This window comes from Lates calcarifer, linkage group LG4 (assembly GCF_001640805.2).
Source record: "Lates calcarifer isolate ASB-BC8 linkage group LG4, TLL_Latcal_v3, whole genome shotgun sequence".
Lineage (NCBI taxonomy): Eukaryota > Metazoa > Chordata > Actinopteri > Centropomidae > Lates > Lates calcarifer.
Genome location: NC_066836.1, coordinates 17,232,433 through 17,510,352, shown reverse-complemented (window position 1 = coordinate 17,510,352; position 277,920 = coordinate 17,232,433). Strand labels below are relative to the sequence as shown.

Here is a 277,920-nt window from a genome sequence, read left to right as displayed (position 1 = left end):
TGTTGCCGTTATCAGTACATTTTTGGTTTTGGTGTTCTCATGATTTGTTGAAAATAAAAATATCACCAGCATATATCAGCTATACACTTGTTGATTTTCTCATACATAAATCCTTTTAATGACTGTTGTATCGTCTTGTTTTTTGTGGTTAAGAGCCAGCATATTTGCACTCTTTTCTAAGACTGAATTTATGTTTCACTATTACTTTACTATGAATCACAACTGGAGACTAAAACCACCCTTGGGGCCACAAACATGAAAACAGCAAGGTCAGTATTTACTCTGGCATTGGTAATATAAAGCTCATCTCAGCACTAGTGTCTCCAATTACAACAGACCACTGGGCTCGCTGCTCTTCCTTAATAGCTTCCTCCATATCTGACACTCTTCATTTCACGTAATGAGAGTCTTCAAGATGTGAATAAAGGTATGCATATGATTTGGTACAAGGGCTGAAAATGAGATATGCCTCGGGGCTCACTTCAAACAAGACAAAATTTGCAGCTCAAGAGAAATTCTGTGGCTTTAAACCAGACATCTGTTCTCCGTCCCTCATTGGGGCCGAAAGGAAGCAGCCCAGGCTCCGGTGCCAAGGAGCCTCTCGTGTAAATCTCTGCCAACTTATTTGTCACCGTGGCCTCATTGACCAGAGAACCAGCCAGCCACTCAGCCTAATGGTACGGTCATCTGTCGGTTCATCTCACAACTCCCAGCTAAAACCTTACGACACAGAACATGAGAGAGAAGTGGAGGAGGAGGAGGAGGAGGGGGAGAGGGAGGAGGCAGAGGAGAGTGAAACCAAATGCCCGACTGGATTCACTCCTTGCTGTTAGCACTGTAAAGTCACCTAAAGTTTACTGCCTGTCCATTTGCAAGCAATCCAAAGAGGGACTTTACTCTCCCAGGAAGCTTCAGAAAGCTCTTTAACTGCCTGACCTTCCTGTGTTTTTATGGAGCTGGGGAGCAATTTAACATGTTTTAGTTCCTCTGCTATACCAGCCGAGATGCAAGAAAGTGATATGAGGCTGGAAATCAGAATCAGCTATCTGACTGAGGACAAGGTTTCCATGCCTACAGTATGCAGAAGCTGATATCTGCCAGAAACATCTCGACCTCATTCATCAGTGCTCAGCCCAGCTGGCCTCTGAAGACTGTCCTGCTAGAGTTTATGATAAAACTGGTTTTAAAGAGCATTATGCAATTACCTTGAAATCTAAGGGCCTGTAATAGAGATATTTAAGTACACAATGAAGCTGGGGCTGGAAGAGACATCTGACTGCATCAACAATAGACTGGGAGACAGGGCCGGAGAAAAGAACTCTCTAGAAGCCTGCTGACTCCCAGATAAAGAGACTGTCATACAGCCACAGCTCCAGTTTATCTTTTAATTAACATCTCATACACCCAGACAAACACACCATCAATAATGCAACAGTAACATGCTACAATATTAATGTCAGATGAAATGAGGTAATTAGACAGGGGAGACTATTTTGAGCACATGTCCGCCCCAGCTAACATGCAGAGCAAAATGATTTGGTTTTTAAAAAAAAAAGAAAAGAAAAGAAAAGGAATCCCACTAAAAACAGAGCTATGAGAAGAGGAGAGCAGCTGATCCCATGTGTGACTGTGTCCAAACGGGAGGGGACCGAGGGCCAACATTTTGTTTGTCAGGGCGAACAAATGGTGACAAACGATGGCAAATTGGAGTGAAGGCCCCCTGCGGAGCTATGGTCTGCCCACCGGGAGTCCCAATAGAACAGAGGTGCTAGCTTGGGAGAATAAAGACACACACACACACACACACACACACACATAAAGTTATCGAAATGTAATAAAGTTCAAGGCGTGGCGTGCATGCAGAAGCAGCCTACCACACAATAATAAGATGCCAGAGAAAGGAGCCATTGGACAAGCGGAGAGGACACACACACAAAAGCTCCCTGACTATCTAATCCAATGTTTCACATGAAAGAGTTGAGCCTCTGCTGAGCACTAAAACAGCATTTGGTCTAATCCTATAAATCTATATGATCGAGACAGATGGAAAGTAAGTTCTCTGTGTCTCTGCCTCTGAGATGAAAAAGAAAAAAAGAAAAATCCTGCACCTTTAACCCTACACGCCTGAAGTGAAGCTCTCTGCGGTGAGCAGCGTAGTAGAAGTGCACAACACAGTCATAAATAGATTCCAGGGGCCAGCTCCAGCCATGTACAAAAAAAGTGTATTTCATTTAATTGGCTGGATGAGACAAAGATTTTTAATTTCCCCTGAGATCTGGGTTGCCAACTTTTGTTTTTACACCGCAGAGAAGAAGAAGTGCACTCAGAGCAGTGCCAGGAATTTACAATGTTCTCTTTTCCACGGGCGATGCTGTGTTTTTTCTCTCCTCAGAGAGCTCAGCAGATATTGGATTAATTATGCAGATGTTTAAATATCAACCCCTATAAAAGACTCTCACTAGTCTGTGAACCTTAGTTTGTCTGTGCTCAGTCTCTGAAGACCTACAGTATTGTGGCATATGCTCTGGCACAGAGGACACACACTTACAGCTTTCCTTCCCTCTCTCTCTGTCTCTCTTTTCCTTCCTCCCTCCTCCACACAGACAGGCCATTGTGTGCGGGCACAGATGAGATTTGCATGCATGTTAGACGGGATTACACATGCAGGCTCTGGGAACCTGGACCCCTGTGGTCTCCCTTTGCTGTTTGGGCCCCGAAAAAAACGGTGAAGCCCTCCTTTCAATCTGCAACTTCAAACAAATCTCACAGCTTAATTGGCTCAGGAACATACCAAATCAAAGGTTAAATTCTTAGATTTGGGAGAGGGGGAGACAAAGTTTCAGAGTTTCTTTTGCAGCTGCCTGCTGGAATTTGCCTCAAAATCAACCTCATGAAAAAAAAAAAGCCCCTTGTCGAGCTCTGCGCCCATCAGCGGTCAGATTCATAACTCAAGGAGATAAGAGTGTGTGAAAGGGTTAATCCCCTGAGTGATATGTATAATGAGAAGCTTAATCCTTGATCTGAAGATGCTGTGTGTAAGAGGGTGGAGATAACAGATAAGAGCAGCCAAAAATCTCCTTAAAAATAGCCGAGGACACAACATCAGCCTGATGGGAGATGTAACAAACATTTGATGAAATGATTTACAATTCATATTGCCTCTATGTCAATACTTTCCTTGATCAGGTTTGTGTGTGTGTGCGCTTTGGTCAAGCCTTGCCATCATCCATCAGTGTATTTATAGTGCATTTGTTGACAGCGAAACAGTACTAAAGTGCCTGCAAACAGACAATAGAAAACCTCATCTCAAAGCACTTGTGTGTCATTACATTTATTCATATGAGTATTAAAGTAAATTGTCAAAAGCTGTCTTCTTTAAGCAGCTAAGCCCCGCGGAGCCTCTCCGCTCAGCAGGATTATAAATGAGATAGGATTTAATATTGATCCTCGGCTGACCTCCTGTGAAGTTCTCATCATTTTATAATATTCTTCACACATAACTGTTAATGAGATCAATGGGCTCCCACAGGTCCACAAGCAGATAAACCTTGACCTTAGAGTCGTCAGACAACAAGCATGGCCGGGGCTTTTTTGCCACCACAGGAGGATAAAGGAGGGCAAAATGAAACATGAGGATCGGCTGTTTACTTGATTTGTTTACCGCAGTCAGTCAAACACCAAGGGTTTCTGATATTGCATCATTTCTTCATGCAGGATGCTGGACAGGCCTGCATCCATCCACCCATAGAAATAAGGTGTTATTTTGAACACTGTTCCATTTCTCCTCCATAGCACATTGAGCTTTGCTGAGTAACGCCACCTTCAAAGGGCCAGACCGTGAAATATTGGATAATTTTTACCTCACACTGGAACGAAACTGGTTGATGAGCAAATTTACTGTCAGCTCTGAAGCTCTCTCGTACTGCTACTGAAAAAAAAAAAACCTCTCCCTCTCTCTTCACAAAGCAACACCAGGTTCATAAGCAAGCCACATACCTAAATGAGCCTGATAATTATCTGAATATATTTCCATTGCTGTTACAATGGGCTCCAATCAATGAGCAAGGCTGCCTTAAACTCAGTGCTCGTGTACGTCCCAGAGGCATTAATTTCACTAAGGCTCACATATGAGTACGGGGGTGGATGGCTGCTGTGGGTGGAGGCAATTGATTCAATGTATCTGAGGCGATGCCAGCCCCACAGAATACAAACACGTAGTGGTAGGAGCCATAAGAAATGCAGAGGGAGGCTACCTGAGTGACTGTAGCCTCTGCACATATACATACCCCCAGGCGCTGGCGTCACATGTAATAAATCAAATCATTTGCCTTTCCCGCCAGCCAGTCCTGTTTTTGAATCTAAAGCTGCTTATGAGAGAGAGGGGACATGGAGAACTGTGATTTGTATTCATCGATACCGAGCCATGAGCACACACTGTCCCCCTCTCCTCTCCTCTCTTTTCCCGCTCCCCTGTCAGCTCATTAGTCGGCCATCTCGATATTGCTATAAGGTGTAGATTCAAGCTCTCATCCAATTATGCCTGCTCACACACATAATACTGCGAAATAGATAAAGAAAAACTTTCACATAATTGGTCACAAATCTGCCCCCCACCACCCCACCACCCCCCTGTGTGTGTGTGTGTGTGTGTGTGTGTGTATGTGTGTGTGTGTGCATGTGACAAGCTAAATTTCTTTCTGCCACACACACACTTTATTGGACTTGAGCCACACCCTGGCAATGACGTCCAGAAGTCAGAGCCTTAAGTCAGCAACAATGACGGTGAAACTGTAAATCTTTGACCAAGCTGGCAGGAGACCAACCTGCTGACATCTTTTTAAGAAGATTTTTTAATGAATAGCCCCCACCAAGGAAACAAAATTACATCCTGAATAAATATATCCACCTAAAATGAAATCCCTTAATAAATGATTTGTAAGGACAAATCTTCCTGCACAAAATATAGACTGGAGGTGGGGGGGGGGGTTAAGTCATGTAATGAATATAGCTGGCCTGATTTCACCCCCCTCCCTTCATATTTTTTTCCAAACGATAACTCATCTATCATCTACGAGTCATTAACAACCATCCTCAGTCCAGCTAATACCATCAGGAAGAGCAGAGCCACTCTCTGCCCCTCTGCAGCCGCTAACATAATTGTTATACATTGGCTCCAGTCAAATGCTGTTTTCCTCTTTGTGACCAATTACCTTTATCTTTGTTAGATGACAGCGTCAATTTGCCTTCAAAGCAAAAAAATGAAAGAAGCCATTGTTAAATTCCCCTTTGATAAAAAGTGGATATAGTCTATTAACTGGTTACAGCTCAGATTTTATTCTTGGGGGGAGATTTCTGGGTCTTATGGTTATAATCCATAAAAAAAACAGTTCACTTGTTTTTTAATGTAAAAATTCACTATTGTTTTCCCCGATACATTTATGAACTGTCTTCATTTACCTCAGGAAGCAGTTGCTTTTGGTCGTGAAACAGACACGAGAATCACATTTTTTGCACTCTGCCTTTGCAGAAGAAATACAGTATATTTGCATGATAATGTTATTCTCTCCTGTTCATTACTTCCACCCTATTCCATCTGACACATTCAAAAATGCTGCAAGTGCTGTCATGAATAGCAAATATGAATCATTCTTGTTTTGAGACATAAATAATTCTGACCAGAGCTCTGTAGCTTCTATGTGTTTGGCTCTAGAGTGCTAAAATGTACAAAACTGACCTTATTAGATCAGGTTCCTTTTGTCCCTTTAGACCAAAAACAAAATACATCATCATCATGGAGGGTGGTTTTGTCCTGACAAGTAGCCTAATTGTTGCACTGAAGCAACGAATGGAAAATCCAGGTTAGAAATGTATATAAAAAAATAAATGATATCTTTAAACCATTAATTATGCTATTATTATTAAGAGAATAATGCACATGCTTGCATTTTCCCCCACAGGTTAATTTGTGAACACAGGTGTTAAATGGTGAAAATTATCCTAAACATGGGTTTCTGCTTTCTGAAAATGCAACATGCTCCCAAAAATGCAACATTATAACATGTCTATGAAACATGTTATCAATGTGGAAAAGATAAAAATTTCTATAAATAAGAGGGTGTGAGGGTCAGACTGTCTTTATTGTGTCTCAAGGTAATGATACACACAGAGATAAACCACCAAGGCTTGGTGTAATCTATACCTCACAACAATCAAGGATAAGACTTGGATGTAGCAGACTAAACTGTTGCTTCACTGCTCAGTTCAGTGTACAGCAGCAACTACACAGAAAAGCACTAAACACTGAATAGTTGTAGATATTTTTACACTCCACTGAAATAACTGCATGTAGCTGAGTAATTCTTCCACAACATGGCATGAAAACAGCTTCTATATAGAAAGCAGACTGAGCCGTTTATAGCTACGTAGTAGTACAACATGCGGATGCTTCCATTAAAGCTCTACTACACCTTCATCTGTTCCACAACCAGCTCCACCAGAGCAGCCCGGGTTTCCACTCTCCAATTACGTAACATTATTTTATCTCTGCCTTCTTACTTTTCCTCCTCACAAAACTACATCTCCATAGCGACAAACTCTCATCCGTGGTTCACAGAAATAATTGTTGGCTTCTGCATCAAATGGTTGTTCTGTGTATCTTTAAAATTTCATAACTTGTGTGTCTGTACCTACCTTTGGTATATTTAACATGCCTTTGCTATTTATGTCCTTGGGGGGGTTGTGTGCTGCCTCTATAGGCTGCTATAGAGGTGGAAGATACTGTAGTCGACTGCACTGATACAGATGCTTTTGTGTATGAAAGGAGGATCATGAGAATAGAATATTCTGGTGATAGAGGCACTAAAACATTTTTTCAATCCGCTATTTACTATGAATGATCGGGTCTTACATAAATACATTTATTTTTTCTGACAAAGTTTGAACAGTTTTGGTTATTTCACATGAGAATTTTTTTTTTTTTTTGTTTCTCTCTGCTGTTCTCTCTGGTTTGAGGTGGGAGGGACTTAGTCAGAAAAAGGTGATGTCACTCACTTGTGAGAACCAATCAGAATTTAGCAACATTTGAATTAGAATCTGATGTCACCTGATGAATCCTGATGATGAGATTAAGTTTCTATTGCTAAACATAAATAATACCTAAACTTATATTTATTTATTTTTTCTCATTTGGTCATGACTATTTAATGTCATAGAGAAATACTTAGTTTCTTTTGTTTGTTTGTTTTTTTGTTTTTCTGTCAGTTCTTATATAAAAGACAAAAAAAGGACATGGATTGATGGTAAGGTACAGCATATTTACCTTGTGCATTGTTTTGTATTATATATTATATATTCATGCTAAAATGGGATGTAATATCAGCGGGAGTTATAAATCAGCAAATAGTCTCATGTAAAAAGCTAGCTAACGTTAGCTACCATGAGATGCTGGTCATATCAGACCAATAAGGCTGTAGGAGCAAAAGCCCGGAATTCACTGAATTGAGCAAGGGTGCATTTTATCACTTGTGAGTTAAACTTTTAATGTGTTAGAGGAAGAATGTGTTATACCTCTTGAGTGAGTCACACATTTTTTTTTTTTACTAATTAGTATTTGTTTAATTGTTAATGTTTAATGATATAGTGGAGAACTGCTGTTTGAAATAGTGTTCTTGGGCTTTAAAATGGTTGTGGATATTTAGGTTGTTGTATACAAGTTTCTTTAAAAACACAAAACACCAGGGATCATGCTTAAAAAAAAATGAGACAGTTCAAAGAAACTAAATTCAGGCTTGACCTGATTCTATGCACTCTGTTATCTCCCTTAAAATGTCAAGTACTTGAATACGCTGATCAGGGCATGAAAGTACTTATATATATTATGTCCTTGAGTCCCTGAGATTAGAATTTCCATTTCAGGAGAAAAGCCTTTGGAAAGCCAAACATCACATGCTGAGTGTAGAAAACTGGAAAGGTTACTGAGCCTTATCTGCAATTATGCAAAAACAGAGAGATTGGCCAAATCCATGTTCATTGGTACAAAGGGAATCTACAATGTCTTGATGTTGCTTACAGCATTCTCGTCTTAGATGCAGATGTGTAGCATACAGCACATCCTAGAGGAGAATATAGGCAAGAACAGCTGACTATACACTACTCACACCTTGTCATGTTTTGAATTATGAATACAGGTAATTAAACTTTAAATCTGCCCCCATAGTAAAAAGATAGAGAAGGCTAATTAACAAGTATTTCTCAAAATTTGGTTTTAATTCAAGAGCTTCTCATTTTCACATATGATATAGAGGAATAGATCCAGATAGCATCAAAGTGGTTTCATTACATTGAAGGCTTTGTGTTTAATTCTAACATTAAAAGTGCACAGTTTTCCTCCAACCCTACAAAGAAATACCAAGAAATCTGTTAAGTTTCACTGTCTTTGACCCTCTTATTCTATCAGTTTCACTGACATGGAGCTGCTAAGATGTTGACAACTCCACTTCTGCACTCATTGTGTCAACCGTTTCATTTTCAGAAAGATGTTTTTTGTTGTTTTTTTCCTAGAGGAAGAAAGACTCGGGACAAGAAATGAAAATTTTGGTACATGGGTCACATGGTAAAACCTGCTCTCTTATCTTTTCATCAACACCTGGGAATATAAATAGTTCAGTTTAAAAATAATGGCTTTCATCTTCAATTACACCTTTGAATATTCAATATGAGAGCAATGGTGCCCCCTTGTGTAACATATAATTAATAGTCTGATAGTGATATTCATACAAGGTAGATTCTAATAAAAGAAAGAGATTGTGCATTGCTTAAAACATACAGTATTTTACCTGTGAAGTGTGATCACCTCTGTGACAGGCTCTGAGGTACAGCATGTTATTTGAACATTTTTATTCCACACTCATACATTTTCCTCTGCAGCAAACTTGTATTGATTCTCTCAGAAGTGAAGGGCATTCCCTCTGTCTGTCTTTAGCCTCTGCTGCTCCTCAGACAGACTGTAGCTCTATCCTCCGCTGTCAGAGTTGTGGGCACATTGCACTGCCCTGGGCTCAGTCAGGCGGTCGTAGGACAGCGCTGTCATAACCTGCAAAAATGTACAGCGTGATATGGCTTTAGAGAATAGAGAGCACCAAGTAATAAGGAGAGGCTATCAAAGACATGCTGAGTTAAGGAGTTTTGCAGCAATTATACCCTGTAGCTACTGTTTTTTAGTTTGGGTATGTGAAAAAAATGTTTCTTAAAGCATAGCTTTGAATAGCTTCAAATAGAGACGGCACACAGATACTATCGTAGGTATTCTGGGTTAAAGCGTTAACATTGTCAATTCCAGCCCTTTTACAATATCAAAAGTAAAGTAATTGTGAAAGAGTTTTGGAAAATGTGGTAATTTGCTTTCTTGTCAAGAGTTAGATGAGAAGATTGATGCAACTAGGTCTGTGCAGTAAATATGAAGCTACAGCCAGGAGCTGGTTAGCATAGCTTAGCAGAAACTGACTAACTAATTAATATTTAAAACCTTTTGATGACAGTTTCAACAAATTGAATATAACGTGTTCATTTAGTGAGCTCAAGTCTGCAGTCAACACTTTCAGTGTCAGTTTTTTCATCTAACTCAGCAAAACTTGAATAAAGCGTATTTCTCAAAATATAAAACTATTACTGTAAGACTGAAATCCAGTTGAGGTTATAGGTTATTGTTTGTGAGTTACTTTAAGAGCACAACACAGCTAGCTGCTTCCCCCGTTTCCAGTCTTTACACTAGGTGAACTGGCAATAGCAATTTAGTGCACAGGTGTGAGTGCAGAGTGTTATCAATCTTTCCATTTAACTTTTAAATAGAAAGCAAATGAGTGTTTTTCTCAAAATGTCTCCAAAATATTGCTTTAATTCAACATGTTGCCACTTTTCTCTCTGTGTGATGCTATTAAGCTGTGCTTCACTTACTGTGATCATCATGAGAAGAGCTAGCATCATGCCCAGCATTATGTACAAATTATTGGTCAGTCCTCCAGCCCACAAAGGACCCAAGATGGTGGCCAGGCCCCCAACTGAGCGTCTGACACCTTGGCTGAATCCTTTAGGTGACATCACAAAAAATTAAATCTTTTTTTTTCATCTACAAACATTAAAATATGGCCCACAAGTACAGTATGAATAACTCTTTCTTTGTGTCACATATGCTGAGCAGCAATCTGTTGTTTTAATATGCTGAATCGTGCAAACGTGCCAAGGTAAAGTGAGCCAAACCTTGTGTTTTTTCTGCAGTGACTTTGGAGAACAGAGACACCTGAGACACGGCCACGAAGGGAAGCCCCAGCAGCTGCAGAAACACTCCGATGATGAATGCTGTTAGCTCCCATCCATAACCACCTGGCAGGGATGGAAAGATAATACCATATTTTACCATATTATTGAATTACAATTGTTTTCCCACAAATTATATGGAAGATGTCATTAGACAATTACATTTACAGGCTGCAATTGAACACCAACTCTCACATACCTAAAATGAATACATGGTATAGATCCTGCAGCTATTAAATTACAATATCTTGGTGCTTTTTATTTCTGATATGCAGTGATAATGATTCAAAGTGTGTGACAAATCATACTTCAGTTATCCAGCCCCTCTTCTCTCGGTTTTTAAGTTCCTTCCACAAATGGGTTGGCACCACCAGAGATAGCTCTATCTGAAAATGAAACCACTGCCAAGCTGGCAGCCACTAGATTTTTGTTCTCTGCTGCTTTGCATCATGCACATGTTTGTGTGAATTTGTGCCCACTCAAACTGTTGGATGTTCCTCCATGAGCTGAAAGTCTATAATCTTACAATCAAAATGCATTTTTAACCAATCAAATGTGTTTCTTAGTAGTCTAAGAATTTATTTTTTTTCCTCAGGTATCTGCTGCATAGGTTTTATTTCCCTGTCTGGTTGTTTTAACTGTAACTGTAACAAATAGCAAACAAATGTAGGGTATGCTTTAACAAATAGCATTTTTGTCTAATTAGATTACTGTAATCCTTTTATATGTACTCAGGCACTCCCCAGCTCCAGCACCTGTCACTTGTAATCAGAGTGATAAACGTGACGAGTTGCAACAGACGCAGGCCAACATGAACATACAGGATCCAGTTTGCCTGTATGATCTCCTGCTGGCCTGCCAGAGCCTAAGTGATATCATTTACAGAGCACATTCAATTCAGCCAGTGTGTAACCCAATATGGTGTGCTGTACACACCAACACCAGTCGCACAGAAAGGATTTGGCACAGAATACAAGCCTCTTTTTTTTTTTTTTTTCGAGTCTGCCTGCGCCTCTTGCATGTGTGTCTGAGTGTGTATGTATGTTGTGCCCGCACAGGTCAGCACCTTGGGGGTTGCAGAGGAAGATGAGGCACCAGATACAGGCGGCAGAGCAGATGACCAGGCCCACAGCCAGCACAGCGCGGTCCGCCACCTTCCTGCTCAGCCAGCGCACAAAGAAGAAGCCCAGGATGACCTCCACCCCGCACAGGCTGTACATCAGGCTGTTGCCCAGCTCACCGAAGCTGAAGTAGCGCTGCGTCAGAGGAGTCACCATGGTCTGGGGATTTTTTAGAAAGATGCTCACAAGGTCAGTCAGTTAGATGAAGTGATTCAGTCAGAGTTAGAGGTGGAGATTCTTATTAGAGCTGAAACGAGCACCTTTTAAGTCCTTCAAAGGCTTCATTCAGTCCAGATCAAAAGAAGTGTTCTATTTTGATATTACAGTGATTATATAATCCAGGTCAGCACTGTGTGACTATTCAGTCACTGCAGTTTAATGAGAGGAGAGAAAGCCTCTTCATTTTTCATGTTCAGAGCACAGAGAGTGATTATGTTCACTTGTTACATTAGTTTTACTTTGAGCGTTAAACGATACTTGATTATTCTCTCAAAGTAGCAGCGCAGGTCTTTCCAGGTAAGGTTCAGATGAATGCAGTGTGGATGAAACCCTGGGTAAAATAGTGTGACATTGTGTGAAATGTTTGGAAACTCAGGCTGATGGATCTCAACGGTAACTGCTCTCACCTCCAGGGCTGTCTGATTGAAGAGTGTGATGAACTGAGCCGTGAGGAGAACAACCACCTCCTCTCTCAGGAACTCTGCAGAGAGAGAGACAGAGAGATATACTGAAAACCAGAGAAACCACAGAGAAAACCATAAAACTAACTCAAGTGGTAAAATTAAATTGAGAGTTTCGACTGGCAAGTTACATTGAGATAAAAAAGTTTAAAGAGAAAATAAGACTCGGACTATCTGAAATTATCTTTAGACTGAAATAGGCAGGCGTGATGGAGCCTGGCTGGTTGGTCCTCTTGATCCTCTGGTCCGGTAAACTGTCTTTTTCTTTTTCTAGAGATAACTGAGAGTTCTGGTTTTTTTTGTTTTTTTTTTGGTTTTATGTCCAAAACATGATAACAGGAGAGAAAAAAAATGTATTTTAATCAATTCCAATTTTTGATACCAGCTTTTCCTGGAACAAAAACTCCCTTATGGACTTGGAGAGGAGGAAAAATGAGCTGGGCTTGCTGCTAAATTTGGATGTATGTGCCAGATGGCTGGAGGAATGGCTTGATATTGCAGTGTGTGATCTACTATGGTTCAGTTCTCTCTGTTTAGTGTTTGCACTATTATTTGCACAATTTCATTTTTGCATACTCTAGCATGTGTGCATGTCCATATATATACTATGTACAAGTTGTTTGCAGGTAAATGTGGGTTAATCTGGCTTTAAAAATGTATGATATGGGTTTAAAGGGGCCCTCAAGTGGATTAATATTTAATATCAAGATATCCTGAGTTTCAGTCCCTAGTGTGAGTGCATCCCAAAACACTGGATTCAGCAGTTGTGTTTACTTAGACCATCCTCGCCTGGTAAGAGTCCACATATCTTAGAGTAGTCCCACACCAAGAAAACCCAGATGACATCATCAGGGTTTTTTGTCTCTGACTGAGCATACATGTACACCCCATGAATAGTAAACTAATCTGTGTAAATTTGGTGGTTGTTGGTGACTCTTGGTGACTTTTTACATATTACTTATCAACTGAAGTGTAACAAATGCAGAAAACTAATACAGTATTACATAATTTCCTCAGAAAACTCTGGACATTATGTAATATTACAACTGTGTTATAGTGTGTTATCAAGCAGTCTTCTAAAGACACATTGGGAAATGCATGTATTCTCTTTCTTGTTGAGAGTAAGATGAGAAGATTGATACCACTCTCTTGTCCGTACATTTACAGAAATGTCAAACAATTCCTTTAAACCATTATTAATTATTTATATATCGCTTATTAATGCTAAATGGGGAAGGTTAAAATAAAGTGTATATGTGCATTATTGCTGAAATACTTAATATTGAATTACAAACAGAGGGCTTTGTACATCTGTAGAAATACTGACCTAGTTCAGACTGACTGCATCTGTTAACAAACAGTACTGTATGACTTTCCCTTTTAATGCCAATAAAGTCAACATTAACCAAAATATATATACATATAGGCTAGGAGAGGTTGAGGGAAAGAGAGACAGTTATATAATTTTCCTTGTTCCAAAAGCAAAACTTCAGAAAGATTTTACTTGTGTCGATTTTTTTGTCCATGACCCAAACCTGAAATGAAAAGACTTGATGAAAGAAAGTGAAAGATCTGCCCGAGTTTCAAAGGTTCCTCACTGATACACAAAAAGTCAGGAGGGGATCAATAATTCACAAGAGTGAATACCAGGCACCCTGTAATGGCTAACACACACTCGTACAGTATAGGCAAGAACAGCAGATATCCTCCAGTTTTGCTCGAGAGTTTCTGGTGTTGTAGACTTTCTTCAAAACAAAGAGGAATCAATAAGAGGAATGTTGGCCACATTACCAATTCTGTCTCCATTTCATCCACAAGTGAACCACAGCAAGCTAGTCAATAAAAAAGGAAGTCCGCTGCCACATCTTCAAAGAGTGAGAGAATCGATACAAAGGTTTGACACCCCACTCCCCCACACACACACACACAGACTAACAAAGTACAGAGGACGTTGATCAATAGAGACATGCAATCACTGCTTGCATCCCATGTAAACTTACTATAACACTAATCCAATACGACACCATGACATCACCTGACATCATATATAAATACTGTATATACGTATATACACACAGATACATACTCTGACATAAACCAGACACATACACACAAGTCCAATCAATACACAGGGAATGACATGCTGCACAGAATTCCTCAGAGAGACCTGGAGAATGGAAAGTGTGTCTGAGTATGAGTGTAGCCAATGTGTGTGTGTGTGTGTGTGCGTGTGTGTGTGTGTGTGTGTGTGTGTGCCATAAAAATCAATAGAGCAGATACGAAACATGTGCATTGGCAGTGACACCTCCTCCTACCTGAACCCCACAAACAGGGCTGAGGAAAGCTGACAATCATTGCTGCGGACAGGCATGTCAAACCTGCTCACTCACCTCTGCTAGCACTGAAGTTTTTGAAGGGGTTCGAGACAGCTGAGGTGCTATGGAAGGGCTGCATCTCAGACGAGGTGGAGGTCTCCAATTGGTCAGAGCTGACAGCTCTGTAGGTGTGCACCGGCTCCTCGTCGGACCCCATCAGTGGCACCTCCTCCTCATCATCCTGCTCCTCCCGTTTCATCTCCACCATCACTGCACCCCCCTCTGAGCTGATGGGTGGTACATCCCAGTACATGGCCAGGACAACAAACTGGAGCAGCATCCACAACAGGCACATGAAGATCTGAGAGTGTGGAGGAGTAAGACAAGAATGTCTTCACATATTTTAGAAATTTACCTAAAAAAATATCAGACTCCTACAAAACTACCAAGAGAGATAAAATATTTGATACATGGAGGACAATGTTCAAAAACAAAGTAACCTGGCACAGTGAAATCAGGAGAGATGTGCGGTGTCAAATTATGTGGAAAAATGGAAGTGGGCGTATAAGAGCTTTGTTATATCTCATTTAAGCTACATCCGCGCTACAGGTGTTTTATTCAGAGAGACTCATGAGATGGAAATAGATCGATATAGGTTGTTACGGGGCTGAGTATTGCTGCAGGTGTTTTGTATTCTTCTTACTCAGAGGACAACAAAGAGGAAAAAAATACATGTGAGGCAGGAGGAATGCAGAGCAACTATTTCTGAAGATTGTTTCTGTATTCATGAGGCTTTCGCAGAACCTTAGATTACTGATTATCTGGATGCTGTTACCCCAGGAGACGTATACTTGTTCACAACAAAGGGCCCCAGTTTGAAATCACACAGCCGCAGGAACAGGTTGAACGCCGGCCCTGGAGAGACAGGAGGAAGCGCTTTAAAGATGAGATGGAACAAAAACAGAGGATGTGTGGAGACAGTAGTCTCCACCTTAGTGATTTTATTGAATCTCTTCTTCTCACAGTTAAAACTACACATCAAAGAAGACATCACAAAATCCTTGTGAGCGTCTGATATTTCTCAGAAGACAGGGCAGGTGGAAAGAGGTGAAATGACACCTCTAAGATGAAGGGGCCATTGTGGTAGTGGTGATGGTGATATTTGGGGGGGGGCACTGACCGACAAGGAGGCCAACTTGTCGACAGGCCATGATGGCAGCAAAGATACCGGCGCGCTCCTCTGGGCGAGTGCTCCGAGTGAGGAAACCAAAGATGGAGGAGCCCGCTCCTGCACCGACACCTGAGAGGAAAACAGCATCCTTCTGTTACACCCTCGCTGTGTCGACATATGCCAATACAGTACATGCTCTGGGTGTGTTGTTTCACTACATGTATGTGCGTGTGTTTCTGTCACCTGCTACAAGCCGACTGCATAACAACAGCCACTTTGAATATCCAATGAAATACATGAAGTTGCCTGAGGACAAATAAGAAAAAAAAAAAAGCATCTTCATTTGAGACAAATTTGTTAATTCAAAACTGGTTTTAGCTAGTGGCTAGCAGCATATCTAAAACAAGAAATATGAAAATTCTAATCCTAATGATTATGGTGATCCCTGGTTTTCCCCCAAAAGATTTCCAATTTGCCTCAGTAACATATTGCCAACAATTTTTTTTTTTACCCTCCAGATAAATTCTTACAACTTAATTTTTTATCATCAGGCTGTGGTTTATGACCAAATACCTGCAAAACTAATAATGTCAGCCTCAGTGGTGCTTTGCACTTAGCGCTAATTAGCAAATGTTAGCATGCTAACACACTAAAATAACATGGTAAGCACAGTAAACACTCCAGCTACTACAAATTGACTTTTTAGCATTGTTGCTGTGAGCATGCTAATATTAGCTTTTAGCTATTATTTAGTACCATTAGCATGCAGAGGTAGTATTAGCCAACATTGTTGTAGACTCTTTCTCTCCACTAAAATTTTTGCTATTTTTTGCCACCAGTGTTTCGTTTGAATGGCTAATAACATATGCTAACAGCATAACAACTCAGCATAACAACTTACATAATGGACTCAAATTATCCCTGTAATGCAGTGAAGCAGTCTATAATTTATTCTCATTAACTGAGAGGTAACTTCCATCATGCTTTGCACAGACAGGGGTAAAAAGAGGCAAATTTAGATGTTAGTTGTTGATTTGAAAGGACTGACCTAAGACCTGATTGTTTTGAGTTTGCACTTTAAAGTCCTCTACATAAAATCCACAGTGAATAATAACTGAGTGAATTGTTTCAGACAAAACCAAAATATGAGCTACAGAGTTTCACACAACAACTGAACACTCACTCTAAATCTCTGTCATGTGATTTGTCTTGTGGAGTGACTACTCACCGGCAATCTCAAACAGATTGGAAAAAAGGATGATGGACTTTGTGGTTTTGCACCGGTCTGACCACAACCCAAAAAGCGGGCCTGTGATGAGCCCGCTCAGACTGAAGGCAGACAGACCCAGACCCAGGAAGTAAGGAGGGGCCTCCAAAAGCTGCAGATACCTCCATATTGTAGGCAAAATGACGGCTGAGACCACCAGAGACAAATGATAGGGGATGAGTACAGAGGAGAAGGAGGGAGATGTGTAAATGACAAGCTTCGTTTAACCACAGCAAAATATATTTGAATTAAACCAGATGCCATATCCTCTGTGATGTGAGCATATAGCCCCAAATGCCAAGCAGATTTTTATTCCAGTCTGCTCTAATGAGACCATTATCTCATGTCTTCAAGTCTATAAAGCTGTCATAATGAACTTACCATACTCAATGCCGCTCAGCATGAATATCAGTCCAATGGTAAGAAAAGTTAGATTCCTCTTTTGGTGATTATCCATTGTGCTCAGTGGCTTTCTGCCTTTTATACGCCGACCTCTGTCTGCACATGTTGTTCGGAAATGTTGTTCAGAAACATAATCAGATAACAGGAGACACTGTGCGTCCAATTACTACTGCTGGCCCAGAAAATCAGAGGAATTTGTCGCACCATTGTACGAGGCCATTTCAGAACTTCATACAGATAGTAAACAGAGATCATACAAAGCTTCTCCTATAGATGAGGCTCAGTGGGGATGAGACCTGAAAGGCAGGGCAGAATACATCAAATCAACGTTGGAGACAGTGCGGTCCAGTTTTGAAGTGATTGCAGCAGTCCGTTTCCATTAGGCATTTATGTTAAAGATAAAATTCTCTTTGAGTCACGTCCGAAGTGCAGCACCTCCCTGTGAGCGTCACGGACCAGGCAATGTCTCGGGTTACCAGGTGAGGTAAAAGTACTCTGAGCTTTATACATTTTTAATCTTGTTTTCTTCAGCTTCATCAAAAGCATTTGATTCTCCCACAACCCCATGAAGAAATGTGCCAGGCCTGTATCTTCCCTCTTGTAGGTTATTGATATGAATAACTTGACTGTTTTCACAAAAAGAGAAACTCCATTTGCCAGTTCACATATAATAAATCACATTTAGTCATAAAGTCATACAGGTGATAAAATATATCAGATAAACCATGATTACATTTGCCAGAATATGGAGTTTTACCACCAGAGTGTGTGATAAAAGAAAATATTCAAAATATCATTCCATTGTGTTCAATACTGAATAAATTAGGTATGACATCACTGTCTGTTTTATTGAATGGTTGGCTCCATTTCCAAGCTGCTCTGGTGTTCCTAGCCTTGGGCTTGTTATATTAAACAGAACTGTCACCAAGTTAATACCTCCATATGTTTTTCCAGCAACCCATGAATAATACAGGGAGTTTCGATTGTTTGAATAACGTTTATAAAACTTGCTCAGCATCTTGTACTCATATCACAAAGTGTCGGATCAATCTGACAGGCTTCAAGCTCAGCAGCCCAACGGGATAATGACTTATTGCAGGACGCATGTGTTCGGGTCAGTATCTTTTCTCTCTCTATGTGTGTGTAAATGTGTGGAGAGATGAGTTGATTTGACTTACAGTGGCCACCTTCTTGTCGCACTCTGCTGGTCCTTCGAGCTGACTTTGTTGCTGCTGTTTCAATCTGTGCAAAAAGTTAATAATCAAGAGGGGACTCAGGTTTTCCATGACAAACTGCTGCATGCAGCTGAGCCTCACAGGCCCACTGAGAGAGGCCATTAGCATCCTACCTGCCTTACCTGTGGTGGTTTCTATAGAAACACACATGAGGGTGGAAGGTGTTGTTGCACTCACCTTTGAGCCTTGGTAAACAACAGGGAGCTCCCCTGTGAATAAACTGCAATCTAGTCCTCTCAGTCAGCGGCCGCGCTGCACTGGAGCCTGCTGAAGATACAAGATGATCTGTTGAGCTGTTGACAGGAAGACATTTGACTTTCAGATAGAGAGGAGCTTGTTAGGTGGCTATACGTACTTGGGGCTAGGAGGTGGCTGCGATAGGAGTGGGCATGTTCTTGAACACAGCTTCTCCCCGGAGGTCGTTCAGCATCCCCATTAACATCAACCTGCAGGGTGCTCGCAGGCGGCAGACACGGTAAGAGAGGACAATCGACTGGGACAGACAGCGAGGCTTTGAAAACACAGTTGGGAGTTCATTATGGAGGGAAAACACTGGTTACGTTTAACAAAGCTTCATAGTTAGACTCCCAACTCTTGGGTAAATATAAACATGCATACAAACTATATCTGTCTGTTAGGGGAGTAAGAAAAACAGGTTAGATAAACCACATGCATAGAACTGACAAGATGAAGTTAAATGTTCTTGTCATGGAGGCCACTGTTAGTCTGAAAAAACTGTTGCATGACCTCTGTGGCCCTGGAGAAATGTTCAGAGAAAATGACTCTGATGAAGTCAAGGTCATCTCTTAAAGGTACCTTGTGGAGTGTCTGTCCACCAGTGGTGCTATAGAGCAATGCTATTAAATGGGTTGAGTTTTGTTTGTATCACAGTAACGTGACGATGAGAATTGTTTGCTGCTGATGTTGTTTTATGACAAAGGAAACTCATTATTTAAATCTTGAGTTTATTGGCTGATAAAGTGTATCTTGTCACTGAAACATTACAGACAGGTTTCTGTTTGAGAATTGGGGTTAAAGCACTAATTTTGACTGGTTAATTTTTTATGAGCTGGCTGTTGTGTTGCCTTCAGTTTTCAGTTAAATCTCAATCTTTGAACTAATTTACATGTGTTTTTATTTCAAAAATTACATACTTTTTGAGTTTTCTCCCTGAAGAGAGATTAAGTTCAATCTCTGGTATGGGATCCATCCATGCATGTATTCTTTTGTGTGTATGTGTATGAGAGACACAGGGAATTCAGCACAGCAGTGCAGGAGCAGGAGTGGAGCAGAGGGGGTGATGGACGTGGAGGACAGCGAGCTCGGTCCCAGATGCCGGTGTCGAGCGTCGGAGAGGACAGAGCCATCCTGCTGGGCTTCACCATGATGGCCTTCTCCGTGCTCATGTTCTTTGTGGTCGGCATCACTATGGTCAAACCCTTTGTTAACAGGTACACTGTAGTCTGTCGGGTGATGCCAGAGATGATGTTGTTTTTATTATTTTTAAGTAGTTATTACTTATTTAAGCTCACAAAGACAATGGTAGTACATTTAGGGCTGCAACTCACATTTTTAAATATTGAATTATCTGGTGAGATATTTTGTGATTAACTGATAAACTGAAAAACATGAAAATTCAGACATGATTAAGATTTTAAAAGAAAGGTAAAAACTAACTATCCTATCATTTTCTCTTGAGTGGTTTTATTTTTATCATGCACACATTTTCAGAAATTCTTTTCTTTTTCTAGCAAAAATGGGCTTCTGTAAAAATGTGCTACAAACTTTATTAACAAGACTACTGTCATGTCCCAATCTATGCTACATATTAGTTAAGCACATTTTTACTATGTAGTGTCTTCACGCTACAAAAGTGACAAAATAAAATATTTTGTGCAGGTATAATGTTTACCATGTTCGCCATGAGAGTGGAGCATGCTAACATTTTGTCAATTGGCATTGAACACAAAGTACAGACAAGGTTGATGGTTTTTAGTTGTTGACCAAAATACTGGACTAATTAAACTCTGGGTGCTAGATGAAAAGTTAAGGACCACCAGGAAGTCAGTCACCCTCTGTGTGCAGGTCTATCAAGTGGATGTTGAGATATTTCGCAAGGACCTGTTGGTGGTGTTTCATCTAGGTTTCATCCTCCTGTACCTGTACAAAATGTCATGACAATCCATCCTATAGATATTGACATATCTCTGTCTTGACCAAAATGGTGACTTAACCAACAAACAGACTGATGGTGCCATTCCTAGAGCCATGCTGTAAGCAAAGCTAAAGGGTGAAAAAGGAAAACCACACACACACACCAGTGATTTAATATGAAACAATTAGTGCATTTCTAGTTGTGGGATTTTGGGGATGAGATGTTTAGGAGCCCTCAGCTGAGTATCCTGAACCATTCCTGGCTCTTGTTTTCCAGTGACTGGGAGAAGGAGGTCGGCTGTGTGCTGGTGCAGGTCGACATCCTTGAAGACTGGGTGGACTGCAGAGGTGTGAGCACTGTGCCGTGCCTCAGTGTGACGGTTAACCTCACACGCTCCAATCAAAGTGCTTCTTTACACTTTGACGAAGAATCAGTCCTCCTCGCTCCTGAGGTGGGGATTTGTGGAAATAAAGTCCAGTTTTTAGGTCTCACCTTCTAGCTTTATGAGCCTCAGGTTTGAATCTGCTTTGCATCAGGTGTGCCTTGTCAGGAACACCTGGGGGATACTCCAGGTCCTGGAGGAGTGGGTTTGAGTGTCTAGGTTTTACATCTATGTGCTACAGCTGACATGGAGTGCCACTCTGCACAGTGGATGTTAATGTAGCTTCTCAGGACTTCACAGAGTAATTCTAGTTTTAAAATTAGCCATCTAAGCAGGGACATCTGGGAAAGCAGTGGAGGCAAAAAAACTGCACCACATGACAGGATGGAAAAGTAGCAGTACCTCTGTGCCCTAGTGAATAAGCCAGCAGACATTACTAGGAGATGCTGCTCTTCTCCTCCACTCACTTCAATGAGAGTGTATGAAACATTTTTGAGCACCTGCGCAGCAAATAGAGGCTAGGATTTTCCTTTTTAACAGACAAGAAAACTGAATAAAAAAAGAGCCTTGCAGCTCGTCTCACTGATTGCAATCAGTGCTGACAACTGTAAGAAGCAGGTCGATGATAAGAATTAGACTTGAATCACATCTTTTCTTTCACAGTGTTTCTACGTACCCAAATGTCGGATGGACCGAGTGGATATTCAAGCTGAAGTCCAGAGAGTGAAGAACAACTTGACCGCCAGGCTGGGGAACACCTTGCCGTGCTTGATCGACCGCGTGAGGCACCCCAGGCACGTCATCTTAAGCAGGAAGTACACATTGAAGAAGGCCCTGTTCGCACTGCTGTGGCCCAGCCTGATGCTGGGCGGTGGAGCTCTGCTGGTGGGCCTGGTGAAGCTGACACAGTACTTAGATCATCTGTCCTCTAAGATGTGCAGCAAGACTGCAGGGAGCCAGCTGATGTCAAGATATACCCAGGGCACACTGTACAGACTCCTCCGGAGGTCCAGCACCCAGTCGCCCTCTTGACATATCCAGTGTTTATGCTGCCAATAACTGAAATAACTGCCAAATATGGTTGGTTGTCTCAGAACTGGTGAAACAGGTCGCCCAGAGGAGAAAATTTAATTTCATTCTTATTCCTCCAATTAAGAATAAATGGCATGAAGAAACCTTCTTAAGTGTGAAGAATTAGTCCCAAATCCAAAAAATTATTCAAGAGGGCTCCAGACGTCTCTAATCCAGTTAGAGGTGACCGGCAGAGACACACACACTGTCCAACAGAGAAGAGACACTGATGACAGATTTAGCAAAAGAAAATGTTAACATACATTCTATAAATCATAAGACATAGGAATGAAAAGCCAGTGTTACTGGAGTACACTGCTAAATCTGTGGAGTATGATTGAAAATCCCACATGGACTACTTTTCCATCCATCCATTTTCTGCTAGGTATACAGGGTATTCAAGATGTTTTCCAGCTCCTCCTGGGGGATCCCAAGGTGTGATATGTAATCCATCTCTCATAGACTACTTCTTACATCTTTGTACAAAGCTACAATGTTGAAAGTTTTACTAAGAATTTTTTTACTCTTAGGTCAAAGTTTAGGACAATTCTAAAGACCATTTCATAGATGTATTATACATACTGATCCCATTTGCTTAGTAAAGTCTTGTGTAAAGTCTAAGGGAAGACTTAGGCACAAATTTAAGGATTGATAACATACTGATTCAAGCCTTGACCCACTGCTATTTTTTATTATGAAGCAAAACACTGCAAAATTGCCGTGTAAATATCAGACATGTTGATAAAGTGTAAAACAACATAATGAAATGATCTGTTTAGATAGAGAGAAATGTTTTTATTCAACAGTACAATAAATGAATGCATACAGTTTCTTATCAGACATGGTCATATGAGGATGGCTAAAACAAATATCTGAAGAGGTTTTTTTATGATATATACAGATGGATAGATAACTAACATATGAATCTGGTTCTTTTTAAAACATGCAGGGTAGCTTCTTCCTCCTTATTGTGCTTACAGACTTCTCCGCTTGACGTGAACATCGTACTCTGACAACAGCATCAAGTCCTTGTCCTTCATTCAACAATTCGCCTCTGCTTTGTCATTCATATTGTTTCAACAACTAGAAGCTGTCTACTGGGTTTTGTATGAGGATGGTGCACGTTATGCATGATACCTCCTTTGTTTTTTGTTTTTTTTGGTTAGCAGTTACATATACAAGTTTGCTTACATTTAAAAATACAAAAATATATTACCTCTGTAGTTATTCAAGGAAAGCATTTGCACATGTAGTAGCAGTATCAGTATCTGTTACCTTCATTGTGACTTTGTTGTACCTCACACAAGTAACAAGGTCATTTCTATACATGAAATTCAAGTAAACAACATCAGGTCAAACAAAAAAAAAGGTAGATATTCAAGGACCTCATGCATAATGCAGTGTGAGAAACAGAAAACAACCATAACAAGTACAAAGGGAAATAGCATCATTTAGATAGTTCTTCCATAAAGAATATGGGGTCTAGTTTTCTCAGTTTGGGTCCGGCCCACTGCTCTGTATCCCGTACAGAAGCACATGCATCTCGGTAGGATCGGTTTCCTGAGCTTTTTCTTTTTTTTTAAATCATGGACAGAAAAACAAAAATTGGACTTTCAGACAGACTCGAGTGCCCAGGAAACCGCCTTGCTGTGTTATCATTTGGTGAAGCTAGAACATGTACTGACCGCTTACATATGTGTACGTGCGGCGAGCAAAACCGCAAAGACTATTCTTCCACACATATAAGGGTGACAATCATAGGAAAGAGTATAGGGAAAAAGACACTTGGAAGTTAAAAAAAAAAGAAATTCACTTCGGTTACTTTTCTTTACCTGGATGTCGCGATCTGGGACCATGTGGCAAATGTGAGGAGAGAGTCTGTCTTAAATTATTGCGAACAAGGAGACGAGCAAAACTCAACATCTCAAACATTTTACAGATGGCTTAGATTGAAGCTCCACACAGAAACCTGGTAAGGAGAAGCAAAAAGGCAGGGTCCAAAGGCATTTCTCACAGTTCTTTTTGCTGGGAAGAAGTAGACGATACTGTTACAGTGCAGCATTGTGTATTTTTTTTCTCTTCCATGTACTGCCTGTACAAAGTTCACTGACAACAATCCTCTGTGTGAGCATGTCAGGGGAGATGCATTCCTCTCTCTGCCTCACTCTGACATAAACTTTCTGGGGGTTTTTTGTTTTTGTTTTTTTTTTTTTTTTTTTTTGCAGTATACAGTACATATTAGGATCACAACTTGCATAGTGTAACAGCACAGCACACAAAAGGAACACTACTCACCCTCCATCCCCTGCATTTCTTGCCTTTATCAGCTGAATAACAAAAGACCAATTCATAACACGTTATACAGCTGGCCATTAGAAAGCTCCTCTGCAGTCCATCTGTGCTCCAACTGCGCGGGGTCGATGACGGACATTTGCGCCTCAACATCTGACACAGAATAATACTGATAGACAAAACAAAACATAAACAAATACTGCGGAGATCAGTGCTATGAGTACACATGAGACTTGGAATAGTAGTGACTATTTTTCTTTTTACAATAAGACTGCTGAGTAGTGGGGTTACACATCTAGTACTTTGGCTCAGTAGAAAATAGACTCAAAAAGGAATATGTGCACCGAATGCATACAAGTCTATGGATATACAGCTGTACAAAAGTCAGTTATGTGGCGTGATTTCTAAACTGAGGACACGTCTCGTCTGTAGGCTACAAATAAGTCATTATTTCAGTTGCTTCAAAAAGTGTTAAATGCTAGCTAAGTGTTTTCAACGACATGTCCTCTGTCAGTCCTGTACTTATGAGTGTTAGTGATTGTTTCTATGATGGTAAAGGGAATTTTGATTTTGGGGGCACTTGCCAGGCTTCTTTAACTGAGTCTCAGCTGGCCTGGCTGTGTACACCAATATCTCCCTCCATCTTCATCAGTTCACAATAGGTAGTGGAAATGAAGTCAGTTTCTCTTTAGAAAACGCCAGCTGTGCTCATGGTATACCACTTCATGGTGTTCCTTTCTAAATGCTGATGGTTGTAGATGTATTGAAAGGAATTTAAAAAATAATAAAAATAAAAATTTGTCCTTATCTGGTTTGCATGGAGAAGGCCAATGTAGTCGAGGTCCATTACACTTGTTTAGTTCCTATGAAGAAGACAGATGAAATATAACTCCACCCCGCCCTCTCGAGTTCATAGTGCAGGGAGAAGAAATTCAAACACCTGTAGAAACAGGAGCATTTAGGCATCATGTCCCTGAAATAGGCATGATGCCTATTTTGAGGTGCGCTGGCAGGTAATGTTTCAGAGTCTTACGCTGGCAGAAATATTAACCAGGCCTTGGGGTGTTTGGGGAAATACCTCGCTCGCTTCTAATTGTTCTTTTGGTTATTAGTGTGCTATTGTTGCCACAGTCCGTTACTCCTCTCATTCCTTAGTTGCCATCTTAGTTCATGGCGTGCTGGCGGATTGTGTGAAAGATCCAGTCCATCTTGGTAGTCCAGCCGCCATGGTGAGCGTCGTTCATCTGCTTCATGAAGTAGTCGAGGGCCTCCTGCTCCGACTTGTCCAGGGCCAGGGTCTTCCTGATGTAAGCGATGTCGTCGAACGACTGCAGTTCGGGCATCCCGGAACCCAGCATCATGGAGAAGAGGTTGATAAAGAGGTTGGCGTGCTGCCGGATTGCCAGGTACGCTTTGTAACACATCTCCTGGAACCTGAGGGGCAGAGGGAAAGACATTACAAAAATGGATGGAAGCAGCAAAGATGGGTGAAGACAGAGAAAACAATAATACACCACCAGAGTTAAGTGGGTAATCAATCTCATAATGGCATAAAAAAAACAACTCAACTTCCTGTTTCATGTTTTGTTTGGTTTAATAAGTCACTGACCATTTTTCTTTTATCCTAAGATAACAAAGTGACTGCTGGCTTTACCTTTCAAACTCCCTTGTTTTAGTACACTCTTGAGTTCCTTTGCTAATAACAATCAAGAAGTCTTGTGTCAGCACAAAGGGCACACGTTCTCTCTTATACCCAAACTTCTTCTTTTTGTGGTCGAGGAAATGGCCAAAGTCTATGTGGAACAGCTGCAAAAACAGAGAGAAAAATATGAAATTAAATAATTACCATAGAAAGAAACAGAAAGTATGTATAGATAACATAGAAAGAATGTCAAATGTAATCTTTACCTGTCCATCATCTTTGACCATAATGTTGCTATTGTGTCTGTCCCCTATACCCAGGATGAATGTGGCTACACAGTAGCCTGCACATGACCGCGTGAACAGATCTATGGCCTGGTCATACCTGAGAAATCAAACAAATCGAAAATACCTTAATCTCACAGAAGATCCAGTAACTGTGTGGACTATTACTCCAAAAAAAAAAAGAAAAAGAAAAAGTTCAGTAAATGTGAGGCTTTTAGACTCTAAGTATTCACATCAGTCTTATTATTATCACAAACACCACCTCTACACCCAACAAAAGACCAGAGAAACTGTTTTAAATCACTGTTTTCACCACTCACATCTCTCCCTTGTTCTTATCCTTGAGCCACTGATGCAGCGTGTGGCTGTTGAACTGCAGTGCCCCCTTCAGGCCTCCTTTGCACTGGATCTGCATGATGGTGTGAGAGTTCCTCACCACCTCGATCAAACCCACACAGTCACCGATTGACAGGCAACCATACGGCAGCATCCTGTGAAAGGAAGGACAGAAAAAACATCTAGAGAGGCAGAAACGATGAAGACAGCAGTGATGGACTTCATATTAAATGACCTGAGGTGGCTGTCAGGGATTGCCGCTAATTAGCATTCGAGCATGGAGCGCAGGACATGAAAGGTCCAGTGCCTGTTAATGTGTACCTGCATCCTTGCTGTCACGGTGAAGTGAGGAGCCTACCTGAGATCAAGGCCTTGGTTCTGCCAGATGTTCTCCATTATCCTAATGATCTGCAGCGTCAGCATGTCCTGCCTCAGATCTGCAGAGGCAGGGAGAGACAAGGAGGTGGATGACAGTGAGGTGAATATTAGCTGCTTAGCTGCTCTTTGATCAACTCCATGATGCATTATGGAGCAGAGCTGTCAAAGTCAGTTTGGTCACAGACGGTAGAGCAAAATGCACAAGCAGCTGCAGTAAAGTGTGATTCAAATAATGTGACTTGATCTTTCTGAATTCCATGTAAAGAGCATAGATGAGCATAGAGGCTGTGTTTGTGTACCATGATATACCCTACAGGCTCACACTGAATTATGCTGCATGCTCAGCAAGAGCACTTTCAAGTCTGTGTGTGTTTGTGTGTGTGAGTGTGTGAGACAGAGGCAATGATGGACAAAGAGAGGTAGAGAAGCAGAGAAGAAGAAGAGAGATACAAGCAGGAAATACACAGAGAGAGAACTCACCATCTCCATTTTTGAAGATGATTTCGTTGTTCTGAAAAAGCAGCTCTGACATCATATCTGGGTTTTCCCAATTAAGCCATAGAGGTCGTTTGGCTGATGACATCATCCTGCATTCCTCCAGGCTGAAACAGACACAGGGACGTATTTTCAGAGGAAGGAAAAAAGATATGACGGAAGACACTAAGTCTTAAGTAATTAGGGCTGCACTCACAAGTCCTGACTGCAAACAGCATGTACATTATTTCATCCAACTATCCCAGTCATGTGGACTGGGTTTACTGTACAAAGAGGCTGTGGTCTAAAAGCAATAAGTACATTATGTCCCCAAATCTACTTTATCCACACACAAAATACAACTTTTATTACACCTAATAGAGTTATACACCTTAAAAATGGGAAGGCAAAACCAACACCTGCAGAGGAAATAAACCTTAAATGCCAACCAGTTAAGAGCAGAGAGTTAGATAAGGGAGTACTGATGTACCGGAGGTTTCCCAGCTGATGCGCTGGATTCAGTGGAGAGATGAAGCTTTGCAGTGCATCCATGTAGTCAGGCCTTCTCATCTGCTCCACCAGAAACTTCATTTGAACCTTAGAAGAGATAAACAAATGTATTAGTTATTAATAAGCTGATGTTGAGCAGCTGGAGGAGCAGGCCAGCCTGATAAATATGCACTAAGTACAGACAGCTTACTGCTGCTTTCCTTCAGCAAAATTATTAACCTCTCGCAATGAGGTAATGCTGCTTCAAAGAGAGATCTTGGGTAATGACATACACCCTCTGGTGGCCATGTTGGAGGTCCACAGCTCAAGTATTAAGTGAAAATAATTTGAGAGGTGATGAACCTATGACTGACCTAAAAAGCACCAAGTAGACCAAGTTTGTGTTGAACATTTCATCACAGTTACCAGTTACTGATCAGATAATGTTCAGTTTAGATTCATTAAGACAGTTTTCTAGTTAGCTAGCTAACTATCACATCGGCTTAGACAATAGAGAAGACGGAAAATTAGCTAGTGGCTAAAGCCTTCTTGTAGGCCAGAGTTAGATATTAATTTTAACTTGATTACTTTGCTTAGCTTGTTTGGTAGCTAACTGAAACAGTTCAAAATATCTTTTGTGTTTGGACTACTACAAATAAAACCATTTAGTCACATAGTCACACAAATTATTTTAATATTAGTAAGTTGTGAATAGTCTCTGGTGCATTTATTTTTCCATTTTTTTCTCCTTTCCACTTTCCCTGGTTTTATGAGTAAATTCTGGTATTTTTAAGGAGTGTCCCTGTTTTCTCATCTGCATTAATTTGCTCTTGTGTTTTATGTTAATGCAAACTCAACACTTCCTCTCTTCATTAAAACAGTTCCAGCAGTTCAGGGGGCATAATCTTTTCACTTCCCTAGAAGGCTTTCATTATGAAACATCTAATAGAAGTGTTTACCCTCATTAATAGCAGGTTAGTATAGAGAAAGCACAGCAAAGTACAGCTGATTGGAATTAAGCAACTCCTATATTAAAGAAAATAATCTAGAAGCAAATAATGCTGATGCTGTGAAAATAGATTTTGCTAAATGTGCCATTCCAAAATCATAGCACAGATACTGATAATTCAATTATTTTTACCTAATTTTACCTTTGACCTTATTCAGAACTAAACTTTATTTAAATACAAGCTCTTTATTTGTTATTTATTTTCCATATTCATCTTTATCTATCACTGTAGAGATCACTACATTTTTAGAGATGTATTAACCTGGTTTGGTTGAAATATATTCAGCTGCAACCAAACTGAAAGCAACTCTCCAAAGCCTTATCACTCTTCTGTATCTGTGGCATCTCTGTGCCCAGATTGGTCCAGATGTTGTCAAGATTAAACTCAATGACTCAGAGGATCACAATTAACAGCTGTCGGCCGTTAGATTACCTTCTGCGCCTCATCTTTTTTCTCCTGTTTGAGGAGATCGGTGAGATTGATGAGTTTCTCCATGGCCTCAACCTGTCTGCTCAGGTGCTTCAGATACATGCCGCAGGCCCGGCAGTACGACTCCAGCAGCAGGCCGAAGCGCTGGCTCACCGTCTTGTTGTGCATCTCTGACCTGCACACACGGAAAATGTGCAGCACTCAGTATCCTGAACATTGACTGACATCAGCTGTTTTCACAGAACTTTCTTAAAATCAACACAATTTGGCACCAGACAGGCAAGTGACATTCAAACAAGAGTTTAACCTTTAAAGTCACATAAACACGCTACGGGGAGGAGACCTTTTTAAATTAACTCACTTTAAATGCCAGAAGAAGAAATGTCCTATCCTCTGATTGGTTAATGCCTTTTTCAGCAGGAAGCGTGCAAGTGGGTTATCAAGGTACTGCTCATACTTTAGAACCTGGAAATAGACAAAGAAAAAAAATAATGTAAAAACATTGTTATTTGTTTAAAAACCACAACTTAAATTTATGGAGCTGAACAATCAGATTCTATTCTTTTCAGAATAACTCTCCATAATTCATACTGTTTACTTAGAGACATTTAAAGCGCAGCCTAATAAAAATGCAACAAACCTGAACTAGCTGAATGAGGTACTGAGAGAGTTTGTCATCAGTTAGGTATTTCTCAAGGCACTTTACAGCAAAGTCTCTGATCATGGGATCGGGGAAGTTGCAATCCAGCAACTCCATGGCTTGTTCTGGCTTGATAGCAGGCCAGTCCTTCAGAAGGCAATACATCTGAAATGAAAAACAAACATGCACTGACTACAGATATATATTCTGTTTTATCATTTTTCAATTTTAAACCACCCTACAGTGCATTTGACGGTGTGTTAATGTGCACCATCTGTGTAAAGATAAGTTGAGTTGCATTAGTTTGATAAGAAAGCAGGGCACATATCTATTACACCACGTGATGTCCTTTAAAATAAAGGCGCATCAGTGGTAGAAACCTGAGCTCACCTGTGCAACCTCATCTCTGGAGTTCCATTTCACAGCCAGGAGGATCTTAGGAAGAATCTCTGGCATATTGACACAGTCTTGTCTAGAACAGTTTGGACATAAAAGTTTTATTAGTTTTATAAAATCTAGGTCAGCCTCTTATAATGGTAGAATGACTTTTGGGTAAAATGTAATGGTTTTGATAACAGAATGTTAATATTCAACCCTTACAGAGCCCTCATACAACTGCAAATAACCCATATAATGGTAAACAACCACAAACACTTCACCTGTGCCTCCATAGAAAGTCTTTCTCCTGCTCAGTGATTTCAGACAGCGGGTCTCTGTTGCACACTTGCCGCAGCTGCTCATTGTCAGTGTCAGTCAGGGGGTTGTCACGTGCCAGTCTGTTACTCTGGGACACCATATAACACACAGTTTAATAAAATATACTGAACAATGTCAACACCACGTAGAGTCTACAGGGACTTGTGTCACATTATATGTGAATAAAACAAGTTGTTCTCTGTGATGTGAGTGAATTGTGAAGTGGCAGCTGCTCAGGATGAAAATCAGATCTCATGATGAAACTGACAAGTTAGGCAAAGCACATTATAATAAAAAAAAAAAAAACTAATGCTTGTTATCTTACCAAGCCGGTGTGGCAGTAATTAAAGCCAAGCTCTCTGGATATATTCCAGTTTGCATGGTCCTCAATGGTGGTCATGTCAGGGAACTTGACAGGGCAACTGAAATGGTCAAATTCCAGCTCAAGACAAGGGGTTTCCTGCACGTTCAGAGGGGGTTGGAAGAGGGAAAGGTCATTCATAGTGTTAACTGTAATCAAAGAAAGGTGCCTGTGTCAATGAGTAATTAATTAAGTGGGATAAGAAGCTTGGTTGCTTAAATCAAGGCGGCTTAAATCCAGCTCTCTAACTCTACAGGTTGTCACCTGCTCAATTAAAACTGGGTCATGAGGCTTAGAGGTCAGCAGCAGACATAAGCATGATAACTATATTATATATTTCACAATGGTTCATTCTGGTCCATGCAACTGAAAGAAATCTGCTTTAACAACCTGTGCATTGTAAATTCTACAATAATTCTTATGTTTATAATAATTTATAATTTTAACAAAAACACTTCCATGATAGAACAGAGGGGAGCAATGTTACGTTTGAAATCACTCTATCGCATCAATATTTGCTCTGTAAAATATAAGACACCACTGCAAGCACAAACAGTGAGTGAGCATTATGTTCAGAATGTTGACATTTGCTGTCCACCTTGTTGGGGTTAGAGCCTGTTACGCCGATGGGGTTGAGCAGGTCCTCCAGGCCATGCGGGACAGGCCATAAGTTGAGAGCCATCTTCCCTGCTACTAGCGTGTGGGTGTAGTCAAACAGGTTGATGTTGCCCCAGGCGAGAGGACAGTGTTCCTACAGGAAAATATCAGTAAGATGATGCATAGGAAGATGATTAAACTGGCAACACCTCAGGGCTATGAAACAGACAGGTGCAGTGAAGAACACAGGGAAGTTGTTATTTCCCATGCCTACATTAACTGACTTTGTTAATTGCTATGACTCAATAAACAAACTTTAATGAACAAGTTTTACCTTAACATTTAAGAATCTTAAAGTGACATATCATGTTATAGTCCTTAAGATTTTCATACTATTTATGGTCAGCATTTTTAGCAGTAGTCATTCAATTATTTTACCATCTGTAATTACCCCTCTAATTAGTAGTTTTTAGTACCGTTGTTTTCAGTAAGTTTTGGTCAAGTCTGCAATACCCACGCTGAATTCAAATCCTCCTAAGCATGAGGGATTCACAGGAAAGGATGCCTGTAATCCAGCATTACTGTTTACTGTTCAGTCCACTAACACTGTAAGATACTGCTGATGCTAAACAAACGACTCCTACAGCTGCTGCTTCACATTAAAAGTAACCAGTACTGAAATCTTAAACGTTGCAACTTTAATGTTGCTTTCCAGCATTTCACTGCTTACCTCTTTAGCTCCCTTCCTCCCTTTCACAGAGCAGATTGAGAGGCAGAGTCGAGCAGCACGAGGGATGTCTGGAATGTACATGTCGTAGTTAAGCCACTCGTTCCACCTGGAATAAACAGGGAAACATCCATTACCATAATCAATACCATTACTCTTGCAAAGCTGAGCGAAACACCAGAGTGTAAAACACTATTCGTCATTGTGTACTACCTGGGGTTTGAACAGGGCACCCGCTGGGTATTGACATTATCACACAACTGCTCTCCACCGTGGTATATCCCAGTCCTAACGTAGATCTAGAGCAGAACAACAGATTTATATACTGAGCCACTGAGTGATAAAAGTATCTTTCACTGCATTTCTGAATGAAGGAGACTTTAGATAACCTCCAATGTAGTGGAGATGTGAGATTACAGTCAGAATGTATTTTAGTCAAACCAGAACATAAAAAGGGACTCTTAAAAGAAAACAAGATGAGGTGGTCACAGCACCGCACTGATGTACTGCATTTGTACCTTGTCAATGTCTCTGATGTTGACATTGACGTAAGTGGCGCATAGTATCCTGATCCTCAGAGTTCCATTGATAGTCCACAGAGGCTTGGTGGCTGTTTCCCCATTCATGTAGGGTGTTGCTGTGGATATTCGCCTTGCATACGACGGCATGGTGAAGTTGTCCATGGGTAGCTGGGAATACAGGCTGTCTTTTGCCATCAGCATCAAGTTGGGCATCCGTCCCAGCATGATACAGCTGCGCACATACTGTTGAGGGCAGACAAAGTGACATTTTGAGGTAGCTGTGATTGTGACATTTTGAAGTTATTCATACCGTTTGACATTTTGAAGCCATTCATACAATTACTGGGTTTCTAAACATGTAAATCATTGGATTTTACAATTCTAACTCAGCAATAACTGAAACACTCAGCATTTTGTACTTCATATACTGTGATATGTATAGTCTATTATTGAATCTGCGCATTTTATAGACAGCATATTTTTTCCATAAATTTCATTTCACATCATGAATGTCAAGCCCATTCGGATTGGATGATAATTTGACGTGAAGTGGATCTCTACCCCCTGTAAGTGCAATAGCATCAGATGAAACTAAGCTAAGATTGAATTAGATTACCTTGTACTGACTCAGAGGGTATTTCTCCAGTAAGTACTCATCACAGCCGCAGACTTTGAGGATGTACTTTCCCTGATACTCCTGCACACACATCTTTAACTGCTCCTGGGAGAGCAGCATGCTGCGTGTCTTCTTGCGGATGGCTTCTGCAATCACCTGCTCTGGCACATAGTCATGGTTGATCTTCAGGGTATACTTCTGTTTGTCATTGCTGGGTGACACAATAACCCAAATGACCACGATGATTTGACCTGAGGGAAAGAAAACAAAATATCAAATTAAGCAAAAATGCAACCGAACATACACAGAGGAGGTGTAAACAGAAAAAATGTGAATGTTGGTAAAAATATATTCTGATTTTTTTTGCAGTGAAGATTTGCTGTCCAGAGCTCAGAGTGAAATGTCTTACCTTTATCTAGCTTGTTATAGATGTGCCTGGGAAGTTCTGCTGAGGATTCTACATTGGGAGGGTACACGTATAAAGCTCTACTGTGGGGTCCGTTACTGTCTCTGAGGTCCACAGCTTCTTTGCAAACATTTATAATGTTCCTTCTGAAGTCCTGCACCTCTGGATCTTTCACCAAATCAAACTCACATATAGGCATTCCAATAGCAAAACCTACAAGAAAAAAGACGTTATCAATAAAATTGACTAGTGAGTCTTTGAACCTAAAAATATGTTTGCATTTTTCATGACATGTGAAATAATAATACAGTGTAATTCATAACACAATATATGCTGTGACCAGTTAAATCCAATGGTATTATGCTAATCCTCCTCACTGTGGTAATGACATTGCCAAGGCCAATGGCTGTTACAGTACATTACTGTAAAGTACAGTAGATGTTTTGTAACTGCATTAGAGGTCAAGAACCATACCTATCTCTCTATTGAGAATTTTCTCTTCTCTGTTGCCTTCTGGTTCAATAACTTTGAGGAAGGCCTGGAAGAGCCTAAGATCGCACAACCTCCTGGTCTCATCGTAAAACTCCTCCCGCTCTGCCTCTTGGGTGACACTGACAAAGATGTAGGAGCTCTCCTCCTGCAGCAGATGGTAAAGAGGGTACTTCCTGGCCTCTTTGAAAAGCTCATGCTTGACTGTGATGAGTGTAGCCTCCCGGAGGCACTCCAATGTGAGAATCATGCCATTTGGCAGAAGGCAGTCCACTAGGATGCTGGGGGGCATCAAGTGCATCCCCCATAGTTCTCCTGAGGAGGGCCTGGGAGGCATCGTTGTGCCAGCAAATCCTCTCTTTTCAGAGGCTGGTAATTATCAGAGGACTGATGTCAACCAACTGGGAGAAAAAAAGGAAACAGAGAATTATATAAGAACCACTGACCTGTGTACAATAATACAAAACGCTTGTGGTAAATGTCTGACTTCAGTGATGGTAGCGTTGCATAGAAGCAGAATATAGAAATGTTTAAGACAGACTCTTGAGGGTATCCCAGTATAACATGGGTTTCCAAAAGTTTTGTGCAAAGTCTATAATTACATTACAGGGGAATGCATGTAGGATCGCTGTATACAGCTTTAGTGTTTTTGAGCTCACCATACAGCACACAGCTGTTATGTTATGGTACTTTCATTTAGTGTAACAGACACAGCAACGAATTTATGACAACTTTAACGACGTGTCTTGCAATAAATGAAGATGTCACTCTGTTTATTTAATTATTATAACGTTAGCACCTAAGCTAACGATAACACAACTTGTCATTGCTTTAAACAGATAAGCCTTTGGAAACAAACTTTCGCTTTTATAAGTTGCTGTGGGAAATAACTCATGCTAAGTCAAAGAGGGCAGCAATGAACTGATAAATGTCCATAAGTGTCGAATGAAAGGACTTCGAAAATAATGTAAACAAACTTGTTAGCTAACCAGCATTACCCACATATTAGTTAAGTGTGGCTAACACTGCTAAAGTTTAGCTTTTAGCCCTGGCTTGTCAGTCACCTCGACTAGTCTCAGTGTTGTGCTGCTGCTTTGTGGATCAACGTTAAGTGTTGTTTCTTGGCTAGCTAGCTAACCATGCTAGCCAGGTTCACTAAGCAGATCAATGTCATTTGCAATATGAAAACCTCGACTCAAATACAGGCTAATATTAGTCTGTCGTTACTACAATACAGGAGTGCGACCCGACAGTTTGTCGTGTGGGTAACTGGGTAACTGTTTCGGTTGACAGTGAGAGCAAACACACATCAAAACTTGAAAAAAATAATAACAAATGTAACGCTACCTGTGTCAGATAGCTAACGCCAACCGGTTAGCCGCGAAGCCAGTCAGCCAGCACAATCATTAGCCGCGGCTAGCTGAGTAAATCCCATTCGTGCCCGCTCTGGAAGTCTCAACCAGCGGCGCTAGCTCTAACCTTACTTCATCCAAACAATGATACTGAGGGGTCGGGACAGTCCCGCTTTTGTGGAGAAAAGACGCCCCTAGCTCCCGGTGATGTTGTCAGTATGTTGTAGTGGAACACGTGTATAATACTTCATAATGTTCTTCATCGTGCCGTCCCGAAAATACACTACACAGTTTGGTAGCACGCTAGCTCCACACGGCTAGCCTGCTCGAAGAATGCTAGTAGGCTCATCATCATCATCATGGACCGCCCTCCCACACACACACACACACACACACTCCGAGTGTGTGTAGCTGGTGGGGAGATCAGTTTGTCATGAGATGAGACTGGGGAATTCACGGGAAACCGCCTGTTCACTGTTTTCTTCGATGAAATGCCTCTGAAATGCCACCAAAGAGCACATGAGAAAAACAGTGCCAAAGTTGTTGTGTTGATACAGGGAGTCATATGCAGAGCCCAGAGCAAATTCTTTCTGCAGCATGTGTGTGGATGGATGGATCCCTCAGAGAAAACGTGTAAAGAAAAAAGTATTTTTCTGCTAAATGAATGATTCGTACATTTCATTGTATGTTGTATTTTATTGTTTTTACAGAGAATATAATGTTTTTTCCACTTCTTGTTGCATACCTGTAAAACTACATAACATTTCAGTGAAATTCAGTGGATTCTTGGCCATGGGCAGAGGAACTAGTGATAAGTAACATAATAATTGGTTGAACAAACCAATCATAAATTCAAGGATAGGGATATTCTCTATTATTACAGTCATCAGCTGATTAACATTATTATCTGTCACTGTGTGTTTTAATGCAGATTATAAACCTTTGTTTGTTTTTAAAATAGGCTAAAAGAGACTGTGCGGCCCTGGCAGAGGTATGTGCTTGATGTGTGCTTTCTAGTGCACAAATATCCTATGGAGATAATCATTTATTACAGCTGCAGAGCCACAGTATTTGACCACTAAGAGCCATATCACTTTGTGCAGGGCCACTGCAAAACCACCACAATAAGATCATTAAATAGCTGTTTTTATTAATGGGATAATGTGGAGATTGATGCAGTAGTTGCTGTGTTTAAGAGTGAACTTGTGACCCTAGTATGTGGAAACATAATTATTATTTTACGTTGACCTTTTTAAAATCTGCAAGTATAATGTTTTAAGCATAAAATGAGTGCGATTTGTTTTTAGAGAATGTGCAATATAAATTTTCCTGCATATATAGGCTAAAACATAAAGCATATTTTATAGATGGTGTGTATAAACATACAACATATTATTGTTTCAGAAAACAGTAAAGTTTGAGAAAATTCTCAAAATTGTACAACATTGTTCAGTGTTAACAACCACAGTTTTGGAAAGACAGTAGTGTTTTGCCCTGCCTGGTTGGTATTATCATATAAGTCTCATAGCAAGCACATGCTCATAATACACTATATTTTAGATTACAGGCAGAATGAACTTCATTGTAAACAAGTAACCTCAGAGCAATTTACAATGCTTTCACACCATGCAAAATCCAGTCATAGTTTTCCCTGTATAACCCTGCGAGTTACATGTCTCAAGGTTTCTACCTCTGAACATTCAGTTCACTTTTATAACAGTCACATCCTCAGTCCGTGGTGAAAGTCAGCTGTTCCAAATGTCTCAGCCGAGGAGGAACGTTTGCAAGAGGTCACAGCAAGGTTGTGTGGTTGAAACAATCCTTTTCATGTCATACGTCCATCACCAAACCGCCATATGCTTGGCTTCCACAGCTGCCGCACGTATTTCACCTCTTGATCTTCCCTATCTCCTCACACAGCCTGGAGAGGTACTGCGTGAGCTTCACCATCACGATGATGAGGGCCCCTCCTGTAAGCATGCAGGAGGGCCAGAGCAGAGAGTGGAAGACGACGCTGTGGTCGTACAGCCGGGTCAGGAGGACGGTCTCCTGCTGCTCGCTCGGGTCGTAGTAACAGGGGACCTGCTGGTTGACCTTCAGGCGCTCTGAGATGTTCATGATCATGGTGTGCATGGCCAGGCTGTCTTTCTGGCACCTGGGCACATAGAAACACTGCAAGGACAGGATTGAAGGACAATGAGGGTTATCTCGAGGGCAATCAGTCAGTCATACTTTTCGTTTTGGCGATTCAGGCTTTTGAGTTTTGTTTATTTCACAACACTGAATACATCACCCTGTCATGTATCATCTTTTAGCTTGACCAGGACAAATTCCAAATCCTATCAGCTAACATTTTCTGCATTGGAAGCAGAGTACGTCTATAACCAGGCCAACATCTGACAGCCGCTGTCAACATTTGAAACGGTTCAGTAATTCCCTGTATTTTCCCTCTGGCTCAGTACTCACTTCAGAGCTGGCGTCCTGGGTCTCTTCATTGTGAGATAAACGGCTGACACGGCCCGTGTTATTGACGCTCACGTAGACCTGCAGACAGGGGTATTTGGAGACTCTCCAGCAGTCTGACCCACAGTTGTAGGAACAGTTCATGTCTGCTGTGACCGTGGAGTTGAGAACAACACACACACCCTCCTCTGTCCACACACTGTGTTGACATTTAAATGAAGATCCAATTTAATGCAAAAAAAAAAAAAAGCATTCTGGGGGGGGGGGGTCTCATGGTATGAAATCAACTTGGTTTGGGGTGTAATTTGTTCCTGAAAATCTGGTTTCGTAAAGTATTTATTTTTGCAATTTTCAGGTTGAGAGAGCACTGAGGCAGTTTGTCAACAAGCACACCTGATGAATAAAACATGTTTCTGAGAGGAATATCAAAGTTAACTCCTTTAAAAGCTGTAGAAAAAGACTACTCTCACAACAGGCCTGTACCTGTCTGCATAGGAGCGTAATATGGTGATCCCCAGGACAAAGTACATCATGACAGATGCGAGGATCATTCCAAGACCGAGGAGAATGGCCCGATCTTCACCAGGCTTTAGGGCCGTCACCGTTTTCTTCTTGTCCAATAAATCTACCTCACGGAATTTCTGGTAGATTGACCTGATGATGGGAAATGAGAAGGAATCATTACTTAAAAGCTTAAAGTGCATGCAAATCCCCTTTTAACCTCCTCTGCATTTTATGTGAATCATAAGGCCTGAAATGGTTTGAATCTGTTACCTCCTCTCATTCACTCCATGTGATCCTGCTGTATTTTTGGCCCCTGCCACAAAGAACATCTTTCCTGATGATCCACGTCCTCCTTTGCTCACAGAAGCCGAACGGAAAGATTGTTGAAAAGACCTGCAAGGAATTACAGCGAGTTTTATGTTCAGCTGTAATGTAGCATTGGAGTTGTTACTCTGAAAAGCTCTTTCACTACCGGGATCATAAACACAGCAGAAATCCCTGAGCCACCAGGTTACAAAACAAATTTGTGAGTAAAGAGAACAACAAATCATACTGTACCTTTGGTGCATATTTACTGTCAGATTTTTAAAATATGTCCAGTTTTGCACAAAAGAAACAAGTATACGCTTCTCCTAAGCACTCCACAAACAGCAGATTATCAGAGCTTTATGATGTGCTGGGACAGGAAGCACACCTGATATAGTTCACTCCACCAGGTAAACATCTCATTTTGAGCACAAAGAAACTCCACAAAAGGTAAACAAGATGACAGATAGCCACAGATGAAAGGTGTTAATGCTGATGAGGCGCACCATGAAAAAAAAAAAAACCTACCTGCTGTATCCCGAACACTTCAGCTGTCAACACAAAGTCATTGGGTCCTCTCTTGACACAACAACAACGCCTTGCATGTGCCACCTCTCTCTCTCCCTGTAGGTCCTACCATTTGCAGAAAACACAGTGTTCAGTGCTGCACATGCAGCTTCAGGTCCAATAAATAACATTAACCTTGATTCAGATGCAAATGAATGGGCAGTTCAGACATTATGAGTTATTAGCTCTGGGTCGGCCAAGGGTTAGCGTTAAAACGAGGGTCGATGCGAACCCACTCACAAGATTGCCAAGGGTTTATTCGAAAACACAACTGCTGTTAGTTATCTGTGGTCATTTTCTCATATCAACAATGATATGATGTCATGGCCTTGTCTAAATCAAAAGTGTGCTCCATCACCAGCCAAAAGTGAATAAGAGATGCCAATAAATCAAGAGGGAGTCAACAATCAAGTCATATTGTTTATTTACGCCCCCACAGATGCAGAATAATCAGTACAGAATGGATTAGATTTTATATTATTGGACATTCTGTAGCCATTATTCAGAGTCCTCTAACATTTTCATTTTTGCGTGGGATAATCTCACCAGAGTGCTGGGAGCAGAATAGTTAGAAAACAAGCCAACAAGTTCCTCCTAGATGAGTAATTTCCTTATTGTATTACATCCCCAGCTGCTTAGGGGAAATGTTGCTGAGAGACAGCCCCTGTATGACACAAGACATCTGAAGGAAATCATAAATGCTATCTGCATTTATGCCTTCCCTGAAACATTCCATGCGATTTTGCATGCATACCCGCGACACAAAGAGTCACACTTACATGAATTTTAGGCTCTCTCTTACAGCTTTTCAAATTTTCTCCTCTGTAAAAGCACGTTGACCATTGCAACCGGAGTGCCTCAAGTTCCATACATAACTGTATTGATTTCAGCTAAACGTGGAGACACACACACATGCACTTTCAGAAAGACCGCCTTACACCCTTGTGTCTACTTTATAGTTGAGCAAAAGATTTTAAAGGGTTCTGAGAGCTGGGAATTTGTTGGTAGCTGTGCCTCTCACTCCATGGAGGCTGGACTTACAGCAGCAGGTGACTTCCTACCTAATAACTTATAAGGAGTGGACGGTGACGCTGTCCTTAATAATATCTGGGGTAGGCAATGTCACTCAGGCTTTGAGTGTGACCTTGCAAGGCCTTCCAAGCGCACTCAACGTGAAGGAAACAAATTTAACACAGTTAAACATGTTCAAAATGTAAAATAAGTTTTTTTTTTTCCACTTTCCAGATTGGTTTTACGAACATGTTTCACCAGAAAACACTGTTTTACAATTATAATTTTCTCATTTATTTAAACTGACAGTGATAGAAATTTTATTCATATGAGCAAATTAAAAGTATGTTCACTCCGAAGTTCATGAAACCCCTGAAAATCTGAAATTATGTTGTAAAATGGCTAAAACTGAACTGAATCAGACATAGTATCATAGCTAATGGGTGAAAAGTCTGAATGACAATAACCTTGAAATGTTAATTTTAAATATATTTGTGTCCTTTTTCACATCTCTGCTTATTTAAAAAGCTACTGCAGTGCCACCACATGAAGCAGTGATGGGAAACAGTCTTTGTGTGCCTGAGGAGATGCTCCAACACCCAGCGCTAGTGTGAAACTGCTTATCCCAGCAGGAACATATTGTTCAGATTTTCCTATTATCAGTATAATGAACTGCGTATCCTGAGCCAGAAGCAGATAGGATCAGCTGACCTCACTGTATATTCTTTATGGGTGTGCCCTTGGTTCATATTTCTTACAGCTGCCTCTCTCCCATCTTGTGAGACTGAAAGCGTGACTGAAGTGATAAACCAAAATGGCATGTGGTGGACCACATAATTGTACAGCAGGTGTCACCTCACACATGGATGGATTACTGAACGGGCTGTCCGGGCTGAGGCCCTGGGGTCCAGAGGGTCAGACAGACAGCATCTCTTCACCTCCAGTGTGATATACTGAATTATTAAAGTTCAGCTGTAGTTTTTCAACCAACAGCGGCACCTGATAATTCTGCCTCACCTGCAGAATGTTTCCGAAAGCCTCACAAAACAACTACAAAGAGATGGATGATACAAAACTACAAAAGAGATGTGAAATTACCACAAAGACAAAAAAAACTACAAAGAGAAGCAGGAAAATCAAGAGAGAGAAAAATATCCAAACGACAAAATGAGAGATGCAAAATGACCACAAAAAAAAGACACACAATGACAAGGAAATACAGACCAACTATAATGCAATGCATTAACCAGAAGGAGGCACAAAACAACCATAAAAAGACACACAGTGACTACAAAGAAATGCAACACGACTACAATGAGAGGAAAAACAACCACAAGGAGACGCAACAGAACCACAAATTGACAGAAAAAAAAACAGAGATACAAAATGACCAAAATGCATAATAACTACAATGAGACGCAAAATGACCACAAAGAGACACAAAATGACCACAGAGAGATGCAAAAAAAAAAAAAAAACAGACGCATGATCTAAGGACTTGGCTTTGACCCTGTAAATTTTACTTTAGTGGGTGTTTACTCTCACCTTGCATGCTTAACAGCACTGTGGAATTCAAAGCCTGGCCTGTTGTCAGCACGCTCTTTGATGAAAAATGTCTCAGGATGTATTTTTTGCCTTGTCCTTCTAGTGATTATTGCTTCCTTGTCAGGTGTCCTGGTGTTTGGTGCCTCAAAAAAAAAAAAGTCACATGCTCCACTGCACAGCATCCCATAGTGTACCACGAAGCAGTAAACACTTACCTGAGGTGCATACACCGACAAATGAGTAGTGTGCAAAGTAGAAGGCACAGCCTATAATAAACTGCATATCTTGTACATGCTGTTTATATTATTGTACACAATGCCGTGTCAAACATCCATCCAATTATATTTATGTTTTATATATTTTTGTATTTCACAGTTGTTTCCATCTTGCTGCTCATCAAACAGAGTGAAACGCAGCATGTGCCCATTAAATTTATCCAATTACAATTCATCAGAGCGCCTTGAGATGAAAAATCATATTAAACTATAATGTATCTTATTCAGCCAGCCAGTCACAAAATCCATGTTGTAGCTAAATCTGAGCACTTACAGATACGTATCACATGGATGAAACCTGTAAAAGATTAAAACTCTTTTGTATTCCTAGCTATGTACTGTGAGTTCACCTGCTATTGTGTGCTGGATCATTTTTAGGTGCATGGTCTGTGCTACGTGTGTTCACGGTGTTTGTCCCTGGTGCCTGAAATAATCTCTTTCTTTGCACATTCAAATTACAATAAGCCCCTGCTTTTGTGTGGGACTAGTGTGTGCTCAGTTAAAACAGCAGTGGTAATATGTGCAATCTGTGAGATCCTACCTCTTGTCGCTGGGTTGTTATGATAATCCAGACTTTGGGCTACAACTGTCAGCAGTGACTCTCCAACATGGCCTGGGCTCTGAGGGACAGCAGCTGGCTACCTCTTATTTAAACTCTTATTCCCAGTGGACAGGATGCCTGCCATACCTGTGCTAGTAATATGAGTTCCCTGTACAATGCCGTCATGCTTAAACTGAGTTGGTCCAGCACAATCAATCTCAACTGTATCCTCAAATATCTGGCTTTGACTGGCTCCACTGTGGGTCCACTGCTATGTTTGTTGCAGGGACTGCTGCACATCCACAGAGGAATCCCAGAGCAGTTATTTCAAACACCTCTGCCTTTCCATGTCCCAAACATACAGTATGTACAGTATAGGTCTGACTTTTTACACTGTGACAAGAAAACTTTGCGACATGTGGCCACAAGGTGTCTCTGCAACCCCAGAAACTGGAGAAACACTAAATGGAGTGGGGGGGGGGGTTCCTCTTTGATCACCAGCAACAGATCAGATGCGGTCCCTTTGATTTTTGGGATTGATGCATTTATTTTGGCAAAGAGACAAATGTAAATGTGTGAAATTTTGTGGGGAAATATTTGGAAATAGCCAGATTAGTCAGTTTGTTGATTATAAATGTATATAGTTATATACAGTATTTATTACTTGTACCACAAACAGCTACTTCCTATTCATTTTTTTACCTGGAAGATGCACATTAAGGAAAAGCCAATTCTGATCCCTCAGTGTTGGGGCAGCAAATAGTCATATGCAAGGATACTATTTGCCTGCATTGGTTTAGGTAGCATGATACAAAAACGCAATTAACTTGTGTCGATTTGTATACATACCCAATAAAATTCTCAAATTAAAGGTTGCAAACGGTCTTGTGCACTTTCTTCGTCATGTCTGATTTTTGCTCATCAAATGTTCTACCAGTTATTCTTGACTTCTGTGGAATGTTTTTATTTTGAAAATTAAGTGTAATTAGTCTGACCAGATGGGGGCTTTTTCCAACCTTTGTTGATGAGCTTTCTAGACAAGTCTGTCCTTTATAATAGCACTGTCAGATCATATTCTACTGGAGGTGCACACTGCTCACCACTTTACATTGACTGCTCTCTCCAAGACCCATCCAGTGACGACCAGAGAGCGCAGTATAAATAAAGACAATCTCCCTGAAAAACTCCAGAGCTTCCTCCTTCCTCTTAGCTCAGAAGCTTTCCCCTTTAATTATACCCTGGCCTTTAGCCTTGAAAAAAAAACATCCCTTTTGCATACAGTAGGACAGCAGGAAAACACGTGAACAAATATAGCAGGATGAGAGAAAAAAAAAGACTCAAGGGCAGATGGAAAGGCGTTCATATTTATTTGAGGTTAGGCCTAAACATAGCTACAAAGAAGTGCACACTGTCTTCAAGCTCCACATTTGGAGGTGAAACAACATAGTTACTGGGGGGGATGAAAGGCGATTCTGCTTCTTTGTTTCTCAGGATCTAAAAATAGCTCTTGCTGAGCAGGCAGTGAAGCTGAGCTGCAGTCCCTTCTCTTGCTTCTTTTTCCTCCTTTTTCTGACGCTCATTCTCTCGCACAGATAATGCATCATGTTAATGACACATGTGAGGTGACTTTGAATTGAGATGTGCTACAGTTATTAGGTCAGGTTGGCCCGGCCCTGTGTGAATTACTGTTATCTGACATATAGCATGCACCTTAGCTACAGGGAGGGTTATTAAAAATATTAATGGAGTGATTGAGTGAAGTGTCGCCTGCACTGATTAGTACAGGAAAGATACTGTGGATATTTCTAATCATCTTTGTGATGCTTTTATCTTGAGAAACTACAAACATCTCTGAGCAAATCAGGAAATTACAAAGAGTTCCTATTGTGTGCATGTACACTTGCAACAGAGGGTCCCAAAAATGGGTTATTTATTTTAAGTAAAAAGTAAGAAAGAAAGAAAGAAAATCTTAGACTATTTGTCCTTACCTCAGATATAACCACTAATCTCCTGTTTATATATGTAATTTTCTGTCTTCTTTACTCACAAACATGCACACACACAAGGCAATTCTGCTGTTGCTAAGGCAGTTGATAAAGCCTGCTGCTACTTATGTGGCTGTATCCAAGCAATTACACAATGCCAACAGGTCCAGCACATATTTATCAGCGTTGCCGCTCTCACATCCCTCGCAACCTAGTGTTATTGTCCTGCAGATTAGTTCCCCGCCCCCACACACATATACACACACACACACACACTGATACCATACTGCTGTACCCCTCTTACATTTATGGAGGGAAACGGCGCTAATCTCATTTTACGGAGAACTGCGGTATGCAGACACAAACACAACTCATGATTTCGAGATTTTCACAGATATATGATAATGTGTATCTCTTACATCTACAGTATACAGTATGTGCATATGCTGTATGTAAAAATGGATGAGTAGGATTTACAGTCAGAGAGCAGAAGTGAGTCAATTCACAATTTGTGCCACTAGAGTGAATCATATATTGCGTAAAGCCTGGCGTTGGAGAGGAGGAATTTGCTTTGCATTTCTTCACTGGCAGCCAAAACACCCTCACACAGTGGGAGTGATGGAGCACATATTTCTGTTTATTCTGGCTTGAGGAGAAAGAAACACGAGGCAGAATGTGGGAAATCACCCGTAAATGCACGAGTAGAGGCAAACAACACTGAAAGTGAAACCTGTTTTGCAGAGTTTTGCACACAGTTTAGTGCAATGTGGATAAACTTTGAACCCAATCCTTGGGATTTTAACATTGAAACCACAACCGTTAGAATCCTACCAGTTTCGCTCTGTGTAAAGAAATGACTCTGCACTGTAGCATCCAATCACCCATCAGTGAATGAGGGGTGCACCAGATATTAGACTGTGAGGTCTCTGGTGGAAGATGATGCTGACAAAGGGCCAGATGAGCACTGAGATAAGTGAGTGGGAGGATCAAACAGCTCAGAGACAGGGAGGTAGCAAAGGCAGAAAATCAGTGGACTGCAGTAACATACATTATCTGCTATAACCAAATTCATCACTCAACAAGTTAATCAGATATGCTATACAAATAAATGCTAACCTTTCAGACTTTTACCATCTGATTGCATGCAAATGCTGTACCTCTGATGTATTATCAGTGTTGACTTGGCTGAGCTATCCAAGCTGTTTGTCTCACAAACAACACACACACTATTTTGATGTTGCGGTTGTTCTTTGGTTTTCTTCTGTGTTGTGAGGAGTGTGAGAAATTAAAGAGGGATGTTGTAAGTGCATCTGTGTTCCCAGCAGACATTATTACATTTGTGGCAGCAAGAAAAACCACTGCAACAAAGAATGTACTGAATGTGCTGCACACTTGCTGCTGCTGTACAACTAATTTAATGGTCTCCAATTCAGCATTTCATGATATGTCATCATCTCGCCGGCTGAGGTGGTGTAGCCACTTAAACGGGGGCAGTCACTAATCACAGTCAAACAAAATGAATTATAATGAATGTTGACAGTCAGTACTCCAGTTTTTACTCGAGTAAATCCTTGATATTTCATAAATCTTATGGCATGAATGTTTTTAGGCTATCATCTCCCCTAAGAACACTGGGGGAATTAATAATATTATGGATTATGTATACAGTTTAAGAAAAAAAAATCTGTGTAAAACACAGATTGTACTGATGATGTAAGCTTGTTGTTGACTTTCCCAGTCTGAATGACTGAGCAAAGGATAGGGGGTGGGGTGTCATTAATCCATGGCTAGTGATGACCAGACAGGCAAAAAGGAGGTGTAGTGGGGGATGGGCGAGGACACTCTTGTTATGACTGGTGCTTGGCTGCAGGACAAACTTCTAGAGGCCTCTGCATTTTTCTCTTTTCCATCTCATTGGCCAGTCTCAGAGAGGACATGTGGATCCATTTTGCTGTGAGCATGTTAATCGGACCAGGAGCTAACATCTGATCAACGATGGAGGCCGGCTTTCAAATTTAACAAGCTACGACGTGTTGTTTGGCGCGTTTGGAAAATAGGTTAGTTGTCTATAATACAGCATTATGTCCTCGCGCCATTTGTAGAAATTTGAATTTGGTCCTGATAAATACGGATGTGTTGGCTACTATTCTTACAGAAGTTACCCACCCCTCTCTGCTGTAGTCGATAGAGAATAGGGCGGATACTCCGTCCACCGCCGTCGTCACGGGTTAATCGTTATATTGAGCTTTAGCGAGTGGCGCTTTGAAATAACAGTAGTTACAGGCAGCTCATTTTCGCATGTCAGGTCACGCCACTGTGTCGAATGTCTGAAGCCGTTGCTGGCTTCTTACCGCCTGGCTTTAGCTTTAATATTAAAACCTAACGATAGTTAATACATGTGCGAAAACGACCTGCCTTGCAATCGATTAAACAGATAACATGGTCTGAAGAACTGTGGAAGATATCGGCAATTGAAAGGTTTTATACAAGTAGGTACGAGATTATAGCAACACTGTCATTAGCTTAGCCATGCTAGTGTTAGCTAGCTTGTTAGCGGGTTTAGAGTGATAGCGACGGGCTGAAGATCTCACGGTACTTGTCAGAAATGCCTTTTTAAAAAATCTAACATCATGTTTTTGAGTCCTGTGTTGTGTACAGTAATTTAGAGTATGACAAGCCTTACAGCGTTAACTAAAGTAGTTTGGTAGCTAACTGTTGGTGACTTGATTCAAATGAACGAATTCTTAGACCGCCTTGCCCGAGTGGCATGTGTGGTGACGGGTACGGCCGCCGCCAAGGCAAAACTAATGTTATCTCGCACGTTAGCCGGGGAGCTAACGTTACGTCGCTCATTACAGTGAGCGTCAAATGAGCTTTAAATGAGATGCTGCCAATTGTATTACTTCACGGCGTAAATAAGTAGAAAACGCAATGCTGCTCGATTACTTGATTATCATTTAGAGTAAGTTACAAAGCGCTAAGCCCGCTCCTATTTTCCCCCGCACATTCACTAATGACACATGACATGTGGACAATTGTCAGTCCACCATTATATTAGTAACCTTAAAGAGTTAAATTAAATGATCGGTACATGTAAGATACCGCACTGCCGAATATTTCATCTTTCCACAGAGGAAGAGGCATTTGATTCAGGCTTGTCTGATAGTAATAAAGTGCACTTTGAGTCATTCATTGGCACCATTCATGTGCCACAAGTCTGTGGCTGCCTGCCTCAAACAGCGTGTCGGTTAACGTACACACACTGTAGTTTTTACAGCCCATTCACTCGCCACCGTGTGTGGGGGATGGGTAATGTATTTCCGCTGGTAGCTTGCCATGCCATCTTGCTAATTTAGCTACCGGCAGATTAGCATGGTGACATAACTTGCATGTGTTTAACTTGCACGAAACCAGTATGGACTGAGAAGGCCCAGCAGTCGCACAGACGACTTTCCTCTGAAATGGCGACAAATCAAAATCTGAATGACGCAGCTAAATGTAGCCACATTCAAAAATGAGTGAAACACCTGAGTCCCTGGCCCCAGTTGTTGATCCAGGTCTACAAGTGAGATGTTGGCTAAATTCATATTGTAGGCGGCAAGCGTCTCTAACATACCTTTACCGTTTTAACAGCGATATAGCTGTGTTTCATTTACTTCATACAATACATAAGCACACTTCCCCTTTAATTACAGTCCCTCGGGGATAGTTACACCATGCATAGCATAAATATCCACCGGCTGTTTTGGCTTTTTACATTGCTGACCCAGTTTCTCTTATTGTTTGGTGACACACCCCTATGTTCATAACACTTTATTCTGGCTGTCTTTTCACCCACTCTCTGACACACTGCTGCTAAAATGTCCATTCCAATTAAGGTAATTTGTCACAGCACTGATGGAAAACACTGTCTTCTGTGAATATTGTGCCGGGCCTGTGTGGTTCTTGTGCTGCTTGCTGCTACACTTGCACAAAGAGAAGGCATTACTAGGAAAATGCAGGGTAGATTGCTAAACTACAGTGTATGGTGCGGGATGGCCTTAAGTGTAAAAAACATATAGAGGAGACTGTTGAATAGGATTAGTAATTTTTATTTTTCACGTTTCTTGTCAAATTTTTTGATAGGAATACTGCAGTGAAAGATGTAGCTGTGCATAATATTGAAACCTTTACCTACATTTTGATTACAGGTTACTTTACCCTGGTGAAACTGTGTGTTCTGTATCATTTATATAGTCTAGATATGAAGTCCTCCAGTGATGTTATTTCAGTATAATTCATGAGTTTCTTTCCTCTCAGGGACTGAGAGTTCTTGCTGAAGACAACAGAGCTATGATGCGCCTCTGAGGACATCTTGATCACATGGGTAGTGTATCTCACTGTTTAATGTCACATCTTTGTTGTTATTTTTCCATGCATAGGATTTGTTTTGCCTGTCTGTCTGTAGCTGCACAATTATATTGATGTCTGGAAGATCAAATTGCTGTGGCAAATGAGTCTTATGAGGGAAGGGAATTTAGCTTTCTGTTCAACCAGTGGGAGGATGGTGTACAGGAATGACTCAGACAATCAGACAAGACCAACAGTTAATGTTTGGCATTCCCAAAAATGGCCTAGAACATGCACAATTTCCACCTTAAAATACCTAAAATAACCCAGTTGTTTACATAACTGTTGCAGTAATTGAGAACTTTAATCAGTCACCACTGCAACTGTTCACTGGCATGTAAGTGTGATGAATAGCCTGCGTGCCTCAGAGAACAGAGATACTGATAAAGACCATGCAACACTAGTGGTGTTCATTGTTGTTTTGAAATCATAAGGTTGCATTATTGATACGGTAGTTCTGCTGCTAAATTGCACAATATATGTTTTTTGTTGAAAGTATTGTTGAACATATACATATTTAAAGAAACTCCGGAAACAGTCCCTTAGAATCAAATTTAACATTGGTTAAGAGTGTGCAGTGATTTCTATTTGTTTAGAATATCTGTATTAATCTTAAAGCTGCTTTGAAACAGCAGTGTTTTATTGTCGGTCATCAGAGGCAGGTGTCCTGGATGGACTTTTTTGTCATGCCATCAGCATGACTTGTTGAAAGTCCTGTCCAGGGGTAAGTGAGGCTGAGAGAGAGGAAGGAGAAACCGGGGAAAGAGCATTGAAATCAACTAGTACCCTCGTTTACCAAGTTAAATCACACACATACATAAATACACATAAACACACACAGTGATAAACATCATTCAAGTTCACTGATGAGCATGAAGAATGCAAAGCTTGATATTAATGCTCATTGCTGAGCATTAATATCATGCTGCTGGAAAAGTGAATTTGAAGTAAGTGACTTTTATAACAAGCTTCACATAAAATAAAAAGAATAATTTTGAATTTTGCCTCCGTAGCAAGATAAAAAGGCAGACTAACTTGGTGCAAGACCTATGTTGGTACAGTTCAAATGTTGTCTGGACTTCTGGTAATGTGAGACTTCATGTCAGTGAGTTTAATACTGGAATACCCTTTCATACAGTAAGCTGTCACCGTGCTTCTCACTGTCAGCAGAGCTTCCAGGTTGCAGTGTAGAGAATTACACTAAATTACATGTGTATTACTGCCTGTCCATCTGCATGCTCCCTCTCTTTATTACCCACGTGAACACCATCTCTCTCTGTGTTGGTGTGAATGCAGTATTGGTTAACAGATAGCTACTTCATAGCCTTGAGTATTTGTGAGTTACAACTGTGAACTATAAAGTTGATAAGCTTTAAAATGTGATAGCATAAACTTTCAAGTTAACTAACAGATTCTGATAACAAATTACTTGTTGCTTAGACCCATCCTCTACCTAACTAGCTGGTATTTAGGCTTCCCAATCCTTTCTTATCACTCCTCCAACTGAAAAACGTGGCAACATTCAGTCAGGTGAGCATGGGTCATTTTCATGTGTATCTCATGAGTTTAGTTAGCAGCTTGATCACTCCCCTGGAGAAAGAAGTGCAGCTGTTCATCTTCTTGAGTGGCTTAATGATGTAAATGGTGATGTGTCATTGCTCTTGATAGAGCTAATGATCAGTCCTGATGTTCATAAAACATTCAAATACTGGACACGCCATCAGCCAGATGAATTGGTCGACCTATTCTTGTAACTGAGCTCTGACCCTGTTCACTGCTCCTGCGTCACTTGCATGGTAACGACATTTTGCCGGCACCCTTTGAAAGCAGGTTAGTATCAGATAAGCACAGGTGTTATATCAACAAGACTGTAGTGCACCGTAACTATACTGAACCTTAACGAAAAGAATGGAAAAATGGCAGCCTCAGTACGGTACTGGAACAGTGGAAAAGCACATTTGCTGAGTTCTAGTGCTGCATTTCATTGTGAGAAACATTAACCATTAGGACTTTGTGACCACCTTGTTAGGGATTGCTGGAGGGCTTCTACTAGATTCCAGGCCTCTTGGTTCAGTTGGTCTTGGATCTCAGCCCTTGGGATGCAGCAGGAGACATGTTGACTTTTTCAGCGGGCTGGCATGATGGAAACAGTAGAGGTTCTGTCCCTCGTCCAGACCTCTTGTTTATTTCCACAGTCCCATTTAAACAGTGCGGGTTCTGCATGAATAAATATGGAGGCTGAACACAAGAACTGTACAATCTGTTATTGCTGAGGTTTAAAGCCCATCTATTCCAGACATTTTGGTCCAAAATACCCTGTCTGCCTCGTGAAGACGGCTAATTATTTCCAGTTGTAGGTTAATGAATGGAAGCTGGTGCGCTGCCTTCAGCCAGGAGGCTTCTGCAGCCACCAAACGCAGAGGAACGAGACATCATTATTTATCAAACGGCAGATCACAGTTAGCGTTTGCCTACTTCCCTGTTCTGAAGTTGCTAGATCTAGGTCAAGCAAGGTGATGAGTTTTATTTTAACCTCTTCCTCTTCTCTGTTTTCATCGTGTGTGCCAGTTTGGAAGTCAGCTCGTAGTGAAACACCATCCTCTGTGTGTACGTGTGACAGTTCTCTTTTACACCTGGCTCAGTGCCACTGCATGTCATCTTAACTTTTTACTATTCATGTATGTTTCTGTGGGAAGATAATGCGTGTGAGGGATAGAGATACTTTGAAGATACAAGTAAAAGCTCCTTTCAGCTCATATCTGTGATGTGTAATCACCATCATCTCTGACTCTCTGCTCTGTGGTTCACTTTTACAGGCTCCTATCCTGTGCTGACCCAATGGTTTAATCACCAGGACTAAAAATGAGCATAAGCAGTGATGAGGTCAATTTCCTGGTTTACAGATACCTGCAAGAGTCAGGTAAGCGTGACAGAGATTTTTTTAGTAAATAACTTGCTGTGAATTGCACTGGTTTCTGTACTTTAAATTATATCAAATGTAATATTTTACACTGCTGCTCTTGACTCACTGCTGTTGAACTTTGACTCCATCCTGCTTTCCAAATGTTTGTGCCTCCTCCAGGCTTCTCCCACTCAGCGTTCACCTTTGGCATAGAGAGCCACATCAGCCAGTCCAATATCAATGGAGCCCTGGTGCCCCCTGCTGCCCTCATCTCCATCATCCAGAAGGGCCTGCAGTACGTGGAGGCTGAAGTCAGCATCAATGAGGTCAGGCGCCATCTTTATACCATCAGTTACTAATTAGTGTAATCTTACAATATACTGGCAAGTGCATTGTCAGTTTTATGTTTTGATCAAGTGTGCCTGGTGGCTTATGGGGTGTGAAATATTTGTCCAATATTAACAATAAATCTCTGTTTACATCAGTAAAATGTGGTTATATAAATTGCATGTTTTGTGCGTAGGATGGGACCTTATTTGATGGGCGGCCCATCGAGTCGCTGTCCCTGATCGATGCCGTAATGCCAGATGTTGTCCAGACCAGGCAGCAGGCCTACAGGGACAAGCTGGCCCAGCAGCAGCAGCAGCAGCAGCAGGCGGCTGGCAGTGGGAGCGGCACAGGACCCCAGGGAAGCACGAAGAACGGAGAGGGAGCTGCCAACGGGGAGGAAAACGGATCCCATGCCTTAGCCAGTAAGCTAGCTCCTGGTTGTTCAGTCTCAGAATCAGCTCATTAACAAACAGCTGTATTTTCTCATGTTTGGGTGAAATAAATGGTCAGCTGCACTGCAGGATTTTCATAATCTTATGCAGGATGTTATTTTGGGCTAAATGCATTGACATCATAAGATGCTGTGTAAGCTGTTTGGGATTCACCTCTTTAACAGATTCACTGTGTATTTTCTCTCGAAAGTCTGACACTGTCAGTTAATTAAAAGGTGTAATGTTGGATAATACCACAGCAGAAAGTTGGCACATGTATATAAGTCCAAAATAATGCAGCACAACTTTGGGATTTTGTTTGGTGTAAAATATCTGTGGCTTATCTGATATTACTTAAAGCTACTCTGGTGTTTTCCTTACACCTGCATGTTTCCCCATGGTTTTGTTCAGTGTGTCTGTGTCTTCACTCACCTTTTCCTAGCGTACAATTGTTTGTTTGTCTGTTTTAGTGTAGTGGGAAGAATGTGGTCTCGTTGTTTCCCCTCAAAACCTCCTGCTTTTCCCAGTGTGTTTTAATCACAATAATACACCCGGCCTCAGAGTCAAATTATAGTCTACTGCTGAGGGCTAGATTCAGATTCTCACAGGCCAATGAGTCCAACATTAGCTCACTCTCTCTCAGTGTCTAGCATTGACTTGATAACTTGTATTTTACACTCATTGGCTACCTTTTGTACAAGCTGTGTTTGGTACAAACACTCTTGGCCTTTCAACAACAGCACAGCCTGCTCTGTAATTCCACAGCTGTCAGCTGTTCAGGCTGGTTCAGTCAGTGCAGCACCGTTTACTTGACTCTTGTCAAGAAACACTGGCATCGCCATTCTGTTTAAATTAACAGCAACAGACGATGAATACATGTGTGCTGCTGTGGGATTGGAGGTTCCCAGGAAATTAGATGATGTCAAACGTTGTTAAAATGGATCCAGCTTGCTTGTCTGGTTGTTAATATACTTTGCTGGTCTACCAGATAAAGCCTTTGTGTGGGGAAACAGTGGTCATTCATCTGAAAAGTAATAGGCTATTTTACTGGAAGCGGTGATTCATTACATCTAGTTTATTTTCCATTACCCTCCACAATTGCAGTTTCATCCTCCCAACCTTCAGAACAGTAGGACAGTAGTTTATCATTACTCACATGTGAAGCTTAAGTTAAAGGTTTATGTTTGTGCTTCTTGTTCTTTTCTGTAGATCACCACTCAGAGATGATGGAGGTGGATAGAGATGTGGAGATCCCCCAGAGTAAAGCCATGGTCCTGAGGGGCCATGAATCGGAAGTTTTTATCTGTGCCTGGAACCCAGTGAACGACCTCCTCGCTTCTGGGTCAGTATCACCACACCATCACTCTCTGTCCATGTGGTTTTCACTGCTCATGCAGCGTCAAGAATAGAATGGAAAAGTGTCATTCTTACTAAGATAGAGGGATGCTAATGAGTGGAAATTTTCCTGTCGGATAACAAACTCCTGACAACACGGATGTTATCGATTACACCAGGCATTTTACCAGAAAGGATGTGTTGGCTCAAGGCGTGGGTAGAGTAGAGGTGTTACCTCCAGATGTTGCCACCTTCATCAGATAAAGTTTACAGATTACCTCATTAATGTTATCAAGTTCCTTGTGGCACTGGGTTTAAATCCCAAATATTGCCAAATAGGCGATTTGCTTTTCACTTTGACCTCTGACATCTTGTGGGTCACTTCTCCTCTCGTCACTTAATAAGACTCTACTATTCTGTGATGTGACTCTGCTCTGCTGCTGCACAGAGCAGGCACTTTCAGTTTTTAGAATTGTAGCATCCAACTAAGTATTGATAACTAGTATTTTGCAAATTAGTTTTTCATAAGTAAGTTTTTCATTTGATGAACACAGAGGCTACAATTGATAAGTGAAAATTAACCAAATGGATTTAATTTCTATGAATGGACTGGGAAACGACAGCGGGCAAGTTAATTAATCAGTGTGTGCCTGAACACTGGTAAAACCTACTGCAGCACAACCATTAGGACACTCAAATCTCCTAATGTGTTTATTTTAATACACGTTAGTCACATTATTATCATTACACTCTTAGATTGAAGTACGTGGCCTGTTTGTGGCCTAGGGCAGCTTGAGTTGTTTAATTTTAATGATCCTCCATGAGTTAATCAAAACAAAATCTTTGTCTCTTATTGATCAGCCAGTTAATTTTCAAAACATTATTAAACATTTGTAAACATGGTTGGAAAATAATTATAATCATATAATAATTTTCAGGGAAAACATTGAATGCATGAGAAGAGAAAGATTTTTTTCTTAAATCCCAACTCATTTATCGCCACTAAAGAAAACTTTGTTGACTAGAGTCATTGTTTCTCCAGTGTCATTATCCTCTCCAGATGAAGACAGTCACGCAGAACAATCTCTGACAATGTCGTGTTTATTAAGGAGCAAAGCATATTTCAGAATATTACTGTGAAGCTGGAAGTGTGACAGACCTTCCAGGAACAGCTAATGACTAAAGGCTTGATGCCTATAATGAAAACCAGTAAATTGAACAGTTATTGCTCAGAGCAGCCCCCACTGACTGATCAGTGGAGTAAGAGGGGGCAGCCCTAGAGTTATGTGTTGTTGAGTGCAGCCTCTTGTTCAACAGTTTGGTGGATTAATGGTGGGATTTAAGTGCTATGTGTCAAACCAAGAAGTTTGTTATAGTTTTCCCATCTTTAGCAGTCTGCATTACTTGTGTTTTTTGACAGGGTGCCTCAAGAGTAGGGTTGGGTTCTGTTAACACTATGCACTCCTCAGATATTCAGGCCAAACCACAAAGATAGCATTTTAATGTGTTCTCATTTTATATGCATGGTTTTGTTAGTCTTTAATTCAAACAAATCCCCTCATTGAATCAACTTTCTCCTTTGATGATGCTGTGCGTTTACATCTCCACCCCTTCTACCCGTTGTGGTTGTCAACATTGCTCAGGGGAGATCCCTAAATTTCTGAGCAGTTGCACGGATGAGAAAAAAGCAAAACACATGAGATCAGATAAGATGCACCAGCTGGTCTGATCACGTTCTCTGGACTAAAGATAATGAAATTCTAAACACCCATCTCAGGATAGGCTTTGTCCAACTGTAAAATGGCCCCTTACACTGAGCCGTAACATTAATTTCCTTCACAACACTGGATGAATTGATGCCTTAGTCAGTGAGGAGAAGTGATTTAACTTTACCAAACAAAACAAAAAGAAGGTTTAGAGTCATTCATCATCTTTCTAAAATAATGTTAGACACCCCAGAATAAAGGATACAGTTCAGTGCTCATCTGTAAAAGTAGCCAAAGCAACAGAGGTGAGTATTCAGCTGGATACATACACTGTATATTGACCACATTTTTGCTCCTAATCACGGGCACACCTCTGAAAATTAAACGAAAATGGAGAGAATGCAGTTATTCTGGCACAGTCCTGTAATTGAAGAGGGGCTGCAAGGAAGGAGCAAATATCCACACAAACAATGACGCCAAAGTTACTGAGTTTTGTGCTTGTAAAATTTCTTTCTCCTTTTTCCTCAACAGATGATGTGAAAAGGTTTAATAGGGTTTTAAAAAGATTTTGGATTTGATACTGGGTTCAGGTTCGATAAAATGCCTTAAAACCCCAACCCTACTCAAGAGCATCGATGGTCAGTTTCATACTATTATCAGTACTGATTTTAAAAGTCAAAGCCAAGTTATGGTGCCTAATGTTAGGTTGTCTGTGTGTGTTTATGTGTGTGTGTGTTGACTCGGGCAGGTCCGGGGACTCGACAGCACGGATCTGGAACCTGAGTGAGAACAGCACAGGCGGATCCACCCAGCTAGTTCTGAGGCACTGCATACGGGAAGGGGGCCAGGACGTACCCAGCAACAAAGACGTCACCTCACTAGACTGGAATGTGAGTGTGCGTGTGTGTGTGTGTGTGTGTGTGTGCGTGCGTGTGTGTAGTTGGAACAGTATGCTTGTGTGCGTCTGTTCCACTGAGTGCAGTTTTTAGTAATCTAATCTAGTACTGTGTATGTGCATGCCTGTGGCCACTACTTCTGCTAAAGGCATTCCTTCCAACCCAGATATATGGGGGCGAGTCACTCCCACAGGGGAACAGGCCTCTTATGCTGCTCAGCTGCAAACAGTTTTTTCCTTGAGTAGTACAAGTCAATGCACAACGCCTAATCAGCACTCATCATTCATCAGTCATTAACTAGTTATTACTCAATATGAGCCTCATGAATAATGAAAGTGGAATTTACCTGTGAAATAAGGCTCAAATATGGACCAAAATTTGCAAATGAAACTGAAGATGATTTAATGCAACTGACTTCAGACTAAAAAGATTCATGTCTGTCTCTTTCAGAGTGAGGGAACATTGCTAGCAACAGGCTCATATGATGGCTTTGCTAGAATATGGACAAAAGATGGTAAGACTCTCAGCTTCTATTACAAGGACGTGTGGATGGCGAAATGTTTTCGCTCTCTTTCTAAGTGGCGTTGGGTGTTTAATGTTTTCAGGTAACCTGGCCAGCACTTTGGGACAACATAAAGGTCCTATATTTGCACTCAAGTGGAATAAGAAAGGAAACTTCATCCTCAGTGCTGGTGTAGACAAGGTAAAGCATACTGATTTTAGCTGTAGTTTTGAATACACTGTTTAAATATTTCCTGGGTTTGTCATATTGATATCATTCAGCATGACGTACAACTACTGAAAATATCATTATCTCAGAAGTCCATCACAAATAAACATCCAGAAATCCACTTAGAAATCATAAAAAACACACTTCAGAACTTGCCTGAGAATCGTCTAATTTTTAAGCTCTCTTCAGTGTCCAGTGATAGTTTATAGTCTATACATCCGTGGGTACATTGTGAACAGGAACTGCTAATAGCATATTCTGCATACTTTTAATAGTTACAATTCACCAAAGTATAAATAAATATGGACATTATCTACTTGTAACTAATATTACAACATCACATTTAATGAGCTTTGACAGGTAGATAGACAGAAGGACAAGCAGTTCTTCTCACAGAAAACAACTAAGAGATTTTCTATTCAATATTAAAATCACTGGCCAGCGCAGGTGATTAAAGAAATAAATGCAGTCTGTATAGGACTTTACTGTGGTATATCTCTTATAGTAACAGGATGTTGAGACACGACCTAACAACAGTAAGGGCACTGTTTTTATTCAGGATGAGGATATCAGTTGACCATTTTTTCTTTTTGTCGACTTAAGCACATGATCACTGTCAAAGATGCATGCTTTTCCAAGAAATAACAGTTTCCAAGAATGTTTCATGGGTCCCTCAAGACCTTTTCTTTTGGGTCACAATTTGCTCTTGAGGATTAGAAAGTTGGGACAAGTCTAGCAGGCCAAGTAGTATTTTGATAAGGTAATGTACAAGGGAAGGCTGTATTTTGGAAATTAAGTTGTGGATTTTAGGTTGCTTTTAGTGCTGAAACATTGAGTCAGGCAATTACTTGACTTTGAGTTTTTCATGAAGCAAAAATTCCAAATTCTCTGGTTGCAGCTTCAAAAAAAGAGAATTTGCTGCTTTATGATAAATTACAATGATCCCATACAAAATGTAGTTATGGAAAGGGACAATATGGATGACACACCTGTAGACTACAGACAGGACTGTACAGATATCATGCACTGTTCTCAGTGTATAACTTCATGTCAGGGTCTGCTTTCAATTCACAAATGTGAAGGACTGACAGGTGAACACGATGCATTTCCATCAAATGTCAGATGCTCTCATTCTGTCACAAAATCACAAGAAGTTACGGACATTGTTCAGCATTGCCCTCTAGTGTGCTGAAATGTAATAAAATGCACAGTGTCACTTTTAGCATACATATGAGTGCTGTTGTCTTGCAGGTATAAAGAGGCCTAAGGTGTGTGATATATTCTATCTATACATATATATAAATAATGAAAATCTCCTCCTTCACACAGACCACAATTATATGGGACGCACACACAGGGGAAGCAAAGCAACAATTTCCTTTCCACTCGGGTGAGTGACAGGAGTCAGCTGGTTTGTTCCACATGACTTTTCTGTTTTTAGACAGATGTTACCTTTCTGTCATCAAATCTTTCTACACATTGTGACATATATTTGACTCCGCCATATTTAGCCCAACTTCTTCCAACATCTTTACACATTTTGCACAACAGCTCTGCATTGTCAGTGTTTTGTCAGCACTGTCCGCACTCAGAGTATTGTTATAGTTAATTCAGATCATCTGTGACAATAAGAAATCTATATTTAGACCATTCATATTCATTTTATCGTCTCTCATGTTCTTCTCACTGCTGCAGCAGCCCTAAGCTCTGTCTCTGCCTCCCAACAGCACCTGCTCTGGATGTAGACTGGCAGAGCAACAACACGTTTGCCTCCTGCAGCACAGACATGTGCATCCATGTGTGTAAGCTGGGTCAGGACAGACCTGTCAAGACCTTCCAGGGACACACGGTAAGACACGAGTCTTGGATGTGAGCGCTGCTTTCTCACAGGGAGGGAAATGAGAAGCCACACACAAACAAAATGTACCACTGTTAGATAATATGAGGGGTGTCAGAGGACCACTGTACTTTTTGATCAGAGTTAAGATGTTCTTAAGGAGCATTCAGACAAAGTCTAACTACGTCTGTTGAAAATCCCTGTCATTGCTGTGACAAACTATGACAAACTAAGGAACAGTTATCAGGATGCATTTAGATACTTTATATTGACGTGAGAGTATCTACATTACGTGGACATTGTTGCTAAATTAGCTGCTGCCTGTGTACATCAGTTACATTTGCTGTTTTTTGTTTTATTTCTAACCGTCATCTTTTTCACCACAGAATGAGGTCAACGCCATCAAGTGGGATCCCACTGGCAGCTTATTGGCCTCCTGTTCTGATGACATGACGCTCAAGGTCAGTCCACACAGCGTACAAAAGTGGTGAATGTCATCAAATGGCCAAGAAAAGCACAAAATTGGCCTTATTATGTTACAAGCCAATCTAACAGATGTTTTTTTTTTTATTGCCTCCTTCCTTTCTGGGATAGATCTGGAGCATGAAACAGGATTCGTGTGTCCACGACCTCCAGGCCCACAGTAAAGAGATCTACACCATCAAGTGGAGCCCCACAGGCCCCGGGACCAACAACCCCAGCGCCAACCTCATGTTGGCCAGGTAAGAGTACAAAGCAGCACCTGAACACCAGCCTTAGTTTCAGATTGCACCTCCTCCTTGTGCCATTTGACTTAACTGCTCAGTAGTAGTAGTAGTAGTAGTTTTTCTAGTTTATAAATGCTAGATGACACAAACTGTGTGTTTGCAACCCTGTGATCTGGAACTGGGAAAATACTCTATACTCTCTAAATTTAGGTGGGGGCAATGATCTCTACTCAGATAGGTTCATTACCAGTCTGCTCTGGTGTGTTGCTGACACATGCTGTGGTTATGAAGTAGAAAACGAGATCCTCACCTTGCTGGAGATTCTTGTGTTTTTTTGTTTTTTTTTTTGTTCAAGGGGCATAATGTGTGTAAAATTTTTAATAACTTGTAAAACTTGATAGAACCCCATAAATAAAATATTTGACAATGATCTCAGGGTTGAGGCTCATATAATATGCAGGTTTGACTTGCCATAATAAGTTTGGGCTGGGCTGGATACTGCCATCTAAAGAGTCAGTTCTGGTGCCTGAGTTGTGTTTTAAGCTATGGGTTGACTGTGCTGCAAGGCACCACACGGCCGCTGTGAATGATTTTCAGATGCACCTCTGAGCCTCAGTGGCTCAACAGATCCTGTGGAGATGACAGGGTCAAACAGATCAGAGTTGGATTTCTACCTCAGCAACCTGCAGTCATCAGGCAGCTGTGTGGAACTGGCAGTGCCATCTCCAGTGTATTACTCAGTGTGTCATTTTGTCCTTCCATGAAATGCACCCCTGAAATCACACATTATCTCTGCCTGGAACTATACTGTGTTACTTTTAGTTGCTTATAGGGACTTTGTATCTGAATTGGGTGACAGTTGATACAAAAATTTGATAGAGGTAAAAACAATATTTTTTACAGTGGTAAGTAATTAAATAGCTTGTTTCAGTTCATTAGTAGCTGTTGTGTCCAGTTGTTTATTTTCATGCTACTTGACTCTTACACACCTAACTCTCTTTGCTTCCCTCTCTTTCTCTCACTGCAGTGCATCATTTGACTCAACAGTGCGTCTGTGGGACGTAGAGCGTGGAGTGTGTATCCACACACTGACCCGCCATCAGGAGCCTGTCTACAGCGTGGCCTTCAGCCCCGACGGCAGGCACCTCGCCAGCGGCTCCTTCGACAAGTGTGTCCACATCTGGAACACTCAGGTCCGGGATAACAACCATTAAGCACAAATATATGAATAAACACTGTGTTAAAACTACATAAATATGATAAAAAAGTTGCTTGTCCTTACGTGTGTGTATGTGTTTCTGCAGACGGGTGCTTTAGTCCACAGCTACCGGGGGACTGGAGGGATATTTGAGGTGTGCTGGAACGCCACAGGGGACAAAGTAGGAGCCAGCGCATCAGATGGATCGGTGAGTTGTGTTGCACTGAGCACTTCGTCACACATGTAACAACCTCTCTGGTACTTTATGTTTCACCCCTGTGTACTTAAGCAATATTAGCCAAGAGGGTGTGCTTTAACGTCATTTGAACACGACAGTGATGCGGTCAAGACCGAGGCGCTTGCCCCATGTATGGAAATACATGGGGTCTGACTAACAACTGGAACACATTCGGTCACGTCAGTGGATCCTATGTGTGATGGAACTGAGTTTACCACTACGGCAAATAATCAGACCCTTAGTAATGACCTAGCAACAGAAATGATTTTCTAGTCCCAGATGAGTGAACTCTGAGCTGACGTTAATGCTTTATCAAGGTCTCTGACTTTACTGAACTAAATCAATAGCCTACTGCACAAATGAATGCTTACTTTTATCAACCACGTTATAACAAAGACTCTGCATTTATTTACTCACACAGATGTAGCTTCTGTAACCACAAACTTTTACATGAATTTGAAGTTATAGCGCCGTGTCACTGACACAGCTGATGGAGAAAGCCGAGGTGCTTTGCTCAAATGACGTGAAAGGACACCCTCGAGTGTAATATTGCGATTATACAACTATTTCCAACAAAGTAAAATGTATATTGCAGCGTAATATTTTTAGTGATGAGTAAGGCGTGCTGTCATGCTGATTTGAGCACATTTTAAACGTCTTGTTGACCAATCAGATTGCTCTAAAATGAGGTGATGGTGTCTGGGGAGAATCAGGGTTGACACTGAGGTCAGTCTGCTGCAGATAAAAGTTTAGCAGCTGACTTATGGCACAAGGCGTCCTTGTTTCAGTAATCTGGAACGTACATGTGGCTAAAAGGGCAGTCACATGAGATTGTGGACTAATGCAGGCAGTGGTGTGTTGGGGGGTGGCAACATGATCACTGGATCAGAATTTGAACACAGCTGTGGTGACTGAGGCAATTTAAACTGAGCAACAAGCCCAAAACAAAGCCTCAAAAATTAAATGTGTAACAGTTGATGTTGCAGTGCCATTAGTTAACACTAGGGAGAGCCACTGGAGCCAGAAAATACGAGTTGCTGCTCACTAAACGAACCATCTTTAGGTTGCCAGTATCTAACTAACAACCTGTGATAAACAACAGGTTTAGGAAAAACATCAGACCCCTTTACTTTTTCACAGTCTATGTTTTCTTTTCTTATTCTGAAATTACGTTAATAAATTAATACACACTGTTATTTTGGATGTATCTTTCCACATGTTAATATTCCACACTGACTAACCATATCAAGTTCTATCAAAAGTATTTTCCCAGGAATGCTTCGTAAAACCTTTGACATGGAACTGTTTTGATGCATTGACCTGCAGAATGCACCTGTACCAAACACAGTAGCCTGGCAACAAGCACTGTGATCAGGGAGGTGACTGCAACGCTCCAGCAGTCAGCAGGGTTTTCCTTGTCATTTTGCAGCTTTTAAGCTGAATGATCATAAAGAACTATGCAGAGATAGTTATTATTCAGATATTGTATTGGTTCAGATATAGTACAATATTTTTTTCTGGAAATTATTTTTGAAAAAGTGGATGTTATTTTTATATTTGAGCACAAGACAATTCTGTGTTCATTACATCAGATATTCTTTTTGAATGGAGACACTACATGTGACAAGAGTTTAGTATTATTAGTATAAACAAGTTGATAGTGTTGTTACTTCAGAAATAAACCAGAGAGAACATCTGATGAAAGAGTGAGTGAGCTGGCTAATGACTACACCCACTGACAAAGTGACGTCCAACTGAGCAGAAATTTGTCAAGCGCTGTTACACTGTCAAATGGGTACGTGAGGATGAGATAATCGCAATTCAGATCCATGAACCGTAAGCCTTGTTTTACCAGTGTGCGCCGAGCCCTCCAGAAACTGAGGGAAAACCCTGGTTGGGAGTTTCTAGTTGACCGGTTGGACAGAAGCCACTGCAGAGTTAAAGGGATACTGCAGTTTTTGCCAATTAACACTGAAAGGAATCCGGACATCATTTCACAATCTGATGTGAGAGAAATGCTTTACTTTTAAAGTTAGTTTGTTTATTTATTTGACATGCTGTTAGCAGCAGGTACTGGGAGACTGGCCAGGATAAGAGAATAATAAAGAGACCCTTTAAGAGAGCCGACAGACAAGAGACTCTGAGGTGTTTTGGGAACAAGTATCTGAAATCTTGTCATTCAGATACTTGTTCTGGTCTTGAACCCTGTTGGAAATCTTTTTGGAGACCTGGAAATCTCAGTTCATTGATGCTTTTGAGCAGGATTTGATATGAAAAATGAATGAAACAGTGTAGTTGGCTCCACACTGAAATCCTGGGGCTTCTGCAAAATACTGCATAAAGGCTCTGAATGTGTATCAGGGAATTATCCAGTCTACACATAACAAAGGGGCTGTTCAAATGTTTAACTCATTCCATACACATCCTTTGCCCCGAACAAGTCGCAGCATAAAAGATGACTCATTTTCTACTAGATTGCTGTTGTGTTTGTGTGCTTGGCCCGGCAATTTTCTGGCTTTCATTCACATTACTGAAAGAACTGAATTTGAATTTACATGTGGCTCACAGTTAGAAATTTTAAAAGTTTTTGTCCCAAAGGAACTGAAAATTTCAAAGTTGCTTCTGAGAAATGACGTGTCTTCCTGTCTGACTCAGATGCGGCCCCAGTGTGACAGAAACTGAAATTCGTGCGGCAGAGAAGAGTTTGTGCCTAACTGTCTGCTCCTTCCTGTTTTTCCAGGTTTGTGTATTAGACCTGAGGAAATGACGCTCATCTGGGAGAGCCATGGACCGACTACGAATGTGTACATAGCCAAAATGACTGACTGTCCCTGCCTGTCCACCACACTGCTGTAGTCCCATCAGATGCCATGGCCCGTAATTACAGCCAAACGAAGCGCCCTCCCACCTTCTTACGAACACACAAGGACCACACCTTCACCACACACAGTTCTTATGCACATGTGCCTGTCAGGTCTACACAGACACTGCAGACCTGCAGGAAGAAATATGTTATCTCTCAGTATAACTTTGTCGGACCCATCACACGCAAACCAAAACACCAGGATTCTTCTTGCTTTCCTCTTTTTATCCTTTGTACCAGATTTATAAAGATTTTTGTTCTCTGTTGGTGTGTGCATATTGCATATGTCAGCATTTGGTGTCCTGTGGACATTGTCGTTTTGAATTTGGATTTTACTGATCTCTGTAGGTTTTATATTACATGTGGGTTGGGAGAGAAGGGAGGCGGGGGGTGGGGGGGTCGAGAGTTGTTTGTCTTTTACAGTGGGTGTTCAAAGCCGCTCATTGGGAGATCCATTCATCTTTTCCTTGGCACTCTTCAAGGTTCAAAAATGCAGATGTATAGCTCAGAAGATGAAATGGTTTATAATTTTGTCAATTCTATTTTTAACCAATAGGTTTGTTCCATTTTTGCCATTTTTTAACCAAGTTTAAAGCGGTTAATCAAAGGGGGAACTGTCATTTGTTTTTGCAACTTTTATCCTCAGAAATGGTTTTCAGGTGTTCACAATTCATCAGGTTAATATAGAGCTCTAAAGAATTCAAAACTTCTAGGCCAAGAGATAATCTGTGTAGCTGTTGAAACACCATGTCGATCTCATGTCATAACTGCACGCCGGACAGAAAGACACCAGTTAATGTGCAGGTTCCCGTCATTCAAACTGGGCTTGCCCCGGACCTGCATCATAAGTTTACAAATAGATGGCCGTGCTTTTTGTGTTAGTAGTGAGGTAACATGGCAGTAATAGCTTGCTTTCTGGCATCAGTGCAGCTTCTTGGATCTGTGGGGAAAAAGAGAGAGAGAGAGAGAGCGATACGGGAAAACAAGCCCATAAACGCTGAATCCAAACAATAATAGTCATAATTGTGCTTGTTTCCTTGGTTAATAGCTTGTTGCTATCCAATGCTGAATGATAATCAGACTAAGTCGGTCTAATTGTGTCCTGTTTCCCCTGCTTGGTCATTAAACATCAGAACATCATCTGGAATATCACTTCCTCTGCAGGCACAGGATCATTGATCGCACCTTCGCAAACACGACTCAACATTCGCTTACATCACGACTGAAACAGAGAATTCGCGTCTCTGGATTTCATATCAGTTTGTCACGCTTAGCAGTCCCTCAAAATCTCGAGTTGACTCAAAACTTTCATTCTGTAATGTGTGCAGCTTTCATATCCAGTGTTGACCTGAGTACACACTACAGTCCTTGCTTTGGTTTGCTGTCATCAGGCAGTTGTTCCCCAGCATTAACACACACATACATACACACACACACACACTCTCTCTGGAGACGGGCTGTGTTCAGGCCTATGCACGGATAGACGGCACTTGTGTTTGTAGTGTTCAGAGTTGCCGTTTTGAGGCAAGTCTGTGCTTGTTGTTAAAAAGCTGACTCAGCATATGACTTGATGTAACATGGTATCTGCATATAATATATATATACATATATATATATATATATATATATAAATATATATCTGTGCTATCACAGGGGATTCTTTTGTATCCCACTCGTGTGCTAAGGGTGGATTTTAAAGTAACTTTTTGAAGACACTTGAAATACAGTGTGTGATGTTGCTGTGCATCACCAGGGGTCGTGACCATAAGGAATGGTTTTTTATAAAATACCATTAAACAGTCATAGCAAAAAAAAAAGAGCAGCCCTTTGAAGGTTTTTTTTCCTCTGCACTTTAGGCTAAAAATGGTGAAACAGGGAGGTGTGTTTATCCAAGCCATCGTAAACACATCTTACGTTAAAAATGCTCTTAAAGATGAATCAGAATCGATGCAGAACGTGTGCAGTGTTCCAGCGGGGAAAACAAGGGTGAACAGTGTCTTGTCTGACTCCTCTGAACCGAGCCAACTTCATGGCATTCCAGGTCTCGTCTCGTAGCCATAACTGACACCTAATGGCTCAGTAGACACACATACTCAAACCCACACATCGTCAGACATTTCAGAGGTTTTGTTCAGAATGTTACTTGTGTAAAAAAAAAAAAAAAAGAAAAAACTTTTGTACTGAAGCTAAAGACTATTTTGAAGTTTGCTTTAATACAGTCAGCAGTGATCGGACTGTACCACAAAGACACTATTTCAGATGATGTCTATGACAGTGGAATGGTATTTTATAATGGTTTGTTTTTAGATGATAAGCTTTTTACACTGCATTCAAGTGTGTTTGCTATTTTTTGTTCCTACCGAAAGTACTAATGTTAATTCTATCTTTGCTATGTCGGAGAGCCCTTGAAGGTTTTGTACTTCTCAAAACTTTTGTAATTCTGATTTATTTGTAGCTATGTACTCAAAATGAACAAAACATATAAAATTTGGATTTAATTGTTGATGTATTATAACACAAAACATGTAAATACCAATTTGCAGACTTTTTTTTCTTTTGTGTTGTCTTTGCCCTCACCTACATTGTACTCTCTTTCTCTCTCACTCACATGGTTGCAGTCTGCAGCCTCCTGATCTGGCTGTTGTAATATCACTCAGATCTCAAGGTCTAGAATAAAATCTATTTTGATAATATCAATGTGTTTGCTCCTTTGCTTTTAATTTGAACACTGCTGCGCTAACTTTCCTTTTCTCAAATAAATATAATTAGGTGTGGGAAGCATACACCAGTGTACAGTCAGTTGTAAATGAGTTCACCAATTCAACTATTTTCAGTTTTTAACCACGTTGTCAGTGTAAGTAGGTTGGCGCTCTGTGGTGCACCAACACTGGTCCCTACAGTGACTCAAAGGACCACAGTGTCAGGTTGATGCACCACTGTAGTCTATATTTGAATATCTCAACAAAACTTTGGATAGAATTTTTGTAGAGATATTTGTGGTCCCCAGCACCATCATGAGGTTCACACTAATGGTTTTAAGTGAAATGTTGTGTAGTTTTCCTAAAAATGTACACACAATCACAGCTCCCTCAAGATGAATTGAACTTGAATCTAGCGCCATCATCAGGTCAAAATTGTAATTTGTTCAACACTGGTCAAAGATGAAAAGAGGTTTCATTTAACAAACCCCAACTCCCAGCCCTCTCCTGCCAAACCATGAAGAACCTATCTGGTACAATTTCACTTCCTCATTCACACAACAAATATCAAAGCACTTAACAGAGCGTATCAAGTTGCAGAAATTTACATCAGGAGATTACCGGAATCACAGTTTCATCCTCAGCTCAGACTAAAATCTGTTCACTGTGCCTGTGGATTTAAAGATAACTGTCAGGTTTTCATACATTACTGTGATCACCGTGAATAAAGAATCATTTCTCAATCTTACACTCCTATCCAAGTTATTGAATCGCGTTGGACTTCAACAATATTTCCGAGAAAGGCCAACTGTCGCGCGGCTGAAAGGACTTACAAAGATTTACAACCATCCATGCAGCCACCCATGTGGCAGCAGTGCAATGCATAAAAACCATGCAGGTATAGGTCAGGAGCTTCACATGTAATGTTCACATTGAGTAGTGTGGGGGGAAATGTGAGCTCAGTGACTCATGGTCTCTGGTGATAGGCTGGTTTGAGTAGTTCTGAAACTGCTGGTCTAGGGGTTTTCACACACAGAAGTCTCCAGAGTTTACTTGTAAATCAAAATAAACAGTTCTATATTGAACCTTTAAGGTTTCTAGAGCTTGGTACATATTTAGCATTTAGCAATTCAGTCCATTTTCCAAACCTTTCATTGCCTTGGTTGGCATTTTTAATCATTCTTAATAACAACGATCAATTCATAATGCAATAACAAATTTAAAATAAATCAAATAATAATTGCCACTATATGAAGTTAATGTAACTACTACAATTTATTTAAATAAAATTGCCAGTAACCTTTAACCTTTACCACTACAAACCTATTGCAGATGGAAGAAAAAGAAAGAGAGGGGTGGTTTCAAACTGGATTTCTATGTAATAAAAAAACTACATACATCCAGTACGCTGCAGTTCTATGGACCATAATCTTGTTGATGAGAGAGCTCAGAGGAGAATGGTCAGACTGGTTGGAGCTGACAAGGCTACAGTGACCACTCTTTAACTGTGTTGAACAGGAGTCTCAGTATACACAACCTGTTGAACCTTGAGGTGGATGAGCTACAACAGCAGAAGACATCAGGTTCCACTCCTGTCAGCCAACAACAGAAATCTGAGGCTGCAGTGGGCAGAAAAAAGAAAGAAGAAAAAAACACAGCCTGATCTCATGAACCTGGATTTCTGCTGAGGCAGCAGATGGTAGTAATCATGAATCCATGGACCCAACTGTTGTGTCAACAGTCCAGGCTGGTGGTGGTGTAAGAGTGTGGGAATGTTTTATTGACATACTGGACCCCTAAGTCAATCATGGTTTGAATGCCGCAGCCTATCTGGGTATCATTACTGACTGTGTGCACCCATTTATGACCACAATGTGTTATCTTCTAATGGCACTTTTATCTTCCATTTCATAAAGCAAACATTATCTCAGACTGGTTTCAAGAACATGACGATGAGCTCAGTGACTTCAGTGTCCTCCCCAGATACCAGATATGAATCCAGTAGAACACCTTTGGCGTGTGATAGAACAGAAACATTGGCAACATGAATGAACAGCTGGCATGATGATGTGATGCAGTCAGAATCAAAGGAATATCAAATTCATTTTAAGACTCTTTTTGACTCTTGCTGACTGTTTTCTTAAAGATAAATGTGAATTGTCTCACAGTCTTTCTGGCTGCACTGGGTTAACATGGAGGCTGCCCTCTTTATTAACCCCTCGCCATGGTGAATCATAGTATCAGAGCTCCACTGATAGTGTCTGTTGAAGCTTTAGGCTTTACAGGTTTAGTCAACTCTGAGCTCAGGGTTAAATTTGGTGTTTGCTGAACCCACTCTCTGGAAAATCCCCCAGAGGAGGGTTCAGTATACTTACATACATACATACAAATGTATATACACAGTATACACAAATAGAAGATTCAAGTACATATTCAAAACAAGCACAATCCGATACACAATGAAAATAATAAAAATAATCAAATGCACAGCAACAAGAAAGTGTTCAGTCTGGCAAGATATTCCTAACTAATACTGCTAACAAGTTAAAGTACTTTGAATGGAATGAATAGAATGCCCTTATTGTCATTATACTCAAAGTACAACGAGATTGGAGAGCTTCTCCTTTACAGTGCAAACATAAAAATATACAGAAACAAAATATATATATATAGAAAAGATACAAAAACAGTGCAACTCTATATACAATGAGGTATAAGGTGTGAGTGTGAATGTAAAAATGTTTGTAAATGTTACCTGCTAAACATTGCATGTTAGGATTGTCATTGTGACCAAGTTAGCATACTGGTGTCAGCATTTTGTACAAACTGCTGTCATGTCTAAGTAGAGCCTCACAGAGCTGTTAGCCTCGTGTTCAAACACTGTGGAACAGGAAACCACCACAGTCTCTTCTGTTATACACTGTGATATAAACAGCTGAGCAGGTTCATCAGGCTAAAGATGCTTTCAGCAGCCTTTTTTAATGTCATTTTAATTATAAAGCACTTAGAGGAGAAATTATACAGTTTGTCTTCTATTTCCTTCTCCCCACAGGTTTCTACTTAACCTTTGCAATTACTGCTGCCGATGTTAGCTAACAAGATAGAACATTAACTATATACTGTCACTAAAGGCTTTGTGTGCATCCACATCTTTTCTTTTCCAGTCTGTGTAGTTTCATCCCTGGGGGGATACAGAGCAGGCAGGTACTATGGTTTTCACGAAGCACTGTATATTTATCATGGGAAAAAGAGAGGATGATGCACTGGGAAAAACCTCAGTGACACGCACAGTCCTGTTCGCATTTCATACATTTGCCCCACAATGCAAGATTCAAGACAATATTCAGATTAGTAAAATACTGTCTGAAGTAACACAATAACCTTATTTTCTTTTCTTTTTTCCCCTCTTCTTTCAGCTCTTCACTGAAGCTACATCATAATATATAGTAAAGAGAAATATGTATCCCGTATTCAGCCTGGTTCAGTATCTTTGGACACTGGGATCTTCATTTGAATGTGAATTACAGTTCTGAGTATTTATATAATGTTTGTCCACAGTTTGTACTGACTACTTAAATGCTACTTAAATATACGAAAAAATATCTAAAAAATATCTGAAAAGTTACTAATATCAAGATACATTTCATAAATACACAAGAGGAAACATTTCTCCAGTGTTTAACTGTCACCTTTATGTGACCTATATAAATATCAATGTGTACACACACACACACACACACTATCATTACATCTGTGTTTTTAGTCAAAACGTGTGGGGGGGGGGCAGCATGTGGGAGGTTCAACAGTTCCTGCCTTCCATATTATTGCATTATTATTACATTATTATTATATTCCATGACTAATGTTTATTTTCTGGGAAGTGTTCAGTATATATGAAGTTTGTGTAGCAGATATTGTTACCCAACATAGAGTTGTGGTCAGGTGGTCGGGTTAGTAACAATCAAAACTGTTACAGTCACAGTCACAACTTTGTTAACAACTTTGTTGTGTCATGTTTGCAGCATTGAAACTGTAACATTTTGTATGTGCCTACTGCCATCTTTCCCACCAAACTATTTCACACTCAGGAAAGACTAGGGAACTACATGCATTCAAATGTTCCAACAGTGCAGCTTGTGGAGGTCAGTTTTTATCGTTTAACTGACGAAAATGCTACCTCAACTCATAGTTGTATTTTTGTTGTGGCAAACCACTCAATCTATGCTCAGTTTATTGTAATAGCAAATAATAGTTTATTTAGTTAAAAACAAACAAAAACAAAACAAACTGAAGACCAGAATTGGTAATTAGCTAAAGTTAGCTCAGCAACTTGAGTTTAGGCTAGATTTGAAGAATATGAACTGGTGCCATCATCTTGCTGCCTTTTGCAGCTTGCCTTTTGTTGTAAATGGTTTGTTGAATTAGCTCTTGTAATGTGGTCATATATGCTGTCGACTGACAGCTAGCATTAGGCTAATGTTAGCCAGTAGCATGTCCAACAGGGTGAAATAGGGTCTCACTCTCCCTGGTTCCAGCAAAAAACAAAAAATAAATAAATAAATACAACCAATTAATGTAAAGATCAACACAGATTCTTTTTATTTACAAAATTTGGTGTAAACATATGTTTGCAGACTTTTTTCCTTAAACTCAAACTGCTATTAGCTGTACTATTAAATGTTGTCTTTGCTAGTTGCACACAAACTGGTAAAATTATAAACATAATTTTCTATACTTCATACCTAGATATAGATATAAATATAATTGGATTTGTCTATCAAAAAGACATAAAAGATTTATCAGCATAGATTGACATAATTCCTTCAAAAACATTTTAATGCCATCCTTTCAGTTAAATGGAAACTTTGATTTTATATAATTGTCAGAATCAACCTCAGACCAGAACCACACCATATATAAACTGCAACTAAAATGGTGTGTCATGGGCATAACTAACTCATAATCTCACACTTGCACCAATGTTTTTCAAGAACTGGCTTCTCTCACTTTATGGTAACTTTTATGTCCATGGTTTTTGAGGGGGATTGAATTGTACTGTATGTTAAAATTCAATTCCATACAGCTCTCTCTCTTCCACTCTCTCTCTCTCTACGATCTAACATCAGCTTCTCATGGGGATGCAAGGCCCATCAAGAAGACAGTGATAAAAGATGCATGTATGTTGTGTGTGTTTGTACCACAATAAACTATGGGTAATATGGATTTAATGCCTCCTTTTAGCCCCATTAAGCTACATTGGTAAGATAATTATATTTTATCTGGTCTAAAATGAGTTAGCGAGATCAAGATAATTCACACTGTCACACTGTGATATTTGACCATATTTAAATGTAATTATAAATTTATTTCTGATAGTTAATTATTGTAATGTTTCAATATCAAACAAATCTACATAAATTCAAAACCTAGGTGCACTTTAAAATAATGGGCTCATCAGTGTCACAATACTTAACTGCTGACTTGATCATATTTTGCTATTGTTAACAAATGACAAGACACATTGTTTTTCTTCCTCCGGAGGTGACGTTTTATTTTTAAGTATTCATATTGTAGCTACACTGGAACAAAGGTTTTGTGCTGTTTAAACCACCAAAAAAAAAAAGACTGCGAGAACAACAGAAAATGTTTATTTGGTTGCTAGAGCATTATACATCACTTGGAATTACCATGTCTGTGAAGACTCTCAGTCATCCAGGTCATGGTATTTCTAAGCGCTATGTGAAAGCAACAGGACTTGTTTGAGGTTTTCGAACTGTAATTACCAGTTTCCCTCCAGTTTCTGTCATGAGAGTGAATAGTAGATTTAGATTTTAATGGCAGCTCTGATACATCAGGATTGGCGTGAAACAATGCAAGAAAAAAGGACAAACTTGCACACCAACCACAAAATGAATTCAACAGTTTTGATCAGATCCTCATCAGGTCTAATTGCTTAAAAATGGGCACCACATGAGTATTTACAACTCACCAATAGGCTGTCAGGCTCTGTGATGACAAGTGTCTAAGTAAATAGGTAAGTTAAGTTTATTTACAAAGCACCTTTCACAGTGCCTAACATGAAGAGCAAAATAACAGTAAGTGTGGGTAACAATGTAAGCCTCAAGTCAACTAATATGTGTGTTTCTCAGATCAAAACAGCAGAGCAGCTGAAACTATGACTAGAAAGGTGTGGTCAGACAGAAAGTAAAGCAAAAATTTGGCTTGTGTCATTTGTGTGTATTTAACCATCAGACATTTTGTGTGTATTGGTGCCAAACAGCCAACTGTACAGGTGTTAGCCGCACAGCTAGCAATGAACATGAGGACCAAGTCTGTGAAATCATGTTTGTGTGTTTTTTTCCCTTCATTCTCTCTCCTCCTCCCCATGATTCTACATGTTTATTAAGCAGATTCATAAAACTCCAGGTTTGAAGTCTTCCTACCTCAACTGAAAATAAAGCTAATGTGAGGCTTCAGCAGTTAAATTTAGTAGGTCACCCTTTTCACCCCTTCACTATCTCTGTGTTGCAGCTCAGTGAGGAAACATAGTCCACAGAAGCACAAACAGGGAATTTCACACACAAAGCAGTATAACTTTATGGGGTAACCATAAGTAGTTTATTTGACTCATGTTTCTTTAGTTGAACTTTATACTGTCTGCACAGAAACAGGAATGTGGATTTTGTCCTCAATTTTTTACTTACTTAGCAGAAGGAACACATGGGCATGTAAACATTTCACAGTGCAGGTGTAAAGTTTTCATTTATGCAAAAACAGGATGAGTGCTTGATGAGCTGAAAACAAATTCTACTTTTGAAACAAAGCATGCATGCATTTTTCTTTGCATATGAGTAAGTGTGTGCACAGACCTACACATATCTGTTTTTGTACACTTTCCATGAAAAATCCCATGATGCATTAGACATGTGCACAGAAGGACCTGACTATCTTGTACTGTAGTCCTCTACATCTGTGACTTCCTGACAAGCATCTCCTCTAATCAGGTCATTTGGTATATTTTTAGATATCCATCTACTGTACCAGTCAGTTGCTAAACTCAGGTGAAATTCTGAGCAGCTGCTTTATTAACTGAGGTTTGACAGTTTGGAGGCTGCTTGTTTGTCTCAGTCTTCAGTGAATGGAAAATAAGTGTAGACAAAACTCATATTCATTTTCTGATGCAAACCTAACACCTCAGTCAATTTGTGGTGGGAACACTGTAACCTGCTTTTACAATAATAAAACATAGGCGTTTTTCAGGGTTTGTGTAAAAAAAAAAAAATACCAGTATAGTCATATTTGCTGTGTTTATCTTTGGTATGTTTGTGTGTATTCAAACACACTGAGCTAATTCAGTGTCATTGCATGCACACTGACAAACCTATAGCCACAGAGCATGCAAATATATTGACTAGATCAACTGGGTTGACCTAGTCACAGAAACACCTCACAATGAATTAGATGCAACATGATGTGTCCTTAAACCAGCAGCTGCATGCCAGGGAGGAGGGGGAAAGGATCATTTTGCGGGGGAAATGTCTTTATGTTACAAATAGGAACACACAGGAATACACTTCTAATTAGACCTACAGTTATTTTCCAGCATCACCTAAAGAGTGGATGTAAAAACAAGATGAGTCTATCGCTGTGCTAGCTGCTGAGGCCTTGCTTATGAGCTATCTGCTAACCCTGCTAACATGCTAAGATTCAGCAGGTGCAGTGTTTCTATGTGATGCACTAATTATTATATGATTTTCTGGTTCTTTCTTAAAAACTAAAAATAAATGAATGAACATTCTCTCTTTTCCCTATAACTGGGACTGATAGAGCCATAGGTAATCAACCTATGCTGTGAACAGTGTAAACACACATCTCTTTAGACTGGTGTTTTACAATAATCTGATCATGGCTGTTGTATTGTCCTAGTGGGGTAGCCCCTTCATGCTGATACAACAAGCAGTCTGAGAGGAGAGAACAGCACTGATGCTTAATTTAACAGTGAAGAGATCCATCCATCCATTATCTATACCGCTTATCCATTAAGGGGGCCTTAACGGAAGGGGGCCGTCACGGGCCTATCCCAGCTGTCATCACCAGCATACATACACATATACAACACATATACAGACAAACAACCATATTCACAGGAGAGAATGCAGGGAGAACATGCAAACCCAGGCTCGAACCGGGGCTCGAACCAGGGCTCGAACGGCGATGGTGCTAATCACTATACCACCGTGCCGCCCATGGTGAAGAGATGAGTTTGGAACTTCCCGGTAGTTGACATAGAGGTATCCATTCTCTGACAGTTTCAGAGGGTGTTCCACCACAAAACAAAACATTCAAAGTAGTGAAACAGGGGAAGATTTTAATATCTGTGCTTCTGTGGCAAAGATATTCAGCATATTCAAATGCTGATATCAAAATCCCACACATAAAGGTCAGAAAGACTTTTAAAAAAAACAGTAGCAAGAGACATATGAATCATTTCCTAGATAATCTGAACCTGAATCTGAAACAGTTCCTGACAGATCAGGAACTGTTTCAGGTCAGACAAAGATAGTGTAATGTTCTTCTGTCATTCTATTGTTCGTGTATCACTCAGAGTTAGTTCCCCTGCTATCTTAAAAATGTGAGTTAATTGAACTTAGGTTAGAGAGTTCAACATGAAGAAAAAACAGATGATTTTTTTGAAACTTGAGAAAATAAGCTCAGTTAAAATATGAAGTTAAAGTTAGAATATTAAGTTACATCTATAGTTTAGTTACACAGACAGATTTGCTTTCCTTTGACATTTTCTCAGTTTAAAGAATTCAGTTCTTTATTTGATGTGAAGAATGTACAGCTCCAGCTGTTGAGGCCATTTTGTACCAGAGTCAGTACAAACACAACATGGCTGGCTGCTCCCAATGACTTTGTGAAGTTCTAAGTGTGTAGGGGTCATGACTGAATTCAATACTACCTTCATTGTGGTTAACACTGTGAGTCTCTGAAGAGTTATAACTCTCTAACAATGCATGCTGGGAAATCTGCTAAAATGTTACCTTTGTTTCTTTAAAGTAACTGGTATTACAAGGTGCTAGCAGGTTAGCATGCTAACGTCTGTAGAGAGAAAAGATTGTTGCTGGGGACAGCTTTTAGCAAAGGTAAAGGAATTAAGACTGATGCTGAACTCACAACATTTCTTCTAGGCTAACAAATAAACTACTACTAATGCTAAAGTTGGCTGTGTAGTGATAGCAATAACTTACATAAAGGACCTTTAAAAACATAATTTAAGAGTTGACTGAATGGTTCATTCATCCAACTCATTATTTCACGTTAAAAAACTTCGGTTAGAACAACTCATGATGAGTTTATGAGTTATAAAATCGTCTGATAATTTAAACTTGTTGGATTCACAATTTACAAAACTTACATATTTACATTAAGTTAATGAGAAGAGATTGGTTGACTTAATTCCTGTATGATGTTTTACAGTGCCGGTGTGATGTTTTACAGTATGGAGTGTAGACCACCCCCACACTGAGAGGAGGAGGGAGTGAGGGAGGAAGAGAGGGAGGGGAGTGAGAGGAACCAAGGCAACTGGCTCATGTGCAAGCAACTTGGAGTCTACACACTGGCAGCAGAGAAAGGATCAAACAAAAACACATTCTCTCACACCTTCACAAGTATTCTCACACACGCACACACGCACACACACACACACTCCTCCTCCTCAGCGGGAGTCTGACTGTTAAACTGGACTGATACTAGCGTTTGACGAGCACTTCACGTCCTGTCATCTGAAGGAAAAGTATACTTAAAGCAGAAGAGAGGATCTGTGGAGGGGAAAAGAAGACTCAGGGAGGAAAGGAGACTGTTGCTGCCACTGTGCTGGATTCACACCAAGATATTTCAATTAGCCGGTAAGTGTTGGAGTGATCGGTTGAGTTGTGGTGTGCTCTTCCCTCCCTTGAAACCCCTGTCTGTATATTTCAAATCTATTTATAAAAATGGTGACTTTGGAAATATGTTAGTGGGGTGGTTCACGTTCACAGCACTTGTTTTAGATGCAGCTTAGACGGAAGAGTGAGGATTAACGCTTGTATTTATGCTCTGGTACAGGATCTTGGTGTTGTAGAGTGTAGGATAACACTTGAAAAAGAATGACAGCAGCAAAACCTGTTTATATGGCATGTACTGACAACACCTTCAGTAAATAATCTAAATACAATTAACTCTAAGCAAATAGAAGCAACCAGTGTGAATTGCAGCCATTAATAGAACACAGAAGCACAATAGAAAAACAATTATCAAAGGAAATTGTTTAAAAAACAACAACAACAAAAAAAAAAAAACCTGAGGCCGTACAGGCAGTCACATTGTTGGAAGATGACACCGTTCCCCTGTAACAAGAGCCCAGTCTCTGTGGACGTCATATTCACACAGTTGTATTTCGGATCTTTTGTGGTTTTCTTACAGAGCAAACAAGACAGTCCAGTCTCATACAGATTCCCTGAAAGTGAATGTGTTTCACATTTCAGGAAGTTAGCAATTCCTCCCAGAACTCTATGTTTTCATTCTTATCATATGCACTGGTTTTCTATAAGGTGGAACATGTGATAAATCATAGAAAATACATTTAGTTAGATGTTCTACTATTCTAGAAGCCAGAATGATTTAAGAATGATTACATGTATATAAGAGGCAAAAGAAGGTATATTATGTGGCTGAACACCTAGACCTAGACATCTCATCTACATTGCAAAAAAGTATCTCATTGAACTGTAGTTGTATCTGTCTATGCTGCTGGTTTTATTTAAGATTTCTACCTCTGCTCCAACACAGTAGAGGTGAATGGAACTTTTGCTGCTCCAAGAATTTTCAGAGAAATGTAAAAAAAAAAAAAAAAAACAAGAAAGAAAGAAGAAAAAAGAAAAGAAAAAAAAAGTCTAGGAACTTGTTTTTCTAGAATCAATGTCTTTGTTACTACTTGTGGACAGTTTTCATTGTGAGTACTTTCTAGCTCAGAAACAGACCCTATTAAAACCATTTAGAATGTTTTCTGTTGGAACATTTAAAAAAAATTTAGTTTTTCAATGCTGTTAACACAACATTGTGTTGGGGAAGAAGCAGATATATCAAAGCATGCGCATAACAAAACGTGTCGGTCACAGTGTAGTTGGTATGTGAGCTTATCTCTGTGTTTCCCAGTAAAACCTCATCAATCCATGTCCTATAGCTCATAGGAACAAGCATTTATTGTTGACATATGTTTTATGACAAGCTGTAAAATGGGGTGTGGACAAATGGATTTATGTGACTATTTTTTTCTGTGTAAGAGGAGATGGCAGATGTGAGCCAGAGGTGAGGCAGAGGTGAGGCAGAGCTTCTCATTATCAGGCGGAGAGAAAAGAAAACCATTTATGAGCCAGTGACCCCATTAGGCACAGGCCATCCAGCGATGTTTAAAAAGCTCTCGGGGTGCGGTGGGAGTCCCAGGCCCCGGGCCCATCATGATCCCCCCTTGGTTTTAGCCCAGGCCCGGGCGGAAGCGGGCTATTCTTGTACCGCTTTGTGCTGCAGAGCTATTCTGACGGTGCCCATTGTGTCCGAGTGCTTTCCATGACTCTCAGCGATTTCTGTGGACCTGTGCCTTAAACCCCTCCATTATGGACGAGCTTGTATTGCAACATTTGCTGTGTAGGCTTTTGCATTCAGTTGCCCCCACAACCCCACCCCAACCCCCGACCTACCCAGTAACGTTTGGCTTTTCAGCTAATGTTACTACTCTTTCCACAGAAACACTGGTGCAGCCAAATGCAAAGGTCAGATCTAACCACAACAAAAGCTTCTGTTCAACGTAGTTTATGTTGTGTGTCTACTGAAAAAACACAGTTAAAATGATCTGAGCGCGTGTTTTCTCTTTCTGAGAAATACGGTACAAGTGTGGTCCTAGTTTACAGTGAGAAACTTGTTTAATTTAATGAATAAATTGTCTATGTTTGTCAGTGACATCCTGAGGTGATTAATAGCTAAGTTGACAGCAGATGATCTATTTATGACCATAAATAAATGCTGCACGTCACAACAAATTACGAAACGAACACGTGCTTGTTAAATCATAACCTAACATGACAGAGGAGAAAAACTCCAACATCTGTCAGACTTCGCTTCCTAATAGGGAAGATATTGGTCAAACAGACATTGTGAAAATGTGGTATGTTTCCATTTCCACTTCCTGCTGTTGAAAGAAAAAAAAAGCAGTGGTTTCAATTGTGTGTTCAAAAAAAGCATTTGTTGAACTCTGCCACCCTTTAAATCATGTTCTCCCTTCTCAGATCTTTCAGACGACAGCTTAATGGGTGAAAGATGAATTGCCATCTCCTGGGCGACTGTGACTTTGTGAGTTACTCTGCCTGCAATGGAGGATGTTTCCTAACAGATCCAGTGACTCCCACCGCTGCCTGCACCTCTTTCTGAATGTGGAAGGCCTAGGATGGAAGACCCACCACGTGCTGCTCTGAGGCACTGGAACAACACTCTCAACCTCCACATCCTCAGCCTTTTTGTCTCCTACGCACACACTGACGCAACCAGCTGCTTCGCCACCGTCACCAACCAGACAGGGACCACCGCCACGGGGTGACAAGATTCCAGGATGTTTTTGAAATTCCGCCGAATACGAAGATGCCAGTGCATGCAGCTGATGACCACCTGCCTGGTGTTGTCAGTGGTGATGGTTTGCTGGGAGCAACTGGACAACAGCGTCGTCAGCCACGTCAAATCCTACTCCTACCGCTACCTAGTCAACCGCTTCATCTACATCAACAAGAGCCTCACCATCCCACGCGAGCAGGCAAGAAGCTTCAGCAACTTTCAATATCTGCTGGACCACCCAGATAAGTGTGCCGGAAAGGACGTCCTCCTCCTCCTCTTTGTCAAAACGTCCCCAGAGAACATTGAGAGACGGAATGCCATCAGATCGACCTGGGGTAATGAGACCTACATCCAAAACACCCTGGGAGTGACAGTTAAGGTGGTGTTTGCCTTAGGAGTGCCTCAGACCAAGAAGGAGGAGCCCTCATGGAGTAAGAGGAGTGGAATCGGCTTCCAGGAACAACTCGTCCACGAGGACAGTCTCCACGGTGATTTGATCCAACAAGACTTCTTAGACTCCTTCCACAACCTGACCCTGAAGCTCATCCTGCAGTTCCACTGGATGCACAGCCGCTGCGCACACGCCCGCTTCCTCATGACCGCTGACGACGACATCTTCGTCCACATGCCCAACCTGGTGAGTTACCTGCAGGACATGAGCAGCAGGGGCGTCACAGACTTCTGGATTGGTCGAGTGCACAGAGGGGCGCCACCCATCCGCAGCAAAGACAGCAAGTACTACGTGCCCTTTGAGATGTACCAGTGGTTGGCGTATCCTGACTACACGGCTGGAGCTGGGTATGTTGTCTCCGGCGATGTAGCGGACAAAGTCTATCAAGCTACACTGACCCTGAACGCCTCTATTTACATAGATGATGTGTTCATGGGCATCTGCGCTAACGCCATTGGTGTGACCCCACAAGAGCACGTCTATTTCTCAGGGGAGGGCAAAGCGCCTTACCACCCTTGTATCTATGACCAGATGATGACCTCTCATGGTCACGTGGAGGATATCTATGACCTGTGGAAGGCGGCAACACACCCACAGGTGAAACAGAGGACCTCTGGACTCATGGGCAGGCTGTACTGCACCGCAGTGAAAATGGCGCTACTCTGTAAACCTTACTATTTTAACACATATCCCTGCAAAGCAGCCTTTTTTTAGTATTATTCAGGTTTGAGTGTGAGTCACCGTGTGACAGAGAGAGGAAGAGTGCGTCATACTGTGGATCATAATGAAATGAGGATCATTGCTGCGAATATTACCTCAGTCCTTTCAGTTGGACACCCATGTCTGTCAAAAGACTGAAGCATATGGTCTGTGTTGCAATGGGAAACAAAATCACATAATTTATCTGTTACTGTTGAGTCTTGTTGGTGCATTAATGCAATAATGCTTGTATCAGACTGACAGCAGAATGTGTTGAAAAACTAGGTCCTAAAAAGATGTTCACATGCAATCCCAAACCAAATCTCCAATAACACATCTCTTAACACAACGTTAACCAATTTCATTACCTCCGGAATGAAGGAAATACACATTTAAAAGCTTCCACAAACCACTGATGGCCCCTTATGGAAGCCTGTGTTTCTAAAATCACACCACGAAGGAGAGGTAACACCTTTGGGTGGTCATGTGATTCAGTGTGTGTGATAGACAGGCCAGTGTTGTGTCAGCTCTAAAAATGTTTCTGTGTCATGAAGTGCAAGATTCCTCACAGTGAAGTAGAATAGATGTGTAATTGGAAATAGTTCACAAACCTTTGTTTCCTCTTTTTTTTTTTAAATTACATTTGTGAAAATGTGTTTTTTAATGAAATAAAATCTACAGTTTTAGTTTTCAAATATTGTCAAAGTACTTTACTAGATAAGATGAAAATTCTCCATTTACTATTAGTTATAGAAGTACAGTACAGTTTGTTGGGCCAGAAACATGAGATCATGAACCATGTAAAGCATGAGGAAACACTAGAATGGCCAATTACTTCATTGCTTTGACTGCATCAACTCTTTTAACTGTTTCATTACAACTTTAAGGGGAAAAGTATGTCTCAAATCAGCAATGTTATTACTTAAAAAAAGGACTTAATCAAACAGTTCAATTGGTCATTTGTGCTTGAGTATGACACAGTTCCATTCTGTCTGTTTCTACGAGTATAGTCATGAATTAATAGTGAAAACTCTTGTCCTAGTGGCACTTTGACTCAGCAGAGTGGAAAAGATCATTTTTACACCCTGCCCTTTCTTTGAAGAGTTTGCATGGGGTTTTTTTCCCCCCACACACCAACAGAGCGTAACCCTCAGACATTTTTAGTCTGTTAAAGAAGCAGTTTAAGTGATGGGGAGTATTAATATTCTCTTTTTTTGTTGCTAAGCCAAAGTCTAAAAACAAGTTGAAGTTTGTTGAAGTTATGTGCTGCACCATTTCTCCCCACAAAACTACAGCTTGTTGTTTTTACACAACCTGCTTCTAGAAATTATGTTTATATATTATAACTAATTTACAACTGTAAATACATTTTCAAGGAATCATAATGTATTCACTTTTCTATTAATGTAATGAGGTTATGTTGTTAATTTACATATTTGAAAGACTGCATGTTGACACTGAACATATCAGTAAAATGTTCGCAGTTCAAAGTATTTGTTTCCTAAACCTAACCACAGAACTATATGAATGTCATTTCCAAGAGTCTGGGTTATTTTACATTTTTACCACTTTTATGTCTTTTTTGCCAGCTGCTTAGCTTAGATTAGCATACAAACTGGAAAGAAGGAAGCAGTTAGCCTGGCTCAGTCAAAAGGTAACAAAATTTTCCTGCCAGTGCCTCTAAATTACTTAATTTACCATATTATTTCTTCTTTGTTTAATTGGTACAAATATATAGGTGTAAAATGACACCACACATTTGAAAGTCCTTTAATCTATATATATATATATATATATATATATTTTTTTTTTTTTTTTTTTTTGCAAATTTCAAGGTTCAAGCTTTTGTTTTCAGTAGCTTGTCTCAGTTTGTTTTGCAGGGAAAGTCATAGACCAGGTAAAAACTTTAAAAAATAATAGAGGTACAGGAAGACAGATATAATATTATCATGAGTATCATAAAAAGTGCCTCTCCAAAATGTCATTACATTTTTTAGAAGTCAGGATAGAACTACTATTTTGTGTAAAAGTTGTCCTTAAAAGTGCTTCCTTAAGTTAAGTGTGGCATTATATTAATATGAAACCAATGTGTATCTTTAAAAAAAAAAAAAACTAACCTATTATGAAGTATCAGCTAACACCGTTAGGCAGCAAAGATATTTTCATAAATCAAGTCTGTTTTTTTTTTTTTTACAGTTAAACCACCTGAGTTCAGACAGGAAGCGTTCAACCATATGCTTGCAGTGTAGCCTACAAACTGCTTATAGAGCATGCACACCATTTGGTTGTAAGATGTCAATTACTTTTCAAACCAACTATGCACTTGCTCTCCATAGCAACAGCAGAGCGGGTGTAGGTGCCGCAGTAGCCTCATTAGAGTGGAGCTGCAAAAATCTTGCCTGAAAGCACTCCACCATTTACTACCCAAGCACCTTTTTATATGTGAAGGAATGGACTCATGAGCGTGTATGGAGCTCACTGTGAAAGCTGCTTTCCATCTGACATGTGATATGTGAAGCCAAAAATATCAGGCAGAAAGTGTCAGTGTCCTCAGAGTGTGTGATCCACAGAGGCATCTGGAGCACTGCTGCATATACAGTAATAACTGAGGCTGTCCCCGAGTCTGTGTTTAACAGACATGAGATCAGTATCATAACTGACAAACAAAACTGGTGGTCATTTTTCAGTTGTGTGACTGATTAAAACAGGCAATGAGGATACCCGTCCTGACTTATCATGTCGGGGCTGCAGTAAAATAGATGTTTTAATACACCACGACAGAGTTAAAACTTTCAGACTCACACATCACTGAAGGTGTGTGATGATGTAGTTATTTATCCGTTGTATTGTTTTCAGTAAAAACATTTTTTGGAATGACTTTGACTGTTCATTCCCCACAGTGTGTCACATATCCTCTTTTCTGCTGCAGGTGCAGGCAGGTTTCCTCATTGAGAATACTGAATGTTTCACTCAGTCCCATCTCACTGAATGCACATCTGTTAATATTAAAAGATGGGTATTGGTATAAAGTAAACATGTCTACATGTCTGTGTCTGCCAGTTTAAGGTCATGAAAATGTTGTCCTCTCCTCATTTAATCTTGACTCGCTGTGAATTGTCTATATGTTTATTTATGACACCTCATCCTGAAATGTGATGTTGCCTGGATTAGCTGTTCTCCAAACAGCTGCTCTGTTTCCATAGCAACGCATAAAGAAGAATAATTCACACAAAGGATTTAGAAAAGCCCTAAAAACACAACCAGCTGCCTGTATCTGGTTTGGACAAGATATTCATTCAGGATGATGAGCATTCAATTTCATTCATTTGAATTAGGAAATCTGATAACATCACATACAATATGTGAGCTATTTAGTCCTTCCCTTGGAGACAGAACTGGTCTGTTATTTTTAGCTTTACTCAACTGATCATTACTAAGAATCAGCCCATGAGAGGTCAGCTGCTGACTTATCAGAGGCTCATCAATGAATCTCATCTTTAGTCACTTCCCAAGAGGTGGCTTTGCAAAAATAATTGCGCTGACAAAGTCACTGTGCTAAATATAGCTGTAAACTGTGGTGGTCAATTTACCAGCTGAGAGCCATGGGGGAGCTATAACCATAGCTAATTAAAAAATAATTAAAAGAGATGGCCTTGGATCCTCCTGTTGGAAAATTATAAAACATAACCTGTTGTAACAAGCATCACACAGGATTTTACACATGTGGGTAAACTTGCTCAAGATGAACATGCTTAAGGTTGTTGAATCCTTCACAAATGTTGCTAAATGAGCAACTAGTTTCCCAACTCAGATAAGATGCACAAATGATCTGGCAGGGCAATAAAATTCAGACATAAATATATAAATTCCTTTAATGACTTAAAGAAGATTAGAATAACACACTTGCAACTGTTTGCTGAATATAAAACTACAACCAGGAAACAGATATGCCTGCTAACTAGCATGTCTCTGTCCAAAGGTTACAAAAATATCTACCATCTAGCTCTTTCTATTAATAGAAAAACATGGGATTTTTATTACCTTTGGACTATGGAAGGTCTATATAGTTTACTGACATAGGACCTGTTAGTTCTAAAATATATTAGAGGTTGTAAACATTTTCTTTGTTTCAAACACTGGTAACAAAGACCAAGATTTCCATTTTATATCTTGTAAATGTCAAACTATTCCTTTAAAACAAGTAGCTTGTTTCTCACCCTGCTTAAACAAACTGAGAGAGAGGTTGAACAGGCTTGTGTATGTCTTGGATGACATCACAGATGTCCTTGCAACATGCCAGGATTTAGTGTTTAGATGGTGTTTGGACCAGCTATCTGAACATTATTAAAAGGATTAATGAAGAATATTCAATGACAGACTGAAAGAGGACATCATATAGAAGATGTCAATGTACAGAAAATACTCACAGAACTGATACAAGCTACATTATGTGCTGTTATTGAGAGGCATGGTGGTCTTTAACACCTCTTCACGTATTGAATGTGAGTGATACCTTTGTACACATTTTTTAGAAAAGCTCAGACAGACATTTTGAAGAGAAGTGACAGATGAAGTTTTTATTTTAAGCAGAAATAAGTTCTGTGTGTGTGTTTCCATGGTGCCAGCACAAACCAAGAGTCACACATACAGAGCAAAAATACTGTGCTGTGGTTTTCTCTTTACCCGCTGCTCAGTTACACACGAGGGTTGAACCTCTAATTGGCTCAATGTGGTGTCTCTTCAAACAAATTCAGCTCATTTCCACAATGGTAAGACAAGGATTTTCTATACCAGTTTTCTATACCAGTTTACCAGTGTTTACTGATTTCTGTAGTTAACAAAACACTTCCTCAGCACCAAACAAGACTGATTACACAGTAACATGACAGATCAAATTTTGATTCCACTGACAGTACACAAGGTAAGCTGAATGCAAATAAGGTCTGACAAAGTATGTTTTGTCAGGGCTGATAATATCATGGCACTGAAAGCTGCAAGGCAAAGAGGACTGGGCTGACTTTACCTTTCTAGATCATGCAGGGAAATACACAATCGCGCCTGTTGTTGATGTCAAATATAAAAGCTGTGTCCTCGAATGCCCATTTTCACTGAGCCAAGTTAAGGGACTAAACAAAAGATTTGATATTGGGAGCTCTTGATTTTCTATTTCTGTGCTGCTTAAGGGGAATCGACACCAATTTCACACATTAAATTCTGTTTACAGGTCTTGTACTGCTGCATAAATGAAAAATATAATAATATAAAAATATAATATATAAAAAATATCACGCCTTTTGTGGCACCAGAGTGAGCTATGTAAACTGCCTCAAGTGATGTCACCTCATGCGAGTTTAAACCAACATGAATGCTGCAACTTTATTGTGGCTTATTGTCCATTCAAACTTACGTCAGATAGCCTTTAAATAGTGTCACTCAAGTTGCCTCTTATCACATTAGTAAAGATGTTGTCATTCAAAGGTTTTTAGTGTCAGATTAAAATAGTTCAGCACACACAACACAAATCAAGATGTCATACATTCAGCTTGACTGTGAGACATGGCAACCATCCCTACAGTTTGTATGTGAGAGAAGAGTGAAAGTGATCTCTAAATATCCAAAATAAATATGTGATTTCTTTAGTTGAGACCCTGTAAGGGTAGTTCTTCTGTAAAAAGAAAAAAAAAGAATAGATTAAAATATTTGATTGAAATGAATTCAAATTTGGTTAGTCTGAGAATAGATGGAAGTTTATTTGATTTTGCTTCCATCACAAAACTGGCACATGGTTGGATAAAATTTGTGTAAAATGTCTTTTAAATAGTGTGAATAACTTTACTGAATTTGGTATTTACTGAACTGACTTACATACTTAATTCATTTATTCAGTATCATAAAGTATGGTGTTAGAGGAAAGCATCTCCAATTCACCTAACATCTTATGAGGAAAAAAATATTTTAATGTAATTTGCATATATTGAAGTGGGACCAAAAAATACTGAACTGATTAAAATGTTCCATTAAATTCTCAAATGCCATGAATGCAGTTATAGAAAACTGGTGCATTAAGTGTCATATTTTGAGTGTTTGAGGATCCTTTGTTTTTGTAGAGGAACACATACAGTATTTCCCCATAGATTTTGTCGCAATATTCTTGTGTGTGGTGTTACTGCTGATTAGCCAGTAGGTGGGGCTGCACCACAAGTCTTCCTCACCAGCACCCACTGACTCTCCACACCTCCTGCTTCAGTGCTGCCATGTTGAGGGTGTAGGTGGCTTTTCAATTCCAGGGGTTACTTAATGAGTGTGTCCATCAGCAGCAGCTTCTTTAACATCTGTGCCAAATTACCATGTAAAGCAGTAGATAAATGACTGTCTACTTGAGTAGTGGACACCAACACTCCACAACAAAGTAAGTTTACTTACAGCAATTTCAGTTTATTAAGACATTCATACAATTCTGGGGAGGAGGAAATCTGAAAAGTAGTCAAGGGTGAGGGGTGGGGGGGTAGCAATATACTCTGGTAAGGGTAAAACCACATGTCAGCAAAATATGGCCAACCAGTGAGGAATTCTGATAGAGCAAGTGGGATAAAAAATATGATACATTTAAATTAACACATTCACAAAAGATAACAAAAAAGCAAGTGAATCTACAGTATAACATGACAGGTGCCTCTATTAAGCAGGCCCACAATACATCGCACATATGTTAGCATAACATAATTTGCAGACTTTATACAGCACTTATACCTTTTAGTCCACAAGTAAGTTACTAAATGGTGGAGAACATCGAATACACGCATCTTAATTGAACATGGAAAGAAATACCTGATAAGGACCTTAATGTTTACAGACCCCATGGCTTTGTAGCTCCAACCAGCCGACTGTCGAGGTTAGAATCTACAACTGTCCGAGAGGGACCACCGTAGAAGTCACCTCACTTTTAACACATACCAAAAATTCTGATCCAAGGTTTAGCATTGAGAAGTTTTTTCCCCCTCGAATAATATAAGCACAATGCAAGTGGACGATCGCTATCACTGCGTTAAAAAAAAAAAGAAAAACCTCGGGGCTCAAATCAGGTCGGCCACATTCATAGGCATCTCCTCCACAGTTGTATTGTAAAACGTCTCGATGTCCCGAAGAATCCTCTTGTCTTCCTCAGTGACGAAGTTGATAGCAACTCCTTTTCTGCCAAAACGGCCGCCGCGACCAATTCTGGAGAGAGTAAAGACGAGCCACGTTAGACTCATGCAGGCGACTGAGGTGCACGTTTGGTGCAATATGATTCCCACTTACCTATGAATGTAATTCTCTCGGTTTGTAGGAAGGTCATAGTTAATGACCAGAGAAACCTGCTGAACATCAATTCCACGAGCCTGAGAAAATGAAACAAAGGCATTTCAAATTATACTGAAATCTAAGAGACTGAGCGTTAGAACACAGTGAACATGTTATTGTCGCCCGCGTATAAGTAACAGATTCCTATATTAGAAGAACCCATTGTGGAGCACGAGCCGTAATCTCCCAAAAGTTTAAACTGCTTGGTCATTTAAGGACGGTTGCAGGATTGAGAACACTTTGGGTTTTGACTTCACCATTAATCGTCTGATATTTCTTATATACTGCCCCATTAACATCCCCCGCACTTACCAAAAGATCAGTTGTGATCAACACTCTGCTTGAGCCAGACCTAAACTCCCTCATAATGACGTCACGCTCCTTCTGGTCCATGTCGCCGTGCTGTGAATGGAGAATAATTTTAGTTAGGGAAAAGTGCAGCATAAAGACCAATAAACCTAGACAAGCAAATGGTGCAACAGAGTCAGTCAGGAAGAGAACAGATCGTACCAGAGCAGAGACTGTGAAGTCTCTAGCATGCATCTTCTCAGTCAACCAGTCGACTTTTCTCCTTGTGTTGAGGAAGATGACAGCCTGGGTGATGGTGAGAGTCTCATACAGATCACACAGGGTGTCCAGCTTCCACTCCTGAGGACATCCATGAAAAATGACAAGTCAGGTAGAGTAATACACAGTCAACTGAACAGAGTAAATCTGACATGGTATAACACAAGCCTGCGGGGGGGGGGCGCACCTCTTAACAAGCATCTATTTAACTCCATATTAAAAATGGGCAGCTGACATGTAACACAGGATCTTGAGGCGAAGGACACTGGACATTAAGAAAGAGGTCCCTCCGAGCCTCATTTACGATACTGTGCCTTTAATCTCCTTCCCTGGTGTACCCATGCTTACACGGCCACATGAGCTAAACCTGTGAGGTTTGGCTCCTGCAGTTTTAGCAGGGTGCTTTAGAGAGAAGGGAAATCTATGATGTTCATACAAGTATGACAACAGTCAAGAAACTGGAAGTTTTCCAAACTGTTACTGAATCAAGTGTTACCGATGAGTAAACCCACCTCTCGCTCCACATTTATGTAGAATTGCTTGATACCCTCGAGGGTAAGCTCTTCTTTCTTCACCAAGATGCGAATGGGGTCTCGCATGAACTTCTTGGTCACCTCTAGCACATCAGCTGGCATGGTAGCAGAGAGCAGGACCACCTGAGGGAAAAACACATTAAATGTTACCATGACTCAGAGTCAATCACTATGTAATAACTTGGTGCAGTGTTTCAAAAGTAATACATTTAAATGCAGATCTAACTGTGGCACTGCACCTTGAGAAAGAGGCCAATGAACATTAAGAAAGAGGTTCGACCACATCTCATTTTCAGTACAGTGCTTAACAGTCTCCTTCCACGCAATACTCTGCTAGCATTATTGCATGAAACAGAAAATCTGGATCACACAATTATAGCAGATTTCTGTTAATGCAGAAGGGCATCATACTTAACTGCTAAACAGTCTTGTGTTGTACTGGTATCCAAAAGATACTTACTTGAATGTTTGTGCTCAGTTTCTGGAAGATCTCATAGATCTGGTCTTTGAACCCTCGACTCAACATCTCATCAGCCTCATCCAGAACAAACATCTTAATCCATTTTGGGGCTGCACAAGAAATGCAGTGTTATAAGTCAAAGAATATGGTTCGTATAAAAGCTTTGCTGCTCAACAGGACAGTGATACTTACACAGATGTCTCCTGTTAAGCATGTCATACACACGTCCTGGTGTGCCCACCACTATGTGAGGGGCCTCAGCCTGGAGCTTCTGTATTTCGCTACGGAGATTGGTTCCTCCGATGCAGGCATGGCAGGTTGCTCCCATGTAGTCACCAAGAGCCAGAATTACCTTCTGGATCTAATTAAGGAATAAGGCAACAAAAAAACAAAAGCACTGGGTTGAGGATAATGTGGAACATATGGCATGGCAGGACATGCAAACTCAGAAGTGCAGAACAACTGTTCAAAGTGATCAGTAAAATAGAAGGAACTCTCCATTTCTAGAGTCAGTCCCGAAAGATGGTATGCCATCACATCACCCAGTTTTCCACAGCAACAAAAAGCACAGTCAAATGAAGCCAGATCACCTTTTAGACCAATGCAGCCACGGAGAGAGACTACACCAATCTTAGGGGGATACTTTGTTTCAAATTTGAAGAATTTTGACAAGTTTAAAAAATGGTACCTTAGCACTTGAATCAGTGTCCTCAATATGCTGCCTAGGTCTGAGACACTGATGAGGTTATCGTGAACTCAGGAACAGCATACCTGCTGAGCCAGCTCTCTGGTGGGAGCCAACACCAGAGCCTGAGTCTCCTTCTGCTCTATGTCCAGCTGCTGCAAGATAGAGATGGCAAACGTGGCCGTCTTGCCAGTGCCTGACTGGGCTTGGGCAATGACATCATAGCCTAATGGCAAGGGGACAAAGATTATTATTTGAAATAAAATCAGATTTATTCCAACTCAATCATAACACAGGATGCGAGAAATGCACAGATAATTTTTTCTAAGAAAGCTAACAGTATATCAGGGCAAGACTGATTTGAGTGATCAGTGGGAAAAAAAATTATCCCCATTATTGGGTAAGTCCCGAAAGATGGTTAAGCATCATTTCACTCAAATACAATATACCTACTTCTGAGTAAATTCAATTTCTGTACCTTTGATGCAAGGAATGATTGCCCTCTGTTGAATGGCAGATGGTTTTTCAAAACCATACGCATATATTCCCCTGAGAAGAGTCTCTTTCAGGTTCATATCATCAAAGTTGTCCGTAATCTCGTTCCAATTGCTCTGGATTAAAAAGAGAACAAGAGTTTATGAGTGAATGTAGGTACATGAGCTCAATGATGACTGTTTGAGGATGTGAAGAGGAAATTTGTGTTATTTTATTGTGTTTTTACCTCGATGACACCATCAGGCTCCATTCCATCTGGCCCCCCATGGTCTCTATCTCTTGAGCTATTAAAGGAGAAGTGACACAGATCAATTTACATTTCAAGTCAGCTTTAACTCCATAACTCCATCACAAAGATAGAAAGAGAAGTCTTGTGGGTAAATTAGTTAACACGGGTATGACGTGCGGTCACTCCTACCACGTGTCAGGGCACGAGGAGGCTGCTATTACACTTGCCAACGCTGTCAAGTCGCTTTTAAAGAAAGTCCCCCAATTTCACCTTAATTTAAAGCAAATGAGACGTAAAAACTACGTCAGATATGAGATGAGCGGGTCTATGGTGGTCCGGGTTACGCCCAGGGTGTCTCATTACAGTCCGGGTCTTTGCTGGGTGCACGTGTCAAATTCCACGAGCGTGGCTCAGTTACCTGCCCCCCCCCCCAAAAAAAAATTCCCGGTTATGTAAGCTCGACAAGGTTCCAGGCTCACACGCCCACTGGCTAATGTTAACTTGGGTATCAAAAGTGGTAAAGTCACATCTGTACGCGTTCGGCAGGTCTCAACATGGAGCTCTGCTTCGCTCCCCATTAGCCAATATGTCGGACAGTTGGGCCTGTGCTGCCAGCGGTGGCTCCTTCTGCCTGAGAACTAGGCCGAGCTGTACCCTGCCCCAGTGGATCATCGGACTTAGAAAATCGCCGGCCACGACAGCAAGTTGTTTCAAGAGTACATACCGCTCTTGACACCGTTCACATTAGCCATTACAAAAATAAATTACATTTCATCCAAATGGCTCGTAACGGAAATTTGGAACTGCGGTGTAGCTGGGCAGCTAACGTCACAGTGCTAACTGTTAGCAACCAGACCTGACAGCGGTTAGGGCCTAACTAGGTAGATGATTACTAATTCGGCAACATACAAGGTACACACTAGCGTTACGCGTTTAAATGCGCTTAAACATCGAGTATTGTTTGAAAAAGTGACCAAAATGTAGTATTTTACCTGTTGTAATCAGCAGAATCGCTAGACATGATCCGTTCCCAACTTCAGCATGCGACTGGAAAGATCGCTGATGGCGATGCCAACTGCCTTTATGCAGCCGGACTATTTTCACTGTTGAACTTAACGCTCATTTTCATTAACAGTGTCGTCTCTGTTGACTGACTTAATATTTGGATTACACTACATGTTATTCACCATTTACTATATACAACGGTGTATGTCAATAACCAATAAAAATGTGAAAATTGTTCCAGACTACATTTCTCAGCGGAAGGATATTGCAGTAATAACTGGTGCTTGGGCTGCTACAGTGTCCCTGACAGGTCAAAACTCGTCCTGACAAGGTTGTGCAACAGTACAGGAGAAGGGGGTCGGGTGAGCCCGAAACAGGAGGAGTTCGTAATAAATAAATGAAATAAAATATATAAAGATTATTAAATACCTTAAGAACCAAACTGACAGGCTGAAAAAAAGATTTAAGTCTTCATCATCATGACACCACTTGTAATTGGGAGGAAGTTAAGAAGAGGAAATACAGCAATGAATATGTGTTCTGCATTATATTTTACCTTTTGTCGCTGTATATGTATATTCACTACTAAGTGAGCCAGATATGAACCACAGCTAATCATAACTGTGGGCTGCTGAATACATTAATCCTTTCAGTGTAAAGTGGAGACAGGTTTTAAAACTTCACAATAACTCTCCACCCATATGTAACTGGTGTGTGGACCAGGTACAGAGAGCAGAGACTAAGCTACGTATATTGCACATCCTCAATAGACCTGATTAAACAGACAAACCTGTCTTACCAGTGCTTTTTCAGGTGTTGTCCAATGTCTTTGCTTCCACTTGAATAACTCCAAATTAAAGTAACTTTTTCTCTCCAGTTTTCATTCAGGCTCTCATTTTCACATTGCCCAGTATTACACTTCAAAAGAAATGTGTATTTTATGTTAGACCCTTCTTGTGTTTCTTTATGATATTAAGACCTGAAGTAAGCCCACTGTGACCAATTAACATGACCTGTTCTTTTCTGTATTGCCCTCTGTTCAAGTTCCAACCATCTGTGTCTCTGTTGGTATCATTGTTTCATATGAGTCTATTTAACCGTGGGGGTGTCTGAAGATTGCTCCCTCCGGTGTTTTTGCCTCTTTGTGGGTGAACTTCACTTTGATCCCCAAATGAACAAATCATGTGCTTAGATTTCTCTGGGATATCTGGGATTTTTTTTTTAAACTGAACTTGTATCTGAACTCTTGGTCCCTCCCCCACAGCAAAGCCAGTTTTATGATCAGTTCTGATGATCTGTATGTCCCTCTCTAAGTTTCCAGTACTAGGCCTGTTAGAGGGAGGGAAATATTCTATATTTTAGACTGCTCCACTTATTTGACAGCTTGATACTAGTTTATTTCAAGGTTAAACTTCTCATCCAAAACATAAGCACCTTTATGTAGAGTTAAACTACCCAACACTATTAGCTCCACCACCATCACAGTACACTGCATGCATGAATACATGAGCAATAACAAGAATACACGAACAATAATCCAATAGTATAACATATAGTTTTTAGTAAATAAAGGGTTATTCTGCATAATGGGTATTTTTATTTCTGGATATTTAAGTGTATTTAGCTGATAACACATTTGTATTTTTACATATCTTTTAACTTTTACCAGTAATGCAATACTTTTAGTCGAAGTATTGATACTTTTACTTGAGTAAATGATCTGAATACCTCCTCCACCACCATGTTCAGGTCTGGAATATGTGGCCTGGCCCAACTAATCTTTGATCTTTCTGTATATCCTTGCATTACCTGTCAAACTGTCAAAAAAAAAAAAACAGCAGTTTTGTTTCTTGCATATTATGATAAACCATACAAGACATATTTAACCTTTATTCCTTAAAGAGTATACAAAGAAAATATCTTTCAAAATGAGCTGTTTTGCCATTAAATACAAACAATGATAACAGTGTTGCTTGAATTTTTAAAAAATGTTAATTTTCTTCAGCTCTGACACCAAAGCAGAACAGTGGAGTGTATTTTGATAGTTGATATTTTAACGCACAATTGTGTAGTAGTTGGAGAAGAGTTCCTCCCCTGCTGTAATGTCTCTGAGTGATACAAGGACAACACAGCGCAGGGGCCTCCTTGTGTCCTGGCTGTAGTTGACATTGGGGAGATACTGGTGGAGCTCGATGGGAAACTCGTCTGGCACATCATACTCCTGGTAGCACACGTTAGCAGGCCACTCGTTAGAGCAGTTGTTCACGTACTGTCCCACAGCAAGCGGGTTCTGTGGAGTGGCTGTAAGCCAGCTGGTATCACTCATCATGAAGGGCCCTACTCTGTCCCTGCCACTGCATGACTTGAACACCATCTTGGAGATGCCTTTGTCATTTCCATCAATCAGGACACCATCAATACACCTGAATACAAAGGGGTTTCTGATGGACTGCAGGAGAATAGGCTCATAGGCTTGATACACTGTGCCGGGGTACATGGCAACTGTGGCTCCTTTGGGTACAAATCCTTTGGTAACATACACCCCGGTTCCTGCAAAGGGCAAAGTGCTGGGCTGCCGGTCAATGCAGAATCCCAGAGACTGTAACATGGCATCATGTCCACACGCTGGATTTCGCCCATACTGCTCTTCCTCACTTGTTACCTGACTGAGAAAGTGAGTCTGAGCCGCTCGGAGCTCACCGTGATCAGCCCCATGACTCCTGAGCAGGACTCTGAAGAGCTTCAGCAGGCTCTGTGAAACCTCCTCGTCTGAAACCAGTTTGTCTTTGGTGCGCTCTGTCACCTGCCGCAGAGTTTTCTCATTTTTAGACAGGTTCAGTATAATCCAAGGAACAAATCGGTGTCTGTACGATTTCCATTTGTTCTGAAATCTTTTTAGAGCAGTTCTAAACATCCAGAGCGTCGTCTGACAGGTCGGTCACGGAGGAACAGGCTTATTTTGACGATTTCTGCAGTCACTTCCGACAAGTAACTTCAAAATAAAAAAGGACGTTTGTTAACATTTTCAAGTTTGTTTCAGAAGTTTTGAACTTTGATAAATCGTTACGATAAACGGACACCATATGTTATGTAATTGATATAAAAGCTAACAATTCAACAATTTAAGGTAAGGTATCATCGAGGAGCAATTAATGTTGTACTATTATTTTGAAGAATGATACTTCAACCGGAAGAAGTTTTTACGTGACACGTAAAAACTTTACACGCATTAGCCAGCTGGATGGGAGGAGAGGGAGTCGGGCGAAGACAAACATGGTAAGAAATTACTCTTATTAATCTGATGCCGTGGCGCAAACATGAACAGCGCCCACACATTTAAACTATCACTTTGGGGTGGTTAATATAGTCAAGAAAATGCGACAATAACCACATATTCGCTTTATGTTATGAAAACAAACATAGCTCTCTTCGTTAGCTTTAGCCAACTAGCTTACGGTGAGACTAGCCAGCTCGCCTAGTTAGCTAGCTAAGATTGCTAGCATTTAAGCCAGCTGACAAAATTATAGTCCGCACTGTAACGTTAGCTGTGAATCGTTGGCGACAGGATATAGGACTAGATTGCTTGATCACTGTTACAATAATTGTAAAGATACCAGCCAGCTAACACATTCAAAGTCCCTGCTGTCAGGATCGCAGCTTATTGAGGTTACTTAGATGTGTTTCACCATGGTTCAGTGTTGCAGTCTTGAAGCTAACAACTAGCCTACCCTCCGTGGTTATTATGTGACATTTTGGATAGTAAGAGTCCTGCAGTCACATACAGGTTATTGTTTAAATATCACAACTGATTCATGTAGATATTGCAATGGAAAAACATTGTGTATGATTTTGTTAGTGCTGCTTTTAACATCAGTCTAACTGCATGTCATTGCAACAAGATTACAGTGTTGTTTAGTTTTGTATGTTATGTGTTTGTCTTTGTGTAGAACAAGCTGAAGTCCTCACAGAAGGATAAAGTTCGCCAGTTCATGATTTTCACGCAATCCAACGAGAAGACTGCACTGACCTGTCTGTCACAGAATGACTGGAAACTAGATGTTGCCACGGACAAGTTTTTCCAAAATCCAGAGCTCTATGTTTCAAATCTAAAGGGAGCCTTAGACAAGAAGAAGCTCGAGCAGCTGTACAACAGATACAGAGGTATGGAAAGCCTTTTTCCTCTGAAAGAATAAAGCACTACTACAATGGTCATAGCAATTGTCAGTAACAAATGTAATAGTAAGTAGAGAAATAAAATGCACAGTGTAAAACTGAAAATATTGAGCATCATTCATTGAAAACAGCTTTCAATTTTACTGTGAATTAATAATCGATTCAATCACTCATCGTACATTTACTCCTAGATCCTCATGACGACAACAAGATTGGCATCGACGGGATCCAGCAGTTCTGTGACGACCTGGGTTTGGATCCGGCCAGTATAAGTGTCCTCCTCATAGCCTGGAAGTTCAGGGCAGCAACACAGTGCGAGTTCTCAAAACAGGAGTTCATGGATGGCATGGCTGAACAGGGGTGAGAATGTATTTTTCAGACTGTACAAACAAGAGAGTACAAACTTTGGTGTTTTGTGAAACTGCTCCTCTGGCTTCTGTGAAGTGGGCTTATACATTATTAACTCACAGACCACATGTATGACCACATATACAGGAGCTACTTAAATTGCTGTAGAAAGTATGTCGCATAGTCATGAAAGAATTGTAGTACATCTAAAATAACCCTAAATTGTGTGGCTAAAATCAGAAGACATCATACGTGTGCTTAAGTATGCTTACTCTTTGAAACTAAAGTTTCCATAGTTCCAGTTAAACATGGTAACCCTGCTGTACTGCTGCGCATACAGCTTATTTGACTGCTGAGATACTGAAAGGAAGTTTGTTGTAACTTACCAGTGTTGAGGTTCCAGGTTTTGTCAGGTCAGGTTTTTGTCCAGTAATAAATATCAGTTTGCTTTACGTTTCCCCAGGTGTGACAGTATAGACAAGTTAAAAGCTCAGCTGCCAAAGATGGAGCAAGAGTTAAAGGACCAAGGGAAATTTAAGGACTTTTACCAGTTTACATTTAATTTTGCAAAGAATCCTGGCCAGAAAGGTTTGGGTAAGAGTCTCTTAATGCTTATCATATTAATTGTTTTTTGTTGTTGTTGTTTAATGTACATTGACTGGTTTCTGGTTTTCCTACAGATTTAGAAATGGCAATTGCATATTGGAATTTAGTACTGGCTGGAAGATTCAAGTTCCTGGACTTGTGGAACAAATTTTTAGTTGTAAGTTAATAAATCACACTCCAGACTCTAAAAATGCTAATATTCTTATTTCTCATTGTGTTTCTTCAACTTTGCTTTACACCTTTTACAGGAGCACCACAAAAGATCCATTCCTAAGGACACATGGAACCTCTTACTAGACTTCAGCACAATGATCACAGATGACATGTCAAATTATGACGAGGAAGGTATGTGCTCACGCTCAGCTGTGTGGGAACATCTTTGTTCCCTCACAGCCTTCAAATATGCTTTACACAGTATTGAAATCTCACTGTTTTCCATAATGTTGTCCTCAACCATGGTGGAGTCAGTTTATTCAATTAGTTTTGTTTGTTCAATAGGAGCATGGCCTGTCCTCATTGATGACTTTGTGGAGTTTGCTCGGCCACACATCGGGACCAAAAGCACAGCAGTTTAAGGGCTGCTCTCACTGAAGGAACATCCATGTGAGGTTTCTACAAAACAGAGAGTGCAGCGAATGGAGGACAAGGGGACCACACTGAGCTGAGAACTACGTTGCCTTTCAACCCTCAGGACTGAAATATTTTACACAGCAGAGACTTTATATATGTGTGTGTATGTACATATATAAAAAGGCATATCTCTTTGTTGGTCAACTTGTGGTGGTTTGGAACTTTTATCTAAAGTATTGGGCTTTTTGTGTGCGCTCAAGCCAACTACAGAGGAGTCACCATCTTTGCCCACGTGGTTGGGCTCCGCTCAAAAGCAGGTAGATAGATACACTTTTGAATTGTAATGTAATACAAGGGTTTGTGAGGGGATGTCATTCTTTAAATATTGAAATATTGAATTTTAACACTCTTGTGTGCATTCCTGATTTTTTTTTTTTTTTTTGTTTGTTTTGTTTTTACGATACATTTGTGTGACAAGTCAGTATAAAACGTTGATTGTAATTTTTTAAGAATAATGCTGTTTGTTTAAACACAAATGTATAAAGATAAAATAAATGTTTCAATTTGGTATCTTTAAGGTTGCCAGGCCTCTGCTTTTGTCTGTGTAAAAAATCAATAGTGTAAGGTTCAGAACTGTGAAGTCTTTCATAAATGTGAATAATGTTTTGTGTTAAATAAGGTCAAATGTCATCAAAAATGGAAGTTCTTCTCACTTAAATACAAATGTTATATTGTTAATAGTTTAGTAGAAGACATGGTTAATAATTAGCAGGTCATTTGTTTTCTTTCAGTTTGGAGAAGGCTGTGTAAGTGAACTTATAAGTCGAACGAAGACACAAAACATAAAAATAAGCCTCAAAAACGTTATAGTTAATTTGAATATATGATCATTAACTATTCAGTAATACAGCGAAATAAGCAAGATGTTTATTTACGTTTATTAAGTCCCATAAATTTTAAGAAAATCTGGTTTGGGGTGTGTCGTATTGATCGCCTCTCTTATCCATCATCTCCCGAAAGAAAACATAAATGATTAGTTTTGGTCTCTGTAAAAGTTGAGATGGCTTTCGCGTTCTTTTCAACATACACTCTTTAAACGGTATCTTTCTACACTACATGTTGAGTTACCTCCGGGTGCTGTTTCCGTTGAACAGATTCTGAAATGTTTCTGTTGAATGTTGCTCGTGTTAGACACGCTCAAGTGAGATGAAAATGACTCGTGCAGCACGAGCACACCGCTTCCAAACAGTAACGCAGCAATTTTTGTGGAGCTCGCGCCGCCTCCTTGTGGCGACAATAGTGAAGGACGCGTGCGGTTGCTAAGGGCGACTGACAACAGACAACGCCTGCAGCAGTTTTCACGGCAAACTGGAGAAACAAGCAGCGGCAGCAGTTATCACTCTGCATTATTGTTTTGTTACTTTGCAGGCTTCGTCAAGCAGAGCGGGAAAATGTCGAGCGTTCTTAATACAGTTTTAGCTGAGATAGGCTGGGATGAGCACTTCGCTATCCCCGAACCTAACGCTGAAAACAAGGCTTTGATAGAGGAGGTGAGTGTGGGAGTTTTGTATACTTATCTATGAAAAAAATGATGAGGTGGTTTATCTTACTAATGGTAATCGACTAATTGATAGTGCTGCGAATTAACCTAACGTGATCAAACTAGGTTAGCTAGAAGAAAAATTAGACGTTTCAATGCACTCAGGCAACTGACTGGTTAACTGTTAATGTCCAAAATCCAAGATGAACTGTTTACTGACAAGAACTGCTACAAATCATGTAACCAAGTCATGGAATGACCACACGTAGAATAAGTTGCCATACAAAAGTGTTTTTCCTGAGATAAGATAGGAACATAATGCAACATTATCAGAAAATTATCCAAATCATGGGAACTGCCAGATATGAGCATTCACAGTGTGTTGAGTTGTTGTGCTTTGTGGTTCCTCTATTACAGAAAGTTGAAATGTTTTTTTTAATGAACATTTGAATGGCAAAAATTCTACACTGTCAATATATTGTAATAATTACATTGTAAGCATCTAGACCCTATGGTTCCAATACAAGTGTTTACAAGTTGTAAGGTTTTGCATCAGTACATAAGGGAATTCAAACAAAGTGTCCCCAGTAAATGGTAAATCTGTCCATGTGCCATCTCAAGACAAATGTTTCTAACTGCATATAGTGAACTGACAGCATTTTGAGACAGCTCACAATAATAAACATGCTGCAGATGGTATGTCATGTATATTGTGCATGTAATCCGATGACTTCCTCAACAACAGATTCGTAAAAAAGAGAGGGAGCTGGCGCAACTGGAAGACAAGCTGGAGAAGAACAAGGAGACTAAGCGGTATATGACTGAAACACTCAAAAATGGTAAACAAGAACTGGAAAATACTGAGGTAGGTTTATTAGAATACATTGTTTACTTATTATGTGTCTCCTCTGGTAGTTGGATTATAATCACAGTGCTGGTAATTTCTCGTTTTGATTTTTCTGCTCTTAGGCTTTATGCAAGGCCAAGGACAGAGAAGTAGAGTCAGTGAAACACCTCACAGCCCTTGCAGAGAGGGAGACAGGTCGCCTGGGACAGGAGACTGCCAAGATGCAGAATGAGCTTCAATCTTTAGCAGAGAGGAGAAACATGCTAGAGGTCTATACCATTCACAACATAACTACAGAAACAACTATACTGTAGTGCCAAAATGTTACTTTAAATGTGCTAACCTTTGCTCATATCCTCAGAACCACATCTTCAAGACCAAACAGACACTTGAGGAGTTTAGGAACCAGATGAACTGGGACCAGCAGACCATGGATGCCTTTTTGGAGGAGTCAGCGCGCAAAGATGAGGACACAATGGCCATCATCAAGTATGCTCAGCAAGATGAGCAGAGGATCAAGGTAGAAGAGACAAGACTGAAATAAGTATCAAAAAGCTGTGTGTTCTGTTTTCAGCAGCCAAACCAAACTGCCTTTCACAACTCTGACTCCTCCTGAACTAACACCTTTTTAATCTCTCCTGACACAGTCACTCACTCTGACTATAGAGAAGAAGACGCTGGAGGCCAATGAAAAGCGCAAAGCAGTTGACAAGGAGTTGACAGAGACTTTATCTGCACAGGTACATTGAGAAAAAACTGCACACTGTCATTGTTTGTGTGGCTGATTCTTTCCTAGCGTCATCTGATGTAGAGACTGAAATTCTACTTTGGTGAAGGAGGAGGAAGATGAAAAGGCGGCCATTATGTCGCCTTACAACAGATTAGTTACAAAAACAACATGCTTGTCAGGCAGGTGAAAGAGGAAGTTTCAAAGTGAAATACATTCCTCAGGATGTCTGCTGACAAATTGCATTCATATATACACATCAGTCACCTTAACACCAAGCAAATGCCTGTCTTGGAACACTGACTGTGCAACACGTGTCCCAGAGCATTATTCTTACTTGTTTAAGTATAAATTTGGATCTACAGTGCACTGTGTTGTTCTTGAAAGCGTTCTTTCAGCTCCAGCGATTGACCAACCAGTGGGTAATGGGCAAGACAACAAGACAGGAATAAAATTTGAAGAAGTCTTTTATTATTTCTAACCATAACAAGTTAAATGAGTCCAGGAACAGTCACTCTAAAAGACTGAAGGAAAGATGGCTGAATGTGTGTGGCCTAGTGAGTGGCCGGGCCTCACGGCCACTAGGCTGGATTCGGCTAGTCGACTGGTATGCTGACTCAGTGTGCTACACTCTGCTGCTGGCGCCTCGTACTGTGCACTGACACCTGCTGCACTCAGCTCCGTGTGGCGGCGAGGCACTGCTGCGACTCAGCTCTTGCCGCCTTCCAGTCCGACCTGCCGTCCCAAGGATACCCCAGCCCGTGCCACACTAACCTTCTGCCGCAGAGGAGAACAAAGGGAGACTGCTTATCAAATAAAACATTCAACTTACAGTTTCAAGATGGAGAGAATTCCAAGCGCATGCACGCAGGTACCTGCCGCAGAGGAGAACAAAGGGAGACTGAAGGAGAGTGTGGGTGGTGGTAGTTAAGCTGGCTGAAAATCACATCCAGCACACCTGTTTCAGATTAGCCCACCACCATGAAATCACTCCACAAACACACCCTGCAAAGCCACACCCACACATGCGCCACAAATCCACCACTAGTGTCACACAAAATCCTATATTGATACAAGTCTACCCTGTTACAGTATTATAATTACACAGAAAAAGTCTTGTGGTTTTCTAACAGATCGCTTTGGATAAGACTACAGAGAATTTGCAGCAGGCTCACCTGGAGACACGGCAGCTCATCTACCAGTGGGAAAACACCATCAAGCAGATGAAGCAGCGTGACACTGAGATGCAGCAGTGTGCACTGGTAAAGTCTGTGACCTTGCTCCTCTGCTGATAAAAGACATGCTGACTCAGTCCAACACATATTAACTCCTGAACGATGAAAGCCATGTGTTTGTATTCCTGTCTCGTTACTTCGTCCATCCAGCAACTGGCCCAGGCCAACCAGAACATCAGGGACAGGAATACCACCATTACAGAGAGGAAGCACTTGCTGGATACTCAGAGGAACAACAACAAGGAAACTGAGAGGAAGATATCCATATCCAACCGACAGGCTGTAAAACTGCGGCAGGATTTGAAGGAGCAGGAGAGTAACTGCCGCAGGCTGCAGGATGAGGTCAGCTACTCAAAGATATTAAGCCACAGATAAACGTTACACTTAAATTCATCTGTACTCTAGGTTTAATAGGTTCTAGGTTTAATCTAGGACTAAATTGATTCTCATGTGTGTCGCAGCTGGATAGCTGCAAGGGCACACTGGACAGAGCAACCTCTGATGTGGACTCTGCAACGTCCAACATATCCAGAATGAAGAAGGATATTCAGGATAACAACAAGAAGTGAGTGAAACATTATGATATGTCTCTATCATTAAATAATCACTCTAGTGCTTTGTGCTCAAGCTCTGTCTGTGTATGTGTGCGTTCAAGACTCAAGGAGGCCAGAGCGTACAATGCTGCACTGGAGGAAAAGCTGAAAGTTGTGACTCAGACCGCCCTTAGTGAGGAGGAGAGAGCTGCTCAAATGGACCAGCTCCTCAAGGACGAGGAGCAGGCAATCAAGGTGAGCAGTCCTCCATATCAACATACTCTCTGATTATTCTTTCTGTTGATTGCTCTTGGACACTTACTTAATCAAAATATCAACCACTGTATGATGGGGTTGAACTTTAAAGCTGCATCAGTAAACCTACAACAACAAATTGTCGTAAATAGTGTCTCAGTTGTGGGGGTGGGATGCTCTGTTGTGACATGGCCCTTCTTCCTCATTTGTGCTCTTTGAAATTAAAGTGCTGCATTTTTTATTTGAATATATTCTTTAAATTGTATCTGATATGTTAACATCCTGAATTTGAAAGACATACAACCTGTGTCAAACAGTGACAGAGATGAAATAGTGACTTTTTTTTTTAACTCAAAGCAGCACCACTTGCTGTAGATATGGAGGACATACAAACCCATAATTTCCACTGGGAATTGGGGGAGGGGGCTCATTCCCTTCACTGAAATTTCTCTGAACACTGTCTTCTTACTGTCCAGCTGCCATATGAGCCAGTTGAGAGAAGCTTTGATTTGATAAAGAATGTCAATACACACCTTCATATTTTACCCCCATTGCCCATATGCCAGCAGTGTGGGTTTTGTGTATGTATTTTTCCCTGTGTTTCACCTCTCAGGCTACTTACAGGGCTCTGTACTGTGATTGGTAGATGTTGTTAGGGCTGTAGTAAGAGAAAGAATATTATCAACATCATTTCATCATGCTCTGTTTATATAAATTAATATAAATTCAGGGAAAAGTAGGATTTAAGAATGTTTTGTTTTAGGAGTTTCTGTTACAAAAGACAATGTCATTTTTGACATAACTTTGTTCTGTGATACAGTGTTGGCCTGTGCTTTGCTACAGGAGCTGGATTTTCAGCTGCATGACTGCAGAGAGGAGCTGTTTCGTCATAAAGAGCATCTGCAGACCCTGAAGACAAAGGCAAAGGATTCTGTTGTTGCCGTTTCGAGAAGCAAATCCACCATCAACAACCTGGATAGCCAGCTCAGCAAACTGGAGCAGGACTTATCAAGACAGAGGGAGACCATTAATGGGCAGGCAAGCTTACCAAACACACACACACACGCACACACACACACAAATGTAATCTGCAATCACACTACTCAGATTTACCCAGTCTAGTGTTAGACTCTGCCGTACCAACACCTGTACATATATTCAGATTTTCCTCTCACTTTCCTGCATTATAGGATCGTCAGATATGCAGCCTGGATAAGAAACTGTCACGGCTGCAAGGTAACATTCACTCAGATGAACAGCAAATACTAGACTCAAAGATTGCTGAGTTGACCAAAACTCTAGAAGAGAGGAAGAAGACAGCCACCATGCTAACCACCACGCTGAAGGAGTCTGAGGTCAGTTTGACTGCTCCTTATCTCACCGTTCTACAAGATGAATTGTTGAAATAATGACTTCATATGTGTCTCTCTCTGACAGGATGACATTCGCTTCTTGAGGAAAGAGATGGAAAAGTCCGAAGCTCAAAAGAGAGATCTGACCGAGAAGGTGGAGGAGCTCATGCTGCTCCGTAATACCAACGAAAAGGAGCTGAAGAGACTCAGACTCAGGAAACAGGTAAGTCACTGACTCACTGTCATAGCAGGTACCAGGAAATCACCTGAGCCGCTGATGTTTGGTCGCCACTTGAGGACCTCCTTTCTTCAGACATAAGAGCTTGTTTTCACTGAGTTTGATGGGAGGTCATATCTCATCCTGGATGGTCATCCTCTGTATTGCTGAAATAATTATTTGATTGACTGATAATAAATTGAAGGCTATTTTGATGATCAAAAAAATTATCAAAATGTTTTTTCTTCCTTTCATATTGTAAATTGGATAGTTTTCCATATTTTGAGTGATAGTCAGAAAAACTGAGGTATTTTTATATTTTTCTTTTGTACATAGTAATTGAGTACATAGTGATTGTTTTTATTATTGATAAATCTGTCAATTTTTTTGATTAATCAATTGATTGTTAAATGTTCTAAAAATTGTATAAATTGTCATCACAATTTGCCAGAGCCTAAGGTGACATTAGATAAAATTATGAAAGTAGCTGTTGATTAATTTTGTATCAGTAACTGAATCAATTAATCTCCTTTTCAGCACTAGAGACACAATTACATTATTGTTGACATTTTATAAACCAATGATTAGTTTAAAAATATCACTAGATAATCTGAATGATTTGACAAGAAAAATCATCACTTCAGCTTTAATTCACATTTCAGCAAATTCATGCACAGTGTGCATGCACCAATGCAACAAGATTAACACACTGTTGTTTAGCAGGTATAATGTTCACCATGCTTCTCACCTTAATTTAGCATGTTAGCATGATAATGTCTGCTAATTAGTACTAAACAAGTACCGCTGAGGCTGATGGAAAAATAAATACTTTTGCAGTTATCTGTTCATAAAACAAAGTAAATTTGATGTGATGGTGACATGAAAAGTCAGAGGATCACCAACATCAGTTAGATTATTCATCTAGGAACCATTAATGACAGTACAAAACCTCATAGCAATCCATCCAATAGTTGGTGGGACATTTCAGTCTGAACCAAAATGGCAGACCAAGCAACAGACCGATGTTGCCATCCCTGGAGTCGTGCAGGTAAAATGGCTGACAATCTACCTTTTTCTTAAGCACGTGGACGTGGATACAGACCCACAAAAAAGTTCCTGAACATTGGAGAACATTGCGTGATCCCTGGAATAGCTTATGCCTATGTAATGTAGAGCAATACTGACCTCATGTGTTCCTCATCAGGAGAACATGGTGGAGCATAACATCATGAAGATGGAGGTCAGGCGTGTTAGAGATCTGCTGTACAACAAGACGGACAGTGTGTTGTCTTTAGAGAAGAGGAGGCTAGAGCTGCAGAAAGCCATAAAAGAGAGGGAGGAAGAGATCAAGGTCTACAGAGAGATGCTCAGCCAGCAGTTCAAGATCAGTGAGCAGGACAAACAGAGACTCAGGTAAAAACACCAGCTGTTGCCTCAGATCTTATCAACTTTGCTTTCAGTTGTGTTAAAGTTGTGGTTTTGACATAACATTATGAGCCACTACAGCCTCTTTTCAGAGACCAAAAAATTTAGTGACTGATTTCGTTTCAGTACTGAACTGAATGAGAAACTGTCCAAGGTTGACATGATGAAGAAACGCTTTGAGGTCGTGACACTTTCGATGGCAGTTCCAGAAGGGGAGGAGGAGAAGTCGCAGGCTTACTACATCACAAAGGTGAGAAGTCTTCACACGCACCATCGGGTCACTATTCTGCTGAAGCTGACCAGCCAGCACTTTGAATGACTGCTGCTGTGTGCTCCTCACCAGGCTGCACAAGAGAAGGAGGAACTCAAGCGGAAGGGAGACGGTCTCGATGCGAGAATACGAAAGGTAGAGCTGGAAAATAGAGCTCTGGAGAACACCATCCACTTGTTCGACAACAGTAACTCTGCATTTCGTCAATCCCTCAACAAAGCAAATGAATCCAGTACGTATGAGGAGGTAGACTGATGCTAAACCAACAACTCACCAACAACATTCTAATCAGGGATCATCAGCAGGAAATTATGTCTGTTTTTTTCTCAAAGCAGCTATCATTGATCACAGAGTAATTTGGATCGATTTTGTTTCAGGTCCAGAATATCAGGAAAAACTGAAACTAGAGGAGCAGCTGAGTGCGGCTGAAGAGACACTGAAGTATAAGAAAAGACGGGTCCAAGAGCTCCAACAGGACTTACAGGTTATTCCTAATCATAGCCAGTGTCAAACAGACTACTTAGACAAAGTAATTAATCTCTGACTAATTAATTAGTGACAATACTGGTACAGGTAGAAAATATCTATTTATTTTGCACTTTAAATATATCTTTGGGAGTTTTCAGTTTTGCTATCTGGCTGAATTTAGCTTGTGGAGCAGCGTTAAACAAATGACTTCTCTTTCCAGAGACTGTGCCATAATTACATCATCAAACACAATGTCCTCAGTTCATTGGAGCTACTGAAGAAATAGTCCTCATAAAAACTGTTGACAGTGTTGTCACCCCACACTCAACCTCCAACCTCAGTGGATGCAGTTTAGAATGAGGTGGAAATATCTGATTATGCTGGTTTACTGGTATTCCATTATTCATGTTATGGACATTAACGTTTTGTAATATAAGGTATATTTTGTTCATTTGTGAAATGTAATGTAAAAACTTCCCAGCTTACATGATTATTATGGTCTTTACATAGCGCACCTCAACACTTTAACACTTCAAGTAGTAGTCATGGCCTACTAGCTTACTACTACAGGTAGGCTAAGTTTGAACTTATAAAGAGCTGATGCACCCTAGTTAACTAATATTGATTTAGATAAAAATCTATATTAAATAATCAATCAGATTAAAACAGGGAGAAAAATACATCAAAAGTATAATAAATCTTTAGAGCTCACATTATATTCTCAAACACTGTATAGAGTTTCAGGAAAAAATAAATAATTAGAACTGGATTCAATACAAATTCTTTATATTTATTTAAAACATTTTTGCCATACAACCCAACCCAGTTTACGGCATGAATTATTTTTTTTATCTTAGTGCTGTACTGCATGAATTTCTCTGGGAATTAATCTGAAGCATTTCATGCTTTCTTTCAATATATAATCCTCGTTTATTTTTATTTTTCATTATCTTCACTGTCTTTTTAAATCACTCTCTGTCCATTTCATTTTTGTGCTCTATTGTTCATATTGTTTTTCTCCTTCAGTATTACAGAAGTAACCTTGTTTTATTTAGTTGCATTCCTGTGAGAGTATTAGGTAAATAAAAGAAAAAAAAAAACCAAAAAAAAAAACTCAGTGACTCTATCTATCTGAGTCATCTAGTGAAATCGACCTTGCATGAATCTGTGTCTGCCTCTGTGCCTTTCTTTGTGTGTTCATGTGTGAGTGTTTTTGTGTCTCTCCATTTCCAGGACATGAATAATACCTTGGAGAGTCTGCTGCAAGAGGAGCAGGTGGAGAAGGACAAGATAGAGCACAAACAATCACTCATCAGTAAACTGAACAAAGAAATCTCTTCCCAGCAAGAGAAAATTGACAGAGCGACGAAACAGGTTTGATGTGCACCTGTACCAGTACTAACCACACACAGTGTCATCTTGGTTATTGCTACTATTAAAAGTCTCTGATGTTTAATTCTTGGAAATCAAGTTTTGTCATGTTTGAGATAAGCCAGTGTAAACTTTGTACGTGATGCACTGGGTGTAAACAGTAAACAAAGGAGGAATGTTGTGTGTACATACAGCGTTCAGGTTTCCTGGAAATAAGAACCTAATTATCTGTTACCATAATTATTTTTAGTGTTGAATTGTCCTGCTGTTTTCCAGTGCTCTAAGCTGACCAAAGAGATCCGCTCAGCGAAAAACACAAAGACTGAGACTTTTGAAGAGAAAGACATTAAACTGAGGGAGCTGAAAGAATTCAACAGGAGTATTGACAAGATGCTGAACGAGGCCATGGAGGACAAGCCTGATCTCAGATCAGTGCTGGAGAAATACTTTCTGCAGGTATCAAACTGTATAATTTTTTTTATTCAGCATTAAGTCACAATCAGCTGTGCTTTGCTTTCAGTTTTAGGGTTTAAGCTCAATTTTTTACATCTTTTAGTGGCAAAAACAAAGTTGCTTTAACATGTTTTTTCCTGCTGTGTCTCTCAGGCCAATCTGTCTCTTCCGTCTCCTTCCTCTACTCCGTCGAGCCAGCGGAGCTCCAGAACGAGCTCTGCCCGCAGCTCTGCCTCTCTCAGGTCAGACTTTATTAATAAAACCTCTTCTCCAGGGAAATCTGATGGCAGAGAAATGATAAGGGCTCTGTTCTCAGATGGTCATCTGGCTGAATTATTGGACTGCTCATTAAATTTTCATGAGAAACACTGAAGACTATTGTCAGTAGAATGTAACCAGTCCTCTGACCGTGAAGAGAGAATTCCTGAAATGTGATACTCACCTAATCTGTATGAATATCTGTTTGTACTATTCAAGCTCCTATATACTTTTTTCTTTTGCACCATAGGTCTCCCGCATCCTCAACCAGCAGCAGCCCCAGGGCCTCAGCACTTCATTCCCCAGTACTGAAGACTGTGGAACTGGGCTTGGATCTGACCGCGACCTCCCCTCCTCTCACCACCTCCAGACGCTCCAGCACCGCAAGCAGCAGCAGTAGCACCAGCAGCAGGAAGTTAAAGAACCTCTAGCTGCACAGAGTAACATTTTTTTTAAAGCTGTGTGTTAATGTGTTAATTTAAGTGTTATTCATAAGTTTGTGATTGTGTAGTCATCTAAAAAAAGAAAAGAAAAAAAGATGTGTACCCACAGTGTGTAGACCGACTCTGAACCTGTTTTTCTTTTAATAAAAAAAAAAAGAAACACAATTGTTGTTTTTTTCTTACTTTTCTGTATAAAAGTAAATAAAAAGTAGCAAAAGTTGTTGGTTGTGTGAAGATAGATAGATAGATCTGAACTAAAACTTTATTTAATGGCAAATCTCTCTCTGAAATTATTTAGCTCTTTTGTGGGAGCAGTAACAAAATCTTTTTTTTAGTTCTTCCTCAATATTCAAAAACCTGTTTGGCTGCTTAGAGGCTGGTAAACTTTTAATTTCACTGGTTAATGATAAAGAAAATCACAATCTTCGAAGGATCAGGCGTGACAGCATGTATTGTTGTATATACACCACACCCACTGAATAAGGGTGTCATTTCCTTGAACGGGACAAAAGAAGCCAGACACTCTGTGGGAGCAGGAGGCATTCTTTCCCATAACAGGTTTTTAAAATAAAGAAAGAACGAAGAATAAAGCTTCAACATGCTGCTGCTGCTGCTGATCCTGTTTTCTGGATGTTTGGCCTCATGTGCAGCACAGACAAGTGAGTACACTGGCAGAAATCACTGGAAAATTTAGAGGAATTTCATTTTATCATGTTTACTGCGAAAACATTTATAGAGCTGAAGTTTGCAGTTAATTAAGCTGTTTAGATTTCAGATGTGTCGACTTTGCTTTAATGTCTTCCCAGCGTCCTTTCCCTCCTCCATGGAAGGGATGTCACCCATGGAAACTACTCCCCTTACACAGACAATCCAGGCAACAACAGTTCTTCCCTTGTCTGAATCTGTAAACAATGGTAAGTGCGTTTTACACTTTCTGAATATGATTCACCTTGAAGTCTAAAATGATTCTGATGGTTCTGAATCTTTGTGTTTGTCCCACAGTTGTGGCAATCCTTCAGACAGCTGTTAAGTCCAGTCGCGAGCTGAATGAAACGACTGTCGCTCCACTCTTAATCAAGGTAACTCACTGACCTGGTTCTCAAAATGACTTTCATATCCACACAGAGATTAACATCCAATTCTGTCTTTTATTTCTGTAATAAAACTTCATAAAAGTAATTCAGCACAGACTGTGCAGTGCATGGTCTAATATTAACTGTGCGGTGAACCAGCACCTGAATATAATGAATTTAAAGTGATTTGTTGTCTTTCAGCTCCACGATATTATCCAGCAGCTCCGACCAGGTCTGGACTTCGGTCTGACTGTAAAGAAGATCACTCAAGTCTGAACCCTTCTCATCTCACAGTTTTCTGTGTTTGGTCACTTTTGAAGATACCCCAGTAAAAGTAACATTTGTTTATTTTTTTTTTGTCAAAGATGCAAATTGCTTTCAAAGTTATAATATTACACTTACTATATTTGCTTTAAATTAAGAGTAAAAAATGTTTATGCTGCAGCTTGTTGGTTGTATAATATAATCCAAATGACACAAAGGTTCTGTATCATTCAACACAGAATATTTTTCTATAATTTTTTAATTTTATAATTATAAAACTCAGAAGAGAAAAACAGTTGTGTGTGGATCTTAGAAGAAGATGAATTGCAAATAGAAACCCAATATTTTCTGTCAATGAGAAACACATAAAAATGTAATTACTGTAGTTCCAGTGATGACATCCTTAATCAATTTTAATCAATCAATTTAATTTTAACTGTCGACAGTTATGACATTTTACAGTACCATTTTCACCAGAGACATATGAGTGAACTGCCATTTTGTTTCACTTGATTATTAATGCTTTAATGATTTGGAGATGTGTAAAAAATGTTAAACCCAGCAATGAAATCAATCAAGAAATCATCTAAATTAAAAGCCTTTTAGTGTTTTTTTTATTAAGTCAGATTTGTTTCTCTTTCAATTTAGTAACAATGAGGAAATTAACTCTGTATCTTATTCTGCTCTCTGTATGTACGCAGTATGTTCATCTTGTCATGTATCCTGACTAATTAAAGACATTAAGTGAAACTCATAGCAGGAAGAAAACATCAGAACAACAACATTCACTTTCAGATACAAGAATGTTGTAAGAAGTAACCTATGTGTTTTATTTAAAGGGCGGAGACGTCATGTCAGATTTCTGGAGGAAGACTAACTTTACAAACCAAAGGTTGTCATTAGTGACGGTACAACCTGTCTGAGCGGCAGCAAGTTGCAGAACAGAGTGTCCTGAGTGTGATCTCCAGTCCAGTAGATCACAGCAGAAAATGAAAACGTATGTTTTCAATGCTTTTTTTTCAATCTGCATTCAAACATTTGTCATTTAGATTCGGTACCAGGAAATGAACGACAGTGAAACTGCAGTTAAAGAAAAGGGGAGAATTAGTCAAGATAAGGTCACAGTCTGCTAACAAAGGACAGCTCACAGGACCCAAGGGAGGATAATGTTACAGATAACAAGATGGACAATAAGAAGGACGAACAACAAAAACAGATCTGTGTGATAATAACAGGAGACAAACTGTGTGTGTGTCTGTGTGTGTGTGTGTTGCTTAACTACATTTTCTGAGAAAAATGTGTAGCAGGAAATATCTTCATACATTTCTTGTTCTGAGAATAAATGACTGTGAAGTTCAGTCCATTGACATGTTCTTGATGCAGTTCTGCTTTTAGCCACTAGAGGGCAATGCAGACTAATGTTTAAGCCTTTGAGATGGGACCCAACTCCCCCTTCTAACAAAACTGCTCATCTTCATCCTGCTATCATGACACTTTTTCACAATGCAACACCTAAAACAAAGAATTTAGTTTGATCCTTCGTCTTTCCTTTAGTTCTTAACACGGCACCTCTTAAAAATCTCTTCACTTCAAAGAGTCAAAAGGAAATATTTTCTTCTGAACACCCTCAGCAGCCTGTCATGCTCCATGACAACTGCTGTTTGAATTATGCTGAATCAATGTCATGGTATTAGATCAACAACATAAACTGATTGTGAGTGTGTGGTTTTCTTTGAAGGCTCCACTGCTCCACTGTTTGAGACATCCCACTGTCCCAGCTGAAGACTATGTTTCTATTTCTGGTTCAGTCTTTCAGCTCAGAGCTTTTGTTCCGGTGCTTGAGTTAGATAGCCCACACCCTCCAGCTTCTAATCTAACACACAGCAACCTGAAAATCCAAGTGTCCAAAAGAGACGTATCATATCAGTTCCTCACAGTTCAATTGATTGGATGTTGGTCACTGATACCGTAACAGCAAAAACTGAACATTTGTCACGGTAAAGACTTCTTTAAGAATACTGATTCTACTCATGTCATCATCAGGGTCATCTCTGGGAAACAGAGCCAAATAATTTAGATTTAAGCCGTCTGAGAACTTGGTTTCAAATCTTAAAGCTTCTATGATAGGGAACATATTCAGCCTGGAACAATGTATTCAGTGACTGTGTGTCTGAGAAAAAAAAAAGTATAAATAAATGCTCTCAGCTCCATGGAGTGATTTTAGCATCTTTCAGCTCATTGTTTTGGTTCTACAGCCACAACTTCACTGTACTGGTTCATTCGCACCGCTCACATAGAGTTTCTTGTCTGCAGCAGGAAATCACACATCACAAAAAAGCTCTAAAAGAGTTAGTACCTAACAGGTGAACGTATCATTTAACAATTAACAGCTCTTTACTATTTACAGATATTTCCCTCAGGAGTTGATGTAGGGTGAAGCAGAGCTAAAAGCAGTGGGAATATTGTACTTAAATATGACCACACGTGACAAATGACTATGAGTGTTGCTCAGTGTCTGCTGGATGGGTTTACTAACACATTTACTGATTAAATGTCAGAGGCTGAACAGCATTATAATAACACAACGACCACCATGTTTTGAATCCTGATTGGTGCATGGAGGAGTGCGACCTCAGCTTTTTCAGACAGACACAGAAATCACTGAAATGACCAAAACTGTGGTGGAAACTTTGGTGGAAATTTTCGTTTACGTCACTCACAGCAAGAAAATTGATTGAAAATATGGGTTGGTGGGGTTTTCAGTTTACATGAGCAACATAACTGTGCATCAAAATGACAGATACAGAGAAAACATTGTTCTTCCCATTGTCCTTCAGTGGAAACAAGGTCTACTTTCAGCTGTGGGTTGTTTGACAGAGACTAGAAAGACATGAAATCCAAAACAGTCATGAATAAATAAAACCAGGGCAATCATGGCCAGATGCCACTGTGGTAGGTGGGTAAGAAAATATGTGTTGAATTATTTCAATTACATTCCTTGTCTGTTTTTATTTTTAAACTGTCCTAAACGGCAGCAGGGTTTAAAATCAGTCTAAAAACATCTGTGTGTCTGAGATCTTAGGCCGCTTTCCTGCAGACTCTTTCTCTCCCATGCTGTCGTCCGTGTTAATCGATGTTGCACTGTCCTGTTTTTAGAGTTTCCCACATGACCTGTGTTTTCTCCTTTTAAGCCTTCGGGGCTGATCGAGTCGACATTCAGAAGACGTCCACTCACTTGAACACATACTGGACACACAGGCCTGATCTACCTGCCTTCAGTATGGACCTGAGACTCCTGTTTATATCTTCAGCTCTCATCCTGGGGGCCACGCTCACCATCTCACTGGCAGACCGCACCTCTCAGTGCAAAATCAAATGGTAATGTTGATTTTTTTTTTTTTTTTTTTGCATATTTGTGCACAGTCAGCAATGATAGAGACAGAGAAGTTATAGATTTAGTGAACCTCTGTTGAATCAAAATGTATATGAAGTGTACAGTGGGTAATCGTGTATTTTTCTAACATATAAAACTATTCTATCTATTATTATCTATTAATCAATGCAGCAACTGGCAGCATCATGTGACAGGCTAGGCATGGATAATGCTTTATGACACTATCTGGGTTGCATAAAATCCACTGCTGTCACAGCGCAAAAGGGTCAAATGCATGTTGGACAAGGTACTTATGAATTAAAAGTTCTGTACAGTCTAATTTCTCATGCTCACAAGACTCACATTAATCATATCTGATGCAGAGAAGTATAAAGTTTTACTGATTCACAGAATGTAAAGCGGTAGTCTCTTTTCTGATGCATAAAGTTCATCTTATATTAATCAGATTTCTCTCATGAATACTATATGAGTTTAACTGAACATTGCGTTAACAAATCTGACACTCTGCTCTGCTCTGCAGGTTGTTTGGCATCTCGTGCAGTGATGTTTATGACAAGCTGGTGAACCAAATCAAGGCTTGGGAGATCGGGCAAAGCTGTCAGTACACAGGGGAAAAGTGCTCGTATGAGGTCAGAAACATCTCAGTCAACTAACATATTGTTAGGTTTGAATACATAATTCATTAGGAGTCAACGAACGAGTCATTTCTGTATAAAGAATCCAAAATTTCAGCATCAATACAACTTAGTATCAGAGCGCAGGAAACAAGGGAATGGATGTAACCATGTTAGAAAAGTGATGAATATATAGAGACTATGAATTACTGATCTGCTTGTGGTGTCACTGCAACCAGGGTCTCATCTGTTGTGATTTGGGCCTGACATGACTTGACTGTTATTTTGAAAAAAAAAACAAAAAAACAACTTAAATCTCTTTCGCTTTGTGCTCGATTGCAACTCTTTACTTCTATCATTAACAAAGTGAGCTTGAAATGTGCTGCAGCTTGTGTCGACAGCTCCCTACCTGATCAAAGCCACGCACACGTCTCCCACTACAAAGAAAGTGAACGACCTTCAGTTTCTTCTGGAGCAGTCCACCATCTGCAAAATGACTGTAAGTAGGATTTTTTTCTCTGCATGACACTGATGCAGCTTCAACAGAACCTGGAGTGTATCCTTTGTTTAAACCAATCTTATCTTATGGTTCCAGCTCTGTTGCACTCACAATAACTATCACATTTCATTTCTATTTGACTTAATGTAGCAATCCTAAAAATGTTTAACTCACAGAGAGTATCAAATAGGAAGGAAGGAAAATGAAAGGGGGAAATGAGAGAGTTAATCGGCCTTGGTCACTGACATTCCTCTTTGACATACTGTTTCCCTTTTGATGCTCCATGATGTCTCTGATGTGCAGGGTGACGCAGTGTCTGAGTTTTCCAAAGATCCGGCTGACAACAGCACAAACTACTGCAGCCTCCAGAACCTGATGGACGGTAAATATTCTCTCTGTTTGGCTGAGTGAAGATCTGTGTAAACCAGTCATTTTAATCAACCTTATAACAACAGTAGTAACCATGTTAACAATGTCTGTGTGCTTCTCTCTGTTCAGGAAGTGACCTGATTAATGCTGAGGGATACAAACAGTTCAGCAATAAGTGGATCTGTCCTGGTTTTGATGCTGCAAACTGCACCTTATCTTAGGAGGAGAGTAGATCCTCGGGGCACCAGATGTCACTTCATATGTGGAATAATTAGACTTATAAGAATAATAAAACATCTCTGTAGTTTCCCATGTGCATAATCAAGGTTTTTGTGACTAATTAAAATGATTTTTATGAGATGACCAGTTGCAAACAAGGTTTGTTTTGGATAAATTCAATGAAAAAAGTGTGTGTGTGGCTCATGTGTTTTTACAATAAATGAATTAATTAAAAACAAAACACACTCTTTGGTCGTACTCCTCGAGATGAATCTTAAAAACAAAGTAGAACAAAATAATAACATCATGATATGTGATTGACTCTCCAGTACTGAGGCTCCATGAGCCTATAGAGTATGTAATGCTGTGGGTACGAGACAGTTTCAACAAAACTGGCAGTGATATTCATTCTTTAAAAACTTTATTTAACGATAATTTGTCATTGAATCTAGTTGTCTGTAAATTCATTCTGTTGAGCATAATTTTGGAAAAGAATTTACACAGTATCTTTAAAAAACTGGTTCTCAGAACACCAATCATGCAGTGAGACACACACTGGCAACGAAAATGTAAAAACAAAATGTGAAAAATCTTGGCAATTTAATCACAATACAAAAGGTTAAAGAGACATAGAACACATGAGAGAGAGAGAGATGAACAGGAAAATATGAGAGTCAAAAAATCATTTACAAGCAATGTATCACTTCAACATGTGAAAACAGTAAAGACAGTCTGTTTTAAATACACTGACAGTTCAAGTACTTTGAACAGCTGCTTATTATATACTGTATTCATGCACTGTTGATTCAAAGTTTGGCTGGTTGCAAGTTATTGTGTAACTGTCTTATACTCACTGCTTCACTATTATGTGGCAGTTTAAACAGGATCACACAACCCTTTAACATGAAACTTTTCAGTCCAGCCTGTGCCATCTACAGATAAGAAATGCAACAGCAGCAGTTTAGTTCTGCACCCATGTTTCCTTCCTTTCCTGTAGGTGTCGCAGGTCAGCATGAGTTGAACTGGGCAATGACAGAACAGCTCCCCCTTGTGGAGAAGCTGCAGTTTGCTACAGGTGAATCACTGAGTTTGTGAGTGAGTTTGCCTCCATTTTGCTGTCATGACAGCTTGGTGCAAATGTAGCATGAGTCAGGGACATCTGCAGCTTAAACCACAGACTGCTCAGTTCAGTCAGATAATCCTCTTAAATCACTGAGTGATTATGAAGTTATATTTATTAAACACAATATGTGAACATTCAAAGTGACAGAATGACAAGGCACTTAACTGGCTGCTCAGGACCTAATCATCAACACTGGTTGCAATTTACAACGTGCAACAGCATTTTACATTTGCAGTTATGTACATATGATAATATATGTGATAAAACATGCTCCTGCTAATTAATCAATAATTAATTAATAAAGGACTATCACATGATTTAATTCTTGCTGCAGAATCATTATTTGATTTAAGACAGAGTATATTTTTTATACTATATTTTTTATTTTAAACAGATGAATCATCTTACATCTTCACACAAAAACAAAATGTGAACTTGAACTACATAGTTTTTTCATAGTTTTATTAAATCCTGATAGAAAATATTCCTCGATCTCTGTAGAAAAGTATATCACATTTACAGAAGAAAACAACAGTTTGCAGTCTCTCCAGTGCCTGCTCCTTCGAGGCAAGTCATTTGAGATGTCAGGCCTTTTTTTAACTTGACCTGGCAAAGGTAATCCTCACAAATGTTGTGATTCTACGCCTTGTTGCGCTGTTCATGCTGGGCCTTGTTTTTCAAGACTGTGGCCTCAGGCAGGAGGCTGCCTGACGAACAGCAGAGTTTGCCTGCAGCTCATTGCGTTTTAGTGCCTGCTTTTGTTTCTGTTTCTGTGTCAAATTCAGTCAGGCAGCAGTAGAGCAGCGTCTGGGTGTATCTGGTAGCAAAGGCTGGAGGAGGAGAAGAGGGAAGGTGTGGGAAGGATGGGAAAAGACAGAGGGAGTGGAGAGGTCAGTTCCAGCAGACACTGATAATCCAAGATGATTAATGCTGTCACTGAAAGTAATAGAGTCATAAGAGACAGACTGTGTAAAGGATGTAAGATTTTCTAATATTAACTTAAATTCATATTCCCTTAAAGCCTAAAATAAAGGTCAGTATCTCAGTGGGGAAGTGTCTTCCTTTTGTCACTTCCTCTTTGAATGTTTGAGATGGCTATTCCTCAAAATAAAATGAAAACTAATCCTACTGTTCTGAAATACTACATTTTATGTACATACACAATTGAGTCCAAATCTTACCGTTTAATTTGCGTATGCATTTGGGCCTCTTCTCCTCAGGCAGGTAAATGGCCACATAGTAGACTGGCACCCCAGAGAGCGCAATACCAATTCCTATGAGAGAATTGATGGTGTCTCCGTACAGTGGGATGATGACTAAGAACAGGCTGCACAGACAGTATATGAAGGGGAAGAACAAGGTCAGCTGTGGAGAGAAGAAGACACATGTTTCCAGTTAGTTTGTGAAATGGTGGCTTGGTTCTATGGTTGGTATCTGTGTGTCTAAAAATGTTTGTTTACATGTACAATAATGGCTAAAAGACAATATTTGAAATTGAAATTGTCAGTGCATTAATCTGGCAAATTTAATGGCAATATGTTTGTAAAGTAAGCCCAACAAACACATGAGATATCCTCCCTGGTGTCAATTTCTTTCTTTCTTTCTTTAAAAGCAGGGGGCACAGTGGTTGAAGTGTACGAGAAGGGCAAAAAGCAAAGTCAATTTAAAGAGGGTATTTGTAAGTTTTCCCTGCCACCAAACATGGTTTCTAGCTGGGAGCAGATAGCGGTGATCGCTCCAAAGACCTTCAGGGATTGTTATATTTATAAGAGATTAGAATACGCCCTCTGACCAGCACTACTTCCTCAGAACAACCTGGATGTTACTGTGAGTCACTATCAGAAAATTATGAGACAGGCTGGCCCGGGGCTAGCTGGTTAGCATGCTAACTTCAGCAGAAGAAAACCAGTGATAGAACTAGATACAAAACACAAACACAAAAGTTTGATGCTGAACTCACTAACATTGGCTATGTGGCAATAGCAAAAACTTAGAAATAGCTAATTTAAGAGAAGAAATATAACTGACTGTAAATGTAGCTACAAGTGATAAATATGAGGGCTTGAAATGAACAGTGGTAGAAGAAGAAGTACTGTAATTTACTTCAGTGAATGCTGCAATACAACACAGTAAAAATACTCAATTAGAAGTAAAATTCTACATTAAAAATCTTACTCCAGTAAAGTACAGAAATATTATCAACTAAATGTTCTTGAAGTATCAAAAGTAAACACACAAATTTTATTACTTTAGTATATTTTAGCTAATTCCAGCTACTTCATATTGTATTTTGTAAAGTGACCATATGTTTCAATATGTTTTTTACATTTTTGGTGAGTAACTACAGCTGTCAGATAAACACAAGGGAGTAAACAGTACAATATTTCCCTCTGAAATAAAGTAGGTGTCAAACAAAGAAGTGGCATAAAAGAGAAATACTCAAGTACAGTAACTGATTAACTGTATTTAATTACTCTCTACCACTGGAAATTATAGCAAAAATTGACACTTAACATCCCATGTGTGTACTGTATATATTTATTTACTGTATGCATGTAAACATTTTCACTAAGAGTCTGAACATGACCTGTGTGTGTGTTTGTGTGTGTACAGCACCTTGACAGGCCTGTGTCTGTCTGGCTGAGTGATGCGGAGGTAGATGAGGCCGGCCACAGACAGACCCACATAGAGCCAGTAACTGAAGCTGAAGTAATTGATGAGCTGGAACACGTCCTCCACACACAGAAAGATCAGTCCCATTAACCCCTGCAGCCACACAGCACAATGAAAAGGTACTTATTATTCTAGCAGTTGTTCTTTGAGGTGGCACGTACACACATACATTTGAAGAATTAGTTTTTTCTGTAATGCTCCTCACATTGAACAGCAGTGCAGGTATGGGTGTGTAGCGCTCCAGGTGGATCAGACTCAGACTGTCAGGGAGGTGGCCCTCTCTGGCTCCAACAAAAAACAACCTGCATGATAAATGAAGATGTAAAGTTAATTTCAAAATACTCCTCATGATATGCGCCTAAAGTCAGTGCCTGATCAGTGTTTTGTGATTACCGTGAGGCAGCAATGATAGAGGCATTGAGTCCTCCATAGCAGGACATGGCCACTGAGACAGGGATGATCCACTTGAATGGCCCCAAGACTGCATTCCCAAATGTCTGTGGGATCAGATTCACATGCGCTATTAGGTCAACAAATCTCATCAATACCTCAGAGCACTGTATCATCCGATATTCACTGATAATTCACTGCCAGCTGCTTCCTCTTTAATTTCTGCAGCCTTGTTGTAGAGCTAAATGCCTCAGGTCAACCATTTCTATGCAGAACTGGACTATATTTAGCAACAGAGGGAATCGTCTCTCTCTCAGGTGACTGTTTGTGTCTTACCACGGCAACAGCGTCACTGGCCAGCAGAGATGGCATGTCTAGAACCACGTAGTATGCCACATTGGTCAGCAGGTAGATGATGGTCACTATGGGCATGGAAATGGCGATGGCCAGGGGCAGATTCCTATGACAAGTACACACTGTGGTTAAATGACTCACTGAAATCTGCAGTAAGCAAATTACAGCATGTTGATGTAGTGACAAGCAAACAAATTTGACTGAAGCTGCAATTCACAACATGGCAATCCATTTTCCTTTTACACATTTTACAGGATTAGATCCCAACTCATGGAATTTAAATTCTGTACTTTTGCACACCACAATAAACAATAAAAAAAATAATTGTAAAGCATGGCATGCCTTGTAAAAGTAATCTGCACCTGCATTTAATAGTTTCTTTTCTTTTTGGCAGTAGAAACAAGCTGTAAACAGCTCTTACATTTTATCAGTTGATACGATAAACTTGCTAATAGCTAATAGCTGCTTATTTACACATCCAGCAGTTCTGGGGCAACATTACACTACATTCATCTGGAATCATGCATCTGTTGACCTGATGAATGTCAGGCCAATATTCACTCTCTTTTCAGCTTTGTTTTGGGTCTTTAGTTGCTTCTTTTCCTGAACAGCTGCCTGTTGTGTCTGGAGGAAACAACGCTGATGAGAGCCATGAGAGTGAACCCAAACAAAGCCACAGGCTAAAACAAAACCAAAACAATGAGCTGAAAAAGTCTGGTGGGAATTTCAGTCATATGATTCATCACAAAGAGCAATGTTTTTAATGAATAACTAGTGATTTGATCCATTGTTAATATAGAAACATTGATTATAGCAGGTTTAAAGGACCAGCGTGCAGACTGCAGCTAACTGAATACCCCTTCCATCACCTCTCCCTTTCCAAGTGTATAGGAAAACCTATGGTGGCCTTCAGCTAATGTAAAAATGCAGAAGAAGAAAGACCTTCTCCAAAGCCAGTGATTGGTTTGACCATTCTGCCTCTGACTTATCAGAGTTGCACTGAAATGAACTGTGAGCAGTTAACCCATAAACAGGAAGTGAGTCAAATGTGTCCATTTGCATGTCTCTGAGTGTTTCCTTTAAAACATCTGTCTGCATTACCTTTCTGGATTCTGAATCTCCTCAGTGACAAAGTTGAGTGTGTCCCAGCCAGAGTAGGAGAACAGAGCTGAGTAGAGGGCCAAAGCTATGGCTCCGGGATCTGTAGAGGAGCCCTCAAATGGACTCTCAAAGCTCTTTGTTTCTCCTACGCAGATAGAGAAGTCAGGGTTTAACATTTATTTTCTTACATTTCCATTGATGCATTTATATTTTTTATTTTACCTTACCAGTAGATAATTTCAGGAGTCCTACAATGATGATGAGGAAGAGTGCCATGAGTTTGGCGTAGGTGAAGACGTCCTGGACCAGAGTCCCCCACTTCACATAGGCACAGTTGATAAAAATGAGCATACCTGGACAAAGCAGAGGAACAAGGCAATGATTGAACCTTCCTCTGCATGACTGAGATCTTAATTTATACAAATGAGGCCTAACACAGCTTCTAGTACAGCTTCTGCTTTCTTTTTAGGGTACATTCGCACAGCAGAGGAATCATTAAGGAAACAATAGTAAACCATGTTGGTCAGTTTGTGAAATTCATTTTGGAACAGTTTTGAAAGCTGCGCCAGCCTGTGAGAAAGTGTAGCCTTCTCTCAGGCGACCACAGTAGATCACTGACCAGTTTGTCTGCATCACATGGGCCTCATTCAGTATGTGGATACAGAAACAGAAACTCACTTCTCATGACTCATATCAGTGCTGCTCTCTCACCTAAATACCATTTCTGCTAACTACATTCTTCAGAGCACAAAGCCTGGCTGTAAACCTCAGTGGTATTTTTACAGGACTGGTGGTCCAACTACAGCTGGTGCCAGTCCCACAGAGGGTTACTGAGTTTGGCACTGGCATGAATGGACATAACGCTGGTTTACACTGACAAATACATTGTGTTTCTTGTGAGTTTTTCTTGAGTTGAAAGCTTTTAATGTGAACTAGTAGCAGTAGGAAATGTAGTGTTTGCAGCAACTTAACTCAGATCTGATACTAAAGTTGAGACAGTGAGGTTGACATCAATAACAAAAAATTACCAACAGTAAACCTGGATAATGTACATGTATCAATCCCCTGTGTGAAATTAGGCCATTTAAAGTCAGTGCAGGAATGGCAGACCCTGCCACTAAAAAAAAACAAAAAACAACACAACAAAAAACTTCTACTATATAGAGAGGCATTGACTGAATGTAACTGAAGTAGTATAAAAAATATGGTTTGATTTCATGAAAACTGTAAGGACAATAACTTTTTAATATTTTGTTTCAGCCCTTCTCTGCCTGCACCACAGTGGTGGTGGCAGTAAAGTGACTCTCCTGCCTGTCTTCTTCTGCAACAGGTTGAAACAATGACACTGATGAATGCATGTATGTATGGACACATATTTAGAGTTAAAAGGCTCTAAAGCTTCATGAAATTACGCTCTCAATCACAGACTACTTTGTTCTGTGTTTTTTTCCTCTACCATAAAGACTTTGTCATCTGTTTTATCTCACACACTCATTGATACACAGGAGTGTTTCTTACAGAGGCAGGCTGCAGCAATGAGGCGGACGCCATCATATGGTGGCTGGCAGGTCGGGTAGAAAGCTTCCACCAGGTAGTTGGCAAAGGTCAGTGAAATCACAGCCTGGCTGGCCGGCTCGATCAGTAGGATGGACGTCCACAGGCGTATGAAAGCCAGGAAGCCACCAAACGACTCCAGGATGTAGGCGTAGCTGGCTCCAGACTTTGTGATGGTGGTGCCGAGCTCTGCGTAGCACAAAGCCCCAAACACTGAGAAGATGCCGCCGAGAGCCCAGATCAGCAACGACAGCCCGTAAGAGGCGCTGTGCATGAGCACGCCCTTTGGTGAGACAAAGATCCCAGAGCCAATCATGTTTCCCACGATGAGACAGATTCCATTGATGAGAGAGATTTCTCTCTTCATCTGCATTTTCTCTTCTTTCCCTCCATTTGGGGCTTTTAAATCCTCATCAGACGGAGCCCGTGAACTCGGGCATATTGTCTGTGACATGACCCCAATCTTCTCCCTGAGATCCCCCATTACTCCTGCAGTGCTGATGTGGAGACGATGACGTAAGAATTAAAGATGATTTTCCAATTTAATAACAAATCAAAACACTACATTTGTTTCATTCCTAATAAATATGATGAGTCCTCTACTTTAAACTTTCAACAACACAACTCCAGCGCCGCCCTGTCAATGTCCAGTAAACAAGAGAAGGTCATGCATGTGCTCAAATCTCCAAGGATCACTGTTAAAAATGTTTTTCTTAACGTCCACTCTTTATGGCGCCAAACGTTAACAAAACAACAATTAATGGGTACAATAATTCATAAAATAAAAGGCAAATGTGTAAAAAGAAGTAAAAGAATGTGAATTTACCTTCTTTTTGGGAAAATCTGAAGGTTTATTTGTCCCTCTGACCATGTAGAGAGTGTCTCAGGTCAGTGCTGCTCCTCTAAACCAGATGGAGAGACATTGGTGAGATCACATTGGAGAGCAACAGGAGGGTCGATGTTGCAATCGCTGCGGCCCAACACATCCACAGCCGGTGTTTTTCCAGCACCAGGGTGAGCTGCACTCTCGTGTTCCCCTCTGTGCTATTTTCAGAGACAAGCAGACCTCGTCCCTGCCCCCAGGGAGCCTTCAACAGTGAAGACAGAGGGAGCCAAGCTGCTTCTGGGTCAGCAGAGGAACAGTCAGCCAGTAGATTGTATGATGTTGTGATGTACACTGTACACTGACTGGCCCAACACTTGTTTCTCTGTCAGTAACTCAGACAGGTTGCTATACTCATGGATGGATTATGAGACAGTGGGTCACAGACATTTAACAGGCCCCTATCTACATAGGAGTAAGACACTGAGGCTAGAAGAGACGCAAACTGACTCTGTCTTTCCTTCCACTAATTTTTCAATTGTTATTTCACTGTGGTTTTGTGCCTCTTTTTAGTAACTTTGTCTATTTTTTTCCTCATTTTGCATCTCTTTGTGGTGATGTTGCGTCTCTTTGAACTTGCTTTGTGTCTCCTTAACACTGTTTATTCTGGTAATCTTGTTTCTCTGTAGTTGCTGAGGTTGTTTTTTTTGACTTTGTGGTCATCTTGCATCCCTGTCACTTTTATACTGCTTCGTGGTTGTTTTTTGTCTTTTTGAGGTCGTTTTGCGCCTCTTCATTACGTGTCTCTTTCAGTCACATTTTGTTCCAGGTAGACACGTTTTGTGTTCCATGGTTATACATAGACCCTCTTGGTTCTTGGCTTCCTAATCAATAGCCTTATATAGATGATAACATTATATGAGCTAACTGTGGTAACTGGCTAGATACTGCCCTTGGATTTAAGTTACATAAAAAGAAATCAAAAGGAAAGAAGACGAGGGCAGGCATAAGTAAAAACAGAGTACCCATTTTAATGAAGAGTTTGATACAGTATATGAAAAATCCTAGTTTCTGTTGAAACCACAGCTGCACATCAACTGAACTTTATGTAACACATGATATTACTGTTTGATAAACTGACACTGATAATAACATGGGCACTAAACTATGTCCCAAATAATGGGCCAGTACTTTGCACAAGGTAGTTGTATGGATATCAGTCAACAAACAAAAAAAAAACAACACATGAGTTTTAACAAGAGATCACAGATGAAAATATATATAAAAAAGATGAAACTATCATCTACAGTATAAAATATGTTACAACATATTTAGGCTATCAAATTTGTAGCAGTTTTACTCAACTTTGTTTGATATGTGTGTAAAAAGCTTTTGCACATTACTATATTTGAGACCAAAAGCTGAATGTGAGGCACAGTTATCAAAGACAAGGCAATACAAGTCCAGTGTTATGGAAGCATATCGACCTTGTTGGCCTGCCTGTTGTGTTGTGTGGGGTAACTTTTTTTCGTAACAGTGTCCTACTAAGAATGACCTGCTGACCCCCCATTTCCCATTTCTGCTGTTCAGTCAGTACTGAACTGCAAACAGGGAACATGTGTGTCCAACGTAACGATAAAGAGAATTTTTAAATAGAGAAATAGGAACATAACAAAGGTTACTCCATGATGAATTTATGGATATACAGACAGTAAATACCACAGTTACAACACTGGAATTTAAGCACCCAAGTGAGAAAGTGAAAGCAGTGATGAGAACAGTAAGGCCCTCAATGAGAACCTACACACAGATATGCGCACACAACATACACACTCGAGCTGAGACAGTTAGTCAAATGACAGAAAATTAATTTGTATCTGTTCTGATGATCAATTAAAGTTAACGTTAAGTAAAGCAAAAATATCTAGGTTTTTAAAAACAACTGATTCCAGGTTCTCAAATGTAAATATTTGCTTTGTGTTCTTGGTCTTCAGTGACAGTAAACTAAATATCTTTGGGTTTTGGACTGTTGTTCAGACAAATATAACACTTCTAAGCATCTTGGAAACAGTGAGCTGATTTTTTAAACCATTTTCTGACACTTTAGGTATCAAAGGATTAACTGAGAAAATAATCGACAGTGAAAATAACCAGTAATTGGAGCCCTGTTACACACGCACTCACAAACACAAATACACACAGGAGTTATGGACTGAAACTAACAACCATGTCATGGAAATATAAATCACTTGTTCCTTAACTACAATGTACTTTGGCACAAAGAATATAAACTATATGTTAGATCTATGAATGAAGTAACAGTGAATTCCAGGCCTGACAAACAGGTTTTACTCTTACAAACTGGTGCTACTGTTTTAATATAAAGATATGTATTTTCTTGAATTGAACAGATTTATGCCTTGCTGAATGTCGAGGAGAAACAGACAGAAACATATTGTAATGTGTCTCTGTCATGTAGATAAGACAGCACAGACATAGTAGTAAAAGTTGCAGGAGTAAAGAGCAATAAACTGAGCTGAGTGACAGCTTAGACTGCACCGTATAGTGCTAACATGACACTTATTTTTCAATCTTAGCTCAGAGCACGTGGAAGAACTGTAACTGTTGAAGTATGCAGATGAGTCTGAGGTGTCTGAACATTGTTAAAAGTACTAAGAGGTGAAGCCCCTGCTGAGAAAACCAACAGAAGCAGATCACCTTGGTCCATTTTTAATCTAGATGTGGACATGTGGACACTCACATCCCTCTCATTCTGGGTGTTACATTACAATCTCAACTTCCTTCCTCTTTAGTCCGTGTCCCAGTGTCTCTCTTTAGCTCAGCAGTAAAAAGAGGGGGTGGGGAAAAAAAAGCCCAGACAGGGACAAAAACTTTCCATACAGTCACATGACCGCAGTCTACTAAGATCACAACTCATGCCAACGTTTCAGCTCAGTTACGTGAAACTGTTAACACTCAAGAACATGTAGTTAGATTTCTATCATTAGCTCTGACATATTTCTTGCACAACACTTGACTATGCATTTGTTGTGTTGTTGTGTGTTTGTTTTATTACTCAGTATGTGCTTCAACAAGGGCAGACACTCATTGTTTCTTTAATACATCCCTCACTTAACTCAGGTGGTAGACATGATCAGGAGCGTTAACGCATAACTACATGATACTTTAAGGTAAGATTGCTATAATAGGAATAAACCTTCTTTTTGCAGCAGGTTTTCCAGCATGTTAACAGTCCTCCTTTCACTTACTCAGATCAACTGAGTGAATCGAGGATGTTTGCATTCTACAAATAAGGCTGCACGCACTCTACACACACTCACACGCTCACACTCACATATACAAGGCTACATAATTGATGGTAACTAAAGACAAAAAGCTTACCATACCGAAAGATATGTAACACATCCACTCAGTATGAAAAGACTATAAATAAATCACCTCATTAAATCCGTAACATTGTTAAATAAAATCACTGATTCAGTCAAAATCTTTTGATTCTGATAATACAGAATCTAATCTGTCTCTAGTTGATGAGTGGACATTACCATTCAAGCTAATAGCTTTGCTTTGTACCTGTGAGACTTCTTCATCAACCAGCTGCTCCTCAGTCTTTTGGAGGGAAAGACCGACAGGAAACATGGTGACCATCTTGATGACAGTGTGAGTAAATAGTAGTGTGAAGTTGGCACTGTCTGTAATCTGGATAGTTTCCATGGCTTGGCTGTGACTGCTGCTACATGTTCCTGGGGATATTGTAGGACATGGACAGGGGCGGCGCGCTCGGGACGAGGGCCGTGGTAGGGGAGGTGATTTCGGCCGGATACGGCTGCAGGCCCTTCTGCTTGTTGTCGTACAGCTTGCAGACGACGATGCGGCAGAAGTCTTCGTTGTGCCGGTCACAGTTGTCCAGGAGCTTGCGGACCTTGGCGGTACGCGTGGGTTGGTTTGCTACGAGTTCGTAATCCTCTCGCATCAGCATGGAGCGTGCCAGCAGGGCGTCCAGGCTCTGGTTCAGACAGGCCTCTGTCATCTGGGAGACGATCTCCTCACGCCGTGTCGTGATCCACTGGGCGATGGGGCCTTGTGAGGGAGGGGAGTGTTGCAATGGGTGTAGAGTGTAATCTGCTGCAGGGGAATAGAAAGGTGTGATTTAGATTTTGGTGGTACAGATCAGACAAAAAAATAGATATGAGCCACATGACCTTCCCTCTACCACAAAGACCAGGGAACAGGACAGACTACACAGACACACAAAAGGCAAGACATTTTGCTTTAACCTCTTGTACCTTGTTGCTGAGGCTGCGGCTTGAGAGTGAGATTGTCCAGTCGGGTCTCGCATTCGGTGACCGGCAGGCCATGTTTGATGGGATTATTCAAATCATTCAGGGGCCTGGCACTCTGGTAGTTGTTGTGATTGCTGCCAGGGTCCTTCAAAGACTCTGGAGGGTCCAGATTAGGAGCTATGAATGACGATGGAAGGCTACCTATGTGATAAAAAGCAGTGGAAGAGGTGTGATGTGAATCATCAAATGAATCAGATTTAATATAAAATGTTAAATCTGATCTCATCTGTGCTCTTACCACCTTGTCAATGGAAAACCTTGGCCTTAAATGTTGTACATTACTAGAAATACTCATATATTAAAGCTCCAGTTCACAGCAGTATAACCACTCATTAAATGATGCAAAGATGTAAACTATCAGTGTCGTTATTACCTTTAGACGGTGCAGCGTTGCTGCTGGTGAGGACGCCTGGTAGAGATATGTCTGTGTCCTGGGAGGAACAAGAACCTGAGCCTGAGCCTGAGCCTGAGGTGGAGCTCTCCTGTGGCCGAACACACAGTGATGTTTAGTCTCCACACACACAAATAGCAGTAGGTGTAGATAAGGATGAGTGATGACTGACCTGCCAGGGGCTCGGCCTGTTCTTCAGCGTATTCAGGGATGGCTCCTCACTCCTCTTTTCACACACTGGCTGAGCTGAACAACAGCTCGATCTCTGCCTCAGCTGTGGGGTGAGGAAGAGGAGGTGGATGACAAAGAGGAAGAGGGGAACGAGTCATACTGACAGGGGAAAATATGTGGAAAACAATCAAATGTTAAGAATGTGTTAAATTAAATTAGTCTTAATCAAAGATCATACTGTATATATTTAATTAGTCCAAGTAAGACATTTCATTTACTAAGCAGGTGTATTGAAACGAGTACTTGAAATACTGGACTCTGCTGCGAGAGTGATTCAGAAATGTTGTCCAAATGTAAACAAGCAACAATTGTTTCCCCTTGTTCCTCTCAACCACAGTTACCTACTGGGCCTTCATCCAACTTGAACTTACAAACAATAGTTTTCTGGAAAACTGTTTGACTGGAAATAATAGTCTCAGTCACTTACGCACACACATGCACTCCAAAAATGAATAGAGGAAGGATATGTTAAAGGGAAATTATGAAGTAAAAATTTCGACCTGTCATCCTCTATTAGTCACAGCACAATTCAAACTGTCCCAGATTTCACACAGTTCAACATGCGGGTCCTCTTCTTTGTGCAACAACATGAGATATCTGCATTAGATTGTTGTTGTTTGTAACGGGGAGATTCCATTACCCATCTATAATGACACACCAGAATTACCCAACACCCCTGAGATATGGTAGAAAAGCAAAGAGGTCTGAATTTAATGTAATAATTACTTGTTTTTTTTTAATGTTTCCATGGGCAACCAGTCGAGAAAGTGTGTGTGTGTGTAATATCTCCTGTTGCCTCATGCTCAAAGATACACAGATTTTATCTTTATCGCTCTCTAACCACTCGAGGGAGACGGCCGCCCATCCAGAGCCCGCCTCTGCTTGAGGTTTCCTCCTGTTAAAAGGGAGTTTTTCCCTCATCACTGTCGCTAACTGCTTGCTCATAAGGGAATGTTGGGTCTCTATAAATAATACTGTAAAGAGTACAGTCCTGACCAGTTCTATATGAAAAATGCCCTGAGAAAACTTCTGTCCTGACTTAATGCTATAGAAATAACACTGATTTGACTTTACAGTTACAGCTTTGACCTGCCCCATACATTACAGTCCCCGACAGGTACATTAGCATTCTGTTTGTGATCGTCAAAGGTAGGCAAACTAAAGTTTCCCTCTGGTCCATTTCCATATTCATCATCTCCACCACAGTGAATCAGAACTGTAAGAACCAATAGCTCTGGGGGTTTGAGGTTCAGACCATGAACCACAACATCCCCAGTTCGAGTCCGACCAGTGTCCTTTGGATGTTGTTCCCCAACTCTTTCTTCCCTCATTTCCTGTCGTTTCTAGACCACCTTTCTACTATATGCATACAATAACTAAGAAAAAAAAAGTACAGTGAAAAGACTGTGACTGACCTTTGACCTCTTGATCTGAAGCACGGCCTCCAAGAAGTCTATTTCATCAAAGTTTCTCACCATGGGCTCCAGCTCGATCAAACACTCTGGAATGGCAGTAAAACACAACGTAGCATTACTGTACTCTGTGCAGTCAACAGTGCAGGACAAAACTAGTTTAAACTGATATTACATTGTTTTAAAGTCATGTATCAGTTTGGACAACAGCTTCTTTAGCTGTGGAAGAGGTGAGAAACTGGTCTTTTGTTTGGGCTACTTTTATGCATAGATGAGAGAAAGCTGTACGATCATCAAAACATTTTAGAAAACAGTTGGTGGGTTAGATCCATTCAGCATTAGTCATAGAAAGGAGATGACTGAAAATGGGACATGTGCACTTTGAACCAGCGCTGGTAGAGAAAATCACAGTGTTTCAGTGAAGACAGAGACAATTTCAACAATGTGACAAGGAGCTGAAACTTAGTCACTGTTTTGTCAGGGTAAAATTTAGACCGGGACAGATTTGCCTGTTACTCAACACTAACAGTCATCCCAAACTCTAAAAAAGGTCAAACCGGTATGACAAACTGTTTACAGTAGGTGGAATTTGTAACCCTCTGCCAGAAATGAGTTCCTGCAGTTGAGTTATTTGTGTGAGCTTACGGAGGAAGGAAGGTCGTTCGTCTGGGTTAGTGGTCCAGCCACAGGTCATTAAACTGATGAGGGTCGCTCTGCTGGGGATGTCAGCGGGCAGGCTGTCCAGGCTTGTGTCAGGACGCATCCCGCGCAGCACGCTGAACATGATCTGCATGGGGTTTGTAACCTCTTACCACACAGATACAGATTAGTCTGTTAACACCGTGACTCAAAGATCAAGTAAGAAAAATGAGGGAGTGACAAAGAAAACTTGTATATATATATATATTTTAAAAAACAAATGTGATTACCTTCAAATGGTATCTGCCTGGACAACACCTCCCACATGATGATGGCATAACTATAACGTAAACATCACAGTGAGGGAAAATTAGAGCTGTGAAATCTTTTCCACCGGTTTTTCCCTTCAGTGCTGAGGGACTTTACGACAAGTTAAACAGAGAAGCCACTTTGAGGAAGAGTTGTGACTGATTTACCTGCTGCAGCAATTCAAATCTATTGCCCAAAAACTTAAGTGGGCAAAGGATTCACACTCAGCCACAAAGGAAAGTGTTTTTATTTATATATATATACACTTCCTCACTTCTGAAATGGTCACCACTCCCTCTCTCTGACAGATTCCTGAAATGTGACCATTACTGGCTGATTGTGACGGGCACGATCGACAGATTTAGTCTGGCACAATTCCCAGCACAGTGTTCTGTTGTGGTATGCCAACAATCCAGCCCCTTGTTGACACGTTGTCTCACCTTGCCAAGCAGGAAAAGCTAATTTCCCCTGCAGTGCTGATTGTGTTTGTTCACAGAGTTCATCCATTCACGAATTCTGGCAAATAGTTTGACCACTGACCATTTGAACATGAAACACATTTAGATTTAACTAATGTTAACCAAGTCATACCCAGATTACGAGAGACTGCACTTATTGTCCATTCTGGACTTGGATCTGGGATTTTTCGTCTCACCTGTACATATCATGTTTCACGTCGGCGCGACGGCTCTTGGATGGTTCGTACTCCTCAGGGGGCATGTAGATCACTGTGCCGCCCATCTCTGCTGGCTTGGACCCTGAGCCTTTACTGACGGACAGCTGCCGCCACTTTGAAAGGCCAAAGTCTGCGATCTGGACAGAACAACAGCAGAACTTAAGCATATTTTATATATTTTACATATCTTTTTACATCATTTTTCTTTATCAATTACAGACTGACCGGGGCTCCATGAACATTAGCTTTGTAGTGGGAGAACTGTCCTGTTTTATCATAACAGCAGCTACACACACTTGCTGCATCTGCACAACCTGCTTTTGTTGCAGCACCTTTCAATTTCAAATGATTACCAACATACGTTTCTGCTGAATGACTGATCGATTATTTGAGAAAACTGCTCTGAGAGAAAAGTTTTTAAAAGTTCTAAAATCATGAAATCATGAAACGCAACACAGAAATATATTTCAAAAAACAAAACAGACAGATCAAGTGGGGGAAGTCACAGATGCAGTTCATAGCATACCAAATTCTCTCACACACCTTAACATGAAATTCACCATCCAGCAGTATGTTCTGTGTCTTTAGGTCATGATGTAGGAGGGGTGGACTCATGTTGTGAAGGAAGTTAACCCCAAGAGCAATTTCATAGAGACTCCTCAGTCGCAAAGGCCAGGCAAGAACAGGGTACATGTCCTTCTGTAGGAGGAGACAACAGACCAGGTATAAAAACACAACAACACAAGTATCAGCACAGCATGTGTTTAGGTGAGTGCAGAGGGAGAGGATGTGTGAGGATGTAACAACAGAACAAAGTGATGCAACAAAAAAATGAAAGGAGGAAAATTTTACAACACTCAGACAAGAGGGAATTTCCCCAAACCATATCCTCTTTTATACAGCCTGTTCAAGGCAGGAATATGGGGCCATTATTCCATCCTCCCATCTTCATCACACAAGACAGTGGGATCTCTGTTTAAAAGGGGCTTACATTTGTCTGCTCTCCTCACTTTTCCACACCCTGCTGAGTTTCATTAGAGACTATGACTACTTCCAAGTTTCACTTTTTCTTGCTGTCTCAGTCAAGAAAGCTATGTCATACATGCACATGATGAGTGATGCATATGATAGAGAGAGAGAAAGAGAGACAGAGCAGCTTGCCAAAAAACAACCAAGAGGCTCTTTCTCTCTTTCTATTCAGCAATCCTGGCAACAAAAGTGCAAAAACAAGAACTGTTCTAAGCATTTATGATGTAGGAAATTCTTTTTACTCGGTTGAAGTTAGATCAAGTTACATTTCTCTCTGATTAGTTACATATTAGTTCTTCTTTCCAGAGTGAAAGAGGAAGCTAATGTAAATGCCATATAACTACTAGTCTCATGATGTTACTGGTTGACAAATAGCTACCTCGTGGAGCAACAGGTCCAGAGAGCCATTGCTCATAAACTCTGTGACTATGCAGAAGAACTCCGGCTCATTGCAGATGCCAAAGATCTGGATGATGTAGTTGAATCTGGCTTTGTGGAGCACCTCTGCCTCCTTCAGCAGGCAGTTCCTCTCTCTGAAACAAAGCCAACAACACAGTCAGTATCTGCTCTCAAACAGTGACAAAAATTACCAAAACAGTGATGATATTTCGTAGTCTTCTGTACACAGAGATATGGATAGTTATATATGATAGAGATGTGTCAAACAAAACACTTTCATTTTGTTATTGTGTGCAGGCTGCTCTGAATCATACATGTGGTTTATAGAAATGTGAACCGCAACTGCAGGAAGGCAGCCTGTTAATTAGAAACAAACCCTGCAGCTGGTCCCAAGAGAAAGCTATATATCAGCTGATATTTACTTATTAATGTAATATTGGCAGCAGCCAATATGTAACAAGAATTAATAGTACATAAATTCCAAGATACATTCAAGGTAATGTACATACTGTCTCCACTGAATAGCGACAAACTGACTTCTTAAGTATGAAACATCCTGCTCATTAAATAGCCAGGTAATAATTCTTTACTATCAAAATTTCAGCGATTCACATCAAAACTATTGGTTATCAGTCAATATATCATCAGATTACACTCACTAACATCAACAACAGCCTCAAACATCCATCTTGAAGGAAATGAAACTTGAAAGTGGATTGTTTTCTAATCATTACACACGGGACTGAGGGGGTCATGGCACTCTCAGAATAAAAATGTAACCAGAAACAGCTTGTATGTTGTTTTTTTAAGACGTGTGTGCAGCCCATGTTAAAAAAAGTTCATTTTGAGCAAGTTGAATGGCAGGAATGCAGAGTGCTATGTCATCTAGAGACAAGCCCTGGAGCCATTTCACACACAGACCTGTGAAACAACTCTTGGGACACATCTGAATTAAATGCCTCTATTTGGTTAAAACTACCATCAGTTCAACTCTTGATGTTCTGATTTGCAGTTCTGTAGATGCTGACTTTTCTGTATAATTTTACAGGAACTATACAATATAAGTTTCTGTTGTGTGATTCATCTATAAATTTAGAGCAGTTAAATTCCCTTCCCATTTAGAGTGCATGATCTTAATTGTTACATGAGGTACCTTTCTCCAACAGGAGAGTCGAGCTTCAGGCATTTGATGGCCACAGTGGTCCTCCAGTCGGAGTGCTGCGCCTTGAACACGGTGCCGAAGCCCCCTCTGCTCAGGTAGTACAGGTCTGTCAGCTTCTGGTAGGGGATGACCGGCAAGGTGCTGGTCAGACTGCCCATGTTCACACAGCCCACAGCCGCGTGCGGCTCCATGGTAGTTAGTGAAGCTTTTACGAGAAGTCTCTGAGGATTTATCATCCACTAGGTCAGCCACTGAAAGCAGAAGTGCCTCTTAAGGTAAACGAAACGAGGAGGGTCTCATGCCATAATGTCGCTGAGCGCTAGTAGGCTAAGCTAACTTGGATGTGGCGGAGGAGGAGGACGGCTGAAAAAAGAGCAACCGATAAACGGTTCACACGTTTGCTGACGAAAAACGCCGTGCACCCAATGACCAGAATTAAATGTATGCGCTTTCACGTTGCCGTTTATTCATGATACGCTGCCGACGGCTTCCTGTAACCAGCTGTCAGTGCCCGAGCCAAAGAGCGACAACAACGAAGAGCCGCTCAGCCCCGCTGTCATTTAAGGCAGGTGGGTTTGTTGTTGCTAATGACGACACGCTTCCGGGTTTTTACCAGATGCGTTCATGTCCCCCAGGTTTTATTGGTTTCAGACAGTTGACCTGAATTTAATTTTATTGTGGGGTTGGTCATCTAAACAGCTCTCGAAGTACATACACATTCTGAATCTAAAAAACTAATTGTATGGAGAGATGAAAGCCCAAATACGTTTAGGCGCTTATGATTTGTTAACATCATCTTTTGAATTAGGCCTCAATTGCGCAGTTAGTTTCAGTTTTGCTGGGACAGCGCCTCAGAGTGTAAACGCAACTGTTAATGTCGCTTTTTTACATCATGTTGTCATTGGTTTTAACATGCAGGAATTCCCCAGCCGTGGGGCTTTCCCACCAAAATGTTGTTGAGGTTAAATCAGAATAATACATATTAGTAGAAAAACTTAGTATACTTCATTAGGTACTATACGACGACAATTAGTCTCACATCTCTAAAAGCTACTTTTAGTAGTTTAATTCAATTTAAAATTTTGGCAGAATTTTATAGATGACCACAAAACACAGACAATGTAGAATGAATTAATACAAATTAATTATGTTTCAGAAGTCCTCTCCAAACAGACAGACAGACAGACAGATAGATAGATAGATAGATAGATAGATAGATAATATGAATAAATCCTATGCAAAAAGTATTGGTTATGTATTTTGGTAAAACTATAAATCCTTATTTAAAACCTGGAATAATATGGTTATAGTAGCAGAATAAACAATTATTTATTAATAATTATTTTTTAAAAAATATTTATTTATGTATTTATGTATAATGACCTTACTGTGTACTCAACTCATTGTTATGTATCACTGTTTGCAGTGGTGTTACAAGGCCTATGTAATGTTATTTTGTATCGTTTCTTATGCATTTGTTGGTGCGGTATATAGCAACACAAGTCCAATTTAATATATTCCCAATCAAAATATTAGTCCATAATGTTAGTGTTCACATGTTTGTGTTTCATTATGATATTCTGTGGATTATCTAAAACAGAAAGTGCTTTTCCTGTCATGGGGGCTGGGACCCACAGTGAAGCACATGACAGTGTTTGCCTTTGCTTCTTGTAATCTGAACCCCCCCGTGATGCAGAGGGTGTCACCAAAACACCCACCATGTTATTGCTGCTGCTGACGTGGATCTCACACAGCGTGCCTTGTTATGTTTTTGATGATCCAGCAAGACTATCAACAAGATTTCACTGCATATCTCAGGAGCACAAAGGAACCTCAGCTCATACAGACAGGGATAATTACTGGTGTAAGTATGCTGCCACACTCTGTGTGTCCTTGTGTATTTCTCAGTTCATAATAATTAACTTTCAGTTCATAATTATTAACTCTGTGTTTGTTAACGGCATCGAAACCTCACCAGGATCACTGCAGATGGCTGCCTCCTTTGTTCCAGTCCCATTCCCCTTGGATTGGACAGGGTCGTACAGGTCCTGGATTAAGAAGATATCCCCCATTAATACAAATTCTTCATCCAACAACTGTGGTCCTTCATCTCCAGAAAGTATTCCCCAGGTGAGAGGACATGGACCCTGGGGTGCTGCAAGTGGGGCTCTTACCCCAGATGACTCCTGGAGGAGACTCAGAGGAGGTTTGTTACTTGGGTCATCCACACAGCTGGATGGCGATAGGACCCTCGAAAGCTGGGTGGAGAGACCCATCACCCCAACACTGCTGGGCTACGAGGTCCTGGAGGAGAGGGCAAAGTTCACAGTAGGTATTTAAAGAAATCTGCTGTTCCTACAGAAAGTTGGCCAAAGTTGATTATGTGTAAATAAAAAACAAAGAAGAAACTCAGATTGATGAGTTTCCAAAATGATGAAACTAACTTATGTTGTATTTTTACTTAAAACCCTTTTCAGATAGATAACAGTCTCGTGATGAATGGGCAGCGCGTAAATTTAAAAAAATAAAACACACAGAACTTTAGTGATGTCACACCGGCATCATATGACTTCCTCTCTTTATGTGGCTTACATAACTAGTGTGTGTGTGTGTGTGTGTTGACCACTGAATACTGTTGAATGAGCAAAATCAGTCACAGTCACAAGTGTCAGCGTGTCAGTACATTTTGCAACTACAGTGAAAATTCTCCATCTTCAGAGGTTACTGACCGGGCTTGTCAGAGTGAGGGAAATAGTGGAACTAAGTATTCAGGGCCCAAACCCATGGGGAGCCCTCAAAAAGCCTGAAATTACAAGTTTGCTTTCATCTGAAATTTTGAAATTTTACATAATTAATGTCATATCTAAACCATTTCTGCTGGGTGAATATATTCTGACTGACAATGGATTATGTCTAAGACAGCACGAGGGCCTCTCAGGGGCTCTCCCCTCTCTGAGAGGTGCACATAGTTTAGTTTATTCCCACATGCAGGAATAAAATGCCTCATTACCACACTAAGCAGTACAGCTGCATGTGGTTACCATCTGATTCAAGTATTTTTACAGGTGTCACAATAGATTTATCAAGGTGGAAAAATGATGCCCATTGCAGCTGCATGTGTACTTTTATCTGCTAGACTACTGATACTGACTCCTGAGATGTCACACTAAGACACAGCTTGAGTCATGTCTACATTTCTGCCTTATCTTACATTACACTGGTTGTACCCACTGTAGCATAAGCAGCAGATAAATTGTATGCAGGAGTGGAAGGAGTATTCAGACCCTTACTTGAGTAAAAGTACCAATACAGCAATGTAAATATTCTCCATGTAAAAGTCCTGCATGACCTGGGGAAAGAAAAGAAGAAAAATCAAAGTTCTGATTCACAAATCAGTTTTTAGTTTTTGGACTTTTTCTCTAATCTTTGTGACCCTGATTATACACTGCTGTTTGTCAGATGTTAGAGGCCAAAAAGGTTGGAAACCACTGGTTTAATCTTTAACAGTGTGTTGTACTTTAAAAGCTACTATGTCATTCATTGTATAAAATCGTCATCATACTTCAGAGTACTTAGTTACTCTCCACCACTGGTTGCATGTGCTCTCTGACATCACATTTCCTGCATTTGTGTCGTAGGTTTATAAGATCCTGGTGACAGGGAGTCAAGGAGACAGCTGGGTGATCTTCAGAAGATACACAGACTTCTGCAGGCTGAGCGACAAGGTGAGAACCCAGCATGCACCTCAACAGCAACATTTTAATAGTGACTTCATCAGCATGTGAAATGGCAGTTAAATATTGCACCACCAACCAGTTTAATCTTGTGGACACAGAGGAGTTATTCATTTTTCATTTTATTTTTCAGAGCACAGTGTCAGGGTCCCAGCTGGGTTACGCCAGTCTGTTGCTTCCTAGTCCAGAACACTTTATTCTTTTATTCTTGTTCTTTTTGTTTACACCTCAGTGTGAGTGCTGCGATTGTTCTTTCACTTTTGACATCATGAACTACCAAAACATTCACTTCTCACTGTTATGGTGCTATTGTCATAGTTAATTTAATTGATATCATTGATTTTCTCACCTTTTTGTTAATTACTCTGCAGCTAAAAGAGCTGTTCCCCAGCTGTTGTCCAGCCTTGCCTCCTAAGCGCTGGTTCAAAGACAACTACAATGAGGAGTTCCTAGAGGAGAGGCAGATCGGACTGCAGACGTTTCTGCAGAACATGATGTTACACAAAGACATCATCAACAGGTGAGTGTGTAATGTGACTTTTTTCAAAACATTTCTCCAGAAATTGCCCCTGAACCATGTTTGATTTTGACTTTTAAATCTTTTTGCTCCCCAGTGAAGTTGTCAGACACTTTCTGTGTTTGGTTGACCCGCCGAGTCCATTTGACAGTCTGGAGGAGAGTAGGGTGAGGTTGATCTCTTCACTTACAAGAACGTTTTCTCATGGGTTAAATGTCGAGACTGTTGTCGGGGTGGAATACACAGCAGCTGCTCTATTGTGCTCAGGCTTTTTGTGAGACACTGGAGGAGACTAACCATCGTCTTCAAACCGAACTTCTGGAAAAACAGAGAGAAGCTGACACTTTGAGGAAGACTCTGGAGAAGAGGGAGAACCACATCAGCCTGCTGGTGAAGAGAGTGAAGTAAATATGTGTTTTCTGCACCGCCCACCAAAAAAAAGAAGATTTGTTTGATCTGTAATCATAGTCACTGTCAGAAGGGACTCTGCGTGTACAGGTGCATTGTCCTGTGTGTGCTGAAACAATTTCCTCTTCCACAGATCCCTGTCATTTTCTTCTGAGAGCCTTGAGAGTCAATGTGAGAAAATGGCAGCAATAGTCACAGACGCTGACACACAGAGGAAGACAGGCACAGAAATGGATATATGCAAAAACACACTGAGGTGGATGATGGCAGGGGATACTCAATAACTGAGTCCCAGAAACAGAAACAAGGTATAACAATTCTCCTGCTACAGCTACAAAAACATGAAGTTTCATCCCCAATGTTTACATTTTAACTGTCACTCTGTCAGCTGATATTAACCCTTATTTGCAGTAGATATTGGGAAAATCTAATTGATTAATTCAGGAGAAATCAATTGATTTGAAAGACAGAATTTTATTCTTTTTTTCACTGTCACTGGAAAGTTTGATGTTCATGTTCTGTTGTGGATTTAATGACACTTACATTTGCTTTACTTTGTTGTCTCTATAGGTGAGACTCTGATGCAGCACTAAAAGGTCATGAAGGTCACTGGAGTGCAGTTGTCACCACTGATTCACCTGCTTCATTTTTATAGAGACAATTAAATTTGATACTGATACATGTTTACTGTGGATCAACCATAAATACCTCAAAATATCAAGCATTTCATGTTCTCATAAAGTACCTGAATAATGAATCTTGTTTTGAATGGTCTTGAGATGTCTTTGAGGGGGTTTGAAGGTAAGGACAATGACCACAAGGTGGCACTGTATAGCAGTGTCTAAAAGCAGTAGAGGGACTGCACCTCAATGAAAGGACAGTGGGAACATGATGTTCTGTTCTCCTCACTCTCAAGGTAATTTATCTCTAAGCCTTGAACGCAGCGCTCCTTGAGTGCAGACTGAGAGGTGTTTTTCTTGAATGAAAAGCAGAGGAGAGATGTTCTTCTCTCAAGCAGTGAATAACAGTTTTACAATCACTGAAAGAAAATGTGTGGGTGTGAGTGTGTCACAGCTTCATTCATGCCAGCCTTGTCATCAGACTGAGAGGCCTTTTAGTTTCACCGGATCCAGGCTACATTCACGCTGTTACACTGAATGCTTTTGGTCATCCGTTTATTTTGCTCCTGACGTATGATGAAAATATACAATGTGAACAAAACAACTGACTGAGAACTGCATGCATCAGAGGAAAGTCTAAGGAGGCTATTAGTGATCCCACTGTATAATCATGATAGTCAAAGGATCAAGATTGAAAATAAACACATATTTTACAAGGAAAATACAGTCACAGAGGCATACATACTGTCTGTTTTGGATTTCAATACCATTTGTTGAAAAGCTGTAAGTGGCTGATGGATTCTTGGCTTCACTGATGCTACATAAAGCTTTGTATCAGCAGAACATATGTACACTTGTTGATGATGAATGTAATCTAAGACAACTTGACCTCAGTGTCTCCATGTTTGTGGAGATTCTCAGTGGTCCAGGTCATGGCTACGCGTGGGCAACTGGACTTGGTAATAGATACTTGTGCATGTTTCATCTGACATCTAAGAGACTCCCTCAGTTCTGGCTGATTGATGGTGAGACCCAGGTGTTTAACCTCTGTGGGGCAGAGGCCACTGATGTCAATTTGTTTGTTAGTGACCCTGGCTGTTGTTGCTTCCAAGTATGTGAACAACAGCAGTGCAAATACAGTGACTTTAGATTTGACTTAACGAAAACAAAAAACGGGATGACTTGATAGTTTCCCCAATGATTCAAGACTATGTTATACCAAGTGTGCAGCAAATCTCCACATCTTGGCAACTGATACACTCAAAATTAATCTAACAGCAGCCACTGGTACTGCATGAGCAGAACCATGGTTAAGAAACCTTTTACAAGATCGGTAATACCTTTAGTCACTGCCTACTGTGGGTCTATATATCTAAACTTAGCCCCTTAGTAAGGAAATTTGTGTTTGGTAGATTATTTTTTTGTTGTAACAATGCTTCTTGGCAATAAATCTTATACTGTTGGAAAGCCTGTTTATTACCCTTTTAAATGGTGCCACAGTTGTAAGCAACATGCATTTGTGGGATGAGCAGCAGAGCTGAGTATGTGGGCTGCACGCCAAATCTTCTCTGCCAACGCCAAACAGCTTATTCTGCCATTGACTCTTGTTTGGTGTTTGGTGGATTGGATGATTGAAGTTTGAAGAAACAAGACATATTGGCAATTTAACAATTTATTCATTTAAGAAACAGGAGCCTCAGTAGTGTGAAGAACCATACAGAGCCACAACAGCCTGGCATCTCCTCCTCATGCTGGTCACCAACTTGGTCACATACTGCTGTGGGATGGCATCCCATTCTTCAACCAGCATTTGTTGCAAGTCAGCCAACGTGGTTGTGTTGGTCACTCTGGCATGAACAGCACGCCCAAGCTGATCCCACACGTGTTCAGTGGGGTTGAGGTCAGGACTGCTGGCAGGCCATTCCATCCTCTCCACTCCCAAGTTCTGGAAATAGTCTCTGACAAACCCCGCTCTGTGGGGGCGAGCATTGTCATCTTGGAGTATAGAGTTCAGTCCCACTGGTTGCAGAATCTCATTTCGAAATCTCTCTGCATTTAGATTGCCTCCAATGATGATAAGCCTCGTTTTTCCAGTGAGGGAGATGCCGCCCCACAACATCACACTGTCTCCACTAGAAGATGTTACTATCGGTGCAGCAATCAGCATAGCGTTCTCTGTGTCTTCTCCAGGCAGTCATGGCAGGCCTCCTGGCAGCCCTATGAGACCAGAAGCTCAAAACAAGAGTCAATAGCAACAGCAATATAAGCTGTTTGGTGTTGGCAGAGAAGATTTGGCAAATTTTTCATGAGAGCAGCCCACATACTCAGCTCTGCTGCTCATCTCACAAATGCATGTTGCACCATTGTGGCACCATTTAAAAGGGTAATAAACAGGCTTTCCAACAGTATAAGATTTATTGCCAAGAAGCATTGTTACAACAAAGAAATAATCTACCAAACACAAATTTTGATGATGGGTATATATTGATACTAAGTAGTGACAATATTGGAGAAGAACCGACATGTGCTGTGGCATGAGTCTGTGAAGTGAGTCCAACACTCATGATCTCAGTTACCTGTCAGTTGTTTGTTAGCATGTGAGGGGAACATCAGAGTCAAAATGATGGAACACAGTCAAGTAGATTGCCATTTTTCATCCTAAGCCTCAGTTTATCATCTCCTACAGCTATTTGTGGAATCAGCAGTTTGGCACACACACTGCGAGGAAAACATCACACTGAGGGAGTCATCCCAAAGGGATCAATAAAGTCAAGTCTAAGTCTAAGTCTAAGTCTAAAACAAACCATTAAGTACAAAGTCAGTGGGGATACGAGTACACTGACAGTGGACCACTGATAATGTCCAAATGTGTCAGAATTCTAAGACTTAAAAACAACTGAGCAAAAACTTTGAAACAGCCTTTTACAGATCACTCCACAGAGTCCCACTGATTAAGATTTACATGTGCTAGACTAAAAACAGAACTCAGTCCTGAATCGTTTGTCAACTTGACGTGAAAAGACGATTCCTAATCCATTTTCATGTATCTAAGACAGCCAGACAAATGTACAGACTGCACTGGGAAGGTTTTCAAAATGTTGTCTGACCTGTGATGTATTTGTTTTCACTATCATTAGACAAAGTGGTTTCACTCAGGACTCATGATGGAGAACCTTCTGGATCCATAAAGAAGTAAGGGGACATAAAGCACAAACCATCACTCATCAGCAACATGTGTGAGAGATTCATCTCTGTCAGCTCGGGTGTTACTTTCGAGCAGCAGTTTTAATTCATCATCCAGAACGTAACTTGTGGCTGCCAAAGTTTGCAAAGCCCCCACATCCTATAAGGTTTCACCATTAATGGTGATAAAAGCATCTGTCGTCCTGATGAACACCATTCTGGAGGTGATGTTGTTAAACTGGGTTTGCGTGATCAGATTAAACCAGTGAGAGGCCCTAAGGCAAAAATGAGCTGTGGGGCCCTGTTGGCCCACTAGTTCCTCCCATTTTGCCTTAGACATGCTTTTGCTTTTGATTATCCATCATGCAGGGTGCACACAGCAGACAACAAATAGGAGAGTCATTATATTTTTCCTTGCGCCTCATGAAAACAAGCATTGCAATTCTGGAATAATATCCTGCACCTGTTCTATCCTGCTGTGTTGAAGTTACTTTGTAGTAATTTAATTAAACATAACTTTGTTTAAGAAAATGTTGCATGTAAGCATGGAATATGATGAAATAATACAGACACTGAAATTAGATTTCGACACAGAGCAATACAGTTAGGGTTAGGGTTAGACTGTTTCCACTTACTACACTCCATTCCACCACTCAGAGAGGGCACTGTTTATGATGATGAGCCAAAAAGTCTAAATATTTTTATATGTTTACATATTCCAGAAACTCATGTCCACCCAGGACTTTACAGATGCAACAGTTTCACTCCAAAGCTTAAAGTCCATATCTCAGTGAATCAGGTTTACTGCTTGTTAAAGAGGTGTTTGTATGGAGACTGGTGCAGGAGGAGATAGAAAGAGACATCTATTTGGATTCAGGCCAGCAGAGCCACACCAGGCAACCTTACTAAACACACTGAGGATTTATAGTGAGGATATACTGGGTCTACGTTAGTACTTTGTGCGTTTCCAATATTTCACCATTACTCTTATCTTCCCATGGTTTAGTTTTCCAGCAATATTTTCTCTAATTCTGTGTATCTTTCTGGCTTCTGTCATTAGATTATTTTTTTAGCATTTGTCTTTGCACTGAAACATTGTTCATTACTGGGAGTACAGTGTTTTCTTCTCAAATAATAAAAACAAAATTCAACAGCAAAAGCAATTTTAGAATTTAAGTTTGTCAGCACACAGAACATTAACCAATCCAAACTGTCTGCCAGCATCTGCAAAAAACTGAATTATTTTCAAAGCAAATGTCAAGTAGTGTAAAATAGATATTTCTGACATGTCTGGCTCCACACTTTTGTAAAAGAGGAGAGTAGGGATATTGTCTTTGGATAATTAATCTCATAATGTTAGTCGGTTTCTCACAGAATTCTCTGATCTTCTCCCTGTTATTCCTCAAAAAATTGCTTGTGGGATGCGTGTCAGGTGTGTAGTTGTTAAATGTGTGCAATTTCACAGTCAGATAAATTCTGGTTACATAAGTGCACATGGAAGGATGAGGTACCAGCTATACACATCTATTAGTCAGACTCATATCAGAATATAAAAGATTAACTGGATGCATGTTCTTACACTTTGTACGAGACTGTGCAGGTTTTGGTAATACAGACCATCTGTAGAGAAAACATTAGTTTTGTTTTTTCAAGCCTTTGGGGAAGTGATTAGGCCCAGTTTCCATATTTTATTTTATCACCAATAGTACCTCATATTAAATAAGTAAAAGGTTTATCAGGTTCGTTTGACCTCTTCTGAGAATTGAAGCATGTTAGAAATAGAAAAGAAAGAAAATAGTTAGAATAGAGTCTCTGGATTGACAAATGCTACACAGAGCTGTATTCTTCATAAAATCTTCTGAAAACTCTCATAATGAACAGGATCCACTTTAATAATGTCCATTAGAATTCAGTATGCAGGTAATACTGAGGCTCTGTCTATCTAGGACTGTGTTATGTATAGGCCAGGTCAACAGTCACTCTGTTGTTTTCTCCATACACTGCATATGTCTCTCTTCTGTTTTTTTTCTAATGCTGCTTTATTAGCAATCAGTTGGAATACGTAGAGTTAGTATATACTGGAGTCACACTAACTCCAGCAGAGTAGGTATGTCTCCAAATGTCTACCGTAAGAAGATCTTACATCAAATGGAAAAAATGATTTTTGCATTAAAGTGAGTTATTGTATCTTCACCTTTTTCAAAGACCTATGTGAAATCACCAGCTGTGACAGACTCACCAGGGAAGAAGTCAAATATTGGATCATTATTGTTCAGACTGTAAACATAAATCTTTTTTTTTTTTTTTCATTTTTGATAGAGGGAATCTTAAACTATCGTAGACCTTTAATTCAGGTCTTCAAACACACAAAACATCTCTAGTCAGAGGGTGTTTCCTTCCAAGTATTTGCCCATCACCTGTTTCACATTTTTGAGTTCGTTTACAGTACAGCTTACATATGGTTTAACATGAACCTGAATCTGATCTCCCTTTTCATCAACATTAGAAAAATACGAGGAGCAAATTTACAAGGAAAATATGGCACAGGCCCAAGAAAAGCCCCAGGGGTTCATGTTCATTCATCCATGCTGTGGCTGTAATGGATTCTATATGAAGAGCTGTTAACTCACTGCCTATTACAAGCCACTAAATGAACCATGTAGCCAGGATGCTGTAGGCTGTTGGTGAGTTTTGATTACAAAGAAACTCACCGCTCACTCTAGCCTGATGAAAACAGATATTTTATCTCATTTTGCAGCAACACAAAATGGCTACTCAGTCTGATAGACATGTCACAGTAGGAAAGGCACATGTGTTACACTGTGAATAACACTGACAATGAGGCAGCTAAATGGAATTTGGCCATCATTACTTTTATTATTTACACCTGTGTTTTGACAAGAAATGGCCTCTGTGAAAAAGGGCCTGTCAGACTGAACTGTCATAATGTAATGCTGGAAAAGAGAGAGATGGGCATCAGATCATTCAGAGGTCTGGAACCAGGTAATACTGCATCTGCTTTAAATTCCCAATACCTGCATGGTCAACCCAAAACAGATATATTCGTTTGTTTGGCCTGATTAGTCCAAGTGTAAGGACTGTGTGGTCGTGCACAGACTGTGCTTGGGCCTCTGCCAGGGGGGCTTGGTCACCCACCCTGAGTGTGGTTCTGTTCGAGGTTTCTGCCCCTTAAAATGAAGTTTGTTCTTGCTACTGTCGCCTAGTTCTACTCACGGTGGTTATTGTTGGGTCTCTCTCTGTAAATATAGTAATATAAAGAGTACAGTTTAAACCTGCTCTACATGAAAAGCGCCTTGAGATAACTTCTGTTGTGATTCGATGCTATATAAATAAAACTGAATTGAACACAATGATACGTCCGACCCTTCAGTTAGTTTTTGTTGCACCTTGTTAGGTTCGAAGAAGTTACATCGATATCAGTCTTAAGTTTGTAGCTGTAGCTTCACCCAAGCAAGAGTAAGAGAAAACACTGGGGTGTGCTGGATATTTTTCCACCATGGGCTTTATTCAGCCATCAAGACAGTTAAATAAGTATATGCCTACGCCATCATCTAGGCATCTACATCAGTAGTCATAGTCCCTAGTCTTTGAGAGCACTCTGATCCTATTCACATGTACAGGACCCAAAAACAAGTTTAAGTAAAGCCGTGGAAACTGCAGGTAGCCATAGCAACAGCAGTGATGTCAGCCTGGTATCACTAAATGTCGTATGAATAACGTGTCAGTTCCTCAAGTCATTTCACACCATTCAGACCCTAACCCCTAACCCCACCCATCACACACACATACACATACACACACACACACACACCCTATGGGCACTTACACGCATTTTGAATTGTGGTGGGAAAAAAAGAAAAAAACAAACGATGGTACCGTTATTTATCACACCCCCATTATATCCTTTGGTTTTTTAACGTTTTATCAAAACCACTACTTGTTTAAACTACTCATACGTCATATTTCACATTTTTCTGATTTGTTGTCTGTTGCCCGGGTGACCATCGTTCATCAAACTCCGTCTCCTGCCGTGTCTCGAGCCCGTCACGTGGGGGCGGCGCATTTCGGTCTTTGTCGTTCGTCACCCACTCTGAGTTGGAGGCAGTGGTACCTCCTCACAGCCAGAAAGAAACCTGAAGCAACCAAAGTGAGGATTTACAGGAGAAGAGGTACGTGAGTCATTGACTTAAAAAACTAAAAATGAAAAAAAATAAAATAAAAAATCCGCACCAAGCTGGGATTTAGCTATTTTCTGAAGGTGATGTTTTTTTGTTTTCTTTCTCTTTTTTGTCATAAACAGATCTAATCATCATGAGGAAGATCACAGGCAAACACTTGTTGTGCCTCTTTTTGCTCGCCTTCCCGCTGTCCTGGGCAGAAGACACAAAGAAAGATGTGAGGAAGACTGAGAATAACACAGGTGAGGATTCAACCATTTGTGATGTTTATGGACACATTCAGGCTGATGTTATGTGTTGTTTTGATGTGAGCCTCTAAAAGCTCTGCACCGTGAACGGAAATGGTGCAGCTTATGATATTAAGTAACAGGATGATTGGATAAGAAATGATGTGTGGTGATTATAGACAGATGTGGGGTCTGTTTATCTCATACTGACTGCTCTTATAAAATGTATTTTAGTATTCAATTCACCGCAGCATCATCGGGCTTGTGCAATGTAGAAAATACACTTGAATAAAGAAGGAGAAACAGAGGTTACTCATACCTGCTCACTCTCAGTTTGTATGTAATATGATTTTCATGTAATATCATGAAAAAAATCTTGGCTCTCAGACCGCAGGCACTGTTGTGTCCTTAAAATACATACATTTCCCTCTGTGGTAGAAAAAGACAAGAGTGCAGTGGAGATGACATATATGCTGACAGATGTGTGTAATTCTATGTTTATATATTAACCAAAATGCATTTCTTGTCTGCTTTTAAGATGCCATGTAAGACAACAGCTGAGAGATCTCAGGCCTGTGGGGTCAAAATTAGATCTGACTCAGTGAAATATCAAAAGCAGCTTGAAAGAGACAGGGACGGGGGGTGGGGGGGGGGGGGGGGGGGGGGGGGGGGCACCTGAGGGAAATGTGCCAAAGCAAGATTAAAGAAAAAATCAGACAGTGGAGAATTAATTAATTTATTGGCCGGAAAATATTTTTAAAAAAGCACTTGGATCATCACCTAAAGCACCACCAACAGGTGGAGTCAACATCATGTTCTGGCTTCAAGGCACTCCCCAGATGCCTTGAAGCCAGAACATGATGTTGGCTCCCCTGTTGTTGTAAGTTGTATAAAGTAGATCATGCACAAGTGTTCATCTCATCTCAACTAAAAAATTTTAAAATATATCAGATCATGACTGTTTGATGTAATTTTGTTGTATTGTTTATTGCTCGTATACAGTTTTGCCTTGCCGTTATTTTGCATTTCAGAAAAAATATTTCGAATAATGTGTGTTTTTTTTTTTTACTGTCTTCAGATTAAGATGTTGATCAATTGTTATTTCCGCAGCACCCTGTCACTTCAGCTAACATTATATTTAAGATATATTTAAGATTGTGGGTTAGCTTTTTTGACATTCAATTAATTGAATTCACAAATGTATAATAATTGTAAAAAGGTATCAACTGGCAAAACTAGAAATTAAAATATTTGTATATTATTGTGGGATGGCACATGTCATACTGTTTTTAAATATTAGTCACACATTTCGATTTGGTGGAAATTATATTTGTCGGAGAAAATGACAAAAATTACCAAATTATGCTATCATGGCAGTGCTTCCTCTCTGGGACCTTAAAAGTAGACAAATTAGAAACACAGGCAGTAAAAAGTGTGACTAGAACAAGTTTTTTTCTGCAAGTTCACAAAGCCAAAAGTGCTCCCAGCAGGAGGAACCTGAAAATCAAAACTATGAAAACAATGGTTGTAAAATTCTGGGCTGGGGAAACCATTTGTTTTTGTTCCTTTAAAGAGTAACTTAACTCTGGCTTAAAGTCCTGTTCGTGCTGACCTCCAGTGGCTTGGCACAGCAGTGCAACATGACACCTTGTGAAGCTGATGTGACAGACATGCTAGCAAATGGTTGACACAGCTCCAGTAGATGTGAAGCAACATTAGCATTGATTTTTAAGTTGTGTTTCCAGTCAGTCAATGAATGAAAGTCCCATATTCACTCTTCCTTTAGCTCAGTTTTTTTTCTCCACCACTGCTGTGAGAATTATCTGTCTCTTTAGCTGCTAAACACTTAACTGTGTTCTCCAGCTGTAGGCTAACTTTATCTGCCTGCTGATTGGTGCTGGAGTCTATCGGAGTCTTTTTTTTTTTTCTTGGGTTAAAACAAATGGTGAACAGTAATGTTGTGTCTTTAAAGTAAAAACAATGAGCTGAATGATGCTAAGTCTCTCTGCAGGAATGTGGACTGTCTCGTGGATTTATTATTACAAACGACTCATTCTCCATTACACATAGTGACTCTTTTTTCCATTGTTAGGATGAAAATAATGATTTGAGGAGCTTTAACATGTTGCGATGATGTGAAGTGCACTGAGTACATAGTGACATCACTGTTGGGTCTGGTCACAAGTGCAATAGAGCACCTCTGACCACACCCACCAGTGATGCTGGGTCAGAGGTGCTGTAGACTCGAAACGCTCATGCAGAATAGCTCAGTGAAACAAAACTTTGACGTTGTGGTATTAAGCAAGTTTGAACCTTAGACTGTGATTTAGCCTTTACTTTCCTGGTTGGACCTTTTTGAAATACAGAGGGAAGGAAAAAGTACAGAAAACACAATTCAGGTAGTCAGCAAACTTTCAAGGTGTTAACATGGGGAGAACATGAGGGAAAAAGCACAAGTGTTTTGTTATAATTTGTTGAGAATACAAATGGTGGTTCCACAGAAAATGCTAGATTTCAGGTAGTAAAGCTATCTATCAAGATCAAAGATCAAAGTGTGGATTCATGCCGCTCCAGCGTCAGCAGGAGAAGCATGAAACATCACCAAGTTGAGCATGGGTAATTTCTGCACTGTAACAGATGAATGTACACATCTGGCCAAAGATTAGCCCTGAGGTGTTGGGCTGCATGGGATGAGAAGGTGCAGTGACCATCGATCAAAAGAAGGCTCAAATTTGTGATTTGTAGCTGTGGTGAACTTGCATGATATCTAGGTTATAAAAGACACATTTTGGTATAAGGGCGAGGGTGTTGAAGGTGCCAGTGTCTGAGGTAAGGGATGTTTAGATGATGATCCAATGAACATCCAGGCCAGCGGAGATGAGGTGTGGAACACTGGAACACTGACAATCTTAGCAGCTATTTCTGTCTGTAGAAAATATCACACTGGCAAAAGCCTTGGATATCAATCCAGCTCCATATGTTTGAGAACATACCAACACGCATCAAAGCAAACATCATAGTGAATTATGTCCGTCTGTACAGATCCGGCATGGTGAATTAATTTAGTTGAAAAAAAACCACACCTTATTTATTGTACTCCACATACTGTTCTCAGTGCTGTCCTTTTCAAATGTAGGAAACTGTCTTCAGGTCAAGCTGGAGATCCATCATGGAAATGCTTCTACTTAACAGCAGTTAAGGAAACAAAATCAGCTGATAATCTACTCAGCTGTTCATCAGTAAAAAAAAAAAACATTTCAAAAGACAAATAGTGTGGCTGTTTGATTTAAGAAAAAACAACTTTACACATGGTCCATTCCTTGTTGATGGAGTAGCTTAGTTGACATCACATGACCTAAAAAGTGAACTTTGGTCACTTGAATTTGTGAATTTGTCTGACTGAAGATCTGCTGATGAGGACTGTGAGATGTGAATGAAAGCTCTTGGAAACACTATTAAATGGGCTTGAATCATTTTTTTTTCTCAAACTCCCAAGGTCAAAAATGAACTTTGATCAATTATCATGGTATTTGCAGCTGATAACAAATAAAAGTCCAACAAATCTGTAATTTACATCTACCCCAATAAGTAGTTGGAAAACACAAATTTATTTCACATTTTTATTCAGATTTAAAACAACAGAAAGAGGATGTAAATTAAGAAAGCTAAAAATACAACAAATAACAAATAATACACACACACACACTAAATAAATAAATAAATAAATAATAATCACACCAGGCTAAGAGTCTATAGCCATGCTGTTAGCTCTGTGCTGTACTTATTCTCAGTGGTGCTTTGAACTAAATGCACAATTACAGTATTTATCATATTCATCATTTTAGTGTGGCATGTTGTTACTAGCACCAAACACAAATTACAGTTATAGGATGGGTTTGTTTTTCCAAGTATTTGGTCATAAAACAAAGTAATTTTTTTTCCAATAACCAAAGTTGATACCATCCTTCCATAAAAAACAAAGCTGTTTGTGTAAGCACATTATCATGACCCATGGTTCTGTTTTATTGTTAAGTGATATCTAGCTGTTGTCTGGGACAGCATCAGTCTTTTCAGCAAATACCCCAAAACAACATGTTTACATTCAAGTGACAGAAGCCCTCTAGTGGCTATAGTTATTATGATGGGAGCAAAGGGAGGACTCCTGTCTTTGTTTTAGCAGGACAAAGTCATAAAGAAGTGAAGTGGCTAGTGCTGTCGCCTCACAGCAAGAAGGTTCTGGATTTGAGCCCCGGTTCGCCTGGGGCTTTTCTGTGTGGAGTTTAGATGTTCTCCCTGTGCCTGCATGAGTCCTCCTACAGTCTAAAGACATGCAGCTTAGGTTAATTGACAACTCCAAATTGCCTGTAGGTGTGAGTGTGAATGGTTGTTTGTTTAAGTGGTATAGATAATGGATGGATGGAAGTCCTAAACTTAACCAAAGCTTTGCCATAGTAGTTTATGTTTCAATAGTAATTTTAAATGTTGATCTGTGAGATATCTCATGTTGCTTTAGGGGTGCTAAATGAGGAATATACATGAGAATATAGTTACTTAGAGTAATTGTACAATTCATACTCTGGGAACTATGGGTTTCTTCCTGGCAACTTCCCAGCAATCTATTCCATAGTTATTGAGACATTCCACTCAAAACCAAAAATATCAATCTTATGTTGGAGGTAGAGTCAGAGGATCACCAAAGACAGCTGCATTCGTCCTCTGGGGACAATGAGTATAGAAAACAACCCATCCAATAGTTGTGGAATTGTTTTAATCCAAAAGTGGCAGACCAACAGACTGACAGTCTGACATTGATATCCAAGTCATGCCATTAGTGCGGCTTAAAAGATGTTGTTTAAGTAGATGGTTGCGTAGATAGAATTTTACAGTACTACAAAACATAGAACAGATGTCAACTGGAAATGTTATCCTTTTACTGTAGTTAAAATCTCATTTGACAAGCCCCTTTGATATGAGCCAAAAAAAAAAATCCATTTAAGAAAACAAAGACTGGCACTGTCTCTCTGATTCTCACTGTTGATAATGAATTATCCAGCAAGATTGAGAGGGAGGAGATGTAGACCTCCAGCTGATCAGTAAGAAATCATCTGGCCAAAAGAATGAATAATACACAAAGGGATGATGAAGAGGGGACTCCAAAGAAAACAATAAACACATTTTGTACAAGTGTTTCTCTAGTAATATTTGATTAAGTATTAAAAACTCTTTCCAGTACTTACATAAGGATGGACCCAAGCAAAGCATTTGCAAACATCTTTTTTTCAATGGAAACAAAGACTCTTACTTACTCAGAGGAGGCCTTACAAAGGTCAACCCTCCTGATGACGGGGTAATTGTAGAATAAAGCCTCTACATGGAGGGATGCCCAATTTGTCAAGTCAGTAAGGCTGTGTATCCACTGTATACATCCACTGTAGCGCTACCAAAATCCTGTGTATGTTTATGTGTGTCAGAAAGCCAAGTTGTCAGCCATTGCCCACCAATTAGCTGGCAATGCACCAAACCTTTAACCCCATCCTTGTGGGTTTTGAGCCCACATGGTGGCAACCTCACAACATCTGATTAGGCTGAACCCAAACTGGCATCATGGGTGGTGGCCAGGCCACCAGCTCCCCACTCAAGACACTGGCTCCAGGAGGAGGTCCCAGTCTCCCATGTTTCATGTGAAGTTAACCTGCCCATTTGTGGTTGATTCACAGGGATTCTTGAATTACTTGGACATGCAAAAGCAGCAAGGAATGGAACTAGAGCTCATGCACATAAAAAATAGCCATTTGAAGTGTGGACATCTGATCAGGGTGCCTCCTGGACACCTCCTGTGGGAGGCATTCCAGGCACTTCCGACTGGAAGATGCCCTGAGGCAGACCCATAACAACCATCTGTGATATAAAGTCTGATAGTATTTAATGCATGTTTACTACTCTTCTTCTGAGGCAAATGCTGTTCACAATCAAGTGCATTGTTGTTTCCCCTTCATGCATAATAAGAATATAAGTCTCAAGGGAGTGTGATGAGGTTTTTTCTCTCTTGGCCAGAGAAACTGAATTGACCTCCACTGAAAAAATTAAATTAAATTAAAAACTATAAATTAAATAAATTATTGAGTATGTTTATTAAAAGTAACCAACCATTCTTCTATTTTTTCCAACCCTAGTTTGGAGCCAAGCGAAGACCAGACGACTATTTGCAAGGCGAAAGATTTCTCCATCACAGGAAAGTCACGTTCCTGTAAGTTTTCTTTGCTCTTCATAGACTGTCTTTGTATGCCATATGAGGCCACTGTATGATCGCTAATGTTTCAGCAAGGTGTGATGATGAATGCTTGAAATGAGAGGTGTAAGAAAAAGACTTTCTATGTTTGAATGTAAATTGTCCTGAGTTGGCAGTGTAAGTTTTGTATTTGTTGCACATGTCACAACTGGTGCCAGTAACAAAGGAGAAAAGACCCAAATGCAGACGCCAGAGGCAGAGCGAACAGTTCACTAATTTTATTTACAAAGAGGAACAAAGGCGTACAGGATGGTGAGACAGGCAAGGGTCAAAAGCAGAGAAGGCAGTCCAAATAGGCAAACAAATCCAGAAATCCAAAGGCAGGAATGCAAAATCCAAAATGCAGTAAACATGCAAAAGGTCAAAACACAGGCAGAAACAAGGAACCAAGACACAATGCACACAGCTCTGCAGAAAGAAAACTTAGTTTTTAGGCATCAGTGTATCAGTATTCTGTGTCTGCTTGTTCCCATGTTTCATTCAAACCTTTTCATTTTTTTAAATACAATTTTGTTTTTGTTTAAAAAAAAAATAATCAAACTCTAAAACACAAACCATCACAATAATTTGATATTCCGTTCTACATGTTGTGTCTTTCTGTTTTTTGTGTGGCCAGCGCAACAGGCTGAAAACACAACAAGGAGATACTGTCGTCTTACAAACTGTATTTGGTGAAGAGTTAGTAAACTGTTGCTATTCAGCATATATCCAACAACATTAGCATTCAGTCACATCTCTGGCCAACAAACCTATGTAAGACCAATATTCCCTCTATTTTATCTCTGTTTTGGTCTCTACCAACTCTTAAGGGAAATACCTGACTATTTAATTGCTAAGTGCTTCACTGTGCTTGTCAGCTAGTGCCTAGTGCTTTCTATCTGGAGTGTCTCTGATGAGAGTGGTGAGAGTGAACCAAAACATTAAGGTTGCAGGCTGTAAAACCAAAACAATGAGCTGAAAGAAACTAAAACTCTCTGCAGAGCTGAGGGGAACTTAAGAGTAAATAAATTGCTTGTGGGCTCTCCACTATTGGTATCCCCTTTCACATGATACACAGTAATTTGATCCTTTGTGTACATAAAAAATCTGATTAGTGCAGCTTTAAAGTTTATCTCTTTGTGTTCAAACTGTGCCTTTACACAAAACATACAAAGTCATGAGTCAAAGGGGATTTTACCTACTTTCCCATGTTGTTTTGAGACATTTCCTAAAAATACTCTCTTCGTTGGTGTTGTTTCAGAAACACAAGTCAGAGGTGATACCCCCTGCACGGCGCTGCGGCCGCCTGATGGAGAGCTGCTCTGCACACGTGCCGTGCTGCGACCCCTGCGCCTCCTGCCGCTGTCGACTCTTCAACACCATTTGCCACTGCTGGAGGATGAACCCCCTGTGCTTAAAGAAGACATAAATGGAGCACATGGATGCACAGACACACACACACACACACATGCACAAACACCCACCAGCACCTGGCACCTGGACACACACATTAATAAGCATAGATTATAGGGGAATCCACCCACGGTGCCCTCTGGCCCATGAGATTACCTCCTCTTTACACAGGTGCAGTTCAGAGAATATTATCACATTTCAGAGAAAACATTTGGAAAACCATGAAACAGTTTGAGGTTAAAAGTGAAAGCTCTTTTGGTGGCTTCCACACTTTTGTTGGGGAAGGAGAGGTGTGAATGAAAGAATGAAGCCATGTGATGACAGTGTTTTTCTGTCCTCAGTCTTCTGAGGCATAAAGGTGATTAAAAAATACCCACAGACATGTTTACAGACTATCTAGATACCCAACATACAGTATGTAGGTATAACAAAGGATGACTGACATATGCTTTTTCATGTATGTATACAATCACATGTAAACTGTGTGTCGTAACTCTGGTATTTCCCGCACCATTGCTGCTTTTGATTATCTTTATCATTTCTGCTCTCCTGCCATGTTAATCTTGTCTGGACGCCAATAACTGGATTTACACTGGAATATAAATTTCTTTTTTTAAACTCACTGGCCTACAGACTAAATGTGAAAAAAAGAATCATCTGATTTGGGTTATTAATGGTTAAAAACAGACTTTTCTATTCCTGTGTAAACCATGCCTTGGAGAAGAGATGATCTGGGGTTCCAAATGAAGAATTACCAATTATTCATGTGTGGATTTATGACAAAAGTCAGTTTATATTTTTGCTATTGAATAAATATGTTGTAAGCCTATATCATCCTTGTGGCTTGTTCTTTTCCTCATTATTTTTTTTTTTCAGTGGAAAGGCCCCCAAATACTTAAATGTAGAATTATTTATGTGTGTATTTATGGGAGGAAACCATGTTTCATTTAGGAAATATGAGACACTGGATCAAAACAAAGCAAAGAAAAATAACGTAGTTATTTTAAAAATGTTTGCTGGCAGCAATCTCATGGATAAACTGGGACTAAACCAGCTTTGTATTCTTGTCCATGGTGAGTTTGTCGAAAGCAGAAAGATAATGAACATTAAGCACAAGTGAAAGGGGCCAAATGTGTATCCAGAGGAGACGTGCATAGACACATGTTGATGTTACTCCAAAATCTTATCCAGGCACTCTGTGGTGCACATACTGTATTACTTTGTCTGGGACACTGTCTGCTTTTCTTCAAGGGGAAGGTGAAGAGAGGGAAAGCTGTCTGATTGCAAAAATAGGTGCACCTGATGAAATGTAACAGTAGCCGGTTTTGATTGGAGAGCATCACATGTACTCTCAGTCAGCTGCAAACCGTAACAGTGTGTCCTCTTAGGCCATAAACATGAGGGAAGTGAAGGCAAAGAAGGGCGAAATGTTACTAAAAAGAGCCTCAGCATTTCAGCCATGTGTTCATTGTGGAGTAACTCATCTAAGTTCCTAGAGCTGAACATCTGTGCTGTGTTTGATTGTTTTTAATTTTAAGTGAAAATAGGTCATTCATACAGGGAGGTTGACACGAGGCAACATAAATTTTTCTGCAAGGAATATGATTAATTGCAAACTTGTTATCTACTTCTGCTGCCTGCTTTGGCATGGATTCACCCTCACACACAAAAAAACATATATGCTAAGATTGATTGAACATAAATATTGCGAGCAATAGATGATGAAAGAGGAGTGAGGCTGATTTTTTTTTATTGCTTCCTTATCCTCATTCCTTTGGAGATGTCCAGCCAAAGAGCATCATACTCTTATATTTCCACTGATTTTTTAAAAAGAGATACATCTTTCACTGGGAATATCAAATAAATGTAAGTAATACAACTGTATGGACAGACTTAATATATTCAACAGCAGGAAGTGAGACAGCAAACACTTTAAGGGCTGCTATGGAATTTCTTGGTGTCAAAGAGGAAGGGAAAATAACTGCATGCATGTTAGTCAGTGGGGAATATAATGCAGAAGTTGCTGTGAAAGACAAAGAGAAACACATCTAAACATCACTTGGACTGCTGCCTGGTTTGCTGATAACTCATTTAGCATCATGGCAGAGCTTAGTTTCAATGTGGATCACGGCTATCTGGAGGGTCTGGTTCGAGGGATGAAGGCTGGGATCCTGACTCAGACTGACTATCACAATCTGGCCCAGTGTGACACTCTCGAGGGTAAGAATATTGTTTGATTTTTGGACACATTTTCATTTTATAAATTAAGCTTTCCCAGAAATGTATTACACGCATACCCTCTAGCTATGCCCATCTTGATTTTAAATTCTTGTGCATGTGTGTGGGTGTCTCAAAAGTAACCTCAGTGGGGTGCTGACAGGAATCACGTTATCTACTCAGTTTCTTCATATGGATCTCATTTATTGAGGGTATCATCAAAAATTTCTTTCCAGGAAGAAGACATTCCTTTCTGAAAGATACAGAAGGAACAAGTCAGTATGGATAAATACCAATGAGACTTTAGTTTTGAGTATGGCTAAGATATGTTCACACTCCCACGCATGTGGGTGTGTCAATACTGTGTCTAATGGTTCTTGGAAAGAGCCCTTAAGACAGTTCAATGAAAAACACACTCTATACCATATGTTTTTATATGTATATGCATGGTTGTGCGTGCATTAATAGGTAGTCATTATCAGTAACCATGTGTGTATTACTGCATCATGATTCACCTCTCCCTGATTTGTCACTGCAAACTAACAGGAAGTTGTTGTGGGAAAAAACACAGATTTTAGAGCAGAAGTACCTGTGATTTACTGCAAAGGAAAAATGGAAGTTAAGGTCAAAACCCATAGGAAATATCACTCTCCTCTCATCAGACATGAAGCTGCACCTGCAGAGTACAGACTACGGTAAGCTGCTGTCTTCATCTGAAGAGGACCTGACTGTGTCTCTGGTGGACAACAAGCTGAGGGAGAACCTGGTGACTGAGTTCAGCTGCCTGCGCACCAACGCCCTGCCTCCGCTCTCTACCTTTCTTGACTACATAACGTATGCTACAACACTGCATGCAGTTTACCATGAATAATACCAAGGTCACAAGATAAGAATTTTTCCTGTAATTCTCTATCCTTTCAATATTTTTCTTGCTTTTCTAAGTAGATCAGTTTTGATTAGGCCTCTTTTTATTTTTCCACACAAACAAAAAGTGCTCCTTGAAATTAAAATCCATAAAATTCAGTCCATTCAATTCAAAGAAAATTAATTTCACAAACCTACTGTATATGCTCCCAGCTTCTCAGTATCTAAAAATAAAGGTAAACCAGAAAGCACATATGTCCCTAATAAGAGGCCTGTAATAGAAAAAAAAGATTTACAGACAAATAGAAGTACTTTCATTCACTGTGTTCTCTGTGTTGCCATAGCTACAGCTACATGATCGACAATGTGGTGTTGCTGATCACCGGGGCCCTGAAACAGAGAGATGTGGCTGAGCTGCTCCCGCGTTGTCACCCACTGGGAGCTTTTGACCAAATGGCAGCCGTGGGCATCGCCCGCACCCCAACTGAACTCTATTCAGCCATCCTGGTGGACACACCTCTGGGTAAACACATCAAATAATCTCTGTTTTATTCCCAAAGATGATAAATTTAGGTATTGGTATAGATTTAATACTCTTTCAGTAACAGAGTTATTGCAAGTCACTTGAGATAATAAACCACTTTACAGTGGAAATAGATTTTTAATGGTGGAAGTATGGAAGCTGATTTGTGCTTGAAATGAGAAAAAAAAGAGATGTGATGAAAATATAAAATACTCATGGTTAGTAAGTATTTCTCTCATTTTAGTTTTAACTTTTGAGTGGCACAAATTTGTCTGCCTAGCATTTTAGTGACATTGTAGGCCCTGTGGGTAAACTACCCTAACTGGCGAGTTAACTGCTAAACTTGCTATCTTGCAGCTAACGCTAGTCAATGACAAGCTCTCCAAGTTTCTTTGTTTTCTCTGCTTGAACCATTTACTCGCCTCTTGGCAAACAACAACCTTGTCAAATGTCAGTTAGCTACACAGCTAACAAACTCTGATAGCTTTCTCCATTTTGGACTCTGTTCCCTAAATGGTTAGCACTGTCAAGACAGCTTTGTGTGAATAACGTTAATTTGCAGGTCAAAGTTCACCACAGTTTAGGACACTTGCTGAGATCGTTTCCCCGTGTCCAAACCCACTAATTGTGGTTATTAAACAAATTAAGTTTGCTGCAACTTTGTTGTACAAAAGCTCTTTGAACAGTTGGTGAGTATTTTTATTTTATCATTCTTAACTTTTCAGTTCTTTTTTTTTTTTTTTTTTGACAGAAATGGGCTTCCACACTGATGTTCTACTACTGTCAAAAGAGTGACATATGATATAGATGACTGATCAAACTGATCGCTGTGTTGTTTGTGTAGCTCAGTTTTTCCAGGATGCTGTATCTGAGTCCAACCTGGATGAAATGGAGGCTGAGATTCTAAGAAACAAACTGTATAAGGTGATTATAGGGTGACACACAGTGGCATGACCACCATAATTCACCATGATGCCTGTGTCTGAGTATGTGTGTGAATACTAAATGTGAACTGTAGGATTTACTACTCTGTAATGTTTAACAAGCCTAGAGAGCCTACATAAAGTTTACAATGTGTGCTAAAAGCTTATATAAATTTTGATGGAGGTCAAACCCATGTTAAATCATCTGTTTTCCATGACCTGACCTTTCTGGGTTTTTTTCCAAAGGCATATTTAGAGTCTTTCCACTCTTTCTGCAAGAATATTGGCGGGGCCACGAAGGATATAATGTGTCCGGTCCTGGAGGTACTGTGACAGTCATGCACGGACTGATTAAGCTTTTCATAATGTTAAAGATTTGTTTTGTGGAAAATGCTCCATGCTTGTGTGTGTGCTGCAGTTTGAGGCAGACAGACGGGCCTTCATTATCACAGTCAACTCCTTTGGGACAGATCTCAGCGGTGCAGACAGGAGTGCTCTATATCCTTCTTGTGGCAAACTTTACCCTGAAGGGCTGCGACTTCTGGCCAAGGCAGAGGACCATGAGCAGGTCAAAGCTGTGGCCGACTGTTACCCAGTGAGTCTGAACTCATCTCTGAGGATTCCTTAATGAGAACTTATGTGTTGCTGCTGCATTTAACTTAAGTTACACATGTAGTTAACGTTTTTTTAATTTAAACCTCCCTGCAGGACTATAAAATGATTTTTGATGACCCTGAGCCGGGATCGGATTTTAAGACTCTGGAGGACAGATTCTTTGAACAAGAGGTAATAAAACTTAAATGTCCCTCAGTGAGAATATAGAGAGTGATGAACCGAGGTGGCCTCCAGATGATTTCTGTTTAACTTTTTTACAGTGCAAAGACACAGCAAATAGAAAACAGGAAAATCATATTCTTGACTTGATTTCAGTTGTAAACTTAATGTATAGAAATGTGTGTTTCTGTCTCTCTGAGTGGCATCAACTCTCATTTCCCCTCAGGTGAAGCTGAACACACTTGCCTTCCTGCAGCAGTTCCACTTTGGAGTATTTTACTCCTACATCAAACTGAAGGAGCAGGAGTGTCGCAACATTGTCTGGATCGCTGAGTGTGTCACACAGAGACAGAAGTCTAAGATACACAATTACATACCCATCTTCCAGGGAAAAAATTAACTGAGCAATGAAGAGAAATACAAACATGTATTCAACACACATAGTATACAACAATGTAATAAATGCACTTTATCAAACTGTATAAAAATATTTGTTGATCTCTTCATGATCAAAGTTTGGTTGTGAGGATTAGTTACTGTGGTTGCACTAAAGTCAGTCACACATATCTTCAGTGTTTGTACTACAGACCACAGAAAATATTTAAAAAAAGGCTTTGTGATTAATGAAAAACTACCTGCTATAGTTAGCATGTTCACATTCACATTACTGGCACAATATCTGCATGTCTAAACAAGAGAAAAGTGTGCATTACAGGAGGTATAATATTATTTATCTATATAACAGAGTACAAAATTGATGTATGCATAGAATTAATGTGGCACAACCAGTGGTATAAGAGTGTAAATGTGTCTGTTTTAGCAGCTAAGGGGGTCATAATTCACTCATCTTTGCTTTTGAAAAACTCCTCCTTCATTCATACTTTCACTGAAACAAAAAGAAAAACAAGAAAAATTTTGCATTGAGAAATGTAAAACATCTGACACATCACAGCAGCACAGTATTACACGCTGAACACAGTCTGATAATGCAAATCTTGGCTGTATAATATATGAACAAACTTACAGCACTGGACTGGGACCTCCAGTAGTATGTAGTTCTGCCGGCAGAGATGAACAAAGGCAGATGCCAATCTGCAGGGGGCTCTGGAGGAGCTTAACTCACACACTGATGAGAACTGACCAGGATCCACCTGACAATACAAACACACCGCTGTAAATATGAACTGCACAATCAATCACAAACAGAGTCAGGTATGGGACTGAAAACGGGCCAGATTTTCTTACTTAGCTGCCAGAGAGAACACATTTGTTTTCTCTGGCAGACACCAAGTCCTGAATTCAATTTCCTTAATGTCACATCTTTAAGTTAATGGTCATGGTTTTTGTTTTGAAGTATGTTTGTGTGGCAGAACTGAGAGGTGATATTTAGACCAATTCTTGTTTCATCTGTCCTTTGAGTGCATAAAGAAGGAAGTGCTTTAGGTCATGTTGATTTTACCACATGTGATTTTTTTCATTATGTCCAGCTGAAGAATGTCTGAATTGGACCATGAAATCCTTTAATGTTCAGGGAGGTCAGGGGTGTCTGCTGGGCACAGAGCCAGGTGCGTGCTCATACATGTCAGTTGTGTTGTTGTGCTCACCACCCTGAAACAGGAACTGAGTGGAGAATCAGGGGAGGAGAACAGATAGTCACAGCTCACAGGGCTTGTAGCTGCTGCAGCTGGTGATCTGATACACTCTGGTTTCATCTGGAGAAACACACAAATGGTTAAACTGCAGATGAGAACTAAATACGTCCATGTTAGTGAGGCTCCACCAAATATGAATGTGCATAAATCTGTAGATAAAAAAATGTAGGATTTGTCTGACCTGCCAACTATAGAGAAAACTGTCCAAGTTTTCAGCCTGAGACCCATCAGGCAAAGGAAAATCATTTCCTGCTTCATTGTCATTGGTCCCTAACAGACCAGTGGACGTGCCTGTGAAAAAAAACCTCAAACATGTATATGTGCCACAGTATGACGTGTGAAATAAGTGATCACAAATATCAGAACAACCACAGCTCTCCTACCATGTAACCATCCATCCAGAGTGAAACTGCACACCTCAAGCGACAGGTCACATGACACTGACGCTCCATTCTGATTGGACACCTGGACAATATTTGACCCTCTTCGGACAGCCACTCCACTGTCACTGTGAAATGTGTGTGTTACAGTGTTGCTGCAGTTGGCCTTCACCTGTGACACAAACATCATATTTTAAACATTTTTTAATCCTAAAAAAACAAACAAAATACAGATATCTTGAATTAAGCCTGTTAAATACAGAGGACCACAAGTGTCACAGTAACAGTCGCAAGCACATAAAGTTATGTTTCTAAAACAATCTTAGCACCTAAATAGTGTTGGAAAAGAAACCTGTTTGCATTGTTTTACCTCATTTTACCAGAAAAAGACCCCAAGTGTCATGGAGTGAATAAAAGGGGAATCCAGTTATGTATTTATCTTTTTGAACTGCATTTAATGTATTTTTTAATGAATTAATTAATTCAATTACCTGTCCACCATGCTGAATGTTGATGGTGCTATTATTCATTTCTATCAGGAGGAGGTTCTGTGAGTCTGAACTGAGCAGCAGTGTGAATGAGGGGTCAGTGCTGACGTCTTGGGCGAGGAGCAGCGGACATGGACCTGGCAGCTCATACAGGTGACCATCAAACGTCACTACAAACTGATCTGCCACCAGCAGAGCTTGGTCTTTTGGAGAGAGACAAAGATAAACAGAAAGAATCTTAACAGAAAATTAACACAAAATAATGGACATGTAACATACAGTGTTACCAACCCTTTTATTAAAACTTTCTTAGAAATTATTATTATTATTGTTGAAAAACTTAAGTGTGAGTTTGTTTACGTGTAAACGGGCTGTCCATGATCTTCCTCTTGAGGCGGTAAAGTTCAGCAGTGGGTCTGACGGATGCAAGCGTCTGCAGCGGCCTCAGGAGCCACTCCTCCAGAAGGATCTCCACCAGTCCGGCCTCAGCAACCCTCGACCAGGGGAGCGGAGGCAGCGGCACTGACACAGTCGCAGAACACTCACTGGAAGAACCGAGAGGATTCAGCTCAAGATATTTTACGTAGAATCATTTTCTTACATCTGTTTTCCTCAGGTTCATCATTTGGTTGTTAAACTAATTTAACAACTTAATTGGCCTACGTTTAGTTTTGTAACTTTTGCTACAAGAGCCTCTTAATGACTATATTTCATTATATTGGAGTCAACTTCACACTGAAGTTCAGTCACTGAAATACTGTTAAAACAAACAGCTATGTAACCTGTACATCTAAAAACTTTAATTACAGCTGTGTGGTTGTATGTATCTGCCAACCAGTCAAGTAGCAGGTTACATCCATATCTGTCCAGACTCATATAATATACACTACTCATCAGCCACAACATTAAAACCACTGACAGATGAAGCGAGTAACACTGATGAATCTTCTGCTGGGAAACTTGTATGGATGTTACTCTGATGTTCCACCAACTTAAATACTGTTGCAGACCAACCACAACGCGCCCATGGCAACAACACTCCTCATTTGGGGAGTGAGAATCTTTTGTATATAAACATCATCATTTTATCCTATTAGACATTTGTGTGAAAGTTGTGTAATAAAGCATATGAAACATGATTTGTGAGTTCACAGTGATCTTGACCTTTGACCACCAAATTCTTCTCAATTCATCCTTGAGTCAAAGTGAAAGTTTGAAGAAAGCCCATCAAGGCATTCCTGAGATATACAGTTCATGAGATTGGGACAGATGGACGAATATATAGGCAGAGAGGCCACCTGACAACATAACGCCTCTGGCCACGGCTGTTACTGGCACAGAGGCATACTTATTATGTTTAAATCAAATTTATCCCAGTTTTTACTCAGACATGTTTTACTACTTCTTCCTACTGGGTGGTATAGGTATACTATGACATAATGAAGAATTTATCCCCTCTCTGACTTGTTTAAGTCATTTTATGACGGGAAGGGCACAGAAAGCTTTTCTTCATGTAGGTCTCAGACATGTACAGTACCTGGGGGAGAATTTGTAGACAGAGGCCAATCGTTTCCTGACTCCAGACAGAGCTGTGGCCAACCTGGTCTCCATCCAGTAGTAGGTATGCTGCCCAGCCTGATTCACACCAAACATTAACATTTAATACACATGCAGAATGTTTACATACAAGTATCCTGGTTTTGAGTCTAATCCTGGATTTGATTATTTTTGGGATATTATTAGAAACCTGGATACTAACCCTCCTTTACATGTGAAACAAATGTGACATTAAAACAAATGTGACATTATGTTACTTTACCATAAATGGATATATATATATATATATATATATCATAGCTGGGATACTTGTGTGCATGTAAACACACTCTGACATTGTAAAAATATACAACCTGATCTAAATGACCCGAAACGACTAATATTAATACAACGATGAACAAAAATAGTAAAGGCACCATTTAGGTTCCTCACCACATCCAGGGCAACACTCAGCGTGGTGATGCCGGCCTGAGCCAGCGGCCTCAGCTGAGGGTTCCCCAGCAGAGCAGGTAAGATCTCCACCAGCCTGTCAGTCCACAGCAGAACAGCCTCCCTCCACAGGGCCTCCAGCTGTTGACCATTCACATCCTGATATATACCCGCCAGAGTGGCCAAGGGCCCTGAAGTCACAGCGCAAAACAACATCAGTGTTTGACTTATGCTTTTTCACACCTCAGGCATCCACTAAACATCAGAGCATCAGCAATAAATTTAATGTTCCACATCACTAGAGTTACAGGTCACAAATCAGCGAGGAGTGCCAAGGTTGGGGTTTCCTGGCAACACAAAAATTCTGCAATCACAATTTATGATGTGAGTAACAGAGGAGATGTTTCTCATGCTTTAGATAATTGCATAAAGGACGAGAGGATTATGATTCAGAGTTTCTTGAAAAAATTAGATTTGTGTCTATGAGGAAAGGCAGGGACTGGCTGTACCGCCCTGACTCAAAAACCAAAGCGTATGTCCATATTTACAGCATCTAACCTTACTGCGTATACACATCTACAAAATCCCATTAATACATTATAGTTTCTTCACTTATTGACCTGTCATTACATTAAATAAAAGGAAAAGTATCATATTTTATGAATGGGAATTTGTGGTGATGACCAAATATGGTAGCAGCAGAAATGCTGCTACCAAATTCCTTTCATTCTCCTTTTCCTCAGCACAAAACACGGGCCCCCATCAAACTGACATGACTGATCAGTGTTATTTCTCTGCACTCACTCCTCAGTTCCTGTTGTCCCAGCAGCGAGGCGTGCTGCAGCAGACTCAGAAGACGAGGCAGGGTATCGGTCACAGTTTGACGAAGGGGGCTGCTCTGCCACAGGGCCAACAAACCTCTGTCTCTCTGCCCAAGCAGAGCCTCAACTCGCTGGGAAACATGAAGGAGCACGATGCTCAGCTCCTGGAGCAGTTCACTGTCTCTGGACTGCAGAGAATGTTGTGAAGAGAAACAGTCACTACATTAAAAACTGCACACTTAAACCAAAGTTACATCCATTGTGCTACATTATTGGTTAAGCATAAGACACTACTGCATTTGTGTTGTGGTTACCTGTCGTCTGAATTCAGTGAGGAGATGCTGTAAAGTCTTGGTTCTCTCCAACAGCTTATTCCATAGCCGAGAGCTCAAATAGTGAATCCGTGCCTGTGAAACAACAATAACATAGATTATTTAAAAGTGTCATACTATATTGAAGCTAAAATTGAGCTACATTTTTATATTGGTGATACCTCCACAGCAGTAAGACTCTCCAAACAGCCACTTGCTCTCAGCATAAGCCTCTGATCCGCTGTTCCCACAGACACACTGCCCAGAGTTCCACATCTACCGCTGCCGTCTCTTTTCCGCACATCCAGCATCAAACTGCGATTTGTTCCCACACATGCAGCTACAGCGAGGTCTTCACTAAGGCCTGAACCTGAACATGAAGACAGTGAATTCTTTGTAATCCTAGTTTAATTTAGTTTAATCCTAGTTTAGTTTTTTTTTTTTTTTTTTTTTTTGGTATTTGTGCAGAGATTATTTTGTATTTACTGTTCGTATAACCAGCTCTGGTCTGAAGACATCGTCCCTCTAACGTCCCATTCAGCCAGATCTTCTCTCTGCGGTCCAGTCTGGCCTGCACCTGGAGACCAGAGCCTTGGGGCCAAGACAGGGCACTGCCCTCTACTTCCACACTCCAGTTACCCATCCTAGACTGTGAAGTACATACACACATGTGTCTTTGTATATTTATGAGGATCCACAGCGATAAAAAAAGAAAAAAGAAAAGAAAAAAAAGAAAAGCTTTTCTTGGCCAGGACTGACCTTATCAAATGCTGTATCTTGGCAAGAAAGCAAATAAGCATATTTCCCACAATGTCAAATTGTTTAAACTGTCGTAGCTACATGCACAACCCTGATCCTAACTCTAACTTACTTTTAACATTGACGAAGTTACAGTTAAAGTTACAGAGACATATTTATGTTAATTATTCAGCAGAGGGCTGTTTCTACCTCAGAGAACAGAGACATGTTGGAACCCTGAGCAGTGGAGGAGTTGGTCAGAGCGAGGGTGAGGCTGCAGTGGTAGGGACGTCCTGTCACCGACAGACGAGACTGTGAGTAAAACAGCTCCTCTCCTGAGTTCACTCTGTGGGATCCTGACCACGATAGAGTCTAACACACACACACACACACACACACACACACACACACACACACACACACACACACACACAGTTTATTTTGTCATTATGTTATCTTCATTGAATGTCTCATCAAATCATCCATTCAGTCCGTGACAGGACAAGCAGAGACCGACCAACATTTTTAACTTGATAACTATTTAGTATCATCAGTGTGTGAGGACTCACAGGCTGTGAGGGGCAGAGGCCCAGCAGCACTGTGTGCTCCAAGCGATCCCTGAGGTTGGTCTGGACTTTGGCCAGGAGTGTGTGAGAAGGACAGGGTGCAGGAGACACTTTGTCCAACCCAACATTAACCTGAAGATTGTGCATTCCCCATGGACCTTTCTAGAAACAACACAGAAACACAAACTGAGATTTTATTTTTTTAAAAGCACCTGCCATTCGCTACCATGTTTGATTTCAGTACAGAGCAGAGTACCTGATATTTCATGCCTTGCTTGACACTCCTGTTGTCCCATCTTAGCTCTGCATTTTGTGAATACGAGTTTCCCTCCTGACCCACTGACACACATCCTTTAACAGAAGACACTACTATCTGTGCACACAAACAAACACACACACACATACACACACACACACAAAGATGATCCATAAACATGGCCAACAATATCCATGAGGAGTTTTGAGACTGCAGGGGATCCACCAACCTGTTGTGTTGAGAACAGAGCACATGCCTGCCCCCTGCTGGAGTTGGTCTGCCACTGTTTGTTCAGGCTGAGGGTCACATTGACAGGGACTGCACTGTCCCATGACAGGTGGGTCTGCATGCATATAAAACAAAAACACACAGTTGAACATAAAACAAAAAAAGTAGTAATAGTAATAATAGTTTTGACAAACATTCTATTCAAGATTAAATGACCTGCTGAGACAGATAATTTTGCACTGTAAAAAGTGTGAACATCCTTAGCACCTGGTGGCTGCTGCGTTGTTCCCTCTGTGAGCTGTGTGACAGTGTGTGAAGGGACAGCTGGCTGAATGTGGAGGAGAACGGCTGTTTCAGCTCCAGCATGGTCTCGTTCGTCTCCTCTGACCGACTCCATGAGCTGAGAGCTCTGACCTTCAGATGAACAATCCACGGATCATGATCACAGAAAGCAAAACAGATGCTCACAATTGACATCTAATAAAGCTCAGGCAAAAGATGTGTTTAAAGCATTATAGCTGCATTCCTACCACTATAAAGTCACAACAACCTAGTAGTTTCCATTGTGGTTAAGATGTTGTTCGCAGATCAGGAGATATATTATGTTTTTTGTTTTTTTTTAAGGTCAAGTGTTTGTTACATTTTAAATCAGATTAGCTGGAAATGTTGTCTCTTCTTTTCAGGGTTTTCGGGGTCATGACACACTGCGTACAGTCTGACCTGCTCCATTCTCCCATGCCTCGTCCAGCCCAATGATAAACTGTCCAGTCGGCCCTGTAGGGAACGCTCCAGTGTCACCTCCAAACTAGTCCAGCGAGGGATGCAGTTGATCTGAACTACAATAAAGGTCAAGTGAGGAACATCAGCAGTCTGCGGCCAATTTTAATCTGAGGTGGTTAGTAGTACTTCACAGTCAAGAGCTGTTCACTGATCAACAGCTTCATGTTTTTTTATTTTTTAGTCCTGTTACCATCAGAGGATGTGATGGAAATGAACAAACACTGTTGTCCCAGTGATAGTTATATAGCTCTGCAGAGTTGGTCTGTAAAATTTTACCCTTCAGGGTCTGGTTCCCCATCTCCAGTGCTGGAGGAGCAGAGTATAGACCAGATATGCTGAACTCCTGATTGCCCCACACAGCTCCATGTTGAACTTGGTAACTCCAGTTCCTGGCTTCATACACTGTCCTCACCACTACAGCCCTGGGGAGTGGCTTCAACTACAAAACAGAAACCAGTCACTGAAATCACTGATCAAGGATTAGAGGAAACATACCCTAGGGTATGTTAGAGGCCCGAGTGTGTCAGTCACTTATCTTTTTTTCTTTGCTTATAGACAGTAGTACACATTGTGCTTGCAACACCAGAGTTACAGAGCAGTACTGCCAAATACCTGTGGGTACGAGTGTTTGAGCTCCAGAGCTTGTCTGTATCCGCTCTCGATGCCTGCCAGTTCCCCCAGAGCCAACAGCCTCCTCCTGCCTGACAACACCTCCACCAGTCCTGATACACCGGCCTGGGACTGGTTCAGCTGGAGACAGCGAGGAGAGGTAGTGACACTAGTTGTGACATGCCATGCCAATAAAACCGAGTGAATTTCAAATGCATATGAAAAAACACGACAAGTGTAATTCAAGGAGAGGATCAGGTGAGTGTGAACAGACTCTAAATCACACACAGGGTTTTGCGGAGCATGTCGCTTCATTCTCATTTAAACATGATTTAATAAAGGTGCCTGTGAGAATAAGAACCCACCTGTGAGCGGACATTGAGCTGAGAGGGCAGGTAGACCAACACCTTTGGGATATTCTGAACTACCTTCACCATCAGGTCCTTGCTGGACAAAAGAACATCTATCATTAAAGTGTGTGTATATGTATGTGTTTGCTTGACAGTATGGTCTGGGTGTGTGTGCGTGTGTGTACCTATGAGGCAGATGGTGTCCCTGGACAATGAGAGCGAGCGACGAGCTGAGTTCGGGGTTCACGACCATTGAACACCTCAGCTGTGACTCGGTGAGTCTTCCCCAGGCTTCAAGCTGTATCAACAGTCACAGAGGTGTTTAGCACAGAAGAGAAAAATAGTTGAAATTTTGAGTGCACACTATCCTCACCTGTAAAGCAGGACTAGTTTGTCCCTGAACAGTATGTTTAAGTGTAAGTCTGGCCTCCTTGGACCCACCATGTGCCCTCCAGCCTCCCATGTCCCCCACTGCTCGGACCCTCCAGTCTTGACAGCGAACATCTACTGAGGCGCTCCGCAGAGGACCTGCAGACAGGATAAGAGCTCTTTTGTTACAGGTTAAAGCCATGAAAATGAAATATCCCTGGGATATGGGAATTAAGTTTTTTAAAACAACTAAAAATAAGTGCTATTGTGCCATTGTGCTTTGGTAATTTATTAAGTTAAACAGTGACATCTGTCTGTCAGTCTTTGATATTGCATGTGTTTGGTCATTGCAAAACCTCATAATGAAACCAAGAGAGAAAATATGAAGCAAAAGTTGTGTGCTCCATAAAACTTTAATTTCAAAATAATTATAGTAATGTTGGTTATATGAATTTAGAATTTCTTCCATATGAAGAAGGGGGGACAATATCAAAAGTGGGTTAAAGCGAATACATATTACATCCAGCTGTTAATACAATCTGACCTTTAAACTGAGCAGTGAGTGCAGTGTCCAGACTGAATTGTGCCTCTGTTTGGTTCGAAGCCTGTGGAGAGTAGGAGAGCTGCAGGCCCAGACGTCCATCAGCCGCACTGACATTAAAGCCAGAGGTGAGCAGCTTGTATCCGTCCACAGTGAGCTGAGCCCTGGACTGAAGCTGAGAAAACACTCCCTGGATGGAACATAGACCCTTGGAGAGACACAAATAACACAAAAGTTGGCAAAAACAGAAAAATAACACAAAAAGCACAAGGACACATTTAAACCACAAGACTAAAACAGAAGACCTGAGACAATATATCACCAGTTCTATAAATAAATAATGTAAAGAACCAATGAAAATGAATATTTGATGGTTACACTGGGTGTTTTAGGCCATCATTCAGTTACCTCTATACTGAGTGGTAGTCCTCGGTCCTGCAGCCATGTGTAACTGTGTCGCATGCTTCCACTTATCTCTTTGGTCATGGGAAAACATTTCATCTTTAGTCTCAGTGCTGCCTGCTGACCTCCAAACTGGGACTGTAAGGTCAAGGCTTTCCCCTCAGCAGAACCAAGCTCTACCTGCTCACACAGTCATGGTGATGTTAATAATCAAAGAGATTGACTGTATACCTCTATTAGCTGAGCTGCTCTCCATTAATCAACTGTCAGTTCTTGATAACTGATTCAAACTGATAATTGACTGGTTTGAATTGATTTGAGTTTTTTACCTGAATGCTGTTGTTTCCAGGGATTCCCAGTTTCCTCAGATAGTTCACCGTGTGCCTGAAATGACTCTTCACTCTTACTGTTTCAGGCACCTTTGAAACTGTCATCTCATGAGTTAGCTGGAAGACATTCAGAATATTAATTGCAACAGATGTTACATAGAATTCATGATGGAAACACACACATTTTGAGAACCCGCTGATATCCTGAAATCCACACAAATGGAAACAGACTTTTCACCTCTGTCTGATTTTTTCCAGCCAGCAAAGATAAAAAATTATCAGCTGGGGTATGGTTATGAATACATATACATAATTATGGTCGTGGACTTTGTGCTTGTGTGGTTTGAAAGAGCATTTCACCAAACATCCCTTGAAAAACTGTTTGAATATGCTAATTACTGCTCTTACCTTTTGATTTCCTGCACTGCTGTTGAATATGTAAAAGTATGTGTTGTTGCCGTGACTCCCAGAATTCACGGTTACTGTGGCATTTGCGGGGAGACCTAGCTTCTTCATCAAGGGTACAGAGTGGTTTAGATGAAGGGATGCTTCATTTTTATCCTGCAACAACAACAAAGAATTAGAAACAGAAAAATTAAGGTAACATCTATGTTTCACAATTGAAATTTACATGTATTGCATTTTAAAGAAAATGAATGGACAAATCATAAATGTTTTTGTGTAATCCACACCTTTGTTTTCTTAAGAGCCAGTAAAGCCTGTAACTCTGTCTCATCTATCGCCATGGAAACCTGAGATTCAGCAAAAGTTGGGGAGACAACCAACAACCCAGATGCCTGCATCCTGTCTGGACTACCCCACTCCTAGAAACACAAACAGGTTGTGATATAATGAGACTATTTTGGATTTGATCTATTAATATTCTGTGAGTGTGACTTCAGTGTCATCTGTACCTGAACCATCGAGCAGTTGTTGTGATACACCACTGACCCCTGCAGGCCTGACTGTGACATCACAGCTCCACCGGCGCTAACGGCACACTCATCCATCTGAATGAGGGCTTCTGTGTCGTATCGCTGTTTTCCGGCCCTGCTGGTCACTCTCAGTCTGCTGTGTTCAGGTAAACCCCACAGAGCAGGAAGGTTTTGACTGAGCTCACCCTCTATACTCAGCCCTGGCCAGGGCCTTGCGTTAAGCCTCAGGAAACCCCTTTTACCTTCCAGATCAGCATCCACCGTGGCTGTCCAGATGCCCTCAGGGTCCCGCCACACTGACCCATTCAAATGGGCCTAGAGTGGATAAGAAGACTGTTTTCATTTTAACTAATAGTGGTAGCAAATACATACACTTGACAAATGTTGTAGAAGGTCAGAAAAAATGGTTGGTGAGAGTGAAGTATAAAAATGTATATGTGCACATACTGTATGTATACTGCACCCTTAAGTGTGCCTTTATGTGTATGTGTATGTTTATGTCTTTGAGCGTAATTAAAAATACCATCTTCCACATACAATGCAACAGTTTGTATCCAAACTAATGATGCTTTATCCCAAAACATGGTCCTTTGCTTTTCAGAGTTGAAATTGTTTCAACCTCTAGGGTGAAGCTTTGGTTTTAGTATGAGTTTGATGTAACTCAGATGAGGATTAATGATGTAATGTGATTGATGACCTGTTCAGACTGATTGATTGAGTAACTGTATTATCTCTCATCTTTTGTCTACATCAGAAGTTTAGTAATTGTCCACAAGTCCCCACCTTTAACATCAGGCACTTGGACTCCAGAGCCCAGAGCCACCGTGTCCTTCCTTTGGCCTCTATGACTCTGTTGGCTCTAATGTGACATGTCCCAGCTTTGATGAACAGAGTCCCGCTCTGCTCAGGGCCTCCTGTAGCCTCTATGGAGATCGTCTGCGGCAGACCTCGACTCCTCAGCCCGGGGAAGGAGTGAGCGAGGGTCCCAGTGAGATGCTGAGGCCTGCAGGACTGTGCCAGCTCCAGGATGAGGTCCTGGTTGTCTGCCCTCAAAGAGGAGGTCACCGTCAGCTGGCAGGGGGAGACTGATAGGAGACCCTGAAAAGCCAGGGACACTGGGAGGACCGTTACCTGTGGAAGACAGATGTACGAACATGGATTTCTCACTTGTAATAACTGTTATTTACATTAAGTTTTCCACTATGTAGCATTTGTGTCTATAGTGTTTGAGCTGTCATATACTTTATACATGTATATGGGTAGTTCTATAAGTTCCACAGATGTCATCATCAATGTGGATAAAAACTCCACATGCTGTATTTTTGGGGTTAATTCCAATGTTAATGCTTCCAGCTGTTGAGAAGGAGAGTTAGCTCTGTGCCAGCAAGTCAAATGAGAGAGCTGAAGATTTAGCATTGCAGCTGTATGATCTATGGTATTGCTTTGCCCTGCTGCTGGTGATAAATGAGCTGCCGCTTGACCTTCTCACAGGCTGGAAACTGAATTTCAAAGCAGGCTGTGTTAACATGGACAGGGGTGAATCGTGTAGGATATCCCAGTGCTTCTAACTGTGATGAAAGAAGTGACATTGTCTTGTCACAGTTAGAAGTAACAGCAATATTTACATCATAAACATATTAGTTTATTCAGGTTTCCATAAGCGGCATTAAACAGAACGTATTGGTTTTCTTACCTGTAGAGAAGGACAGTAGTTGGTCACATTGACAGCGTAAAAAGTCTGGTCCCCTCCTGTTTCTTTGGTCTTCTCCAGTTTACCCTTGAAATAACAGCGTCCCAGATCCAAGCCAACCTCCACACTAGGCAGATGTGCAGTTGAGACATTCAGAGTCACTGCTCCATGGGAGGGAAATCCCAGCATCTGTATTGCCTCTACAGAGTGCTGGACAGATGCTTTTAGGCTGAGGCTGGGATAACAAGATAGATACAGAGTAAGGCTGCCTTTCTGTTCGTCCTCAGTCTGGAAAAAAGTACTGAGATTTGTGGAGCAGCCAGAACGGGAGATGGAGATGTTGACTGAGGTCTGTGGGGGCAGGAGAGTCTGTAGGGAGTAAAATGAAAAAAAAAAAAAGACAGATTAGAGCTGGGATTATTCTTCACTCATTCAAAACAAATTAGATTCAAGAACTCACTATAGAAAGTTGATCAGTCCCTCGAGTCACGCTGCTAATGTCGCTAAAAAACTATGCAGAGGCTAGCATTCATTTCAACCATGGTCTTGTTACTACTGTTTTCATACAGTATTGGTATTAGTGAAGTGTATAATGTAATGGAAAGATAAGAGTCATCTCCAAGGTGAAGATGTTTCTTTTGCTTTCCTTCCGCTGGGAAACAAGTTTCTTGACATGTTTTCTTGTTTCCAGTCTAACCTTCAGTAAGACACATCGCTGCTGGACAAAAACACTCCAGCTGGTCCTCCTGTATCCTCCTCCCCTGTGTTGATTTGCCAGAAGAAGCACTGAGCATGCATCACTTTCCACCTTAAACTGGGCTTGACTAGCTGTGGTCGCCATGCTAACAGTGAGCTCCCCTGGTAAACCAGTAGAGGCCAGGTTTTGCTGAAGTATGACCCTGAAGGAGGCGGAGGGCTCCCAGGCAGCAGTCATGTCTATCTGAGCAGAGCGGGTGTTCAGAGATAATCGAGCACTTCCAGAGAGGGAGGTATCATGGAGCTGACTTGAACCCTGGATATCCACTCTGTTTGGGATGATGGACGCAAGAGAGGCCCAGTGGTGCTGCAGGGCCCAGCTGACATCAGCCTTTTGGTCCTTTAGCAGTACAGACAAGAGGCAATGGAGGGAGTCCTGCTGGTTTTCTAAATCCAGAGATCCTTTCAGTCCGTCTTTCCCTACTTGTCCATGTACAATTAAAGACGTTTTCCGTGCTACACCCCCCTCAATACGTCTTACCTGCACCCACACCAGCCTCCCCACCCCTTTACACCGCACAGACACCAACAGGCTGGAGCTGACTGAATCCCATGCTACGCTGACTTCTGCCCAGATGTGACAGCTTTCCAACCTCATCCGACCTGTCACCTCAGCTTTGTGTGTAACACTGCGGGTCCCATACTCGAGGAGCCCATGCCAGCCATACAGCCCAGGCCTCTCCAACCTCAGTCCCAAATTCAAGTCTGTTTTCCAAGGGCCAACCACCAGCCCGATCCCCAGGGCCCACCTCTGAGGCCCTGGCCGGAGCAGGAGCCTGAGGCCAGATTTTGTGGGTACGCCCAAATACGTCAACAGTAGCACCGAAGAATGAGTGAGGTTAGCTCTGAGCTCTTTCTGGCCATTGGAACTGTAACAGCCTTTAGCCTGAGCACTGAGGCTAATGTGAGTGAGCGACAGGCCATAGCAGAGCCTGTTGTGCGGTCTATAGGAGCGAAAGGCTCGTACCTCCACAGGGCGACCTGCCACATTTCCATAGCACTGGGCTGAGAGTCGGTCTGCAGTGGCGTCCCCTGTGCAGTTCATCTGTGAAAACAAAACCCCCTGTTGACAAAGTTTGTTTTTCAATGGAGAAACTGAGGGAGGAGATGGAAGAATTTATGAGGAATTACTGAACTTTAAACCGGCCACATAAAAATATTATGGTACGCCAGTATGCTAATTATAAACTAGCATATTATAAACAACACATATTTAATGTTGGAGCTGCTTCATTTGATGCTACTAATCATAGTGTGCTGTGGGTCAACTTTTTTAAAGGAATAATTTGGCATCAGGGGAAATACATTCATTCCCTTGGTTGCTGAGAGTTAGATTAAAAGATTAATATCACTCTCATGTCAGTAGAGTAAATATGAATCCACAACCAGCAGCCGCTTATCTTAGCTTAGCATAAAGAGTTGAAACAGGGGTGAACAGCTAGCATGGTTATCTAGAAAAAGGTAACAAAGTCTACCTACATTTTTGTACAGATTAAACAAACAGGATATATATGCAAAGCAAATAAGTATAAAAAATGTAGAAATTATCCTTTAACTGGTTCAGTTGTGAATGTGTCACAACTACATACAGTTCAATAAAGACCAACAAAGATAAATAAAGGCACAGTCAAACTTTCAACATGTGAAATCAACATGTGGTAATTGTGTAAAATGTACCTGTAGAGAGGTGGGTATGAGTCCCTGGAGTAGTTTCATCTGTTGCCACAGAGATACTGCCAATATAGCTGTGCTGTTTTTTGATCCAACATTGAAAACAATGTCAGCCATTCTCTCATCTTCTATGTGGAAGACCAAACCTGTATCCAGCCCCTCTGTTTCTAACTAACAGAGGGAAAAAATATAAAACAGGAGAAAGGAAATTGAGATCCCCAATAAAACAGAAAGTTGCCAAGGATAGAACAATATGTTGTCATCACAGTCTTTTACCTGGTAGTGTGCTTTGGCTTGTATTGAGCTTGATAAGCCTCTTTCCAGCAGGGCTTTGACTTGATGCTGCAGCCCTGAGAAGTATTCCCATCGTGGGATAAGATGGTCTGTCTTGCCGCCATTAAATTCAGCCTTCAGATATTCAGGTCCAGCCTGCAGCTCTGCCAGAAGTGACAGTCGACCGCCATCCTGGGCCCACTTCACCTGGGCATTACTGTTGGCAGGTACACCTGTAGCCAGAAGACAAAAGAGACTGAGAGACAGGGAGGGATAAAATGAATAAAACATAACCTGTTTTGTATAATGTAATGATTACCTGAGGCATTAAGCAGGTGGAGAGAGTGAGAGAGCTGGGTGTAGACCTCACCCCTTCCTGGATTCCCCAGTTGGTGGGTTAAGTTCAGACACAAATTCTCCTCCCCAGACCAAACACACAGCCAATCTCTGGACTTTTTTCCCATCATTCCTTCTTCATCTTCACTATCCAAAGCTTCTCTAGCATCCTCCTGATGTTTCAGCTCTATACTGTACAAGGTCTCCATTACTCTAACTCTCAGCTGTCCTGCAACACACACACATAGCATTACATGAGATTTAGACAGTTTAGACATACCACATGATATTAAGTAAAATAGATTCCCAGTATCCTGAATTCACAAGCTGTGAAATACATATTTTTGCTTTGTGTTAGATCAGAGGATATATTGTCTATTAACTTGATATGAGGCTACACCAGGCAGCTGGTGTAGGCTATATAAATAAAATTGAATTGAACTGAATTTGGTTAGCTTAGCTCAGCATAAACACTGAAAACAGCTAGCCTAGTTCTGTCCAAAAATAACTACAATCTGCCTACCAACAAATCTAAAAGCTCATTAATGAACATGTTATATCTAATTAGTTTAAACTGTACAAAAACTGCTCTCTCTGCGATAAAGCCAATTAGAGTGTTTCCAAAAATGTTAAACTGCAACTTTAAATTGCTATAATTAGCACTTTCATTTGAATTTCTACCTTCGATGAGAGTGTCAGACTGTCCCAGTGCCCCATCCAACCCCAGGGCTGGAGGAAGAATAGCAAGGTTGGCCATAGAGTGCCTTAGGTCCCCTGACACAGCCAACTGGAGAGCCTGGGTGTTTTTTAGAGATCCTTTAATCTGGGCTAGCAGGAGCTCATTCCCCTGCGTATAAGAGCCATGTAAAGACACACTGGGAGAGCAAGAGACAAGCAGAAAACAATCAGCATTGTTCATTAGATTATAAATGTGTTGAAAGTGTTAAAAAAAAACAGGTGGATACACACACCTGTCTGAGGACATGTTGGCAGCCATGTTTACGTGCAAGTCAGTGGCCATAGGCAGCAAGCTCTGGGAGAGGTTCATCCTCAGTCCCATGGCTCTGTGTTCCCTCTGGAGGGAGTGGGCCATCTGGGCACCCAGCTTCACCCTGTCCTTCCCATCAGCCTTCACGTGGACTGTGCTACTCCCTTTACCAGCCACTGTAGAAATGTCTGCAGTGGCCTTTACCTTAACGTGAAAAACAGCAAAATGATATGATACCAGATGCTAGTAAACAGACCAATATTTATGAAAAATACAGAACTTTTGAGATGATGAGAAGTAAATAATGAGAGATAATGTGATGAAACACAAAAGCAGCCCACCTCTAGAGTTTTGGGGATCTTTGATTTGAAGGGATGACTGAGAGACGAATACAGACCCACTCTATCTGATGATCCATTGACCTGTATAGAAAGCTAAGAAGAAAAACATCTTGGTATCAGAAACACTGCTGAGTAAAGAAGCAACAATTAAAACGCAGAGTTAGCTTTACTCACTTGGCACTCCTGTCGCTCTATTCTCAGTTTCCCTCTGGCCTGATAATCAAAGCCAGTGTTGTTTTTGGGGTTCCAATGTACATCTCCCTCCATTTTGGCAGAGGAGGGGAGCTGCAGCTGTGACAGCAATAACAGATGAACTGGTCTTAAGTTTGGCCTCTTTTACTGTAAACTATACTGCACAATGTTGGAGATGGACTTACATCACTTATTGCGCTGCTGACTGCAATCACCATACATCATATAAATCAGTCCTTTGCACAGTGGAGGTGTGGGATACTGAACTAGGTAGTGCTGTGTTATCAGTAAGACAATAGAGAGGCTGGTTTACCTGGAGCTGGTGGGTAAAGTTGGCTCTAACTTTTATCACTTGATGAGTTGGATTCAACTGAACTTGTCCAAAGAAAGTCAGTCTCTCTTTGCTGCCGACCCGTAACCTCCCCTGTATGTCCCTCTGTGTCTGAAGGAACAACAACATTTGATACATGAATGTTTACAGTGGTTCCCCTGAGTATCCACTTACATACATATTCACAGTAGACATATTAGATAACGCATGAGATCTTAAATTCAAATAGTTTTTATGTTGCTGTTGCTTTGTCTGTTTTGGTTCAGTGTTGAGAATTATGAAGGCCAGCAGTTTACCTGGTTGCTGGTTACAATCACACAGATTTCTGAGTCGGATGGGATAGTGTTAGAACTGAAGGGATGGACCAGTGCAGAACAAACCTGAACATAAACACATGAAAATCACTGAATACAGTAATAAATCACCGCCCCCAGTTTCTCTTTAAGCATTATGTGTTGAGTTAATAAATCAACCTGCGCTCGACTTACAAAAGGGCTCGGTGGTTGGTAGCCCAGAGTGAGGGTGTGGATGACCTCTCTGTTTCCATGGAAACCAGCTTTGGACTCCAAAATGTAGAGGCCTTTGAGGAGGTCAACGGTGAAAGTTTCCCTCAGGAGGAGGGTCTGCGGAAAGGTCTGGAAGGGCTGTCTGTGCGAGACGGTTGGTTTTAACAAGTCAGCAGTGTTCTCAATGCCATCTTTTTTTTATTGCGACATAGAATCATCACTGACTGATTCATTACAAGTAAATCAGACTGAGGCCCAGACCTGAGCTGGAGCACTGCTGTTTTCTGATACATCTTCTTGTCCTTCCTCAGCTCCTCCACAGCCCCCTCAAACTCCAGCTCTGTGGATGGACTCTTCGGTCTTGAGAAGGTCATCTTCAGGGTCACTTGCCTCTTTTTCAAATTCTTTTAAAAAGTCAGTAAAATCAAAAATGTCAAAAATTTAACAAATAACAACTAAAAAGAAACTTAACACACCAATCTGTGTCCCCGCCCACCTTGTCTGCAGTGTTCAGGGCAGCAGCCAGGCTGACATTTTGTTTGCCGTAGGTAGAGGCCATCTGCAGGGTGTGGCTGAATTTAGAGGCCTCCAGAGAGACATCTCCTCTCAGGGGAGGAGTCCACAGTGAGCTCAAGGAGCAGGAACCCTTCACACTTCGCTTCCCCACCACGCCCCACCCTGCTGCCTGTGGAGGGATGGTCAGATCTTATCTGGTATTGTTTTAATGCATAGATCAGTAGCAACAAATAAAGTTGCCATCATGTTAACAAACCAGAATTTTTCATTTTGAATGTTCAGATGAAGCAGCCTCTCCTCTACTTACTTGTAGGTAGGTGACAGCTGGCATGTAGAGCTCCAGACGGGCCTCCCTCTCCCTGCCCCTGTCCCGGTATAAACCCTCCAGGACAAGGTTACGGATGGTCAGCCACTTGCTGGCTGTCAGCTCCGATGTGAGCTGGAGCGTGTGGCGCTGGAGGTGACTCAGCTTGTGGGCGGTGTAGATGTACAGCCACGGTGTGTCCATGTTAAATGTGCCTGAGCAGTAATAAGACAGACATGATGCTGATCAGAGTCTCACTGCAGGTACAGACTCTGATCAACTGAATTATGTAAACAAAGCCTATCGGACATTAAAAGTAAATAACGTGATGATTAAAGGAATTTTAAACAGAACAAAAATGTTTTTACCCTCCCATTTCTTCTGCAGAGCATCTTTGGGAGGGCTTTTCCAGTGTAACCCGGCCACCAGCGGCATCAGGTTGTTGTAGTTGATTTTTAAGTGAGTGCTGCTCTCAGACCCAAGCTGTCTCAGGTGAGAGTGCAGAAGCTGAGTCCTGTAGTTTAAATTTTTCTCTGGTACCTGGAGACTGAACTGGAATACAATTTGATTTTATTTCAGACAAAATTTTACAATGTAAATACAAGGATAATCTCATAGTAAATAGTGTAAGTAATGTATTTATCGTTGGAGTAATTTGATCTAGAGACAACAGAGAATCATAGATCAAGGTCTCTTTCTTTTTACCTCCAGTGTGTAGCTGGTGTGATTTTGTGTGGACTGGTTTTTGAAGGACTGGCTCAGGAGGAGTGTGCGTTTGTTGTTAATCTCATCCCAGTGTTTGCCGTAGCTCACGTCCAGGGCTGATTTAATGTGGCTGGGGCTTTCCTCGTGTCTTAGCTGAATCTGAGAGGAACATTCAACACAGACAAACCACAGTGCTCACAATCATGGTAATACCCTCTGCTGCTGCTTAGTTACCAGTTTGGCCTCTTGGAAATCAGCAGCATGAGCATGCATGGATAGAACCAAACACCTGAACCTAATAAATATTACTCTGAGATTCACATTAACAGCTTCATGACTGTAGTCACCTTGTGGTTGATAGGAGCAGTGTTGGAGCAGTAGAACTCATGATCTGCCCTCATGATGTAGGTGGAGTTTGAGTCTCTCTCACTCTTCAGTCTCTGAGACGAGTAGCACTCCTGACGCAGGTGCCGAGCATCACCTGTAGAAGGGTCAAGACAATCTGATGATGGTGAAATATTTGTGAACTACATATTCTCCTTGAAAGGCGGCAGTTTAAACTGTAGTGTGCCATCAGAGCTTTACACAACTTGTTTTTATCTCCTACCTCTCAGACCATATTTGAGCCTGAGCGCGGAGCTCCACAGCGAGCCCTTCTGCTCCATCAGTCCCAGCATCCTGCTGCCGAAAACACCGGGTAGCAGGAGCTCCGCCTCCACAGAGTACTGCCTGCTGCTGCTGTCACGCCTGTGCTCCAGGGCCACTGAAGACAGGTGTCACTTATATGTCTACTGCTACATACAATGTCAGTGTCAATGCTAACACTAAATGTGGGTATGACGTCTAGAGCAAAGTTACAAGTAATATCTAAATGTTGAGAATAAAAAAATGGGTTTAAGAGATGATTTAAAAAGTAAAATATAGTTCAATACCTGACAGTGATGCAGTTTCTCTGAACACATTCTTCACAGTGGCAGAGAAGCTGGTCTTCCTGCCCTGTCCACGAGTAACATTAGCAGAGAGAATCATGGGATGTCCACCAGCAGCCATCTTGGCTTCAAGGTGGTAGCGTGTCCTCTGCTCTGACAGGAGGGTCTGAGTGTCAACCAAACCCTGTAGTGGACAATGTAATTATAACTGGGAAATGATCTTAAGATTAAATCCACCTAACACAAAACTTACTAAGTCATGTTCATGCACTTACCATGATATAATAATGAACACCGTCAATCGTTAACTCCAGCTTTCCCGACTTTACACTCCTCTCTTGTTCAAGTTGTCCTGAGAAAACAACACATTTTCAGCATTAAACTCTTACAGAAGGTGGTATTTTTGTTGTGGTGTTCCTGTGGGACAAACCTTGTATGTGGATGGTCTTCAGAGGATGCGTGATCCTCAGCAGCAGTCTGTGAGGATTGAAGGCCAAGTCCAGAGACATGTCCCTGGGGATGGAGGACTGAGGAGTGGCCAGGAGGAGGTGGATGGAGGCCTCTCTGGGAAGCCAGGTGCCTCTCTGAAACACAAGGGGTGACAGCCCTTTAAGCCCTCGAAGAGCTTTTCAATCATGTTATTCTCATAAAGTTCTCACACATGAAATACACAGATGTCTCTCGGAGTAAAATGAAAATCCACTGGTATATCTTCATATTTCTTTGCACCTGAGGGAGCAGTGAGTAGGCAGCCTCCAGTAGGTAGTAATGGAGTCCTCTGTCCAGCTTCAGCATCCTGAGAGAAAGATGGATGGGTCCAGCCGGGGGTAGTGACATCCCTGCAGCAGGTAATGGATAAGATGCATTGGAGCACAGCTGCCAGCCGACCATCTTGGACCCTGCAAAGAAGCAGAGAGCAGTTTTTGGTAAAGACAAAAATATATATTACACTGTGGCTAAATATGGAGCTGGCAGCCAACAACAGCTAATAATAACAATGCAGCAAAACAAATGTTAACTACCACCACATTTGGAAAGACAGAACATATGCAGTAATGTAATAATTGCAGGAATATATGAGCCTGATACAGACTCAGACTCATATATTCCATGACTTTAAAAGGCCAGTTACTAGTCTGACAAATTATGGTATGTTGTATAGTATGCTCTGAAATATTACGTCAATATCAAAGTAAATATTTCTCTTTATCATATAGATGTCATTAACTGTGTAAGAGGACTTACAAGTCTTTGGTGTGCAGGTGGTCTTCTGGACTCGACTCTTTGGCCCCTTTATCTCCTCTCTGTGGTCTCCACTGAGCTGAAACACTCTGGAGCTGGTGAACACAAAAATTACACACGCTCTTTACAATGCCATTATTCAAAACACATCTCGAATATGCAACATTATAAACACTCAAATAACAGACATGCTTTGTGTCTGTTAGGTCAGTGTAATAAGTTTAGGGTAGTATTTGATTTAACTGATTTAAGTCCTTTCACTTACCTGAGAGAGATGATGTCCATGACGTCCTCAGGTGTGTTCAGTGTGACCCTGACATCCCGGCCTTCCTGCAGCTGAACACTGCCGTCCAGACTGGTGGAGCTCCTCAGCTCGGAGACCCAGTCCACCGCAGCCTGACCAAGGGCACCGTCAACCCCCATCCTGGCTGACAGCCCCACATATGCACTGAGAACACAGACACCAGTTACACACAGTTTGTAACCAAATGCTGTAGCTCTTGTTACATGTGGTAATGTGGAAGTACTTGGGTTTGATGTATCCGGTCAGGGAAAAGTGAGAGGTATCCCTGTAGTTGACGTTGCCCTTCAGATGCAGTGAAACGAGGGAGGTCATGTTGATTCCCAGTTTGACGGGCAAACCAGACAGTGACGGTAAAAGCAGCTCCTCTGTCATCAGCACGGCCCTGTGGTTCAGCTGAACCTCATGACCCTGGAGGACAAAGAGGAAGGAAGGGAGAGTGACAAAGAAAAAACAAGTGTGTATGAAAATAAGAGACAGAGTTTAGAGACTGTGACGACAAACCTTGAGCAGTTTGACAGCCAGTCCTGCCGCGCTCAGTGACAGCTGGTTGATTTGATTGTGGAGATCTTCACATGTAAACACACTGAGCTCATTCCCAAACACCTTCACACCAGCCCAGCACTTAGGCCTGTTCTCCTCTGACCTCCTTCTCCCAAACAACTGGAACAGACGAGTGGTACAGACTTATTATCACACAATTACATTTTCTCACTGCAAAACTAGATTTTACATACATGAACAGTAATCTTAAACTCTTGATAATTTATATATTTATTCATATTCAGGTTTATGAGTAACTGGTGGAAGGTACGTGTACTGTTGGTTTCAGCTTCTCAAATGTGCGACTTTGCTGCTGTCTTTCATCAGTGGAAACTAAATATCTTTGGGTTTGGTCAAACAGAAAAAGCAATTTGAAGATTCACTTTGTGCTATATATTAATAATCAGAATAAGTTGTAGCCCTAAGCTAGGCATTTACTTCAACTATATCAGTAGTTTACATATGCAAGTCGAGATAACAATACTGACAAAAACATCTAAACTGCAGTGTAAATGGTTACAGTTGCAGTGAGGACACCTCCCAACTTGCTGCACAACAGTACTGGTCTTTGTCTGCTTGTATCCCTCATGATCAAGCTTACATGTTAAACCTGCTGCTCTAACTACTCCACTTAGATAACAGCCCAGAGGACATGACTGTCTTACAACCACCACAGTGACCTCACCATGGCCCTGGCCTGGTTCAGATAACTGCTGGTGCTGGATAAGCACTTTTCTTTTTCTCCTTTGTTGCTGTCATCTGTTTTTCTTCTTGTCCTCTTTGTCTCATGTTTTTGATTGTGAGCGGCTGACTCTCCGTCAGAGTTGTGAGTCTGGTGACTGAAAATATTCTTTAAAAGTGGTTCGGCATTTTCTACGTGAAAGTCCACCTGAGTTGGGAAACACAGTGCATGCATTTAACATCATTTTGACATATTATATCCAAATAAACTCTGTTCTCGTTAAAAGAACTGAAAGGACATAAAACTCACTTCCATAAGGTTGTGGGCTCTACCATGAAAATACACTGTGAGGTTGGCAGTGGCAGATCTTGGTAGAAATGATTTGGGAGAGAAAATCAAAGATGTTTCCAGATTTGTGATTCCCATGCCTGAGAAAAACATAAGAGCAGAAACTTGCATCATTAAGCTCTACTGTAATTAGTCGTATTCCAAATAATTCTGTTATTAGGTGTGCATATGCATGTTAGTGTCCAGTTTTATGATTATGTAAAATTGCTATTTTGCTTGATTTGAATCCAGGAGAGTGTGTCTATCATTACCTGAAGCAACAGTGTGGTCTGAATAGGAGGAGTATTTTAAAAATTCGGCTTCAAAGTCTCGGCTGATTATGTCATCAGGCAGAGACTCGACTAGGGCCTGCTTCATGGGGTCCTCGCTCCTCAGGACATTGGTCAGGTGACTCCACACAAATGAGCCCACTAGAGAAACAGAAGTGCTAAAGCTCATAATGTCAAAGAGATAGAAAAGATCTGAGGAGGAATCCTCTTTGCCTTTTTTGGCTTACTATTAATTACACTTAAATGAGGTGAAACTATAAGACCGCCTGTTTCAATAATCACTATCAATAACTCAAGAGACTCCAATTTAAATTCAATAAATATAAATTCAATTTATATTACAATACTATCTATGATTGTCTCAAAATTACCAATTCATTCAGCCTCAAGTTTGCAATCGAAATAATCTGAGATAATTCCTCCTTCATTAAGTGTTTACATTACTTCCACCCAGTTCAGTATCCTCTCATTGCCACTGCTGGGAGAAGCTGTTATGGACATCCCCTCTACAAACCACAGCGGTTTAAATCAGACCTTGGCTGGAGGTCTCGTTCCTCAGCGTCATCTTCACTACTTCGAACACGTTGTGGTCGGGGCAGCGCATGAGCTGCTGGTATGCAGCGATTCTGACCTCAGGATCCTCCTGGGAGGAGCGGTACAGCTGCAATAGCACAGACCTCTGAAGGAAGGAAACTGCTGTCAGTCACCGGTGTCGGACCCTTGCTCACCTCCTCACCTCCACCTCAACTCATCATGAATCAATTACAATGTCATTTACACATTGAGCTTTTGTGATATGAAGAGTTAACTACATGACATTTATTTTTGAGTCATTTATCTAGTAATGTACTTGACATTTCCTGATGTTGCTGTTGCAAATTATTATTTCACTACCGACAAAGATAGTGGCATCAGTATTAACTCACATCAGCTGAGCAGGGAAAGCGTCTGAAGGCTTGGATAGCAGCAAGTCTCAGCTCAAGTGCTGCTGAGTGGGCGAGCACACAGCGATTTAGCAGAGGAGTGAAGACTGGAGCAGACAGACCAGTGTTCCCCACTGCTTTCAGTGCATAAAAAACCTGCCAGGCGACAATGTTTCTGTCAGTTTTTTGTATAAAACATCCACGTTTAGCCAGACTCAGTGTCAGCACTTTACGTCTCTCACTCGAGTGGGTTCCTCTCCCTCGCAGCCGTCCCTCAGAGTTTTTTGTAGTGTCTGCATAAAGGTCTGTACATGAGGAAGATCACTGCATGGGGTTTGGGACCTCTGGCACAGCTGATAGACCAAAGACGATCCAGCCAACAAGGCCTTGGACCGCATCTCTGGGACTTCGAGCAAGGCCTACAGAGACAGGAGCAATGCAGTACACTCAGCACACAATGTTGCGTTGATGCAGCAGCTACTTATCTTACAGATTTCAATTAGAGGTCTCTGCCGAAACCAATCTGAATACTATATCTCATGAGTATGATGCTGGATGTAGGTCATCTGTAATGTCACCCAGATGTTCCTACATTGATGGAGTCGATGATCTGTGTGGATGGATGTGGGATGAGGGCTATGGTGGTGAGGAAGGAGTGAGCCTGATCCTCTTCCACCTCTTTGTTCCTCATCAGGTCAGTCAGTAGTACGATACAGCTTTCAGACCCACACGCTGGTAATGCATCTAACAACGGCTGCCTGTCCAAACAGTTCATCAGCATCAGTATCAGTCTCTGCTGTAGATAATATAAAGCTATGATATACAAGAAATTATCCATGTTCACTGTATTTTGCAGAAGTGTTCACTGAATACTGTATTTAGCAGAAATCATTCTCACATTGACTCATCAATCACAGGTGTCACGTTAAAGCAATAGTTTGACATATTGGGAAACAAAACTGAGAGTTAAATGAGGAAATTGATACCACTACCACTGACTCAGCAATAAATATGAATCTACAGCCAGCAGTCAGTTAGATTAGCTTAGCACTAACAGACTTATAATACTGGACACTGGACAAACAGCTGGCCTGACTCTGTGACTCTGTCCAAAGGTAACAAAATCTGTCTATCAGCACCTCTAAAGCTCAATAATTAACACATAATATCTTCTATCTGTTTAACCCATTCAAAAACCAAGGTGCAAAAACAGTATGTTGTGATTTTACAAGCTAAGTTATCTTAGTTAAATTAGCCATTTAACTATTTATAACTCAGACTGTGTAACATAGTCTTTCAGTTATTACTGTGAAAACTGATTTCCTTGTACTTGGGAAAGACATTTACTGCTTTCATTTACTTTTGAATTACTTTTTCAAAATGTATGTTTAACTCAAAAACTGAAAACACGGGAACAGGCTGTGTATGTCCCATGGTGTGAAAAATAATGTGCCTAATGCTAAAGCAGTTTGTTTAATTTTGTTTGTTTTGTTTTTTTTTTAATTATTTTTTTTTCAAAATGCTGTTCTTCATCTTAACACTGACTCTAATCCATTTAATTATGCCAGTAACCCATGTAGTTAACCATAACACACAATATGAGAAACTGTCACAGCTAACTGGAATATGGGCATTGTTAATTACTTATTATTATTACACCCATGTTTGTCAAAATGTCTTTTGTGATAAATGTGTATTTGCTATATTCAGTGGTAGATAATACAAAGGACTAAGGAGGGGACACTGTCTTGCTCTGGCATGTCGGGTCATCTGTGTCTCTGATGAAGTTGGCTACTGTCCCACACAGACTGCCCTTTGTTTGCTTGTTGACTTGGCCAGAAGCTGTGTATTTTTCTCATTATAGCCCATAAACAAGAGTCCTTTCAGCATTAAGTCGGTTTCCTGGTTGCTAAGCACAAGCTGTTTCATTATACTTATAATGCAGAGTGTGTAAAAGTGTAACTGAAACAGCCATGTTGGAGGCACATTGATATACGATGAAGGACCAGCCAAAAGACACTCCATTATAAAACAGTAAGGAAATACTCACCAGTCATTGCGGCACTTGAAAGACGCTTCTTGCCAAAGTGTCTTGAGTTGAGAGAGAGTCAGATCTCTCAGTTGGAAAGCCAGTTGAAGGAACTCTTGTGATACCTAAGGGCAAATGAAATGCACACATCTATGGTGTTGGTATAAAACAGATGTAATTTACACTCAAGTCTTTCAAAAACATCTGCAGAGCTGTGAACATACGTTTTCATCCCATCAGTCACCTGATCCCCAAACAGTAATTATATCACAGAGTTTCTCAGCCTCTGGCTCTGTGGGCCTCTTTTAAACACCTCCCATGTAAATAGACTATGATGAAGGTTGCCAGATTGGGTTTGACTAACCTCCTGTGTATGGGAGACATTAAAATCATTGGCTCATACATGGCAAAGCCTCAGGGGAAGTCAAACTATGACTTACAAACACAAACAAGCTAACAGTGGTCTGGCAGTGTACTGGGATACTTAAAAGTGATTCATATCCGATGCTGAAGGAGCAGCAGTACCTGAAGTGTAAGTCAGGTGAACTGAAACAAACAATGAGTATCCATTACAGATAAACACAGTTAAAAACTGACTGGAACCTCCTGGCCTACCAGTTGTGGGTCTGATGTGAGGCTACATAACTTCCTGACAGTCTGACTGGCTTGCTGTGGTGTTGATGTCCTGGATTTTCCTGGCCGTGCAGCTCCCTCCTCCTCAAACTGCAGGTCTGTTAGCACACCGTGACTTAAAGACTCTACAGGAGCAGTGAGGGGAACAGGCATCAGGATTCATTCAGTTTAGGTTAACTGAGAAATGCAACATAATTTTATAGTCCCAGAGAGGAAATAGTTCTTGACCTGCTCTTGGAGGAGTCCCTGGCTGGGCTCTGAGCAGGAGCAGCGTGGACACAGTTTGGGTTTTCACTGAACCTGCAGTCCTGGACCATGTTGCCATGGAAACAGCTTCTGTACAGTTGACCTCCTCCATCACTGTAGATCCACGGCGCTGAACACAGTGTAGTTCTGTCTGCACTGACTGGCAAAAGGTCAAGAAACAAACCATTTATTCTATAAGTGTGAATCAAATGTAACTGTTATTGTGGTGTAAAATAGTGGTGTAAAAAGGATATCCTCTTATTCAGTGGCACAGAAATCTCAAGTGACAATAAGCACCAACACCCTTTATCAACTTCCACTTTTCTAGAATTTAGGTAGCAAAAAGAAAAAAGGCGTCTACAAGCACAATCTAGAATATCGAGGGCCAAAGCTGGGATTAAATTTTTTTTAACTAATTAATTTTTTTTGTTTTTGTTTATTCTTATATATATATATTTTTAATTATAGTCTAGATGTCTGTTTCTGTTTTTGGTTTTATTTATTTGACCTAAAGTTAGTCATATTTAAATACAATGACTACTGGAATCCGCCGACAACATAATCATTGTGTGTATGTTTTTAATTGTTGAAAGTATACGCTCCTCTTCCCAGGAAAAAGTCCAAGACCTCAGTTTCCTCAATGGCAGCCATGTTTCCATTTATTTTGAACCTACATAAGGATAAACTCACTGTATCTTCAGTTAAAGCTACTGAATGAGGCCAGAAGTTTGCCAGCCTTGACTCTTGGCACTGTTTTAGGTTCCTGGTCTTCAGCAGCAGTGGTCCTCTCCTTTCATACCTGCTGGTGCACGTCCCGTACACATCCGTCTGAAACAGTCAGATAATCACACTATAATACACAATATTATGACATGATGATTTTAATAACAATTATTGTTAACAGTTTGAGTGGATGTGGTATTTGTTTGGAGAAGAAGTAGTTGTTGCAGTTGTTTTATTCTGAAGTCTATAAAAGACTCTGTTTCTGCACAGATTTATGGGAAAAATGTCCTCACATAAAAAATGGGCATGTACTACACTGGCCCTGATCAACACTCACCTCATTTTCTAATTCCTGTTTGGCAGCCATGCGGGAGGTCTGGAGCATGCTCAGTAGAGCCCTTTTAATGTTGAGGGCCCACACCTGCTCCCCCTCCTGGAGACAAAGGGCCGTGACCTTTCCCCCCTGGAGGGAGAACTTGAGGCGCGTTCTCTCCAGTGACTCCCTGGGAAACAAAAACACCAGATGAGCCCCCTGAGACCCGACAACACAGACAAGTGGAGCGTCTGAACAGAGTATCACATTCATAGGAAAAACAGTTGTAGCATTCCAAAATGATCTGGACTTTCACTGTGAACGCCGCAGAGAGACACCACATGTGCAAAGGAACTGGGTGGATGGGTAAATCCTGCATTCACAAGCCTTTATAAAAACACACCAAATTGCATGAAATCTATTGTATAGTACCTCAGGCTTTTTAAGCGCTGCACAGAGTGCTCCTTCTGAGAGGAGAGCCGCTTTATCTGAGGATTCCTAATCTGTTGGACAAACATGTACATGACAAACATGAAACCACATCAGCATGAACTTTCTGCTGTATTCTACAATTACTTTTAATAAAGCTGACCTGCATTACTAGGTGACACTTGGAGACCACATCGATATCAACCACACAGTCCAAAGCCAGTCCATTCCTGCCAGCACTGGAGCCGTGAAGGGTGGTGGTAATTGTTGTGCTATACCTGTAAGTGTATCTCACCCCTCTCTGAAAGGACAAATCAGGGGTAGGAAGACCTGTGGACATGAAATAATAGAATCAATGATCTAGATTCCTGTCATTTAAATGTATACAAATCATTTGCTAATTACGGGTAAAAACAAAAAAAACACACATTATGGATGTATTTGCCAATGACCATGCATCACATTTGATGTGCACTACACAGAGCAACAAACTGAAATTCTCACCAGCACAACTTGAATCACAGAGATTTGGTTCCACCTGAAAGCAGTCACCTACTGCACAGAGAGTCAGGGACAAAAATCAAAAGACATGCTGCCAAAAAAAATATAACCTTTCTAAAGACAGCTTGTCAAACTGCTACACTTCTATAACACTTGGCAGTCATGTCATCATGCCACAAGTCTCTGTTTTCAATTGAAAATTAGATGACACACCAAGAATAAACATAACTCACAACAAAAGCCATAAAACTCACCATGTAGCAGGAGGAAAATCAATGTGACATGTAGACAGTGAAGCCATAATAAGGACACAGCCATAGCAACCCCAAGTCACTGCAGGTCTGGCTGCCTCCAAGCCTCCACATGTAAGTGAGATGAAAACCAAGCACTGTTCGCAGCCACTGAATGACCACACTTGTACGTGGGCTTCCACAGTGACCCATACCGCTCACAGCAACCAATCAGGAAATACCTTCCAAGCTGGAGCTACAAACATCCACTGAGCCAATCACTTGACACAGCACTGGGTCTCAGAAAAAAAGGTAAAAAAAAAAAAAAAAAAAAGGAAAGGAAAAAAAAAGAGGTTTTCTTACACTCCCATTGACTTGGATAGACATGAGACATGAGCCATATATGGAGAGAAAATTTTGTTTATTACAGGAAAATTAAACAGTTTGAAAACTGAATCCAGACTAAAACATAGCTACATAGGACAGGTGGGGTGATAATGACCTAAGTATAAACTGAGGGACAACAAGACCACCTTTCAATACAGTACAAAAAAACCCCAACAAAAACAGCACAACTAAACAAAGCCTGTAATAATTACCCATGTGTTTATGCTTTGGTGCCCCTCCTACTATGATGAAATGGATTTGTTTGGAGATGACTTGAGGATGCACACACTGCCAATATGACCATAATCAATAAACCACACAACCAATGTGGGTTCTGATCTCTTAAAAGCTGATTCATAGACTTTTCTACAAACAACTACACTTGTGAGAAGCAAGCACAAGAGAAGAGAGACATCTAGCGTCTGTGTCCTTGGGATAAAAACATATGAAAAAGTACACATTTGGGGGGCTACGAAGGCCATTTATAGAACTATTTAGACCCCATCTGTGAACAGAAAAGCCCTCCACCGCCCAGCCACGTTATCCTGCCGTTGACTAAATTATCCCACACGCTTTATCCCAACCTCCTTCCCCCATCATTACCCAGCCCAGGCTTGCCTGCCACCTACTTTCCACGATGTACCCGCCGCCGCGGTCCACGCCCGTGCTTCCGACGTCAGTCACTGCGCGCTGTTGGCTAACGCTGCGTTCAAACACATAATAAAGTAGTATTTAAGAACTCTCATTGTAAAATACCACTAGCCCAACTTTCAGGTCGTTAGATGGTGGTGGTAGTGTAGTTTGTTAAATGGATTATGTTAAATGTGTTTTGGTATGCTGTTTTAGTATGTTAAAATGCTTGTAATTTTGAGGTATTAGATAAAATACAGTTAAATGGCACAACTTGATAATAGATTTACTCATCTGGGCTTGATATTGCGATTTGTGACTCTCAGTTAAAATTATCCCTCAACGAAGGGTTGCTGGAATAATTTTAACGACAAAATAAAATACTTACATAACCTCTACAGGAATTTCAACACATAAACACCCCCAAACGATTTTTGGCCGACAGTACTTGAATGCACCTTTAGTCCGGACCAGGGGGCGTAGGTTTGACCGGCTTCTCGGAGGCTCAGACACAATGAACCGTCAGACGGTGAGGTGCACGCATGTTGGGTCCGAGGTATCGGCACGGTTTTAGCACATTATTTTTCTCCATTGTGCCTTTTCTTTGACTTTCTTAGTAATTTTCAAACTACTGATTCGCTGTATGGCGGTAACAAGGCTAAACTGGAACCGGTTGGCTCGTCGAGTTTGATGAAAACGAGGTCGGGATCAGACTACCGTTAGCCCCTCCTGGCGGATTTTTTTTTCGTTATTTTTTTTTCTAGCTAAAGCCAACTAAACAAGGAAGATAACAATGTCGTTGACTGCTTCATCTGATTATTTCGCTGCCGAGTGTCTGGTATCGATATCTAGCGGTCCTGTCCTGCACAGACCCACCCCGGTCGCCCCCGCCAGCCAGCCGGCCACGGTGGGCCTGCACCCCGGGGAGCCCGACGGTTCAAGCGAGGACAGGGAAGTGCGGGAGACTCTGAGGCTGGAGGGGGCGAACATGATGGCTGTGGCCGGTATCCTCACCGACCTGCACGGTAAGTTCCGCCCGATGTCGGCCTACTCGGAGAGCAGCAACTCGTCATGTGGTGGGGAGAGCGGTTACACCACGTTGTCCGACCCAACCACCCCTACCATGACCCCCTCAGCCACCCCGGTCCCCGGACAGCAGCTGAGGGGGGGAGGAGGAGGAGGAGGCGTGGGGGCCCCGCGGTCCCCGGTGAAGCGACATCAGTGCACTTTTGACGGATGCGACAGAGTTTACGGGAAATCGTCCCACCTGAAGGCACACATCCGGACACACACAGGTATGGAGACAACAACAGTTTACAGTTACATTAGCAGCTAACATGTTATGTACATACATAGCTAACCCCTGAATATAAACTGTGGCCACAACTTCTGCTTTGTTGGTGACGCGCACACCCAGATCTTATCAGTGGCTATTTTATATTTCATGGGAAGCTAGTAACAGCGTGGTGTTGGCAGTTTTTCCCTGATTTACCCTCGACTTTGTTCAGTAACGTGGGCAAACAAAGAGGGAAAGACAGAAAAACTCCCCTTCAGAGACTGACAAAGAAGTAAACTAACAAAAGAACTGGGCTGGACGTTAAAACCGGTGACGAAGGTCTTCCTCCCGACTGGATTTGCATATGAAATGAACGTAAGACGAAACCTTAACGTCGAAAGCAGAGAGTTCATTGTCGGACACAGCCTGTCCTGTTGATGGCAGCAGCAAGTGCTTGATGTTTGGCTCTTCAGTTCTTCTCTGGGCATCACATCCTCTTCCTGGGGTGTACTGACGAGTTAAAACCGACTCTATCTGTAATGTGTAAATGTTTAATAAAACGTTTGAGGAAGAGCTGCTAGAGGGAGGGGTCAGCCCTGCGTCTGATACGCCCCACGTTTCATCAGGTTTTGTGTGTTTGCTGGGGAACTATCACCGAATATTTTGTTGCGTCTTACTTCACAATCTGTTGTATAACTTCAGCTCTTAACCGTGTGTTGGCACAATGTTAAAATCTAGATTGAGGCGGAAACACCCGTTAGAATGATAGCGGAGCTGTAGCGTTAAGAGGTGCATGTGATTTTTTTTTCCGCAAAATGAGGGTAATTGGTACGTTCAGGGTCACTGAGCAGGCGCACACGGATTAAGGGCAGGAAACGGCTGAGAAGAAACTGTGGTGGGAACGCCCACAAAGTCCTGCAACAACAACGTGGCCCGGCTTTGTGATCTTGAAAATGGCTCCGAGCATCCTACTCGCTTATCGTGGTTTGACTCATGTTGCCTGCAGGAGATTAAGGCTAGCAGTAATTTAGGGAGACTAATCTGGAGAATCTAAATCCTAGATATGTTTTGTCACGTATTTAATTATGAGAGATTAATATATTTCTGTCTACACCATACTTCATAAAAGAAATGCAGGCTGTAGATTTATGTCTCTATCTTTGTATTTAATTTAAAACTTCAGTTTGCTCTTGGGGTACAGTCACAGACAATGTACAAATACAAAAATAATAAACTGAACAAAGTCTATAAAGCAGCTTATAGTAGTTAAAGGAACAATTTAAAACAAAACACACCATAAAATGCCTACATAATGCCTAAGACATGTTATTAAAATGTGAAAAATGTAATTGCATCAATGTAGGAACAGTTAAATACTATGTCTGCCTGTTTGTGAAGAATGAAAGATGAAATAATAAAAGGGCTGCCTAGCTCTTACATGGGCATAAGTAGCACATCTCAGAGCTGAAATGATTTGTGATTAATTGATCAGTTGGTCAATAGAAAATTCATCAGTAACCCTTAGTCCCAGTCTCAATTAATTTATTAATTAAAATAATAACACACATTTGCTTCTATTTAACCACTTTACTGCATTAGGGCATCACTGTGTTGCAGTAATGCAGTACTCCCAGCTGCTACTAACATGTTTTTTAGTCATTAAACAAATCTGTCGTGTGCTTGTGTTGGTGACAAGGTGGTTAATGCTCATCTCTGCTCTCGTCTGTCTCCATGCTGCAGGTGAGAGGCCCTTCCCATGCACCTGGCCTGACTGTGAGAAGAAGTTTGCACGCTCTGATGAGCTAGCTCGCCACACCCGCACCCACACGGGAGAAAAGCGCTTCCTGTGCCCACTGTGCGACAAGCGCTTTATGCGCAGCGACCACCTGATCAAGCACGCCCGTCGCCATCCTGACTTCCAGCCCTCCATGCTGGGACGCAACAAGGGCGCATCCACTGTTTCCAGTCAGGCTATGCACCATTAGGATGGTTTGGGTTTTGGGGGGTGGGGGTGTTCCTGTGCACTCGGGGTCAGCAGGAGCACAGAAGGTCACAGTGGTTTCAAGTTAACCAGCTACAATCAGATCCACTGACGAGGATTTAGCATTGCTGTGTTGTACTCAAAAATGTGCACATACACAAACGAACACACACACAAACAGGGCTGGAGGTGAGGGGGGAAGTAGCCTCGCCTCTCCATTCACACAGATGAGTCATGTGACCGCTATCCACCTGTGCAGCATAACAAGGGTTGGGTGTAAGAACGTTCCAAATCTGTAAGAACTGAAGATTTGTTAAGAAATTTGCTTTTCGATTCCACCTATCGTTTCCTGAGAGCAAAGTTTGGACCTACTGCACTTCTTTTTACATTTTTGCTTATATATGTGTCAAAGCACATGTATAATGTTTACAATACAGCAGAGTGGAGCTATGCTTTCAAAAGTATAGCTACACTTCATAAAAGACAGTAATGACATAGTGAAATGTAATCACTGCATGAAAAAGGAGAGGAAAGTCCATTAACATGATGACACATCTACTACAGGATAGTATAAGAATGTAGCGTTTTAATATCCTGTGTTGTGACATGGTGAAATTCAATGGTGAAACCTTTTTATTGATCGAATAACCAGATGGGAAGTGTCAGTTTTTGGTTTATCTTCTGAATTATATGTCGGACGAATCAAGGTACTTCATCACATTGATGCAAAAATTCTGTAAATCCATTTATGCCATGCAGCTGTTATTCTCAGTGATTTGCAGCATTGCCTAATACAGTATTCTTAGGCTTTTAATGCCTCACAAAATAAAAACTAAAACCATTCAACTTCTGCATGGCACAACAGAGAATATTTATTTTCTTCTTTTGACCAAAATACATCAAAAAATACCATATCATTTATGACATGTTTATGGCAGTCTAAACCGTATGAAAATAAATGTGGTTTGTGCTTTGAATGTACTTTGGTTTTCTTTCTTAATCAGGATTCGATAAGAGTCGGAATCATTAAGCAGATTTCAGTGGATAAAATAAACCCAACCCTAAACTTAACCTCATTTTCTCAAACTGAAACACTTTCACAAATTGCAGGGATTTCTCACATTTTCTGTAAAAATCTGCATATTCATCATCAGCCAAAACACCTCTGTTTTCTTGTGGTTAATTTGCTGATTGTTGTTGTGCTCTTCAGCACCATTTATTTACCATGAGTAGCACAATGTTGTGATGTTAGGTAGTGAGGCAGTGAGTAGAAGCTTTTTTAGCTTTTCTTTTTTAATAGCTTTGCTGAGTCTGTATTCTAAGTTTTAGTGGTGACACATTCCTTTTTTTATTGCATTAGTAACTATCAATGAGGTGATATATGTCAATATTTTTTCTTGTATACTGAATTAACAATAGATCAAATATTAATTTTGCCAGAAAGTGGATCAAATCTCACTGTAGAGGAGCTGTTTGCACGCCATTCTTAAGTCTAGATCAGTTATCACTCATGAAATGCTGACACATAATACACAGTAGTATTATGTCTTATAGTGATGCAAATGTATATAAGCTTTAAGCTTTTAATCTAGAAACATGGTAATGCTACTAGCAGCAGAATTAATACGTGATGACTTGTAGTCCTTATATTAGGGTTAACAGTATATGCTTGATAAGATGGCATTGCCTGTGAGTGTCAGTGTTTTTTTTAATTTACATTTTTGTTAGTGACAGAACTGGGAAAAGTATGCGGTGGGATCAAAATATTTAGGGGGAAAAAAGACGACATGAGTTGAGCTTGGTTCTCAGCCTGCTCCCTTCAAAGTAAAAGCGTTCACTCATCATTGTTGGGGAGTTACACGGTAGAAACATATTTCAGGATCAGTTGTTTCTACAGGTGTAACTAATAACAACAGCAATAACTGGAATGCAGCCATTAATAATGTTATTACTTTTGTCTTTGGTAAATTAAAATGGCCACTGTCATAAAGATTTGATACAAACAAGGATTTGTTAAGAACCTGTTTAGTTCACCTAAATATTCCCATCAGTTCAGTAGTCCTAATGAATTATATGAATCATCACAAGAAATGAAAACAACATTCAAAAAACCGAATCAAGCAAAGCTCATGTGAAGTAAATGTTTAAAATTTATTTGAGTACATACAGAGTCCAGGTCTGATTCTAGAGGGGTTGAATCTTTTTCTTGTTTAATGTTTCCACACTGTTTGTCCAACTCATGGACATATTCCTTTATCTCAGTGAACAACAAATCTTCAGGAAACTCTGAAAGCCTTAAACTATGTCATAACTACTTTGCACCATGTTTACAGTTGATCATTGTATAGGTATATATGCCCTCCTGCGGGCTCATTACAGATACTCATTATGCAATATGGCACTTTTTTCTTACAGGTGTATTTGGCTGAATAGTGTAATGGCTTGCACTGTTACTATGCTTCTCCAAGCAAGCACTGTGGAACTTTGCTAATGTGTTGATAACCAATGGTTTGTAAAACTGCCTTTTTTATTCAAATGCTTTAGAAAGCGTGATGAAATAACTGGGTAGTTGTTGTTTTTTTGCTTTGTTTATTTTAGAGTTTGCTTAGTCATCCAGGCCATCACCTGTTGTGGAGTTTGTTTAATTAGATTTTTTTTTCCTAGATGGGACACACATCATTATTGCTCCCAGATCTGTTGACTTATGTTTCCTCCACACTAAGATCAAAGAACTTCAGATGTCTTCCTCATTCACATCAAACCATCTTCATTATACCATTTCACTGTAGATCTGTTTGTCTTTATCAGGAGCTGTACTCATTGAGGTGAATGCAATGCTTTTGAAAGTTTTGTACATGTTTCCTCAGAGGTTCAATCTGTTGACAGTTTCTGGCTGCTGCTGGCAGTAACCAGAAACACATGGACTGTTTAACAAAGGAACACACATACACAATATATATATACTTCTTTTCTACGCTTTCAAATGGAAATATATCCTTCCATCATCAGATGGAAAGGTCTTTTCACTCCGACTCTGTCCGGGTCTCAAAGCTATAATATCACAAGAAGAACATACCTCACTGATTTTATTTTATTTTATTTGCCGTATCTGTGCAGAATCCATCCAACCTGTCTCTCAGAACTTCCTATAAAGCCATTGAACCTCGGGTTTCAGAAATTTGTTTTTATCAGCCAGATGGTCTGTTTTGTACCCTTTGTCCTTATATTGTCTGTATATGCAACATCACTACTACCTGTGTAGCAGCAGAATTTCCTTTTCCCCTGCCTCTACGAACTTCTGTTGTTAATAGACAGTGGTAAACGAATCTACTGGATAAATCACCAACAGTCCCTGTTGTCAAAGCTCAGCAGCTGTTTTAGTCACCAAGGGAAAGACTCACTGTTGGCTGGGGCTGAAAATCATTAGTATAATGTAAAAATACCTGTAGACTGTCACGTCACTGCAGATATCGATTGAAAGAGCTCAGTCCAAATCTATTTGTTCATATCACTGAATGTGGCTTGATGACAGACGAGCATTATCCACTTTGGATTTAATTTGTGCTGCGCTGCCTTGCTGAGAGAAAAAGAAGCGATAATTTCTCTTGTCACCACACTAATTCAGATATGCACATTGTACAGAAACGGATGTTTTTTAAATTGATGCCTAATTTTTACATTAATGTAATTTTTAAAATCCTCTTATCAAAGCTTTAGTTAAGGTTAATAGGAGGAACTGTGGAACTAAATAATAACTGCAACAAGCTGTTTTGATATTTATATTCTCAGGTGTCTTAAATTTTGAGCTTTGGAGTTTCAATATTTCCTGTGCAACACCGAAGTACAAGCATGTTTTATTTCTTTTATTATTCTGATTAATTTATTACAAAAAAGACGTATCATTTGTGTGGTTTAATTATTCTTTTCATAACTCATTTTGTGACGTGGAACTCTACTAATATTAAATGGTTCCATTGTTTGCTTGACATGAAAATACCAGTGCTTTTTTTTTTTTTTTTAAATAAAAATCCCTAAGTTGATTGATGTGTTTTTGTTGTTCTTCTACTCAAAGAAGTGTCGACCGATCAACAGAAATGAGTATTGGAGGAGTGACGTTCTAGACAAATGGCTTTGAATAGCAGGATGTCACTACAAGTGACATTTTGACCCAGTCAAACACCTGAGGCTGCATCTGAACTTTAACTTGTGTGTTAATGTGACTGGCAGGGCTGTAGCTGTATTTGATTAAAGTCTCCATCTTGGCCTCGTCTCTGTTAACTGCTGCTCTTTTTTCTGACCCAAACAAAATGGCAGGTGCACTCCCATGTGTCATATTAGTGTTGTTGCCACCATGACACAAAGAACTGGGTTTCTTATTACAAAGTATCTTGTTTTAATGACAAGTCTGTTTGGAGTTTTAACAAAAACACTGATTTGGTCTTATTGGTCTAATTCTGCTATTTCTTGTTATGACATGATCATTTGGTTTGTTATATAATAAGAGTCATGATGAGAATCTCATTGTTAAGCTTCTCAAACCAAATTTAATGTTGAACATTAACCTTAAAGAAATGGTACTTTTGAAAAGACACATTCACTGTTTGGTTTTGGTGAGTGAAAGGCTGGATGACCTGAGCCCCAAAAAACTCCTGACATGACTGTGGGTTAGTTTGTAAATGTAAAGTTCAATATCAGCTGAGGTGATAGGGGCTGGAAGTTGGTACAAACATTCACTTGGTCTCAAGGATGAACTGATTAGATTTTGGTGGTCAAATGTCAAAGTTCAAAGTCACTGTGACCTCACAAAACACATTTTTGGCCTTGTGAATGCAATATCCCAGGAATGCCTTGAAGAATTCACTTGGACTCAAAGATGAAGTGATTACATTTTGGTCAGGGTCACTGTGACCGCACCAAACACATTTTTGCAATAACCTAGGAATCCACAAGCTAATTAACTGTAACTGGACTGACTGGCAGAGACACACAACTGTGCAGTTATCATTCTTGTTAGATTATTTTGTTTTATGGTTTGGATTTCATCAAATTAACACTGAGAAAACCATCGCACAGAGAGGGGTGGGGGGGTAGAGTTTAATAAGGTACCAGCAGCTGATTTATGCACCACTGGCCATGGTGTACAACACAGCACGTGTAAGTCCTCCTCAGAGTTCATCTCTGTTTCTGCTGGCAGAGAGGGGAGGCACGTCACTGTGAGCAGGATGAGGAGCCACATGTCGAAACCCAAGTTCCTCAGTTTCCTGCTCACGCCGGTGTTTGGTCCCGTCTCTGTCCCAGTCTGTTTCCACTGCCTCGTCGTCCCAGATGGTGGACGTCTCTGTGTCACTGAAGTAGCCGGGTTCGCCAGTGTAGTGTGTCGGGAAGAGCAACAAAGGATCCACTGAAAATGCTCTCAGGTCCCTCTGCTCAAAATACTGCATGTACTCGTCGCTGAGGGGAGAAGGAAGTTCACATGTTAGAAAATGATGAATGAGGCAGTTTCACTTTAGTGTAGACTGAATACAAAAGCTCTTACTGACATTCAGTGGTTAACATTTGAATATATAAATATTAGATGAGACTCACCTGGGATGCTTGTTGAACATGATTGGTAAGAACTCATCAACAGGTAGCATTTTGTTAAGGGGTTTTGCCTGCAGGAGCTTCTTAGCCCCCTGCAGGGATAGGACGTAACCCAAGGTCCAGTAGGAGTATCCTGGGTGCACAAGGTTTCTGACTCCCTTTACCCAGTACTCTGGCTCCTTCACCTGCAGCTGCTTACGACCCACATAACTTAATGGAGACAGGTCAGTGAGAGGGGCGTTTTGAAGAGTTATGGTAATATGTAAGGGGTTCAATCGATACAAAAATGAGAGACAGTGTCAAGAATTTACTCACATTAGGTCCCAGTCAAGTCCCACCCTCTTCACATTGTCCATAATGGCCACCAGCCTGCTGCAAAATCTGGGCTCAAATCTCACATCATCCTCCAGCACCAGCACCTGCTGCAGTTCCTCCTGCACCACCTAGGGGGCGAGAAAGAACAGCCATCACTTTTATGAACAGCCTCAGACTTAACCTGTCCACACTGCCACACAAGTACCAACTCCAGTGTGCTGTACACCATCCTTGAATTGAACTGAAATGTGTATCATATGGCTGTACCTGCTTCCAGATGTTGTAGTGGCTGAGGAAGCAGCCAATCTCCCCTCTAGTCAGCACACGGTCTGAATACGGGTCTTTATACCCGGGCAGCATGTCTATACCCATGGCCTGCAGCTGAGAGGAGTTCAATGCTCTGTGGACAACACAAGTAAATATGCTTCCTCACTATCAGTATAAGATTTGTTTCCTGACATTTTCAGCCTTTCTCTTTCTCACCAGCGATTCCTACAGTAATGCTAAAAACACCCTAACATGGTTAAGGCCCACCATTAAAGAAACTTAAACTAAAAGACTAGTTTTGAGTTTCACAACACAGAGTATCTTAGATTCAACACATTTTATCATACAGAAACAACATAGTGGCAGTGGTACAAAGTATACAAAGCGCCTTTTCTTCACTGCACGTATTTTACTTAAGTATTTCCATTTTATGCTACTTTATGCATTTACTCACTCCACTACAGTCATATCTGTTGTATGTATGTTGTGTTTATTGTTGCTAGCAGTGGTGTTAGAAGTACTCACATCCTTAAAGATAAACCACAGTTCAAATTTAATCTGTTACAAGTAATAATCCTGTATAGTTAAAATTAAAAGTGTATCAGAAGAAGTACAAGTACCACAAACATGTAGTTAATTGTAGTCACTGGTTACAGTTACTTTGCAGATTCAAATTTTACATTCAAAACAACTTTTGTCTAGAATAAAGCTACAATATTGATGTATAAGTGATAATATAATAAAATAATAAAACATAAGACACATAACAGTCTGAAAGAGATTATTCTAAACAAAATTACTTTTGATACTTTTTTTGACTGCATGTAGTTCTTACTTCTGAGTGCTACTGCAACTGTTACTGTATGTCATACTTGCCGTCCACGGCCTCTGTCAGTGTGGCGTTGACGCCAAGGACAGCGAGAGAACGCAACATCCTCCCTCGCCGGTCTGAGCGGCGCTTCAGATTGATCAGAAAGATCTGGAAGTGGAACAGAGTAAAGTGACCGTTCACTTAAACAGCACTCCAACAACAGGAACATATTTGCTCAGCTGCTGAAAATATATCTGCACCTCATCACATCCCAGCTTTCCCGGTTCTTTGGGTGTAGTGTGCACATACTTTGAAGGCTCCATGCTGAAGTCAACTGGAGGGAAGGTTCACACACACATTTCACATGGATATATTGTTAAATTACATTTTTCTGGCACAGTCGTTTGGGTTCTGAGGAATTTCTTAGATCAGTTCAACATCTAACTAATGTGAAATTGTAAAAGAGGAGGGAGAGTGAAATGAGAGGAAGCTGCCTTTAACAGAGGAGTGAGACATGTGTCAGGACTGTGAGAGCTTAAAAGACCAAATAAGCTCACACAGGCCGAGGAAATGGTCAGCAAAGACTGAGGATAGAGAGGCTTAAAATTCTCAGTCACAGAGTCTATCACAGTATCTGCATAAAACAGAGTAAGTGCTTACTGAGAGCCTCTGTCAGTGTGTGGCTAAAACTCTCCTCTTCCTCCTCCAGTGTCTGGTCTTGCTTGAGGGGCACTGGTAAATATCCATAATGGTCCCTGTTGCACACATACATCTGGACCCCTGCAGAGGAGAGGAAGTGGAGATCTTCTCATTACTTGAAATGCTGCGGCACATAAACTTATCCACTAATGGTGTGACATGAAAACGATCTCTGACCTGCTTGCCTTGCAGAGAAAGCGAAAGCCATGATGTCGTCTAAGTGGTAGGGGTACTGATGGTGAGGGGGGTAGAAGGCCAACGCCCTGCTGGCTCTGCGCCTCAAATCCAGCAGGTAGGTGGAGTGCACCATGGGAACTGCAAAGCAGCCCTGCCGCTTCCACTTCCGGATGGGAATGTACTCTGGGGTTCGTCTGTAGTAGCCCTGTGTGGGTATTATAAGAATGAAAACAATAATTTTTGTACGTAGTGGTTGCTGTGAGTCTTTTGGAATTGCAGTATTTTGCATGTCTGTACCTGAGGAGTAATACCACACCAGAAGTTGGAATAAAGACTTTTTGATTCCAACATGGGCGCCACAATCGTCAGATTCTCTGCCATCATGTCAGATAGCACCTGGCGGTTTGTCAGCAAGTTGTCACTGTCCACAAACTGAGGGACAAAGAAATAACATTATTGCATACAATAATGCAGCAGATGACAGAGCGGTGATGTGATTCACCAGATACTGTGACTGTTTTCCCATCTCACCAGTATGTAGTCAGTCCACAGTCGTCTGGCAGCTCTGAGCGCTGCCTGCTTTAACTTCATCACATGGGTGAACCGAGAGTCAGGCCAGTGTTTTGGACTCTGCTCATCTGCATAAGAGCTGAGAGGAAGAGAGACTGAATAATGAACTGAATATGTCAGAGGAGATCAGGTTTACTAACACACCATTAAATGAATGACTAAACAGTATCTGGATGGTGGATAATAACTGGAGTTGCTGCTTCAGAGACATTTTATTTTGTGGCAGTGCTTCACCTCGGTTGCTCCAGTGGTCTCCACTCCACAGAGTGGTACAGGTGCTGGACTCCTCTGAGCCACTCCTGAAGGATGGCTGTGCTGTTGTCCACACTATGGTCAGAGGCTGCCCTGAGATCACAAAGAGTATTACTAAACACTGATTTCACCTCCTTCTTTCCTTCTTTCTTTGCTTATTGTTTTGTGTTTCAATTAAATCCACATCTTTTCATTAGCAACTAAATTGAACCATCATTTCTCTGAATGTTTTCCTGGAACATGCACTTTTTTTTTAAAATGAACTGATCAACACAACGAATAAATGTAACTTTACCAGATGGCAATTCGGTCCTTTGGATAGTCCAGTCTGTCGATGCATCCCAAGAAGTAAGGGAGGCTGTGCTGTGTGTTACGTGCGAGGATGGTGATGAGCACTGTGGGTTTCAGCAGGGAGGACTCTCGCCGGGCTGGCTGAAGGAGAAGATGATCAGCCAGCAGCTCCTCTGTGCCGGTGTGCAGGAAGAGCTTTCCTGCTAAAATCACAATAAATAATCTGAATCCCACAGATTCAAAAGGCATATTTCCAGCAGGACACGTTAATGTCTCTGTAGACTCAGACTGGTGTAACTGAGAGAGAGAGAGAGAAAAAGAGAGAGAGATAGACTCACACACACATGATAAAACACACACACACACACACAGAGAGAGAGAGAGAGAGAGAGAGAGTCTGAAGAAGACTGAGGTGGCCCACAGAGATGTTTGGAAAGTTCAGTGATGTCAAATGTTGACTAACCAATCTGATCTCATAACCTCAAAGTTCCTTTAGTAGCTGAACTGGGGCTTTCAGTCATATGACCTGATCTTCATATCTTTAGACAAAATGTGCCCAATTGTCATGAAAATGTTTAAATATCCATTTTTGTCTACTTTTTGACTTCCTGCTCATGTTGGCTTTAAGCACAAATATGAAATATTACGTATTTAAAAAAGTATTAATTGTTTCATCTATTGCTAAATTATAATTAATTAACAAAGTGTCATTAATTACATTTTTCTCAATGTTGCCTTTAATTCGTAAACATATTCATGCAATGCGCACTTGAACCTAAAAATGAAGTAGTCTGACAGGCTGCGCGGAACACAAGAGCAGAGTTATTCCACCCGGACGGCTTTCAGCGTTGCACGCCGGCAAAACCTGAAAACTCAGCTCACACATGTAGTAGTGTATCCTGACACTAAACTGTGCTTAATGAGCCAGTGTTTTGCTATGAGATACGTCTAGTCGTTAAAATGTCTAAAGCGTCAGACAGGGTGGATGTGTCCGAGACACCTCCGCCTCCGAACTGGATCCTGCAGCACCCAGCGGTGAGTGTTACTGGGGCTCTGTGCTGCATTCACGGGTCTGGTGATGAATCCTGCAGTAACCAGAGTTTTTTTTCCTCTTTGTGTCAGTATCGAGAAATGAAGAATCTGGAGGTCGGGGACAGCGCCCAGGTGCACGCAGCCTTCCTTGTGTACATGGATCTCGCTGAGGGTGAGTTTCTGAAGACATTACAGGAGCCGCTCTGTTCTCTTTGTGTGCCATTTAATTTGGATGTGTGTGTCAGAGACAGAGGGTCATTTAACAAGAAGGTATGCTGAATTAACCAGCAAACATCCTGTTCACGGCCTTTACATCATTTAATATGTAATTCTTTGATTTGATTTGTTTTATTTGAGTCTATAGACAAAGATTAAGTGCAGTTTATGTGTAAGTGTAAACTGTAGACTCTTCCTTTCTTTAATAAAACTCCCTTATTTTCCAAAAAATAGTACTGAGGACATGAACTCGGTAGCTACAACCTTGCTCAATAATGTCCATGTCAATTTTAAGTTTCCTGTTTGAGACATTAAAGTGACATCTCATCCTTTCAATTTATATAACAAAATCAATACAGGTGAGTTTGGTTATGAAGTTTAAAAGTTACTCACACTACAGTACCTTCCTTAGTTTCCAAGAAAGCCTACCACTCTCACACACTCAGGCTGTGCTTCTTGTTCTCCACAGTGCGTCGGTGGAAAGAGGTGTCTTGTGTCAAGAGTCCTGAACTGCAGGTGGTTTTGTTGGAGGGGAGGGAGGAGGAAGGAGCACCCATCCAGACTGTCCTTCCTCTGCCTGTTCACCAATCTCTGTGCCACAAAAGGTGATGAGACCCTGGAGAAGCTTACTGCTCACTGCTTCATTTGTTTTTTCTTTCTTTAACCAGTTTTTACTTTCACTCAGGTCATCTTCCCAATTTTTCACAACTTCTCATTTGTAATCTTCCTCTCTGCTGTGCAGCATACGACACATACTGGACAGAGGCTTTCCCATGCTGCTGTGTGCCGTGGCATCTGACTCCACTCTGGTCTACCAGAGGATGACTGATGGGTTGGTGACACCCGACCCTCCTGTAGGCCCCTTCCAGGATGTGGGGCGCCGGCAACACCGGAAGAGACGGCAGCAGCGCTGAGTCATTGGAGGAAGAAGATGATGAACCATAGAGGGGCAGAGAGGGAGAGGCTGAAAGCTGGTCAGTCTGTCTGTATGAGCTACCTTTAAGATAAACACAAGGACTGACTGACACTATGGAAGCAGGTGCAACTGGACTGGTCCAGGTGGTGTATGTGGGTGTTAGGCCCGGCCTGTGGTTCCATCTCAGTCAATGAAGTCAGTCTGTTTGTGTTTCACAGTTAATTGTCTTGTGACTCCTTAGTTGCTCCCAAACCTGCTGTGTTTTGGACGTTTGTTGTGCTTACTATAAAGTTGAATAGGTGCTCTTTGAATGAAATCAGGGATGTGTTTACACAGCCCTGTACTGTATGGGGTCACATGCCTTCCTCATGACCATCAAATAGTGCCTAATGAGTTGGATCCCAGGGCATCCACAAAACATTTCAGTTGCCTTACAAGAGTCCAACTGTCACTGGACTGAGGCTGGTACAGATATTGACATTTGAAATTTATATAAAATGATTATCAAGAGATTATCAAAAGACACAAATATTTTTTGATGATTAATGTAGCTAAATGTGGCTACCAAGGAACTGTGGCTGTAAAGAACTACCAGACACAGTTAGTGTATCTCTAATAAATGAAAAGTTTGTTTTTAATCATATTTAGTTTTTTGCTTTTTATTGTATTATTCCCTTTAAAAACAGAAGTACCTTATTTTGAAAGGATAACTGCAGGTTAAAAGTAAGCAGTACAGAACCTCAAGAGATTAGCTACAAATCTAGCTAACAGGGAGAGTGTAATTTGACTTTATTATCTGTCGAAAGAAGCAACAAATTTTAAAACATTTTTGGTATAATTTTTTATGTCTGAAGTTCGCTAACCTTGTGTAGCTTAGTAATGTAAAGGAGTTTCAGTCATCTGGTGTTGTAACGTTAATTTATCTTCCTGAGTTTGTTTGTTTACTTTTCCATTTAGTTTGCTCTTATCTGAGTTAAACAAATGTTCAAATATTTTGTTGACTACCACACTTTACAGTTAGAAAATAAACTTATCAGTGCTCCCTGGTGGACAAATTATTATTATTATTAATTAATTAATTAATTAATAACTTAACTGACACATCTTCAGTATTAGCATAAGTTAAAATCGCCTGATAAACATCAGCCATAGCTATTCACTGTACACTGATGGTCTTTAAGAGCATTAAGCAAGTTTGTATAATATGGTGCAGGACATTTGCTACCACTCATCAGCACGGTAATATGGTATTTATTTTGAATAATATCACACTTGGCTGAGCTACAGATTCATGTTGCAGGTTGTTTGTATCAGCTGTACAACAAAACAGTGTCAGCGTGTGGATAAGTTACTGAAAACACTTTTTATTTTTCTAGAAAAACAAAAACTTCAACATAGAAACTGAACACAACATAACACTGGTGAGCGAAATACATAATCAGACTAATGTGTAGTGTTGCAGTGTCCACCCTGTTGGGTTAAACATAGAACAAATACTGAAGCAGGGCACGTCAGTAACCCTGCTGTGTGAGTGCATGTGTGTCTTTTTTTTAATGGTGCAGCAGTGTCTTAATGAGAGCAGGGACTTGACTATATGGGACAAAGATTACAACACTTCAACCCTGAGCCTTATTCAACATAAATACTCTACGTCATAACAGAAACAGACATGGACAGACGAACACACTGCACTGGCCAACGTGCTGTAGAAAAGAGGTTCATACTGTGGCTTGGAATGCAGGAAGTTTCCAACCTGTTGACTTTTCAGGGAGGCATTCAAGGATGAAGTATTGAAAATGACGCCTCTAGACACATTATTTTCACATTGACTCAGTGTCCACAACAGCACTGGTCATTTCTGCTGTTTGAAACTTAGATTTGCAACAGTCTGTGTTTCACGTGTCTGCAGGAAGTCTCAGTGACAGCCATGTATATTAACCTTTCAGGAGTTATCCAAGAAGGGAAAGAAAAGCAAACGTCTCTTAAGATCCCAAGATTTCAATGGCTTCATCAAGAAAGTAAACCTCAATGTTCTCTATCCTTTTGAAGAGCTTTGAAGACATATGAATACTGAATCATCTTTGAACTGGACGAGCAGGTCGTGAGCAGAAGGGCAAAAAGGTGCTTGATTGAAGTCAGTAATCCATTCTTCTCAGGCGTGTACATACAAGGGACAGTAAAAACAAGGCAGTCCCCCCCCCCCTGGATATGGTATCACATGGTATAGTCCATCCATTAACACTGGAATGACAGTTCCTCTCATTTTGGGACTGATGGATACTTGACCACAGTGCTATGTCAGCTCCTCCTCCTCTGAACAGTAGTCCCGGCCCTGGATACATCACAGAGAGATGTTCATGTTCTGAGATTTCTATTTGATGGTGCGCATTTTTTTTTATTTTAATATTCATATTAAAATGAGCTGAGGTAAATGTATTAGAAATCACATGTGAAATGGGCAGTTAATAATGAATGAAATGAACAGCTGTAAAAACAAAATCTTCAGCAGGTCATTTTGATATAAGGAGTGAGTTAATTAGAGAAAAAGAATTCAACAATCTAAAAGAAACAGTAAAGATGTGTTTCCATTGTGGTCCTTGTTGTACAGAGCACAATGTTCTTCCTAAACTCACCACAACACAGATATTGAACTATCATACAGGGACAAATTTAATGAATAAGAGGCTAATTACTCAACATTAGCAGGCTAAAAGGTCAAAGATAAATGCAGCTACAGGACATGTTGAATTTTGACTAATTTTTTTCTGAATTGAAAACATGTGGCTCTGTCATTCTTACTATTGTTCTCTTTAGCTGCACACACATGTATATGTACTATACAGTCCAAAAGAGAGTGCAAACCATTTTCTATAGGAGCTATTGAAAGGTATCCTGAGACATGTAAGAAACTACAGGCAGAAAGAGTAAAACTAGTGTTAGGGCTGGGCGATAAAACAATAACAATAATTACTGCAATATAATTTTACATTGCGATATAAATATATAAAATAACATATACATATACTACATATAAAATTATGTTAACATTTTCCTGGGTATAAATGTAACAAATGGTTGATAATGATTATGTTTGATATAACTCTTTTCCATGATTAAATCTCATTAGTGTGCACAGAAATGAATCACGAACCACCAATCACGTCACAGGAATAGAAGTATGCATTTGGCAAGTGTTTGTCATGTTCTGACCATAAAGAAGAGTTTAAAACCACATTTAATCATCTGGTTTCTTCAAATTTCACTCAGGAGCACTGCTTTTAAATTGAAATAAATAATGATCAGACATTTATCATGATAATTATCGATATCAACTGATATGATAATTTTTATTGTGATATCATTTTTGGTCATATCGCCCAGCCCTTACTGGTGTTATTTTCTGTTTAACAATCCCTACCCCATCTGTGGCTTCTCATCTGCAAACAAACATGTTTGTTCTGAGAATATAAGTCTTTAAAAACAAGTATTCATTAAAAAACACTAAATATTGTCCCATCGAGAGCTGTCCACTGTAGTTTTTAGCAATCAGGAGTAAACAGAGCATTTGTTGGGAACTATTTTTAGCCGCAGATTAATACACATTTGGTGTGCTGGTGAATATTTCCGCCAGCAGGATGATACACCGTCCTGCTGCCATCATCCTGTATATGGCAATCAGCTCAAAATAAATTACACTGCCTTAGTTGAATGTAATGAGGGAACAATGTCAGCCAGTGCAGCAGTGTGGTTCATACTGTATACGTCAGAAGATAAAACAGAATAAGATTTTGGATACATACAATACTTGTAGCAGAGTCAATTTTTTGTTGCTTTTAGTCTTTTCATTTGTTGACAGTGACTTCACTGCCATAGAGCAATAAAACCTGGGTCATAATTTACGTAAACGACTCCTCTGTGTGACCAGATCCAGTCACACCACGGCACTGTCAATAAAATACTACTTTAAATAAAATACTACTTTAAATAACCACACTAGTGGAATGCACTGGGACTGACAGATTGAGGCTCTTTTGTGGCAGCATTATGTCATCTGCTGTGCCCTCACTTGCTACAGATTTGCTGCAGTGTTGGGATTAACTTCCATTATGTCATTTAGCGGAGCTATTCTGGGGAAAAAACACTAAATCAAAAAGTGATGTTCCCTTGATGGCTCGTCACTCCTTACCTTTTCAATTTTCTCATCCAACATCCTGAAGAATTCCTGCTGACTCTCTGAGGAGTGGATGCTCCTGCAAAGAAACACGGTGCAGCTGGTTAGAGCCTTGCGGTGTAAATGCGGGACATGATGAAGAGTTAGATGATGACTGAAGAAAACAGACTACTAGTACACAACATGTAAATATATGATACTGGTATTTAAACAGCAAGTCAGTCAGTGACACTTACAGTATCTTTTCATTTCCATTTGACCCTGTTTCATCCATATGTTGACCTTTACCGAGGAGAGCACTTTTCTCCTGCAGGAAACCACACACAAATACGTGCAAGTACACACAATCAACTGTCTCATCAAATAAGTTTAGTTGTCCAACTCCAGTATGCAGCTGAGTGGAGAACATAGCATAAGATAAACATAACTGCATTAACTAATCAAACTTTCTAAAATGAGTTATTAGAAAATATTAATATCTAAAAGTGCTTAAGTTTACATAACAAATGCCTGGTAGTGATAGGAAAAACATTATCTTCTAGCATTACTGTGTTAGACTTTTCCCTGTTTTCCATCACTGATACGCAAATGTATGTTGCACAGCACAAATCTGATCACGTGTCTGAATATAAAGTTTATGTCATGGCTTAGTTTGCATGCAAACTGATATCAACATTAAATACAGAAAAAGGTAGAATACAAAGAATACAATAGAATCACACACTGTGCTGTCCTGGCCGTCCACTCCTCCCTCCTCTCCACTGATGTACTTGACTTTCTCCACTCCTTTCATCTTGTACTCATCTGTGACAGAGTGGGAGACAGAGAAGCAGAGAGGAGCACATCTCCTCTTATTAATACACGACAGCGGAGGCCAGTGGGCAGACAGGCACGCAGAGGACGACCCACTCTCGCTCTGATCGGCAAGATCCTCTGGGTTAATAGTTCTCACAGTTCAGTACTTGGCAAAGTAATTATGTGCTTGGATTCTCACGCTGCCGATTAAATCCCCTCTTAACAATGGTTGGCAAGCGGCGAACACATGAGCTGTCAGTCTGATTCTCCTCTTTGCTCTGCCTCTCCATCTTTTCTCTCACACATGCACAGCCCTCCTCCTCCTCCATGTCACCCCCACGCAGTTAGAAAGGAAATGAAAATACAGATGCATAGTAATGATGGCCTGATGGACACATACAGTCATAACACATCACGTTAATATTGTGTGAGGTATGATTATTGTAGCCCACACTTATTTACATCTTACTGTAAATCTGTGGCTGCTGTGTTTTTTAAACACCATTTTTTTCTCATAAGATTATTCAGAATCAGAATCCTTTATTCATCCCTCACGGGAAATTGTTGAAACTCTCCCGTGTTTGTTCGGCCCCTGTACAGACGACAGAACCACATTCTACAAATGTAACTGTTTGTCCCTTCATGCACAACCTGCCTTTAATAAAGCACTAATCAGAGGTCAATAACAGCTGAGAGAACAGGACAATTAACTAAATACAATCCATTATTAATTACTGACCTTTAAAAAAAAAAAGATACAACACTTCTTCATTCTCAACTTTTGAAAACAAATAGATGTACTCACAGAAGATTTAGTTAGTCATGAAAATAAAGTTATATTGTAATCGAATCAATTTATTGTATTTCCCAAAAAATATCTATATATGTAAATATCGGTCAACCAAAACTGTTATAAATAAGCTATCATTGATTAATCCACTAATCAACAGAAAATTAGTCAGCAGCAATTTTGAGTCACATTTCAGCTGAAAGACTAAACATTTCCTGGTTCCTTCTTCTCCAGTGTGAAGATTTGTTACTTTTCTCTCTTTTAGATCTTTGAGTTTTAATCTGTTGGTCAGAAGAGGAAAGGCTCTGGGAACTTTCATAGATCACACAATGACTCAGTCAATTGAGGAAAATATATTCAGATTAACTGATTGTGACATTAACTGCTAGTTGCAGCGACAGATGAGATTCACCTTAAAAACCATGGTAGCATTTTATTCAGCTCCAAATGTTTGACCTTTCATGTGCACCTGCCTTTAATAGAGTGTCCATCATTATCTGACATCAGGATCAGAGAGCTGACCAAGTCTTCAAAGGTCTATTCTAGCACTACTGAATATATTTGAATCATTATTTTAGTCTAAATACCTGTACTGATATAAATATGACCTTACTTGTAAAAATGACTGTACTGCAGATTGTGTTACAGAGGAACCTCCATGTCAGCAGTGAATGACTTTGACTGACCTGAGAGCAGGTCCCCGTTGCTGTAGGCTTTATTCTGGCTCTCCTCACCGTTGGGCACGGCAGACACCTGCTTGGCAGAGGTGCAGCCCATCTCCTCCTCCTCAGCTGCTCTCCTCCTCACTCCTCAGCATGACAGGCACACCTGGGGGACAGGTGTGAGGGAGCGACAGTGTGCGGTTACGTTTTTTTTTTTTTTTTTTTTATGAGGAAACCTCAGCTCTCAGACAGTCAGGCCTCTTGATAACGGTTTTGTCTCTGAGGAAATAATCTGAGGAGTGCGTGGTCCCTCTTCACCATCACAACCAACAGGATCTCACCTCTTACAGGAATGGAAGTGAACTAGTCCTCATTTCGCAAAAAGTAGAAATCCCCTGGACTCCGGCTTGTGAACCACTACTTTTTCATAATCAATTAGTCATGAAGCGCCCCACCCTGGAATTAAAACACTCGAGCATCCCAATCTCTTCCCGAAAAGACAATAAAAATAGACGGTGTCGCCGGGATGTGAGTCACGCACACGCCGGTGTCTGGGAAAACACCAATCAGAACGTGCGCACGGCGGTGCCAGCTGCACCGCAACAATAAGGCCTTTCAAGCTGTTGGGATGCCACTGTGCCAAGCCGCCGGGGCATTTTATGAGTGAATGAGGGGGTTTCTGCGGCGCTCAGAGGATTAAACTGTGGCCGCGTACAAGAGCTCCCATCTCCACCGTTATGTCGGCCTGGAAGACCCGCGGCAATATGGCTAACATGACACACATATTACTTGATTGCAGACTAAGTATTTCGCATAAGGCTCCGGGAAACGCAGAGTGATTGATCCCCATATGGTTTAGTTGATCCTTAACGCGCTGGCCGTACAGCTGAGTCCAGCTGCAGAGTCAGCTGCCCCTCACTCACACACACACACACGCGCTATCCTCCTCACTATTATCCTTCATTTGGACATTTATACAGATAAACGCTGCAGCTGCTGCATCCTGTAAACGGTGCAGCACTGGGCTGTTTCATTCATTTGGAGGCAAGCAAATAAGAAACAAGAGAAGTAAAAGGAAAAATACATTTTCCTTAAAAGCTGCAAAACGTAGACCATCGTCTCGTTTCACCGCATCGGAGAAAAGGGAAAACGATGATCAGGGTTCCCTTTACAATTAATAACAAAAGATGCGAAAAGAGCAGCCATTCTGCGGCCAGCAGGAGACGCAGATCACACAGACAGGAGCCACATAAACAAACAATAGATTGCGGAATAAATGCGATGGGGAAAATGTAGCTACCTTTCTGGTTTATCCATGGCTCAGAGCTCCTTCCTCTGGTTCTGGGTCAGAGAGGCTTTACTCCAGACGGAGGACCCGCACACACCGCATCTGAACCTCTCGGCTCAACACAGGCATCAGCAGCAGTCGAGGTGCAGTCAGTCCGTCTGCCAGCTGTCTGCTCGGACTGCTGAAGCTCATGTCCTGATACCGTGCTACTGATCAAACAGCGCCTACTGATTACAAAATGCTAAAGACAGTAAAACAACAGATAAAATGAATTATTAAGACAGATATTTTTGATAAATTACTACTATTCACCGAACACAAAACTGCACATCGTTTTCCATATAATTTTAGCAGCGTATCCTACCTCTTCATGCAGCGGAAATTTGATTACGAAGTTGCAGTTTCCACTCGGATCTAATTCACCGACGCACCGTGCACTTCCGTCCAGCTCATTTCTTCTGCCTCATCAAAGTTGACAGCAGTAACGCACAAACTTGTTGAAGTTCCGTTTCTCGTATATAAGCGACAGTTGACGCCGCCGATTACTGACCTGCGTCAACATGATTTTACTGACGATGATCGCTCGTGTGGCGGACGGACTGCCGCTCGCTGCGTCCATACAGGAGGATGAACAGGTATGAATGAGACTTAGCTTCCCTGTGTAGCCTCTCTGTAGGAAGAGAACTACAAGCCGAACTCCATACAAGAACTGTGTTGTTTAAAGACGGCGAGCTTAACCAGCCAAAAGCAAATTCTATAAATGTTTTGATTCTTGGTAAAAAGTATATTGGGAGGTTCGGCATATCATTAATAATAATTAGTTTAATAAAATTATACATTTACTTACCAGTAACGTACGTAGTTAGTACTTCACTGCGTGTACATTTATTTATAGAGTTGTAGGAATTAAGTAAAGACACATTCTAAGTTCAGCTAAATATTTTTTTAAAACTGCTCATTTAAAACTGTTTGTGTAGTTAAGTTAAATGAATTATTGTTAAATGTGTAAGACTGTAATGAATGCAGCGTTATCTCCATCTGCCAATTTTACCTTAAATATTAGAGGTGTAACGATTCTCCAAATCAGTGGTTTGATTACTTTGTCTTTTTGTTTTGTTTTTGCGGATGTTTGTGCTTGATCACTCCATCATGATTGGCCCAAAATAGCCACATGCTATACGCAGGCGTAACGTGTGGTATTTACGAAATATACAACTGGTTATAAATTTTTAAAAAATCCCTGGTTTTAAATAGAACAATAATTTTGTTCTCAACCTGTGTTATAATGTTAGTGGTTTAGTGTGATAAGTGTGAAATAAAAATTAAAGTTTTGATACATTAATTACATAGTGAGAACACAACAGGTGGCAGTGGGTTGGAGTTGGGGGGGTTATCACGATTCTGTCTTCTCATATCGCGAGATTGTCGACGTTTTTATCGTGGTTTCGGTTACAAAATCGTTACGCCCTTATTAAATAGTCAAATGTATTCATGTACGTAAATGTGTTCCAAAGACATTATGGTCATATGGTCAGTTATTTAAATGGGAGTCTTGATATAATATTCTACAACTGCCATACAACTTTATGTTTGTCATTTCCTGACTACAACCTGTTTATATTGTCAGTCAGGGAGAGACCTCCAGCAGTACCAGACCCAAGCCAAGCAGCTGTGCCGTAAACTGAACGCTCAGAGTCCGGACCGCTGCACCCTGGAGGCCGGGGACATGAACTTTCAGTAGGTTCACACTGTTGTACTGTTGTTCACTGTATTATCAGAGAGGAAAACTGTTCCTCCTGTAATGCAGTGCAGTTAAGTTTGGTGAGGTTTAGTTTGATATATGTGTTACCATGTATTAAAGTCATTATAAATAACCACTGCTTTGGGCTGAACTTTTTTGTTTCTTGTTTTCAGCTATCTAATATCACAAGGTGTGTGCTACCTGTCCCTCTGTGAGGCTTCATTTCCTAAAAAGATGGTTTTTGCGTACCTTGAAGATCTCCACAATGAGTTCCATGACCAGTATGGAAGAAAAGTGCCCACAGTGACGAGGCCATACTCTTTCATTGAGTTTGGTAAGACTGTTTGTGATGTCTTAGCGGTGCATTGTCTCTGCAGGAAGAACAAAAACCTTCATACACCATACATTCATTGTTCTAGACACATACATCCAGAAAACAAAGAAGACATACGTTGACAGCAGAGCCAGGAGGAACCTGGGCAGTATCAACACAGAGCTACAGGACGTCCAGAGAATTATGGTGGCAAATATTGAAGAAGTTCTGCAAAGAGGAGAGGCTCTTTCTGGTAAGTAAAGGAATTTTAAAAATCAATCCTGGCCAGAGATTTAGAACAAAACACAAGGGACAAAATACCAAGAGTACTATAATACAGTAATAACTACTACTTTTGTGAGAGTTGCATTAAATTGTTGGTCTGTGTATGTGTCAGGAAGGCTCTGGTTCTGGTTTATGGTAAATTATGTGAGTACATTGTGGCTGTATTTTGGACTGCATCATATTGTTACACCAATTTTCTAAATAAAATGTACATTTCTGAGTATTGACAAAGAGAAGTCCTATTCATTTCAATATTTGCATTTTTCTCCTCAGCTCTTGACACAAAAGCAAGCAATCTGTCATCCCTGTCAAAGAAGTACCGCAGCGATGCCAAATACCTCAACACTCGCTCCACGTATGCCAAGGTGGCTGCAGTGTCAGTGTTCTTCCTTACACTCATCGTCTATGTGCGCTTCTGGTGGCTCTGATGAACTATTTAACAAGCACTTTGACACTAGAGGGGGCAGTGACTCTTTGAAATCGAAGCATTTAAACAGATCCGGTTACATTTCCGTCACATACCAGGGTGCCTTAAAGGGGTCATATACAGTCTGTCTGCGTTGAGGGTCAATGTTCTTTCTGTGCTTTGTTCAGCTCAGAGCTACATTAACAGTATAAACTGAGCCATTTGTCTGTGATGGTACTTCTCTGTGTATGGAAACAAATGCTTCATGGTGAGTTCATGTAACCTGGTTTACTGGAATATTAAGAGAGGGTGTTGACAGATTAATGTTTACACACTGGTATCAGGGTTTCAGCATTAGAAGAAACCATATATGCAGGTTTTGTGAAAAGTCTTAATATTGTGATAAAAGAATGTTTATTGTTCACAAAGTTTAAATTGTAACAAAGTCTTATTGAAAATATTAAATATTTATCAAATTATCAGTTTCTATTTTACATCTGTATGTATGACACATGAACAGTGAACAGAAGTCCTCCTCTTTGCAGTGTACATACACTTTCCTGGTCACACACACATTTACAGAAGCAGCCCATATTCATACAATGAACACATTATACAGAGCAAATGTCATGGAGTTTCAGGAGAAGGAGCAGTCACACCTATATACTTTGGAAGCTGCTCTGTGTAACCATTGTGATGATGGCTGATGTTGGAGTGGCTCTGTTAAACAAATAAAGACAGAACAATTGAGACTCTGTGCTCTTGTGCCACTGACGGCTTAGCAGGCTTAAAGTAAATGATCCAAAGGTGACATCAACAGGCACCAAAACAGAATCAGTTGAATCACGTAACTTCCTGAATTAAGCCGTTTTCACATGTGATCTCTGGACAATGAGCGGAGAATCAGGTCTCCAGAGTTGCACATGTGTAGCACAAAGTCAGCACCTGCAGGAAGACTGAAAGAGACCAGCCCAGCAGAGGAGAGCACCATCAACACACCCACCCACTCACTGTTACTGGACAATTACCTGCTCTATTCACGCACTGGTTCAGCTGGACATTACACAGACTTTATAGCAGGAGGCAGGATAAAATCTGTTTAATGTCTGGTCCGACTGATTCAGACGTTTGTATTCACACATGAAGCTCCGCAGGGTGATGTCTAGATAAAATCAGGTTTGCAGTGCATGTGTGAAAGCAGCTGTAGAGACATTGTGGATGATGGATGGATGTCAATCGATCAGATTTCAGTCGTAAATTGTAACAACATCAAAACAGAGGTGCTGAGTGAAAAACATAAAGCCTGGAGGTGCACTTCTCTCCACAGTTTCCAAGCTGATGGGAGATTCAGACTCGGCAGTAGAGTTCTTCATGACGCAGTTAAAAGAGCTGAGTTCTTGGCCTCCAATCCACATTGGACAACAGATTTATGCCAGCATATCAAAGTCATCTCTCTGCAAAAAAAACAACAACACACCAGTTGTTTATATGAAATCAGAATTATGCTTTGGCTCCTAAAAATATTCAATAACACATAAAAGTGTCTTATGACTTAAACATTAGTTATTTGCTTGAAACTAGACAACTGCAACAGAATAATACATGTAAGCAGATTCTGAAAACTTGCTCACCTCATCATTATAATTCATGACATGCTGCTTGATCTTGGAGGAGTCCACCCAAGTGACAAAATCTTCCATATTTCTGAAAAAGACACAGTCATGGGTTCAATACTTGATCTCTTGAGATGCTTTTAAACAGAACAGTAAACATCTTTATTGTTAACTTGCCAAATCAAGTCAATAGAAATGAAGATGGTCAAAAGAAAACACAGACGCCCACCTTGTGACTAGAAATGCTGGGTCTGTGACGATGTCTGGACCAACACGCACGTCTGAGCCTGAGTCAAGGTTAGCTACTGCAAAACAAATTCTACCCTCTGACAGTTCCTCTATAAGGCACAAAGCATCACAACAAACAACAACAGTTATAAGACATTTTGTGGGCATTGACAGTTGCAGTAATGAAGGATACGTCCTTGTTCAATGAAGGTGATGGCCGTCTTCAGGTTCTGAGCCATACGAAGGTTCAGCATGATGCTGGGCAGCCTCCTCCTGCAGGAGCCACACAGGTGGAGGTGGAGTAACAAGAGAACAGCCAGGTGATGGAGGATGGTAACAGCGACAGGGCTGAATGACAGTGTAACGTACTGACAGTTATGTTTCCTGTATTACCAGGATGTGTGATTGTTTACCTGCAGAATGAAGAAGCTGTGACTTTCTCTGTGAGGGAGAGATTCTGTTTGGTGGGGATGAGGCCGATGCCGTACCTTATGTGAAGAAGCAGTAAAATGATCAGAGTGATATCGGTGTGAATGAGTAGCTATCGTTCAAAGAGTGTTTCTATAATATGTAAGTGCAGGCGTTACAAAAGAGAGATAAAAGCTACAAAGCTACAAACGTCAATAAATATATATGACTGATAGTGAAGTGTTACTTCAGTTTGTCAGTTGCTCTAACACTCACAGTTTCTCCAGAAGTCGATGTGTACTCTGAGCTCTGAAACCGTCTTTCTCGTCCAGGTCTCTGATTTTCTGGGCCAGATCTCTGATGTTACGACTCAGCTTGTTGTACCTAAGACACAGGAGAGGAAAATAACACTATCAGAGTCCATGTCCATGCAACATCACCTGGTCATCTGAAACAAAACTTATTTTGGGTGAGACTGCTGCTGTATTCAGAGGGTTTGTTGACTAGCAGCTAGCAGCGACCACCCAGATACTCAGATACTCACTTGGTGTAGTCCTCCCTCTTCTCGATGTGATACTTCCGCAACACTTTGACCTCGTGCAGGTTGTTGTCCACTTCCCAGTTGATGAAGTCAACTTTCTTCAACAGCTTCTGTTCATGATACTTTAATTTACGAACCATTTTTACGCCCTGTGCTAGCTACGATTTAGTTACAAGACCGATTCCTTCACATGTAGCACCGAGTAGGAAACACAGGAAACACGTGTGCTTCTTCTTCGGCGATGATTTAAAGTCGAATTCTAGTCAAAATGGGCAGCAGCGCCACCTAACGCGTTTCAACGTCAAATATCATCTATTAGAGCGTTATTTTCCCCAACTGTCGAATAATATCTCATTAAACTATAATAAATATAATAAATCACTCCATGTATGTAGTCACTATTATACTGATTTAATTTACAGCATTTTGCTTACACACAAAAATACAGTGGACTCGTTTCATGAATGTTGTTCCAAGGGATATTTAATTACTTAAATATTTTTATGAGTTAAATAAGCCAAATATAAAAATATTTATGATCTTCTTAACTTATTATTTCTTACATCATAATTCTCATATGTCATGATGAGTTTCAAACTTTAGCGGGACTATATAGATGCGGTCCACATTAATTTGTGGATGTGAAATTTACTCAGAACGAGCGCCAGATGAAATATATGAAAATATAAAGTCAAATGACCCATATGATCACATAGTATCACACCAACATCACATTAAATACATCGATGAACACATTAGTGAACAATTTAGTCTTAAAAAGTCGTGTAACCGTTGATAAGTTTCTTTACTTTATGTTATCTGAACAGATTTCAGTGAAATCTGTTGGTGGTTGGCTGAGCTAGTGAACATTGTTTATTTAGCTTCTGGTGATATGGTGGTATTTATTTTTCATTTTATTTCTTTTTGGCAGATCAGAATTCTTCTTAACATAAAGTGTTTTTCCTTATGTGAATTTTGATTTAAAAATAATAGTAATAATAATAATTGTGAATTGTAATTGAGTTTTGCTTGAAATATGCGTTTCCTCAGTGCTTTACAGTTTAGCTATTTAGCAGCAGTTTTTCCTCCGACAGGTGTCACCAAACCTGTGGACGTGGTCCGTTCCTGCCGATTCATTCATTCAGGACAGTGGGAGGGGGGACTCCGAAACGACTGTATACTTAAGGTATACCTCAACAAGTTTCCTCGTTATACCGTGTGACTGTGAGAGACTTTCTGCGTCTTAACTTTATGGGTGTTATAATAAGTAGAGAGAAAGAGGAAGAAAAAGGAGAGGACTATCCGGCGACTGAGAGTCCGCAGGCTGTCATCCACGTCCTCAGCGGAGATCCAGTCTTACAGGTAGGTCACTGTATGATGCAGAGTTTGAAGAAGTTAGACTACCAATCCGTTTACAAGAAGCAGGTGAAATATTAAATAAACGTGTTAGTTATGCTGTCTGCAGAGCCACCCGCATTAAGGAAGTTTGTCTGTACCTCCTGTTATTGTGTTTTTGTTTTTTTTTTTCGTTTTGTCAAGACTCCGTCAGGGGCAGCTTGATCAAATGTTACTTTATTACCGGCAGTAGATAAGAAACACTCAAGACTGATTAGATTTGTTGACTATTAGAAAGACAGTTGCTCTGATTCACTCACTACTTTGGTTTACCCTCTAACGGATCCACATCCTGATGAATGAAATTCAGTATTTGCTGAAGTAAACGCCCAATAAAACAAATGCACATATGCACACATGTTCTTGTCCTGGTGATGGCAGCACGATCACGCGATCTGGTTTTAATACACAAATCCACGTCATCACCGGTGGCACCTCAGACTGATGACTTGTTAAACACTGGTTGAAATATCATCTCAGCACATTCCCAAAATTTCAGTTACTTTGTCCTGAATGCTGAGTTCTTCTTGCTGTACTTGTCCCAAATGTCCCAAAGGTGAAGCGAGCCCCACCCTCAGCAGGTCCACAGACACTACTTTCTTTGACCCAAGTCCACCGCAGATCTGTTTTCTATGTTATTTGATGCTACATCTGCTTTGGAAAAGTTACAAAAAAGGGTGGGCTGTGTACTGCTACGCTTGCACCATCCTAAAAAAAAAAAAAACCTGTCTTGATCTGTGTTTTGTGGCAGACCTGAATGACTGTATAGTCTTACAGGGTTTGTGAAGATGCTGAGATAGAGATTTTAGAGATGAAACACTGTAACTGAGCCCAATGACAGCATGATGTGTCTCATTGAGATGGTGTTCAGCTGCTCACAGTGATTTATTAGTCTGGAGACTGCCAGAACTTCCATGCGATCAAAGCTCAAGACTATCAAAAACGTACAGTATTGTTCATTTTGTGTAGGGACGTTACTGTACCTGATTTTCTCAGGCAAATAGACAAAGACAATGCACACACATTTTCCTTCTGCAAATACACATTCCCTGCCACTAAGTCCATGGTTCAGTCATTTCGTAAACTTCAAAGTATTTCTCCTAATCTAGCCTGTTTTTTTCTCCTAAGGGGCGCAGGTTGAAACACTTGATGAAGACATTTGCTGCAAGGTAGACTTGTCCTCTACTCTGCTGCTCAGGTTAGTGGAGTAGGTTTGTGCATTTCCATCTGGGCCTCAGAGAGCTGATTTGCTGAGAACCACATGAGAGTGTCTCCGCTCTCTGTCTGACTGACTGAGGGAGGAGGAGCGTCCTTTACACTAACTCAGGTGAGTTTGACACTATTGGGATGAACACTTTGGGTAACATCAGTGTTAAAGTGCCTCACTCATTTGTGAAATACTCTGTGGTAGTGGTGGAGGGAATATTAAAATAGCAATACCACACTCTGTAAAACTACTCAAGAAAGTATTGCATTCAAAAGTAAAATGACAGTATTAGCAACAATGTAACATAACGTACTAATTTCTACTCATTATGCACACCTGCACTGTCAGAGACATCTTGTTATATTATTGATGTGGTTATTATTGATGCATTAATAATGTAAACAGTACTTTAAAGGTGCTATTTGTGAGTTTTTTTGCTTTTGCTTCTTAGTTAACGTTGAGATTAAGACCTGTTTTCCTACCCGTTTAGAAGAAACGTTGCCGTTCAGCATCAAACTTCAGCTGTAGAAAGCAATGGCAATGCTAACTCTTGTTTTGCTTCTATTTGTTTCACTTTTTCCATTGGAGTTAGCATGCTAACTAGCTAACTTTGCCCTGTCCTGTCTCATGATACCACTTTGTGATAGTGAGTAACTGTAGTGTCCAGTCTGCCCTCAGTCTAACAGGAGAGGATAAAGAAGTAGTACTGACCTGAGGGCTTCAGCAATGGCTGAAGTAAACAGCTGTCAATGCTAACGTCAGCTATGTAGAAATAGCAAAAACTTACATAGTTCTATAGAACCTTTAATGTCCTGATTGACCAAGGTGGAGCTTTATACACTGTTGGATCGTTTCATCTATAGCAATGCATCTTATGTTATTTGCAAAAGTAACTAGTAATAACAGCTCAAATGAATTAAATTGAGCAGAAGGGAGTAAGTGGAAATACCTGAGTACAAATACCCCCAGACCGCTCAGTAACTGTAACCCAAATGTCTGTAATTTCTCACTGTATGTCAAAATATTCACTGTTCAGTCATTAACATGGGCAGCAAGGTGGTGCAGTGGTTAGTACTGTCGCCTCACAGTAAGACGGTTTTAGGTTTGAGCTTTTCTGTGTGGAGTTTGCATGCTCTACCACTGTCCAAAGACGTGCAAGTTAGGTCAATTTGTGACTTTAAATTGCCTGTAGGTGTGAATGGTTGTTTCTCTTTATATGTGTGGGCCCTGTACTGGACTGGCAATCTGTCCAGAGTGTACTGTGCCTCTCGCCCAGTGTCAGCTGGGTTAGGCTCCAGTCTATACAGTATATTGTGTATCTGCTTATTCCAACTCATGATTGAAGTTATATGATGTTTACAGTTAAACAATTCAGCCCAAGACTTGATGATTTTATGGCTGTCTCTTTCCATTTAGTATAACTGTTTGAGATGTGTTGTGCATCGTTTTTACACAATGCTCCAAAATTAAGACTCACATATTTGGTATCTTTGGAAACTTTGGGATCTCTACTGCAACTCAAAATAAAATTCTGTAGGTTTAAACAATGTTTGGATGCACAGGATGAGTTTGTATTGGCCAACCCACCAGCAGGCTGCTGCTTGTTAAGAGGTTAAACATCAATACCAATATTCTTTCAGCTGCCTCAAGTAAAATTTAGCAGATGATTTTAGAAATCTCTGGCGACTGAAAATGAAAGTTGTTAGTGTTCTTGAAATGTACGAAAAGAGAGGAGAGTTTGTTAGGTGTGTAGAAGGACACACGCACACATCCTGACATACACACACAGAGGGGGTTTGTGCAGCTACACCCCTCTGCTGAGCAGAGCTGGTACATAAGGAGGTCAGTGTGTTGAGCACACCACACCTCTTGTTCCGTCAATACTTCTTTTGGCCTTTGTGGTTTGTTTTACATCTTATTTACATCCCATTTAGTGTGATTCTTCACATAGTAGAAATTACACAACCATTTTATGACAGGGCTTGCTGGACTTTGTCTCTGAACCTGCCAGTAAAAGTGAAAATAGTTGTTTGAGACAAGACAGTAATAATTTACAGTAGCAATAAGGAAGAAATGCTAACAATATTATGGTTAGTTAGATCCGGCTGCACTATTGCCCAAAGGTGGATACAGTAGCAGTGATGTTATTAAGTTAGTAGATGTAGCAGTTAGTCAATAACCATTTAGTGCACAGTGCAAACAGTCCACCTGCACTGTTCCCACTGCAGTTTTACCTCGTAAAAACCAGTGATGGTGAAGTGGACTGTATCAGTCACTCTGCAGGTGACACTGCTGCTGAATTTTAGAATGGTCTTTGGATTTTCTGTCGTCTGTGTGCAAGGAATTTTAAAAATTGCATTCATGTGAATGAAACAATGAAGAGAAGCGAAAGTGGCGGCAGCAACTGTTCACAGATAAGATGCTTCAGTCAGGAAATGGAAGAGAAGAAGAAGAGTGCCTGTCTTCAACTCTTCAGATTGGTGGAGTTATGACACTGGTAATAATTTATCTCATTACTCTCAACCACCCGTGCAGGATAGGTTATGAATAACAATGAGACAATGTGCTTTTTATTGGAGCTAATAGATTAGATACAAACCAGTTTAGTGAAAAAGACATCAAGCTTGTTTACTACTGTTGTACTCCATCCTTGACATTTTGTCACACAGCATATGTTTGTATGTGTGTGCTAGTGGTAGAAGTATTCAGATCTTTTTCTTAAGCTTAAGAACCAGTACAGCAACATACAAATACGCCGTGACAGGTAAAAGTCCTGCACTTATAATCATGTAAAGTGTTCTAATTAATTCTCAATAAAAGTGCATTTTAGCAGTTACCAATAAAATATATTAAAGGTATCAAAGAAATAAAAATACTTGTTTTTCAGAGAATGGCTGGCAGGGGAAATGTGTCTTTGTTTGAACAACTCATAGACATCTGAAACATAGTAAGGAAAGGGAACCACAGGTTTAATCTTTAACTTTATTTTATAAGCTCATCCACTTTTTTATGTCAGATCCCAATCTGTGAAGTAACTCCAACTTCAACAAGTAACTACAACTGTCAAATAAATGTCTTGAAGTAAAAAGCACATTATTTCAGTTTGAAATGTTGTGGAGAGAGGAATAAAGTGATGAAATAGAAGATGTAGTCAAGTAAACTGAAAGCTCCTGAAAACTGTACGAAAGCAGAGTACTAGAGTAAATGGACTTCAGAGGTTTAAGATGCATTGTTATCAGTGGTGTAAGGTTGTATGTTGTTACTGTAAAACTAGCTCCTTCTACTACAGTAGTATTATTGTTTATGCAATAATGTGTCATTAACAGTGTGATAATGACATATATTGTAAACTGTCTGTACTTTTGATTCATAAAATACATTTAACTGATAATACTTATGTACTTTTACTCAGGTAGGATTTTAAATACAGGGCTTGTACTTATGATTGAACAGTTTACATTATGGTACTTTTACTTAAGTGAGTACTTCTTGTGACATCAGTGATAGCCATAATCAGATGCCCATGTTAAATATTATCATTAGATTGTAAAATGTAGTTTTACTTTATTGCCTCAGAGGACAAATTCACCTTTGGTGCATGTATATATACAAAAATCTTATTCATTTAAAACAGGATATTAAAATGTGCACAACTCACTGAATACAGGTACATGATTTACCAGAGATAGAAACATATGGTTACAGAGTTTATGTTCAAATTGAAGGTTGTGGCTCTGCTTTTGCTTACTAATTGCTGGTCACTTGCGGTTTCAGCTTCAACAATGATTCACCAGTTCCTCCTCCCTGAATCAGCAGATGTTTCTGTTGTTTGGAGACAAATTTCCAAGATATAGAGAAAGTGACAGCTGGTTTGAGTTGTACTTCAAAACACATGGTTTCCCCCTGTCCCTATTTTTCTCCCATTACTTTTATTGTCAGTCTGTGTTCCTGTTGCTCCAGGACTGCAGGCCTCTCACAAGAATGCCCTGCACTGCCTCAGGCTGGACCTATTAGCTTTCCTTTTAACTACCCTTTAACCTCAGAGAAGCATTCCTGATCATTCTACACTCACTCTCTCTTCTTCAGACTCTTTAATGTCTATGAGGTTTTCCCTTCTCTCTATTCCATTGATGTCTTTTGAACGTGTCTTCCACAGTTTTGATTTCATTTTGTGACTTCTTCAATGACAATAACAGCTCCCTGACTGTATCTGGTTTTAGGAACAAGTGACACAGGACACCGAGTCCTCCACAATGGTCTTGTCCGTGTCATACTCCTCGAGGCTGAAGTATATGTCTCTGGGGGTGCTGGTGTTGCAGACCACCTCGCTGGTGCTCACCATGCGCTACTCCCGCACCCTGAAGGAGGACGGCCCCCGCTACCTGGCCTCCTCCGCTGTGGTGTCGGCTGAGATGCTCAAGATCTTCGCCTGCACCCTCCTGGTCTTCATGGAGAACAGTGAGTAGACAGTTGGGAACAGCATGTGTGAGGAGATGAGATGTTTTTCTCTCTTTTTTGATCAGTTTCCAGGTGGATCTCATATAAATGTACCTCCATCCTCTCTGTCTCTTCTGTTTGTCTCCCCAATCCATGGGTGGTCCACAGGTTACAGTGCTGACAACACTCTCTCTGTCTCTGCCAGATTTAAATGTGCGGGCAGTGAACCAGCTGCTGAGGGAGGAGATTGTGAACAAGCCCGTGGAGACCATGAAGTTGGCCATTCCTGCAGGGATCTACACGCTGCAGAACAATCTGCTCTATGTTGCCTTATCCAACCTGGATGCAGCCACCTATCAGGTTACACATTAATGCACTGGTTCAACTTCACTGCATGTGTGTGTGTATGTAATTGAACTATTTCAGTACAGTGCAACAGTTGCCTTGATGTCATGAATTTACAGCTTTTGATAGGCAGAAATGTTTTTTTAATATATATAAATTCTTCTTTGACCTGTAATTACCTTCAAATTACATTTAGAAATTCTCCTCAGTCTTTAAAGTATCAAGCAGTGACCTATCGTCTAGAACGTTTTTGGGTTTGTTCCTTTTTGCAAAGAAAAATGGCTGTTTTAATGTTTAGTATCAATTATTGTTGTCATTTACCCTGTTTTACCTCCTAGCATGATACTGAGGCAGCATTTCTGAAAAGGGAACATGGTTACAGTGGTTTTACTATGAGTCACGTAGCAATTGCATTCTCACTACTTAAACTTCTTGACTTTTCATTTCATAAAATGCAACCTGATCAGTTACATTTGAAGGTGATGAAACGTCTCAAGTGCTGCCACAACCCTGTAGGTCTGTATCAGTAGAATATTATCAGGGTTTCTATGGGTTTCTACCACTGTACAGGATAGGAATGAGGAAATGATAAGATAATATTTGATAAGGACCCAGTATCTACAGCTCCTATTAAGTGTTTACAATGACTAAGACTGATGGGATATATCCAATTTTTTTCTTGTTTAAAAACAGGTGTTCTAGGACAGTAGTAAATACTCAGTTTTCTTTGACTATGGACAGAAAACCCCAGTATTATGTTTCAGCTTTTTAGAAATAGAAATCAGAAGCAAGTCAGAGAATACGCAGACAGGAGGGCCAGAACTTCAGCTCTAAAGTGACTCTTTTTCTTTACATAGGATCATGTTTTATGTAACTGATATTGTCTTATCATATACATATCGGGTGGTACAGTGGTGCAGTGGTAAGCACTGTCACCTCACTGCATGAGGGAACCCCGGTTCGCCAATTGTTACACTTGTCTGTGCCTGCGTGGCTTCTCTCAGGGTACTCCAGCTTCATCCCACAGTTGTCCACTATCAGCTGGGATTGGCTCCAGCCTGCCCGCGACCCATAATGAATGAATATTTACATACAACCTTATATTTTCTGTGTTTGTGCTGTGCTCCACTAAGGTCACGTACCAGTTGAAGATCCTCACCACAGCTCTGTTCTCTGTCTCCATGCTGGGGCGGAGGTTGGGCTTCTACCAGTGGCTCTCGCTGCTCCTCCTCATGGCTGGAGTCACTCTAGTGCAGGTAGCAGCAGGCAATGACACTGTGAAGTACCTGATCATTTTACAGATACACAGGTGTAGCTGCTGTATGATTGCAAGTGTTGTAATGTGGTGTGAAACTATGGGATGAATATGACTTTATTCACTGATCACTCACTTTAACCTCATGTTTTAACCTCCACAGTGGCCCACAGAGTCTGAAGGTGACTCTGAACAGAAGATCCTGTCTGCAGGCTCACAGTTTGTGGGACTGATGGCCGTGCTGATGGCCTGTGTATCCAGCGGCTTTGCTGGAGTTTACTTTGAAAAAATCCTCAAGGAGACTAAACAGAGTGTGTGGGTCCGTAACATACAGCTAGGTGAGTGACCTCTGTTTGTTTGGTAGAGCGAGGCAGAATGTTTGAGTAAATAATGATGTTTGTGTAAGAGAGGTATTTTTTCACCGCTCTGAGCCACACCCCTCTCACACTCACAGAAATTCATGGTCTGTGTGACACAAACATAAACTGGCTCATTTTCCAAACTGATGATTGATTTTTCATTACTTCAGCAAAAACATCTCTGACATGTAATGCCTACAAAGCACATTAAATTTAAAAACTTAAAGTTGGGGAAAAGGAAAACTTATTGATGGATAATTACAGACCTATTATGCAATGATGACTTATTTGCTAACATTAATAAAGCCATCATTCTTGCTTTGATTTTCACATATATTTTTATAATCTGCCTTCTGTGACTGCCTCAACTTTATGCCAGTGTCTTAAAATACTGGTATGGTCCTTTAAATTCAATAAAAAATGGTAAAAATACTGGATTTGGACTTTTGGATTTGGCACATTCTACTATTACCTTATTACTATAATATCATATCAATATGAAGGTGGTGAAGGTATATGAACACAAAAGCAAAAAGAGTGTTATAAACATTTTTAAATGTCTGTAACGCTATGATTTATCCCCTTCCAAAAAGAAACACCATTTAGAAAACCAGTGGATGTTTTTGTAATCACATTGCTGAATTTGCATCTTTTATTAAGTCCTTAATAGACATTAGGAGGGGTCCAGACAACTGCAAAGTTTTGGGTTTAGCTGCTTTCTGTTCAATGCACAGAGGAGGAAAAGTTAGGCTCAGCTTGTGTACACTGAAAACAAAACCTGCTACAGAATGCATTGACACTTAGGTGACCATCATCAGCAGCATGAACACACACCGATCACTCCACACTGAAGCAGAAACCAGAAATGGTGTGTATGTGCTGAGGACAAATTGATTAAGAAATTGTTGGAAGGAGAAATTCCTAAAAGTATAATCTCCAGGGGAAAGATAGGAAGTGGACTGGGAATATGACACACACAACCTTATAAATGAATGGGATTCAATTCTACATGGTGCAGCAGTGTCAAGTCACAATAATGATTTATCAGATAGTGGCCTCACAAGCCAGATATACAGGTTTTCTGGCCAAGAAAGGTTTGGCCGTCCTCCTGCAGAGGCTAGTGATAACAGTATCCATGTTACAGAAATGACCCAATTATGCTTTTTAAGGCTACTTCAAGAGGTGCTGCTTATTTTGTGATGGACATATCAAATTCTTTACAGATTTAAAGGTGGCAGAGAGGTGAACCAGTATCAGGTGTGTCAATGAAACTGGGTTTCCTGTCACTGTGAAATTCAAAGACATAATATTATGTGTTTCTAGACTACAAGAGAAGAGACAGTTTTCACATGGATTTTATTATGTTACTCACTGTTCAAGCCTTTGGTGGTGAAGACTTGATCACTCCTTCCTGCATCCCTAGAAAAAAAGAATGTTATATGCCGGTTTGAAACTGTACCGAATGAAGAGACAGGACAGCAAAAGTTTGGCTAAGCAACATTCTCAGTCACAAGTTTGTCTAGATGAGGCTGTTGTCTTTTATGACTGCAGACTCAAAGCCCAAGAGGTTAAAAGGTCACAGACTGGCTCTTTACTTCCCTCTTCCTCCTCTTTTTCTTTCTCTCTTTCAGTTGAACTCTTAGCAGTATAACTGTGAAAATCACAAGGCAATCAGCGATGTATAAATGAGAAAATGAAACCTTGTGTTTTTTTAGCACAAGTTTGTGGATTTCTCAGTATGTTTGGTATGTGTGTATATGTTTGTGTTACAATGGTTGATTACACACCAGGAATTACTTTTTGTTGCCTGGAAAGAGAGGGTGAATTAAAGGCGGGTTTATGGGTGTGGGAATGGTCCACATGGCTGTTAAAATTCACGAAAGAGTTACATTCTCTCCTGTGTGTGTGTGTGTGTGTGTGTGTGTGTGTGACCTCTAGTGGCAGTTAAATGTAGTGAAACAATTTTTGTGGACCGCAGTCTGATTTGAGGTGACAACACTGCTTTAAACTAAGCTAATGACATCATGTCTTTGTTACTCTGTCCTTGCCTTGTGTCAGTCTTATATCATTCTTTGAGTTGTTTTCAATTTTTAACAAGAACGCTAAACAAAAGCTCTGTTATTTGTCCCAACAAAAACCTCCCCCGTTTCTTCTTGTCTCTTCCAGGTTTGTTCGGCTTTATGTTTGGCTTTGTAGGAATGATAATGTTTGACGGCCAGAGCGTGAGACAGTCAGGAATGTTTCAGGGCTACAACATAATTGCCTGCACAGTTGTTGTCTTACAGGTTTGGTCATCATGCTTCTCCTCATTCATTTACCTCATCATTCATTTACCTTTGCAGCTCTTGTTTCACTGCATATATACTTCTTGTTGTACAGGTTTGTCTTCATGTTGAGTGTGTTTGCCTGAGCGCAGACTGCTTTAAAACTGTGTTCTCCGTCCGTAGGCTCTGGGCGGGCTGGTCATAGCAGTGGTCATTAAATATGCAGACAACATCCTCAAAGGATTTGCCACTTCTCTGTCCATCATTGTTTCCACTCTCATTTCATATTTCCTGCTGGAGGACTTTAACCCCACTGGGTAAATACACACATGCTCATGTTTTTATTTCTTTGTCTGTTTTTTAGCCACATGTGCAACATGGCTCGGTGGATAGCAGTAATTTAATTGTCACTCTGCTTTTTGGTCAGTCCACCACTTTGGTCCAGACTGAAATGTTTCAACAGCTACTGAATTTATTGGTGTGAAATTTGGTACAGATATTCATGGTGCCCAGAGGGTAAATCCTACTGACATTGGTCATTCCTGACTTTTGCTCTAGTGCCACCATTAGGTTTACATTTGTGGTTTTGAATGAAATATCTTGACTATGATTGTCCATTACGTTTTGCTCAGACACTGAGGTTTCCTTTGGTGACCCTCTAACCGACTCCTCTGGCACCATCATCAGATCAAAATTTCAATTGTCTAACACTAATGACATTCTCATCAGCCTGACCAGCTGTACTTAGTGTTTTAGCAAACGTTAGCATGCTAACATGCTAAACTAAGTTAGTAAACATTATGCCTGATAAATATAATGAAATGTATGCAAGCATTGCCATCGTGAGCATGGTAGCATGCTGACATTAGCCTTTAGCTATGCACTGCTGCACCTACATAAAACCTTGAGAGTGGATAGATAGATAGATAGATAGATAGATAGATAGGTAGATAGATAGATAGATAGATAGATAGATAGATAGATAGATAGATAGATATCTAACCTCACAGAGCTGCTGGCATGGCTGTAGACTCTTGTTTATATAACATGAACTGAGTGCACAGTTGTTTGTTTACTGAATTCATTTTTAATGCCTCTTTATTTTCTCTCTTTTTCATCCTGTTCTTGCCTCTTTCTCAGTGTGTTCTTCATAGGCACAGTGCTGGTTATTGCTGCTACATTTCTTTACAGCTACGAGCGCAAACCTGCCATTGGCAGCACCATTAAAGTATAGACAGAGACCTCTGTAAACTGTGCAGCCTGACAGAAGAGACCACCGCACACACAGAGCAGGACTCTTTGAACTGTGACAGCAAGTTTGGCATAAGGAAGTTAAGAATGCGGGAAATGTGGAGGTGATCAAACCTGTTACTGCCATTCAACTACAACTGGAGACTGTTGGGAGTGAATCTTATCACTTCTGCAGAAAAATACTGCTTTGCACAAATGACTGGGGTCAAGAATGTGAAATACATTTGCTTTGTAAGTGTATTTTTGGTCTGGTCTGGTCATATCAACACATTGTTGTGGTAAAGAAAACATATTTTGTGACTGAATTCTCTAATGAAAATGTACTGTATGTGCAATTTAAAGGGACCAGGAGTTGATTCTGATGAAACCATAGTTGCATGATTCTTTGGAAATGTGTATTTTATAGTTCAATATTTCAGTCGTGTATGTTGTACGTGTCATACAATATGGGGAAAGGGATGTACCGTATTCACAAAACAAAAAGGGTTTTAATGGTGTTCATAGCGCCTGCCTCAAAGAGAGGAGACAGGCTTGACAGAGCTTCCATCTAGTGGTGGAATCAAGAGCAAACTTGCTGCAAAGAGGAGGGGTTACCTCTCTTCAAAGATGCTGAATGTCCTTTTTTGTAAGAGATGAGATAAGATGGGATATGACTGCTTTGACCTTGCTGCTCACAGTCTGAGTATTTATATCAAAAGCACTCATTCTACTGTTGTTAAATGCAAAATAAAGGTCTTTATATAAGAACAAATGAATAAATTAAGGCATCTTTTATGCTGAAACAACCAGCTCTGCCTTGATCTTTTTTCTTACTTCAAAGTGAAATTAATGGATAAATTGGAGCTGTCTAGTGTGTGTGTGTGCACCCTCACATGCACACACACACATGCTAATGCATACACACAGAGGTAGGCACACCCATGAATATTTTGAACTGTTTTTTTCCAGTTCCAGTTGCAGTGCACTCAGAAAAACCAAACCAGTCTCTATAGCAACAGATGGCTGAATGAGCTGCGGTGCAGCGACAAACGTAGACACACTGAATTAATATAACCTATTTTAACCTCAGAGTATTTTACATGGTAGTAACAGACATTTTTATTCAACAATGACCCTGACAAATAAAAACAAAATTGAGGCAGATGAACAGAATATTTTTGCCAGTTTTTCTCGCTGTTTTGTGTCACAATCTTTGCATAGTTGTGGATTTCAGAGCAGACGAGTGTATTTGGTGTGGACACAGTGTGTGTGAGTGTTGAGGTGGACAGAAAAGGGAGAAAAAGAGCAGGCAGATGGGAAGGTGAGGCATGAACCTGGAGAGAAGCACAGATGGAGGATGAGTCATGTGACTCATGGAGTGTGTGGAGTGGCAGGCAGAGACTTGGAACAAGCCCAGGATGAGCCACTGGACAGACCATAGCTGTGACACAGGAAGGCCTTAGTCTATGATTATCTGCAGAAACCTACTGCAAAATAATTTAGTCAGAGAAATGACGAGATATTGCAGTATGACCTCATAGAACCAGTGTTTAAAAAATGGCACTTATCCAAATCAGTCCTCAGCAAAATTCAGTCTGTTTAATTCCACATCAAGGAAACTATAAGAGAGAGTACGTTTAGATTCCCTGATTGAAGGAAGATTTATGTAACTTTGTAGTGCAATGTGGCCTGATTAGTGCCACATCAAATCTATCCTTGGTCTGAGTGCAGTTCGGCCCCATTCCAACTATGATGTATGATGTTGCCCTGACTGCTATCACCTCTTGCTTTGAATGTGTTGTATGGCACTATTTCAAGTCATTTACACCGCACTTATTGAAAGCATAGCTGACATTATTTATTTAAAGTGGTAACAGGTCCAGCTCATCTCTCTGATGGTTTGTCACCCAACTGAATACAATATCAGCTGCACTACAGAGGCTTGAAAATATGTCATAAGTTTGGTGTATTAGCAAAACTCCAGTGAAAACTACAGCAGATTTGTTTTTCTGTCAGACTTTTTATGCCAAGTGGGTGCTCTTAATACAATCTGATCGATGTACGAGTTTAATCTTAACCTAAAAAGATTCATATATAATAATATAATACTTTTGTCTCTTAAATTTTCTGAATACATCCTGTAACTCTGGTACTGAGTGTGCTGAAGGCCTTTATTGGCACTGACGAGGTTTAACCAGCCGCTGTTTTTTTTTTTTTTTTTTTTTTTTTGGCTGACTTTTCAATCAAAATGTCTTCAGGTATCAAGTTATACAAAACAAATGCTAGTCTTAAACTTCTCAAGGACAGTTTTTTTTGTCTCTCTCACTCTCTCATGCAATAAGATCTACATAAGGATGCAGGATGCAGTTCTTGTTGTGGACTAATACCTCTGTGGTACGTCTAAAAACAGTGTTCCTTCTTCACTAAAAGGCAGGCAGAACTCTTCAGTGCAGTCTAAAACTTGTCGGGGGGCCAAACGAGCCTTGATGCAACTCCAGGCCCTTGACACTAGTTCATTGTAGACTTTTGTTTTTTCTGACACCGTTCTGTGTCAGATCCAAAATGTAATATCCACTCTGGCTTGTTATAATGGTCTACTTAAATCTCATAGGGATAATGAGCCACTGGCATCTTGAGCAGGGGGGAAACCATCAGTTCTCTCTCCTCTGACAAGCTTCATGACTTCATCACCTCCATAGCCCCTTTCACTGCAAGAAGGGGAACAATTACACTTTTGTCCGTGCAACCGCTTGTCCCTCTTATTTTGGCGGTATGACCACTAGCGGAGCCCCTCTCCGCGGCCTCCACATTAGCACTTGGGCGTCGTTGGCGTTCGGCCTCCCCAGTGCGTTGGGAGGAATGGGTTCCTGGTAGTTGAGGATGTGAGGCTGCTCCTGGTAGGGACGACCCATCAGTGAGGCCCGAGAGCCCAGAGGCATGTCTGGGTCCACAGCGATGTCCACCCGCATCCTCCACCGCACCGTCTGCAACACGATACGCTCCTAAGAGAGGAGAGATGCAGTCTATTTTAAATACATGTACGTGTTTATTGAAGCTTAAGCTGATCGTTCATTATGTCTTCTACTGCTGTGCAGTAAATGTGCATCCTAATAAATGTTATATTACTTAACCCTGATTTACAATCATTTAATTTTAACTGACACAGGGGAACATTTGACTGAGATAAGAAATATAATGCCAGTTTTCAGACCCATGAACACTCATTTCTGCAATGAACAGCCAATGCAAAAGGACAGGTACGCTCTTTTCCTGCTCTTAACTTCTTAACCAACATTGAAGAAAACAAACCTTCTCTATAAGGAAGAATATTACACGACAAAAAGACCATGCTCACACACTGTAGGCATCCTGATAACCGCTATGCTGGACTGGTTTTTGATGGGCCAGCTCAGGGGCTATATTCAGGTTGAGTTGAAGGCAAAGATGAGGTACTTTGTAACTTTACACCAGAGAGGGAAAGTGCGGGAGGAGCTGCTAACATCACAGCCGGTCTGTGTGTAATGCAAGAACAGCTTCTACAAATGTGAGCTCTTCATTCAAACTGCACATATGAGTTTACTAAGATATGAGTTTGATACATGTGAGAACAAACTTTATTCTCAGGTGTGTTTTTGTCCCACCTTTGTGACAGAGTTCATGGCCACCAGCCAGGTGATGAAGCTCTGGTCCCGGGTGATGTGGGTCAGCATGGGCGTGTTGCTGTTGCTGATGGGGACGGCCCAGGTCACGCTGGGGTAGAAGTTGTCATTCATACTGACGGTCAGGCGGGACGGTTTGGACGTGGGGCCCGTGAGAGTGACTGTCTCGGTGGTGTTGCCGTACCAGGGGTAGCTGACGCCATCCGAGTCGCTGATGGCCTTGACCCGACCCTCACGAAGCTCTGGTAACTCCCAGCTGGACCTGCGGCAGCAGTGGACGGAGGAGGACAGAGTGAGAGGATGAGAGGCTTTTTTTGGCAGCGGCAGGTGCAGAGTTGTGGTCTAGATGCTCTGAGTTTGTGTGCGAGTGAGGAAAACAGAAAGAGGTATGCACAGCCTAACACATTACCCACTTAGACACTCATACACTGAACAAAAAGTTAAACTCTGATGGTGTCCTCTATACACTTACATGCCAATATCACCATAGGTGTTGTAGAACTCCATCTGGGTGCAAGCTTGGATCCAGCCCACCACCCAGGTTTCATTACGGGGCACTGGTGGCATCACAACTCCTGCTGAGGCCCTGAAGTAAGGGGTCTTGTAACGGAGCACAATCGGTGAGTTCTCCTCAATGATGGTGGGACACTGGTCAATAGAGGCCGACACCTCATACACCACAATGTTCTCCCGTCTGATGCGGGGCTTGCATGCGATGCTCTGAATACAGCCCATAGTGCAGGCAACAAGCAAAATGAGCAAAACCAGAGAGGAAGGGAGCAAATGATACCTGGCCAGTATGCACATCAGTCCCCTCCGGATTCCACCCTTGCCTGAAGAGCAGATCTAATCATTCAATTGCCCATCATCACTGATTGGTTGGGAAGAGGGGGGAAGGAGAGAAAATGATAGGGAGTATCACAGTCACCATTGATCAAACATGAAAGCATCCACCATCATATGTTCAGGATGATATGAAGGTGAGAGCGCAGTGGGGACTGGGGGGGAAGTATCACAGATCTCCGCAGCCTCCTCCCCCCGGTCTGCCTGCTGACTGCCGCACTGCCCTTGGCGCTCGTCCCCAGAAACTGCAATCCGGCCTCCCCTGGGCTGCTGCTGCTTCTCCGCCGTGCGTCCGGAGGCTCCTCTGCTCCTTGTCGAGTCCACACGTCCGGCTGCACGTCGGTGCCCCTTGATCCTGCTGCTCTGCTCCCGGCTCTGCGCTGTCATGTCAAGTGGCGACAGGGCAGCCAGGTGCGTCAGAGGAGGGGGGCTGGATGCCTTTTGTTTGCCTAGCTTTCCTTGTATTAGCCCTACATTCGCGCGGCGCCCTCAAAAGACAAAATCGGGCTCTTCATCACTTTGACCTACATGAAAAGAAGCTTCATCAAATGAACGAGGACGTGTCTTATAAAGGCGAGACGGCAGGGCTATAACAGGCGGTTTTAATGTTTTCCTCGCAGTGTGCTTCCATTCTTGGGGATGCATGAATGGTGCATCATGAATGGAGGCAGCGAGGCGGCATAAACGTGCAGAAAACACTGACTGTATCCAGGCGTCTCCCCGTTAGCCGTCTCATCGTTGTGTCTCCTCGAGCTGGTGAGTATCACGGACCGGAGAGCATCCTCTTCCAGCCGCGCGTCGCCGTGTTCGGTTAGAAGGTGCTGATGCTGGGGAGGCAGGGGAGGGGCGTCACCCGACCTCTGCATTGAAAAAAATAACAAGTGCGAGTGGGCGTGGCTACGGCCAGCGTCACGCCTCTGAGAAACTCCCATTGGTCGACTCAGGTCAACAGCGGAAGTGGTGTCGTTTGGCTCCGCGACTTCCTACCGACCGAGACTGACACGCATTCACCGGTCAGCTCGGCTTAATATTCCTGCCCACCTCCACCACCCAACCCCGCCGGTTCACGTCCGCAGCTGGTGGTGCTGGTTTATGATCGGTAACGTGTCTCAGAGGGTGTCGAGCTTGTTGTACCGGGTGTCGCTGATGATGAAGCCGCAGGTTGTGTTCGTGCTGGGCGGGCCTGGCGCCGGCAAAGGGACCCAGTGCTCCAAAATCGTGGAGGTACGAGAGATGGCGAGAAAAATGACAATGAAAACTACCGACTTTTGTGATTATGAGCTAGCATGTCGTAAAGAAAATAGTACTTAGTAAATTTTAGGCTCACTGTGCCTTACAATTGCACCGTTTTTGCGAGGTAATGTTAAAATTTCATTGACTTCCGGTTGTCCTCTAAAATGAATCAGTGTTAGCCAGCTAGCTGGTTAGCCACACAGGGTATATATTATATGTGCTGATATACAAGCTTGTGTTGGCGTACAGGAGCTACAAAAGTACCACTTTAATATTTTAAATTGTTCAGACACTCTTCCGTGTTAATTTCTGACGGCTGAGTAAAAGCAGTAAAATTACAGTGTTTGATTAGTTTGCCTGTGTAAATAGGCTAAATGAAAATCTGCCTCTTAGCCTCACACAGTACAAACACAGCCAACAGGACATCCCCAATTGACATTTGCTCCATGGTGTAACCTTATCATTGACTTATGTATGCAGCTGGGATTATGTAATGGTCAGTGTAACTCTGGAGTGCACTTGGCCACAGAAACATAGACTGACACAGACATTTATCAGCTGAGGAACCTTTACCTCGCCCAGTATAGTTGTACCAGATAAAGAGACAGATACTATTTTCCTTGTGTTAGCACCTTTATTTTTACCCTCTGTTGTAGTTTCTGCAGCTATGCGCTCACAACATTAAGTGTTCTGTGATTGTTTGTGGTTGGAGTGTAGAGTGAAATACTGATTTTAAGACTGAAATGGAGCAAATGTTATCCCCTTAACGTTTCATATTAATTCATTTGTTCACTGCATCACACACCACCCCTAAGGAAGCAGCTTGGATGTGACAAAAATATTTTTAACAAGCTGCCCAAAAACTTTCAAAAAGTCATAACTCTGCTTAAGGATTCTGCTTTGATGTTTCTCTGAAAGTCAAAAGACATGAAAGCTCATGAAGCTGCAGCTCTACTGGGGGCCAGTGTTGATTCTTTGATGTATGTGTGTTTGAGAGAGAACTCCTATAAGACAGACTTTAAAACTACGTATGTTCACGGATGTTCCTGGGTGTTGGCTGCCATGCTTCGTGTGCAGTGGTTAGGCCTGAATGGCAGCTCTGCACAGAGACTCTTTTCATTCTGTACACAGGGACTGACTTTTTCCTGGCTTGTGAGTGAGGAGGATTTAATCCTTCTGCAAAAGCTGTCCACCTCACTGTGGAGTTTAGTGTTGATAAAAAAATTGCTGGATGACTAGTTTTGAAGTGCTTTGTTTTACTAGTTTTTTTTTTTTAATCACAAGGTCACCCATTCATATTTAAAAACTGTCTGTGTTTTTATGTCTCTCAGAACTACAGCTACACCCATTTGTCAGCTGGTGATTTGCTGAGAGCAGAGCGAGCCAGAGAGGGGTCAGAGTTCGGACAACTGATTGCCAACTACATCAAGGAGGGCAAAATAGTCCCTGTGGAGATCACCATCAATTTACTCAGGAAGGTGTGTACCAAATACTGGCTGCAAATCAGGTTTGTGTGTGCATGACAAAAGATAGACTGATAGGGATCAGACAATTTATTCAGGACCGGTTTTCAACTTTTGTTAAGGAATACTTTAGAAAATACTTTTCCTGCAGTTAACTTTAACTCAGATCACAGATTTATGTCTGTTTCTGTCTCTTTGAATTTTGATTCTGTTCTCTTGGTTACTCATTCTGGTGTTATCTGGGCAGAACGTCTTTTGTTTACTGCTGAAAAAAACAAGTCGATTAGTCAATTTGCAGGTTGTGAAACTGTGATAATCAATTCATTTTTGAAGTGATTTATTAAGTAAATACACAAAACATTTGTCTGTCTTTGTGAATGTGTGAATTTAGTGTTTCTCTGTTGTTGTTAGATTAAATGTTTTGTTTTGGGATGTTGGCCACATGATAAATAATTTTGAAGAAATCACTTTGGTAACATTTGATTTTCAATTATGTCATGTTGAAAAACTAGTTCACAGTAATTTAAGAAAGTAATTATTAGTTGCAGATTTATTTTTCATACCATATACTTTGTTGGTTGCAGTCCAGTCTATGTTTGAACAGCTCTAGTGTGTTTTGAAATGGTTTTCGGCACTTGCAAAATACAAGCTGCACTATGAAGCTGTCCAGTTTTCTTACTTAAGTCTGTCAGCATCACGATACAGATATTTTTATGCAGAGCACACTGAGTAGTATTTGTGTGTGATTGCCCTTTTTAATGGTCTGTCTGGAATCAGGTTCTGACTGAATAACTAGCTGTTTCACTGAATTCACATAAAGGACTAAAAATAGTTTCGTCCCTGTTCTTTAAGGCAATGGAGGAGACGATGGAGAAAGATGCAAAAAAGTTCCGTTTCCTCATTGACGGCTTCCCCCGCAATGAGGACAACTTGCAGGGGTGGAACACTGTCATGGATGGCAAAGCAGATGTCAAATTTGTGCTTTTCTTTGACTGCAGCAATGAGGTAGGTCATGGAAACTGGAGAGCTGAGCCCCCACCTCTAGCTGTTTTTAGTTACATAGCGAGTGCTGAGCTCAAATCCAAGGAGCCACTTTACACTGAGGACATGATCTCTTTTGTGCACAGGTCTGCATCCACAGATGTCTAGAAAGAGGGAAGAGCAGTGGGCGCACAGATGACAACAGAGAAAGCCTGGAGAAAAGGTACAGTCCTGAGACACAAGCAAAATATCTGATTTTAGACCTTAACACTGGAGAACCTCAGATTTTAGTGTACACTCTACAAAAATGTCCTGCTGTTACTATTGATTTGATGTCCTGATTTCCTTCTGCCTCTGACAAAGTACAACAAGCATGTCTGGTCAGTATAGATTTGTCTGACCCACTTAACTGACTGTTGGATACCTGCATGTGTGTTTTTGACCTAATTTGTGTCTCCTTTGAGTCCCCTGTGTCATCTGACCCCAATAACCAGGCATATTTTCCTCTGATGCAGAATCCAAACCTACCTGCAGTCTACACGACCAATCATTGAACTGTATGAGAAACACGGCAAGGTGCGCACCATAGACGCCTCTCGTTCTGTGGACGAGGTGAGTAAATAATATCAGGTGTAGGAGAATGTGAATGTAGCATCAGTGAATGGTACCATCAGATTCCCAAAGGGACGTTTGGTGGGTGAAGCATAGGAGGAGGGAAAATAAGCTAATGAGAACCACTGCAGCTGATTGCCTGGCCAAGGGCAACCTGACTGAAACATGACCCCCCACCCCCTTTAAGCTTTAACATCTCTTAATGGAACCAAATGAAATAAAGAGTCTGATTTAAAGAGCAAACATAAGTAGGGTGATGTGATGGGGTTTCCCACCAGTTTAAACCAGCTCACTGTGGTAGTTTGAAAAACAAGGCGGTACCACACTGACTCCAGCAGTAAGGACAGACCACAAAATAAAAACACAAGAAGTTTTCAAAACTTACCAGGTTTTGTTCAGTCCCACATTAGCTGTCAAACTATAATCAAGTAGTTTGTTCTGTTTGGCAGCAAAGCCTGTAAAGGCATTAGAGAGTAAATTAGAGGAGGAAACAAGCAGGCTGGCTCAAGGGCATTACTGAGGTACATGGGAAAATTACCCCAGTCCGGCAGAAAGGAAAACTGTTCCAGCTGGACGCTTTAAGATGTAGTTCATCTGATGACCACTAGATGCTCTTTAAAAATATATTCCTAATCTATATCTTTGGAAATGCAAAGTCAACATTCCAGGTTAGCTCCACCTTAACCTCAAAATAATGACTCTCTGGCTCCACATGACAGGACACAGTGATAAATATTTCATGCGTGTAGAAACAAGGGTGACTGATTCTTAAGTCCAAGACATTGCACTGCCTCATTTGGGGCACAGGCAGCAACTGGGTGGCATTTTCGCTCCTAGTATTTGCTGAGATCTGTGGATGGAGTGACTCTCTCTTATCACTCTACCTGTAGAACGATATATGTTACAGGTTTGTCTGTGCTCACCCTAGAAATGAGTCATAGTCCAGTTTACACTAATGTGGACCTCACAGTAACATAAACTGAGAATGAATGTTAAAGTGATGTAGGAAACAATGAAAAAAAGGTGTTGATGTATTTTAAGAATTCTAAGAACAAATCAGACAAATAATTTTTCAAAACAGTGCTTCTTTTTTTTCATATTATATTAAAACATGTCCAGAGTCACAAATCCACATTTTAAGTTTATTATAAATGGATATTTGCACTTGTTTCTCACTTCCAAATAAGGACTTCAAATTATAGCTGAAACAATGAATTTATTAGTCAAGTCACAGAAAATTAATTGGAAACTATTTTGACAACTGATTAACCTCATCCCCCGATTTCAGCAATGACATTAATGACTAAAATATTACTATAATTAATAAAATTAAATTGAAATGTTTAAAAAAAAATTCAATGGGATCAGAGTAATAAATATGTGCAGCACTTCAGGTTATTCTGGAGTAGTTACTTGGCTGGAGCTGAAATCCAGCCCCATGTTTGTATCCAGTTAAGTCAAAATTCCCTGGTCTTCTTTTCCAGGTGTTTGCTGATGTGAAAGCCGTCCTGGACAAAGAGGATTGAATTTTTCCAGCTGCCAACAACATTCACTTAACTTTTTAGTTTTCTTTTTATCAACTGCAAGTACACTATAAAGTTTATGTCCATTCATATGACTTTTTACTTTGGTTACTTATTTTTTTGTTTTCCATGTCTTTTATAATTGCTGCACTGTTTGTGAGTGTGTGTACAATATGTATTGGTGTGAATGACAAGTAGACATGCTTAGCAGCTACTTATGATCATCTAGTTCATGTTCAGGAGAGCTCACAGCTCATCTGCACTGTCTGTCATCATAGTCTGAGGCCTTTGCATAGGAACAAAATTTATCTTAGCTTAGAGAGACATTTGTCTATCAAAGACACCCATAGTACTGGAGGTCTCTACAAAAAATGATAAATGTCACTAATGTCTTCAGAGTATCATGTCATTGGAAGCAGCCATAGTGCTTCAGACCAAATAGTTGTTTGACCTGATGGCAACAGACCAGGATTGAAAGGAGCCAATAACCTGTCTGGCATCCAAATAAAAATGCTTATAACATCAATCTCACGTCTGTCACAACACTGGCATCATCAGACTACTCAGTCTGAACTGCTTTTGTCCCACATACAGTTATTGGGTACTCTGTTTCTGTGATAAATGGCTCATTCTTCAATGAATATATGACTCTGTAATACCAGAACTCAGACTGATGTGCTTCACCATAGCTATGACACCTGGGACTAGTCATACTTTAGAGGAAACATGAAGAGAAAAATGAACTTTTTGTTAAATCTGTACTGTATCTTCTTGAAGGACTGAGGATAAAGCTGAAAAGTAGAAACATCGAGTTCTTTTCCTTTGCTTGATTCTGTTATACAGTTTTCTCCTAGTTATTTGCCTTTGTAAGTTCTATTATATCGGTACAGTGCTGTAGTCAAATTATCACCTTTTGCACACAGTTTTACACAAAACCACATGCACTTAGCTGATCAGCCAGCAGGGGGCGCCCGACGCCATTGTCCAATTTGGGCAAGTTAAAGTTTTGTTTTAACAAGGGGTGAAACCTGGCTCATTCATCAAATAAATGAATGCTAAAATTAAATATTTTTGGCTGATTTAGTAAATGTATAAGTGCTAAAATTAAAACAAATTATTACATTTACAAATAAGTGTAGATAATTGAGAGCTAAACTTATAATTTATTTCTACAAATCTGCTTCAGTGTTCAAATATTTATCCCCAAGTAAAATATATTAATGTATTTATTTCAGCATTCATTATGTGGTTACAGTTATCTGTATTATTTCAAAAGTATACAGCACCAGTCAAAGGTTAAGACACACCTTCTCAATCTGTTTTTTTTATTTGTATTATTTTCTTCCTTGTCAGATTAATAATGAAGACATCAAAACTATGAAGAAACACATTTGGAATTATGAAGTAAACAACAGAAATAAACCAGAATATGTTTTACATTTTAGATTCTTCCAGTAGCCACCTTTTGCTTTGATGACAGCTTTGTACACTCTCTCTGTCAGATTCATCACCTGGAATGACTTTCCAACAGTTTTGAAGGAGTTCCCAGAGGTGCTGAGCACTAGTTGGCTGCTGTGCCTTCACTCTGCGATCCAAACCATCTTAGTTGGGTTTAGGTCAGGTGACTGTGGAGGCCAGGTCATCTGACGCAGCACTCCATCACTCTACTTCTTGGTCAATTAGCCCTCATATCCTGGAGGTGTGTTTGGGGTCATTGTCCTGTTGAACAATAAATGATGGTCCCAGATTCACACAGTCTCCTCTGAACAGTTAATGTTCAGAGATGTGTCTGCTACTTGAACTCTGTGAAGCATTTACGTGGGATCTAATCTGAGGTGCTGTTAATTTGCAGTTTCTTAGGCTGGTAACTAATGAACTTCTCCTCTGCAGCAGTGGTAAAGCTTGGTTTTCCTTTCCTGGGGCGGTTCTCATGAATCTGAGAGAAGAAGAAGAGAGAGAAGAGAATGCCAGAAGTGTTCAAAGCTGCCATCAAAGCAAAAGGTGGCTACTTTGAAGAATCTAAAATATGAAACATATTCTGGTTTGTTTTTGTTTACTACATAATTCCATATTGGTTCCTTCATAGTTTTATTGTCTTCAGTATTAATCTACAATGAAGAAAATAATAAGAACAAGGAAAACCCATTGAATGAGAATGTGTGTCCAAACTTTTGACTGGTACTGTATTACTTTTGCATTTATGCATTTATTGATTTAATTATTCATAAATAAGTCATCTTTTTATCCTCTGTAATATTTATCCCATTTCCCTTCTTACAAACACAGTCTAATTGACCGGATAAGCAAACCATCTGTTCTCCTCCAAGTGCTCATTCACATCAGGTTTGTTTTGTCTGTGTAGGAGAATAAATGATGATCCTCGAGTGAACACCAGGGAGAGCCAGAGAGAAGGTTTAGACTTTATACTTTACCTAAACTTTCAAAACTCTACTATAAAATACTTAAAGGTCCAGTTAAAAACAATAATAATAAAGGGCTAATACATGCTAAATCTAATTTTAAAAAACACAGAATAATACGTGTTATTAATACATACTTATACATTTTATTTTCATTTCATATATATACATATATATATACACACACACACACACACACACACACACACACATATATAATTAGCAGTTACAAAGACATTTGCTTACATATTACTAATATTCCTGAGCATTTTTAGCTTGAGGCCTGGTATATCCGCATTTTAAGAAATATAGACAACAGATTATTAGCTTCCGTAACAACAGTACCTGACATGCGTACACATAACAGGGCAACGTACCAAATGGGAAATGCAACACAAAAGCAGTTTATAACTACTGTCAAACTTAAAATATGTCAATAGTTAGTCTGAGAAAGTAGCTGTAGAAAAGTGTGAATGTAAGGCACCATGAATACACTGGTTTCATACAAGTGCACTGTAATACGTACATCAGGTCAGATTTCAGCAAAGAAAAAATTAGACTTTAAATAAGAATATAGCAGGTGCTGGACATGGAGTTTAACAATTTCAACAGGTCAACAACATTTTAAGTAGAAATATTTGAAAAGTATGAAAATATATGAATCACAGCATTATGAGTATGTGCAAAATACCAATAAGAGCCTAGAAATGATTGGGAAAAAAGAAAAAAAATATGTACAAAGCAATTTTTCAAAACAATGACAATCTGTAAATATTACAATACGTACCACAAACTATGAAATGGCAAAATAACAAGCCCTTGTGTTATCAACAGTCAGCAAAGCTCACTGTGTGTATGAAAAACTTAACGTAAATATATTCGTACTCTGCCAGCAGATGGCAATCTGGAAATATATATTATCTTATTTACAAAAAATAGCCCAATGAAAAATAACTGCATAAACTGAGACCATGGGATTGGGGAAATTTATATCAATATTGAAAGCAAAACTGTAACAGCGATTCTCAATCTGAATGAGAAAGAGGACTGTCCTTCAATGTTGACATTCTGTTGAGTAATTTGCAAAATAGAGAAATAACCTTTTCAAATTCACATTCAAAATGTACATTCTGTTGTTACACATTCACAACCAAAGCATTAACTGCTACAATCTTTGATATACCAAAGAGCTCACATAAAGTAATGTGCATCATTTACAAATGCAAAAAGGCCAAACATATATATATATATATATATATATATATATATATATATATATATATGTTTCTGTTTGTTTTTAGAAAAAATAAAAGTCTTTTGACAACATGGTGGCCGATGCAAAAAGAAAATGACACATAACGGGGCTGCAGCGGCCTCAGCAGGAGGTCACCAGGTTTGTGGTGATGTTGCTGGGAGCTCTGCGATACTGAGCCTTGGTGTTAGTGACTGCGCCATGCTTCTGTCTGAGATGAAGCCTCAGCTGACTCTTGTGCCTGAAGTGGAGGTCACATTTTTCACACTGAAGAAAAGGGGAAAAAATGTATTAGAATCGCTTTGTCAGTGGTAAGTTTCAACCCTTAACCCCCCACAGTTTTAGTTCACAGCTCTCCTGGATTACTCACTCAGGACTTATAACTACTGATAGACGCATGGATCATAGGGGAGAAGGGATTACTCTCTTTTTAGCCTACAGACACAGTGGATTAGGAGAGGAGACTGATTACAACGCTCACATGATAAGGCTTCTCCCCGGTGTGAATGCGCATGTGGCTCTTGAGCGTCTGAAGGTGGCGGAAGTGTGTCCCACAGATCTCGCAGGGGTACGGCTTCTCTCCTGTGTGAATTAACACATGGGCACGAAGATGGGCCACCTGCAGGAAAATGAAAAAAATATCTATGAAATACACACCGATAGAGGCGGCATTTTGACACATGCAACACTCTCCTGAAGATGTGTGATGTTTTTATTTTTTTCCTCACCTGGACAAATCGGGAACCGCATGTGTCACACTTGTATGGCTTTTCTCCAGAGTGGATACGGGTATGAGTTTTGAGGTTGGCTGGTCGGTTGAACTGAGCACCACAGATGTTGCAGTGGTACGGCTTTGCACCTGGATATTAAGATCAGAAGGTTGCACAGTGAATTAAACAGCCACATGCTAAAAGTCCACTTCATGCAACGTGAAAACGCCACAAAGACTTATTAATCTTACCGGTATGAACGGTCTTGTGGCTGGCCAGGTTTCCTTTATAGCGGAAGGCAGCCTGGCAGCAGTCACACTTGTATGGCTTATCACTGTGGACCTGGACCATGTGATCTTTCAGAGAATCTTCGTCTGCAAACTTGGAGTCACAACCATTGCAGAAGTACGTGTTGTTTTCTGTGGAGAAGAAGTGGTCAGTAACACCTCAAAAAATCCCACCACATTACTTGTCATAATATATATATGAGTTAATAGCACTTACCACAGCTGGAGAGGGAGTACTCTGAGTGTAGTTTGGTAGTGTCATCTCTGCTGTATGAGTCAGGAGAAAGGTGACCCATCTGAGGGCTGTCACAGCCACAGGACGAGCATCTGCGGTGGCTGCACACAAGACGAAGACCACAGAGTTCATATAATGTTCAGCTAAAGTGGGGTTATTCTGTTTAACAAATCTACAGGTTCATTTTACTGACAGTGACATGTAGTTATACCTGATGCTGCTGCAGGTGCTGCTGCTGCTGCTGCAGCTGTCAGCGCTCTGAGACATGGGGATTTCTCCTCTGTGCTCGTTGGCTCCCTCTTCTGACTGCACCTCACCATGTCCACCTGCTCCACCACTCCCGCAGGTGCTCTGCACAGGGGACATGGCTGTAACTTCAGCGTTGCCTCCTTGAGACCCTTTTTCATTCTCATCAGGAGTTTGGTTCATAACGATGAACTTGTACTTCTTCCAGTTGCGTGCCTTGGCGTCCTTTGGGCAGTCTGAGGGCTGTTTGAGGCTCAGGGTTGCGTTTCTGCTACTGCTGGACTCGGTGGGTGAATTTGGTTGGCAGTCAGATCTGAGTGGGCTTTGAGGGCTACAGATGACACCTTTGTTAAAGCCTGGAGACAACCTCAGGCAGCCGGTTTGAGGGTGCTGAACACTTTCTTCCTCCATAGGAGCAGCAGGCCCGTGATGGCTTCCGTGAGCTCCTGTCAGTTGGATGATTGTGGTGGGGAAACTAGGGTGAGATGGCACTGGGTGAGAGACGACGGTGGTGGATTCACTGTGACCCATGCTGGAGTTGGGTACCTGCGAGCATTGTTTCTGGGACAAAGCCCCTCCTCTGGGAAGGGCACTGATCTTATGGGAACTTTCCAGCTTCCCATGAAGGACATGGGGGTCACCGTAGACATGATAGGAGCCAGACGTGTTGATACCCCTGAAAACATTGGGGATGTTGCCCCTGCGCTCCTGGAACGGGGATGAGGCTGATGTGTGGTTGTTTCTTAAGTCTAGCTCTTTTTCATCAACAGGCCTCAAAGCAGGGATCTCCTCCGCCAGATGTAACGAGTTGATCTGTACCTCTTCAGTCTGTGTGTTCAGAGACTGATGCCTGCAGAAAAATATTCAACTACAAGTCAGATTCCTTCAGTTTTTACCAAGTCACTAGAGTGTTTCCTTTTACATTGTCTGTTGTCTTTTACCTAGACTTGATGAACCTGTGGCAGGTGTCAACCACATGCTCCATCTGGAGGAAGACGGCTGTGTTCATGGTGGCCAGGACCAGACTGTCTTTAAGGTTCAGGCAGGATGTGTACATGAAGTCCAGCAGGATGGAGAAACCTTTGGGGTCCACTTTGGGGTCTAAGCTGATGGCACGAAGGTTTGCATTCTCGGGGTTCATGAACACAGAATAAAAGAAGCCACTACAAGAGAGAAAGAGGGATGGAAACCATGTTTTATCATCCATAACAATTTAAATTAAGCAACAACTCTGGATCAGTTCCATTTAGGAAGGTGTGCAGGTAATTCCAGAAATTAAGTCTCTTCATTTAACAGGCTAAAAAAATGTCCACATGTACTCATGCTGCTTAACTTCTGTGTCAGTTCTCATGATGGTGCGTACCTGCAGGCCACCAAGATGGCCTTGTGAGCATGAAAATTCTGCCCATCCACCTGAATGGTGACATCAGTCAGGATGTTCCTGCTGCGGAGGCAGTTCAAGTTGAGCAGGACGTCACCTGCATGGCGTGTGAACTGAATGCAGCCATCTGCAGTCGTGGCCATGCTGTCACAATCTGAACCAGGTAACAAAAAGTTATCAATAATCTGTTAATTATCTAATAGTGATCCACTGCTAAATAATGGCACACATGAGATGCACAGATACTGAACTATGAGAACAAAAATAACAATGAGAGTATCTAGGAACCAATGGGAGCATAACACTTTACTACTAAATAATAATACATTACAGTTTAGGTTTATATGGGCTTTAACTTTGCTACATCCTGGTACACTGAAGAAATCATCTTATAAATCACTGTGAGTAAATTATACATCTTTTTATTATAGAAGATTATATATAGACTCTCATATATATTATCACTTCCGGCTCATGGACATACCTCTCTAATACAAGCCACCTGCCTCATGGGGTTTATAATCACAACAAGCTTTTGAACCAAACAAGAGTCTTGACCGTGTTCTGTCAAAAGGCGGCGCCATTGCAAAGAGAAAAGTAAGAGGGAGGTTTACCATGCCTAGTTTCTGATTGGGCCTTAAAGACGATGTTATTCTATAGGATATAATCAATGTTTTAACATAAATATGATTGAAAACTATGATATTTCTTCAGGTCATTTCTTTAAACTTAAAACAGCTTTTATTATAAGTTTTGAGACGATAACGACAAAGAACGGAGCCAGAGATAATACATTTACAAACTACAGTACATGCAAACACAATCCCACGTTGCTAAACTTTAGAGTTAGTTTAGTACTTGACTATAATTTCCCTCGTTTGTCTGTTTTCCGTGCAGTTTTTCAGCCTGCAACAGACCAAAGTGGATGCTGGCAGTCTGTAGCCTGTAGGTTGTAAACGTGTTTGACGTTGAGCACATTCCGTCCTGGCTGCTCAGATTAAGTTGCCAGTACACAGAGAGGTTTCCTGTTCCCCCGATATAAGTAGAACTCACTCCCATTTAACCCACTGACATATACTCCCCTCCTGTTGAACTAATCTCTCGAGTTATTTCCAAACCTCAAATATTAAACTGAACTGAGACAGTATGGTTTCGTGGGATGTGATTTCGAGGAGTGATTAGTTCTTGCTGCGTAACTTCGGCCGTGCGCCAACAAGCAGGCCAGCACAAGTCGTTCAAGTTGAGAAATACGGCTAAACTGTCACGTCTGAGGACTGCCCTGTACTTTAATTAACCTTTTAAATAGTTAAACATTTGATTGCTCGATTTAAAGTGATGCCGAAAAGTCGTCGGCTCTGCATTGGAGGCGATGAGTGCAGTGAAAAGATTTGTCGACGAGAGAAATGCGCAGAGAAAAAAATTAGATGTGACTGAACCAGACCGACCGGTTCTGTTGCGCCACTTTTGCTCGTCTGATAGGTATCTCGCTCGCAAAATGGTGTGTCAAATATAACCAGAGAAGGCCCAAATTAAATAAAGTAAGACTTAATATTTAGTTATAAATAGGGGTTACGGTTAACGTCGCAAAACAACGGTTTGTTTTCACTCTATTAAAGCCTACTTGATGTTCAAGTGTTACAATTAAATCCGAACACATGCCGTGAAGTTGCACTTCCGTCTAAAACACGGTCAAAGACAATGCAGCTGTCAAAACCAACTCTCACACTTCAAATCTGTTAGTTCACTTCTAGCTAAAAGGAATCACATAATATTTAAAATACTGAGGAAAAAAAATCCAGCTCCGTTGGAGCCTGGGCCGCCACGGGAGCGTCTGCTACTTCACTACACTTCTGACCTAATGCTGAGAAAATAGGAAGGAAAAAAAGTCACCTTGTAAAAGTTTCCTCGAAACTCTGTGCATCACCAGTTCTGAGAATCCAGTTCTAAGAAACACAGCAGCTCAATTCTCGGAATTTTAACAGAGGACCGTACCATTATCTTCGGGGCGGGGGAGCTGCCCACAGCCCTCTGCCTCTTTTCAACCCTGCGCCGCCTATATTGTCACTTATAACATATGGGCGTTTAACAAAGAGAGTTATTAAAACATATTTGTATGTTTAGTGTGGATTATATTAGAGGTTTGAGCGGTTGTTTAGATTTTCTTGGCCGAGTTGATATCCCAGCGTAGTGGCTCGCTCCAAGTGCAAGGTCAGCTGACCGAGTTATAAATACCGTGGGGAACATGAGAGCATGTTGTCGCTGTAAACCTGCCACGAAGGGCTGAGGGAAGACTGCCATACTATGTACTAACAATTAAACATATATTGTAATATTACATATTGTAAATTTCCCCATTGTGGGATTAATAAAGGATTATCTTATCTAATCTTATATAATGCTCTTTAGTTTTTGTAGTTTTAACACATATTTATGTCATGTGTCTGCTCGCCCTGAATAATTTGGCCAGGAACCATGCTTCATCTGGTTAAACTGATTGAGAAAACTCTTGGGAGTAGGCTTATATATTGCTGTCTAGACTGGGCACTATATTTATTTGAATAACCTATTTCTGTCAGTTCTTTAAGTCATTTCTTTAAGTAACTTCAGTAACTCAGTTTACAATGAACATTTGACTGGGCTTCTGGGAAATTCTGCAATATTAATTTACTGTGTGACAATAAGTTATGTGTTAAACATCTCAATGGCCTCGCCTTCATATGGTGACTGCTATGAAGTCTTATTTTTGAAGTCATACATAAGCTATAGAAAGTGGTGTGTGTGTGTGTGTGTGTGTGTGTGTGTGTGTGTGTAAAGTCCTCAACTCTCCAAAAGACTCACTTGCACTCATCTATGTTCCCACCACTTCCTGTCTCAGCTGTGTTTTTTATCTGGGTAACAGACACAATAAGGCTCACAGAAATTCTTAGTACTTACCAGTGTATGAGTCAACAAACCAGGAATTAACGGTTCTTTTAAGAGCAACCACCAAGAAGTTCCTGAATAACTCTGAATTTTGTAAGTAGAATAAACAAAATACTACAGTGATAAGATAATTTAGAACAGGCAGTAATGACAAGTTCCCTTATAACTGACCACTCTCTTTATGACTTGCTCCTGATTAAAAGTGAGTCATCAGCTAAAATGTACAAAGCAATACTAATCATCACCTCTTTGTAATATAGCTGTTACTATTTTTGCCCCTTTTCAAGTAAAGTAGTATGTTCCTCATTAGCTCCTTGGAAACTGCTTAGGATTTCCTCTGGCTTATGTAAGATGTTACCTTAATCTGTTCTGTGCCCTGGTCATATGTAGGCTACAGAGCATCAGCTCCATTGCACAGGCTTTTTCTTTAGCTTTGTGCATGTGATCATACTGTATCTAACAAATTGTCGAATATTTCTCATTATTATTATGCTTTCTATTACTTTTATGAATAAAAGATGATACTTTATGAATTAAATTATCTTTAAGTTGAATGATGGCACATGGACTATGATCATTTCCTCTACTTCCCTTGTTCAGTTAAATCTAAACTTGAAAAACAAAAGGGGTGTCTGTTTTTCAGGTTGTTCATAATAATATAGAATTACCCTCTGATGGCGTCACCTTTCACTCTCACCAGTGATCTGCAGCGAGGCTTTGCTGAACAAACATTTCAAGCAAGTTAGAGTGGGAGGGAAAAATAACAGAACTACAGTAATGGAGAGCTAAAGCTAGTAAACGGTGACTTTACTGAGGACAGCATTCATCGCAGAACTATAACATTTAGATGTAATCATAGACAGTGGACTTGATGCAGCATTTTCTCCACTTTTATATGCATGCATTTGGTCAAAATGATCTTATCTGCATTATTGACAGCAGTTTTGTGCATACACGATATAAAATGCTCATTGTTTTTAACCATTAATACACCAGCATCCTATAAATTTTAATGAAAATCTTAATCTTGCAAAACATATCTTCAGGGTCAGGAGCTGGCAGTTTACAAAGTAGCACATTATATTAATAGGTCATATTTAACAACATTAAAAACAAGTGACAGTTTAAAAAAAATCATATTACTGCTGAAAGAATCAGCCTTCCTCCCACCCACACAGAACGACTAAGTTTCTTGTCACTATCCTTATATGTTGCAGAAAAGATCAACTTTCAAACTCAATCTTTCTCCATGAAATGAATGTGCAGTGCAGCTAAACAGGTCTGAATTACAGCTGTTCAGGTGGCTATGGCAACAAAGCGGGTCTATTTCTAGTTAATGTTTTCACTCTAGATGTTTTTCCCCTGCGGTTATCTTTAGTGGCCCAAGTTTCTGTGGGTTGTTCATCTTCACATCCTTTGAAAGAAGCAAAATTTTCTGGTGTGAATGAGAGGAGGCAGAACATGTTCAGTCAGTAGGAGAGCCTTGCCAGAAAATAAACATCTGGTTTTCTGGTGTAGTTGTTTGTTCGCAGACAAGAGGATGCATAAGTTTGATTAGTCAGCCTTTCCCTTCCTTATATCAGTGCAGCATCTTTACCTTCATGTTAGGGTTTTTGCTGCAGTGCAAGAACAGATAAGCTGGTGCAGATGTGAAATGCACAAACTGCTGTGTGTTGTAGATATCTATACATTTGAGAGTCTAATCACTCACACAATCATCACTGCTTCAATATAGTGCTTTTGGTTTGTTTTGCAGAACGAATGTCTGCCAGTCTGGGTTTTTTTTTTTTTTTCTTGCAAAGAGATTCTGATTTTGGTACTCAGGAGAGAAATTGTCACCACAATCTGCTGAAAGAAGAAAAATATGTCTGTTAGTGCTGCTGGCCTGGTGAAAGTGTTCATTTGAAATCAAGTAGAGGTATTGTTCCTACCAGACGCAGATTTAGAAAGAGTGGTCAAAATTTAAGCAACAACTTAGTTCACAGTGTGGGCCAAGTTTGAAACATACTGAATCTTATGTTTCCCATAATGCAACTTGATAGTGTCTTTTGGTGTGTCTGTACTGAGAAGTTGGAAGTTCCAACTACCCGATCAGAAATTTCAACTGGAACACCCGCTGGAGTTGGATTTCCAACTCGGAAAATCAGGAGAACTTCACCAACCTCAAAATCCAAGATGGCTGCTCTGCACGTCAACAGTAGTGACAGCTGTAGTGATATACTGTTAATTTGCACTTCTAAGTCAGTCACACACACAGTACTGTCCAACCTCTGTCTGTGCATATTTTGCCACAGTGTTTGTATGTGCAAAATATTGTGTAATGCCTTGTTATCAACTGGCATGCTAACAATGGCTAACCTGGCTAGAACAAATTAACATTCCCTACAACCTTGTGTAATATATAAACATCCAACTTCTTGTGCTGGTGTAACATCATTCCCAGCTCTGACTTCCAAACTTTGAGGTAAATTTCATTGGAGCCTTCCCGTTTGGGTGAATGACCACATCTTTTTCCTCACTCTCACTTTGTAACACAGACCTCCTGTCATATATTTGTAGTTCCATCTGAGATAATCCTGATGAAACCACTAGCTCATCAGCAGGGTTATTTTCCAAAACTTTTAAAAGGTTCCTTTAGAGCCACAGAAAACATTATACATATATACATTATTCAACTGTTTTTACTGACTGAGTAGCCAACAATGACTAGTAAACTGAATTCAGAGATATCAGTGAGATGACCCTTTAAAAAGACAAAAAACCCCACAAAAGCTGGAGAGAGATCAAGAAAGAAATGTGTTATTTGTTTCTGATTATGTTTGTCTGTTCTCCATAAATCAAACAGACGTCCTCTCTCATTTTCTGCAAGGCTCGTTTGAAGAATGCACGCCATGAAAACAGCCCTCCATGGGGTTTGCCAGCCAACCCTGGAACATATTTGTTACCGTTCCCCCTCTCTCCTGCTCGGCCGGTTAAAGAGGCTGTGCTATGTGTTAACAAGCGCTCCCCCACCCCTTCTCATGAACTCTCCTGACCTGGGGCCTAGACTCAGACGGATATCAATGTGCCTGTCCCAAAACATGACCCAGGCACATGGTTGCCTGACAGGGATCAAAGGTCACGTCAGTAAAAATATGACTCTAAAACATGTTGCCTGAGGGGGAGAGAGGGAGGCATTCGTTTTTCTGTTGAGCCAAGAGCATACACTTGAATTTGGGGAGCAGCTTGCACAAGAGAAAAAATATCTTGCAAGATCTGTGTTTGCAAGATATTGAGACTGATGCTAACTACATACCACAAAATTGCCACGGAAACCCAAAAAATGTTATGTAAAGTTTGTTTATGGTCAAAATGCAAAAGAGTAAAAAGAAGTTGCATAAAAACACCAGACTTGTTTATTTATAGTACAAAACTCAGTGTCATTTTTCAGCAGCTGTAAATTGCACATAAACCTTGAAACACTGAATCTGGAAAGTCCATGTGAGGTAAACATAGTGAACTTTGAACTCCTTTCATGCAGCACGCCTGGAACTTAGTGAGAACTATATATTTAAACTGCAGGTGGTATGCGGTCTTTGCATAATAATCGCTGAACCTCAGGTGACCCGTGATGCATCAAGCATATTGTGGGACTGAACTGCCAGTAATGTGTTGTCCTGTACAGATAAGAAGAGGTCGGCTGTTTGAAGCACAGAGGATATTTCACCATAAGTGTGAAAAACCTGAAGTGTGAGTGATGGTTGTGTGTCTCTCTGACTAGAAACTATTTTTGTTCTCAGGTCCTGATCTCAGTGAGAGTAGCTGATTAAGTAAAAAAGTGTGAATGACCTCATATGAAACACAACATGAGACACTGTAGAGCTGAAGAATGAGTCAGTTAAACAATTTTGATTGTTGATTATTTCAATTTTTCCCAATAAAAATATACAAAATATACCATAGCTTCTTAACTGTGAAGATTTGTGATAGCATTTTAACTGTTTATGAGACACAATAAGCTAATTGAAAATGTTAACTCTCATTAACTTGGTCTTTATAGGCAGTTGTAACAGGGCATGATGTGAGATGACTACCATTACACCTGATGACATTTAGGTCTAAAAGGGAACATTTCAGTTAGGTCAACAGTCACTATGAATTAAGAACAGGCAGCACTGAGATGCGTATATTTCTGAACCACCTGTGGCAACATGAGGATTTTATGTTTTAAAATGTCAGGTCAAGCATTAGGAAACTAACTCTAAAGTCTGTCAATATTTCATCTGCCTTATCTCCTGATGTTGTGGTATAGTAGGACTAAAGATAAGTTTCATATCAGTACAAAGAAAAGCACAGTTTGCTCCTTCATCATCAAACAGGAACCCTGCTCTTCATTACTTTCATATCTGTGGTTTCTACAGCCTGGTTCAGCACCAGAGAAGGGGACTGTTTTATAGTTTTAAAGCAGCCCGTCGAGTTTCCTTGCAGCACTTGAAATATAAAATTAGAAATTCTGTCTGTGTGCTCTGACTTTGTATTGGTGTTGGTTTTGTGTATGTACGTAATTACTAAAAAAGCCCACCTCATCTTATTTTTGTCAACACTGGAGCTTTTGTTTTTGTTACAGGTGCCCAGAGAATTTGAGAGTTTGGAAGGAATTCAGAGCATTGCTGTTCCATCCTGGTTCGACCGAGCACGAAATTAATAACAGCAATGAAGTAAAAAGAGATGAGACTCAAAGATGAGTGAATCAAACAAGGTAATGAAAAATATCAATTCATTAATATTAAAAACATTAATTTAGATTCAACATTTCCACTGTGCAACTAGCTCCAGAGAGTGTTTCCTGGGGGGAAAAGAACAGGTCAGTTTGCAACCTCCCTCAACACTGACCATATTTAAAAATCACAATATTTGGATCATCTCGTTGCTTTCGGGTCATCTGAGGGACTCGTGTCCTCGTGGTCCATTTCCTCGTGGTCTAACTTCGACTAAAATGCTTAGAGGGGATACATGAATGGTGGCTTTGTTGCACCAAACCAAAGAATGCATCCTCAGTTGTAAGTGGCTAAATGGATTGTACATGCAGAGGAAAGGTTGGCTCTGAGGACCACTCTGTGCATTAAGTTGTACAAGAAAGCAATGTGTCACCATCTGTGGGCTTGTCAGGACAACACTCGCCTCTCAGTAGGAGTTAATTGGAAAGTATATTAATATTAAAGAGCAGAAGAAGATTTGACACCAGTCTAATAATATCAGCTGCCTGTTTCTTTTATTCTTGCATATTTTTTTGTCCTTCTGTAGTATTTCATTCATTTAAATCTTTTAATTTTGTTTTCAGTACGTGTTGTGTAAATGAAGCTTACACCAAGGGTGGAAAAGTTTTGATGTTGATCAGCAGCCAGGTCATACTGAAAGAACAAAACATCCTCACTGAATGGAGAGTTGAGCATAGTCTACCTTGACTATATGGAATGTGGGGCAATAAACGTACAGAGTCAATATAAATACGTCTTGCAACACTCCACTATCAGTGGAAAAGTACCAGAGTTTGCTGTGTCGCCATGGTGGATTCCTCTGTTGTTTTACAGCAAAGCCTCAGGGAGGAGGATAGGGGATGGGCAGAGCAGCACAGAAACAAGAGGTGTGGTGTGTGCATGTGTGTGTGTGTGAGAGAGAGAGAAAGAGAGAGAGCGAGTGAGGGAAGTTAAAGATGTTATCCTGGGTGCCGCTCGAGTGGTTTGGCTTTGGAAATTTACCTTCACAATGGGAAAATCTGGACGTGGAAAATGAATGAGAGATGTTGTCTCTCACCTCATCAACAGAGGAAGTGTCTATAAACACCTTGTTGCTGAAAAAGTGTGGGTGTGTGTGTGTGTGTGTGTGTGTGTGTGTGTGTGTGTGCTCTGAAATAAACATATGGATCAGGTTGTCATATGCAGTCATGAAACATTTTTAATTTGTTATGTGCAGGTCTAATATTTATTAATGCTATAATATCAGTGCATACCATCTCACTTTTGGTGATAAAAGACCATCTAAGGCCATTTAAGACCATCACCCTTAAGTGATATGGGGCCAAATTTTCTTTTCTGAGAGCACATTTGAGAAGCACAGATGACAACTGAATTAAAGTTACTTTTTTGCTTATATTTACAGTATATTTGTGGAATGTGATGCCCTTGTTTAGGTTAAGCTACTGTACATTCATGTTTGGCATTATGTAACAAAAAATTGCATTTTACACATGAATAATCTTTAATTAGTTCTTGATTAACCATGCTGAAATTCAGAAATGCTGTTGTTCAGAAACAATTAATAATGTTGAAAGGCACTGAAAATGGCATTAATCATAGAGCGCAGCATGTAATTGATGTTAAGAGTGTCACAGGTCAAAAGGAGAGCTTAAAAATGATCCAGTGAGGCCATAGTCTGTGGGATTTTATTAGACTGTACTGTTTAAGCTGTACCTTTAATACCTTTAATAATATAATTTGATCCAGAACGAGCAACAAGAGTTGAGTCCCCTCCTCTCTGACAGAAGAAAAAAGTTAACGTTATAAGCTTCACAAAGGAAGGATTATGTTCCGTGCGAGATATTGTTGAGATGTTTTTGTTGTGCCCGCTCCCTGAGCAGTTCAACAGAGTGCAAATGAACACTCCCTATGTTGTGTGTAACTGTAGTCATGTGCCCTCCTTTGAGACAAACAGTTATAGCTGCACAGTGATTCATTAATATAAAATATTTACACCCATTCGCTTTTTAAAATTTTCCCCTGCAGTTTTGATGTCATGGACTAAGTGCAATAGCAACATTTAAATGTTTTTATGTCATTTTTTATTCTTATTATTATTTTGTAACATTATTTTTACATATTTGAGGTAATGATGAGTGAGAAATTGCTCATTGTTCCTTTGAGGTTAGGAGATAAGGCTCATGAACAGAGCAGGGAGCTAATACTATTACTAGTCTGGCTGCCAGCTGCACTGAGGGACTTGTCATATGACCAGCTCACTGATCGGCAGCTAATCCGGAAGTGACGTGTGAATTAAATAAGTCACTGACCTCTGAAGAAGGCAGAGGTTCATCTTGTCCCATGTTGGTGAGTCTGGGAAAAAAAATACTGTCTTTCATAGCAGATGATCTAAGAGGAGCTGGCAGCGGGAGGATTTGACCGAAGATGCCAGAGGTCTGCATACCAAAGAGGAGGGAAGCTGGGAACACCGAGCTTTGAGGATGAGAGAACATTATTGGTAGATTCACTGGGGTTACACAACAGGTATTCCAACAGCCATTTTTATTTTTATTGTCAAAGACCAACAATACTGAGCCTTGTTTTTAAGGCGCTGTATGAAAATGATCAAGGTGACCCTCACCATAATGTCTCATAATAAAACACTACTGAACTGAAAAAAGCTTTGTCATAAAAGTGCACAATTTTTATTTAACAGTGTACAAAACAATAATATAGTGATGGCATAAGAGTTTTCACAAAGCCACTTAATCACAAACTGGAAGTGAAATTAGCAAATGTCAGAATTATGATAACAAAATGTGCTGTTTTCTGAATATTGTAGCCAATTTAAAAAAAAAAAAAAAACATATATAACTTCATAATAGTTTTGCTTCCCAGAAAAAAATAAAGTTGGGTGCTACAGCTAAATAGAGACAAATGACACAATAACAATCAATCACTGAACAACTCTTCTGTCAAAGTTGTTAGACAACCCTCACCTCAGAAAAAGAAAAGTACGCAACACTCACTCTTATTTGGTACATTCACTCCCTATTTTCTAAAGCCCCCCCATGCCTCCTAATAATATTTATACAGTCTCTAATGTAAAGTAAAACATATATAACACATACAGGATAATGTGCTACCTCTAAAAAAAATTGCACAGGTGATATATACGTTTACAAGGAAGAGGTAATTACAACAACTGCAACCACAGAGTGGTGATCAGCTTTTGTTTTGAAATGCTCAGAAGAGGACAGTAACACAATCGAATTACACAGTAACCATAGTAATAGTTCCCCCTGTGCCTCTTGTGTATGACGTACGACTTTTCCACTTTTTTCTCTTACTGACAACATCCTCCATGCTCTTGTTTTCTTTGAAAATCATTCTCAGGTTCAACTGCCTGCTGGTAACCAGGAGGAAAGCATTCCATGCATATTCATGCCACAGATCTGCCCTCGACCTTAAGCATGAGTTTGCATTGCATGAAACATACAACATCACTCCATGCTGGTCATGTGCAACCAAGCCAGTGACAGTCATTGGATGTTTCCAGGAGATCAGCCCAGCAACATGCTAATGGTGGACAAGTGCATCATTAGGACTGTCTCTTAGTTACCCCTGTTGATGTCTATCACTGTGTAACCTGAGTGTTGGGTACAGATATGATTCACTGACCCCGGCTGGCGCAAAAATGATCTACTGCTTTTGTGATGAGGTGAAATGAGTTATTTTCCTAAATATAAATCAAAAATGTCCACAGTTTTTGAGTCTGAGTTTCTAGATTCCTTGTTTTTCCCTCTCACTGCTCTGCCAACACCTAAGAGAAGAACAGCGGAGCCTTAACAGACAAGTCAGTGCATCATCCTTTCACTAAACCATGTTTGGAATATGAGTGTTTTTCGGTTTTCAACCTTTTCAGTGTCTACAATAACTCATGATTTATTACATGTTCTAAAAGGGAAACATCTGCCCCCGAAAAACAGGTGAGGGAACAAACAGTGCAATGCTCATTCTGCAGTGGAGGCATCTGAAAACCAGGTTAATGTGTAACCTGTGTTAATGTCAGACAGATGGGTAAATTTTAAGTGCTGCTCAGAAAATATGATATCAGCCAGCAATGCCTGTCTGCCTCTCTCTGCAAGCTGCAGGGTTGTGTGGGAGATTCACATGGCTTTTTTTTCAGTTAAAATATATGTGCTGGTATAGTTTCAAGAATGCAAGAGAAACACAGAAAAAAGGGAGTGTCACTTCCAGAGCAGATGTTATGCTCTTTATCATTCACACTGCACTAAAGCTTTTGATGTTGTAGTACTCAGATTCCTACATACAAACCAAATTCCATTGTGTTTTCAGTGTCCAACTTGTTTTGAGGAAACAGACAGCAAAGTATATACTTGATTGATCAATAAATGGTCTATCAGCTTATTATGGTCCTAAAAGTAAGTAGATGAGAAGATTGGTATCATGTTTGTTTGGTAAATATCAGGCAACAGCCAGCAAGCTTTTAGTTTAGCTGAGCATTTAAACTGGAATCAGCTAAATGTATTAATAATCTGTACAAAATTAAATACAATATGTAGCAGGTGCCAGCGAGCAGCAGCCTGTTAGCTTAGCTTAGCTAATAAAGACTGGAAATGGGTTACCTTGGCTCATTCTAAAGGCTAATGGCAAATTATAATTTTTACACTTGAGCTTTTCTAGGGAATAAAATGAGATAGAATATGTAATAAATATTATTTATTGGAAAAACATGACAGTGGTATCTTTTCATCTAACTTGAGGTTCACTTCAACTCAAAATACTTTTTAAATTTTAGTGTTTAATTTATTACCATCATTAACACAATATTTCAGCAAACTGGGTCCAGCATGGAAGTTATTTTGCAGCGATGTGATGAATCCACCGTTTCTGAAAGCCAAAGCAACAATCATGTCAGCATGATTTGCATCTCATGATAAAAATCTAAGTGAGGTTCAGAAGATCGAGGGAAATCTGAAAAGGGTGAAACCATGGATAACAGCACAGCACTTTGAGAAATTGGATATCTCAGCAACCAAAAACCTCAATGAAGCAAAACCTGACCAAAAAAATTCAGCTTGTGCAGCATGCAGGCTCTGGTCCAATGTTGTGGATTGGGAAGCATGGCCCATTAAGTTATTGTTTAATCTGCTGTTTATGTCAAATCTTTAACAGACGGAATTTTAAATCAATTACATTTCTATCAGATTACCAAATATTTATTTTTGCATCAGTGCTGTCTGGCAGTGAGGTAGCCTGACCTTGTGTGGCCTGACTTTTTGTTCTGTTCATTCTGTCCAAACTGGTTCCTGCACACGCTGACATATAAACAAAGCAATGACTCTATTTTTCTGTCTCTGTGAAGTAACAGTATCACTTTTATTGTTGTGGTCACAAGAATTAAAAGAATTTTAATCTGTTGCTCTGTTATCTGCTGCCACTGTGCCTTTTCTGTATGCAGCAGTTTGTATTGTGCTATAAACAAGCTTTTTATGTACCCGTAATAACCCTCTGCTCAGAAGCTGTCATGTCTCTGAATGATATGCACTCTGTTTACCTTGTGTCAACTATTGCTCACATTCCCACCATTCAAGGTCAGCCCATACACTGAGGTGGTAAATCCAGTTTGAGGAGTGTGACCTGAAACCTGATACTGTGTGCGACGTGCAGCAGGGAAGAGTTGAATGGAAGATCTCTTTATTTACCACAGAGATATTTATTGAGTTGGATATTATAGGTATGATTTGAGAGGCCGTGTTGTGTTTGTATTGTCTCTCTTGCACATACTCTTGCACTACTACAATTAAAAAGTATATTGTTTTCATTGTTTTCGTTTTAATAGTTTGGTGGATTTTAAAAAAAAAGAAACCAGTCGTGTTAGTGCAGCCTCGTCACAAGTGTACCTTTTACACAGGGGTCAAAGGATAGAATTCCAGGTCATCTCTTTGGTTTCACAAGACTCGCCAAGGCACAACCACAAGTGTAACCCGAGCTAGAGGTAAACAACTGCTCCGCACAGGAGCAATGGGGAGGTGTGAAAGGGGTGCGGGGTGGTGGCGGGGAGGGTGGAGGGCACCGTGCCTGAGACAAATCATCTGGGTTATTTGGGTACCAGCCATTTCGCAGGAGAGTCCGCTGTCTCAGGCCCTGCATTTGACACCTGCAGGTGACAGATTTCCAGGACTAGCCAGTGTCCGCTGCCTGGATCAGTTTGCTTCAAGGTGCGATAACACTGACAAGAGACAAGGAGGAGGAAACATAATAACATCACACGTCTGCAAGACACAGGCCCCTGGCTGTAATCCACACTGTTCACTGCTGTATCCAATGGTCAGTTACAAAACGAATGTGGGCATCAGGGAAGCTAAAATATTCTGGTATTCATCATGTATTTCCTCACTGTAAATATTGATTAAATATGTAGGAGTCTATTTCAAAAGCATTGTTTTCTTACAGTGATGCTGGGTAACGCTGAATACAATGTAATTACATAGCCTCATCTTTTCCTCAGGTGAGAGTGCAGTCTCTACCTGTACACAACAGTCTCATCATAGCTGAACTTTTGCTGGGAATCTTCATTCCAGGGTCCAGTCTTGATCTACGTCCTGTGAAACCTGTGAGAGTTGATGATCCTCATACAGGTCAAACAGTTCACACACAGGAGATCCGGGTGGATTGAGAGATCACATTCCTCTGCCAGGACGCAGGAGAGGATGGAAACCATCATATATAGCCCTGCTTTGTTTGAGCAATGAGGTGAAAACACACTTTAACTACACTGGCACTTAAACTCACTCCAAGAAAATAATTTCAGTATTGCTTGCTACAGAGGTGTGGAGAGAGAGTGATGAAGTGGTGAGGTAAGAAAAGGTTAAAAACAAGTCAGAGGCATTTAGGGAGTCAGAATCAGGGAAAAAATAAACTTTTACAAGACTTCCCCAGAGACTAGCGTGACCAGAGTCAAAACATACTACATATGCAGATCCAGTTTTTATCTGACAAAAGATCTGCTAAATCATTTGTCTCACAGCTGGGATGGTTCATTCTGACTGTGGTGGGAGATTTACAAGAAAACATCCCTGACCGCAATGTTCAGTACAGCCATTTCAGTACATTTATGGTGCAGTTTATAGCTCAGAATGCAGTGAAAGTGAATATGACACAGTAGTTAAAATGGTTTGATCATTGTCAGGACTGTAAGAACACCAGCTACCTGCATATTTGCTCTGACAACATTTTCAGAGGTCTCCACTGATGCAAGCTGTGGTGTGTGAAGTGCAGAGTACTTGAAGGTACATGAAGGGATCACAGCAGATGTCAGGTAGGCACAGGTACGACAGCCTTAAATCTTGTTTTTTCGCTCACTTTTAATTGAGACACCAGTGGAATGACCCTTAAAATTCACTTGAAAATCACAGCCATCAGAGAGAAGGCATCAATTGTTGCCCTTTTGGCAACATTTATATTAATAGAGAGCATTTTCCCAATAAATGGTCCTCATTACTCAGACAATAGAGGTGGTTACTTCACTGTTACCCTGAGCTCTTCATCTGCCTTAAGAGAGGCAAATCTACAAACATCATATGAATTGCTACATTATAATAAGCAACCAATAACTGAACAAACACTGCTCTCTGGGAAGGCACAGGCAAAGCAATGAATTTCCCAATTTTATCCCTAATGCCCAAAGTAATATTAAAGTTATGGTCACAGGAGCTGTGGTGTGAATGGATGTTAAGCTGCCTGGGGAGGGATCTTATGACTGCATTTTAAGTGCCTGACGTAGACCACCTCCTCTGTTCAGTGATGGTCATTCCAGTTTGACGTCAATGGCTTCTTTCAAACCATGGGCCTTCTCTGGGCAAAATGTGAGCGCTGCTGTCCTCAAATGATCCTCTCTTGTTCGTCACATGTAGGTGGACCGCTGAGTCCTGACCTGACCCCAACCAGTCACATGATAGCTGGATAGGTCAACGACTCACATGGGACCTCAACGACGCTCAATGTGTTAATGACCCCACTGGAGGTCAAATACCTGGGACCATACCAGATATTGAGAGCTGAAGGAGCCTTTTCAGATTACAGGTGAAAGAACCTGAGGCAAGTTCAGTTGCCCTCAAGTAGCACTCAGACATATCCTGATATGGATGCCTGAAAATCTTCACAGATTCCCTCACTTATGCTTTGTCTGATGGTTTGTGTGTGTGGTTTGAATGACAGTTAACTGAACTTTGCACCTACTTCCCAGCGACATTTAACAGTAGCCACACTCAGCATTTGGCATCATAACATCAATGAATGATAAACAGTGGCATGACTGGTCCTTTAACAAATCAGTATTAGGTCACAGAAATTTGTGGTACTTTTGTTGTTTCTTTCTATTTGTCGTTGAGGAAACTTTCAAGTTCTCCAATGTCACACACACTCCCTGACTCATTCACTTACAACAGAGGCCAATACAAGTTCACAATAAAACTTTATGACAAGAGTTGAAATCTTGGGAGGAGGTCGCGTAGATCAAACTTTATTACAGTTTGTGACCATGGTTAACGAACTGCCAGCAGTCAACGTTTCCCACAAACTTATCCAAGTGGTTTAAGTCGCCAAACCTTAACCATGAAACTGTCAGATCCAGAAATGCTGATATGGTTTGTTTGTTTCTGTAACATTTTTGTACGGAGGGCCAAAGTGTTCAGCACTTTCTGAGATAAAGACAGACAGAATATTCAATATAATAGTGAAACTTAAATGAATATATATAAAACTGAGCACAGTATTATGCAATGTTACTTTACCCAAATATGTTAAATATGTTAACCATAAAAATCTTGATAATCCTGTCGTCACTTCAAGTGGATATTTTACTGCAAATATTTTGGAGAGAAATTAATAGCTTGTCTGTGAACATTTTACTTCTGTGTTCAGTATCAGCAAATACAAGCCAAACAACATGTCCTCATTACATTAACAAAAAAAAAAAACACAATTTCTTTGTAATTAGTTCCTTAAAAAAGGGATTTTTCAGACCGTCTTAAATTTAATACTGAACCCTCCAGTGCGTCTCCATAGTTTCTGAAGTCACAAGCAAACAACTTACACTGTCATTTAGCTTTGTGGACTTGTTGCTCCACTACGTGTTTTTGGTCTAACATATCAATGAATATATTGCCTCCTCATTTGAAATCGTTAATGTGCATGATATCCTTTATTATTTTTCCTAAAAGGTGAAAAACTAAATATTTTTGGGGAACATTTCTGAGTTGTTTTATCACAGGGGGACTCCTGCATGAAAAGTTATTGAACTGACTCCACAAACTGTGAACATTTATCAAAGACGCCTTTATTCATGTGTATGTTTCCAGAGAGAAATCCAGATGGCATTTGGATGTTAGAGGACCAGAGGATGGATGTGCTGCAAGTATTTAGAGTGTGGGAGTCGAGACCATCAACTCTCAACAGGCTCACAGATTTTTATTAATCACCCCTCAGAGGGAGCCATTGGCTTTGTATCCCCAAATGGCTGCCGGTATTGCTTTGCACAAGTTCTATCCCCAACCAGCCAGCGTGTCATGCTGCGTGTGTGTGGTCTCTTAATGTGATATCTCCACTGGCTCTGCAAAATCAGCGTGATGCACTGCCAGCACAGCAGCAACCACTTTTGATTTTTCCATAGAAGGATGAATCACTCTTGAATGAACACTTAGTGACCCATGGTTTAAAGGCCAAGATTACCCCTAGCAACCGCTGCTCTCTGGGGTTCATAATCGATGGTGACAGCTGAACACCCTGCTGTCTACCTGAGCTCTCTCCGCTGGTCATCCTATCTAAGACACAGCAAGGCCCTCCTTGCAGTCAGGGTTCACAAAGTCATTACGCTATGATGCAGCCTGACAAAAATTTATCTTTAGGCTACAGTTTTCTGGTAGCATCTAACATGCGTTGCATGTCTGATGGATCTCTGTCTCTGCATGAGTTTCTCTTGATGCTCACAGAGCATTTGAAAAGCATGTAATTATCTACTTACAGATTTAAATAAATTTGTTTTTTTTTTCTTGGATATACTTCACCAAAGTGCATTCGAATAAACAAAACTGTTTTGTAATTATTTTGTCTTCCACTGAGGAAAAGACAGGATTTTTAAATTCAGTCAAAAACTGGTGTTGGAGAAGTCTAAACAGGATCTGAATTAATGGTCCCAACTTTAGCTGGTAGATTCCTGCCAAGATAAACATCTTGCCTTGATTTTTGTTTCTTTTTCAAACAGTATTTGTATCACATTTTTTTAAGAATTGGATAAATGCATTTCATCCTCTATCAGGAATAAACCCAAAAACAACAACAACAACAAAAAAAAAACAACACATATCTGAGGAGACAAAAGGCAGATGCAGGATTGGAATAGCTGAATCATTTTGTCCTATCATTGCTCTGCCAATATTTACAGAGTTGTTTATTGGCTATTAAATTTTGTACCATGGTACTGAACCAGTACCAGATGGAGCAGTGTTCTTGTAGTACCTTTAAACTTTAAACCTATTGTGTGTGTGCTCTAATTTAGGGACTGGGCCTGTGTTATATTCCCTCTACGATGTGATGAAATTAATGTTGGAAAAGTTCAATGAAACATGAACAAATAAATGAAAGTGGCTTCAATCTTCTAATTTTCCAAAATGCTCTCCTTTGATGATCAAGGTCCCATTCCTGGATTTTTTTAAAGCTGTCCTCTGTAGTCTTTGGGCAGCTCACCTCAAAGATACACTGAGTACTTCCTGAATGTATATACCAAATGTCTTCCTGAGGGATTCTTACTCCTTGGGGGGAATCACATCAAAGCATCAGATACAGATAGTTCATTTTGGGCAATTTCAGACTGAAATAACATCAGCAGTGCGCTCGTGGCTTCCTGTTGTCATCTTCCTGTACTTTTCTGTCCTCTGTGTGACATTCACATGTTATTTGTAAATTGAATTAGAAGGGAACACTGCGTACATGCTGTGCCCTGCTTGACTCTAGATGTTATGAGCTTCCCATGACTACTTAAGAACTAATTGATGGTTTTGTCTGTAGTGTTTTTCTTATTAGCAGCAGCCCGTGTGTTCACAGAAAACCATCAGCTGTCTTTTTTTGTTGTTGTTGTTGCTGCTGCATAACTCAACAGGAAGGATTGATTTAGACACTTATTTAAGCCATTAAACATTCAGTATTAGCTAGCCTTTACTGTGAAATTTGTTTAATCTCCCGTGGAATGAATCCTATTATCTGTATTTGGCAACTCCTCGCCTATCACTCACTGAAGAGAACATGACTGTTTGACCTTTGAGTGAGAACACAGAAATTTCACTGTTGTAGTTTTTGAACAAACTTATAAGTGTTGTGCTCAATGAGAACAATGGAAACTGCAGTTTGTTTCTTTCTTTTTAACGAATCTACTATATCTTCATTTATCGTATCGTCATTTTCCTACAAACAAATTATTACTTCAACACCATAAACCATGATAAATGTGACTGCCCTGAAACTTATAATTATTACTGGTGCATTAAAATGTAAGCAGCATTTTAATGTGGTGGCTGGTTGAGGTAGAGCTGACTAGCTGTTTTATACACTGCTGGGTAGTTTAAATCACCATATGACAATGCACATAGGTTTTTAAAATCAAAATATGCAAAATAATCAATAACTACAGCTGTCACATAAAGGCAGTAGAGTAAAAAGTAAATTATTTTACATAGGGTAGCGTGGTATTAAATAGTATAAAATCTAAATACTCAAGTAAAGTACAAGCACTGTGGAACTGTATTTTCACTGATTCTGGGGATGAGCCATTAACATCTGTACCACAGCTGGTACAGTGAAGGTTCATTGTCCTTTTTGCAGCTGACTGGATAACACAGATCTCATCACATGGAGTAAACCTGGTCAAGGTGCAGGGAAAGGTAACTTAGGTAATAGTACCACTGATGGTGAACTATCACCCTCATCTTTTTCTCTCAAGAGTCCCTTTATGTTTCAAGACAGAATGACATTGGAAGTTGCCAGAGGCAGAGCGAACTTCTTAAACTGTCAAATATATTTGTTAAAACTCAACAAGTGGTGAAACTCAAATTCTTTGACCGGGTAGAATTAATTAGATTCAGACTCCTGAAACAAAGGAATCCTTTATATCTGGATTATTATATAATCCACTAATATAGTACCTTTTAATGTGAGTGCTCCAGCACTGGAGTCTGGTGTGTGTCTGTAGGGAGTGTTGAGGCATGTGTAACATGCTTACAGGACACATATGCACATAACTCTCGGATAGCAGAGGGTTGCTGTGCCATAGGTCAGGCCAAACCACTGCACGTATCATATACTCTGTTGTTTGGTAACCAGTTCATTCAAAGTATATGAGATCCTCTACTCTTAGACAACCTCAGCTGTGATCTGTTTAGGGTTCTCACTTTGTTTGTTTTTTTTTAATTAATCTAAATTAAATTAAATCATTAAATTAATGAATCATCACTGAGTATATTCTAAAAGAGTTAGATTATTAATGTTAATATGGTTTTCTGATTTTTTTTAGAATTACAGTTTCAAAACCTTGAAGAAAAACAGCTTCTAAAGATAATACTGTTGTTTGCAATTAATATTCCAGTGCTTTATTTCACAAGGCAAAAAGACCACTGACTTTGCAAACTGATAATGAAGAGTTATCTACCAATTGACCAAACGTTTGGCATAAATATCTGGCTGAATACTTATGTATGGGTTAAATAGAATTAAAGGAAGTGTGTTCTTTGTAGTACAGGAGAATAACTAAGTGACACACATGGTTAATTTCCATCCTTACTGGTGCCAGGTATGTCCCACAGACCAAATAAATGAATTGAATGAATGAATGAATTTCAGATGACTGCACAGAGAAAAAAAACTGAAATCTAATTATGAGCCTGTTTTGGAATGCAACTGATATTTATTTATTTATTTATTTATTTTCCTCTTTTCTCCCCAGTTTGAAATGGACATCCCCCTATACTCTTATTCTCGTAACTCCCTCTGTTGGCCTGGTGAAGGTGTGGACAGCCACACTTCCTCCACTACATACAATTGCCAGGCACTTTTCACCAAGAGCTTCATGGGTTTTTTTACTCACTTACAGTCTCCCCAAGTTAGTCATCAGTCAGCTCCTCATGTTTTCAATGGCCCCTGTCTCTTCCAGTCCTCGCTGGCATTTCAGGAAGTATCAGTACATTGAAAACTGCTGCCTGTTGCTGATGAAAACATGGTTGTTGAAAGCAGCCAGAGTGTAAATCAAATCAAAGAGCCAAAGAAATGACCCAGATGACACTGGGCAAGAGGTGGGATACACCCTGGACAGATTGCCAGTCCATTGCAGGGCCCCTATAAAATATGATGTCTTATTATAGATTACATACCTTGCATATCTTGCACACCCACACAGGTATTTTCAGAGTTGTGCAAAGCTATACTGGGATCAATTAAGTTGTAACTTGTTCATGCAACAAAACAAGATATTATCTAATCCCTCAGGACCTCTGGGACTTCAGAATGTAATACTAACACATAAAGGGGTGAATCTGCAAAATTAGTGCTTTGACTTTGGATACTTTTAGTACATTTTGCTGTTAATAGTTATGTACATTTACTCAAATAGAACTTTGACTGTAGGGCTTTTATCTGTATCAGAGTATTTAGATTCCTAAAAGGTATTGTTACTTTCACCTCAGTAAAGTATTGGAGTATTTCTTCCACCACTCCTCCTTTCCCATTTCACATAATCATTTGATTTGGTGTAAACAGAAGACATTAATTAATCATTAATGATCTTTTAAGCAGTTACACGTGAGTTCCACTGTGTATTCTATGTAAATGGAGCCTGCTGCTAAACTAAACTCCATTCACACGAAGATTTTGTTCAAACCTATTTCACTTGTGATCCGTGATGCATTTGGATTGACAACATATGGCTGTCTGGTGGTCTTGCCTCATTTGGGTTGGCAGTACACTTCGTCTTATAACACCTGTTAGGGCATGACAAATTACACAACTCTCAGTTGAGCACCACCCAAAGTCAACTTAAGAGGAGGTTTAATCAGCCACATAGCTGAGAACATGGTGTGCAGGGATTTTAACAGTTTGAAGTTTAATTTGGGACACATATTGTGCCCAAAGCATCACATTATTACTCATAGAGCCCCTCCAGTGGGAGGTGCATGTACATAGAGCAGATGCAATTACAGAATCCCCTGCAGGCTTCCCATCAGATAACATTAAACCTGTGGTTCACACATCATCATAACAGTAATATTCAGAACAAACAAATAAAGTTAAAAAAAAAAATCAGATCTCAAGATTTAGGACACATTCAGTGTATATGGCATAAAACGATAATTGTTAAAAACACCAAATTTGAATAAATAATGTGTTTAATCTGTGACCATTGCCAGCTGTTGTTTGAGGGGGAGAAGAAAACTGTAAAGACTGTGTATCTGGAACAGTGACTTATTTCTGGCTTTCCATGTCTCATGATCAGAACCATGTGTCCGCCACGTGGAGAGTTCGCTGTACTTGTTAAAAGCTCAAGGAGAAGCATTTCAATGGTTCTTTGAGGACATGGAGGGATGAGATGAGATCCACATCATATCAAAGTGTTGTAAGAAATACCATATGCTACCCAAGGATGAAAAAATGTGTGTGATGCTGATAGAGTTGTATTTATGACACAGTTTGAACTGAAAGCAAATCTCACAGAGCTACAATTCACTGAAGGAGTAAAATCAAGGGGAAAAAAGTGCTTTGACTAAATATTGCCAGATATGTAGATAGATACAGACAAATTATAAGGTATTAAATCTGATCAATTAAAATCAGAGAGACTATTTATTTAACCTATATCACACATGATTAAAAAAAAAAAAAATCAGTATCAAGTATTCTTGTTTGTCATTTCAAAAAGCCAAAATCTTGATTTGTCTTTGCTTTTGGATTGTTTCATCAAGAGCAGACTCAAGAAATTAAAATTATAGCACAGAAAGAAAGCATTTTGGTGGTTAAAAAATGTTGTTAAAATCATACTTTCATATCATAGTTTTTTGTACAAAATCTTTGTGAGCAACTTGGACATTTGGACATTTTATTTCTACTTTTATCGTGTTTTTGAGGCAGGGTTTTCTTTGTTTATGAGCAGCTTTGGAGATTTTTCACTGTTTCATAACCAAAGCAATAAAAAATAAAACTGCCACACTTGAGGACGAGAAAATACATATTTATTCAGAATATTTTTGCAGCTGTAGTCAAATCCTAGAGATGTTTTTTCTTCTCAGGCATAAAATAATAAGTTTAAGGGCATTACACGCTCTCTATCGCTTCAAAATATCACTGCAAAACCAGTTATTGGTCTAGATAGGGTGTGGTTATTATTCTGAATAGCAGAGGTGAAGGGTTTTTGAATTCAATTGGCTCCCACTCTTCTTCAGATGGGAGGAGGCAGGGAGCCAGTGCAGCGACGCCTGGCAGTGTGTTTGTGTGTGTGTGTGTGTGTGTGTGTGTGTGTGTGTGTGTGTGTGTGTTCCACTTACATCCACATCTTGGCCGTGCCGTTCTGGATATGTTGGAGATTCCTGCCAGGGATTCACAAGACATTGGAAATACTCATAAGATACATGGAGAAGGACACTTTCATAACATTTTCATCAAGTGAAGGTTGACTGGGGGCAGAGGGCTTTTTTTTTGTGCAGAAAAAAGGAAGATTATGTGTTGGACTCTGATTGTGGAACGCCAAATAGAAAGGCCTTGAGTTTATTGTTCTAGAGCTGAAGGAGAAATTGTGTGTCATCCGAACAGCTTAAAGGCAGAGAGAAGCAGAGACACTGCTGCTGCAGCTGGGACATTGTATATTTTTATATTCATGTTAGTGCTTTTCAAGTGATGTTATACAACTGCATGTGTAAACTATTTAGTCCAAGAAAAGTATTTACCCTGAGGTTTAGAATATATAACGGTACTGTATCATATTTTAACCTTCATTCTGTAATATCACTAAACTTTAACATGCTTTACATATCATGACATGCCTGTGAAACAAAAAAAATGTATCTCTCGTGTTATTACTGTCTGAAGTTCACACATGTGCACCACATAAAAACATATCCTTCCTCTCTCCATGTGGTGCAGTGGATGGAAACATTAAAAGCAGCTTGGCGCTCGTGTTTACTCGTGACAAATATGGTGGAGACCCCAGTTCCCATGGAGACACTCATCTGTTTTGTACAGATGAAGTGATCCAGGTGTTGGAGGAGGTCAGAGGAGTCTGAATAAGTGATAATGAACCATGAGCTGCGCTGTGAGGAGGGTTTATTAAGCCAATGTGACGCACATGCACACACACACATATGCATATTAATCAGGTGACACACACACCAGCACTCCTGTCAAGTTGAATGAAAAACCTCAGTGTCAAGCTGATCACATTAGTTAAGCTTCAACGATCATCTGACCTGCAAATGTGAGTGTATCTGTATCCATGTGTTCGCTACTGCTCCGTCTACTGTATCCAGCAGTGGGACCCCTGAGGTGAACGCCCATGGATTACATCAGGGAGAGAAAAGCAGCTCATATGGTATAAATATTATGGCAGAGACAGGTCTATGGTCTCAAAGAACTGGGTAGTGCAGCTGAAATCAGAGTCATGATATTGATGTTCTTTTTTTTTTTAACATTATACCATAGTAACCTTACACAAAATGACATATAGACCAACCAAACTGATGGTCAATGCAATAATTTGTTCTCCACACTCTAAAATTATAACATGATATTATGGATCCAGTTTGTCGTCTCAGTTCTCTGGGTCACAGGCAGCTTCTCTGCATGGTGTCCCAGCTCCTGAGTGCAGAGTGGATTAACAGATCAGACTATTTTGATCTGGGAGTGAACGGCTCTCAGAGGATCTCAGGGTGTTACACTGACAGTCTTGGACTTTGAAATTAGGTGACATGGCACCTCCTAATAATAATAATAACAATAATAGTAATGATAAATATAATAATAATAATGATGATGATGATAAACCGAGGTGGTAAACCTACTCCACTAAAGTCCTGAATTAAAAATCTTAAAGTAAAAGAACAAAATGTGCTTAATGTTTCAAAAGTAATGCGCTTTTATTGAGCAGACCAATCAAGGTCATTTTAACTACATTATATATTGTTGGATACTTTAATTTGTAACAGTGCGTCACACACACAGAGAAAACAGAAGCACCACAGAACTGTACTTAAGTACAGAACTTGAGTAAATTTACTAAATTTCCACCATTGCTAATAAGGATTTATAGATATTATATCAACAGTGCAAAACACATTTAATGCTTCGTACTGTTCATTAAAGGCCACTTATAAAGATGAATTTACAGCATTTCTATGGATTAGAGTCTTATTTAAGCCATACATTTAAAGCATGTTAGCCACCAAAGTTAATTATTAAAATTATTTTATCATGGAACAATTAACATTATTAACATATATTCTCAATAAATTAAGATGGCTGTGTCGCTATCTCTTTAGTGAAAAGAGCGACTACAAAATATTTCTAATCCCTATTAGTCAATTATATAAAGATAGATGGAGCAACAAGGGCAACAATGGTTTTCTATTCATTTATTTTTCTTAACATGAACATTATGATTTACAATATATAGGGAAGTTTTGAAGTTTAGCAGCAGTGATTACATTTCAGTAACATTTCCACATAGTAAAAATCACTGGGTTAAAAACTGACCTGGTGTCAGTTGACACAGTCCAGTGCTCATGGGCTGTTGTGACCCTGTTGGTATTATGTATCTATAACCAGTGGAACACAGATATGCTGAGAGAAAGTGCAGACATGCTAAATGCACAACCAGGTGAAACACACGTCTGGTTTCAATCCAGCTTTTCTGTCAATGAGAAAGTTGATGTAAATGAATCTGTAGCTATCACTGACTGTAGCTGACACACTGTGCTTCTTCACCTCATTATGTACTTTCAAGAAGCCACAAACAAAACTGTAGGACCGAGATGATTTTAGCAGTAGCTTAGTTTTCTCTACCCACTCATTGATTTTTCTGTGATGTCTGGCAGCTGCACTCTGCTGATTACAGCAGTCTGAGTTGGTGTTTGGATCTGCTCCAGATCCAATACTAGTCTAAAGAGTGGGGAAGCCCTCTGTTTGAGTGCTGCTGTGTCGATGCACTTCATCAATCTAAACATCTAGTGGTTTTACAAAGATCATAAAAAACTCTAAATGGATTTTATTGCTGCATATCTTCATATTTTATGTGTTATTTGATGAAATGTAGATTAGATATAAAACAGTACGGCTGCTGAGGACTGAAGTAGTTAAGCATCTACTGATTACTTTGTGGAAACAGGATTTGCAGTTAGCTGATACTCATTTAAGATGAGCTGTTGGCGGGTGAGCTGTGAAGCTGTGCAGAAGGTCAAAGGTCATATTGTAGGTCACTGTTATTTATCTTTGACTCCTTTGACCATTTAGCCTATTCTCCAAGAATCCTAAACATTTACATTAAAGGTGCACTGTCTCTCTTCTCCAGACAGAGCCCGGGACTTTTCTGTGTGGAGTTTGCATGTTCTCCCTGTGCCTGTGTAGGTTCTCTCTGGGTACTCCGGCTTCCTCCCACAGACCAAATACATGCAGCTTAGATTAACTGGTAACTCGTAGGTGTGAATGTGAGCGTGAATGGTTGTTTGTCTGTATATGTTGGCCCTGCGATGGACTGGCGTTCCGCACAGGGTGTCCCCCGCCTCTCGCCCAATGACAGCTGGGATAGGCTCCAGCCCCCCCCCCTCCATTATTTATTACAGTAAAATGAGTTGATACGGTCTCCATTAGATTTGACCTTTTGCGGATAAGACTTATAAGATAAGACTTGTAGATAAGACTTACTGTGGTTGTGCTGACGTAAATCTTAGAAAGTAGTCACACATTTATAATTGAGTTTTTTTTTAAAAAAGGCTAAGCGCTTCTCGAAAACTACTCTGATGAACATTACTCACACTAGTCAACTGTGCCTTTATTGGGAACTATTTTCAGTGGCAAATTAATACCCATTAGTTGTGGGTATCAAAGGGGCTCTCCAGAGATTAAGTACAATGCTCCCATAAAGTTGGGGGATAACCCTAATGACAATGACGTCATCAGGGTTGTTTTTATCTGACTTGACAAAACTCTGATCTTATTATGTGTAATCAGAGGACTGCCCCTTTAACAGCAGCAGGACAGTTGGTTTGAGTCAGAATAACTCACTGTTTTATTTTTTAAAGTTATGTCTCTCAAAGTAGACACAATATTAGATACATATTTTACTGGTATTCTGTCTTTCACAGTCACAGAGTTTCAGGCAGGTGGTGGAAAACCTGCCCTCTGTTTCCCTCTAGTGGTCACTTATTACAACTCACACGTTTGCTTGCGCTACAGAGTATTTTCATATTATGTTTATTTAAGACTTTGGCATGAAGTTTATTGTTGACACTTTATTCTCTCATCTTATAATTTCCTGAAATCTATGTTAAAGACAGAATGGAAGGAAAACACTGAACTGTGAATCACCTTTACATTGTTTTCCCATCTTTCAGTGCATTTTAATTCATTCAAAGTTTTCCCTTTATGAATAATAATTCAAATTTATCTTCCCCACCAGTTTATCCTGAACTGTACTTTTGGTGGACATCAAAATGACAAAGTAGTGTCACTGCCAGTTATATGATTCCAGATTTATTTCTGGGACTAAGGGGAAAAATAAATGAGTGTATTCCCATCACCACATCACAGCCACAGCATCTGAACTTTCAGTGCACTTTCCCTTCTTGAATTTTTTCCCCCAATTCAGGAAGTTGGACCCGAAAAGGCTTATGATGAGGAACTGAACTTGATCAGTCCATATGTTACACAGTGAATGTAAGAATCAGAGGACACAGCTGCTTGTTCTAAAATGTGAACTGAAAAACATTAACTTAATCTTAAGTAGATGAGTGTACTTTAAGTAAAAACTCACCTCCTCCTTAAGAAATGCTTTTGTTTTCACTCTCCTCTTCTCTCTGTTTCCTCCGTGAGCTTCTATCATCATCCTGTTGTCTCTGGAGCAGGAACAGTTCAGTGGCCACTGGGTTTTTGTTGCTTATTTAGGAATATAGTCTTTTGTTTAATTGAGTGTTCAACAAATGACAAGAAACTCAGGAAGAATTCAGAATTATTATTATTGATGCACTTAACCCGCAAAGACGTCAAATAAGATGTAATGTAATGATGTGCAGTTATTCATGAATAAAGGAATATTATCTGTGTTAAATGCGTGTTTGTCTTTGTGAATTTTTCTTCTTTTCTAGATCAACAAGTTAAATTTGAACATTCAGCGTTATTCACAAAACGTTAACTGCAGCAGTTTAACTGAGTCCAAATGTTGAACAGCTCCTGGTAGCTTGAGGAGAAACACTTGTGGATTTACCAGAAGGTGGAGCTCTGTGCCACAGAATCACTGCACACTGTGTGTTGGAGATGGCACAACAGTGACAGCTGTGTATTGATACCATGGATAAAACCTTACAGATGAAATCATGTTATGATATGATATAATTATGTCTGTACATATGCAAGCGGAATGAGAATTTTAAAATGCTCTGTAATTCTTAAATATCTAGAGAAGCACACTGTGATTAGACGTAGGTGGGTGTTAATTCTTTGAGAACTTCTTGGAGCTGATGACTGCACTTCTGTGAATAGACGTGCTGGGACAGGAGTCGGTGGTCTGAGGTATGCCTTTCAGGAGCCGCTCCCCTGTTTCCTTTCTCTCTGTTTTTCTGAGTTTTCTTCCCTGAGGCAACACATTTCACACAAGCCATGACTCCTCTTACTATAATGTCCACATTTGGATCAGGGCAAATGTCTTGGTCCTGTTTCACTTCTTTTGTGATGAATGTTTTATTGCTTTGTTTTTTAAAAAATAAAATAAAATAAAAAAATATTCACAAAAGCACTTTTTCGGAGATAGATTCAATTGCAGAGGATGTTTTGGCCTGATCACTTGACCCCATTTGTTTACCATGTACAAGTATCAAAAAACAAACACACCAAACACCAACACTATAAAC

At 40.5% G+C, this 277,920-nt stretch overlaps 27 protein-coding genes, 3 long non-coding RNA genes and 4 other non-coding genes across 43 annotated transcripts; 16 read left to right on the top strand and 18 right to left on the bottom strand.

Moving 5' to 3' along the window:
- Window positions 1-8,244: 8,244 nt before the first annotated feature.
- On the bottom strand, window positions 8,245-17,356 carry mfsd8l2 (major facilitator superfamily domain containing 8-like 2). Its single transcript, XM_018677234.2, has 11 exons — window positions 17,247-17,356; window positions 16,827-17,012; window positions 15,842-15,904; window positions 15,608-15,727; window positions 15,263-15,342; window positions 14,503-14,788; window positions 12,059-12,132; window positions 11,378-11,591; window positions 10,255-10,377; window positions 9,952-10,082; window positions 8,245-9,091 (listed from the first exon to the last, which is right to left on the bottom strand). The coding sequence occupies exons 1-11, from the start codon at window positions 17,320-17,322 to the stop codon at window positions 9,011-9,013; spliced, it is 1,434 nt and encodes a 477-aa protein (XP_018532750.1). The 5' UTR covers window positions 17,323-17,356; the 3' UTR covers window positions 8,245-9,010.
- A 1,535-nt stretch (window positions 17,357-18,891) lies between these two features.
- On the top strand, window positions 18,892-22,938 carry kcnmb3 (potassium calcium-activated channel subfamily M regulatory beta subunit 3). The gene is made up of 4 exons (XM_018677235.2): window positions 18,892-18,977; window positions 19,756-19,953; window positions 20,934-21,108; window positions 21,703-22,938. The coding sequence occupies exons 1-4, from the start codon at window positions 18,892-18,894 to the stop codon at window positions 22,069-22,071; spliced, it is 828 nt and encodes a 275-aa protein (XP_018532751.1). The 3' UTR covers window positions 22,072-22,938.
- Window positions 22,885-36,215, bottom strand: LOC108883763 (phosphatidylinositol 4,5-bisphosphate 3-kinase catalytic subunit alpha isoform). Its single transcript, XM_018677233.2, has 21 exons — window positions 35,845-36,215; window positions 34,483-34,898; window positions 34,012-34,221; window positions 33,603-33,853; window positions 32,984-33,229; window positions 32,679-32,764; window positions 32,469-32,574; window positions 31,740-31,892; window positions 31,106-31,240; window positions 30,744-30,868; window positions 30,475-30,556; window positions 30,085-30,249; window positions 29,806-29,909; window positions 29,448-29,619; window positions 28,007-28,113; window positions 27,523-27,644; window positions 27,023-27,101; window positions 26,649-26,819; window positions 26,311-26,428; window positions 26,057-26,208; window positions 22,885-25,836 (listed from the first exon to the last, which is right to left on the bottom strand). Exons 2-21 carry the CDS (start codon window positions 34,832-34,834, stop codon window positions 25,566-25,568), a joined length of 3,207 nt encoding a protein of 1,068 aa, XP_018532749.1. The 5' UTR covers window positions 34,835-34,898; window positions 35,845-36,215; the 3' UTR covers window positions 22,885-25,565.
- Window positions 36,216-36,542: 327 nt separating this feature from the next.
- Window positions 36,543-39,751, bottom strand: kcnmb2 (potassium large conductance calcium-activated channel, subfamily M, beta member 2). The gene is made up of 5 exons (XM_018676188.2): window positions 39,651-39,751; window positions 39,087-39,209; window positions 38,796-38,966; window positions 38,316-38,511; window positions 36,543-38,021 (listed from the first exon to the last, which is right to left on the bottom strand). Exons 2-5 carry the CDS (start codon window positions 39,143-39,145, stop codon window positions 37,737-37,739), a joined length of 711 nt encoding a protein of 236 aa, XP_018531704.1. The 5' UTR covers window positions 39,146-39,209; window positions 39,651-39,751; the 3' UTR covers window positions 36,543-37,736.
- Window positions 39,752-46,894: 7,143 nt separating this feature from the next.
- tbl1xr1b (TBL1X/Y related 1b) lies at window positions 46,895-67,301 on the top strand. Of its 4 annotated transcripts, none has more exons than XM_018677230.2 (16): window positions 46,895-47,103; window positions 49,346-49,412; window positions 52,252-52,355; window positions 52,518-52,663; window positions 52,861-53,089; window positions 54,308-54,440; window positions 56,888-57,029; window positions 57,486-57,549; window positions 57,641-57,738; window positions 59,095-59,155; window positions 59,493-59,614; window positions 59,989-60,063; window positions 60,197-60,324; window positions 61,337-61,502; window positions 61,614-61,715; window positions 64,486-67,301. In XM_018677230.2, exons 3-16 carry the CDS (start codon window positions 52,298-52,300, stop codon window positions 64,510-64,512), a joined length of 1,551 nt encoding a protein of 516 aa, XP_018532746.1. In that variant the 5' UTR covers window positions 46,895-47,103; window positions 49,346-49,412; window positions 52,252-52,297; the 3' UTR covers window positions 64,513-67,301. The 4 variants fall into 4 exon arrangements, with proteins under 4 accessions (XP_018532746.1, XP_018532745.1, XP_018532747.1 ...); XM_018677229.2 differs by lacking the exon at window positions 46,895-47,103 and adding an exon at window positions 47,330-47,535; XM_018677231.2 differs by lacking the exon at window positions 46,895-47,103 and adding an exon at window positions 47,330-47,539.
- A 9,548-nt stretch (window positions 67,302-76,849) lies between these two features.
- Window positions 76,850-84,133, top strand: b3gnt5b (UDP-GlcNAc:betaGal beta-1,3-N-acetylglucosaminyltransferase 5b). The gene is made up of 2 exons (XM_018677228.2): window positions 76,850-77,215; window positions 79,631-84,133. Exon 2 carries the CDS (start codon window positions 79,951-79,953, stop codon window positions 81,112-81,114), a length of 1,164 nt encoding a protein of 387 aa, XP_018532744.1. The 5' UTR covers window positions 76,850-77,215; window positions 79,631-79,950; the 3' UTR covers window positions 81,115-84,133.
- A 3,380-nt stretch (window positions 84,134-87,513) lies between these two features.
- eif4a2 (eukaryotic translation initiation factor 4A, isoform 2) lies at window positions 87,514-92,563 on the bottom strand. The gene is made up of 11 exons (XM_018677224.2): window positions 92,402-92,563; window positions 91,407-91,464; window positions 91,164-91,296; window positions 90,772-90,911; window positions 90,193-90,361; window positions 90,001-90,110; window positions 89,520-89,663; window positions 88,951-89,088; window positions 88,753-88,842; window positions 88,399-88,478; window positions 87,514-88,317 (listed from the first exon to the last, which is right to left on the bottom strand). The coding sequence occupies exons 1-11, from the start codon at window positions 92,428-92,430 to the stop codon at window positions 88,173-88,175; spliced, it is 1,236 nt and encodes a 411-aa protein (XP_018532740.1). The 5' UTR covers window positions 92,431-92,563; the 3' UTR covers window positions 87,514-88,172.
- Window positions 89,241-89,424, bottom strand: LOC127142416 (small nucleolar RNA SNORA81). The gene has a single exon (XR_007813145.1). It is a non-coding gene; the product is annotated as a small nucleolar RNA SNORA81 (small nucleolar RNA).
- Window positions 89,764-89,943, bottom strand: LOC127142417 (small nucleolar RNA SNORA81). Its single transcript, XR_007813146.1, has one exon. It is a non-coding gene; the product is annotated as a small nucleolar RNA SNORA81 (small nucleolar RNA).
- On the bottom strand, window positions 90,470-90,544 carry LOC127142418 (small nucleolar RNA SNORD2). The gene has a single exon (XR_007813147.1). It is a non-coding gene; the product is annotated as a small nucleolar RNA SNORD2 (small nucleolar RNA).
- Window positions 91,048-91,121, bottom strand: LOC127142419 (small nucleolar RNA SNORD2). The gene has a single exon (XR_007813148.1). It is a non-coding gene; the product is annotated as a small nucleolar RNA SNORD2 (small nucleolar RNA).
- A 1,392-nt stretch (window positions 92,564-93,955) lies between the features above and the next one.
- setd9 (SET domain containing 9) lies at window positions 93,956-95,401 on the bottom strand. The gene has a single exon (XM_018677225.2). The coding sequence runs from the start codon at window positions 95,326-95,328 to the stop codon at window positions 94,468-94,470; it is 861 nt and encodes a 286-aa protein (XP_018532741.1). The 5' UTR covers window positions 95,329-95,401; the 3' UTR covers window positions 93,956-94,467.
- Window positions 95,402-95,582: 181 nt separating this feature from the next.
- On the top strand, window positions 95,583-98,688 carry dcun1d1 (DCN1, defective in cullin neddylation 1, domain containing 1 (S. cerevisiae)). The gene is made up of 7 exons (XM_018677226.2): window positions 95,583-95,690; window positions 96,362-96,575; window positions 96,779-96,947; window positions 97,399-97,529; window positions 97,616-97,698; window positions 97,790-97,886; window positions 98,040-98,688. Exons 1-7 carry the CDS (start codon window positions 95,688-95,690, stop codon window positions 98,114-98,116), a joined length of 774 nt encoding a protein of 257 aa, XP_018532742.1. The 5' UTR covers window positions 95,583-95,687; the 3' UTR covers window positions 98,117-98,688.
- A 557-nt stretch (window positions 98,689-99,245) lies between these two features.
- On the top strand, window positions 99,246-109,671 carry ccdc39 (coiled-coil domain containing 39). Its single transcript, XM_018677223.2, has 20 exons — window positions 99,246-99,661; window positions 100,397-100,516; window positions 100,621-100,767; window positions 100,860-101,018; window positions 101,146-101,238; window positions 102,359-102,487; window positions 102,611-102,802; window positions 102,922-103,025; window positions 103,116-103,248; window positions 104,092-104,286; window positions 104,439-104,603; window positions 104,686-104,823; window positions 106,022-106,230; window positions 106,369-106,492; window positions 106,586-106,745; window positions 106,891-106,997; window positions 108,215-108,355; window positions 108,629-108,808; window positions 108,959-109,047; window positions 109,314-109,671. Exons 1-20 carry the CDS (start codon window positions 99,563-99,565, stop codon window positions 109,492-109,494), a joined length of 2,865 nt encoding a protein of 954 aa, XP_018532739.1. The 5' UTR covers window positions 99,246-99,562; the 3' UTR covers window positions 109,495-109,671.
- On the bottom strand, window positions 101,675-102,361 carry LOC108883756 (uncharacterized). Its single transcript, XR_001960952.1, has 2 exons — window positions 102,101-102,361; window positions 101,675-102,002 (listed from the first exon to the last, which is right to left on the bottom strand). It is a non-coding gene; the product is annotated as an uncharacterized LOC108883756 (long non-coding RNA).
- A 4,365-nt stretch (window positions 109,672-114,036) lies between the features above and the next one.
- wu:fc46h12 (uncharacterized protein LOC568958 homolog) lies at window positions 114,037-116,179 on the top strand. The gene is made up of 5 exons (XM_051070117.1): window positions 114,037-114,221; window positions 114,758-114,866; window positions 115,240-115,350; window positions 115,654-115,732; window positions 115,849-116,179. The coding sequence occupies exons 1-5, from the start codon at window positions 114,124-114,126 to the stop codon at window positions 115,938-115,940; spliced, it is 489 nt and encodes a 162-aa protein (XP_050926074.1). The 5' UTR covers window positions 114,037-114,123; the 3' UTR covers window positions 115,941-116,179.
- A 342-nt stretch (window positions 116,180-116,521) lies between these two features.
- LOC108883754 (Y+L amino acid transporter 2) lies at window positions 116,522-124,162 on the bottom strand. The gene is made up of 10 exons (XM_018677222.2): window positions 123,960-124,162; window positions 123,098-123,630; window positions 121,807-121,932; window positions 121,580-121,724; window positions 120,461-120,584; window positions 120,128-120,231; window positions 119,940-120,036; window positions 119,678-119,827; window positions 118,243-118,426; window positions 116,522-117,891 (listed from the first exon to the last, which is right to left on the bottom strand). The coding sequence occupies exons 2-10, from the start codon at window positions 123,615-123,617 to the stop codon at window positions 117,797-117,799; spliced, it is 1,545 nt and encodes a 514-aa protein (XP_018532738.1). The 5' UTR covers window positions 123,618-123,630; window positions 123,960-124,162; the 3' UTR covers window positions 116,522-117,796.
- Window positions 124,163-124,967: 805 nt separating this feature from the next.
- Window positions 124,968-135,129, bottom strand: LOC108883753 (receptor-interacting serine/threonine-protein kinase 2). 2 transcript variants are annotated; one of them, XM_018677221.2, is made up of 11 exons: window positions 134,560-135,129; window positions 133,387-133,540; window positions 132,522-132,677; window positions 131,958-132,115; window positions 131,284-131,333; window positions 131,000-131,161; window positions 130,358-130,443; window positions 128,884-128,985; window positions 128,694-128,802; window positions 128,264-128,461; window positions 124,968-128,099 (listed from the first exon to the last, which is right to left on the bottom strand). In XM_018677221.2, the coding sequence occupies exons 1-11, from the start codon at window positions 134,802-134,804 to the stop codon at window positions 127,711-127,713; spliced, it is 1,809 nt and encodes a 602-aa protein (XP_018532737.1). In that variant the 5' UTR covers window positions 134,805-135,129; the 3' UTR covers window positions 124,968-127,710. The 2 variants fall into 2 exon arrangements, with proteins under 2 accessions (XP_018532737.1, XP_018532736.1); XM_018677220.2 differs by having other exon boundaries at window positions 124,968-128,102; window positions 134,560-135,127.
- A 1,136-nt stretch (window positions 135,130-136,265) lies between these two features.
- On the top strand, window positions 136,266-146,401 carry LOC108883751 (sorting nexin-16). Of its 3 annotated transcripts, none has more exons than XM_051070115.1 (8): window positions 136,266-136,432; window positions 136,547-136,896; window positions 138,207-138,293; window positions 138,674-138,822; window positions 138,917-138,986; window positions 139,087-139,223; window positions 139,361-139,535; window positions 142,985-146,401. In XM_051070115.1, exons 2-7 carry the CDS (start codon window positions 136,558-136,560, stop codon window positions 139,509-139,511), a joined length of 933 nt encoding a protein of 310 aa, XP_050926072.1. In that variant the 5' UTR covers window positions 136,266-136,432; window positions 136,547-136,557; the 3' UTR covers window positions 139,512-139,535; window positions 142,985-146,401. The 3 variants fall into 3 exon arrangements, with proteins under 3 accessions (XP_050926072.1, XP_050926073.1, XP_018532734.1); XM_051070116.1 differs by lacking the exon at window positions 142,985-146,401 and adding an exon at window positions 139,798-139,984 and having other exon boundaries at window positions 139,150-139,223; XM_018677218.2 differs by lacking the exon at window positions 142,985-146,401 and adding an exon at window positions 139,798-139,984.
- Window positions 146,402-146,529: 128 nt separating this feature from the next.
- asip2b (agouti signaling protein, nonagouti homolog (mouse) 2b) lies at window positions 146,530-155,966 on the top strand. Its single transcript, XM_018677219.2, has 4 exons — window positions 146,530-147,220; window positions 147,352-147,471; window positions 153,630-153,703; window positions 154,986-155,966. The coding sequence occupies exons 1-4, from the start codon at window positions 146,866-146,868 to the stop codon at window positions 155,151-155,153; spliced, it is 717 nt and encodes a 238-aa protein (XP_018532735.1). The 5' UTR covers window positions 146,530-146,865; the 3' UTR covers window positions 155,154-155,966.
- Window positions 155,967-157,079: 1,113 nt separating this feature from the next.
- Window positions 157,080-160,854, top strand: LOC108883750 (V-type proton ATPase subunit d 1). The gene is made up of 8 exons (XM_018677217.2): window positions 157,080-157,357; window positions 158,017-158,188; window positions 158,563-158,741; window positions 159,586-159,665; window positions 159,911-159,988; window positions 160,083-160,259; window positions 160,373-160,450; window positions 160,665-160,854. Exons 1-8 carry the CDS (start codon window positions 157,237-157,239, stop codon window positions 160,836-160,838), a joined length of 1,059 nt encoding a protein of 352 aa, XP_018532733.1. The 5' UTR covers window positions 157,080-157,236; the 3' UTR covers window positions 160,839-160,854.
- Window positions 160,847-190,723, bottom strand: LOC108883749 (uncharacterized). Its single transcript, XM_018677215.2, has 72 exons — window positions 190,562-190,723; window positions 190,402-190,472; window positions 189,994-190,159; window positions 189,624-189,761; window positions 188,916-189,093; window positions 188,670-188,812; window positions 188,076-188,179; window positions 186,618-186,783; window positions 186,268-186,444; window positions 186,029-186,181; window positions 185,637-185,781; window positions 185,085-185,243; window positions 184,795-184,913; window positions 184,489-184,692; window positions 183,765-183,923; window positions 183,487-183,671; window positions 183,225-183,407; window positions 182,963-183,054; window positions 182,447-182,616; window positions 182,148-182,301; window positions 181,993-182,069; window positions 181,721-181,901; window positions 181,396-181,551; window positions 181,136-181,269; window positions 180,789-180,947; window positions 180,452-180,635; window positions 180,087-180,298; window positions 179,760-179,948; window positions 179,525-179,667; window positions 179,246-179,405; window positions 179,054-179,137; window positions 178,740-178,868; window positions 178,409-178,525; window positions 178,235-178,327; window positions 177,877-178,097; window positions 177,587-177,780; window positions 176,889-177,134; window positions 176,573-176,802; window positions 176,303-176,467; window positions 175,593-175,670; window positions 173,873-174,238; window positions 172,963-173,310; window positions 172,159-172,494; window positions 171,937-172,068; window positions 171,653-171,805; window positions 171,245-171,361; window positions 170,922-171,095; window positions 170,517-170,721; window positions 169,977-170,131; window positions 169,789-169,901; window positions 169,619-169,700; window positions 169,257-169,394; window positions 168,921-169,083; window positions 168,585-168,700; window positions 168,132-168,278; window positions 167,866-167,979; window positions 167,637-167,753; window positions 167,384-167,542; window positions 167,025-167,186; window positions 166,563-166,725; window positions 166,259-166,446; window positions 166,080-166,172; window positions 165,749-165,953; window positions 164,948-165,135; window positions 164,496-164,593; window positions 163,319-163,503; window positions 162,962-163,161; window positions 162,474-162,642; window positions 162,272-162,381; window positions 162,043-162,150; window positions 161,463-161,589; window positions 160,847-161,324 (listed from the first exon to the last, which is right to left on the bottom strand). Exons 1-72 carry the CDS (start codon window positions 190,565-190,567, stop codon window positions 161,314-161,316), a joined length of 11,166 nt encoding a protein of 3,721 aa, XP_018532731.2. The 5' UTR covers window positions 190,568-190,723; the 3' UTR covers window positions 160,847-161,313.
- Window positions 190,724-192,614: 1,891 nt separating this feature from the next.
- On the top strand, window positions 192,615-199,443 carry zgc:153115 (uncharacterized protein LOC768186 homolog). Its single transcript, XM_018677214.2, has 2 exons — window positions 192,615-193,441; window positions 195,163-199,443. Exons 1-2 carry the CDS (start codon window positions 192,940-192,942, stop codon window positions 195,405-195,407), a joined length of 747 nt encoding a protein of 248 aa, XP_018532730.1. The 5' UTR covers window positions 192,615-192,939; the 3' UTR covers window positions 195,408-199,443.
- A 590-nt stretch (window positions 199,444-200,033) lies between these two features.
- colgalt2a (collagen beta(1-O)galactosyltransferase 2a) lies at window positions 200,034-204,617 on the bottom strand. Its single transcript, XM_018676155.2, has 12 exons — window positions 204,373-204,617; window positions 204,060-204,170; window positions 203,787-203,904; window positions 203,553-203,687; window positions 203,256-203,460; window positions 203,040-203,159; window positions 202,640-202,713; window positions 202,441-202,547; window positions 201,569-201,701; window positions 201,302-201,429; window positions 200,990-201,196; window positions 200,034-200,854 (listed from the first exon to the last, which is right to left on the bottom strand). The coding sequence occupies exons 1-12, from the start codon at window positions 204,615-204,617 to the stop codon at window positions 200,569-200,571; spliced, it is 1,869 nt and encodes a 622-aa protein (XP_018531671.1). The 3' UTR covers window positions 200,034-200,568.
- Window positions 204,618-205,192: 575 nt separating this feature from the next.
- Window positions 205,193-207,590, top strand: tsen15 (TSEN15 tRNA splicing endonuclease subunit). Its single transcript, XM_018676184.2, has 4 exons — window positions 205,193-205,403; window positions 205,491-205,572; window positions 206,086-206,221; window positions 206,359-207,590. The coding sequence occupies exons 1-4, from the start codon at window positions 205,329-205,331 to the stop codon at window positions 206,528-206,530; spliced, it is 465 nt and encodes a 154-aa protein (XP_018531700.1). The 5' UTR covers window positions 205,193-205,328; the 3' UTR covers window positions 206,531-207,590.
- A 177-nt stretch (window positions 207,591-207,767) lies between these two features.
- On the bottom strand, window positions 207,768-214,735 carry zgc:55943 (uncharacterized protein LOC406337 homolog). Of its 2 annotated transcripts, XM_018677212.2 has the most exons (7): window positions 214,603-214,735; window positions 214,251-214,479; window positions 212,975-213,116; window positions 211,428-211,507; window positions 210,940-211,010; window positions 210,719-210,782; window positions 207,768-208,864 (listed from the first exon to the last, which is right to left on the bottom strand). In XM_018677212.2, the coding sequence occupies exons 3-7, from the start codon at window positions 213,063-213,065 to the stop codon at window positions 208,826-208,828; spliced, it is 345 nt and encodes a 114-aa protein (XP_018532728.1). In that variant the 5' UTR covers window positions 213,066-213,116; window positions 214,251-214,479; window positions 214,603-214,735; the 3' UTR covers window positions 207,768-208,825. The 2 variants fall into 2 exon arrangements, with proteins under 2 accessions (XP_018532728.1, XP_018532729.1); XM_018677213.2 differs by lacking the exon at window positions 214,603-214,735 and having other exon boundaries at window positions 214,251-214,592.
- Window positions 214,725-217,462, top strand: sec22ba (SEC22 homolog B, vesicle trafficking protein a). Its single transcript, XM_018677209.2, has 5 exons — window positions 214,725-214,873; window positions 215,866-215,975; window positions 216,153-216,313; window positions 216,399-216,545; window positions 216,851-217,462. The coding sequence occupies exons 1-5, from the start codon at window positions 214,799-214,801 to the stop codon at window positions 217,003-217,005; spliced, it is 648 nt and encodes a 215-aa protein (XP_018532725.1). The 5' UTR covers window positions 214,725-214,798; the 3' UTR covers window positions 217,006-217,462.
- imp3 (IMP U3 small nucleolar ribonucleoprotein 3) lies at window positions 217,379-220,005 on the bottom strand. The gene is made up of 7 exons (XM_018677211.2): window positions 219,777-220,005; window positions 219,509-219,616; window positions 219,238-219,312; window positions 219,018-219,097; window positions 218,826-218,877; window positions 218,615-218,687; window positions 217,379-218,437 (listed from the first exon to the last, which is right to left on the bottom strand). The coding sequence occupies exons 1-7, from the start codon at window positions 219,911-219,913 to the stop codon at window positions 218,411-218,413; spliced, it is 552 nt and encodes a 183-aa protein (XP_018532727.1). The 5' UTR covers window positions 219,914-220,005; the 3' UTR covers window positions 217,379-218,410.
- Window positions 220,006-220,918: 913 nt separating this feature from the next.
- On the top strand, window positions 220,919-233,071 carry slc35a3b (solute carrier family 35 member A3b). 2 transcript variants are annotated; one of them, XM_018677206.2, is made up of 9 exons: window positions 220,919-221,135; window positions 222,297-222,495; window positions 226,596-226,833; window positions 227,018-227,172; window positions 228,291-228,413; window positions 228,576-228,750; window positions 230,938-231,056; window positions 231,219-231,352; window positions 232,176-233,071. In XM_018677206.2, exons 3-9 carry the CDS (start codon window positions 226,629-226,631, stop codon window positions 232,267-232,269), a joined length of 1,005 nt encoding a protein of 334 aa, XP_018532722.1. In that variant the 5' UTR covers window positions 220,919-221,135; window positions 222,297-222,495; window positions 226,596-226,628; the 3' UTR covers window positions 232,270-233,071. The 2 variants fall into 2 exon arrangements, with proteins under 2 accessions (XP_018532722.1, XP_018532721.1); XM_018677205.2 differs by lacking the exons at window positions 220,919-221,135; window positions 222,297-222,495 and adding an exon at window positions 224,574-224,872.
- A 288-nt stretch (window positions 233,072-233,359) lies between these two features.
- Window positions 233,360-237,639, bottom strand: fam78ba (family with sequence similarity 78 member Ba). The gene is made up of 3 exons (XM_018677207.2): window positions 236,397-237,639; window positions 235,907-236,186; window positions 233,360-235,267 (listed from the first exon to the last, which is right to left on the bottom strand). Exons 1-3 carry the CDS (start codon window positions 236,729-236,731, stop codon window positions 235,025-235,027), a joined length of 858 nt encoding a protein of 285 aa, XP_018532723.1. The 5' UTR covers window positions 236,732-237,639; the 3' UTR covers window positions 233,360-235,024.
- Window positions 237,640-237,725: 86 nt separating this feature from the next.
- cmpk (cytidylate kinase) lies at window positions 237,726-243,390 on the top strand. The gene is made up of 6 exons (XM_018677208.2): window positions 237,726-237,991; window positions 239,332-239,478; window positions 240,316-240,468; window positions 240,591-240,667; window positions 240,960-241,056; window positions 242,541-243,390. Exons 1-6 carry the CDS (start codon window positions 237,860-237,862, stop codon window positions 242,580-242,582), a joined length of 648 nt encoding a protein of 215 aa, XP_018532724.1. The 5' UTR covers window positions 237,726-237,859; the 3' UTR covers window positions 242,583-243,390.
- Window positions 243,391-245,122: 1,732 nt separating this feature from the next.
- On the bottom strand, window positions 245,123-251,070 carry bcl6ab (BCL6A transcription repressor b). Its single transcript, XM_018677204.2, has 9 exons — window positions 251,001-251,070; window positions 249,093-249,264; window positions 248,671-248,892; window positions 247,695-248,579; window positions 247,466-247,584; window positions 247,213-247,380; window positions 246,980-247,110; window positions 246,733-246,870; window positions 245,123-246,518 (listed from the first exon to the last, which is right to left on the bottom strand). The coding sequence occupies exons 1-9, from the start codon at window positions 251,029-251,031 to the stop codon at window positions 246,375-246,377; spliced, it is 2,010 nt and encodes a 669-aa protein (XP_018532720.1). The 5' UTR covers window positions 251,032-251,070; the 3' UTR covers window positions 245,123-246,374.
- Window positions 251,071-251,997: 927 nt separating this feature from the next.
- LOC108883255 (uncharacterized) lies at window positions 251,998-262,548 on the top strand. 2 transcript variants are annotated; one of them, XR_001960908.2, is made up of 4 exons: window positions 251,998-252,125; window positions 256,639-256,770; window positions 259,152-259,291; window positions 260,144-262,548. It is a non-coding gene; the product is annotated as an uncharacterized LOC108883255 (long non-coding RNA). The 2 variants fall into 2 exon arrangements; XR_007812923.1 differs by having other exon boundaries at window positions 259,149-259,291.
- A 739-nt stretch (window positions 262,549-263,287) lies between these two features.
- Window positions 263,288-267,750, top strand: LOC127142336 (uncharacterized). Its single transcript, XR_007812922.1, has 4 exons — window positions 263,288-263,527; window positions 264,014-264,102; window positions 264,688-264,856; window positions 266,134-267,750. It is a non-coding gene; the product is annotated as an uncharacterized LOC127142336 (long non-coding RNA).
- Window positions 267,751-277,920: the final 10,170 nt, after the last annotated feature.

What these genes read in the sequence shown, in the direction of transcription:
- setd9 (XM_018677225.2), bottom strand. Translation starts at nt 95,328, where the DNA reads ATGTTTAGAACTGCTCTAAAAAGATTTCAGAACAAATGGAAATCGTAC.
- LOC108883753 (XM_018677220.2), bottom strand. Translation starts at nt 134,804, where the DNA reads ATGATAAATCCTCAGAGACTTCTCGTAAAAGCTTCACTAACTACCATG. An exon ending in ATGGTGAATTTCATGTTAAG is followed by an intron (nt 132,116 to 132,521) that starts GTGTGTGAGAGA and finishes TGTTCTGTCCAG; the next exon opens with ATCGCAGACTTTGGCCTTTC. An exon ending in CAACGCTGCACCGTCTAAAG is followed by an intron (nt 128,462 to 128,693) that starts GTAATAACGACA and finishes TTTATCACATAG; the next exon opens with GTAGCCTTCCATCGTCATTC.
- LOC108883751 (XM_051070115.1), top strand. Translation starts at nt 136,558, where the DNA reads ATGGCTGCCTCCTTTGTTCCAGTCCCATTCCCCTTGGATTGGACAGGG. An exon ending in TCTGCAGGCTGAGCGACAAG is followed by an intron (nt 138,294 to 138,673) that starts GTGAGAACCCAG and finishes ATTACTCTGCAG; the next exon opens with CTAAAAGAGCTGTTCCCCAG. An exon ending in ACAGTCTGGAGGAGAGTAGG is followed by an intron (nt 138,987 to 139,086) that starts GTGAGGTTGATC and finishes TATTGTGCTCAG; the next exon opens with GCTTTTTGTGAGACACTGGA.
- colgalt2a (XM_018676155.2), bottom strand. Translation starts at nt 204,617, where the DNA reads ATGCCTTTTGAATCTGTGGGATTCAGATTATTTATTGTGATTTTAGCA. An exon ending in AGACCACTGGAGCAACCGAG is followed by an intron (nt 203,905 to 204,059) that starts GTGAAGCACTGC and finishes TCTTCCTCTCAG; the next exon opens with CTCTTATGCAGATGAGCAGA. An exon ending in CACACTGACAGAGGCTCTCA is followed by an intron (nt 202,714 to 203,039) that starts GTAAGCACTTAC and finishes CCTTCCCTCCAG; the next exon opens with TTGACTTCAGCATGGAGCCT.
- imp3 (XM_018677211.2), bottom strand. Translation starts at nt 219,913, where the DNA reads ATGGTTCGTAAATTAAAGTATCATGAACAGAAGCTGTTGAAGAAAGTT. An exon ending in AAGAGGGAGGACTACACCAA is followed by an intron (nt 219,617 to 219,776) that starts GTGAGTATCTGA and finishes CCTGTGTCTTAG; the next exon opens with GTACAACAAGCTGAGTCGTA. An exon ending in TCATGAATTATAATGATGAG is followed by an intron (nt 218,438 to 218,614) that starts GTGAGCAAGTTT and finishes TTTTTTTTGCAG; the next exon opens with AGAGATGACTTTGATATGCT.
- wu:fc46h12 (XM_051070117.1), top strand. Translation starts at nt 114,124, where the DNA reads ATGGACCTGAGACTCCTGTTTATATCTTCAGCTCTCATCCTGGGGGCC. An exon ending in TCTCAGTGCAAAATCAAATG is followed by an intron (nt 114,222 to 114,757) that starts GTAATGTTGATT and finishes TCTGCTCTGCAG; the next exon opens with GTTGTTTGGCATCTCGTGCA. An exon ending in CCACCATCTGCAAAATGACT is followed by an intron (nt 115,351 to 115,653) that starts GTAAGTAGGATT and finishes TCTGATGTGCAG; the next exon opens with GGTGACGCAGTGTCTGAGTT.
- bcl6ab (XM_018677204.2), bottom strand. Translation starts at nt 251,031, where the DNA reads ATGCACAGAGTTTCGAGGAAACTTTTACAAG. An exon ending in CACAGGTTCATCAAGTCTAG is followed by an intron (nt 248,580 to 248,670) that starts GTAAAAGACAAC and finishes ATTTTTCTGCAG; the next exon opens with GCATCAGTCTCTGAACACAC. An exon ending in GCGGTTCCCGATTTGTCCAG is followed by an intron (nt 246,871 to 246,979) that starts GTGAGGAAAAAA and finishes ATTTTCCTGCAG; the next exon opens with GTGGCCCATCTTCGTGCCCA.
- eif4a2 (XM_018677224.2), bottom strand. Translation starts at nt 92,430, where the DNA reads ATGTCTAGCGATTCTGCTGATTACAACAG. An exon ending in GATTCTGCTGATTACAACAG is followed by an intron (nt 91,465 to 92,401) that starts GTAAAATACTAC and finishes CTCCTTTAATAG; the next exon opens with CTCAAGAGATAGAGACCATG. An exon ending in GCTTAACAGGAGACATCTGT is followed by an intron (nt 90,111 to 90,192) that starts GTAAGTATCACT and finishes TTTCTTGTGCAG; the next exon opens with CCCCAAAATGGATTAAGATG.
- fam78ba (XM_018677207.2), bottom strand. Translation starts at nt 236,731, where the DNA reads ATGTGCATACTGGCCAGGTATCATTTGCTCCCTTCCTCTCTGGTTTTG. An exon ending in ACCTATGGTGATATTGGCAT is followed by an intron (nt 236,187 to 236,396) that starts GTAAGTGTATAG and finishes CTGCTGCCGCAG; the next exon opens with GTCCAGCTGGGAGTTACCAG. An exon ending in CCATGAACTCTGTCACAAAG is followed by an intron (nt 235,268 to 235,906) that starts GTGGGACAAAAA and finishes CTCCTCTCTTAG; the next exon opens with GAGCGTATCGTGTTGCAGAC.
- mfsd8l2 (XM_018677234.2), bottom strand. Translation starts at nt 17,322, where the DNA reads ATGGATAATCACCAAAAGAGGAATCTAACTTTTCTTACCATTGGACTG. An exon ending in GCTGAGCGGCATTGAGTATG is followed by an intron (nt 17,013 to 17,246) that starts GTAAGTTCATTA and finishes TGGTGGTCTCAG; the next exon opens with CCGTCATTTTGCCTACAATA. An exon ending in CTCTTCTCATGATGATCACA is followed by an intron (nt 9,092 to 9,951) that starts GTAAGTGAAGCA and finishes ACATTTTTGCAG; the next exon opens with GTTATGACAGCGCTGTCCTA.
- LOC108883749 (XM_018677215.2), bottom strand. An exon ending in GCTTTCCCTGCTCAGCTGAT is followed by an intron (nt 185,782 to 186,028) that starts GTGAGTTAATAC and finishes TCCTTCCTTCAG; the next exon opens with AGGTCTGTGCTATTGCAGCT. An exon ending in GGCATGGGAGAATGGAGCAG is followed by an intron (nt 168,279 to 168,584) that starts GTCAGACTGTAC and finishes GTTCATCTGAAG; the next exon opens with GTCAGAGCTCTCAGCTCATG.
- LOC108883750 (XM_018677217.2), top strand. Translation starts at nt 157,237, where the DNA reads ATGGCAGAGCTTAGTTTCAATGTGGATCACGGCTATCTGGAGGGTCTG. An exon ending in TAATGTGTCCGGTCCTGGAG is followed by an intron (nt 159,989 to 160,082) that starts GTACTGTGACAG and finishes TGTGTGCTGCAG; the next exon opens with TTTGAGGCAGACAGACGGGC. An exon ending in CTGTGGCCGACTGTTACCCA is followed by an intron (nt 160,260 to 160,372) that starts GTGAGTCTGAAC and finishes ACCTCCCTGCAG; the next exon opens with GACTATAAAATGATTTTTGA.
- ccdc39 (XM_018677223.2), top strand. Translation starts at nt 99,563, where the DNA reads ATGTCGAGCGTTCTTAATACAGTTTTAGCTGAGATAGGCTGGGATGAG. An exon ending in CAGAGACTTTATCTGCACAG is followed by an intron (nt 101,239 to 102,358) that starts GTACATTGAGAA and finishes GTTTTCTAACAG; the next exon opens with ATCGCTTTGGATAAGACTAC. An exon ending in GGGAGACCATTAATGGGCAG is followed by an intron (nt 104,287 to 104,438) that starts GCAAGCTTACCA and finishes CCTGCATTATAG; the next exon opens with GATCGTCAGATATGCAGCCT.
- dcun1d1 (XM_018677226.2), top strand. An exon ending in GATGGCATGGCTGAACAGGG is followed by an intron (nt 96,948 to 97,398) that starts GTGAGAATGTAT and finishes ACGTTTCCCCAG; the next exon opens with GTGTGACAGTATAGACAAGT. An exon ending in GTCAAATTATGACGAGGAAG is followed by an intron (nt 97,887 to 98,039) that starts GTATGTGCTCAC and finishes TTTGTTCAATAG; the next exon opens with GAGCATGGCCTGTCCTCATT.
- tsen15 (XM_018676184.2), top strand. Translation starts at nt 205,329, where the DNA reads ATGTCTAAAGCGTCAGACAGGGTGGATGTGTCCGAGACACCTCCGCCT. An exon ending in GGATCCTGCAGCACCCAGCG is followed by an intron (nt 205,404 to 205,490) that starts GTGAGTGTTACT and finishes TCTTTGTGTCAG; the next exon opens with TATCGAGAAATGAAGAATCT. An exon ending in CAATCTCTGTGCCACAAAAG is followed by an intron (nt 206,222 to 206,358) that starts GTGATGAGACCC and finishes TCTGCTGTGCAG; the next exon opens with CATACGACACATACTGGACA.
- kcnmb3 (XM_018677235.2), top strand. Translation starts at nt 18,892, where the DNA reads ATGTTCTTGAACACAGCTTCTCCCCGGAGGTCGTTCAGCATCCCCATT. An exon ending in GTCAAACCCTTTGTTAACAG is followed by an intron (nt 19,954 to 20,933) that starts GTACACTGTAGT and finishes CTTGTTTTCCAG; the next exon opens with TGACTGGGAGAAGGAGGTCG. An exon ending in CAGTCCTCCTCGCTCCTGAG is followed by an intron (nt 21,109 to 21,702) that starts GTGGGGATTTGT and finishes TTTCTTTCACAG; the next exon opens with TGTTTCTACGTACCCAAATG.
- kcnmb2 (XM_018676188.2), bottom strand. Translation starts at nt 39,145, where the DNA reads ATGTTCTTTGTGGCAGGGGCCAAAAATACAGCAGGATCACATGGAGTG. An exon ending in CATGGAGTGAATGAGAGGAG is followed by an intron (nt 38,967 to 39,086) that starts GTAACAGATTCA and finishes TCCCATCATCAG; the next exon opens with GTCAATCTACCAGAAATTCC. An exon ending in TTACGCTCCTATGCAGACAG is followed by an intron (nt 38,512 to 38,795) that starts GTACAGGCCTGT and finishes ATGTCAACACAG; the next exon opens with TGTGTGGACAGAGGAGGGTG.
- zgc:55943 (XM_018677212.2), bottom strand. Translation starts at nt 213,065, where the DNA reads ATGGGCTGCACCTCTGCCAAGCAGGTGTCTGCCGTGCCCAACGGTGAG. An exon ending in CAACGGGGACCTGCTCTCAG is followed by an intron (nt 211,508 to 212,974) that starts GTCAGTCAAAGT and finishes ACTCTGTCACAG; the next exon opens with ATGAGTACAAGATGAAAGGA. An exon ending in TGGACGGCCAGGACAGCACA is followed by an intron (nt 211,011 to 211,427) that starts GTGTGTGATTCT and finishes GGTTTCCTGCAG; the next exon opens with GAGAAAAGTGCTCTCCTCGG.
- b3gnt5b (XM_018677228.2), top strand. Translation starts at nt 79,951, where the DNA reads ATGTTTTTGAAATTCCGCCGAATACGAAGATGCCAGTGCATGCAGCTG.
- asip2b (XM_018677219.2), top strand. Translation starts at nt 146,866, where the DNA reads ATGGGCACTTACACGCATTTTGAATTGTGGTGGGAAAAAAAGAAAAAA. An exon ending in GAAGACTGAGAATAACACAG is followed by an intron (nt 147,472 to 153,629) that starts GTGAGGATTCAA and finishes TTCCAACCCTAG; the next exon opens with TTTGGAGCCAAGCGAAGACC. An exon ending in CACAGGAAAGTCACGTTCCT is followed by an intron (nt 153,704 to 154,985) that starts GTAAGTTTTCTT and finishes GTGTTGTTTCAG; the next exon opens with AAACACAAGTCAGAGGTGAT.
- zgc:153115 (XM_018677214.2), top strand. Translation starts at nt 192,940, where the DNA reads ATGTCGTTGACTGCTTCATCTGATTATTTCGCTGCCGAGTGTCTGGTA. An exon ending in ACACATCCGGACACACACAG is followed by an intron (nt 193,442 to 195,162) that starts GTATGGAGACAA and finishes TCCATGCTGCAG; the next exon opens with GTGAGAGGCCCTTCCCATGC.
- cmpk (XM_018677208.2), top strand. Translation starts at nt 237,860, where the DNA reads ATGATCGGTAACGTGTCTCAGAGGGTGTCGAGCTTGTTGTACCGGGTG. An exon ending in AGTGCTCCAAAATCGTGGAG is followed by an intron (nt 237,992 to 239,331) that starts GTACGAGAGATG and finishes TATGTCTCTCAG; the next exon opens with AACTACAGCTACACCCATTT. An exon ending in AGAGAAAGCCTGGAGAAAAG is followed by an intron (nt 240,668 to 240,959) that starts GTACAGTCCTGA and finishes CCTCTGATGCAG; the next exon opens with AATCCAAACCTACCTGCAGT.
- slc35a3b (XM_018677205.2), top strand. Translation starts at nt 224,795, where the DNA reads ATGCTTCAGTCAGGAAATGGAAGAGAAGAAGAAGAGTGCCTGTCTTCA. An exon ending in TTGGTGGAGTTATGACACTG is followed by an intron (nt 224,873 to 226,595) that starts GTAATAATTTAT and finishes ATCTGGTTTTAG; the next exon opens with GAACAAGTGACACAGGACAC. An exon ending in GAGGACTTTAACCCCACTGG is followed by an intron (nt 231,353 to 232,175) that starts GTAAATACACAC and finishes CCTCTTTCTCAG; the next exon opens with TGTGTTCTTCATAGGCACAG.
- tbl1xr1b (XM_018677230.2), top strand. Translation starts at nt 52,298, where the DNA reads ATGAGCATAAGCAGTGATGAGGTCAATTTCCTGGTTTACAGATACCTG. An exon ending in CAGATACCTGCAAGAGTCAG is followed by an intron (nt 52,356 to 52,517) that starts GTAAGCGTGACA and finishes TGCCTCCTCCAG; the next exon opens with GCTTCTCCCACTCAGCGTTC. An exon ending in TAGAATATGGACAAAAGATG is followed by an intron (nt 57,550 to 57,640) that starts GTAAGACTCTCA and finishes TAATGTTTTCAG; the next exon opens with GTAACCTGGCCAGCACTTTG.
- LOC108883763 (XM_018677233.2), bottom strand. Translation starts at nt 34,834, where the DNA reads ATGCCTCCCAGGCCCTCCTCAGGAGAACTATGGGGGATGCACTTGATG. An exon ending in TTCTTCTTCTGGCATTTAAA is followed by an intron (nt 29,620 to 29,805) that starts GTGAGTTAATTT and finishes CCGTGTGTGCAG; the next exon opens with GTCAGAGATGCACAACAAGA. An exon ending in AAAACAAGGGAGTTTGAAAG is followed by an intron (nt 25,837 to 26,056) that starts GTAAAGCCAGCA and finishes TCTGCCCCTCAG; the next exon opens with GTTCCAGGAGATGTGTTACA.
- LOC108883754 (XM_018677222.2), bottom strand. Translation starts at nt 123,617, where the DNA reads ATGGGGGATCTCAGGGAGAAGATTGGGGTCATGTCACAGACAATATGC. An exon ending in ACTCCTGAAATTATCTACTG is followed by an intron (nt 121,725 to 121,806) that starts GTAAGGTAAAAT and finishes CTATCTGCGTAG; the next exon opens with GAGAAACAAAGAGCTTTGAG. An exon ending in ATGCATACGCAAATTAAACG is followed by an intron (nt 117,892 to 118,242) that starts GTAAGATTTGGA and finishes CTCCTCCTCCAG; the next exon opens with CCTTTGCTACCAGATACACC.
- sec22ba (XM_018677209.2), top strand. Translation starts at nt 214,799, where the DNA reads ATGATTTTACTGACGATGATCGCTCGTGTGGCGGACGGACTGCCGCTC. An exon ending in CCATACAGGAGGATGAACAG is followed by an intron (nt 214,874 to 215,865) that starts GTATGAATGAGA and finishes TTATATTGTCAG; the next exon opens with TCAGGGAGAGACCTCCAGCA. An exon ending in GCCGGGGACATGAACTTTCA is followed by an intron (nt 215,976 to 216,152) that starts GTAGGTTCACAC and finishes TCTTGTTTTCAG; the next exon opens with CTATCTAATATCACAAGGTG.